The following is a 259,735-nucleotide window of genomic DNA, read 5'->3' on the forward strand; positions in this document are numbered from 1 at the left end:
GTACAGGATAAGTAATGCATGTACACAGTGACTCCACCAGCAGAATAGTGAGTGCAGCTCTGGAGTATAATACAGGATGTAACTCAGGTGACTACCCACTACAGTTCTTTTTTTAACTGCAAAGTTCGCAGCGTTTTTTTTCTCCAGGGGTCTATGGGACTTGTTAATGTTAAAATCGCGCAAAATCACGATTTCGCGGTAAATTGCGATTTTGACACAATGTGGTTTTAACATTAGAGAGCCCCATAGACACCTGGAATAAGAAAAACGCAGCAAATTTGTAAACGCTAGTGGGTAGTCGTCCTTAGTAATGTATGCACAGAGTGACTCCACCAGCAGAATAGTGAGCGCAGCTCTGGAGTATAATACAGGATCAGTACAGATAAGTAATGCAATATAAGTACTCAGTGACTCCACCAGCAGAATAGTGAGTGCAGCTCTGGAGTATAATACAGGATTTATCTCTGGATCAGTACAGGATAAGTAATGTATGTACACAGTATTATCGCCGCGGGGAACGCAATGCAAAAACGCCCGTGGACAGGCAGCCTTACTCAGGTTTAAGCCACTCTCACGCACAGCATATTTTACAGCATTTAGAGCAGTGTTTCAAACATGCTGTAAATCGCCTACATTGACTTTAATGGGGCTTCTCAGACAAGCATTGGAATGCAGCGTTTCTAACACCGAGATTTTCGAACACTGTCTGCTGTATTTTAGTGCATTTCAAGGCTTTTCAATGCACCTCATCACCTATTGTAATGATGGGGTTCGTTAAAAAATGCTGATCAAAAATGCGTTAAAATGTGGCATTTTAACAAACAGTGTGTGTGAGAGCGGTCTTAGTACTAGTATAACTATCAGTGTTTTCTGGATCTGGACATTATGTATAGTATGTAATGTATTAGGTACAGTATAATATAGATGAGTTTATGCTGGACATTCTGTATAGTATAGGGTATAATGCATTAGGTACAGTATAGTGTGTAATGTATTAGGTACAGTATAGTGTGTAATGTATTAGGTACAGTATAGTGTGTAATGCATTAGGTACAGTATAGTGTGTAATGTATTAGGTACAGTATAGTGTGTAATATAAAAGGTACAGTATAATGTGTAATGTATTAGGTACAGTATAGTGTGTAATGCATTAGGTACAGTATAGTGTGTAATGCATTAGGTACAGTATAGTGTGTAATGTATTAGGTACAGTATAGTGTGTAATATAAAAGGTACAGTATAATGTGTAATGCATTAGGTACAGTATAGTGTGTAATGCATTAGGTACAGTATAGTGTGTAATGCATTAGGTACAGTATAGTGTGTAATGCATTAGGTACAGTATAGTGTGTAATGTATTAGGTACAGTATAGTGTGTAATGTATTAGGTACAGTATAGTGTGTAATGCATTAGGTACAGTATAGTGTGTAATGTATTAGGTACAGTATAGTGTGTAATATAAAAGGTACAGTATAATGTGTAATGTATTAGGTACAGTATAGTGTGTAATGCATTAGGTACAGTATAGTGTGTAATGCATTAGGTACAGTATAGTGTGTAATGTATTAGGTACAGTATAGTGTGTAATATAAAAGGTACAGTATAATGTGTAATGTATTAGGTACAGTATAGTGTGTAATGCATTAGGTACAGTATAGTGTGTAATGCATTAGGTACAGTATAGTGTGTAATGCATTAGGTACAGTATAGTGTGTAATGCATAAGGTACAGTATAGTGTGTAATGCATTAGGTACAGTATAGTTTGTGCTGGACATTATGTATACTATAGGGTATAATGCATTAGGTACAGTATAATATAGATGAGTTTATGCTGGACATTATGTATAGTATAGTGTGTAATGTATTAGGTACAGTATAGTGTGTAATGTATAAGATACAGTATAGTGTGTAATGTATTAGGTACAGTATAGTGTGTAATGTATTAGATACAGTATAATATAGATGAGTTTATGCTGGACATTATGTATAGTATAGGGTATAATGCATTAGGTACAGTATAGTGTGTATTAGGTACAGTATAGTATGTAATGTATTAGGTATAGTATAGATGTATCGTCACTGAAAAGAACCTTACTGATTTCTTAAAATTTAACCTTTATTTTTAGATCCTTAAAAGAACTGGTGTATACAAACAATCTCGAACATATAGTGCTTAAAAACAACTCCCCATGAGATAGGGAGGAAATAGAGTGTTCATCTGAGAGTTACTGTTTTATTGATGTGTTGACAGCGATGATTAAATGCCTTTTTTCTAGTCAGAGCTTTATTCCTCTGTTTTTATTACAGTATCGCTCACGTCTCTTATTCACTCAAACGGTTATTCTAATGCTCTGTTTGCCGTTTATTTTAATCAACCCACATTAGAGGAAAATGCTTTCACATATAGGGCACGCTCCGTTATATTCTGTTTATGAAGCCGTCTATACGCCTCACTTCAAGCGTCCAAAATTCCCGCTCTCAGACAATTGCGGACGCATCAGACCTATACTGATCCTAAATGGATCGATAATATTTATATTTTGTTCATGCAATCATTCATTCCATAACTCCATCGACGCGTTTCTATGACAACGATTCCGTGTGCCATTTCATCAGGATGGGTCTTTATTTTTATCTGGCTTATTGGCACCCGGGGGACTAATAGTATTTCAGTATTTCTACCCGTATGTTAGGAAATAACATGCACCGTATTCTCAGTCTGTTATTAATTTTAGACTGCGAGACATTACTTTATTATAGGTGCAGTATGTCCGTATCGGTGTAGCTGGACGGTTCAGACTCAGTGTACTCTATACGGCATTCTATTGTGACATATTGCCAGAGTATAGTACACCTATGTCTCTATATAGCACAATATAGCACAAGGCAGCTCAACTTTTTTCTAACACAGATTATCCATTAGCCCTATATAGTAGGCAAAAATGGATAGAGTGTCTAGGTTAATGTCTCTTGACACTCAGTTCAAAAGCTGGTTAGTTTTAGTGTGACAGGTCATGCAACTTGATAATTTAAGTTGCCAGCCTGTAAACCACTAATTAAGTTGAAAAGCTTGGCCCCTTTCCCATAGTCATTAGCCTTCAGCCCTCTGACTTAGGAAAGACGGTATTGTAATTGCTATTCTAAGTCCCCGTTTTTTAGGGGTAAAGTTAGCCAGAGTCCCCGTTTTTTGGGGATTAGAAGATAGAGAGCGGCTTACGGCGACCGCTATGATGGACCTGCAGCCTGCCTGGCCGCAACAGTATAGATAGAGCTGGTCAGTGGGTCTGCAGCTCGCTCTTTTGTATCCATAGCTCCTCCCTCACTCATTGGAGATGAATCCCGTTGCTCCAATCAGCTATCCGTCTCATTACACCCCCCCCCCCCAGCGTATTACCGCGATCTAGTGGCGTCTTGACGTCAGGACGTCATGACGTCATGACGCCGCGTCACGTGACACCCTCCCGGTCACGTGACCATCATTCGTCATCGCTCTGAACGATCGCTATGGCAACCAGGAAGCCCAGGAGATAGCGCTTTGTATTCTCCAGCGTACTCCCGCGATCTAGTGGCGTCATGACGGCAATACGTCACGACGTCATGACGCCGCGTCACGTGACACCCTCCCGGTCACGTGACTATCATTCGTCATCGCTCTATTAGATCGCTATGGCAACCAGGAAGCCTGGAGATAGCGCTTTGTATTCTCCATAGTTATATAGATATTGGTCTCTTTTATATCCAAGGATCAGGTAGATATATCAAGGGGGCTCCTCTGTGAGTTGGTTACTCAGCCTATCCCGCATCCTTTTCATTATGAGCATGATGCAATTAGTCAACATCTCGGACATTTATATGAATGATGCAAATGACAAACATTCATTTAGTCCTTTCGGTGCACATGTGTCTAATCTGTAGATCCAGCTACATTCTTTCTGTAAGAGTTTTCTCTCCGTGTCACCTCGCCTGCCGTTGTTCCTGATCATCTCGATCCCCCAAAAGGTGACTAACTCAGGGTTACCATCATGTTTCTCTTTCATATGCGATGCCAAGCTGGTCTGTTCGTTACGGTTGATGTTTCCTATATGTGCGACTATTCTGCGCCGTAACTGCTGCCTTGTTTTTCCAATATAATCCTTAGGACAAGGACATGTAGCCATATAGACCACTGCACTTGTCCTACAATTAATAAAATCCCTTATGTCATACTCTTTCCCCGTTGCAGAACTCGTGAACGTCCTACAACGGCGCATGTACTTACATGCCTTGCATCCTGAGCAAGGGTAGGAACCTTTGGTGGGTTCTCTCTGGAGCCACGTACTGATGGTTGATGCTTGTGGCATGTGGCTCTGCACTAACCGATCTTTTAGGTTCCTCCCATGCCTGTATGTTATCATTGGTCTTTCGGATATGTATTCCTTGATGTCAGGGTCTTTTAGCAGGATGCTCCAATATTTAGTCAGAATCGTTCTTACATCTTTAGAGCGATCGTCGTAGGAACCTATTACTCTGATCGTTTTTCCACTTTCCGGTTTTGATTTTATCTCAAGAAGATCCTCTCTCTTACACTGTTTTGCAAAATTGTATGCTTCCGATACAACACTTTCCGGGTAACCCCTATCATAGAATCTTTTGCACATCTCATGGGATTTTTTGCCAAATTCCTCCTCGCTGGAGCAGTTGCTCCTAGCCCTTATAAGCTGGCTTTTCGGAATACCTCTTTTCAGAGGTATCGGATGGTGACTACTCCAGTGAAGAAGAGTATTAGTGGCTGTTTTTTTTCCGGAAGATTGTAGTTTCCAAGTGATTATCTTCAGTCCTTGAAATACAAAGATCGAGAAATGTGATTTTCATAGAGTCGATTTCTGTCGTCAGAAGCAAGTTCAGTTTGTTGTCATTTAGATGTTTCACGAAGTCATAGAACTCTTCAGTACTGCCCGACCACAGGATCAGTACATCGTCTATATACCTCAGCCATAGTTCGATGCATGAAGTCCATTTTTCATTTTCTTCGCAAAACACTGACGTCCCCTCCCACCAGCCCAGGTATAGGTTGGCATAACTGGGGGCACACGGGCTCCCCATAGCCGTACCCCTGAGCTGGTGGAAGAATCTTCCTTGAAAAAGGAAGTAGTTGTGTTCAAGGACAAATGTCAGTAATTGCACTAAGAATGTATTATGCGCTTTTAGGTGGGTCCCTCTTTGGGTCAAAAAATACTTTACTGCTTCCACTCCTCCAAAATGGGGGATGGAGCTGTAGAGGGACTCCACGTCAAGGCTTGCCAGCATGGTATTTGGTGCCACATGGATATTTTCTAATCTCTTTAAAACGTCTGTTGTATCTCTAACGTATGCCGGCAAGGACTCGACAAACGGCTTCAAAATACGATCAAGGTATTTACTTACACCTTGAGTAAGACTGTTTATGCCCGAGACTATTGGTCTCCCTTTTAGCGGTGTCAAACCCTTATGCACTTTTGGTAGGCTGTAGAATACAGCAGTCTGAGGATTTTTTGGACACATAAAGCTAAATTCTTTATCACTGATTAAAGATGTTTTCTTTCGCAGGGATTAGAATGTCCCATAAGTCCTTCAAGAAGAGATCTGTAGGATCTTCTCTTAGAACTTTGTATGTAGATCTGTCGTCCAGGATCCTTAAACACATTTGTTGATACTGTTCCTGATCTAAGACCACAATATTACCGCCTTTATCAGATGGCTTAATTATGGTCTTAGTCTCCTTTTCAAGGGTTATCAGGGCATTTTTTTCTTCAGTTGTAAGGTTCTGGTGTCCAAACCTTTTGTTCATAGATAATTCCTTTAGGTCTCTATTCACCATTGATTCAAATAAGTCTATGAACGCACACTCGCCTGGTGGTAGGCCTGTATTTTTTTATTTTAAATCCGTAAATGGTCCCAGGCCTGGATCTTTTTTATTTTCTTGTTCTAAGGATTCAAGAATCTCTAGGGCCTCTCTATCATTGGGGTCTAGACCCATTTCTTTGCATTTCTTTCTCCCCTCTATTGCGAAATACTTCCTCCACCTTAATCTTCGTAAAAAAAGTGAAACATCTTTTGTCCAATTAAACGGTTCATATCTGTTTGTTGGGATAAAGGATAGACCTCTCTTTAGTAATGACAACTCACTGACTGTTAAGGTTCTTGACGAAAGATTCATAATTTGCAACTCGGCTTCTTCCGGATTATGTGGATTCTCTCTTATGTTCATAGTTCCAGTGTTCTGATCACTTCTGACTATTGGAATACTCCTGTATTGCCCCGATCCCTCAGCATATAGCTGGAGATCGGTTGGCCTAAAAAACGGCTCTCGCTTGATTGGTATCTCCCTTTTCCTCGTGGTCTGGTTTTATTGCCACCCCTACCTCTGAATTTATCTGGGAATCTTCCCCTTCTAGATGTCTCGCTACTAGATAGAACTCCTTCTGAGGAGCTTAGCTCCGACTCAGTACGTGATCTTGATTCATATACTCTATTTTCTTTAAAGTCAGTCAGGTCCCGTTTAAACTGAAAATGCTTTCGTTCTTTTAAATAACATGTATATTTTTCCACTGTTATTTTCAGTGTATTCTCCTTCTTTTCATACTCTTGTTCTGTTGAGAATTTTTTGGTTTCTTTTATCAAATCCTCAAGGGCTTTACCATTTTTTTCAAGATTTTGTTTTTCTTCTTCTAGTAGCAAGTTCATAAATCTAAGGGAACTTTCTGTCGCCTCCTGTTCCCATTTTACCATAAATGCATTATTTCGCAGTTTTAGGGGAGGAGCGACATGAACTCTAAGACCACGGGGTACGATCTTATTTTCTAGATAATTAGAGAGTCCCTGGACCTCCCACCATGACCGTACGTATTCCTTATAGGTCTTTGTGAGGTTTTTAAAGGCCTGATTGATGGAAGTGTAATGTACGTAAAATATACGTTACGATGCGAGTTGTTCTACCGAGAAAGATCTGTGTGATGAATAAAGCCGTATATATGCATGTAGTGGAGCCTTTTAGTATTGCAAACCGACTATTCAAGAATGCGGTTTAAGATATGTACAACAAAATATACATGCCCTGCGGCATTCAATTTGATGGATTTCCATATATACCTAATATTGATAAACATCATATCAATATATATAATCCGAATCTAAGTCATACATCTAACACTATATATATCATGATAATCCTGTCAAGCAGTATGAGATGGATGTGTACTTTCCTAGATAGAGAGGTATGACCTGAAATGAGTCCGGTTACTTACCTGATTTCGCAATATGTATCACCACTTGGAGATATATCTTAGATCCCTATATAAACCGTCCCATAAAATGCCCCTGGCTATACGTTTATAATTGCTAACTAAGATATTGGCGTAATATATCTATGCCGATATGTGAAATATGGCGATCAGTATCAGGCACAGAGGAGCCCCCTTGATATATCTACCTGATCCTTGGATATAAAAGAGACCAATATCTATATAACTATGGAGAATACAAAGCGCTATCTCCAGGCTTCCTGGTTGCCATAGCGATCTAATAGAGCGATGACGAATGATAGTCACGTGACCGGGAGGGTGTCACGTGACGCGGCGTCATGACCTCGTGACGTATTGACGTCATGACGCCACTAGATCGCGGGAGTACGCTGGAGAATACAAAGCGCTATCTCCTGGGCTTCCTGGTTGCCATAGCGATCGTTCAGAGCGATGACGAATGATGGTCACGTGACCGGGAGGGTGTCACGTGACGCGGCATCATGACGTCAAGACGCCACTAGATCGCGGTAATACGCTGGGGGGGGGGTGTAATGAGACGGATAGCTGATTGGAGCAACGGGATTCATCTCCAATGAGTGAGGGAGGAGCTATGGATACAAAAGAGCGAGCTGCAGACCCACTGACCAGCTCTGTCTATACTGTTGCGGCCAGGCAGGCTGCAGGTCCATCATAGCGGTCGCCGTAAGCCGCTCTCTATCTTCTAATCCCCAAAAAACGGGGACTCTGGCTAACTTTACCCCTAAAAAACGGGGACTTAGAATAGCAATTACAATACCGTCTTTCCTAAGTCAGAGGGCTGAAGGCTAATGACTATGGGAAAGGGGCCAAGCTTTTCAACTTAATTAGTGGTTTACAGGCTGCCAACTTAAATTATCAAGTTGCATGACCTGTCACACTACAACTAACCAGCTTTTGAACTGAGTGTCAAGAGACATTAACCTAGACACTCTATCCATTTTTGCCTACTATATAGGGCTAATGGATAATCTGTGTTAGAAAAAAGTTGAGCTGCCTTGTGCTATATTGTGCTATATAGAGACATAGGTGTACTATACTCTGGCAATATGTCACAATAGAATGCCGTATAGAGTACACTGAGTCTGAACCGTCCAGCTACACCGATACGGACATACTGCACCTATAATAAAGCAATGTCTCGCAGTCTAAAATTAATAACAGACTGAGAATACGGTGCATGTTATTTCCTAACATACGGGTAGAAATACTGAAATACTATTAGTCCCCCGGGTGGCAATAAGCCAGATAAAAATAAAGACCCATCCTGATGAAATGGCACACTGAATCGTTGTCATAGAAACGCGTCGATGGAGTTATGGAATGAATGATTGCATGAACAAAATATAAATATTATCGATCCATTTAGGATCAGTATAGGTCTGATGCGTCCGCAATTGTCTGAGAGCGGGAATTTTGGACGCTTGAAGTGAGGCGTATAGACGGCTTCATAAACAGAATATAACGGAGAGTGCCCTGTATGTGAAAGCATTTTCCTCTAATGTGGGTTGATTAAAATAAACGGCAAACAGAGCATTAGAATAACCGTTTGAGTGAATAAGAGACCTGAGCGATACTGTAATAAAAACAGAGGAATAAAGCTCTGACTAGAAAGAAGGCATTTAATCATCGCTGTCAACACATCAATAAAACAGTAACTCTCAGATGAACACTCTATTTCCTCCCTATCTCATGGGGAGTTGTTTTTAAGCACTATATGTTCGAGATTGTTTGTATACACCAGTTCTTTTAAAGATCTAAAAATAAAGGTTAAATTTTAAGTAATCAGTAAGGTTCTTTTCAGTGACGATACGTTAATAAGTTCAAAAGAACATAATTGCCTCGGTGATTTTTTTTAGTATAGTATAGATGAGTTTATGCAGGACATTATGTATAGTATAGGGTATAATGTATTAGGTACAGTATAGTGTGTATTAGGTACAGTATAGTATGTAATGTATTAGGTACAGTATAGTGTGTAATGTATTAGGTACAGTATAGTGTGTAATGTATTAGGTACAGTATAATGTGTAATGTATTAGGTACAGTATAGTTTGTGCTGGACATTATGTATAGTATAGGGTATAATGCATTAGGTACAGTATAGTGTGTAATGTATTAGGTACAGTATAGTGTGTAATGTATTAGGTACAGTATAATGTGTAATGTATTAGGTACAGTATAGTTTGTGCTGGACATTATAGTATAGGGTATAATGCATTAGGTACAGTATAGTGTGTAATGTATAAGGTACAGTATAGTGTGTAATGTATTAGATACAGTATAGTGTGTAATGTATTAGGTACAGTATAGTTTGCAATGTATTAGGTACAGTATAGTGTGTAATGTATTAGGTACAGTATAGTGTATAATGTATTAGGTACAGTATAGTGTGTAATGTATTAGGTACAGTATAGTGTGTAATGTATTAGATACAGTATAGTGTGTAATGTATTAGGTACAGTATAGTTTGCAATGTATTAGGTACAGTATAGTTTGCAATGTATTAGGTACAGTATAGTTTGTAATGTATTAGGTACAGTATAGTGTGTAATGTATAAGGTACAGTATAGTGTGTAATGTATTAGGTACAGTATAGTGTGTAATGTATTAGGTACAGTATAGTGTATAATGTATTAGGTACAGTATAGTGTGTAATGTATTAGATACAGTATAGTGTGTAATGCATTAGGTACAGTATAGTTTGCAATGTATTAGGTACAGTATAGTGTAATGTATAAGATACAGTATAGTGTGTAATATATAAGGTACAGTATAGTTTGCAATGTATTAGGTACAGTATAGTGTGTAATGTATTAGGTACAGTATAATATAGAAGAGTTTATGCTGGACATTATGTATAGTATAGGGTATAATGCATTAGGTACATTATAGTGTGTAATGTATTAGGTACAGTATAGTGTGTAATGTATTAGGTACAGTATAGTGTGTAATGTATTAGATACAGTATAGTGTGTAATGTATTAGGTACAGTATAGTTTGCAATGTATTAGGTACAGTATAGTGTGTAATGTATTAGATACAGTATAGTGTGTAATGTATTAGGTACAGTATAGTGTATAATGTATTAGGTACAGTATAGTGTGTAATGTATTAGGTACAGTATAGTGTGTAATGCATTAGGTACAGTATAGTTTGCAATGTATTAGGTACAGTATAGTGTAATGTATAAGATACAGTATAGTGTGTAATATATAAGGTACAGTATAGTGTGTAATGTATTAGGTACTGTATAGTGTGTAATGCATTAGGTACAGTATAGTTTGCAATGTATTAGGTACAGTATAGTGTAATGTATAAGATACAGTATAGTGTGTAATATATAAGGTACAGTATAGTTTGCAATGTATTAGGTACAGTATAGTGTGTAATGTATTAGGTACAGTATAGTGTGTAATGTATTAGGTACAGTATAGTTTGTGCTGGACATTATGTATAGTATAGTTTGTAATGTATTAGGTACAGTATAGTGTGTAATGTATAAGGTACAGTATAGTGTGTAATGTATTAGGTACAGTATAGTGTGTAATGTATTAGATACAGTATAGTGTGTAATGTATTAGGTACAGTATAGAGTGTAATGTATTAGATACAGTATAGTGTGTAATGTATTAGGTACAGTATAGTTTGCAATGTATTAGGTACAGTATAGTGTGTAATGTATTAGGTACAGTATAGTGTGTAATGTATTAGGTACAGTATAGTTTGCAATGTATTAGGTACAGTATAGTGTGTAATGTATTAGGTACAGTATAGTGTATAATGTATTAGGTACAGTATAGTGTGTAATGTATTAGATACAGTATAGTGTGTAATGTATTAGGTACAGTATAGTTTGCAATGTATTAGGTACAGTATAGTGTAATGTATAAGATACAGTATAGTGTGTAATATATAAGGTACAGTATAGTTTGCAATGTATTAGGTACAGTATAGTGTGTAATGTATTAGGTACAGTATAGTGTGTAATGTATTAGGTACAGTATAGTTTGTGCTGGACATTATGTATAGTATAGTATGTAATGTATTAGGTACAGTATAGTGTGTAATGTATTAGGTACAGTATAGTTTGTGCTGGACATTATGTATAGTATAGTATGTAATGTATTAGGTACAGTATAGTGTGTAATGTATTAGGTACAGTATAGTTTGTGCTGGACATTATGTATAGTATAGTATGTAATGTATTAGGTACAGTATAGTGTGTAATGTATTAGGTACAGTATAGTTTGTGCTGGACATTATGTATAGTATAGTGTGTAATGTATTAGGTACAGTATAGTGTGTAATGTATAAGGTACAGTATAGTGTGTAATATAAAAGGTACAGTATAGTGTGTAATGCATTAGGTACAGTATAGTGTGTAATGTATTAGGTACAGTATAGTGTGTAATGTATTAGATACAGTATAGTTTGTGCTGGACATTATGTATAGTATAGTATGTAATGCATTAGGTACAGTATAGTGTGTAATGTATTAGGTACAGTATAGTGTGTAATGTATTAGATACAGTATAGTGTGTACTATATAAGGTTCAGTATAATGTGTAATGTATTAGATACAGTATAGTGTGTAATATATAAGGTACAGTATAGTATGTAATGTATTAGGTACAGTATAATGTGCAATGTATTAGGTACAGTATAGTGTGTAATGTATTAGGTACAGTATAATGTGTAATGTATAAGGTACAGTATAATATAGATGAGTTTATGCTGGACATTATGTATAGTATAGTGTGTAATGTATTAGGTACAGTATAGTGTATAATGTATTAGGTACAGTATAGTGTGTAATGTATTAGATACAGTATAGTGTGTAATGCATTAGGTACAGTATAATATAGATGAGTTTATGCTGGACATTATGTATAGTATAGGGTATAATGCATTAGGTACAGTATAGTGTATAATGTATTAGGTACAGTATACTGTGCAATGCATTAGGTACAGTATAGTGTGTAATATATAAGGTACAGTATAGTTTGTAATGTATTAGGTACAGTATAGTGTGTAATGTATTAGGTACAGTATAGTTTGTGCTGGACATTATGTATAGTATAGTATGAAATGTATTAGGTACAGTATAATGTGCAATGTATTAGGTACAGTATAGTGTGTAATGTATTAGGTACAGTATAATGTGTAATGTATTAGGTACAGTATAATATAGATGAGTTTATGCTGGACATTATGTATACTATAGGGTATAATGCATTAGGTACAGTATAGTTTGTAATGTATTAGATACAGTATAGTGTGTAATATATAAGGTACAGTATAGTTTGTAATGTATTAGGTACAGAATAGTGTGTAATATATAAGGTACAGTATAGTTTGTGCTGGACATTATGTATACTATAGGGTATAATGCATTAGGTACAGTATACTGTGCAATGCATTAGGTACAGTATAGTGTGTAATATATAAGGTACAGTATAGTTTGTAATGTATTAGGTACAGTATAGTGTGTAATGCATTAGGTACAGTATAATATAGATGAGTTTATGCTGGACATTATGTATAGTATAGGGTATAATGCATTAGGTACAGTATAGTGTGTAATGTATTAGGTACAGTATAGTGTGTAATGTATTCGATACAGTATAGTGTATAATGTATTAGGTACAGTATAGTGTGTAATGTATTAGGTACAGTATAGTGTGTAATATATAAGGTACAGTATAGTTTGTAATGTATTAGGTACAGTATAGTGTGTAATGTATTAGGTACAGTATAATAAAGATGAGTTTATGCTGGACATTATGTATAGTATAGGGTATAATGCATCAGGTACAGTATAGTGTGTAATGTATTAGATACAGTATAGTGTGTAATGCATTAGGTACAGTATAATGTGTAATGTATTAGATACAGTATAGTGTGTAATGCATTAGGTATATAGTTTGTCCTGGACATTATTTACAGTATACTGTGCAATGCATTAGGTAGAGTATAGTGTGTAATATATAAGGTACAGTATAGTGTGTAATGTATTAGGTACAGTATAGTGTGTAATATATAAGGTACAGTATAATGTGTAATGTATTAGGTACAGTATAATATAGATGAGTTTATGCTGGACATTATGTATAGTATAGTGTGTAATGTATTAGGTACAGTATAGTGTATAATGTATTAGGTACAGTATAGTGTGTAATGTATTAGATACAGTATAGTGTGTAATGCATTAGGTACAGTATAATATAGATGAGTTTATGCTGGACATTATGTATAGTATAGGGTATAATGCATTAGGTACAGTATAGTGTGTAATGCATTAGGTACAGTATAGTTTGCAATGTATTAGGTACAGTATAGTGTAATGTATAAGATACAGTATAGTGTGTAATATATAAGGTACAGTATAGTTTGTAATGTATTAGGTACAGTATAGTGTGTAATGTATTAGGTACAGTATAGTGTGTAATGTATTAGGTACAGTATAGTTTGTGCTGGACATTATGTATAGTATAGTATGTAATGTATTAGGTACAGTATAATGTGCAATGTATTAGGTACAGTATAGTGTGTAATGTATTAGGTACAGTATAATGTGTAATGTATTAGGTACAGTATAATATAGATGAATTTATGCTGGACATTATGTATACTATAGGGTATAATGCATTAGGTACAGTATAGTTTGTAATGTATTAGATACAGTATAGTGTGTAATATATAAGGTACAGTATAGTTTGTAATGTATTAGGTACAGTATAGTGTGTAATATATAAGGTACAGTATAGTTTGTGCTGGACATTATGTATACTATAGGGTATAATGCATTAGGTACAGTATAGTTTGTAATGTATTAGATACTGTATAGTGTGTAATATATAAGGTACAGTATAGTTTGTAATGTATTAGGTACAGTATAGTGTGTAATGTATTAGATACAGTATAGTGTGTAATGTATTAGGTACAGTATAGTGTGTAATATATAAGGTACAGTATAGTTTGTAATGTATTAGGTACAGTATAGTGTGTAATGTATTAGGTACAGTATAATATAGAAGAGTTTATGCTGGACATTATGTATAGTATAGGGTATAATGCATTAGGTACAGTATAGTGTGTAATGTATTAGATACAGTATAGTGTGTAATGTATTAGGTACAGTATAGTGTGTAATGTATTAGATACAGTATAGTGTGTAATGCATTAGGTACAGTATAGTGTGTAATGCATTAGGTATATAGTTTGTCCTGGACATTATTTACAGTATACTGTGCAATGCATTAGGTAGAGTATAGTGTGTAATATATAAGGTACAGTATAATGTGTAATGTATTAGGTACAGTATAATATAGATGAGTTTATGCTGGACATTATGTATAGTATAGTGTATAATGCATTAGGTACAGTATAGTGTGTAATGTATTAGGTGTAGTATAGTATGTAAAGCATTAGGTACAGTATAGATGAATGTCTGCTGGACATTATGTACAGTATAATGTGCAATGCATTAGGTACAGTATAGATGAGTTTGTGCTGGACATTATGTATAGTAGAGTGTATAATGCATTAGGGGTATTAGGTACAGTATAGTTTGTCCTGGACATTATGTGTAGTATAGTGTATAATGCATTATGTATAGTACAGATGAGTTTGTAGGACACCATCCTTAGTGTAGATGAGTCTGTGCTGGACATTATGTATAGTATAGTGTATAATGCATTATGTATAGTAGTGTATAATGCATTAGGGGTATTAGGTACAGTATAGTCTGTCCTGGACATTATGTATAGTATAGTGTATAATGCATTATGTATAGTACAGATGAGTATGTAGGACACCATCCTTAGTGTAGAGGAGTTTGCACTGATCACTAGTGCAGTGTGTGCTGGTCACTGGTCTGGTCACTGAGTGGCACTACAGCAGCAGCAGCAGCGCAGCAGGCAGGGGAGGTGCAGTGTGAGGGCCGTCACGTGATCAGGAGGCTGCGGCAGCGGCTGATAAATCTGGAGGATGGAGAGCGCAAGTTGCGAAAGTCCGGGAACCCCGGAAATCTGCACGCCGAGAGCAGCCATGGCGGGGGCAATCATAGAGAACATGAGCACCAAGAAGCTGTGCCTGGTGGGGGGCATCCTGTTTGTCTTCCAAGTCCTGGCATTCCTGGTCGGGGGGCTGATCGGTGAGTCTGATCTCCAAAACTTTTCTCCTTGTGTCTGCAGGCTCAGCACTCGCTCCCTGCACCCCAGTCCTCACCCCCGGGGTCCCCTATACTCAGCCAAATTTCTCCCAGGAAGGGAGGTCTGAGCCCTGCACACTCCAACATTTTAAGGTCTGGGCTGCACCTATCGGGATCACTTCGCTACACTGTTTCTTCCTTTTTTTTTTTTTTTTAAAGTTATTTCCTGCTGTAACTTTTTCTCCTTAGTAGAGAAACTGAAACAATGTAGCAGATGCAGCCCAAACTGTTTACATTTCTTTATAAATCTTTTGCTTTACAATAATAATTTTTTTAAAGTAAACCTTTAAAAGACAATTGTTTCAACATTTTTGAAAACCTGTAGAAAAAAAATGTTATCAACAAAGATTTTTAATTGGCTGGCCCTCTGCCCGGAGCTCTTCCGAATTAATTTACGTCAACAAGGAGAGAAACTTTAGAGATTCCGCGAAATTCATCATGATTATGGTGGGTGTATTCACATGGGCAAGTGTTACATTGGTCACATACATTAGTCTGATTGCAATGCATTCTCTACATCTCAGCACATGCAGGTTGTAACATGTATGAACATCACATGTTTTTCAATTGAAAAATTGCAACACACTCTCATAAAACTCGCTTTTTCTTGAGAGTTAATTTTTTTTCCTGGCCTATAGGGAATAATTGGCAATTTTTAAAGGTGTTGTCTGAGTATGTTTTTTTTTTTTTAATGACTGGGCATCCTCTAAAATAACAAAATAGATACCTACCTTCCTTCTTCCCCAGGGGGGCATCTCTGGTGAATGTTCTGTTACCAGCACTGGCTACAAGTAAGTTGGCCACAGCAGTCATCTGACATGCAACCAAGGATCACAGCAGAGATTCACTGCATTCAGGTGGGAAAAGGAAAGGAAGATAAGTATCCATTCTTTTGTTATTTTACAGCATATCTGGCCTTTAACCCTCTAGTGACCAAGCCTGTTTTCGCCTTAATGACCAGGCCAAATTTTGGAAATCTGATATATGTCCCTTTAACATAGAATAACTCTGTAAAGGTTTTGCATATCCCAGTGATTCTGACATTGTTTTTTCGCCACACATTGTATTTCATTTAACTGGTAAAAATAGACCAATAGAATTTGTGTATATTTATTAAAAGCGCCAGAATTGGGAAAATTTTGAAAAAAAAATAATTTTTTCCCATTTTCAACAGCAATATCTCAAATATGTGCAATCAAATTGTACAAATTTTGATGAGATATATATTTCCATCTGTTTACTTTATTCTGGAAGCACATTAGAAAAACATAATTTTTTTAACTATTTAGGAGACTTACAAATTTAACATTGATTAACATTTTGAGGAACATTTTGTTTTCCTACACCAAACACAAGATTGCAAAGGCTCATAGGTGTCAGAATCCTGGATACCCCCACAAATTACCCCATTTAAAAAAAAACAAAAAAACATCTTAATGTATTCACTGAGGGGGGTCATTTTGACACCTCAGTTATTTTTTAGGAGTTAATGCAATTTAGAGGAGAAAAAATATTTCATATTTTTGCAAATATGTAATTTTAAAGATAGGTTTTTTTTCCCCCCTATCATACACATGAAAATGAAAATTTGCACCCCCAAATGGATAACCCTGTTTTCCTTTGTTCAGAAACATAACCGTTGTGGCCCTAGCCTTCTGTCCGTATGCTCAACGGGGCCCAAACCGAAAAGAGCAGCCGGTGACTTTCAGAACAGACATTTTGCTTGAAGGCCCCATTGCTCACTTGTAGAGCCCTTGAGCGGCTAAAACGATGGAGAACCCCCACAAATCACCCTATACTGAAAACTAGACCACTTAACGAATTCATCTAGGGGTGTACTGCGTATTTTGACCCCATAGTTTTTGAATGAATCTAAGCAAAGCAGAAGGAAAGAAAAACAATTTTCATTTTTTTTAGCATTGTGTCATTTTAAAAACAGGGGTTTTTTTGTACAGCACACATAGGAATGAAGACTTTCACCCCAAAATGGATACCCCTGTTTGTCCCGTGTTCAGAAGCATACCCATTGTGGCCCTAATCTTATGTCCATATGCACAATGGTGCCCAAACCGGTAGGAGCATTAAACGTCAACTGTTTTTTAATTGTTAGCTGATCACCATTATCCATTGGATAACGGTGATCACGTGACCGGGGACCTCTCACCAGGCTTTAGTAGCCAGGAGCAAGGAGATTTTAAATCTCCCGAACCCTCTCCTGCTTTTGTGCTTGCGTTCGCCATTTTGCCGAAGGGCACATGCGCTAAAGTTGTGGTATGGTCCGCGGATAGGGATTCCTTCAGATGACATTGCCAGAGGCCTTAGGTAAGTAATTTCACGTCTCCTCATGGTTCGGATCCGTGACAGGAGGTGAAACTGTAGCTTTTTTTATTTTTACGTGATCGCCATTATCTATTGGATAACGGTGATCACGTGACTAAGGACCGCATACTGTGACCCCCCCCCCCCCATGAGATCTCTAGGCTCCTGGCTACTTTTGGTAGCCAGGAGATTTTAAATTACCTCGGTAATCTGTGGCTTTTCTGCATGCATCTGCTATTTTGGTTAAGGTCTGCGGATAAATACAGGGGCCTTGGGTACGTGATTCCATCTCCCCTCACAGATGTGATCTGAGAGGGAAGATGAAACTTACATTTCTCTTTTTTTTTTACACGTTATCCATGGGATAACAGTGATCATGTGACCGGGAACTGTAGACACCGGTTACATTTCTCTGCTTTTTAAACATTTTCCAGGCTTCTTGACCTTGTGTGTGTGACGTATTATGTCTGAAAGACCAGAACGCCGGGGGGCATCGCAGAGGATGGGGGCGACTACTCTCATCTCCCCCCACGGATCTGAACCGTGAGGGGATCTGAAACTTTAACCTTTTTTTAAACTTTCTATTTACTTTCATGCGATCGCCGTTATCAATTGGATAACGGTGATCGCGTGACCGGGGGTCGCTCCCTGTGGCCCCTCATAACAGCTCCAGGTTGTCGGCTACCTCTGGCAGCCAAAAGCATGCAGCTGTCACATCTTCAGACCATGTGGCTTTAATCCACAGAGCGAGCGTGTTTTTACGGCCCTGGGGATTAAAGCCCACTTAGGCAGGATGTAAAAACACTATGGAGTCGTCACTAAGGGGTTAAACAAGGGCCCTCCTACAGCTAATATTCAGAAGAAATGTTTTTACAACACATAAGAGTTCTTCATCTTCAGCTCATTTTAACCAAGGAACGACTCATTGATTTTTTTTTTTTTTGCTTTCAAATAATGAGTGTTTACACGTAAAGATAATCGTTTGAAATCCTCGCCATTTCTCTCATTAGCTGGGTCTTTGGTAGTGTTTATATGTATATAGTGTTGGTAGTGGGCATAGATAAGATTGTTTGCTCAGGTAGGCTTATGTATATGCGAAGAATCTCTAGGATGGAGGTTTTTAATTAGTGCAAAGAAAAATCCATTGTGTACTGCCATATTTAGCAGGGCAAACAATTACCCCTCCCCTCAAGTTGCTTGAAAGACTGAATGACTACCGTTTAAATGACAAGCGAACGAACTAACAACTATTTTTTTGCAGTCTGAAACTCAGCGACTATCGACAAGTGAATCAATTTTGAGCAATAACCGTTGCGTGTAAATGGGCCTTTAGCCGAGGAAAAGTCTCAAGTATCTCCATCCCATTTATCAGACTCCCAATCCACTCTCACCTTGCCCACTAAAGTATGAACCTTTTTCTTATGTATTCCTTCTCTGTGCTTTGGGTATTTATATTGTGCAACCCTGACAGCTGCTTTTTCCACTCTTGTACTGCAGTGATCTGCTTTATCCGTAAGCAACCTGTTCCGACCAGAGGCGTAACTTGAAGCTTCTGGGCCCCAATGCAAAACCTGTAACAGGGCCCCCAACTATAATGCTTTGTTCATAGTATTGGGCTCTCTATATGGAGAAGAGAGGCCTTATGGGCCCCCTAAGGCTCATGGGCCCGGGTGCAACCGCATCCCCTGCATCCTCTATAGTTACGCCCCTGGTTTTGACATTGTGCCATCACCAGGGAACTACCTACATCATCCACCTTCTTTTCCAATTTTTGCACCTTTATACTATACTAGTACAGTTGCCTTCTTAATCCTCGTGACGGTAACTACCAGTGTGATGTCACAGGAAAGAAAGCAAAACTTATGGCCCAGCTGTGTCCTGTTACACAACCACAAATACTGATCATAGACCGTGAGCAGATTTCTTCATTTTGGCTCTCTGCTCAGAGAAAAAATGGTTATTTCAAAGTTTACTTAAAGCTCGTAAATAGCTGAAAGAGATACAAATGGAGTCTAAATAATCATAAATTCAGGCCGCCTGCAGATGGGTGGGTCGGATCCGGCGGCGAAAATTCTCGCCGCGGGACCCGACCAGAGCGCCTGCAGGGACCAGCGCGTACTCACCCGCGCCCGCCGACTCCGGCTGTTTGATGTGCCGGCTTGCCGGGCTGCCGGCGCATGCGCAGACCAGAGCCGGCGGCGGGTGAGTGACATTTCTGTGCGAGCCCTGCACAGAAATAGAGCATGCCGCGGCCAAATCACGGCCGTCTGCATAGGATTGCGTATGTTAATGCAATCCTATGCAGGCTTCCAGCAGCGGAAATTCCGCGGGAAATCCCGCCGCGGAATTTCCGCTGGTGTGCAGGGGGCCATAATCAGCATATCACTGACGATGGTTTGGGAAATGGATTTTGAAATCTGTGTTGCACAAATGAATTGACATTCAAGCACATCCAGCTGCTGAATGCGTATTTGTCCCACTGACGGCGCTAAATCTGCATGAAAGTTTGTGGCTCGGCTTCAGAGTTCTGTCAGATTAAAGCAGTGTAAATATGCCTTTATAGTACCGTAGTTTTTCATACAAGACTGTAAATTCTACACTCTTTGTAGTGTAGATAGGAACAGGAACTTAGTTGCAGTGAGCAACTGGTCTTGGAGCTGAGAGAAAAAAAAAAGCAATACTCACCTCTCAGCTGGTGTCTGTGTCCCCGACGCAATGCTGTCCCCAGCGGTGCAGCAAGCTGCTTCAGTCTTCTCCCCGCTGTCATCTCCCCGGCTTGGTTTTGAAATCCCCAGCGTCAGTGCTGTGTGAGAAGGCGCTGCGATTGGATCGAGCACCAGCTAATCACAGCCGGCGCTCCATAAACCAATTGCAGCCATTCAGAATGACATCATTGAATGGCTGTGATTGGTTTATCGAGCGCCAGCTGTGATTGGCCGGCGCTCGATCCAATCTCAGCGCTGATGGCGGAGATTTCAAAACCAAGCCAGGGAGATGACAGCGGAGAGAAGACTGAAGCAGCTTGCTGCGCCACTGGGGAGAGCATGGCACTGGGGGCACAGACATCGGCTAAGAGGTGAGTATTGAGGGGTTTTTTTTTTGTTTGTTTTTTTACCTCACTTGAGTATAAGCCAAAGGAGGGCTTTTTCAGCACATTTTTTTGTGCTGAAAAACTCTGCTTATACTCGAGTGTATACGGTAAATCAATTCAGACAGTTTTATAGTATGTTGAACAAAAGGGGTTGGAACATCTTAAATAGTATCATTTCATTGGTTACTGAATTTTTGTGGGCAGGAACCTCTTTCTATCCAACACATTTTAGTCACTGTGTAACACGCTCTCCTGAAGGACATCCCATATACATTCCAGAAACCCCAGATATACCAATCCAACAATAAATTATAATTTCGCTCATATTATGTTTTTACTGTTACTGTTTTTAAGTGAACAGCGTTTTGCAGAAAAAACAGTTGGGACTGGAGGAAATGGATGTGATTTTTGGATTCAGCACACAAAAATACATAAAGATCACATTTTATCTTGTAGTTAGCAAAATTAATGTAGACCATAATCATTCATACCCGTGTTTTTGCACAAGAACGATCATCGCTAGTGAATGGAGGCGGAGTGGTCCGGGGATCATTCCAGATTGCCTGCCTTCTTTCACAGTAAGCAGGCAGTCGTTTATAAGTCCATGCAGAAACTGAATGAGTAACGAACAAATTCTCGTTTGTCGTTCAGTTAGGGCATGCATTTACACTGACCAATAACTGTTCAGATTCCCACTGGATGCAGGAATCTCAACAATGTATCCGCCCATGTTAAAGGGCCCTAAGTCATGGTGTAAGGCCTGTTAAAAGATCAGTCACTGACTTGTAGGGAAGCTTCTTTTCAATAGGTGGCGCTGCAGATGTATTTTGCCATCTTCAACTTGGAAATGTAGTATCTCATGCCAGCCAGTCAAAAGGAAAGCCAACCATGTCATACATGGATAGGCGGGCACTTCTGGAGCAAGTTGTACTTAAAGGGGTTCTTTCATTAGGAAAAAAAATCTATACTTACCTATTCCTCCCCAGGTAGCCTTCTTACCAGATCTTCTCCTCCAGTCCCCAAGGTCACGTCATTGCAAGCCGGCCTAATCTTTTTCTTCCGCTGATATGGTGTCCATTCCATTTCTTGCAGAGCAGTGTGCGCTATGTCACTAGTGATGTAGCATTCACTACCTAACAGATAATTCCGAATCCTTGGCAGCCTGTCTTAGCACGCAGGCGCAGAGTATTGCCGCGAGTGCGCCCATGTGGTGTCCTGCAGCGAGTGTTCATATGCCTTGAACACCCATGTTACTGGAGGAGCCAGGAGAAGATCCGATAAGCAAAACTGCCTGGGGAGGAATAGGCAAGTATAGAATTCTTTTTTCTAATGACAGAACCCCTTTAATACATACTTTATTTGGTAATGAGGAAGCTGGACGATAACCCTTAGAGTCGTTATTACAGGTTTATCTACCTTGAATATTAAACTGGCCATGATACCTGTCGGCTTGTTCAGGTGTAACTCTTCCGATCGACACATGTGCACTGTAATGGCATATGGTCTCATATTGGTCATGTGGCAAGACGCACATCAGTTTTTTGTTTTTTTTTATGGATCATGAGGGAAAAACTTACTGGATGCACAATTTTGATGCAATTTGTAGATGAGACCCGCCCATTCAAGTCAATGGTGTTAAAAAAAAAATTGGATGACACTCAGATGCCATCCATGTGTTGTCCATATTTCATAAGCAATGCAGAGAAAAGAATTGACACTGTGGTGTTTTTTGTTTGTTTTTGTTTTTTTAAGGTGCTTTTACACACAAGGATTTATTGTTTGCACGAGCGAACAATGTCAGATGATTTTTACATGAAATGAACGATAAGCTAACGAATTATCCTCGATTGTTGGCTGTGTTTACACTGAATTGTTGAAATTCGAACAACCCAGCAATTTTTTTTCCCACTACTCGTTCCATGTTATCGCACATTTGTGCATACAGCGGACCACATCTCTGATGCTTGTATCCCTGTGAGTATAATTGAGCAGAGATTGTGATTGAAGGGGTTGACTAGAATTAGAAAAATATAGCTGCTTTCTTAAAACGGCTGCCACACCGAGACCATTGACTAGCATAATCTCTGGCAGCCTGTAACCCAAGAGCAGGGGGCACCACTGCAATATCTGCACTGAATTGGTAGAACATTAGAGAGGAGTAGTGTTTTTTGTTGTATTAGTTATATTAGAAAATTTGCAAGATTTTTTTAAATTCTGACCATCCCTTCAGTCAGAAGGAGAAAAGCAGTAATGCTGTAATAGGATCAGTCAACAGCAGTTTAACTATTTATTATATTCTTCATACTTTCCAATGTTTGAATAATGAAAAGAGGAATAACTTTACTGTAGAGGTAAAGTTTTGGCAGGCCACTCTCTCTGTATACCAAAATAGTGCCCTCAGTAACCCCCCTCACAATAATAGTGCCGCCCTCCAGCCATAAAGTAGTAATAGTGACCCCCTTAGAGAACCTCTGGCTACCCAACAAGCAATTTAACTCCCTTATAGTCCCGGTCTGGTAGCAGTGTCACCGCTGCTGTAATCAGTGAGACCTCTAACCTCTCCACCGCATCTGTGTGCAGGAATGCAGGCAACAGGAAGAGTTCAGGGGTCGCACTAATTATAGCCAGGACTGAAGTATGTTAAAGGGGTTGTCCCGCGCCGAAACGGGTTTTTTTTTTTTTTCAACCCCCCCCCCCCGTTCGGCGCGAGACAACCCCGATGCAGGGAAGTAAAGAAAGTTTACCGGAGCGCTTACCTTAATCCCCGCGCTCCGGTGACTTCAATACTTACCGCTGAAGATGGCCGCCGGGATCCTCTGTCTTCGTGGACCGCAGCTCTTCTGTGCGGTCCACTGCCGATTCCAGCCTCCTGATTGGCTGGAATCGGCACGTGACGGGGCGGAGCTACACGGAGCCGCTCTCTGGCACGAGCGGCTCCATAGAAGACTGCTGAAGACCCGGACTGCGCAAGCGCGGCTAATTTGGCCATCGGAGGCCAAAAATTAGTCGGCACCATGGAGACGAGGACGCTAGCAACGGAGCAGGTAAGTAAAAAACTTTTTATAACTTCTGTATGGCTCATAATTAATGCACAATGTATATTACAAAGTGCATTATTATGGCCATACAGAAGTGTATAGACCCACTTGCTGCCTCGGGACAACCCCTTTAAATACTTTTGGAGGAAGGGGAAGGTGAGACTACGGGAAAACTTTCCAAATCTGGGACTCTCCCATGGAATCCGTGACGGTTGGGGGGGTATGTTTCTACACTGAGCAGAGTTAAAGTCAAAGCTCTTCCACCACCTGATAAATGTCTTTTATTTACTGTGAATGTGGGATTCCCGCTCTGTAAGTGCTGCTTGGTGTAATGAGGCATTCCCCATTGTACTGGATGTGCTGGGGAGAGCCGTTTGCACACAGGAGGGGGTAATAGAGCACAAAGCAGACCGTCCTTATTGGACAGATGACTCGGACACCATATCTGAGCACTTGACATCCAGGAATTAATTGGTGTAGACAGCAAACCACTGGGCCTCTGAAAAGACTTTGTTTTCGGTGCCGGGCCAGGGCCGTTCGCCTATTAAATGCATTCTGGCTGTAGTTGGAGCTAAACTATTAAGAGAACTGTCTGTACTGGACATTTTACAGGATCCAAAAAGTAGAGCGAAATCTGTAAGTTGCGTATAAAAATTTCATACTTGACCTGGAACTTGGAGAAATCGTTAGTGGACCTCAGACTTTGTTAAAGATATCTCGGTGCTAACAGTACCTCCATCGTCTTACTGGCCACAGTGGCCCCATCGTGCCATTATAGGACTGGCCTGGTATCGCTCATAATTATCGTGTCCGCTCCCCTCCTCTGCATTGTGTGTATGGCCAAAGCCACATGGCATATATAAGCCGTGCCCTACAAACTCAGAGAAACTTGCATCAGACAGCACATGTGCTGTACTCTCTACGTACATGGGCACTACACACAATGTTCAAGTCTGGTCTGTGAAAACAGAAAAAATGGGGCATGCCATGACTTTTATTTTATTTTTTTTCCCCACATGGACCTTGGGTCCGCTCAAAAGACTATGCACGTGAATAGCCTCATAGATTATAATGAGGCAATGCACTGTCTGTGGAATTTACAGACCACACACAGCCCTGTGCCTTTGGACTAAGACCAGTTTCATATGACTGTATTGTAATATTAAAGATGAAATTGTAACCCTGTCACCTGCATGTCATTGATATTTACTGTAACAGGCAGGGTCAGTCCTTTGGCCGGGGAAGACAGCAGGGAAAACCTAATGACGTGTCCCGATAATAGCAACCGTGCTGAATGAATTTATTACCGACTTGTTTACGTGACGCCAGTTCCTCTTCTAAGTGATCAAACACCCGGACTAAATAACAGAGTCAACAGTCAAAGAAATAGTTCTAAACCGGAAGCCTTTTTTTCTCTGTTCCAGCAACACTCAACAGTTTGGTTTTACACGCCCCATTCGCTCTCGGGGCTGCAGTAGTTACGCAGAGCAACGGTGCAATCACCATCGCCAAATCCTGAGAACAGGACACAAACTCTAAACTGCAGTCCCCGGAGGGGATGTATCCCATAGCGTGTGAGATGGGCCCAAGACTCTGCTCAGGCAGAAGTGCCAGAGCTTCAGCTTCCTGCTCACGTGTCCTCCTCCACTGACTACATCTTTGCATTCTCTTTCACACCTCAAACTCCACCCCCAAGGTTCCTAACCGATCAAAAACGTCACACACTCAGCAGGTTAGAGGGACAGAACCAGAGGCGTAACTTGAAGCTCCTGGGCCCCAATGCAAAACCTGGAACGGGGCCCCCAACTATAATGCTTTATTCATAGTACTGGGCTTCCTATATGGAGAAGAGAGGCCTTGTGGGCCCCCCAAGGCTCCTGGGCCCGGGTGCAACCACATCCCCTGCATCCTCTATAGTTACGCCCCTGGCCAGAACAAACTATTAAGATGGGTAACACCAACACAGTACACAGACGGACACGAATACACATACAGTGACACAGACAATCCACATGAGGTAGGCAAACGTCACAGACAGAAGTACCCTAACTCTGGGCCACTACGTTACCTTCATTGCTTCAATGTTCTTGGCCAGATACTGATGTATTTTAACCATGTGTTATTGGAAAGAGCTAACTTTTATGGATACAGCAATAACAAATGTAGTTTTTTTTGTGTTGCTTTTTTTATTATAAATGTAGGAAAAGGATGTTAGACTTTAATGGTCTGTATGTTTTACAATAAAACGTTTTTTCACTTATGCATTTTTAAAAAAAATTTACTTTTAAGTATTTCTTCAGGCATTCTATTGTCAGTCCACAGGCCCGTCTCAACAGGCAGACGTACATGACAGCCCAGGCTGCCGTGACAACTCAACAGCACCTCACAATCCCATTGCTCTCCCAGCCCTTAGAAATTAAGCTGACGAATTGGTCTATTTACTTTCTACTGTCCGGGACCAAGATGCTAATGAATATATTTCAAGTTCTCTAGCTGTCTGATGAAGAGGTCTGCAAATCTCGAAACGTGTAACTTTGTTGATTCTACATAAGGCATTATTGAATTCTGCTCACCACTGACCTTATTGTCAAGTTAACAGCTGACTATAGGTTGCATCGGAGTCCTAGCTATTTTCTTTTTCCCCATCCCTATAAACACTGATTGGACTATTGGTCTCCCAGTATACTAGGCCGGCAGCACCTCCTCTTACTCCTGATTATACCTCTCCTTTTCTAATCCAGTACACTGTCTGATCTGAGTACCTCTTTTGGGTTGCAATGCCGCTTTTTTTTCCTTTCGGTGCAATCCTAATTTCATCATGGAGGGGCTGTTTGGGTCCCCAAATGCTGATCTGATCTTATAAATGCTGAATTGAACAGTTCTCAATGCTGATCAGCTGTTGGTCAGTTGTCAAACAATGCTTACATCGGTCATATATGGAGCGGGCTCTGCTCCCGATCCGCTCCGTACAAACTCCACCCACTTAGGACCTACAGTATATAATAATATATATCCCAGGGCACTGTTAGCGCAGTGGAGCGCTACAGATATATTCTTGTGTTCCGAATTCAAAAGGGTTAAGCTTGAGCTGCTCAAGAATCATAAACTGTTTACACAGCATTTGTGTAATCAACTGATTCTCTCTTTATTCTGAAAATGAGCAAAAAAATGTATATGGTTTTCAGACAAACACATTAAAAACTAGGCAATTGTTAGAGTAAATATTAGCGTTGAGTGAACATGCTCGTCCGAGCTTGATGCTCGTCCGAGTATTAGCATACTCGATGGTGCTCGTTACTCGAGCGAGTACCACGCTGAGTTTGACCCGTCTCCGTTTTGACCTCACCGCATTACCACTTCCTGCTGTGATGTGCCAGTGTCCGCACGTAGAGAGAGAGACATACACTTGGCACGGGGCGGGTCAAATACAAAAATGCTCGGGTCTCCCATTGACTTCAATGGAATTCGTTACTCGAATAGAGCTCTCGAATATTACGAAAAGCTCGACTCAAACAACAAGCACCCGAGCATTTTGGTACTCGCTCATCTCTAGTAAATATTGCTAATTGGTATGTTTTTTGATATCCAAATTAATAGGTTAAATGCTTGAGTATTAAGGAGGCTTACAAATCACACACACATTGGATGTGAATGGAAGTCATCTTTTTTATTCAATTAATAAGTAGAAATATATATACAAAGACATTTGAAATGAGTCTGGAACATGCCTCACTTGTAATAATTATAATTTATTATATTTCTTTTGTTATCATTAGTTATTAAAATTCAACAAGAACAGTGATATCTTGGTTAAGAAAAGGACTTTACTCAGGCCGATTGAAACTATTTCTCATGACAGTTTTGTAAAATGGCATTGTCTTAGAGAACTGGTGCTGATAACACCAAAGCCACCAGTCTGGGCTTCTTGTATCAAGTCGCACAACACCCTTGTTTGTCCAGTATGTCTGTAAAGTTCTCATGAAGGAACATAACAACAATATGAAATAATAGACTGAAGCATATAAGATGGATACAAAAGACAAAATGGATACACATTTACTGCTCTAACATTATCAGCACACCTTACTAATAAATATGTATAGCTTATTTCAATTCATTTGTTATCATTGGTTATTAAAACTCAGCATAGGTAGTGACATCAATCTATAGTCAGGACTTTCTCCAAGGTCATGCCCTGCCTGCATGTTAGTTGGTTATTCTTAAATTAACTACCTTTGGGGATCTATATATAATGAAGAATTCAGACTTGGAATTGGCATTGTTTAGCAATCACTGGTCATTTAAGGGCTACTTGAAGGATATAAACTTTATATATGTATTTCAATTTAATATAATGTACATTCAATTTAAGGAATATATATATATATATATATATATATATATATATATATATATATATGCCGGTATCTGTTTTCTAGCTCTTATTTATACAATATATAATTGCTCTTTTCTGGCTTCAGCGAGGTGACCTTGTACTTCTGCAATTACGTTCTTCATTAGACATGACACCTGGATGGCAGCTGAAGGGAATACAGGAAAATACAAGAAATAAAACTTATTATGAGACGCAGGCAAAATGGCGTATTAGAGGACTTTATGGCTTCTCTCACAGGCACCAAGGGGTTAATCACTTTCAATAGAATAAAATGGGCCTATTTTTTAACCAAAAAATGAACAAAAGTAGTGCGTCCGGCATTTTTAAAACACGTCCATGATAAATGCATACATGTAAAAACACAGATTTACATTAGACCCATATTCTGGTCAGCAAACACGAACCAGATAAGACTAAAAATACGATTGTCTGAAAATGGCTAACTACTGTGAGAGGACGAAGCAAATATAGCTTTATGAAGTGCAACTCCAAGTTCCAGTATACCATTGCACCACAGTTTTTTATGGCATGCTGGAGTTGTAGTGTCAAAAGAGCTGCAGAGAGCCGTCGGCGAGTCCTCTGGAGTGCAGAGTCTGTTGATCCCTGTTGTATCCTGGACGTTTAGCCTTTCTTCCTTAGACCAGATGTTGTCTCGGCCATCACTCACCTGCAAAATAAAGAAGGATTGTTACAATGGCATGAACATTTGTTAGTCCGTTTAAATCCACGGTCGAGCACAAAAAGTCGTCCCAAGTTTTCATGGAGCCGGTATGTTTCTACATGCGTGGTCTGACCTAGTGGCATCGAGCGGAGGGTACCTGAAGCACACACCTTATACATGAACTGGACGTCTGCAGCAATTTTGCCGGTGTTAACCATTAACCACTGCAGGATGGTGCCAGCTTTGTAATAGGTGGTGGACGGCTTGGCCCAGGTAATACAGCTACGGTACTCTATACCCCACACAAATCGCATGAACACTTGTGTTCCAGCCCAGCACACACATATGAAACAGGGCTATGAACGTCAGAGCTCAGATATTCCTCTTCGAGTTCTTCGGCTCCCAGGAGACGCTGTCATCCATCAGACTGCAGATACCTTTTAGCACTTTTACTGCCTCTGCAGGAACCTGTAAAGTGATTGTTTTATGTCGGTCATGTAACACCTGAATCACAGAAATGCAGCCATGCCTTTATTGGGGATTCTATGGAGCCAGTGGGTTATCCAGGACGTTACTCAGGGTAGGTCATAATTAATCAGCAGAGATCCACTGCTTGGGATCCACGCTATAGATGAGTGAGTATTCTCGCTAAAGGCAATTGCTCGAGCGAGCATTGCCTTTAGCGAGTATCTCCCCCGCTGGTTCGGGTGCCGGCAGCGGGCACAGAGCTGCGGGGAAGAGCGGGGCGGAACGGAGGGGAGATCTCTCTCTCCCTCTCTCCCCCCCGCTCCCTCCTGCTGACAGCCGCTACTCACCGCTCCCCCGCGCTGGCACCCGAACCTTCTGTCTCGAGCGGGGAGATACTCTCTAAAGGCTATACTCGCTCGAGCAATTGCCTTTAGCAAGTATACTCGCTCATCTCTAACATGCTGATCATATGTCTGCAGGACCTGTCATTGTGGATTCAGCCAGAAGCAGACATCTCTGTGCATAGTGCAGCACTCCGGGTTAGTATTGTAAGTGCAGATTCCATTGAATTCAATGCAATATGAACTCAGCCCGCTGCAGTATTGACAGGGTGTGTGCTTCCAGCTCTTTACGCAATGACAGTGGTCCCAAAATCAGCTGATCAATGGGGATCCCGAATGGTGGGCCCCTGTCAATCAACTATTGATGACCTATCCTGAGGAAAGCAGCCAAACCTGCGACAAACGTAGGAGGAACTCCCAGCACTGAAGCACTACTCTGTCAAATACTGATGTTTTGTAGCCCACCTCTACGGCATGATGCCACTGTGCCAGGCCATAAGGGCCTCTCGCTTTGGCATGCTATTTTCACATCTATTGATTCTAATGTCTTGTTTTTCTTTCCAGCACCAAAGCCAACAACCTTTGCCGAATTTCTAGCTGTGAAGTGTGTCGATATACGAAAAGACCATCAAGACGCCCACAAGTGGTTGCTTCCATGGGGAAGGGATCGCTGTCACAGTATCCAAAACATTGAGGAAGCGACCAGCAAACTTATCGAAGCCGATGACATTGTATTCTCTGTGCACATACCGTTCCGAGGCCAAGAGATGAGTCCTTGGTTCCAGTTCATGCTCCTCTTCCTACACCTGGACATTGCCTTCAAGCTAAATAATTACATTGGTAAGAGCTACCACTGGTTCTAGTATTTTCCATGTTCCTCCTATGTGATGGTACCCTAAACGAGCCTTCAGTCAGGCTTCAGATGTATGTGGGTTCTTGGGTAATGGAGTAGAGGTGATTCCTCTTTTGCCCACCTTTTTGGTTGAGGACATAGAACGTGTATACCCAGGTCACTTGGGTTCCCAGCGTCTGTGCAGGCTTCCCTATCTCGAGTTGGGTTTGTATGACAATGCAGGGTGCTACGTTTTGTAAGATCTGTAAGTTTGGCCTGAATGGTTGTCACTTTGCTTCTACCTGAATGGCAAATAAACCGGATACATTTGACACTGAGGGGTCTGGAAAAGCAGGACAATGACCTCTAATGGGCTTATGAAAGGGGTTGTGCCAGCTTTAACAGCTATACCTTGTTCTGTGGTTTGGGGAGAAGTGTCTGATAGGTTGAGGTCCGACAGCTGGGAACCCCATCAATCACAATAAAGCGGGGGCTTGGAGTGTCCATGAATGTAGTCCAGTACAAGCACTTGGCTATCTCCAGCAGTCCCATGGAAATGAATGTGCATATACTAAACACCCAGATCCCCTGTTCTTGTGATTGATGGAGGTCTTAGTTGTTGGACTCCCACCCATCAGACATCTATCCCTCATCCTGTCGTTGGGGAATAAGTGTTAGGGCTCATTCACTTGGGTGTATGCAATTTAAGTCCTCAAAAAAGACAAACACATCGAGGCTTATTTAGTAGTCAGAATCTGACAGTTTTTTGGGACAAATTATGATAGAAAACTGTCCAACATGTTTTGCGCTACATTTGCTATTTTTTAAAAAGACTTTTAGATAGTTTTCCAACTAGTTCAAGAATGGGGTGTAGTCGAAATTGTGCCAAAATTTTGGTGCAATTTTTGGCTTACACTAAGCCATCTGATAGATGGTGTAAGCTTCCACTAGACTGTCTTAAAATTGAACAGATGTATCATTCAGCAAAGCTACTATGATAAATCCGGGGCATTTTAAGACTGTCTTGTCTAAGCTTGCACTGCCTAACTTATATAGTATTAGGATTTGTGCATGTTACATACATCTTTGCTAGGTATGTGCAATATATATATTTTTACATCTATGTGGGATCCGTGTAGTTTCAGTTTTTCACATGCACAAAATAGGCCCAAATGATCTCACAGACAAAAGAGGGTACACAATAAATCGCAGTGAACACGTGTGATGTGCATGCAAGTGCAATGCAATGTTTCCTACTGAAATCAATGGGAAACACCTGCGATGTGCGTGAAACACGAGCCTGAGGAGCCTGTTTGAACAAAAAACACCTCGTATCAGCGTGAAAACCGCACGTTGGCAGGCAAAATGTCAGACCCAGTTTTTCGGCCTGATATCATGCTTATCTGTGTGAATGTAGCCTTATACTAGATTAGTGCCAACAAGAACACCGCCGGGATTTATGAGCCGCTACCTCGGATTTGTTGCTATCTCTGCAGACAAGATCTAACTAAAACCTCGTGCAGCTTTTTTCTCACAGTTTTAAAATATTCAGCGACTTTCCAAAATGCTTCTGTGTGTCAGACTGCTTTCATACCTGCGTTGGGGCTCGTTTCGGGGTTTTCGTGTATCTGCTCCATTTTTGGAGGAGAGAAACTAAAATGGAAAGCAGACAAGCTTCAGTTTGCTTCCATTCCATCAGGTTTTCATTTTTAGTTTTTTTTTGGATGGAAAATGATTTTGTGGACTGCGCTATTTTCCTGTGCCCCCCCCCCCCCCCCCAAAAAAAAAACCCAACTCAAAACTTAACAGAACAGAAGCAATCTGAAGCCCCTAGGGTGGATTCACACAGGTGGCTGTCATGTACATAAGCTTTCACAAGGAGCGATTGTCGTTCAATTAATGGAGGCAGAGCGCGCCAGAGATCTTTTCCAGCCGCCCGCCTCCATTCACTGAGAATAGGATTGAGTGATTATATTAGTAAGGTACAGTCAGCCATATGTGGGAGCGCCATCGCTTGGGGGATGGAGGGGGGCACAGATGATGCCTTAGGGCTCATTCACATCAGCATGTGTGTTCTTCGTTCCGTTTTACTTCCCACTGATTACAAAGGGATTCTCCGAGCTTCAGTTATGCTCAGTTGGGTTCTCTTACATCTGCTTTGTGTTTTTTATGGATAAAGTAGTGCGGACTGCACCACTTTTTGTTTTTTTTCTTCTGTGATCTGTGTTTAAAAAGAAAAAAAAAACTTGTTAAACAGAAAGCCCAACACTGATGTGAACAAACCCTTACTCAAGCTTACTGGATGCTGCTTGGGCAAAGCTTGGTATGAGGGAATGCACGGCAACGTGGGCACTTAGGGAGAGGAAGTCCTGTATGAATACTGTTGGCGACTGGTGCTGCCCCCTGAATGTCAGCAAATAAAAAAAAAGAGTGAGCGCAAGGAACGCGGCTCCCTTGGGACTAACAAAACACATGATGGGGGGGAAAATGGTAGAAAAGAAACCGGAGTATACTAATAGATCATGACGGGTTTAAAAAAAAAATCTGTCAGACTCCTGGTGCGCCTCAACTATTTCCCTGACTTTGCCTTTCAGAGGATAATGCAGTGGTGACCCTCGATGTGGCCATGGCGTACCGTGACGACTTAAGTGACCCGTGGACTGAGCTGGCACGGTCTGTAGAGCAGAGAAAACTTCAGTGCACGTTCCCGGTTCCTAAGGTGACATTTCTGGGGTTCTTTACAGTTTTATTGAACTTTATTCTAAATTTCAGGAAAAGGGTTATTTATCTGTCCGCTGTCAGTAGGTTGTGAACGAGAGAGGGTGAGATGAGGGGAGCAACATGACAACAGGATCAGACTTGTTTGTAGTCTGTTGCCATGGAGACTTGTAGGGCTGCATAGTATGTGTACACACACCCGTTATTGTTCTTATGGTCCACCTTTTTGGGCAATAACGGCTTTCCGATGTCAGGATACAGTTTCTACAAGGTGGTGAACATCCTTCATACTCAACTCGCCCCACACCCGCTGCAGCAACTCTGTCAGTTGCTGCTAATTTAGCAGATAAGTGGGAGCAGACCTCGCGGCTCTTTCCAGCATATTCCAAACATGATTAATGGGATAAAAGACCAATGAGTCTGGGGGCCAAGGCAGTGTGGAGAATTCACTGTTGAATTCCTCCAATCACTCCCCAGTGACCCAAGCTCGATAACATGGAATGTTGTCTTGTTGAAAGATCACACATTGGTCAGAGAGGCTTCCTGATGATATGTGTGCAGATGGTCTTATAGCAGGTCCCTGTAGCGTTCACCATTCAAGGATTACTGTATGATGACCAACACTCCTAGGCCATGCCAGGAAAATGCTCTCCAGAACATGACACTGCCACTACCAACCTATTGAACCCTAGCGGTGCACCCATGAAATATGCACTATGGCTATTTATGCCAGATGTGGAGGCGGCAATCCGTATGATTTCGCAGAAAACTGGACTAGTCACTTCTGACAACCTTCTGCCAAAGCCCACTGACTTCTTTCCTAGGCCCATGCGCTGTGTTGTTGACGATGACGTATGGTCATCAGGGGTACCCTTGTCTGACTTCAGCTATTGAATCCCAGTCAACGTAATATGCACTGCATAGTCAATGTGCAAATTTGTTTAATTTCCCTGCTGTTGTACTGCTAGTTTAAGGGGCTACCCACAAGGAGTTTATACAGCCTCTATAATATCACTAGCCCAGGCAGCCCCTAGGCATAGGGAATAGTGCTTAGGGGTAAGCCCACCCCCTTCACAGATTCTAAACAGTCACTAGTGGCTATGCAAGATTTAAGAGACTTGGTAACTACATCATGGGGAGAGACCAGGAGGTGTGAGCTGCTGTGAGCAGTACTGTTGTCTGAAAGAGACCACAGAATATGTAGTGACCTGGACTGACACTACAGAATAGAAGTACTTTACCTACAAGTTAAGAGCAACTGTTCTAACTAACAGTTCATTTGGCAAAGGGTAGTTATGCTGGATGTCATTTAATAAGAAGAGGGAGTCAGGATAAATACTAAAGACTTAAGGTTGTTTAGGCATCATCGTATATCATGTAGCTGATGAGCTGTGACAAGCCCCTGGAGTGAGGAAAAAAGGAGGGGGTTTCCAAGCTGATTTCGTGTTGCGCAGTTAAAAAATTTTAACAGTCTTGGATGGCAGAAGTCAAGGGAGAGTTTGAAGGGTGTCTGTGAGGAGGTCAGTCGGAGTAGAGAGGGATGGAGAGCGAGAAGCAGGGGGAAGGAATGGCAGCAGCTAGACTTTCGTCTCCTCTTTCCTGCTGTAATTTGAGATGTGTTATGTAATTTGCTTGGGTTTAATATTATTTCAGACAGCCACGTACCTGACGTTCACTTGCATATGTGTGTTTGTCTTATTTCGATACCATGCGCTTTTAATTCAGGCACTGGCGTCACAATCACCTAATTCCATTAGTAATCCAGACCCCGTTGTATACTTTCAGTGGTGCACAAGATTACAAAAGAGCGTGCTGTACTCATCACCACCATGACATGGCTTGTCAGCCACTTCTTAGAAACCGCTCAGAGTGCAGGCCTCTTCCCGCACATTGCAGATAAAGTTACAGTGGAGGAAACCTTACATAATCAGTGAAATATCATATTCTCAGTGCTGAGGGAGACCATGTGATCAGAATCCGAAATATCACTGATCTGGGATGCAGTCATGTTGAATTGATTCCACAGTGGGAGAAACTTTGCATCTACCAAAAATGAAATATTTAATTTTTAACTTTTTATATTTCTGTATTCCCCTTCTATAACTTGTATTCTTCTATTCTAGACCGATGACAATCAAGGCTGTTACTACGAGTGCAACGTCCTCCCCCTCATGGAGCTGGCCCTCACAGATATAGATAAAATTAAAAATGAATCTTTTATTAATGAATTATTTAAAATTAGGGCCACATAAATCATATAACAAACACTAACGGACATGGACTGACAACATGGATCATTATGTGTGACTCAGTGACCAGATGGAGTGAGGGTCTTAGTACCCCTCGAGTGTCCAGTCGGGTTAACCCCTATTGACAAAATTAGGGGACTGGGTCACTGGTTAATAGCAAAGTGTCACAGTAAGAAATAGGTCAGAGAGATCTTAGGTTTCAGGTCAAACGTATCTGTCAATACTTCATAGTTGGAAACCCCTCGACCATTATTATCGCTAAATAAGGATTATATGGTTGATCATAGGTATATGTTACACCATACTGGATAAAGCGTCACTCATGGTACGTATATTTCAACGTTCATGTTGGAGGAATAATTCCCCTCAGTGAGTAAACACTCAGATATTCATATAAGTGTTCCAACGTTAGTAACCGGGTAGTCAAGTACACACTCCAGCATTCATTAGCAGGTAGGTGGCTACTGGAGTGTTTTTCGGTGTTTCAACACTTTTTAACGTATTAGTTCAGAGTTGTGTATTGATATCACACAGTGAGTGACTCGTCACTCATGGTACGTATATTTCAACGTTCATATTGGAGGAATAATTCCCCTCAGTGAGTAAACACTCAGATATTCATGTAAGTGTTCCAACGTTAGTAACCGAGTAGTCAAGTACACACTCCAGCATTCATTAGCAGGTAGGTGGCTACTGGGGTGTTTTTCGGTGTTTCAACACTTTTTAACGTATTAGTTCAGAGTTGTGTATTGATGTCACACAGTGAGTGACTGCTCAAGTATTTAGTGTACATATTTCGAATAGTCACTCAGTGATCACTTAAGCGTTCATCAGTTGAACGTAGCGAGATAGTCGCTTCAGAAGTGAGTGATCACTACGGTGGCTCTTCGTTCAGATGTTAGCTCTATTGCGAAGTTAATTTCCTATAGGGATAGGGTGTTGGCTCAACGCGTTTCTCCGTCCCTATTCGGGGCGGTTCTTCAGGAGCGGGGCTGAAGATAGCCCTACAATCTGTGTAATAATCCCTATGAATCCTATTATAGTAAATAAGACCCTTGTTTGTAGTCCCAGATTTTATAAAAAGGAAATAGGACAAGGTTCTCCTCCTATTGCTTCTCCCGTCTCGGTTCAGAGACTTAGCGTAAAAGGTCACTTTGCTAGGTAAAATAGCAGACGGACCAATGGTAGCCTATAGATATATGGCTAGCAGTTTTACTAATTGCACTGAGACCAATTAGCATATATAGGTCTCACGGCAAGTATGAGAAAATTAGATATCTCAGCTCCCCATTCACAGAGGGAATCTCCAGAGACAATTCCTTCAAAGGCGCAATATGCGTCCAGCCCCAAGATATATAGAGCTAGACGAATAGACCCGTATGCTCAAGTCTATAGGTCCTGGATCAATACCCTATTGCGGCCTAAGCCTGTAAATTATTGTCAAATAGGGTTAGATCAATCCTCCAAGGCGCCCAAAAAAATGAGTAGGTAGTGCTGCCCCAGATGCCGCACAGGGCTGCGCAGCCCTACAAGTAAGGGGAGGTAAGTTGCGGGAGAAAGAGAGGAGAAGAGGTATAGTGCCTGCGGCTCTGATGGTGAGCGGCTGGCAATGAAGTCCCAGAGCTCACAGCAGGGATTAAAAAGGGTCATAGCTCCTCCTATTTCCGGGGGCCTGTCATTAATTAGCCAATAGGTTCCCTTGTGGGGCGGATTTGTGCTTATCAGGATACATGGCAGTGTACTACATCTGTCAGCACACTGCCTGTGTCACCTGTAGTAGTGCATATTATAGTCCGGATCATAGCTCTTCTGACCGTGCATCCGAAGCAGCCTGACGATTCACAGATATAAGGCTACGATCGGCAGCACGGGCAGACAAACCGCACTTCCGCGTTCCACGCTGGAACGCATGCAACGGACCTACCTGGCCTGGACACACTTCAAGCCCTGGAGGAAGAAAATATGAGAGAAACAGGAACCGGTCCCTTTACAGATCTTAAGGCACCTAACACCTCAAATCCTCCGGCTTGTCCATGTCCAGAGATTGATATTTTTGAGCACCTAGTTACAGCGGACCTGAAGATTATTAAGCCCCACAAAAAATGCCCCAACCTATCGCAAGGTGAAAGTGAAGCACTACAAAGACTCAAAGCGAATGAAAGTCTAATAATTAAATCAGCGGATAAGGGGGGTAATGTCGTTGTCATGAATAGGGACGAATATAAACAGATGTGTCACGATCTGCTTGATGACCCTGCCACGTACAAGGTTCTTGTTACGGATCCGACAATACATTTCCAGAGGGAACTAAGGGAACTTCTCTACAAGGCCCGAGAGACAGAATGCATCGATAGAAACGAATTCACATATATGAATCCAACACACCCAATTGTGGCCACTTTCTACGCCCTACCTAAGGTCCACAAAGGGACGAACCCCTTGCGTGGTAGACCCATTGTGTCTGGCATTGGGAACCTTACACAGAACATGAGTACCTACGTAGACGAGATACTACGTCCCTTCGTAACATCCTTGAGATCCCATGTTAGAGATACCATGGATGTTCTCCAAATGATTGATGGGATTTCTGTTGACTCTGACACACTCCTCGCCACACTAGATGTGGAATCTTTGTACAGTTCCATCCCCCATGAGGGAGGTTTAATGGCCACACGGTTCTTTCTGGAACAGAGAGGGACACAGTTTCTGCAACATAATCAGTGCGTCCTGAATTTTTTATCATTTATTTTGACCCACAATTTTTTTCTGTTCGATACCCAGTACTTCCACCAGCTCAGGGGGACGGCGATGGGGACATCTTGTGCCCCATCGTACGCCAATCTCTACCTGGGCTGGTGGGAGGAAAAGTACATATACCCAAATGAAGAATGGTCTGAAAATATCACCCTCTGGTTGCGCTTTATTGATGATATCTTGGTCTTCTGGAGAGGTTCTGAGGTATCCTTCCATAGATTCGTTGAAACACTGAATACCAATAACCTAAATCTTAAACTCACCTCGGAAATTAATAGCGAATCAATTGCTTTCCTTGACTTATTGATTCAGAAAAACATCGATGGATCAATTACATCGACATTGCATCGTAAAGCAACGGCTACGAATAGCCTCCTTAAATGGGACAGTTACCACCCCTTTACTTTAAAAAAAGGAATCCCAAAAGGGCAGTTCCTTAGAGTGAAACGGAACTGCTCGAGGGAGCAAGATTTCCAGAGAGAGAGTGAAGCACTGAAACAACGCTTCTTGGAAAGGGATTACCCAAGCCATATAATTGAAGACGCACTGAAAAATGCAGAACTACAACCGAGACGAGATCTCTTAGTCCCTAGACAACGCAATAACCCGAGATCCTCAAGGATCATCGGGACCTTTGATACAGGAACGAGAGAGGTTCGGCATATCCTGGAACACTACTGGACCATCCTCTCCAATGACCCTGACCTAAGAGACATTATACCAACATACCCGATGATAACATTCCGGAGGGGCCATAACCTCAGGGATCATCTGGTCAAGAGCCATCTAACCCCGTGTCTAAAAGAAAACTGGTTGGGCAGCCTAAAACCATGTGGTACGTTTCCCTGCCATGACTGTGAGGCGTGTACCTTTATACTGAAGAGCAAGACGTTCACAAGTGCCAATACCAACAAAACCTATTCCAACAGGAGTTTCATTAACTGCAAAACACGGAATATCGTCTATATGGCGTCTTGCCCATGCCCCAGGAACTACGTCGGTAAGACTATTCAGGAATTCCGGCGTCGTATCCTGGGGCATGTGGGGAATATTCGACGCGGGGAAAAAACACCATTGGCAGACCACTTCCTGGAAGTACATAATGGCAATCTAGCTGATTTGAAATTCCAGGGAATTGAAAAACTACGAACGAATGCCAGACGGGGCAACATTGACAAGATGCTCCTTAGAAAAGAGGCAGCCTGGATCTTTAGGTTAAATACGGTAACCCCTGCGGGGTTAAACGCGACGCTAAATTTCAATTGCTTCCTTTGACTAGGTATCGCTGATGCGTAACTCTCAACGTCTTTTTAAATTGATAGCTCCTTCTACATCTTTCTTGTTACTCCTGACATATGTCGTATTCACAAATTCCCGCCCCATTGTGGGTTAAATAGGGGATCATCTTCATATATTTCTGGTATCTGCCAGAACATTTTGCGATAATTCGCTAATACATTATCCTTGGCTATGATAGTCTCCCCGCCTGACTTTGATGGGCATATTGGTAGCGATACATTTTGCTGTGGCACATTGTTTCCCCCTACCTATATGCATAAACTACTATTCGTACCATTACAATTTACTAATTTGGGGTACACATACTTGATATAACCAACATCCCAGAAACTATCACTTTATGGGAAATATATACACCGTGGGTTCCCTACCATGAGTAGTCTGTTACTCATAGCAACCTGATACAGACTTTACCATTACTGCCCCTCTTAAGGAGGTTAATTCTGGATAACAAGATCTCTATTATTTATTTGATCTGAACGGTGCCCCATTTGCTATCGGCTTTACAGACCGAGCATTTGGGGGCGGTGAGATACAGCAGTGCAACGATTTCCACACTGCCTACGTCATAAACACACCTCTTACGTGCATACTCCACCTACGGATTCAGTCTTCTAGTGACTACATCGCGCTGCCGCCCCTTCGGGTAAGCGCTGTGTATAGAGCGCGATGACGTCATCCCGCAACGGATGATGCGTTCCAGCGTGGAACGCGGAAGCGCCATTGCACTGTTCGTAAAGGCAGCGACAGAGCGGATAAACCGCCCCCAGGCTGCCTGAGTGACACACCTCTCTCAGTACCGGCTCCGCCCAGTGACACTGCCTCCAACTGCTGACATCGTGGTGCCGTCCCCCCCCTTCCTCGTCCAATGGGGGCGCACGGTACGTGATGACGTCACCAGGCACCGTTGCATGCGTTCCAGCGTGGAACGCGGAAGTGCGGTTTGTCTGCCCGTGCTGCCGATCGTAGCCTTATATCTGTGAATCGTCAGGCTGCTTCGGATGCACGGTCAGAAGAGCTATGATCCGGACTATAATATGCACTACTACAGGTGACACAGGCAGTGTGCTGACAGATGTAGTACACTGCCATGTATCCTGATAAGCACAAATCCGCCCCACAAGGGAACCTATTGGCTAATTAATGACAGGCCCCCGGAAATAGGAGGAGCTATGACCCTTTTTAATCCCTGCTGTGAGCTCTGGGACTTCATTGCCAGCCGCTCACCATCAGAGCCGCAGGCACTATACCTCTTCTCCTCTCTTTCTCCCGCAACTTACCTCCCCTTACTTGTAGGGCTGCGCAGCCCTGTGCGGCATCTGGGGCAGCACTACCTACTCATTTTTTTGGGCGCCTTGGAGGATTGATCTAACCCTATTTGACAATAATTTACAGGCTTAGGCCGCAATAGGGTATTGATCCAGGACCTATAGACTTGAGCATACGGGTCTATTCGTCTAGCTCTATATATCTTGGGGCTGGACGCATATTGCGCCTTTGAAGGAATTGTCTCTGGAGATTCCCTCTGTGAATGGGGAGCTGAGATATCTAATTTTCTCATACTTGCCGTGAGACCTATATATGCTAATTGGTCTCAGTGCAATTAGTAAAACTGCTAGCCATATATCTATAGGCTACCATTGGTCCGTCTGCTATTTTACCTAGCAAAGTGACCTTTTACGCTAAGTCTCTGAACCGAGACGGGAGAAGCAATAGGAGGAGAACCTTGTCCTATTTCCTTTTTATAAAATCTGGGACTACAAACAAGGGTCTTATTTACTATAATAGGATTCATAGGGATTATTACACAGATTGTAGGGCTATCTTCAGCCCCGCTCCTGAAGAACCGCCCCGAATAGGGACGGAGAAACGCGTTGAGCCAACACCCTATCCCTATAGGAAATTAACTTCGCAATAGAGCTAACATCTGAACGAAGAGCCACCGTAGTGATCACTCACTTCTGAAGCGACTATCTCGCTACGTTCAACTGATGAACGCTTAAGTGATCACTGAGTGACTATTCGAAATATGTACACTAAATACTTGAGCAGTCACTCACTGTGTGACATCAATACACAACTCTGAACTAATACGTTAAAAAGTGTTGAAACACCGAAAAACACCCCAGTAGCCACCTACCTGCTAATGAATGCTGGAGTGTGTACTTGACTACTCGGTTACTAACGTTGGAACACTTACATGAATATCTGAGTGTTTACTCACTGAGGGGAATTATTCCTCCAATATGAACGTTGAAATATACGTACCATGAGTGACGAGTCACTCACTGTGTGATATCAATACACAACTCTGAACTAATACGTTAAAAAGTGTTGAAACACCGAAAAACACTCCAGTAGCCACCTACCTGCTAATGAATGCTGGAGTGTGTACTTGACTACCCGGTTACTAACGTTGGAACACTTATATGAATATCTGAGTGTTTACTCACTGAGGGGAATTATTCCTCCAACATGAACGTTGAAATATACGTACCATGAGTGACGCTTTATCCAGTATGGTGTAACATATACCTATGATCAACCATATAATCCTTATTTAGCGATAATAATGGTCGAGGGGTTTCCAACTATGAAGTATTGACAGATACGTTTGACCTGAAACCTAAGATCTCTCTGACCTATTTCTTACTGTGACACTTTGCTATTAACCAGTGACCCAGTCCCCTAATTTTGTCAATAGGGGTTAACCCGACTGGACACTCGAGGGGTACTAAGACCCTCACTCCATCTGGTCACTGAGTCACACATAATGATCCATGTTGTCAGTCCATGTCCGTTAGTGTTTGTTATATGATTTATGTGGCCCTAATTTTAAATAATTCATTAATAAAAGATTCATTTTTAATTTTATCTATATCTGTGAAGGGCAGTCCTATGATTATATAGATTTGAAATACCACTGTGATTTCTCTCCCTCATGGAGCTGGGTAGCGTGGCGCATAAATATTACCTGGTGAACATCAGACTTCCCGTTAACGAGAGGAAGAAAATAAATCTGGACATCGGAGAGATAAACGACCTGCGTTTAGTGGTGAGAAATCCTCCAATGTTCCAAATGGATTCTGATGAGCTTTTATAGGATAATTAGAGTGAAAAACGAGCGACTTGGACGCTCTTCCTTCCCGCGTGATTCATTTTGCTGAGCAGAAAGCTCCTTTTTATAACGGAGTGATCTCCTCTACTGTACATTACTCTGTCATAAGTGCCAACAACTCCTCGCTGTTATGACAGCCTACGTATACCTGCCCATAGGGGGCGCTGTTCTGATAACTTACCATAGATGACACCGTTCTATTGTGCAGAGGCTGAAGATGTCTAGATATGAATGTAACCAAATTAGAGATGAGCGAGCGTACTCGGCCACGCCCCTTTTTCGCCTGAGTACCGCGATTTTCGAGTACTTCCGTACTCGGGCGAAAAGATTCGGGGGGCGCCGTGGGTGAGTGGGGGGGGGAGAGGGAGAGAGAAAGGGCTCCCCCCTGTTACCCCGCGCCGCCACGCCTCTCCCCGCCCCCCGGCGCCCCCCGAATCTTTTCACCCGAGTACTGAAGTACTCGAAAATCGCGGTGCTCGATCGAGTAATTACTCGAAATGAGTACGTTCGCTCATCTCTAAACCAAATCTAAGACTCTGTTCGGATTTCCATTCTTCTATTCCCTTATAGAACAGAAGAACGAAAACACAACATCCACCGGATCTGTCAAAGTGATAGAACCCCCTGACTATAATGGGTTTCAGTTGTTTACTGGGGAAATGGTGCAGCATGCTGTGCCTTTTTTTTGTTACTGACAGAACCCTTAGGTGGAACGAGCTGATAGAAACCTGAGGAGAGCTTTAGGCAACTTCCACACAGCTGAGGAATCACACGAGACGCACAAAGCTTGCATGAATATGAACCCTATTCTTTTGAATGGAGTCATACACATGAGTGATCTTTTCCTGCATCGCCGTGTGGGGAAAAATTGCACCATGCTCTATCTTTGCGCATTCCTTGGAAAAAACAATGGGAAACACTTGCTGATCCTCCCATGTTTCACGGCCCGATTATCGCGCTCCGCTGTGTGGGTAGCATTAGGGTGGCTTAACATGGGACAGCTGATAAATCGCTTAAACTAGTGGCTTTCAGCTCTAGTTGTCCGGTGTAATCATGGGACCCGACTGGGTACTGAGTGAGAAATTTAGTAGTCACTGAAACGAAGCGACTGGTAAGAGTTCTCACTCAATGTAAACAGACAGTCCATCTATGAGCGATTGCCTATTCTCCGTAAATGGAGGCGCGCGGCTGGAAGAGATCTCTGGCGTGCTCCGCCTCCATTCATTGAATGACGATCACTCCTTGTGAAGGCTTATGTACCCGAGGGACCATTTACACGGATGTAAAGTCTACTTGTATTCAGTCGGTATATTTATATTTACTGAATATGGACCACACAGGGATCACATAAGTGTATTCAGACGTACGTTTTTTTTATGCAGACCGATGTGCATGGTAAAAAAAAAAAAAAGAAGGAGGGGAAAGAACAGCTTGTCATATTTTGTTTCAAATTCACTGACCAAGATTATTCATTAAAGACTGCTGTGCGGGGAAATTAAGCACACAACTAACATGTATTAGCATCCATATAGCATCCCGGGGATCATTCGCTCCCATCACAGGTACACACCAATGGGTTATACTCCTAATTCCTATTTATTTTCACCTTCACAGCAATATCATCTTGCTTCAGCACAGCATTTCATCAAATAAACTTAAATATCCTTTTATGCAGGGTTTCATATAGTTCAATAAACAGTCCAACTGTGTTTCTCACCCGCTCTCCAGGGCAGCTTCATACAGTTGTCTTCAGTTCAGGGCTCACTCTGTTTTCCCTCAGGAAGGCTTCACCCAACCTTCCCGAGGGACACGAACAGTCTCTTCAGTGTCCATGTCTCTGTCTAGACCTCTTGCTCTCAGTCCAGGTCTCTCTCTAGACCTCTTGCTCTCAGTCTAGGTCCCTCTCTGGACCTGTCTCTGGCTCTCACAGCCCAGGTCCCTCTCTGGACCTGTCTCTGGACCTGTCTCTGGCTCTCACAGCCCAGGTCCCTCTCTGGACCTCTCTCTGGCTTTCAGCGCACTTTACCACTGACTGTAGCAGGAATGCACACCTATATCCCACTTCCTGACCACACCTGTGTGTGTTTTCCATTGTCTCAGGCACTAGGATGCCTGTCTGTTGCCCCCTACAGGCCATTCTCTGTAGTGCACCTCTACAATATAAATATATAATGTCAAAGTACTAATGACCACTTGTCCGTGACTGAGTGAGTTACATGCAACGCCCCTGATCACATGATGGTGACTTCATCAAAGGTCTTAAAACATAAAATATGCAGAGGCTGACAGCAGCCGTGTCCTTACAGGAACTGTGATGATGTCGCCATCATGTGACTAGTCACCTGGGCTCTGACCTCCGCCCCCGATTACATGTCAGTAACTTCATCATAGGTCCTTCACTTTATTAAAAACCTGCAGAGCCGGATAGCACCCGAGTGATGATGTCACCATCATGTGATAAGTCAGCTGTGTGGGAGGAGTCTGGGGTCACATGACCAGGGGGTGATCAGTGTATGCAGGACTCTGCTGTGCCTCCTGTGATCCCTGTTGTATGGGATGAAAAATGTTTGTAGCAGAGCTGTGTCTGAGACACACTCATGTAGCAGAGCTGTGTGTGTGACATGAGTGTAGCTAAGCTGTATTTGACACGTGTGCATAGCAGAGCTGTGTATGACACGCACACTTAGCAGAACTGTGTGTGACACGAATGTGTAGCAGAGCTGTGTGTGATACATGCGCGTAGCATAGCTGTGTGTGTGACACGTGCGTAACAGCTGTGTGTGATGCACACATGTAGAAGAGCTGTGTGTGATGTGCACATGTAGCAGAGCTGTGTATGTGACGCGCACATGTAGCAGAGCTGTGTTTGATGTGCACATGTAGCAGAGCTGTGTGTATCAGAGCTGCATGTGTGTGATGTGCACAAGTAGCAGATCTGTGTGTGTGACTCGCGCCTGTAACAGTTGTATATGTGACACATGCGTGTAGTAGAGCTATGTGTGGTGTGTGTGACGTGTGTGTAGCAGAGCTGTGTGTGGTGTGTGTGTACAAGTACAAGGAATAGCCTGTGGGGACTGGAGAACAGGCATACTGAGCACTAATTAGAAGGGACAGCTTTATGAGTGTGATTGGGGGGATTAAAACCTCCAGCCACTCTGCTGCTGGAGACTACTCCAGGACAGGGTCCAGTGCAGACCAAACTGCAGTGCCATGAGCCTGACAGGGAAGGACGCCCCCTAGACTGACAGCTGGTTGGGGAGGGTATCTTGGACAATTGCTGCATGTTAGATGAGGTGATAAACTACTGTCTAGTTAGCGCCAAGCGTTTATTCTGTTTACTGCACTAAGTCTATGTGCTGCCAGTGACTGCTGGGTTTCCATTTTAATCCTGGAATCAAGCAAAATAAAATTGCTTGGACTTGTATATGGACTGAGTGAGCAGCTGTGTCCTCCATGACATTGCCACTATTTATGTAATACAATTGCACTGTTTTCTGTGGGTTGTCACAAAACTGACATCGCTTGCACCTTGTTTCTTGTACTGTGTGTGTTTTTGTTTGCATGTGTGGAAAAAGGATGACATGGATGCAATATAGATGTAGTGAAATTGGTGCATTTTCTAATGCACCATACGCCCACGTGACGAAGCCCTTACAGTATGTATACGCTGCATATTTTTCCCCATGGAATTGCATGTAGGAGATCCACAGTATCTTGTACTATGTTACCAGAATGGTTACTGAAGGGATACAGGTACTTACTAAACAGACATGTTTGGAGAGGTAACTGGTCCCCCTTGAAGGCATTTTCCTACCAAAGACAATTCACATTCACAGGATTGTGGGGGGCTCCAGGTCAAAACCACCCCAATCAAACTATGATAACATATGGTCTCTTTCATGGGATTCCCTCTATTTGAAGCCATATTTTGCAACAAGCATATCTATAGAGGAGGAGGGGGATTTTTTTGAATGTATAGAAGCTGTATACTTTCTGGTTACACTCAGATTTACACGTATCTGGCCCCTTGCAATTTATTAAAGTCCTCATTTTTATCATTATTGCTCCAACAGACAAAATGCCTGCTGCCCCGTCTCTATCTGTGAAAAGAAATCCTAAACAATTTGAAGTATTAAATTTTATATGTGACTTTTGCCTTTTCCAGGCCATCTTCCAGAATGGAGGCTTCACAATAGTGTGGTTTGCCATGAAGACATTCCTGACCCCAAGCATATTGATTATCATGATCTGGTACTGGAGGAGGATCACCATGATGACCCGTTCCCCGCTTTTGCTGGAAAAGTAAGACCATTTGCATTGCTGCTGACTTCCACCATACATGTGGACATTGTTGTTCATTTCTGGAGTGCCTTTTGTGGGCTAATCCAGGTAGGGACTGAGTGCACAGGGGTGCAATTATGGGAGTAGCATATGTGATATTGAAATACTTACAATGCTGCATACAAAGTGAAGATCACTGCATTAGGAACAGCTTGTGCGTGACATCCTGTGATCAGTAACAATGTACTTTGTGATGGCCATGTTACAATCTGCCCTTGGATAACGTCCTGACAGTTGTGGGTAAACATGGTGACTTCTTGGACTGTTAGCAATTTGTTGGTGCCTGGAGGTGTGGTGCCAGTATTTCTAAAACAGTGGCACCTGTTGGATGTTCCCAAATCACAGTATTGAGTACAAAGACTGGTTAAGCCATGGACAGACATCTGACAGAAGATCACATAGTGACATACCACATGTGGTTGATCCGAGAGGCGATTGTTGGGGGAAGGGGGGAAACGTCACACATTGGACTAAGCGACCCAGCAGTATAACAGCAGGGAAGTTAGACAAATTTCCAAAATCACCATGCAGCGTACCTTGCATCGACTAGGGTTCAATAGCCAAAGACCAATAAGTGTGCCCCTGATGACCCCATGTAACTGCAAACAACGTCTCACATGAGCCCAAGAAAGACGTCAGTGGACCTTGGATAAAATGCAGCAAGTCATTTAGCGTGACGAGTCCTATAACCGGCTGGATCTGCATCTGCGTAAATGTCATGAAGTCATATCCCATTGGTGCACCATTGGGGGTTCAACAGGCCAGTAGTGACTGTGTCATAGTCTGGGGAGCGGTTTTCTAGCAAGGCGCTACAGGACGTATCAGCTCACCATCTGTACCGATATCTCCAGGAAATCTTCCCCGACCACAGCGTGAACTTTCAATAAGACAACACTCCATGTCATTGAGCTCCAATCATTAGGGAGTGGTTAGAGGATCACAGCAATGAATTATGTACACCTACTTGGCCCCTAGACTCAACGGACTGTAACCCTATTGAACATGTTTGGGATTTGCTGGAAAGGGCTGTAAGATCTGCTCCCCCTTATCTGTAAAATGCGCAAAATTTGATGAAGCTGCTGTAGCGGTTATGGGTCGAGTATGAAGGATGTTCACCGCCTTGTGGAATCTCTTCTGACCTCTGAAAGCCATGATTGCCCAAAAAGATGGACCAACGTGTTATTGAGGTGTTTCTGATGCAGTGATTGTTCAGTGGATGTAATTTCTGTGACTGGGTGACAAAAGACCATTTCCAGAAAGTCTGAGGCAACATCCTATCCTTAGTAATTCTGTTGTGTAAAATCGCTAACTTGTATTTGTTTCCAAAGGGTTATCTTTGCGCTGGGCATCTCCATGACCTTCATTAATATTCCTGTTGAATGGTTCTCCATTGGATTTAACTGGACTTGGATGTTGCTCTTCGGTGATATCCGCCAAGTCATTTTCTACGTGATGCTGTTGTCCTTCTGGATCATCTTCTGCGGGGAACATATGATGGTATGCTTCGTTATTTGACTATTCTCATTCTTGGTTGGGTGTAGGAGACACTAAGTCTTACCTCTCACTGTATCATCCTTAGGACCAGTCTGAAAGGAACCGCATATCTGTCTACTGGAAGCAAGTTGTTCCCATTGCTTTTGGCTCCTGCTTTCTCTTCACTTTCGACATGTATGAAAGGTAATGGTTCATCTTGTTCCTAACTGGTCGTCTCCACCTGGCGGCAGGTGGTGCACTAAAATTGAAAGACCTTACTAGTCTTGATGCATTGATAGGCATTCTTTTTAGGATAAGCCTGTAATCTAGGAGTAGGATGTATTCTGACCTCATTTCCTATGCTGCTTCTGCAAAGTGGAGCAGAAACATCCCTGCAATTCTTAGAACTAGTTAGTTAAACAAATTCCTCTTAAAAAAAAAAAAAAGACCTTTCAATTTTGTATTGTATTCTCCATTAGTTTTAGATAACTTTATTGGTATCTATTAATACTGGTGGCTTTAGAACCAATTCAGTATATACCCACAATTAGTGTGGCTTAAAGCCCTTTCACATGCAAAGATCTTTCAAAAGACTAAAATCTTGAAAGATTTAGCGTTTTATTTGCATAATGTGTTTGCAGAGCCAGTTATGCAAACAGCTGCCAGCACATTCCAATGTTCTTCTAGTGTAAATATGCTTTGGGGAGAACATCATGCAGTCTATTGAAAGATGAGCAAAATACATTCAAATGGAATGTATTTGTTCAGTCTTTCAGCTGCTGAATGATGGATTTCAAGTGAACCAGAATGCATCATTCAAACGAAAAGTGCACGACGTCCGTGTTTACATGTAACAATTATCACTCATTTTTGCCCATTTGGACGAATTTTGAGTGATAATCGTTGCATGTAAAAGGGCCTTTAGACAGCTTGTCTATAGATTATGAACATTATACAATAAACACTTTGTCAAAAGAAAAAAACAAAAAACGAAACAAAGACTTGTTGTTTTGCTGTAGAATCCGGCACGCAGTCAGCGCCCTTTTACATGGGACAACTTTTCGAGCGCAGATGCTTTTTACACAGGAACGAGCATCGCTACTGAACAGAGCGGGGATGGGGGTCGTTCCGGCCCGCCCGCCTCCATTCATAGAAAGCAGAATCATTCATAAATGAACAACTGCCTCTTTACACGGACTGATCTGTGAGTTTTCTGAAACAGAACAACGAATAAGAAGTGAACAAATTCTCATCCGCCGTTCATTCGGGGCATGCATTTACACTGAATGATAATCATTAGGATTCTCGCTGGATCATGGGAATGTGAACGGTTGTCAGCCTGTGTGGGAGGACCTCTACATGGCAGATATGCAAAGGATTAGAGTTGTGGTGATTAGATGATCGGTCTTGTCCCCTGAGACCCTATAAGTGTTTCCCCCCTTGTCCTATAAAAGGCTCTCGAAGGCTCCTTGTGTTTAGTGATCTCTTCTTCTGCTTGTGTGGAGCTTGTTGACCACTAGACGCCTCTACGACGCAGAGAAGACATTTCACCCCGTTACCAGAGTCTGAGAGAGGCGCATTATTGGGATGGGAAAAGCTGGATTGTCGCATTGACAATTTGCCGCCACCTGGGCCGTTCTGTTAGGAGGTGTTGGGACCAGTGGATGTGTGAGGGCACACAAGGTGACCGGGCTCAGGACCCCCAACAGACCACGAGTAGAGAAGAACATCTTATCATCCAACAAACACGAACAGCTCCAAATGTTTTGTTGTTCGCCATCCAGAGACAGGGGGCGCCATCGTTACACCCATGTGTCTGTCAGATCCATTTCCAGGTGCTTGACTGCAAGACATTTGGTCTCACAGCACCCATTATGTGTACTGCCTTTGACACCCACCGTCGCCTCCGTTTGCAGGGGTATCGTGAACAACTAAACTGGCCTGCTACAGAGTGGAACCGGGTTTTCAGTGACTAATCCAGGTTCAGTTTGGGCGCTGGTGACGCGTTCGTGTCTGGAGACCTAGGGGTGAACACCTCAATCCTGACTTGGTTGTGGAGCGGCACACTGTTCCCCTGCTGGTGTGATGGTCTGGGGGGCCATCGCATACTACAGTCAGTCACTCTTAGTAGTGGTACGAGGGACAATGACAGCGCAGCGATACGGAACCGGTATGCCTCCGTTCCCGTCCTTATCACATCTTGCATCAAAGCTAGAGGTGGTACAAGCGGGTACTAGAGCCTCCATGCCCACCCGTATCACATCTTTCATCTAAGCTAGAGGTGGTACAACAGGGTACTAGAGCCTCAAAGCCCGCCCGTATCACATCCTGTATCCAAGCTAGAGGCAGTACAACAGGCTACTAGAACCTCCAAGCCCGCCAGTATGCCATCCTGTATCCAAGCTAAAGGCGGTACAACCAAGTACTAGAGCCTCCCTTCAAGTCATCCATTTTCTACAATAAATGTTTCTTTTTGCTCTGATATTGTAATCATGCAGAGAAAGTATCATTCAATTCCAACAAATTCTAGGGGAGAGGTTTTTTTTGTTTTTACTGGTTAGGACATCTTATTTCTCATGAGTTGCTCCTTTTTTTCCTCAGGGGGGTGCAGTTGAAGAACCCATGTTATAGCATTTGGACCACAGATGTAGGCGCAGAGCTTGCCGTATCCTTTTTACATCTTGGCCTTTAAACAGATATTCCCACCTCAGACGAAGGAGGTCCCATGAAGTATTAACATATGGAAATAAATACTTTTGATTATTGCTTAGGTGTCCAATTACTTCCGGGAAGATGGTGTATTTATTGTCTTTGGTTTGAAATACCTCCTTTTAAAAAATTCAAGTTTTTAAATTGTTAAGAGAACATTGCATCCTGTAAATATCCACCAGAATGCTGTGGGCATGGCTGATGCTCCCCGGAGTGGAGAAGTGGCAGAAGTTTTCAGCTGCATTCATACAGGTGTGATAAATGTGTTTAATAATTTACTCCTGTTCATCTCGCATGCAAGAACATTGATTTCATGTCAAGTTCCTGAGCGCCGGGATCGTGAAGAGGAAAGGGAGGCGGAGACGCCTGTGGTAATGAGGATGGATGCACTGCAGTTATAAGGGCTGCTGGACCCCTCTGCCATAGAGAAATGGCTGGTTTTGCTGATACTGTGCAGGTTTTGTATTAGTGGGCCCAGAAGCGTCGGGCTGTGCATCAGGTCTGCTACCACATCTGTTCTAGATTGTCCGCCCTTATCCACAAGTTCTGTTCCCGGGTGTCCTGTAGGGTTGTGTTGAGTAAGAGGAGCACTTAGTACAAGTACAGGCAACGCAGTGCAAGTTAGAGTTAGATTATTAATGGCTGGTAAAAACAAAATGTGGATGGAGAGCACTTACGGCCGGGCAGCACCAGTATGTCACTCACTCCGTCTAGCTCCCATCCGGTCACCACTGTTGTAAACAGAGTCTGTGACCCCTGACCTCTCCTCCCAGCATCTACGTCCTGTATATAGCGCAGATGCCAGGAGGAGAGGTCAGAGGTCACAGCCTGGAGCTACAATAGCATCTGCTGGACAGAAGCTAGACAGTGAGTGATATACTCAATGGTGCTGGGTTGCTGTCTGGCTGCAGGTTCAGGGTGGGTAGAGCACAAAGAGGAGGCCTTGTTAGTAACAGTGGCCCCAGTAGTGGCCCCCAATATTATTGGGGGCTCTATTACTGCTGTGGGCACTGTTCTTATTGAGGCCCTGTTACTATGAGGGACACGATTACTAGTTGCAGCCACAAAAGTTAACAAAGGTAAAATCATACATCATGATAAGCCACATCCCTCGTACCTTGGGTTTTTGTGACAACTTGGTAATCCCAGCCATAGATGCCTGATGGGTTTGGGTGACACCTATGGGACCCTTGCCTATCAGGAGACCCCGGGTCTGGTTTGCTGATTCCCAGTTGCCACAAGCACCATTAACTTTAGTGGAGACGTTTTGCTTTTGTGTGGTCCTCTCCTTTTGTAGGGTGGTCATGTGAGCGGTTGTTCATCAGTACTTTACACCGGTTATAAGTTCTTCCATTTAGCATTTGGGCTGTCTGCATCTATTGGGAGGTGGTGTATTTGCCTTTCCACCTCTGACCTACTAATACTTTGGTATTAGTGCACAACACACAATTAGTTATTTACCAAACTTTTTCCCTTAACGGATGTTCTCAGATGGCTTACATCATAGTGGCTGGAATCTGCGCCTGTCTCTACTTCTTATTCTTGTGTTTTATGGTGTTTCAAGTTTTCAGGAACATCAGCGGGAAACAATTAAGTCTACTAGCAATTAACAAGGCCCGCCCGTTGCATTATGAGGTGAGTGACATCAGGCTGTCCAAAGCGATGACTTAGGAGGCAAATACACCGGTGAAAATTGAAAACTTGGATCAGATTATTGCCATATGAAGGGTATTCAATACAGTCATAATGTCCTCCACCAGTTCTTGTCTTCAGGTGTCTTGGATATCTTCTTTCAGGCAGCTTTCACATGGGTTGTAAATGCCGAAAAATTTATGCAGTGGTAAATTCCACAGCAATTCCAGTAGAAGCCATGTGGAGGGGAGTTTTTAAAAAATCTCCTTCACATGCTGTGAAAAATTTTCACAAGGAATCCAAGGTTTTTGAAAAACTGCAGATTCTAAATCCACAGCATGTCTATTTATGCTTCGCTTTTTACTCCCTAAAATACAAGGGTTAATATCTGCAGCAGATCTGCTACAAAATCCATGGCCAAATCCACACCATTAACCGGGACGAGCTCTGCCCATAGCGATATAGCCTGGAAGATTTCCGGGCTATGTTTCACTATGGGAGATGCAGAGCACACTGCCATAAGCTGTGGCAGTGTGCTCTGCCTGCACAGTCCCACACAGAACAGTGCAGGACTTTGAAAAACAGAAGCATGAAGATATTGCCGATCTGATGGCAATCTCCAGCTTTAATTTTCAAAGTCGTGCACTGCTTTGTTTACAGGTTGCCATAGAGACCATAGGCTTGTCAGAAGCCAGCGGATGGTCTCTATGGCAGGGTACGGGCTGGTGCTTGGCTGTCAGAGGATAGCCAGGCACCAGCTCTTACAGCAGAGATCGAAGAAAACTTCCGATCTCTGCTGTGTTAATCCTTTAAATGCTGCAGTCTATGCGACTGCAGCATGTAAAGGGCTGTCACCATCGGACCCCTATAATGTGATCAGGGGGTCCTGATGTGTCTGTAAAAGTCCCCTAAAGGGACAAAAATAAAAAAAAAAGTTTTAAAAAAAGGAAATAAAAACACTTGTCTCCCTTTACTTCATAAGAAATTAAAAACAATATTACACATGTGGTATCCCTGCGTCATAATGACACAGAGAAGGAAGTTAGTACATTATTTAACCCCTCAATGACACGGCCCCTTTTTTTCTTTTTTCCCCCTTTTCTTTTCTTCCTCCCCCCCGTTTAAAAAATCATAACTCCTTTATTTATCCATCGACGTCGCTGCATGAGGGCTTTTATTGGGGGAACGAGTTGTATTTTTCAATGGTGCTATTTAAAGTACCATATAATGTACTGAAAAACTTTTACAAAAATCAAAGTGGAGTACAATGCAACAAAAATGACATGATAACTTGATAACATGATAACTATTCTATGGGTCATTATGATTACTATGATACCAAACTTGTATAGTTTTATTTTCTGCTGCATCTTGTGCGCGTAATAACTTTTTAAATTTTCCGTCGACTTACTTAAGCAATGGCTCATTTTTTGCGGGATGTCCTGTAGTATTACCAATTCGGAATACATACGACTTTTTGATCGCTTTTTATTGAATTTTTTCTGGGAGACAGGGTGACTGAAAAAGTGCATTTGTGGCGTTCTTTATTTTTTTTCGGACTACAATCACCATGCGGGGTAAATAATGCACCACTTTGATAGATCGGATTTTTACGGACGCGTCGATACCAAATATATATTTTTCTTTTAGGATTTAGAATTTTTTATTATAGATATGGCAAAAGGAGGGTGATTTAAACTTTTATTACTTTTTTTTTTTAAACTGTGAAAAAGTCACAAAAAAAAAAAAAAAAAAGCTATTACAATTTGGTATTGGCATAATCGTACTGGCCTGTAGAATTACTTAAATACATTATTTATTCTACTCAGAGAATGCAGTGAAAAATAAAAAACATGCCAGAATTACATATTTTGTTTATCTTGCCACTAAAAAAAATGGAATAAAAAGCGATCAAAATGTTACATGTTCCTAAAAATTAGATAAATGAAGACCAGAATTCATCCCGCAGAACACAAGGCCTTCTACAGCTCTGGCAATGGGAAAATAAAATTAATACGGCTCTTGGAATGTGGCGACACAAAAGCAAACCTTTAAGGAAAAAAAATGTTTTAAATGTACAAAAATAGGAAACATGAAAAAACTGTATAAATTTGGTATCACCGGAATCGTGCTGACTCAGAGAATAATGTTATCACACTATTTATTCTGCACTATTTATTCTGCACACTGAACGCCGTAAAAATGAAATCCAAAAAACAAATGAAAGAATGTCTTTATTTTTCCCCCAATCTCCCTACAAATTTTTTTACAAAAGTTATGGAATAACATTATATATACTCATGCTATCAAAAAGTACAACTTGTCACCCAAAAAACAAGCCCTCATATGGCCGTGTCAATGGAAAAATGAAAAAGTTATGGCTCTTGGAACGCAACTGCAAAATTAGTTGAAATTAAATGATTAGACCATTTAAAAAACCTGCCCTTGTGGGTGAGAAGAAACCTGCCACTCAAGGGGTTAAGGTGCTGATTTGGTCACTGTGGTTTTGGGGGTCTTCCGGTGCTGAAAGCCTGCAGCGGACCGAGCCCCTGTGAAGGCGGCCTTTAGTTCTCCATTAATGCGTAATATGATTTCTTTTATAGGGGCAAATTTTTAGGTTGAAGTTTCTGATGATCATCACCCTGGCCTGTGCCGCATTGACCACAGTGTTCTTCATTACCACAAAGGTGAGTTTTGATGACCTGATACTTGTGTGTTCTTATGGACCTGGAAAAAAATGCTGATTTGTGAATCGTGCCCACATGCAGCAAGCAGCAATGTTGGTTTTAAAAGCTCTGCTTACATAAAAATTCTTGGTCATACCGATACACTTGACGTTTCGGTGTGGGACTGTTATAGAAAAGACATTCTAAAATGGTCAAAAACTCAAAATCCACCGATTTATCCATGAGTGTCTTCCGCAGGCCATTTCCACAGTCTCCCTTAATGCTCAGGTCCTAGAGAGATATTTTGATTTCCCCATTACCTGCCTGCGCACCTGAATAGGGGGATAGCGCATGTGCTGAGATAATGCAGTTTCCAGATCATAAAAGTGTGACCTCCTAGACAACATGGATCTCGTAGTCTGTGGGTTCTGCGTAAGTCTGAAAGGGGTTTCTACTACACTCCCTTTAACATGCAGGGGGGAGTCAAAAGTTTTCCGCACTCTGGCTGTAGAATTTATTTTAATCAACTTTCAGAAAAGACAAATACATTATTTTTCAACATAATCTCCCGGCTTTTCAATACACTTTGTCCATCTGTCAACAAGCTTTTGCATTTTTACATAAAAAAAGTTTCAGACTGAGCTACGAATGCACCGATGTCTTCACCTCTTCATCAGACATGAATCTTCATCCTCCTAGGGCTTCTTTCAGGGGACCAAACAGGTGGTAGTCCTAATCTTGCCTCATTGGACTATAGGGGGAGGCTTTTTTTTGACTCACCGTCGTATATGAATAGGGCAACGGTGAGGTGTGGCTGTAGCGTAGGATTGGAGGGGGTGCAGTCGGTGTGATCACTCTATATCTCACCTGCTAGAAGGAGTGGCATGATTTTTGATCTTGTTGATATTTCTATTGGATTCGAGTAATACTGTCTTACTCCCAGGTGTCGGAGGGTAACTGGAAATGGAACAACTACAACATTAAACTGAACAGCGCGTTCTTCACTGGTGTTTATGGAATGTGGAACCTGTACGTCTTTGCACTCATGTTCCTGTATGCGCCATCACACAAAAACTATGAAGATGACCAAATGGTAAGAGATGTAGTCTAATGTCACAAAACTCTTTTCTGTTTAGGCTGCCTGTTCACGGACGGGGTGGATTCTCGCGAGCAGATTTCCACCGCAGGAGATCATTTAAAGTCACCGCGATGAACCTATTATTATGACAGCTTCGCAGTGGATTAACCACTCATGTACATTGGGCTGTGCTTTCCATAGTTATCTTATGGAAAGCGTTCCAAGCGTGATCCGCGTGTGATTTATTGCCACGGATCACGCTATGAACTATTGCCCATGGACAGCCTATTGCCCGTGGGTAGGAGGACCTGCATGGAATCTTCTTGTTTGCTTCAGCAGAGCTGTAGTAGATGAAGAGACTTCTGTATCTGTCCCTCTATTTGATACTTTATACAAAAATAAATATGCTCTATTCTTTATATTCGTTAAGATCAATACAAATCTATAGTTCTCTGTATTATTCTGTAACTCCTAATCCTTCAAAATCCGGATCCTTCTTAAGTTGTAATGCAACCTCTACTCTTTCCCGCAGTTTTCTACAGGTCCCCTCAAATGTGTCCTTTTCTTCTTTCTTCTTCCTCCACTAAAAGATGTATAAAAAGAAAAGAACTCAAAATAGCTTCCGGTTGCAGCTAAGGGTTCCTAGTTCTATTAGCCGGGACTATGCAAATTTGTAGCCTTTTATTTTCTATATAAAATTTCAAGACTGTTAAGTTCTAGAGATGAGCGAACGTGTTCTTCCGAGCTTGATATTCGTGCGAATATTAGGGTGTTCGGGATGTTCGTTATTCGTAACGAACACCATGCGGTGTTCTGGTTATTTTCACTTCCTTCCCTGAGACGTTAGCGCGCTTTTCTGTCCAATTGAAAGACAGGGAAGGCATTACAACTTCCCCCTGCGACGTTCAAGCCCTATACCACCCCCCTGCTGTGAGTGGCTGGGAAGATCAGGTGTCACCCGAACATAAAAGTCGGCCCCTCCCGCGGTTCGCCTCAGATGCCGTGTGAGTTAGATGAGGGACAGTGCTGTTTGTACCGGAGCTGCTGTAGGGAAAGAATTGGTAGTTAGTGTAGGCTTCAAGACCCCCCAAAGGTCCTTATTAGGGCCACTGATAGCTGTGTGTTGGCTGCTGTTAGCAGTGGCAATTTTTTTTTTCTCAAAATCGCCTCTGCAGACCGTTGCACCCGGCATTAGGGACAGAAGTGCTGCATAGGCAGGGAGAGTGTTAGGAGTGAGTGTAGCCTTCAAGAACCTCAACGGTCCTTTCTAGGGCCATATTTATCTGTGTGCAGTACTGTCCAGGCTGCTGTTAGCTGTGCTGCATTTTTTTTTGCTTCTCAAAATCGCTTCTGCAGAGCATTGCACCCTCCATTGATACTGCAGGGAAAGAATTGTATAGGCAGGGCCACAACACAGTTATTATTCATTGAATATACGCAGTGCTGCCTTTTGCTTGTAAAACAAGTGAAAATAATTCTATTTGTCCTGCCTCTGTCCGTCCTAAGGGCGGTGGACACGTGTCGGCTGCGTGTGACACCTTTAAAAATCATACGCACCCAGCTACGTTTTACTCCTGGCTTCGCCATTTGCTTTCCTTAATTGGGAAAAAAAATACCTGCTCTGCCAGAGTTAATAACTCTGCTACCCTCACGTTCTGTGACACATTAGCAGGGACACAGCACAGTTATTAAACTTCTCATGTTCATAGAATATACGCAGTGCTGCCTTTTGGTGCCAAAAAACGGAAAATAATTCTATTTGTCCGGCCTCTGTCCGTCCTAAGGGCGGTGAACACGTGTCGGCTGCGTGTGACACCTTTAAAAATCATACGCACCCAGCTACGTTTTACTCCTGGCTTCGCCATTTGCTTTCCTTAATTGGGAAAAAAAATACCTGCTCTGCCACAGTTAATAACTCTGCTACCCTCACGTTCTGTGACACATTAGCAGGAAAACAGCACAGTTATTAAACTTAGATTATTCATTCACTAGAGGCAGTGGGGCCTTTCGTTTTCAAAAAAGGGAAAAAATTATATTTGGCCTGCAGTCTTGCGCCAATTTATTTCCTGTCTGTGAAATCAAATCACTGGTAATACAGCATGCTGAGGGGTAGGGGTAGGCCTAGAGGACGTGGACGCGGCCGAGGACGCGGAGGGCCAAGTCAGGGTGTGGGCACAGGCCAAGCTCCTGATCCAGGTGTGTCGCAGCCGACTGCTGCGCGATTAGGAGAGAGGCACGTTTCTGGCGTCCCCACATTCATCGCCCAATTAATGGGTCCACGCGGGAGACGGTTATTAGAAAATGAGCAGTGTGAGCAGGTCCTGTCCTGGATGGCAGAAAGTGCTTCGAGCAACCTATCGTCTACCCGCAGTTCTGCGCCGTCCACTGCTGCCAATCCGAATCCTCTGTCTGCTGCTCCTCCTTCCTCCCAGCCTCCTCACTCCACTACAATAACACCTGCTCAGGAGCGGCAACACTCCCAGGAACTGTTCTCGGGCCCCTGCTTAGATTGGGCAGCAGCGGTTCCTCTCCCACCAGAGGAGTTTATCGTCACTGATGCCCAACCATTCGAAAGTTCCCGGGGTCCGGGGGAAGAGGCTGGGGACTTCCGCCAACTGTCTCAACAACTTTCTGTGGGTGAGGAGGACGATGACGATCAGACACAGTTGTCTTGCAGTGAGGTAGTAGTAAGGGCAGTAAGTCCGAGGGAGCAGCGCACAGAGGATTCGGAGGAAGAGCAGCAGGACGATGAGGTGACTGACCCCACCTGGAGTGCAACGCTTACTCAGGAGGACAGGTCTTCAGAGGGGGAGTCAAGGGCATCAGCAGGGCAGGTTGCAAGAGGCAGTGCGGTGGCCAGGGGTAGAGGCAGGGCCAGACCGAATAATCCACCAAGTGTTTCCCAAAGGGCCCCCTCGCGCCATGCCACCCTGCAGAGGCCGAGGTGCTCTAAGGTCTGGCAGTTTTTCACAGAGACGCCTGACGACCGACGAACAGTGGTGTGCAACCTTTGTCGCGCAAAGCTCAGCCGGGGAGCCAACACCAACAGCCTCACCACCACCACCATGCGCAGACATATGATGGCCAAGCACCCCGCAAGGTGGGACGAAGGCCGTTCAGCGCCTCCGGTTTGCACCCCTGCCTCTCCCCCTGTGCCCCAACCTGCCACTGAGATGCAACCCCCCTCTCAGGACACAGGCACTACCGTCTCCTGGCCTGCACCCACACCCTCACCTCCGCTGTCTTCGGCCCCATCCAGCAGTGTAGCTCAGCGCACCGTCCAGCCGTCGCTTGCACAACTGTTGGAGCGCAAGCGCAAGTACGCCGCCACGCACCCGCACGCTCAAACGTTAACCGTCCGCATAGCAAAATTCATCAGCCTTGAGATGCTGCCGTATAGGGTTGTGGAAACGGAGTCCTTCAAAAGTATCATGGAGGCGGCGGCCCCGCGCTACTCAGTTCCCAGTCGCCACTACTTTTCCCGATGTGCCGTCCCAGCCCTGCACGACCACGTCTCCCGCAACATTGTACGCGCCCTCACCAACGCGGTTACTGCCACGGTCCACTTAACTACGGACACGTGGACAAGCACAGGCGGGCAGGGCCACTACATCTCCCTGACGGCACATTGGGTGAATTTAGTGGAGGCTGGGACAGAGTCAGAGCCCGGGACCGCTCACATCCTACCCACCCCCAGAATTGCGGGCCCCAGCTCTGTGGTGGTATCTGCGGAGGTGTATGCTTCCTCCACTAAAGCACCCTCCTCCTCCTCCTCCTCTGTCTCGCAATCAAGATGTGTTAGCAGCAGCATGTCGCCAGCAGTCGGTGTCGCGCGGTGTGGCAGCACAGCGGTGGGCAAGCGTCAGCAGGCCGTGCTGAAACTACTCAGCTTAGGCGATAAGAGGCACACGGCCCACGAACTGCTGCAGGGTCTGACACAGCAGACCGACCGCTGGCTTGCGCCGCTGAGCCTCCAACCGGGCATGGTCGTGTGTGACAACGGGCGTAACCTGGTGGCGGCTCTGCAGCTCGGCAGCCTCACGCACGTGCCATGCCTGGCCCACGTCTTTAATTTGGTGGTTCAGCGCTTTCTGAAAAGCTACCCACGCTTGTCAGACCTGCTCGTAAAGGCGCGCCGGCTCTGCGCACATTTTCGCAAGTCCCACACGGAAGCTGCCACCCTGCGCACCCTGCAACATCACTTTAAGCTGCCAGTGCACCGACTGCTGTGTGACGTGCCCACACGGTGGAACTCTACGCTCCACATGTTGGCCAGGCTCTATGAACAACGTAGAGCTATAGTCGAATACCAACTCCAACATGGGCGGCGCAGTGGGAGTCAGCCTCCTCAATTCCTTTCAGAAGAGTGGGCCTGGTTGGCAGACATCTGCCATGTCCTTGGTAATTTTGAGGAGTCTACCCAGGTGGTGAGCGGCGATGCTACAATCATTAGCGTCACCATTCCTCTGCTATGCATCTTGAGAAATTCCCTGCAAACCATAAAGGCAGCTGGTTTGCGCTCGGAAACGGGGGCGGGGGAAGACAGTATGCCGCTGGATAGTCAGGGCACCCTCCTGTCTATTTCTCAGCGCGTACTGGAGGAGGAGGAGGAGCATGAGGAGGATGAGGAGGAGGGGGAAGAGACAGCTTGGCCCGCTGCTGAAGGTACACCGGCTGATTGCCTGTCATCCTTTCAGCGTGTATGGCCTGTGGAGGAGGAGGAGGAGGAGGAGGAGGAGGAGGAGGAGGAGGAGGAGGATCCTGAAAGTGATCTTCCTAGTGAAGACAGCCATGTGTTGCGTACAGGTACCCTGGCACACATGGCTGACTTCATGTTAGGATGCCTTTCTCGTGACCCTCGCGTTGCACGCATTCTGGCCACGACGGATTACTGGGTGTACACACTGCTCGATCCACGGTATAAGGAGAACCTGCCCACTCTGATTCCCGAAGAGGAAAGGGGTTCGAGAGTGTTGCTATACCACAGGACCCTTGCGGACAAGCTGATGGTAAAATTCCCAGCCGACAGCGCTAGTGGCAGAAGGCGCAGTACCGAGGGCAAGGTAGCAGGGGATGTGCGTAGATCGAGCAGCATGTACATCCCAGGCAGTGCAACAGTCTTTAAGGGCCTGGCCAGCTTTATGGCTCCCCACCAAGACTGTGTCACCGCTCCCCAGTCACGGCTGAGTCGGCGGGAGCACTGTAAAAGGATGGTGAGGGAGTACGTAGCGGATCGCACGACCATCCTTGGTGACGCCTCTGCCCCCTACAACTACTGGGTGTCGAAGCTGGACACGTGGCCTGAACTAGCGCTGTATGCCCTGGAGGTGCTTGCTTGTCCTGCGGCTAGCGTCTTGTCGGAGAGGGTGTTTAGTGCGGCTGGGGGAATCATCACAGATAAGCGTAGCCGCTTGTCAACCGACAGTGCCGACAGGCTAACACTCATCAAGATGAACAAAGGCTGGATTTCCCCAGACTTCTGTTCTCCACCAGCGGACAGCAGCGATACGTAAGCAATACGTAGGCTGCACCCGCGGATGGAAGCTACGTTCTCTCTCACCATCCAAAACGGGGACATTTCTGCTTCATCAATCTGTGTCTAATATTCCTCCTCCTCCTCCTGCTCCTCCTCCTGAAACCTCACGTAATCACGCTGAACGGGCAATTTTTCTTAGGGCCACAAGGCTCACTCAAATAATTTTTCTGAACAATTTTTATAAGTTTCAATGCGCTTAAAAGCGTTGGAACTGCAACTTGAACCAATTTTTCGTTACACTGGGCTGCCTCCAGGCCTAGTTACCACTTAAGCCACATTAACCAAAGCGATTAATGGGTTTCACCTGCCCTCTTGGCAGGCCATGGCCAATTTTTGGGATGTACATTAGTACTGTTGATACAGCAATTTTTGTGGGCCCTCGCCTACAGTGTAATCAAATTAATTTTTAGCCCACCTGCATTCCAGCTGACGTTACCTCAGCTGTGTTGGGCAATGCAATGGGATATTTTTGTGTACCGCCGGTGGGTTCCAGGGAGCCACCCATGCTGTAGGTGCACACGGAGTTTTTAATACATCTGTATACTTCTAAAGAACCCCAGTCTGACTGGGGCATGCAGTGTGGGCCGAAGCCCACCTGCATTACGCACGACATTACTACCTCAGCTGTGTTGGGCAATGCAATGGGATATTTCTATGTACCGCCGGTGGCTTCCTGGCACCCACCCAGGCAGTGGGTCCACAGGGAGTTTAACCTACATGTGTCCACTTCTAAAGAACCCCAGTCTGACTGGGGCATGCAGTGTGGGCCGAAGCCCACCTGCATTACGCACGACATTACTACCTCAGCTGTGTTGGGCAATGCAATGGGATATTTTTGTGTACCGCCGGTGGGTTCCAGGGAGCCACCCATGCTGTAGGTGCACACGGAGTTTTTAATACATCTGTACACTTCTAAAGAACCCCAGTCTGACTGGGGCATGCAGTGTGGGCCGAAGCCCACCTGCATTACGCACGACATTACTACCCCAGCTGTGTTGGGCAATGCAATGGGATATTTCTATGTACCGCCGGTGGCTTTCTGGCACCCACCCAGGCAGTGGGTCCACAGGGAGTGTAACCTACATGTGTCCACTTGTAAAGAACCCCGGTCAGACTGGGGCATGCAGTGTGGGCTGAAGCCCACCTGTATTACGCACGACATTACTACCTCAGCTGTGTTGGGCAATGCAATGGGATATTTCTATGTACCGCCGGTGGCTTCCTGGCACCCACCCATGCTGTCGGTCCACAGGGACTTCACAATAGGGAGTTGTACCTGCCTGTGTCTATGAATTAAAAAGCCCGGTCTAACTGGGGCATGCAGACACCTTGACAGAATGAATAGTGTGTGGCACATAGGTTCCCCATTGCTATGCCTACGTGTGCAGCTCCTGATGGCGGTGGCACAGGATTCTATTTCTCATTGCTTCTGTACAGCATTGTGGGCTATCGCCCCGCCCCTTTTAAAGAGGGTCGCTGCCTAGCCGTGCCAACCCTCTGCAGTGTGTGCCTGCGGTTCCTCCTCATGGCAGACGCACTTCTAAATAGACATGAGTGTGGCGTGGCATGAGGGCAGCTGAAGGCTGCGCAGGGACACTTTGGTGTGCGCTGTGGGGGGGAGGGGGGGCGGTTGGTCAGCATGTAACCCAGGAGAAGTGGCAGCGGAGTGTCATCCAGGCAGTGATTGTGCTTTGTTGTAGCTAGTGTGGTGCTTAGCAAAGGTATGCCATGCTAATGAGGGCTTTTCAGAAGTAAAAGTTGTTGGGAGGGGGGGGGGGGCCCACTCTTGCCGGTATTGTGGCTTAATAGTGGGACCTGTGAACTTGAGATGCAGCCCAACATGTAGCCCCTCGCCTGCCCTGTCCGTTTCTGTGTCATTCCCATCACTTTCTTGAATTGCCCAGATTTTCACACATGAAAACTTTAGCGAGCATCGGCGAAATACAAAAATGCTCTGGTCGCCCATTGACTTCAATGGGGTTCGTTGTTCGAAACGAACCCTCGAGCATCGCGGGAAGTTCGTTCCGAATAACGAACACCCGAACATTTTGGTGTTCGCTCATCTCTATTAAGTTCCCAAAATTATTTTATATTCTCCTCAGATCCCTAATGTAACTCTTTAAAAACTGTACCAAGTGATGGTGTTATCCTATTGATTTTGGAAAACTTCTTTTCACAAAAGACTTCCTCAACTTCCTCAGTCCACTTATTCACACTTAAATATTCAGTTAGAAAACTGGCCATATTTAGCTATTAAATTCTAAGTAAATACTCAATTTTTTTAACCACATAAAAGCTCACAGAAGAAAGTATACTGTATCCTTTAATGAAAGTTTCAATTTTATTAGTAATCAAATTATAAAAAGAACCTACTGCACCCTATTATGTCTCAAACTATAATATTTAGATGAGCAAGTGGAGTAACCACCTCCTATGTACAAAAATAGAACTACTATATTACTGCCCCCCTATGTACAAGAATGTAACTACTATAATACTGCCCCATATGTACAAGAATAGAACTACTATAATACTACCCCCTATGTACAAGAATAGAACTATTATAATACTACCCCCTATGTACAAGAATATAACTACTATAATACTGCCCCCTATGTACAAGAATATAACCACTATAATACTGCTGCTATGTACAAGAATATAACTACTATAATACTGCCCCCTATGTACAAGAATATAACTACTATAATACTACCCCCTATGTACAAGAATATAACTATTATATACTGCCCCTATGTACAAGAATGTAACTACTATAATACTGACCCCTATGTACAAGAATATAACTACTATAATACTGCCCCCTATGTACAACAATATAACTACTATAATACTGCTCCTATATACAAGAATATAACTACTATAATACTGCCTCCTATGTACAAGAATATAACTACTATAATACTGCCCCCTATGTACAAGAATATAACTACTAAAATACTGCCCCCATGTACAAGAATATAACTACTATAATACTGCCCCCTATATACAAGAATATAACTACTATAATACTGCCCCCTATGTACAAGAATATAACTACTAAAATACTGCCCCCATGTACAAGAATATAACTACTATAATACTGCACCCTATGTACAAGAATATAACTACTATATACTGCCCCCCATGTACAAGAATGTAACTACTATAATACTGCCCCCTATGTACAAGAATGTAACTACTATAATACTGCCCCCTATGTACAAGAATATAACTACTATAATACTGCCCCCTATGTACAAGAATATAACTACTATAATACTGCACCCTATGTACAAGAATATAACTACTATAATACTGCACCCTATGTACAAGAATATAACTACTATAATACTGCCCCCTATTTACAAGAATATAACTACTATAATACTGCCCCTATGTACAAGAATATAACTACTATAATACAGCCCCCTATGTACAAGAATATAACTACTATAATACTGCCCCCTATGTACAAGAATATAACTACTATAATACTGCCCCCTATGTACAAGAATATAACTACTATAATACAGCCCCCTATGTACAAGAATATAACTACTATAATACTGCTTCCTATATACAAGAATATAACTACTATCATACTGCCCCCTATGTACAAGAATAGAACTACTATAATACTGCCTCCTATGTACAAGAATATAACTACTATAATACTGCCTATGTACAAGAATATAACTACTATAATACTGCCTCCTATGTACAAGAATATAACTACTATAATACTGCTTCCTATGTACAAGAATATAACTACTATAATACTGCCCCCTGTGTACAACAATATAACTACTATAATACTGACCCTATATACAAGAATATAACTACTATAATACTGCCCCCTATGTACAAGAATCTAACTACTATAATACTGCCCCGTGTACAACAATATAACTACTATAATACTGACCCTATATACAAGAATATAACTACTATAATACTGACCCCTATGTACAAGAATATAACTGCTATAATACTGCTCCTATGTACAAGAATATAATTACTATAATACTGACCCCTATGTACAAGAATATAACTACTATCATACTGCCCCCTATGTACAAGAATAGAACTACTATAATACTGCCTCCTATGTACAAGAATATAACTACTATAATACTGCCTCCTATGTACAAGAATATAACTACTATAATACTGCCCCCTATGTACAAGAATATAACTACTATAATACTGCTCCTATGTACAAGAATATAATTACTATAATACTGCTCCTATATACAAGAATATAACTACTATAATACTGCCTCCTATGTACAAGAATATAACTACTATAATACTGCTCCTATGTACAAGAATATAACTACTATAATACTGCCCCCTATTTACAAGGATATAACTACTATAATACTGCCTCCTATGTACAAGAATATAACTACTATAATACTGCCCCCTATGTACAAGAATATAACTACTATAATACTGCCCCCTATGTACAAGAATATAACTACTATAATACTGCCCCCTATGTACAAGAATATAACTACTATAATACTGCCCCCTATGTACAAGAATATAACTACTATAATACTGCTCCTATGTACAAGAATATAACTACTGAAATACTGCCCCCTATGTACAAGAATATAACTACTATAATACTGCCTCCTATGTACAAGAATATAACTACTATAATACTGCTCCTATGTACAAGAATATAACTACTATAATGATCTTTTTATTTAAAACTTGTAACAAAATTATTACAATATATTTACAGTAAAATCATAAGAGGGAAACATACGAATCAACATCGAAAACAAAAAAACAAAGCAGAAAAACAGAACAAAATAAACTTCAGAACAACCGCACAGAAGTTGGTACCCGGATCCTCCTCCAGTTTATACTATGTACATTGTTTTCTAGGTCTTTCTTATATACGGTTTTCAGACTTTCAATGATGTTCTTCACGACATTATTACAGGAATTGACTTCCTTATTGATGACCAGGCAGCATCTTGCACACCACAGATGGTACACGGTCATCACATTTATCACATATAGAGTACTTCTGTTATATTCACTAAGCTGAGGCAGGAAGTCTCCATACACTACTTGGCAATATGGCTGCCTTCTCAGTTGGGGTAACTGCAGGGCCAGGGACACGGCCTCCCATACCTGGATACTAAATGGACAGTCTAAAAGAAGATGCTCCATAGTCTCTACACACTGACCACACTCTTCTCTAGGACAAGATCTATTTGTTACATTGCGACATTTCAAATTGTCTCTGACATACATCTTCCCATGAAATGCCAGCCATGCCACATCCCTCATGTGTGTCAGCACTCTAGAATCCTGTAAGATTTGTGCAGTCTGTTTCACATCTAAATGTGGCGCATCCCTCAACTGTATCTGGACACTGAACTGAGATCTCAACAATTTGTCATAGATCTCCTTCCTACTAGACAATCTGACCTCATCATACAAAATCCTCCACTTAATGATCTTACTGATGATATGTACTCCGTACCAAGACACGTTGTTCTTAATACGTCCTGAGATCCTCTTAATGGCATCACCTACCGACCATACAGATACAAATTGCTGGATCTGGCTCTTGAACAGATAGCACCATGGTTTCTGCACCGAATTTTTACAGAATGAGAAATTTCTCATCAAAAACATCAAGTTTAAGAATAATTCTGGACAAGGCATGGAGAGTCCTCCTTCCCTCTGAGGGAGATAGGCAATGTTCCTCTTCACTATGCTCACCCTACTAGCATACAAGAAGTTGAAGAAGACATTGGTTAGCCTGGGCCGCAGACTATCTGGCACTGGAAACACCACTGAGATGTACATAAAGAGTGGAAGCAGGAATCTTCTTATAAGGCCGACCTTCTCCTGGTATGTCAGCCTCCAATGCTTCCAGCTCCGCTCCTTCTGCTCACACACCGCTAGCCTCTCCTCCCAATTCACCTTCCCTTCATCTTCTTTTCCAAACACAACTCCCAAAATTTTAATTTTATCCTGAACTTTCCTGAAGGGCACCGAAAAGACTTCGCTATCTCTCCCTAACCACAATGCCTCGCTCTTCTCCATGTTCACCACCGAATTTGAGACTCTGGAAAATTCTGCTATGTCCTGCTCAAGTGCTGCACAATCATCTGCAGAAGTCACCAGAAGTGTCACATCATCCGCATAAGCACTAAACTTTATAACTCCCACTTTCCCATGAAGATGACACCTCAACCCCTGTAAATCCCCATCAGCCTGTAGCTTTCTCAAGAATGGGTCCAGACTAAAGACATATAATAGTGGACTGAGAGGACAACCCTGCCTCACCCCTGACATAATCCTGAAGGGATCTCCTAGGTGACCATTAATCAGAGGTTGGCTTACCGCTCCCTTATAGAGACCCTGCAGCCATTGTACAAAGCGCACCGGAAGGCCGTACTCCAACAACACCTGATACAAGTAGCCATGATGAACTCTATCAAAGGCCTTACTCTGGTCTAAGCCAACCACATATGCCCCTTCCCCATGCTGTTTCATATATGCCATGGCTTCTCTCACCAGTAGTAGTGAGTCCTCTATTGTTCGGCCTTTCACGCCACATGTCTGATTAGCAATAATTAGTTCATCTGCCACATCACTTAGCCTATAATACAAGATCTTGGCCAAGATTTTATAATCCGTATTTAGCAGAGACAGTGGACGCCAGTTTTTAATATCTTTTAAATTTCCCTTTTTTGCCAAAAGAACCAACACAGATTTACAGTGAGAGTCCAGCATCTTCCCTGCAGAGAGGCAATCATTATAAACCTGCACCAAGTCTGGAGCTAGTAAGTCTCTGAACTCTTTATAGAACTCGCTGGTCAGGCCATCCAACCCCGGACTCTTCTTGGGCTTTAAGGAGTCGATGCTTCTTTTCACTTCCTCCTCAGTTATGGACACAATCATGCATTCTGCTTGCACTGGGTCTAATTTGGGCAGAGTCGCACTCTTCAGATAGCATTTAATGTCATCCTCCCTAATCTGCCCCCCTTGGAAAAGATTCCCATAATAATCTCCAATGATCTGTTGGAGTTTCTTCTGCTCTGACTGCTCTGTACCCTTCTCATCTAATAGCCCAGTCATAAACTTCTTATTAACCCTATTCTTACAGGCAATAAAAGGGTCCGGGGTGTAAACCCTCCAATTATCAAACTGTCCCTCAGCTTTAAGAGACTTGAAGCGATCATACTGCAGTTCTTTCATCTTCTGCTTTATCTGGCTGATGCTCGCTCCATCCACCTTCTCCCCACCGTTCATCCGACCATACAAGCGACTCAGCTGTTGTCTCAACATAGAATACCTCATGTACTCCACATTACTGCGTCTCCTGGCAGCTCTAATCATAAACTGCTTGATGTCCCCTTTCATGCACTCCCACCACTCTGCTGTATCATCACACATACATTGGGTGGTCCTCCGTTCATTATAGAAGGTAGTGAAGGCTTCAATAAACTGTGGATCCTGCAGCAGCGAACTGTTCATCTTCCAGTATCCCCGACCGCAGACCCCGGTCCCATCCTGACCCAGTGTAACACTCACTATACAATGATCAGAGAACTCTATGGGGCTGATCCTATACTTGGTGCACTTCATGCCTTTCTTAATATAGATACGATCTATTCTGCTGGCATTACCTCCCTTATGATAGGTGTAAGATCTCTTAGCATATTGGGAGCCATACGGGTCAACTAAATGAGCCTGCTGGACCAGATTATTGAGGAAGTTCTCATCATACCTCAGTTGTTTGTGACTACTGGTTCTATCTACATTACTGGAGACACTATTGAAATCCCCGCACATTATAAACACCCGAGATGTAAAACAATACGGCTTCATCAGCTGGAACAACTCCCTCCTCTCCTTTCTAGTCTGAGGAGCATAGATATTAATAACTCTATAATATACAGTGTCTAATATAAAGTCCAGCATCAGGCACCGGCCTGGACTGATCTCCAGGACCCTCTCCACCTCTATGTCCTTCTTATTGAAGAGAATTCCCACACCATCATTTCTCTCCAATCCAAAGGACCAGAATGACGCTCCATGTCTCCAGTCCCTCCTGGCTGCATACACATCAGCATTACTCTTCAGGTAGGTCTCCTGTAAGCAGAAGACATCAGATCTCTCCTCTGACAGCCGCTGGTAGATCGCCTGCCTCCTGTTCTTAGTCTTTACACTGTTCACATTTATAGAGCAGACTCTCAAACTCATCTAAGTCACTGATCTTTCTTGCTTTTCCTCCTCCGTCCGCTGCTGTCACCTGCAGAGCCCCATCTTTTGGTGGACACTGATGGTTGAGGTTCCTCTTCCTGAAGGTCGTCATCAGAGTTATGTAAGGAGATGCATTCTTTTCCTGATTTCTCTGATTCTTCTCCCAGCACTCCATACTGTCCGGAGGTTATGGCCAGCATCGGCTGATCCGGGGTTTTCTTTGCTGCGGTGACTTTTCTAGCAGGATCTGCAGTTTTATTCTTTCTTTTAACCGCCTGGAACCCCTCTTGATCCACAGAGGGGCGTCTGGGCCGTGCGGCTCGGTCGGAGGTTTCTGTAGCCTTACATGGCTGTTGTTCAGGTGATTTGGCAACAGGTCTATTGGATATTTTCTTCTTTTCATGAGGTTTCTCTTCAATAGCTGGTGCTTGTAGTACAACAGGGGATATTTCACTTCTTACAGCAAGGATTTTTCTTTTTCCATCAGATGCCTTCTCAGTGGCTGGTACTTGTACTGCAGTGGGAGGACCATCCATCTCTCCCTTTGCTGGTACTTGTAGTGCAGCAGGTGAGTTATCAGTCTCTAAAGCAGGGTCACTGGTACTTTGCACTACATTAGTATTAGGAGTGTTGGATTCTGGGACTGTATCTGCTCTTGCGGCGACATCCTCTTTACCTTCCTCCATGGGCTCTATGCCGATATCATCACCTCCTTTATTATGCTCTGCGTGTGGACACTCCCGGAATGTATGACCTGCTCCTAAGCACAGGTTACAGATGACGGGTCCTCTACAATCGCTTTTTGAATGTCCAAACTCTCCACATAATGAACACTTGACTCGAGAGCAGTTGAAAGCGAGGTGTCTGCCCCCACACCTATGACATAGACGAGGCTGACCAGGGTAATAGCATATTCCTCTCTCTGAGCCTAGATAGAAGGAGTGCGGTAGATGTCTGGTCACACCATTGGCTCGCTCTAATTGGATCTTTACAGTGTATCCACCATTCCAGATTCCCTCCTCATCATAGATTTTTTTCTGGATAGTTCATGATCATACATTGCCTACTCAGCCAGTGCTCCAGATCTGCCAGCGCCACCACCTCAGACTGGAACAATATGGTGGCCCTCACCACCTGAGGCTTGGACAGCTGGATCACCTGGAGATACTCCCAGATTGACTGTCCCCTTGTGTCATTATATATACTCCAGAATGCATCCAAGTCATATTGCAGCTTAAAGCTGATGTCGTAGATCCTGCTGGAGGGGATATGGATCAGAGCGTACACCTCAGAGGCTTTGAACTTCATAAAGTCTTTTAGGAGACTTTTCCCAATGTACAGTCTGGAGGGAATGTTCTCCTCTGGCCCCGTGTACTTAATCCTGACAGCGTTTCTCCTCTGTGGTGGAGGGGTAGCTGACTTTGTAACATTGGAGAATAGTCTGTTGAATTGTGGACGGTCAGCAGAGGGATGAGTGCCTGACCTTTCCTCATCAGCAGGCTTACTGACTCCTGATTGATCTGCAGACACACCTGCGGTGGTTTCACACTGTCCTGCAGACACACCTGCGGTGGTATGAGACTGTCCTGCAGACACACCTGTGGTGGTTTCACACTGTCCTGCAGACACACCTGCGGTGGTTTCACACTGTCCTGTAGACACACCTGCGGTGGTATGAGACTGTCCTGCAGATTGCTGTATACACTCCTCTGCAGATGGCTGAGAGCCTTCACTAATCTCCACCATATCTGCTCCAGTCCATGTAGTTGTCTCTTCACTCATTACACTGCACGGTGTTTCATTTACAATGTCAGTACCTGAAGCATACGCAAGATTACTACTTGCATTGATTTCATCAGCACAGCAAACAGAGTCCTTTGCAATTAACCCCTCATTGACTGTCACATTTTGCTCCTCAGTATTAGCAGCATTTTCAGAGTCTGATAGCTCAGCTCCCATACTCAATGACCCTGAAAGAAGTGACCCTCCAGGTGCTGCACCCACACATCTCAGAGGGGTTCCCTGCTCCACCATACTATACACAGCATTATAATCAGTACCTTTTTTCTCAATGGCTTCTTTAATCTTCATGTTTTGCACTCTGGCCTCCCTCTTCATGTTTTGCACTCTGGCCTCCTTCTTTTTCTCCATTACCCAGTTTTCTACTTTAGGTATTGCATTTGCTTCTTTGTCTAGTCGCTCCTTTAATATAGCAAGCTCACGTGTGCAATTATCCAGGCATTCACACTTCATCAGCTTTGTCTTCGGATCCATCTCTATCTTAATCTCTTCTCTTAACTTCAAAATTTGTCTTTCCAGTTTAAATAAACTTTTCTTAGTCACTTTCATACTCAATCCAAATGCTTTACATGATTCAGTAATCTCACCAGCCACCATTTCCTGGTTGCCACTTTCTTGATCTCCATGCTGCAAGCCACACTCCAGGCTCTGGGCTCTCCCAGGATCGTCAGCCCAGCTGCACTCACTTCCTCCTGGGTCAGAGGCCATGCCTCCTCCCTACTGGGAGCTCACAAGCACACGCCTATCCTCTCCTATGGACAAGAATAGAACTACTATAATACTGCCCCTATGTACAAGAATATAACTACTATAATACTGCCCCTATGTACAAGAATATAACTACTATAATACTGCCTCCTATGTACAAGAATATAACTACTATAATACTGCCCTCTATGTACAAGAATATAACTACTATAATACTGCTCTCTATGTACAAGAATATAACTACTATAATACTGCCCCCTATGTACAAGAATATAGCCACTATGATACTGCCCCCTATGTACAAGAATATAACTATTGTAATACTGCCCCCTATGTACAAGAATATAACTACTGTAATACTGCCCCCTATGTACAAGAATATTACTGTAATACTGCCGCCTATGTACAAGAATATAACTACTATAATACTGCTCCTATGTACAAGAATATAACTACTATAATACTGCCTCCTATGTACAAGAATATAACTACTATAATACTGCCCCCTGTGTACAAGAATATAACTACTATAATACTGCTCCTATGTACAAGAATGTAACTACTATAATACTGCCCCTATGTACAAGAATATAACTACTATAATACTGCCCTCTATGTACAAGAATATAACTACTATAATACTCCTCCTATGTACAGGAATAAAACTGCTATAATACTGCCCCCTACGTACAAGAATATAACTACTATAATACTGCCCCTATGTACAAGAATATAACTACTACAATACTGCTCCCTATGTACAAGAATATAACTACTATAATACTGCTCCTATGTACAAGAATATAACTACTATAATAATGCCACCTATGTGCAAAAATATAACTACTATAATACTGCCCTCTATGTACAAGAATATAACTACTATAATACTGCTCTCTATGTACAAGAATATAACTACTATAATACTGCCCCCTATGTACAAGAATATAGCCACTATAATACTGCCCCCTATGTACAAGAATATAACTACTGTAATACTGCCCCCTATGTACAAGAATATAACTACTGTAATACTGCCCCCTATGTACAAGAATAGAACTACTATAATACTGCCGCCTATGTACAAGAATAGAACTACTATAATACTGCTCCTATGTACAAGAATATAACTACTATAATACTGCCCCCTATGTACAAGAATATAACTACTATAATACTGCTCCTATGTACAAGAATATAACTACTATAATACTGCCCCCTATGTACAAGAATATAACTACTATAATACTGCCTCCTATGTACAAGAATATAACTACTATGATACTGCCCTCTATGTACAAGAATATAACTACTATAATACTGCTCTCTATGTACAAGAATATAACTACTATAATACTGCCCCCTATGTACAAGAATATAGCCACTATGATACTGCCCCCTATGTACAAGAATATAACTATTGTAATACTGCCCCCTATGTACAAGAATATAACTACTGTAATACTGCCCCCTATGTACAAGAATATAACTACTGTAATACTGCCGCCTATGTACAAGAATATAACTACTATAATACTGCTCCTATGTACAAGAATATAACTACTATAATACTGCCCCCTATGTAAAAGAATATAACTACTATAATACTGCCCCCTATGTACAAGAATATAACTACTATAATACTGCCCCCTATGTACAAGAATATAACTACTGAAATACTGCCCCCTATGTACAAGAATATAACTACTATAATACTGCCCCCTATGTACAAGAATATAACTACTGAAATACTGTCCCCTATGTACAGGAATATAACTACTATAATACTGCCCCCTATGTACAAGAATATAACTACTGAAATACTGCCCCCTATGTACAAGAATATAACTACTATAATACTACCCCCTATGTAAAAGAATAGAACTACTATAATACTGCTCCTATGTACAAGAATATAACTACTATAATACTGCCCCCTATGTACAAGAATATAACTACTATAATACTGCCCCCTATGTACGAGAATATAACTACTATAATACCGCCCCCCCTATGTACAAGAATATAACTACTATAATACTGCCCCCTATGTACAAGAATATAACTACTATAATACTGCCCCCTATGTACAAGAATAGAACTACTATAATACTGCCCCCTATGTACAAGAATAGAACTACTATAATACTGCCCCCTATGTACAAGAATAGAACTACTATAATACTGCCCCCTATGTACAAGAATATAACTACTGAAATACTGCCCCCTATGTAGAAGAATATAACTACTATAATACTGCCCCCTATGTACAAGAATAGAACTACTATAATACTGCCCCCTATGTACAAGAATAGAACTACTATAATACTGTGCCCTCTGTACAAGAATATAACTACTATAATACTGCCTCCTATATACAAGAATATAACTACTATAATACTGCCCCTTTGGTCTGCTTTTGCGTTCTGAACAGATGGAAAAATTTTAATTTCTCACTGTTTTTGCTATTTTTTATGAATTCTGATCAATTTTCCAGATATTAGTGTCTCTTTCAAGTCTGAATTTATAAGAGCAGCTAATCCTCTGTATCATTTGAGATTTATATATATGATGTCTCATCCGGTCAGTCAGACTCTGGTAACACATCTGCTCTCTTCTAGTTTCGGAATGACTGCAAATTATGTCGTCTTTGTAGAACAACCTGTGAAGATTAATCTGTACAAATTCCTCTCAGCCTGGAGCATCTGGGGAGCCAATTACATGGATTGCTTTGAGTCCAATGAAACTATGGGTGTGAGTAAGAACACCAATGACTGTTTTCATGATGTTTTTAGAATACCTGTTCAATCAGAAGGTCCATTCGTTGGACTTGGATACTCCGGTCCCATTTTTCGGTGGTGCTTAATCCACTAGGGTGGTAAATAGGATCGTACAGCACCCAGTAATTAAAGTTTACTTAAAGTTTAATCACAAAGAGTGCAAGGTTTACCCCAAAGTGGGCAATCTTGGGCATTTTGGGTTGGCGACTGGGAAGGGTGGGCAGCACTTAATTGTCCCAAATTATGTTGCAACTATGCATGATACATATGTTTGCTTATCTTTAAAGGAGTTGTACCACAATTAAGTTATCCCCTATTCACAGTAGAAGGGATGACTTGCTGATGGTGGGGGTCTCATCCTTCTCACTGTGGCATTACTGCACCTCTGGAAGTGAGGAGAAGACTGAATGGAGCGCTGGTAGTGCAAACGTGCTGATGCACCATTCACCTTCAATGGGACTGCCGAGATAGCAGAGAAGCCTCGCTGAAATGAATGGAGTGCTGACCATACATACTCGACTCAAGCTCCATTCATTATGACGTCAGAGCAAGAATAGAAGTGACCCGTTCAGTGACAGGCAGAGAGAGATACTGGACCCCCATTTTTTAGATCTGCGGGGGTCTCAGCAGTAAGACCCCCATGACCAGCAAGTTATCCCTTATCTTGTGGAAAGGAGATAACTTGTAATCTTTGGAACAACCCCTTTAAATCTGTGTGTCCTGTACCATCCTCAAAAGTCCTAATTTGGCCTGCAGTGTTCATTTGAATTTAGTGTCAGTGGAAATTGAGTGTGTAACCTGTATTATGGGGGGTTATATCCACCCCTCAGCCTTTTAAAAATGTATATTTTTGCTCACTATGCCACGTCTTGAGAAAAATGAAAAAAGTTTGGTACCGTGTTTCCCAGTAGAGCAAACTGTGATTGTTCTCAGTAAGAGAAACCAGGTAATCCTGTAGATATGATACCTTTTAATAACTAACAAAAATACATCACGTTATCGCGAGCTTTCAAACCTCTCAGGGTCCTTCATCAGGCTAGTGTAACAAATCTAAAGATGTACTTACTATAGCACATGATCACATGGGAGGGTACATTAAGTACACCATGTTTGCGCCCTCCCATGTGATCATGTGTATATATTAAATACGTCTTTAGATTTGTTCCATCATGCCTGAGGAAGGACCCTGAGAGGTTCAGAAGCTTGCTATAACATTGTGTATTTTTGTTAGCCATTAAAAGGTATCATTTCTACAAGATGACTTGGTTTCTCTTACGGAGAACAATCACACTTATGTCTTGAATATGCATGCATCTGTAGATGAGTAAATAATGGGGTTCCTACAATAACGGCAGGACGTATGACCATTATGGGTCTGATGGTGGGAGTAGGTCGGTACTGAACAGCTTCGGAGTTTCACTATAATTTCTGTATGCGCCCGATGAGGGTTGTTACCGGTGTGTCTGATCCTGCTGTATTCTATAGGTGTGGATGCATGTTGGCGAGAAGCACACAGGAGAATATCTCAACATCAGATATAGGACATCGGCCTTCAACATTTTCCATCACATTAATACATTTGAAGACAACGGATTTATCATAACGGATGTGTGCTGCTGGAAGGGGTAATAATCTCAGCAATGAAACCGAATTACGTTAAATCATATGTTCTAATAAACTCAAAACCTGCAGGAAACGAGGAGCCAGATGATTTACAGTGGTTTCTTCTTCCATCCTTTATGTTAGAAGGGTCCCCTAAAGATAAGATGATCACAGGTTGTCCCACCGCTGGGATCACCTACAATCAACTGTAAACTGTGAAGGAACCCATGAACAAGTGTTCAGTTTCACTGCAGCACCTCTACAGGAGAAAAGAGGCATTACATGAGTCACATTGACATTAATAAGCAGTCTATATAATGAACTCACACCCCGGAGTCCTCCAGAAAGAGAGAGGTGTTCTTTGTAGCTACTCTGTCTAATAGATGAGGGTCCTCAATGAGAGACAATCCATAATAGAAATTTTGACAGTGCATTTTCAAAGCCTTACAACCTCATGGCGTAAGCAGGTAGAATATAATACATTGTAAGGCTCTTGTTATGTAGCGCTTTTTCCCCATTAAACACCGGTTTTGTCCTGGTTTCTAACTTTTTTTGCAGAAAAGTGCATAGGGGCAATAACTGGGACAGAAGGATAGACTTCATTAGGTGTGACGGAGACCAGGGGCGCTATTCTATCCAGCTTTATAAAACTGACAGATGACTATGTGATACAAGGACCAAAGAGGTCTCCGTCTCACACATTGAACACTAGCGTTGTGTCCTTATTTCCACCCCCATGCAGTTTTCTGCATAAAAATCAGAATCAGTGCTGGTTCATAAAAACGTGATGTGAAAAGAGTCTAACTCAAAAAACAACATAAGTAAAGTACTTACTGAATATTAACCCCTTAATGACTGCTGAAATGCTTCTTTTTACAACTGCCATCAAGAGGATTCATACAAAGGTACCTCTTTTAAAATAATGTGGATAAACGTCTATTAAACGTCTATCCCCACTTTATGCCGTATACTGTGGTACAAAACAAATTAACTGCTTCAACTATACTTGTAGCTGTGGTCCTGATTAAAACAATTATATATATATATATATATATATATATATATATATATATATATATATATATAATTAATCAAAAAATATTATCTGCAGCTGCCCTAGGGTAAGCTTGCTGCATACTGTGCTACTACGGAGTTCAATGTATAAACAGTATACAGTAAGCTCCCCCTAGTGGTGGCTGCAGGCAGCTAGAATTTTATCCTTTAGCTCTATGCAGAGAAATTGCTACTATGTAGCAGAAAAACTGTTCTCCGACCACTAGTAAGGCATTTCTGTTGCTTTATTCCATCAGTAATAAATGCTGGAAAGAATAGCACAGCATGCTGAGCTATTTTTTCCAGTAATGGGTTCCATCAGGCGCCGCCAGGATATGTCATTCATACAGACCCAATGGCCATTTTATTTTCATTGTTCTGTTCCATAGCGGAAAAGAATGATGGAAATGTGAACAGAGACATGTAGGACTTTGGCAAGAAATTAATCAGAAGTGAATTTCGTACCTAAAAATAAAACAATGTTGAAAAGTGGAAAGTTCTTGTTTTAGTAACATTCGGAAAAGACATCCATTAACGTATCCATCGCTTCGTTATCTGCATCTGAATCCTATGTGATATTCTAATAATGTCCAGTACTGCAGTATCCACTCTTTTGTCACTGTAAACTTGTATCTTTGCAGCTTTGAATTTATCTACAATTATTTGTATTTGGCCAACTTACGTGAGAACTGGGAGGAAGTGAAGAGACTTGCAGAGAAGGCTCCTCAACCTGAAGTGCGGAGATATGTCCTGCCGCTGGATATCCGCAAGGTAAAGTGCGCTCTCCTATAGGCACTCAAGCCCATAAGATAACCTCGAAGATCAAGTGTTGGGCAGTGCATACCATTCAATTATTTTATTCAGTATTGACTGCCAGTTTGTTTTGTTTTTTAGCTCTGCTCCATAATGGCACTCCTCTATGCTTTATACTGCAGCTCTGATTGCAAAAGCTGTAATTTACTGGAAAACATTAGTCTGTGTATTCTGTTGCAGAAAGGATGGCTCAGAGTAAATTCAAGAGATGAGAGGTAGAATTACACTATAAATTCTATTTAATTCTGTGATGATTTTTCCTCCTTTACCAGAGTGACGCCGGAAAGAACTTGGTGACCCTTCCCTACACCACCGCTACGGCCACGCTGCGCAGCGATGATACAATCTGGCTGGAACCTGAGGTTCTCTTCTCTGGTCCTAGGCAAGGTTTGTGCAATGGAAAATAAATGATTGCTCCTAACTAGGACAGTAAAGGGGTTGGTTATGTGCTCTTTGTCGTCTTTGCAGCTGTACAGGTAACTCTATAAACCCTCATGCCACATGGCCATATTATGGCTCCGTACAACCTCTGAAGTGCCATAGCCATAATACGGCACTCATAAGGATGGAAGGCCTTGAGCCGACTACCTGAACCATGTGGGGATTGAATTCACAATCTTCTGGTCGTGAGCAACAGTTTAGAACTACATACTGCTGCCTTAACACTCTGCGCCACACAGGGCCCCAGAGAGCTCTCCCATCATCTATTAACCCTTTGCAATCCAATTTTGGGTTCAGGGTTTCCTAGCGGGCTTTCGATTTCTACTATTACACAATGGCACCATCTGCTGGCTACAGTCAGTACTGCCGTATGGGACATGGGACATGTCTTCCAACATCGGAGCTTTACAGCCTTCAATCACAATGTCTGAAGACGTCAGACAGTGAATTACAAAGGGTTAATACCCAGGACTTTGACAAGGGGGCGCCCACTATGTCTACAGCAGTGGTTCTCAAACATTTCTTAAGCCATGGAACCCTTTTTCAAGCAAAAGTTTCCCATGGAGCCCCAAAGCTGGACAGAGGGTTTGGTCAAGGGAGGGGTTAGGGGGCGTGGCTTATAACATGATTCCGCTTCAAAATCCACATATAGACTTATGGATTTTAGTGCAGATTTTGAAAGTGTTTTGTGATATATTCCGGTATGTGTAAAAGCTCCCTAAGGGCTTATGCAGATGGGCGTATACCGGTCGGGTTTTCAAGATATACACTGCCCCTCTCTGCAAAGGGAGGTGGCTGGCCAGGCCAGGAGCTAGTGCTCTCCACCCCTCGATACTGTTTGCAATGGGAGGGGGTACCTTAGCTCCATCCCTGCCCCTCCCATTGCAAACAGTGGCGAGGGCAGAGAGAAGGCAGGAGCTCAGTGCACTAGGTCCTGGCCTGGCCCGCCTCCTCCCCTTGTAGACAGGGGCATCGTATATCAGCTGGGAGTGAAAACCCAACCGATATATGTCCATCTGAATAAGCCCTAAAGACCTGGATTTTCCTTTGTTAACTCCGAATTTGAAGGGGACTTTCCAGAGAGCGTACTGCAGATTGCTTTACTTTGGTGCGGATGAGTTTGCACAACTCATTAAAAGCACAACAGTCAAAAAAAACCTTCTAATATCTGTCTGGATAGTGATTCGTATACTCTAGACTGTATGGTTTGATATTCACACTCCGTTCATTCTATCATACTTAAATAAAAACAGTTTGAGGGAAAATCATAAAATACAATTAAAACAACTACAATTTGATAAACAGCGGCGCCCTTGCGGGACACATATAACAAACTCTAGTAAAAACAGCTGGTCGGAATGCGCACCGTATGCGCTATCTTTTCCGGCCAGTCGATGTTACGCATCGGGAAATCATCCATCTGAACAAACACATTGGAATCCAATGCTTCAGATGGATGAGATTTTCGGCCAGCCAAAGTCCCATTAGTATTTATCCTTTATTATATCTTTTACCCCATATGACCGCAGGAGCGCTGTATTGACCTTCGTTCACTTTATTCCAAATTGCCACGATAAAACACTCATGTGAATCCAGCCTGTCTGTTTTTTGTTTTTTTTCTAATTTCCCGCTCGGTTTCATAGCGGGGTTCTGTTAGAATCGCTGCTCATATAATAATAATAATAATAATTATTATTATTTGTATAGCGCCAACATATTCCGCAGCGCTTACATAGACAGGGGGGAATACAGAAAGACAAAATACAAACATTACAGAACCACGGTTACATAGTAATCAGTTGATGGAAACAATAGGGGTGAGGGTCCTGCTCCAACGAGCTTACATACTACAAGTAATGGGGTGATACAGAAGGTAAAGGGGCTGGAGATGTGCACGGTATGGCGAGGTGGAGAGTGAGGGGTGATATACACATAAGCCGTGTAACGGCAGAAACTGCAGGAGCGGTTTATGATGGCTAGCAGGGATTGCAGTCAGTAGGTCAGGGAGCATGTTATCAGGCAGTGAGTAGAGGAGTTTGTTTAGAGAATGCGGTATGCCTCCCTGAAGAGGTGCGTTTGTAGAGCACGCCTGAAGTTCTGCGAGTCCTGGATTGCCCAGGTGTTCTTTGGTAGTGCGTTCCAGAGGGCTGGTGCTGCTCTGGAGAAGTCTTGGCGGCGGGAGTGAGAAGTTCGAATTAGAGGGGTGTGCAGTCTAGTTTCGTTTGCCGAGCGGAGAGCCCGGGCTGGGTGATGGATTGAGATGAGGGAGGCAATATAGGGGGGCGCTGCACTGTGCAGGGCTTTGTGGATTAGGGTAGTAAGTTTATTATGGTAATAGTAATATGCAATGTATTGCGTATGGACAGCGTTGTATACGCTGCAATAGAAAAGTATAGGGCTCCTGCTGCGTGTTACGCTGAGAAATAGAGCATGCTGTGATTTATTTCTCACACGTAACTAGATGCACATGTCACAGGACAACCAATCACAGCACAGCTTTCATTGCTGAGGTAAAGTGAAAGCTGCGCTGATTGGCTGCTATAGGCAAAAAAAAAATTTCAGACAGCTTTCATAAGAGCGTGGGGCCCAGAGCAACCAATCACAGCGCAGCTTTCTCTTTACCTCAGCAGTATAAGAAATGAAAGGTGTGCTGTGATTGGTTGCTAATGAGCAACAAAAACAGATTTTCTTTTAGACAGTTTTCATAAGACTGTGGTTTCGGGCTACTTTAACGTGGCCCACCCTATACTACAGCTATATACCATATATTTTCTCATCTTGACTTTATTGTTCCAACAGCTTTCGAATTCCCCCAAATTAACTACAAGGCGTACAGCGGTAAAGATTACAAGTATGCCTATGGACTGGGACTGAACCATTTCATCCCTGACAGGGTGAGTATATATAGGTAATCATCTCGGCTCCGTATCAGCAGACTGATGATGTCTAACGTCATTGTGTATACTCTTCTAGCTTGTGAAACTGAACGTCAAGAGCAAAGAAACGTGGGTATGGCAAGAGCCCAATACCTACCCGTCGGAGCCGATATTTGTCCCAACTCCAGATGCCCTGGAGGAAGATGATGGTAAGGATAGTTCAGACACGGGTGTGTTTAAAGGGGTTGTTTATATAAAAAAAGGCCAAGTGTCAATGGCAGCATTTAGTAGAAAAATCGTCCGGCAGCATGTTCAGGCTGTGTGGAAAATCCGAAGCAGCAAAATCTCATCCTCAGAGAACATTTGCAGTAAATCAGTGCGGAAATTAACCCGCGGCGCAGAATTTAAATCCACACGTCAATTTTAGCAGATTTGGTACAAAAAACATGCGGCGTTCTGCCATGGAGAAGCTGAAATTCCTACCAAAATGTGCAAAAGGGGCTGCAAATTTTGGAAAGATTTCACATGCAGAAAACATGCAACAGTAGCTGGTAGATTTTTAAGCGATTTTACTCATGTGGAAAAACTGCCCTATGTGAACATACCCTAAGGCTAGTTTCACACGGGCGACCGCGATTTTGCTGCAAGAAAATCGTGGCAAATAGCGTCTTGTTCCTGCGATTTTTGTATGCCAGTGATGTTTTTTGGAGAGTAACCTTGCATTGCATCGCTGCCACCCGCAATTAAATCATGCGATTTTTTTTTTTTTTTTTAAATCACAGAAGTCAATAGGACTTTCTAATAATAAAAATCGTATCGCAATGCATATTTCGTGTGTTGCAATGCGATAAAAAGGAGGCTCCATAGGGAAACCTGTGAGATTTTAAAAAAAATAAAAAATAAAAATCGCAGAAATCTAGAACATGCCGCAATTTTATTGTTCTCTCAAAATCATATAAGTGAAAACGTTGCTAATGGGAAGGAAACTATTGTAAATCATTGGTTTCATAATCTGCTTTTTTACTGACTCTCGCTTCATGCGAAAATCACACGATTTTCTCGCCGGTGGGAAACCACTCTAAATCTTAATTTTTCATATAATATAGGAGGCTGGACCCCTGCTCCACTTCAGCTCTTTAGCAATAGGTGCACCTAGTCATTGGAATGAGTGAAATGTAGTTTCTTCATCCTGCATGTAGTTTGGACCTGCAGCGATCAACTGATCACCAGGGTAGTATAGAAGTGGTTCAGAGGTTGCCAGATATTGTGCAGTACTTATCAGCCTTGCCTTGTGATCGCAGGTATCATACTAAGCGTGGCCATCTCCCCAGCCGTGGGGCACAAGCCCTCATTCCTGCTGATCCTGGACGCAAAGGACATGAGTGAAATCGCCAGAGCCGAGGTCGACACCATCATCCCCGTCACATTTCATGGCATGTTCAGAAATACCTAAATAACCAACCACATGGCTGCTTGTGATCCAAGATGCGATGTATCATCACAGTCCAGAAACCCGTGTACAGCTCCAGTCTAAGGGCAGGAGAGGGGACGCGGCCGTGGCGTCTGTATACGGGAGCTGCACATTTTTATCAACTTGTATATTTATATATCTATTGATTTATATTGATCCTAGGAGGAATATTCTGTTATTTAGCATAATTCCTGTTTCTTAATAAATGTATTTTGCATTGTATTGACGATTCAGCCGGTCTCTACCTATTTTCTGTACATGTTAACCCTTTGCAATCCAGTTTTGGATTCAAGGTCTCCTAGGGGGTTTTCTCTATCTGACGTTATACAATGGCGCCATCTGCTGGCTAGAGCCAGTACTGCGGTATGGGACATGCTGAAGAGGCCCCTGACAACAGAGCGGCCAGTAATCTACAGTAAGAATACCCTGCCGGATGTCTTCCAACATCGGAGCTGTACAGCCTTCAATCAGAATGTCTTTAGACATCAGACAGTGGATTGGAAAGGGTTAATATACATTAGGAGACAATGGCATCTCTCAACAGCCTACAGTCCTTTTCCTCTCTGTACATGTTCAGAAACCTAGTGCAATACAGTAAATAAGAGGAGGGGAGAGGAGGGGGATGCAGCTGCAAGATGTCTCCCTGTGTATATGTAAGAGACCTGCATGCTGTGAGAGGGAAAGAGGAGCAGCAGTGGTCAGACACCTGAATTGCTTTGCAAATACGGCACGGCCCTGACAAACGACATTGCATCAGGAGAGCACCCCGACTCAGTAAGCAGGGAGGGAATGTGCATCCTCTAAACAGGAGAAGAAAAAAGACAATCTGCAAGGTAAGCTACTTTTACAAAAGCCGATAGTTGCCCAAATAATTCCTCAAACAAGCGATTATGGGCAACTGTCGACTCATGTACACTAGGTCCCAGCAGGGCAGAGAGCGAGAAGCCGCTTAGTTTCAGCTCACTAAAAAGGAACAACTGCTGAGTGGCTCCTTGCTCCGTGTAAACAGGAGTTGCTTAGGCTTTGAATGACTTCTGTGTACTGTGAATCGAAGCGGGTGGCTGGAAGAGATCTCCGGTCACCACTTCTATTATCTAACAGACAATCGCTCCTGTGTAAAAGCACAGGAGCGAGAGTTGCTGGCACAGCTGTTGGGCGCATCAATCCCAGTCTTGATGCCCCATTAAAGGAAATCTGTCACCTGCCTGAAGCACTATAAAGTAACTTATGGTGCTGTTCTAGTAGGTGACAGGGAGCGAGTTGAGGTATTTTTCATACTCGCCCGCTTCTTGGTGCCTGCCTGTGAAGTCTGCACACCAGCCAAAAATCTGACTCTTTTCAGAGTCCCGTGTGCACACTCTCCCATAGACTTGTATAGGAGTGTGTGTGCACAAAACTCAGAAGAGAGTCCAATTTTCAGCCAGCATGTGGACGGGCTCAGGAACGCAGCCTTAGGCAATCACACCTGGCGCTTGATGAGCCAATCACAGCCATTCAATAAATGGCATCATTGAATGGCTGTGATTGGCTCATTGAGCACTGGCTGTAATTGGCTCAGGACCGCAGCGTCAGCCAATCACAGCAATCTCTTACTGGAGGCAGGGTATTCAACCCACAGTACCAGGAAGAGATTGCTCTCTCAGTGCTGAGAAAAACTGCCATAGCGCCTGGGAGCAGCGATAGGGACAAGGACGGCACCTGCAAGGTTAGCATTTTTTATTTTTTTCCCTCATGTAGTGTAGCTAGGGCTTATTTTCGGGGAAAGGCTTATATTTCAAGCCATCCCTCCACCCCGAAAATCAGGGTAGGGCTTATTATTGGGAAACACTGTATGTGGTATAAACTAGCCGCTATACCCAGCTTTGTCCAAGTTAATTGGTACGGGTGTTTACCTGTTCCCACAGAAAAGTTTATGAACGCGTAGTTACTTCAGAGGAATGAAATCTGTATACAGAGTGTTAGATTCTCTTCAGGCTGCATGTACTGATGTCCCTCTGCAGAATGTGCCATCCCTTCCATTCTCCTCACTTTTTACCTTCAAAAGATAATGCCCCTTTTTATTCAAATTTACCCCCACACTGGAGGTTGCAGCCTCTTCTTACGGCTCATTTACACGTAAGAATTATCGGTCAAAATTTGCTCAAACGAACGAATTTGAGCGATAATTGCTCAGTGTGAATGCAAAAAAACCCCCATAAAATGGCTCACTTGTCGTCTGCATTTATTTACGCTTAAAAAAAAAAAAACTTGTTCGCTTCCTGGCTTGTCGTTTCATGTAAATGCTCCCCGCTTCCCAGAGGAGGTGAAGCACTGAGCGAGAAGCGGACAAGAAGTCAGCGGCAAGTCTTTGTTTGAATGCTCTGCACAAGCGCTGATCCCCTTAGCAGTAACGTCAGTGCTCGTGTAGTTTTCCAAAACACTGACGGCCCGTGTAAAAGGGTCTTTAGCCTTAAAGGCATGCTCCCTTCCTGCAGTCCATGGCAGCTTCCTAATGTACTTTACAGCCTTTCAGTATATACGAACAGAGGTGGGGTGGGTTCTCGTCGGTCTATACACGCGCAGAGGTGGGGTGGGTTCTCGTCGGTCTATACACGCGCAGAGGTGGGGTGGGTTCTCGTCGGTCTATACACGCGCAGAGGTGGGGTGGGTTCTCGTCGGTCTATACACGCGCAGAGGTGGGGTGGGTTCTCGTCGGTCTATACACGCGCAGAGGTGGGGTGGGTTCTCGTCGGTCTATACACGCGCAGAGGTGGGGTGGGTTCTCGTCGGTCCATACACGCGCAGAGGTGGGGTGGGTTCTCGTCGGTCCATACACGCGCAGAGGTGGGGTGGGTTCTCGTCGGTCCATACACGCGCAGAGGTGGGGTGGGTTCTCGTCGGTCCATACACGCGCAGAGGTGAGGTGGGTTCTCGTCGGTCCATACACGCGCAGAGGTGAGGTGGGTTCTCGTCGGTCCATACACGCGCAGAGGTGAGGTGGGTTCTCGTCGGTCCATACACGCGCAGAGGTGAGGTGGATTCTCGTCGGTCCATACACGCGCAGAGGTGAGGTGGATTCTCGTCGGTCCATACACGCGCAGAGGTGAGGTGGATTCTCGTCGGTCCATACACGCGCAGAGGTGAGGTGGATTCTCGTCGGTCCATACACGCGCAGAGGTGAGGTGGATTCTCGTCGGTCCATACACGCGCAGAGGTGAGGTGGATTCTCGTCGGTCCATACACGCGCAGAGGTGAGGTGGATTCTCGTCGGTCCATACACGCGCAGAGGTGAGGTGGATTCTCGTCGGTCCATACACGCGCAGAGGTGAGGTGGATTCTCGTCGGTCCATACACGCGCAGAGGTGAGGTGGATTCTCGTCGGTCCATACACGCGCAGAGGTGAGGTGGATTCTCGTCGGTCCATACACGCGCAGAGGTGAGGTGGATTCTCGTCGGTCCATACACGCGCAGAGGTGAGGTGGATTCTCGTCGGTCTATACACGCGCAGAGGTGAGGTGGATTCTCGTCGGTCTATACACGCGCAGAGGTGAGGTGGATTCTCGTCGGTCTATACACGCGCAGAGGTGAGGTGGATTCTCGTCGGTCTATACACGTGCAGAGGTGAGGTGGATTCTCGTCGGTCTATACACGTGCAGAGGTGAGGTGGATTCTCGTCAGTTTACAAATCATTTCCCTATGGATTCTGAGGAAAGAACTCATGTATCATGGATTCTCACACAGTTTTTCACACTTAGATTTGAATATTGAAGTTGTGAACCCTTTGCTTTCCTCAAGAAATTGACTAAATTTCATGTTTGTACGGTACAGATGTGTGTTATTAGTTACATTACAAAGGGGGTCACTAACTTTTGTGCTTATAATTGAATAATCAAGTTGCAACCTCCTTACATTTCATATTTAGGACCTAAAGAATGGTCGTGCCAAATTTCACGTTTATATGACATTAATCAGAAGTTAGAAGTTAGAGAATTAGTGGCACTCACCAAGACTGAACTTGCAGTCAGTGAGTGAGAGCTTTTACCTATATTATACATGATGGAACTAAAGAAGAAAAAAAAAAAAAGTTCCCACACTACAGGTACCTTTACATGGTATGACTGTCAGGCACACAAGCGCCCCACAGCCATACCAGCAACTAATCGCTCTTGTGCTTTACACAGGAGCAATAGTCATTCAAGTGAATAGAGGTAGAGTGGGTGGGGGATTGTCCTGGCGCACCCGCCTCCATTCACAGTAATCAAGAGCCGCATATAGTTTAAACAGCTCCTGCTTACACTGAGTGAGAAGCTGCTCAGCAAACGTTCCATTTCAAGGCGCTGAGAAGGAAAGACTAGCAACAACTAAGTCTTCTCACTTAGTGCCCTGTCGGGAGCCATGCGTACATGGGTCGATAGGCGCCTGAATAATCACCGATTTCATCGGCCCGTGTAAAAGATACCTTAAGGCTGGGTTCACACGGGGCGGATTTGCCGCGGAAATTCCGTGCAGAATTTCACCGCGGCAAATCCACATGCGGCCGCTATTCCCAGGATTAGCCAGCCATGTGGACGAGATTTCTCAGAAATCTCGTCTACGCGGGACGGCAAATCCGCGCTGCAGCAGCGGCTTCTGCCGACTTAGCCCCAGCGGATTTGCCGTCCCGGCCGCAGCATGTACATTTTTTTTTTTCGCTGCGGCCGCGCTCTCCCCTATTGGAGCGCGGTCCGCAGGTTTTGCAGCGGCGGTTCTCCCGGCGGAAATCGCGCGGTTTTTCGCTGTGGCCAAACCGCAAGATTTCCGCCGAAAATCCGCCTTGTGAGAACCCAGCATAAGCGTAAGAGTGATAAGAGACAAGATAGACAAAAACACACAGACACCACTCATCCCTGAGCTGCACTTTAATTTATTAATGATACTAAAAAGGCACAACGGAATTTACAAAGATTAATTTCTATACTATTTACATGTTTAAACATATCCTTTTTTCCACAATGCTGGGCTTGTCACATCCTCAGCAGTGGGGAGCTTTGGACAGCGGTTCCTTCGCGCTTCCATTGGCTAATAATTTTCAAACATTTTCCAAGAACCTAAGAAAAAAAAAATATCTTTAAAAAAAAGAATTTTCCAAAGCTGACTTATCACCTATCCACAGGATAGGTGATAAAAGACTGATCGGTGGGGGGTCTGAACACTGCACAGGAGGAGGAGGAGATGTAATGTTGCTGCATTCACTTTAATGGGCTGAGAAAAGCGCTTGGCTATCTTCGGCAGTGCCATTGATGATGAACGGAGCGGCACTGTGGATGCTCAACTGCTGCTCCATTCAGTCTCTATGTCACTGTGGCTGCACTACTGACAGATCCTGATGACATTTCCTATTCCAATCTGTCAGGAGCTGACTTGTCACGGTTTGTGGAGTTTAATCACATCTACATAATGTCCACACATGTAAATAATGCGACTTATCAAGGATCTTCCAAATAAGTCTACCATGGAGCGAGGCCAGAATCATATGCACAAGCCTTGGAGATCATAGTGCAGATACTCACCGGCCGGGTGTCCTCAGGTAAGATCACTCCATCATCCCAGATTCTAGCTGATGAATAAAACGCTGAACTTTCCTCCTTCAGTCTATGAGAGGTACAAGATGATATCACCCATGAGTCCACTCCTCTCATGCACATGACTACTTCTGACATTTTTAGTACAGTGTTTCTTTACCCACTTGCCCCTCCAAGTAGGTTTTGGCCTATGTGACCAGGGCCAATTTTTCAAACCTGACGTGTTTCACTTTACGTGGTAATAACTTTGAAATACCATTACTTATAAGTGATTCTGAAGTAGATTTTTGGTGACATAAACTAAATTGTATCAGTGGTAAATGTTGCTTAGTATATTTTGCATTTATCTAGAAAAAAAAATCCCAAATTTTGAGAAAAAAAAAAAAAAAAACGCTACTTTTTTCAAAATGTGCCATTTTCTGCTCGTAATATAGATATTTACTAACCATTTTGTCTGGTACGATTAACATTTACCATATGTCCGCGTTATGTCTGCGTTATTTTACAACTTTCCTATTTATGAGATGAGCTGCTCGACTTCAGAGAGGGGGAGGGCACAACCGTGCTTTGTTTGCTGCGACTGGCTGCCACAGTCATCATATGCCAGGAGGAACCATGCCAGTTGGTCCACTGGCAAAACTCTGTGATCTGAGCGATCATTAGACTCTCAGATCTAAATAGAGAACACAGTAACCAAGTGGCACAAAAAATGGGATACTTGTTATTTTCTGTCCTAAATTCTACCATATGCATTATGGAAATGAGGGCCTCCACCCATATCAACCAAGAAGGGGAGTAGACAATTTCCATAACCTGGGATAATCTGCCGCGCGGCCAGGATACAGGAAAAAAAGTCAGTGAAAAGGATATTAAAAAATGGCCCTATATGTCACAGGAAAAAAAAACATGGCAAAAATAATTTTGAAAGCTAAAGGAAAAAAAATAGGGCAGTAAAACCACCACATGGGTAAAATCCCCAATAAGTGTCTGGTCCTTAAGGTACAAAACAGCCTGGTCCTTAAGGGGTTAAACCAACAGTAGGTAATCCAGAAAGTCCTTTCCTCTTAGTAGCTTCACACTTTCTGTTTTGATAACCATCTGAAAACGCAGGAGGTTTTATAGTCCAGCATCGCTCAGGTCTGATTGGTGCCGGGATTACAGAATTCTCACTGAAGTATTATTATACCTGCCAGATTTGTGCTTTCATTTGCAACATCCAATTTTGGAATAAGAGCTGAAGTGTGACTGGCTGCCACATGCAACGATACAGTAAGACCCAAAGCTTAAATACCTGTTTAGCTGCGCGCTGAATTCTTTCTCGTCCGTCCAACCTTCATCTTTCTGATCACTCCATGACAACCTGGTGGCATCCAGAAGACCAATTCTTGCATTTGGCCACAGGAACAAAAAATTTGGCTCATATGATCTCCCGCACTGTAAAAAAAAGTTGAAAAATCAAAAAGTTTTATCAAACTGCATACAGCAAGCAGTTCTGGGATTGTTTAAAGGGCTTTGCTGGGACAAAACTATTGATGACCAATCCTCAGGATAGGTCATTAATAGTTGATCAGTATGGGTAAACCGCTAGGAATCACCACTGATCAGCTAACTGAAGTGACAGCGGCATTTAGGTGTGCTCCACTGTCCCTGCAGTCCATACCAGGCATTGCGCCATACATCGTAAGATGGCTGTGCCTAGTATTGCAGCTCAGTTCCAATCGCTCACAGGCCATGTAACTAATGAATGGAACATCACAGGCCTGAGAAGGCGGCCCAGCACTCATTCAATCAACTGATGAGAGGGGCTCCTGAGTAGCGGACCCTGACGATCAACTATTGATGACCTACGGTGAGGATAGAACATCAATAGTAAAAGTCGAAGAAAAACTCTAACTTGTGCAGCAAATGATTGCAGGTTACTTGGTGAAGACGTTTTAAAAGAGATGTCAAGGATAAAAAATAAATAAATAATCGGTCGGCTTTTTAGCAGAAACAGCACTACTACTGACTATGGGCTTTGGCCAGTACTGCAGCTCAGACTCAGTCACTGAAAGAGTCTGAGCAGTAATACCAGATAGCTCATAGACAAGACTGGCACCGTTTCTGGGATCAAAAGGCAGTGAATTTCTTACCGAAAATTCCTTTTTCCCCCGAGTCATCCTGACGGCAGACATGGAGGTTGCACCTTGACCTTGTAGGGACAGGAAGCAAGAGACTTCAAAAGGCTCCTCCTGCCTCCCATTCACCAGTGTCTTCTAAATTACTTACATGGACATGTCGTGGTTAACCAAGGAAGATTTTATTGCTCCGAGACAAAATTAACATGGTTAGTTCTTTTGAACATAAATAATAAGAGGGTAACTTACCCGGATTAACCAAAGAAATTATGCACAAATTTACCGCATAAAACAAAAATGGCCAACATAGGAGCCTCTGGGCTACTGGTTCGTGCCCGCACAGGCGTAGGTACAACCGTGTGAATTTTCGGGAGGGAAATACGTGCCGTCAGGATGACTCGGGAAAAAGGAATTTTCGGTAAGAAATTCACTCCCTTTTCCCGGCGTCATCCTAACGGCAGACATGGAGTATACCAAATTAACTCTTAGGGAGGGACCGCTCTTCCTCTGCCCGGCCCCTGGAATTGGACAAAAAGACAATCAGCCTTCCTGAAAGATGAGGTCTGTTCTAGGTAGCATAAAATGGCCCTCCTTACATCCAGGCTATGGTAGTCTCTTTCCCTATCGTTTTGGGGATTTTGACAGAAGGATGGGAGAATACTTTCTTGCTGTCTATGGAATTTTGAGGCTACCTTTGGGAGAAAGAAGGGGTCTGTTTTTAGTATGACCCTATCGTCCTGGATTAATAGGTAGGGTGTCTTACAAGATAGGGCCTGAAGCTCGTTCACACGCCTTGCCGTTGTGATAGCTACTAAGAACACAGTTTTGAACGTGAGGAACCTAATTGGTATCTGCTCGATAGGCTCAAAGGGGGGTTTGCACAGGTTTTGGAGGACTAAGTTTAGATCCCATGGGGGGACCATACTGCGGTTAACTGGCCTCATTCTCTCTGCTGCTTTCATAAACCTGCGGATTAGTCTATGCTCCGCTAGGGGCTGATCTAGGATGGCCGAGAGTGCTGACACCTGCACTTTCAGGGTTGCCGGTCTCAGGTTTTTGTCTAGACCCTCCTGGAGGAAATCCAAAATCTCCGCCACAGAAGTGTCGAGATTGGAGACTTCCAACCCCCTCCAGGAGGAGAATCTTTTCCAGATTTTATTATAGATAGCAGAGGTCACAGGTTTTCGGGACTGGCGTAACGTCGCGATGACCCTAGAGGACAGACCTTGACTTAGTAGCGTCTGTTCCTCAATATCCAGACCGCGAGGTTCAGTCTCTCTAAGTTGGGGCACAGAACTGGGCCCTGCGTTAGAAGATCCTTCCTGGATGGAAGGCGGATTGGTTCCGTGATGGCGAGTTTTAGGAGTACTGGAAACCATACCCTTTTTTCCCAGTGTGGAGCAATTAGGATCAGTGTGATGTTGCTCTGCTGGACCTTCTGAAGAACCCTCGGGATCAGGGGTATGGGGGGAAAGGCGTATGCCAGACTGAAATCCCAACTCTGGGAAAAGGCGTCTAACCCCTCGGCCCTGTCCTTCGGATCTAGGGAAAAGAAGGCGGGGCATTTTGAGCTTTTTCTGGTCGCGAACAAGTCCACCTGTGGACTGCCCCAGGTTTCTACAATACGACGGAACTCCTCTTGATTCAGCGACCATTCTCCGGGGTCCAGGCGTCTTCGACTGAGGAAGTCGGCTGTCTGGTTCTGGGACCCCTTGAGGTGGACCGCTGTCAGGGATTGTACTGTGGCCTCGGCCCATCTGAAGATCCGACCTGTTAGTTTCAGCAGATGAACGTTTCTGGTGCCCCCCTGGTGGCGAATAAGCGAAACGGCGGTCACATTATCAGAGAAGACTTTTATGTGTCTCTTCTTTAGAATATCCTGGGATCTGTGAAGCGCTTCCCAGATGGCCCTAAGTTCTCTGAAATTCGATGTCTGGGTACACAGCGTCGGTCCCCACTCGCCCTGGAGCAGGCGCTGCCCCACTTGCGCTCCCCAGCCAGACTGGCTCGCATCGGTTACTATAGTGATGAAGGGTTCTGTCACCCATGGTGACTCAGCCTCTAGAGTGTCGGTTGACCGCCACCAGCGGAGGGACTTTAAGACAGATGATGACATGGGCATCCTCTTATCCAGGGAGATGGGTGTCCCATCCCAGTTACCCAGGATGGCTCTCTGTAGTGTTCTGGAGTGCGCCTGGGCCCAAGGGATAATGCCGATGCAGGAGGTCATGAGGCCCAGGAGCCTCATTGCGTCCCTAATTACCATTTGCTTTTTCTGGCCGCCCTCCTGTGCTGCCAATCTAAGACTTTCCTGTCTGAGTGGAGGCAAGGACAAGGTCTGAGATACTGAGTCTAGCTGCACCCCCAGGAAGGTTTTCCGTGTTTCGGGGAGAAGACTAGACTTGGGGAAGTTGACTATCCACCCCAATCTTTGAAATAGAGAGATGACTCTGCTAGTGTTGTCTCTGAGGGTCTTGGATGAGGAGGCGATTACCAGGAAGTCGTCCAGGTACGGGATGATATTTATACCTGCTACATGGAGATGCGCCACCATCTCTGCCACTATTTTAGAGAATACTCGGGGTGCTGTAGAGATGCCAAAGGGTAGGCACTGAAACTGAAAATGGCGTACCCGACTCCCTATTCTGATGGCAAACCTCAGGTATTTATGGTGTTCTGGCAGGACTGGGATGTGGTAGTACGTGTCTTTTAAGTCGACGGTACTCAAAGTCTCCTCTTTCGATCAGGGTTACCGCTGACCGAACTGTCTCCATTTTAAACCTTTTGTAGGTAATGAATTTATTCAGGCCCTTCAGATTCAGAATCATCTGAAAACTGCCGTTTGGCTTTTTTATCAGAAATAGAGGCGAGTAGAATCCCTGGCCCTGCTCTACTGTGGGAACCCAAACTACCGCCCCCATTTGCAGCAGCTTAAGGATTTCATCTTTAAAGAGATCCTGCATGGCAGGGGATTGTGTGGGGGTGATTCTGAAGAAATTGGGGGGCCGGGTGAAGAATTCTATCCTGTACCCCTGGGCTATGAGCTGCAGGACCCACGGGTTATCTGTTATCTCTCGCCATTCTCGGGAAAAGTTCAGTAACCTGCCCCCCACCTGGTATTCTTCTATAGGGGTAGGGGTTGTTTTTATCTTACCCCTGCCTCCTTTGGGGTAGGACCAGCGCCCCGTTTTTCCTTTGCCCCGGTATGGCTTGAAGGATGGCTGGCGTTTGTAGGGAAATCCCGTTCTGGCTTGATCCGGGAAACTGTGAGTTTTGTCCGTGGCTCTTTTTAGGATCTCCTCTAAATCCGCGCCAAAAATGTGCTGGCCATGAAAGGGGATGGAACACAGTCTTCCTTTAGAGGCTGTATCTGCCTTCCATGTTTTTAGCCAGACTGCGGCGCTTCTGGCCGCCAGCCTTATGGACTCGGCGGATGCGTCTGCCAGGAAGCCTGTTGCGGAGTTTAGTAAAGGCATACATTCCAGCAACGCCTCTCTGGGGGCCTTCTGCTTAATTTGGTCATCTAGTTCCCCTAACCAGAGGAACATCGACCTCGCCACGGAAGTCGCTGCGATGTTAGACTCTAGCGTGTAGTGTAGGCCGTCGTTTGCCAGGCCCGTTTTATCAATGCATCAACCCTGTTGTCCATCGGGTCTCTAAGATGTGAGGAGTCCTCAAATGGCAGGGCTGTCTTTTTTGCCATTCTGGCCACTTGTGCGTCTACTTTAGGGACCTCTTCGTAGACACTCACATCCTCCTCCGCGAAGCGGAGTCTTTGTTTGTACTCGCGGGACAGTACTCGTTTGTCTGTCCGCAGTAGCCCATTCATGCATGATTACTTTTTTCAAAGTATCATTAACTGGGAACACGATGCGATTCCTTGGCCTGAGCCCACCGAACATGTCGTCCTGTACGGACCTAGGCTCGACCACATCTTCTAGCTTCATTGTATCCCTGACGGCTCTAATCAGGTCATCCAGGTCCCCGAATGAGAAATAATACTTCTTATTCTCATCCTTGGTGTCAGAGGGACGGTCTGAGAGTTCGCCGTCTGACAGGTCGCCCAGGGATTGCTCAGAGTCTGAGCTCGACAGCAGTATGTGGCTTGCTCTTTTAGTGGCCTTTCTTTCCCGCTGGGCTGGGGGGAGGCTGGAGATCGATGCCCGGACCTCCTCCCTGACTAGGGATCTAATATCCTCCCTAAATGCGGCCTGTTCATTCGTGAGGATCTTTGAAGTACAGTCTTGGCATAGCGGTTTTTTGTACGCCTCATCTAACTTTTTGAGGCACAGGGCGCATTTCTTGTACTTTTTCCAAAGGTCTTGCTTAGACCGGGTGGATTCCCTGTCCTGCAAAAGACACATGCATGCACATAAGGAAAAAACCCCTACACAATGCTAATCCCTGGGCATAACATTCCTGCAGCAAGTCACACTTACGGTTTGCAGGGCTTCCATCTCTGATTCCTTTGTAGTCATACTTGCCAAAAGTGTAGACAGGATCAGGCAGACAGATAAATCCTTCTCTAAAGGTATGCTGTCAGTGGAAGCTTGCCGGGGACTCCATTTTTAAATCTCCCGCTGTCCGGGTCAGCTGACGGCGTCTGACGTCACCGCGTCACGCCGCGTCCTTGGCTCCGTCCCCCGACGTTGCGCGCGGCCGCGCCGGCGTCCTGGAGGAGAGAGGCTTCTGAGCCTATGGCCCGCCGCTCTCTCTGGTTGAAAGACGCTGCACGGAGCCCCGTGCACAATGCAGGAGTGGACTCAGGGACCTCTGGTCCGCCGCTCCGATGCGCTGCGGTGGTGATCCCCAGGCGGTCAGACCCGTGGCCTGCCGTGCTCCCGGACCGCGCTGACTCTCTGGAGTGGAGGTAAGCAGGGAAGCAGCCCTATGGACCGTCCGCCCCGCTGTCAGCAGATTCCTTTCTGGAGAAGGTGAGAGGGGAAACAGCCCGTGGACCGTCAATCCCGGTGTAATCCTGTAGCTCCCTGGAGGGAGCACCTCTTGCATGTCCCTGTAGGGACAGGAAGCACTGGTGAATGGGAGGCAGGAGGAGCCTTTTGAAGTCTCTTGCTTCCTGTCCCTACAAGGTCAAGGTGCAACCTTCATGTCTGCCGTCAGGATGACGCCGGGAAAAAAGGAGACTCTTTTTTTTCTAATCTTGGAAACCCTTTTAAAAGAAACACTAAACCTAGAAAGAAATGGGAAAAATCATGTTTTGGGCAGCTGCTAATAAGGGAACGCAATTTAGTTTGAGGGAAAGGCTTAGACCCCATTTAGACTGACAGATGATCGCTCAAAAGATAGTTTGAGTGAGTTTTGAGCGATCATCTTTGCATAGTCTATAGTAGCTAAGTAGCTACTTAAGAGCCATACAGGCGGAGCGGGACACCGCCGCTATCGTTTGGCGAAGAATACAGCTGTTCTGCATAAGCTGTGAACTACCAGCGGGACAGAATCGCCGGGAAAGAATCTTATCGGCGCTGCCGACTGTGATAACAGCTTGCACTGCTGGTAACAGTTCATCGCTCAAATCACGAAAACTAGAACTGGGCGATGAACGCCTCGCGCACGAAAACTGCACGATGTCCGTGCATTTGGACGCAACGGTTATCGCTCAAAAGACGGCTTTGAGCTAATTTTAAGCGAGAATCGTTGGGTCTAAATGGGCCTTTAGGATCTGGCCGTGGTAACAAGTGCTGACCGACAAGGAGCATATCAGTCGGCGCTGGTTAATAAGGTTTACACAGACAGAGGATATGCAGTAGGAGGAGGAGCGATTGTTAATACGATCATTCGGCCCTATGCAGCCATCATCGGTCGGGTATACCTCTCCCTGCTTACACGAGGGGTGCAGCTGACCATCCAATAAAATAATACATCCCTCGGCTCCCTGTCACCTCACCAAACAGCACCATAACAGTTTATGTTCCCATCCGGTGGTGAGAGAGTTCATTTAAATGTAAGAATAGAAATAATGCCCTGTAGTTTTTCATACCATGGCAAAGCTCTCTCCACCGTGGCAACCCCCAATCACAACCGTAATTTTGGGCACCGTGGCACAAGCAACAGCAGAGATCATGGAGGCCTGAGCTTTTAATCTGTTTGTAAGCTGTTCTGCCTGTAAAACAAAAGAGTTATAGATTTAATAGGAAAATGTTCTGAGGAATATAAAGAAAGGGTTTTTACCACATGTCCAACTAAGACCTCACCTTTGACACACTTGGAGGTAAGAGACTCTGAGAAGTTGTGTTCTGGAGAAACAGTAGAGGAATATTGCGTTGGTTGCAGAGCTGTACAAAATGGCTTCCTTTCAGAGAGGCATCATGGGTCAGGTCTCCATTACTAGCCACAATTCCTACCAAGTTACTGAAAGTGAAAACAAACTGTGCAGAACCCATATATTGCAAACCTGAAAACAATAAGGTATTAACAAAAGAAATATTGCATCCAGCCCTTATGGGAAAGAAAGTAACTACTATAATACTGCCCCCTATGTACAAGAATATAACTACTATAATACTGCCCCTATGTACAAGAATATAACTACTATAATACTGCCCCCTATGTACAAGAATATAGCTACTATAATACTGTTACCTATGTACAAGAATATAACTACTATAATACTGCCCCCCTATGTACAAGAATATAACTACTATAATACTGCCTCCTATGTACAAGAATATAACTCCTATAATACTGCCCCCCCCCATGTACAAGAATATAACTACTATAATACTGCCCCCTATGTACACAAATATAACTACTATAATACTGCCTCCTATGTACAAGAATATAACTACTATATTACTGCCCCCTATGTACAAGAATATATCTACTATAATACTGCTCCTATGTACAAGAATATAACTCCTATAATACTGCCCCCCCCCCATGTACAAGAATATAACTACTATAATACTGCCCCCTATGTACACAAATATAACTACTATAATACTGCCTCCTATGTACAAGAATATAACTACTATAATACTGCCCCCTATGTACAAGAATATAACTACTATAATACTGCCCCCTATGTACAAGAATATAACTACTATAATACTGCCCCCTATGTACAAGAATATAACTACTATAATACTGCCCCCTATGTACAAGAATATAACTACTATAACACTGCCTCCTATGTACAAGAATATAACTACTATAACACTGCCTCCTATGTACAAGAATATAACTACTATAACACTGCCTCCTATGTACAAGAATATAACTACTATTACACTGCCTCCTATGTACAAGAATAGAACTACTATAATACTGTCCCCTATGTACAAGGGTATAACTACTATAATACTGCCCCCTATGTACAAGAATATAACTACTATAATACTGCCTCCTATGTACAAGAATATAACTACTATAATACTGCCTCCTATGTACAAGAATATAACTACTATAATACTGCCCCTATGTACAAGAATAGAACTCCTATAATACTGCCCCCCCCCCATGTACAAGAATATAACTACTATAATACTGCCCCCTATGTACACAAATATAACTACTATAATACTGCCTCCTATGTACAAGAATATAACTACTATAATACTGCCTCCTATGTACAAGAATATAACTACTATAACACTGCCTCCTATGTACAAGAATATAACTACTATAACACTGCCTCCTATGTACAAGAATATAACTACTATTACACTGCCTCCTATGTACAAGAATAGAACTACTATAATACTGTCCCCTATGTACAAGGGTATAACTACTATAATACTGCCCCCTATGTACAAGAATATAACTACTATAATACTGCCTCCTATGTACAAGAATATAACTACTATAATACTGCCTCCTATGTACAAGAATAGAACTACTATAATACTGCCCCCTATCTACAAGAATATAACTACTATAATACTGCCCCCTATGTACAAGAATATAACTACTATAATACTGCCCCCTATGTACAAGAATAGAACTACTATAATACTGCTCCCATGTACAATAATATAACTACTATAATACTGCCCCCTATGTACAAGAATATAACTACTATAATACTGCCTCCTATGTACAAGAATATAACTACTATAATACTGCCTCCTATGTACAAGAATAGAACTACTATAATACTGCCCCCTATCTACAAGAATATAACTACTATAATACTGCCCCCTATGTACAAGAATATAACTACTATAATACTGCCCCCTATGTACAATAATATAACTACTATAATACAGCCCCCTATGTACAAGAATATAACTACTATAATAATGTCCCCCTATGTACAAGAATATAACTACTATAATAATGTCCCCCTATGGTGAAAAATAAGGTCCTAAGCAAGCACTAGAGGTTTCTTATCTCACTGTAATTGTTCTGTGATTCCGGTTCTCATGTATCAGTAGTATTTCGCTGTTCTCTCTCTAGTATGAGGAGTGAATACTTGGATGTAGGATAATATTCAGGATTAGACATACCCTTCAATGGAAGCAAATCCAGTTACTAGTGTAGTTCCATAGTCAGCTTTGAATTGTAGGAACCTGCTGCCATCTACCAGTCGGCTGAGAACCTGCAGGCAAAATATCAATGGATAACAAGTGGGTTATGCAGCCATGTAAATGGTCACTAGTAAATACAGCATATACCTCCTCCATCATGGCAATCTGCGGCGGAGGGCAAAAAGTGTTCAAATGCACAGTAACCGTTCAGTTTCCACATGAGCCAATGACTGAACGACCAATGAGAATAGCGCACTTGTTCAGTTTCGGCCGGCATATAAATCAACACTGGCTTCTCGTTGTGTTTTCTGACTGTTCAGTATTTCACATAAGAGTATGAAACACCGAGCGAGAAGCTCACAATTCCTGATGATGATCTGCCCGTCTGGACAGGCTGCATGAGCGCAAACAAGTTGGTGATGACGTCACTCGCTCAGGCAAACGAGAATAGTGAGGCTCGCATTTGGTGTAAAAGCACCATTACGCTAAAGGGGTTTCCTTTCTCTTAAACAACTAGTGACCCATCAATAGAATGGGTTATCAACAGCAGTTCAGCAAGCGTCTGCCAACCAGGACCCCAGCCAATCAGTTTTTAACCTAGCCAGCTGTCACCCTGTATAAGAAGCAAACAGCGCCATACACTGTGCAGTGGCCCGGCGTGGTAGTGCAGACACAGCTCTCTAGTCAGTTATCAGAATGCTGACAGGTAAACCCCCTAACAGACCAGATCCCATAATGCACTGTAATGTCATAAAAACATTTATTTTTTTTAATCTGCAGTACAGACAACTCACAAGTGGAGTTTGCACGTGAATGGAGTATATATGACATCATCACTCAGTACTATATGTAGATTCATCCTGTAACTTTTTAACCCTTTATTTTCTCAGTCGCTTTTTGGGGGGGACCAGGAACCATGAGCGTCCACCCTGAGCCAGCACTTAATCCCAAGGCTAGCCCCCACACTTGTGGTTGTTATGTTCCCCAATGAAGGCTACAAAAAAAGAGATTTTACAGTAAACACAAAAATCGCCTTTTTAGGGCCCATGGCCCCGGGGTTATCTATCTTGTTACTCACCAGTTTAACATCCAGAGTGTGCCTGTAATCTCGGGGCGCCAGTCCCACTAACTCTTCAGTGTTGTATAGAGGATCCTCAAACTGTGCTGCGCCCTCCGGTTCTGGGTCAAAATTTAAGGTGGAAATAATCATACGGACGCGGCTGTACGCTTCAGGCTCGGTGGGCGCAAAATGATCAACACAACCGCTGACTCTGGGCAGAGATGGGAGACGCAATACTTAAGACATGGGAACTAATGGCCATCGGTATTCCAACATCACCCTCTTCTGTTTATAGGGTTATAGAGCAGCCACACTCACAGTCGCCATTTATATTAGTGAGCCATGCATCAGAAAGATAGCAACATTCACTATGAAGGGAGTCGCACAAAGGATAAAGCGTTTTTACCTGGAATGCATCTTCGCTCCCCCCAGGTCTTCTGCAGTGACGTCTTCTCCAGTAGCAGCTTTAACTAGTGGGGGTCCGGCTAAGAATATAGTCCCAATCCGGTCTACAATAATTGCCTCTTCTGTCATTGTTGGGATGTAAGCGCCCCCTGCTGTGCAGGAGCCACACACCACAGCCACCTGCAGCACATCACACATCATAGGAGAATGGTATAAAGAAAGACCAGTTATATATAGCTTTAGATGCACGCGATTTAGTGATTATATAGAATTCGAAAGGGATTGGTGGTCCCTGATCTCCCCTAATGTTAGGGACATTATGAGGATCTGTACATGATGTGCTGCTCGTACCTGAGGGATCTTTAGAGCGGACATTATAGCTTCATTATAGAAGGTCTTCCCACCGTGCTCCTTGTCGGGGAACAGCTGAGCCTGAGGACGGAAGACAGCAAGTATTTATTTTATTAGTAACACACACCTTAAGGCGTTAACATATGCTAATCATTAGAAACTAAGCCTATCATGAGTTCTTATAACTTTAAGGACATGTATCTCTATTGCTACGTCATTGGGAGTATATATGTACCATGATGCTCTTAATAAATCAGAAGTGTACTGGTTTTGATACAAGCATTGCGTCAGTCTCAGTTACAATGACCAATTTGGAACAGGCAGTGAAGTTAGAGGGATCAGAGTGTTCCCATAACAACCCCTTTAAGACTTACTTACATAAAACTATAATATGCTTTTAAGACTACAGATCCGTATGACCTCCGCTGACCTTCTGCTATGGATTAGGAGGCAGTGCCAGACTAGTGGAAAAAATGGATTGGCGTATTATACTCTATATCAGCCTCGCTCATCTGGATGTTTTTCTATAACTACAGGGAAATGATGAGGCGAGACATGATACCTGAAGAGGAAGAAAGGCGCCTCCGCTATCCACCAAGTACACCGTGGGCAGCCGGTTCTGTATGGCAATCTCCTGAGCTCGCAGCTGCTTCTTCACCGATATGGGATAAGCGGTTCCCCCTTTTACGGTGGCGTCATTTGCTATAAACATGCACCAAATTCCACAAATCTTCCCAATACCTTAAAGACACAGTGAACATAATAAAGACACAACTTACATAACGTGCAAATTTGGATATTTCTCCGCAACAGAGATCTAATTTTTATTACAAATAACATGTCCCAGTCCCATATGTGGATCATGGGGGGGGGGTGCACTACCTGGACCACTGCAGTCAGTTGGTATCATAGGGTAACAGCGAGAGTGACATCATTCAGTGTTGAAGGGGTAATAAAACATTACATGGTGCCCATCAGAATCACTGAACCGCATACATGAAAGGCAGACCTGAGGGCATTTTATAAACCTTGCTTATTTGTCATGGAAATCCATCAACTGTCCGTGATCACAAGGGGCGCTGATGAGATTATATATGGAGCCCCAACCATCCGGTTAACTAGTTAGATACTGGTACTGCTACTGACCGCAGCATCTGAGGGGTTAAAAGGCAGAGATCAAAGTTATCTTGGATTATACAATTGCAACAGAGTGTCAGCTGATATATAAAGCTCACACCCGCTGCCAAGAACATCAGTGTTGTAAATGTACAGCACATTGCGACAGGAGGCCCAATCTGTTATAGTAGAAACAGATTCTATTAGATGCCTTGCTTAAAGGGGTTTTCCAGGAAAATACTTTTTATAACCTATCTTGAAATTAGGTCATCAATAGTTGATTGTTGGGGGCTTTCGCTCATGACACCAGCTGATTGGGCACCAGTTGTCAGCGCTGCAATACATAGGGGTCAGAGCAGAAGCTGCCATTGAGTTTAATGAGAGCTAAGCCTGCAGTTACAAGCTGCAGCCACTACACAGGGATTGGAGCAGCAGCTTCTGCTCCGACCCTTTGTATCACAATGCTATCAGCAGGCGCCCGAACAACTGGGGTCCTGAGCAGCGGACCCGAGTCAATCAATAGAGTGAGATTAAAAGGTGCTGTCACGCACATGCACCACCGCTCCATTAATTTTCATGAGACTGCCAGATATAGGCAAGCACTTGAGCTTGACTATTTCCAGCAGTCCTACTGAAATGAATAGAGTGGAAGTGCACACATGCAACCACTGTTGTAGTCATTCATGACTGGTAAGGGTACCAACAGTTGGACCCCCACCAATCAGCTAGTTTGGGGGTAACAGCTGATTAATTTTGTGGGACAACCCAATTCACAAAGAGATATCCAAAGGCCCAGGCTATATGCTAATCAATGCCTTCCAGCTGAGTGACAGAAGGAAAATGTGCAATTAAGTTTGAAAGCATCATAAATGTCTGAAAGATAAACATGTGATCCCTCTTGGCCAATCAGCACAGGAGAATGAACATACATGGCAAACTGGGGGATGTTCACTGGGCGAGGCACTTCTTACATGCACCACATTATACAGTTTCACCAAATTAAGGGGAAAAAATCCATCACATGACCATCAAATTGGAATACTCTAGAAATGCAAGAGTGATTGATGTGGATAGCTGGCGAGAACCCGTGCAGGAGCCGTAACAGCAGCCATATTGGTCCTTCTTTAACTTTCCTAGAAACAGAGTTACACAGGAAACAAAGAAGACTTTTTATAAACTAAAAAGAAGAGAACGATGGGAGAATTTCTGTGTACTGGGAGAAGTCATTGCACATTATTCATAGCCATAGACTCTCCTACCAGAAGTAACTGCACACCGGAGCAGAAATCACAAGCAGTATCTAAATCTATAGGTTAATTCTTGTTGTTGTTGCTTTTGTTCTAATGACATCAGATACTTTCCATAGCATACTGCTACTAACATCCGATACACTTCAGCTGGTATTTCCTTCCATTCATCCTGCAAATGTCTGGCGAGTTCTCTCTAATAACATGCATCAGCTCGCCTATAATGGTGCAAGTAACATCGTCATTGGACAGCCGAGCAATGGAAGAACGTCCTATGGGGTAACAAATCACGCTACTCCATCTTCACATCAGATGGACATACCTGGGTGTGGAGGAGCCTGATGAAGGCTTTTTGCCCGAGTGTGTTGTGCCAACAGCTACAGCGATCCTCGGGGCTTGGACAAACAAAGATGGGTGAACCACTTTTCTGTCTACCTGATAGACTAATGATGTATACTAATGCACAGTGTGTAAGACACTACAACTGCTTTGATTGACCAGTGCTGTCCATGTGAGCAGTGCAGGTCAGCCGGAGCGGTATGTAGGGTGTTAGACTACCAATGCGTACTAATGGACAGTGTGCATCAGGTAGTCAGAGAGGCAGTGCGGCCATCTTTGTTTCTTCAGTCTTGGAGGGTTGCTTTAAGTCTGCTAGAGGTTCCATTATAGTCTGGGGATGTTTTGCATTGCATGGTCTCGGTCCATTGGTTGTAGTGACAAGAACCACAAACATGGAGGTGACCCTGACATTGTAGACAATGTGCTGCTGACAATGTGGTAATACTCTGGGAATGGTCGGCCATACTTCCAACAAGACAACGCGCCTTGTCACAATTTCAACTCTGTTTTACGTTGATTTGAGGATATGGATGTTCCACGATTCGACTGGCCCGCAGAGTCTGACCCGAACCTACTAAACATCCGAAACATCGGGTCAGGAAATATGGACAGCATCTTCTTTGAGAGAACTCGTCAGATGTTTGCAGGATGAATGGAGGGAAATACCAGCTAACGTTAGTAGAAAATATGCCACGGAGAGTATCCAATGTCATTAGGGCCAAAGGAGCCCCACTAAGTATTAACATATGAAAATAAATACTACTTGTGATTCTTGCTCAGGTATCTACTTACTTTTGGTAAGAGAGTGTACTTGTTTCATCTATTAGGTTCTCACCAGAAAGGCACCCGGCTGCTGGGACGTCACCATACGGCAGACCAAGTCCTGCAAATGGAGACAGTTCTAAGAAGGTCTCATCATCCAGAAGCCTCTTCAGTCTTTCCCGCACCAGCAGCTTTCTGTTCCTCTGTGTGTCGTAGAATCGCATTCTCACCTCCTCCCATTTTAACCTTTTCCAGTAATTCTGTGTATCTGGAGAAACAATCACAGTTAGAGACAGGCGGGTCTTAATCGTTGTATCATGGGAAGTTCTACAACTTTCTATTAGCATTTATGTTTAGATTCTTCACCATTTTGGAGATCTCAGCTTATCTGAGATATCTGATCGTGGGCAAGCTCAAGGACAACTAAAATGTCTGCTATGAAAATGTTTGGAGGGGTTAGCACCCCAAATCCTGGAGGCGGGTAATGGACAGCAACCCAATAAGGCGTTCACAGATCTGGGAAAGCTGGGTGATTGCAGGTCTTTACCTAACATGACGGTAAATTCTATTTTTTTCCCTCCATGGTTTTGCTATAGCATCGCTGAGACGTGCACATTATTATCCACGGTGACCCTTAAGGGACCTAATTATCGTTCCAATAATCACTTGAAACTGCGATTTTCGACAACAGTCATCAAATACACGCAGCCACCGACACAGCGGGAGATCGCTCAGTAGGCACTTTGGTTTAGCTCACTGGAACTAAGCGACTCACAAGCGACTTCTCGCTCAGTATAAACAGGCAGTTGTTCAACTATGAAAGACTGCCTGTTCACTGTGAATAGAGGTGGGCGGCCGGAAGAGGTCTTTGGCGCACTCCGGCTCCTTTCATTGAACAACTATCACGCCTGTGTGAACGTATAGAAGCGACAGTCGTCCCACATAAGGGTAATGTAGTATGCAAGGCTGAAACAGACATTTAAATGTCCATCCAGTTCGGTCTGTTTAGCCCCCCTTGTTGATCCAGAGGAAGGCACGAAAACGCCAATGAGGCACACGCCAATTTACCACATTCAGGGGTACCTTTACTCGCTGGGTTCAGCGGATTTGGAAGGTTTATTCCAGGGACAGATACTTCAGTTCTGTCGCATTAAAGGGACTCTTACTACTCTGAAGGTCTCATGCGCTAAGGAGCGTTTTCACCGCATATCACCAGGTATCGAACGTGCGTTGCACGGACGCGTGATGAATAGGGTCAATGCAAAGACAATGGACTGTGGAGACTGCGTATCAATACACGAGAGGAGTAAATGGCGCATGCTCTATTTCTATTTATTGCCTTCGTATGCAGCGCGAGCCCCATACATTTGTATGGCCACCGTATTCTTTTGCAACGTTATTATGCGCAATATATCGCATACGGGCGGCGGTACATACACATCCGCACTATGAGACAGAGAGGGGAGATAAAAATGAAAAAAAATGTCACACTGCGCATGACCGCGTGCGTGAAATACGCTTGTCACGCGCAGTGCACTCGCTGCCATGCTCTCCACCAGCTCATGAGTCCAGTAAAAGACCACGTGACTCATGCGGCGTTTTACGCATACAGTTGGGTGAATCAGCCCTTACAATAGCTACAACGCGAATGAGATTGTCAAAATCTCGTTCTCATGTGGAGAAAATCTGTACAAAATCCGTGCGGGAATGGCTTTGCGGAATTTAAATTCGCAGCGTGTCAATAAGCTGCAGAGGATTCCACCTCTTCAAATGAGGGGAGTGAGCTGCACACCAAAAGAAAACAGATTTTGCACCGCGGATCCGCTGCAGAGATTCCATTGTACATTCAGTCCCATGTGGACATACGCCAAGGCCGGCTTCATCTAAGAATCTGCGCAATTGCACGCGCCTCGGCGCAATGTAGGCTTTTTTGCGTGTGTATCAATGTATATTCCTGTACTTCTTTTTCCCGCAGGGCATGTTTATTCGCGCCCGGGACATTGATGCAACCCCCATTGACTTCTACGGAGCAAATGGCGTCATGGGGGTGCAGTTTATTGCTGTCTGTAACGAACAAGAGCACAAAACATGTCATCACCCAGCTTTCCCAGAGTCCAGAACCACAGAGCAGCCAGCTGTAACCCCTTGGAGGCAGGAATTGGGGCACCCCCTGGAATGGCGCTCATCGCTGGGCACCCAGCTTTTCCATAATCGGATATCACTGAATCCAAGGAAGAAGGAGTTATGAGTGAGTTATAAGTTCCCCCATTGGGGGAGGGGAGGCTGCACCCCTGATTCACCTGTGTCTGCACCCCTCACTGCTCCTACTGTTGGCTTCATATACATGTCTATGGAGGGGCAGCACATCCCCCGGGAGGACAGGGAAGGCTGCAGCCTGACTACTGAGCAGGGAGCACTGGGGGCTGCAGAGGCCAGGCTGCCACCACTGCAGCCATGGCCAACGGCTGCACAACTGGGCAGAGTCTACAGTGAAGGTCAAGCACTCAGCCCCCGGCACACAGCTGCACATTCGCCACCACTACTTACTCGTCGGCAGATTCGACACAACAGGGAGTGATTTCATTGTTGTTGTAGTTCTCGCTGTGGCCACTAGAGGGAGCACTGAGCCGAGCACACTGGGAGACGTGAAATAGTAGTAATAAAGCGAAGCGCATGTTCTCGCAGCCAATCAGATCGCAGGTTGAATTTTTCTAAGACTGGTTGTGAGATGAAAGGAGCGTTCTGATTGGTTGCTATAGGCAACTGCTATAGCTGTGCTTCAAACTAGTTTATTGTGAGTCCCAATGGGCATGAAAGGGACGGAGCCGCTCTTATGTGACCGATGAACATCAGTACTTTAGTCCCAGAAAACCCCTTTAGGGTGTGTTCAAATGTTGCGCAAATGCTGCTATTAGGCCGCTCTCACATGAACGCGCCAAAGCGCTGTGATTTCAAACAGTGCTTTGCCGCTATTTTACTTTGGCTTTTGGCCGCAGCTCCCACAAATATAGAACAGGCTCTGCTCTAAAATGGCGCTGGAAAGCTCCGTTCAGCGCATGTCTGCAAGACGCCATTGATTTCAATGGCGCGTTATACCGCGATTAACGAGACATTTAAAACGCCGCGTTAGTCGTGGTAAAAAGCGCCTGTGTGAGAGAGGCCTTAAACTGCAGAATCTCCACAGCAAAACCACAGGTTAGCGTTACGGTACCGTTGGGCCGTGTTAACCCGGGGCCGACGTCCTGCAGCTGAAAGTCTGCATCAAAACCCGCAACATTTGGTGGGAATTTTAATGCGGTTTTTAACGCGAATTCTGGTTTCGGAATTTACCCCCTCATTGAGAAGACGTGGTTTCGGCAGCGTAAACGGCGATAAAATTAACAGGCTGCGGATTTAAATTCTGCACCGCATGTCAATTTTCGCCGGGGTTTGTGCGGGTTTCAAAATCTCATCCGCTTTGCTGATACTATAAATGCTGGAGATTTTCCGTACAAAAAAAAAACAGCCAATCCGCCATCTTGAACGCGGCCTTACGGCAGCAGATCTGCAGCGTTTTTTTTCTCTACATCTGAACAGAATTAGCTTTAATCGCTTTCACTTTAATAGTAAAGGTCCCGCTGCGGTTCTTCTGCAGCGTTTACGCAACATGTGAACGCACCCTTATGCTACTCTCACGCATCCGTTTTTTACCGTCAAACACTCTTATTGATTTCAATGGGGCCTCGCAGATATGCGCTCGAACGCGGTGCTTTCTGGCGCTGCAATTTTCGAGTGCTGTCTGCTCTATTTTACCACGATTAACTCACCTCATCACCCATCACAATGATGGGGTGCGTTAAAAACGGCAGTCAGAGGCAGTAACCTGCGCAAGAGAACGGCGGCGTTTTGCCGATATTGTGTTTGTCTCATCAGCGTATGCGTATTTGCGCCACATTTTTGCGCACGCACTGATGCTCTCAGCCTTTGAAACAAGCAATTTGTTTATTGAGTTCAAGATGTCTTCCTTTCCTGTGCAAGTGCTCAGGAACATAGTGCATGCTGGGTTGTTTTTGTTTGCGGGATTGAAATGTGCACAGAAAATACGCTCATGTGAACGAATCCATTGAAGTCAATGGGTTCTGTTTTCTGTGTATTGAGTGTGCGAATACACGTGCAAATGCGCTTGTGTGACATGGGCCTCAAAGTAACCAATGTTTGAGCCAATGTCAGCTACTATGGCAGTTGTGCCGTTACAAGCGCTGCCTATCAAACACGGAGAAACCCTGGAGGTAGGAGGTGGCACACTGGCACTATATGGTGGCATCTCTGTAAGAGGAACTCAGGGGGCATCTGTGGCGTTATATGGTGGCATCTTTATAGCAGGAACCCTGAGGGCACCTATGGCATTATATGGTAGCATCTTTGTAGCAGGAACTCAGGGGGTATCTGTGGCATTATATTGTGGCATCTTTATAGCAGGAACTCAGGGGGTATCTGTGGCATTATATTGTGGCATCTTTATGACAGGAACTCTGGGGGCACCTGTGGCATTTAATGGTGGCATCTTTGTAGCAGGAACTCTGGGGGCACCTGTGCTATTAGTGTATATGGTGGCATCTTTGTGCAGCGTCCGAGGAGCGGGCCCACAGCTAAGGAGATAGCAGGGTAAATTGCGGCCTTGTCATGGGGCTCTACCATCTACTCCATGGGGGTAGCACATGACCCGTCCAAGTTACTGCTAGGGGAGTTTCATGGGGGCAACCCAAGATGTGGATTACCTGAAGGTTCCTTTGTCACTCGTGACGCCACTGTTCCGTCCTCTGTGCTGAATCCAGATGGTAGAAAACTAAGTAGTCCACATACAGAGAAACGGTTAAAGCAAAGCCGGGAACAGTCAACAGTGCTCCTTTACTTGAACATAACGGTTCAACAGAAATATACACGCCAGCAGGAAAAATGCTACAAAAACACAAAGTGGTGTGATAGGGAGGATTCATAGGATCACATATGAGTCCACAGTCCACGTTATCTGCGGGGTTTCGTTGCCGGCCAATCTCCTTCACTCGCTCCAGCTCTCTACCGGTCAGCACTCACATTTGAAAGACAGGGGTTTTCTGGAACTAAAGTACTGATGTGCATCAGTCACATAGGAGCGGCTCCATCCCATTCATTCCCACTGGGACTCACTCTATGATGCATGGCGGCTCCTCTCTCTCTCTCACAGCATTTACGGGTAAAACTGGCATCTCCTGGGCAAAGCAGGCCCAGGGCAGGCTGGTGGATACATTTCACCCTTTTCCATTCGGGACCACACAAAGCAAATGGTGTCTGTGTGTGTGGCGCAAGTCAGAAGCAGAACACTTTCCAGACACCTTGCACAAACATATATACGAAGCACAATCACATGACATACAACATGGTACATTTTTCAGACATAACCCAGAAGTTAACCCACTCAGTGCTGCAGAGGTGCAATACGAACCATATTCATGCAACATATAAAACACTGACAACACGTAGGCACAAGACAAATGCATTTAGACTTATGGAGGGGTCCCATTAACTCTGGGCAACTACATTTGTAGCAGGAACTCAGAGGGTATGTGTGGCATTATATGGTGACATCTTTATAGCAGGAATTTCGGGGGGCATCTGTGACATTATATGGTGGCATCCTTGTAGCAGGAACTCAGGGGGCATCTGTGGCATTATATGGTGGCATCCTTGTAGCAGGAACTCTGTGGCATCTGTGGCATTATATGGTGGCATCCTTGTAGCAGGAACTCAGGGGGCATCTGTGGCAGGAAGGAATTCTCTGCAGCATCTCCACAAGGAACTACTCTAGATGCCAACATTAGGACTATTCTGACGTTCATGTAGGGCTCTATTAACATCTGTGTTAGCACCTCTGTTGCAGATTCCATCATAGTTTGTGGGGAAAGTAGTAGAATACATTCTTACCAGTAAAACTCCAGACACCAGAACTGCATCACAAGTCGATGGGGTTTGGTGGGCTAGGTCATGTCCATCATGCACTGGACTAGGAGGATGCACTGATAGCTCTCCACAGCATTTAGAATTTCACATCCCAGATGCTGAATCCAGATAGTTCTCAATATTTGGTCCGGTCTTTGGGGTCCCGGTCGTCGGCCGCGGCTGATTAGACTTTTATGGCTTATCCAGTTAGTATGCAAAACTGTGGCTCTACATGGCAGACAGTCTGACAGATCGTGTAATCAGGGTCCTGCATGCGTAGAAGACAAGTGCTACAAGTCAATGGGTAGAGTTTTCCCCTTTCAACAACAAACAAGAATATCAAGACAGAAGGTAAAGATGTCACATGTTATTCATGTATAAGATACAAGATGTATTTCTTCTTCTTATTTATTTTTTCTCCTGTTCCTCTAGGACAGCTGCACTCATGGCAGAGAAGCTGCAGATTTTTTATGCGGATTTGTAGATGGAAAATCCACACGAAAATTGACAGGGACTTATAAATCCGTAGGATGTCAATTTCTGATCTGGATTGTCACAGCAGATTTTACCCCTTTCAATGTAGAGAGATCCCCAGTATATAGATAGATTTCACTCCAATCAGACTGACTCCAGATGTTACGTTCGCTCAGCGCACTAAAGCACCACGTCTCCGAACGGGCGCCGGATTGTGTCCTTTTAAAACCGCAAACACTCACAGCATTTGCACTTACCACTTGCACCTCTCTAGGCAATGATTGAAGGACTCCTCTCTCATTCTAATCAGGGAAAGTTGGGCACCCTTGCCTAAAAGCAGGGTAATCGTCCTGATAAGGCCAGCCCCACTGTCTTAATCTAGGACCTGGTTTTCCCTAAATAGGGACCTGGAGAGATGCACTAAACCCACAGGACACGACACTGTTCACACACTGTACACAGAACAGGACTGCACATAAAGCACATGTCTGGCCATCTTCACAGACATATCACACACGTCACTGTTCACACCAACATACCAGGTTATGCATACAGCATATAACAGGAGCCCCACCCAGAGCTCACATGCATACAGATGGAATACCATAGGTAGTCCAAGTGTCTTCAAACCAGGGGAATAGAGAATCAGCCACCGTTCTGACATAGGGAGCAGTGTCAGGCATCACCCATCTGACACACACATAGGACATCAGAAGTCTGGGGGGCACACCTGCCCAGGGATAGGGAGAAACCTTTCATTCGTTTATTTCAGCTTTCTTCTGAATGTAGGATGTCATGTGGAATTGTTGTTGCGGATTTCTAACATGCAAGTAATCTAATTTTACAAATAAATGCATTCCACTAATAAAAACACAACAAAATTCGCACTAATTGACAAAATCCATATATAATTCCGTCCCATGTGAAAAGTTCCTAAGATCGGTTTCATATGGAAGGCCCACAGCGGATAACGGTCACCCTGTGTACCTGGATTTTTCTGTATAGCGGATGACTGCAGTGTCTCGCCGTTGGTCATGTGCAGTATAGTTTTTTTCTTTTAATGTTTGTATTTCCCACGAGTTGCTTAGCGATGATGCGGGTACCCGTAGCCCATACGCAATGTAATTGCATATTGGCTGCGGGTTGGACAGGCATCTGTGCAGAATCCACAGAAAAATGCAGCATGGTGCGCTTATTTCCTTCACTCGTGGAATACACAATTCGCATCCGTGAGCGCAATATTGATTTCACGTGCCTTTCAATGCATGTATTTTGCTGCGAATCCTCCGAGAAGACGCGGCAATAAGAATCCGCCCATCTGAAGCCAGCCTAAATCGTCACCTCTATTGCCTTTCCCCCTATAACAAAACCTAAGTCTTACTACTTCTGCTTATCTTAGTGGAGTATCACCCAAATATATTGTTTTAATACGCTTTTTGTCTAAAAAAAAAATCACATCCCTAAAAGAAGTGGTTGTTTTCTTGCAAAACTCGGCATGCAGTAACATCTCAGGCAGATATACAAATGATAAGAGTTGGGGTGTGATTAGATGAATGGTCTTGTCACTGGAGGCCCTAATAGTGGTTCCACCTTTGGCCTTTAAAAAGTCTTTCATTGGCTCTTTGTGTGTAATGTACTTCTTTTTCCGCTTGTTGCCTACTATACATGGCTCTTTTAATGCAATCAAAGAGATGTCAGCCAGTTTGAGCGGGGCGCATTATTGGAATGTGAGAAGCTGGACGGTCGTAACGCTGAATTGCCGCCACTGGGGCTGTTCTGAGCAGACTGTTAGTAGGTGTTGGGACTATTGGATGTGTGAGGGCACACAAGATGACCCGGCTCAGGACGCCCTCGACAGACCACCAGTAGAGAGGATCATCACCTGACAAGCACGAGCAACTCCAACTGTTTTGTTGTCCAGCATACAGAGACAGGTGGCCCCATCATTACAGGCTTCTGTGTCTGTGAGTTCCTACCACACTCATAGGGGAAAGTTGACTGAGAGTCGGTGTGAGAGGTGGTGTGAAGATGCTGCATCAGGAACTAGGAGCCTGAGGTCTGCAAAGACCAAGTCAGAGCTCTTCCCAAGTCTGACAGAGGATGCCTCTATACTCTTCAGATGAGGGGTGGTGACGGAGACCCTGTGGGTTGTGAACTCTGAGCATTGTATGCTATAGACTTGTTTGCTATGATATGGAAAACATGCTGGCAGGAGACGGGTTTAAAGAAATTCACAACTCTGGAAACTTTATGCATGTGGTGTTCATTTCTGCTAAAAGACAAAGACAGCAATCCCTTAGGCAAGTGACTCCAACTTGCCCCAGTCTCGATGCCCACGTGTATCACATTTTGTATCCAAGCTAGAGGTGATACAACAGAGTACTAGAGCCTCCATGCCCGCCCACAGTGGCGTAATTTGAAGCTCCTGGGCCCCAATGCAAAACCTGTAATGGGGCCCCCAACTATAATGCTTTATTCATAGTACTGGGCTCCCTATATGGAGAAGAAAGGTCTTATGGGCCCCCTAAAGCTCCTGAGCCCAGGTGCAACTGCATCCCCTATAGTTATGCCAGTGCCCGCCCATGTTACATCTTGTACCCAAGCTAGACGCGGTACAACAGATTACTAGAGCCTCCATGCCCAACCATATCACATCTTGTATCCAAGCTAGAGGCGGTACAACAGAGTACTAGAGCCTCCATGCCCGCAGTATCACATCTTGTATTGCAGCGTCTGAGGAGCAGGCCCTCAGCCGAGGAGACAGCAGGGTATAGATGTTAACCTTGTCACAGGCTCTACCATCTCCTCCCTAAGGGTACCTCAGGACCTAACCTCGTTACTACTGGGGAATATCACAGGGTAGTAACCGGGGGTTACCTTAAGTCCAGTTGTCACTCGTGATGCAACTGTTCCTTCTCCTGGAATGAATCTTGTAGACAAATAAAATAGTCCAACACCAGAAAAGTATATTTTGGAACAAAACCAGGAACGATCGATCTTGTCCATTTACTTAAACTTCTTAAGAAAGTCAATAATAGTTACAGAAATCACAGCATACAAGAATTATATCTCGGTGGAACTCACGGGGTATTGGAACAATCCACAGGCCAAGTTATCTCTGCAGGTTCTTTCACTCCCGGCAATCACTTTCTCCACCGGCAAAACACTCGCGTTTGCTTTCTTCTTGCTAATAAGCAGTTCTATTCTCTCAGTACTCAGCAGTAGTACGGAGTATTCCTGGGTTGAACAGGCCCAGGCTGGGCATCAGGCAATCGCTCGGCTTCCTCCATGCTTCACACAAAGACCGACCTGGCAGCCTCTCTGTTGTGTCTCAGAGTTCCCAGACTAACTGACTTCTCTTGTGTTAGGGGGGTCACAAGGGGACCCGTCAGCTGATGCTGTCTGCTTCCCAATCAGTTGAACATGCGAGTATACTCGGAGGAGATCAATGGACACCACACCGTATGTGCTAACCAAAGAAATGCCTGTTTAATGTACAATGTATTCAATCTTTATACATTTCTACGAAGCGAGTGGCTTTATGCCAGATACAATTAAAATTAATAAGCACATATATTGATTTAAAATATCTCAGCCTCTTATCAGTATGTCCTCCTCAGGTGGGTGTTAATCGGGAGGTACATTCCTATGAGCTTGTTAGTAAATTTCAACTAGAGTTGTTTAAAGATAAGAACAGGACAGAAACCTTGTTATATTCCAATTAATATTTCCAGGTGGATTATTCAGACTGAGATCTAACATATTTCTAGGTGAAAGTTGAAATTAATAGAGATATATATATATATATGTATTAAAGCAGACAAGCAAAGAGGCAAAATGGAGTCTCTGTAGTCTATTTTTAAAGCGTCAGCCCTTACACGTATAAGCTTAAACCTTTAGCAGAAGAAGACGCAAATTATAAACACATAAGTATTCTGTGAAATACACTTATCATTCTCTATTTAAAGGCATAAACCTGAATTAACCCCCCCACATCCCCCCGTTTGGACATAGGGTCCACCATCATGCTTGGTACTACAACCGATTCCCTAGAGTCATGTGGTGGTCCCAAAGTCCATCTGGGTTGAAGTTTAGCAAAAGCCTTTTTCACTACAACGTGTGGTACAAGACATGATTAACTGTAAAGCAATATATATATATATATATATATATGACGAACAAAATCATCACTACTTAAAGCATACTTTGTAATATTCCCGTGAACCACCCTCCTAAACCAGAGAACCAATTGGCAGGGTTCAAAGAACTAAATGTGTTACCCCACCAGCTATCCCTGGTTTCTGAGTTTTCAGTTGTCCATGCAAGCAGTATTTGGTGGTGTCTAACAAGGTGGTTCTGGGCATTGTCCTCTTGTACCCTCTCACAAGGGCAAAGCATGGAGTGAGGAGTCCAAAAAGTCCATCAATAAACAAAATGTCCTTAGTTTTCCTTCTCATGGGGGGGCAAAGTAGGGCGTGAAAAGTCTCATTAGTCTCAAGACAAGCAACAGTTCCTTCAACTTTACTGAAGTAGGTGTGATCAGCAGGACTCGATAGGGCCCCTCGAGTCTGGGCTCTAGAGATTTCCGGACAAGCCTCTTTACGACCACCCAGTCTCCAGGTTGCAGAGAGTGTGATCCCTCTAAGTTGTCTAGGCCTGGAATGGGAGAAAAAGACTAGATTCTGGGTTACCATTAGTTGGTCACACAGGTGCTTTACATATCCGGCTACTATGTCATAGCCCTGCTGTAGGGCCTGTGGATGATACAGCCCCAATCTTGGCATAGAGCCAAACAACACTTCTTTTAACTTAAGTGTACCATTTAGTCTTTTAACTTTGCCTAAACTCTGCAGGTGTGAAGTGTGTACCTTTGTTTGAGTCAATCACTTCCAGTGCCCCATATCTGCAGTTTACCTCATTCATGAGCTCCTGTGCGATTACCTGCTTATTTACTTTGGTAACAGGGTAGGTCTCCGACCTGAAAATACATCAACAACAAGCACGTATTCATACTTCCCAACAAGTGGGAGCTGAGTGTAGTCAATTTGCAATCCCTGAAATGGGTAGAGTGGTCTAGGCAAGTGTTATGTGGCAAATTTACTTCTGCCCTGTTGCTTACGACAAAGATCATGCAAAATTGGACAAATGATGATGCAGCAGCTACAGAAAACCCAGGAGCCACCCGTCCTCGTTCAAGCGTCGACATCATTGCTGCTTTGATAGGTGTGTCTTTCCGTGCATCAGCTGGGCCATCATGGGGGACAGGGACCTCTGTAGGCAAGTGCTGTTGACTGTTCGCCATACGCCGTCCTATTTCTGCTGCTCCCATATTTAGTCCATTTGTCTTTTTCTTTCTTGCTGGCTTGTAACTGTAAAGTCTTTAGCATATCAAAGTCCAAGGTTTTTTATCAAAGTCCAAGTTCATATCAAAGTCCAAGGTTTAGTCAAAGTCCAAAGTTATTGTTAAATTCTTCTTTTCTTCTTTTCTTCCATGGCTTGAGGGCCGCTGCCTTTGCTGTGTGGTCTGTGATGGCGTTGCCTCTTGTTTCTCTGGTGTAGGAATTGGTGTGAGCTTTCCACTTTGTCAGGTAGAAGTAAGTAGGGCCTCCGTGAGACTCTGCACCGCTGCACCATTCTTAATTGGCTGTCCTGCTGAGGTAACAAGCTGTCTGGCCTTCAATGTTGGGCCGTAATCATGAGCTATGCCAAATGCATACCGGGAGTCAGTGTAAATGTTTGCCGTCTTACCTTCTACCACTCTACACGCCTCAGTGAGGGCCTTCAGTTCCGCTTCTTGTCCTGAAACATGCGGAGGCAGAGCTTCTGCTTTTAGGACATCTTGTTGTGTGACCACTGCATCTCCAGTGTGGAGTCGTCAATCACCCCTGGTACCATCTATAACAAAAAAACTAAAACTATGCATTGTTAACAAGGGCTTTCAGTTAACATAAAGAAGAGACAGTGTCTGCAATTGCATCTTCCTGGACATGTGCCAGGGGGTACTGACGGACCAAGGGGGCTAAGAGCTTGTTCCTCTGCGTGCGTAAGAGTGAGGACAGGGAGAGGTGTCGCTTGGTCTGCTGCCATCCGACAGAAGGTCGGGTGACTTTCAGACCCGGGGTGTATACGAGCCTCACCGGACGGGTGAAGTTTGATACAACATCCCAAGGGTCCCATCACGTCAGTTCCCAATATGCTTTCAGGACCTTCCAGCACAAGGAAGCGCGTGAGGCATCGCGACCCTTTAAACATTACCTCAAGCGGTTCAGTTTCTGCCAGCTGAATTGGCACTTCTGAAACCCCTTGCACCGATTACCGCTAGACAATCAGGCTGGTATTCTATTTCAAATAGATCATAACCTTGTTGCAAGAAGGAAAAAGAAAAATTTGTAAAAATTTAAAAATAGCTGACCTGCAATACCTAGATCACCTATATCTTCCCTCCCCCGCCCTTTGAACTAGGGTACTTAATTGGAAGAGTAACCGAGTTCAAGGTAGTAGCAACAGTGAGAAGAATGACAAGAGCACATTGTAGCTGGATTTGACGGGCCAGAAATAAATACTTGGGTTGCACTTGCGTGTATATACTCCGGATGTCATGGGGGGGGGTGAGGACCACTAGGGGGGGTTGGTTCAATACCAACTCCGAAGATTTGTTAACCATTGCCTGTACTGCTGCCACCGCACAAACACATGAGGGAGCTCCTCGAGCCACTGGATACAGCTTCATGGAGTAGCATCCAGGTGGCCGTGGTTGTCCTCCGTGCCTTTGTGTCAATACTGTCGTCCCCTGGCCAGAAAATTCAGTACAGAAAAGAATAAAGGATAAAGTGTAAAAGGGTGAGAAATGAGCTTCAGGGGTGAGAGAGAGTAAAGAATGATTGAAAGACAGTCATAGAGTAGTTGTATAAGAGCGGAAACAGAGTGGACCCATGGCCGGCAGTATGAAAACAAGGCCCAGAAAGGTGCGGAGTTTGGCAGCAGGTGTAAGTACAGGTATGGCTGTTTGCGCGTTTCTTCTACAGAACATTCTCTCAGAAACAGTATAATTGTGGCTTGTTGACAGGCTTCCAAATTATCAGCACACAGCGCCTACATCACACATTTTACATTCATTACAGTCTGAACACGGGTCATTAATTCTCATTCGTTCATGCGGTCAAGTCTCATTCAAATGTTAGTAAGAGTTCACACAGGACATAACGCGTATGATGCAACTGTCCTCATCTTGCAAACAAATGCATTCAATCACTCCTACCTCCCCCTGGAATCAGTCAAACTTTAACTGTTTGTCCAAAAAAGAAAAAAGGAACACACATTTTGCAATCATGCACACGTCCAACCAATCACGGAACTGACATTTACATAAAAAGCAAAAATATATATCTTAAAATCCCTATATATATATTCTATTTTTAAAACCACATAATTCACATAATATATTCAACGTCTGTCTTTCTTCTATGACTTTGAATTTTACCTCTCTTATGAAACAGATTTTTGTAAAGCAGCCAGAACATTCAGACTTCAAACAACACCAATCATTAGCAACAACAAAGGTATATTTCTCTGCACAGACTATCAAACCCAGACGGCAGAGGAATAGTTAAACACATAAAAAAAAGGACAAAAAAGACTAAGACGTATAACAAAGATTAGATTACATGACAATAAGACAAACAATATTGGTTATTTGACACATAATTATCCACAGATTCTGCATGAACTTGCTTTATGTCCCAAAGGAACACAAACTATAAAGGATTCCCTTTCTCTGATAACTGCCGTATCTACACGTGCCTCAATTCATTTATCTAACATACTTTATCCAACCTTTGCTTATCTCTGAATCTTTTCGAAACTTGTTGGTCTAAGATTCCCAAAATTCTAACCTGCTTTTCTCAACAACTTGCTAGATTCTCTCCCCACGGCTAACTTGCTTTCTCCCGTACTATTGCCAGAACTCATAGTTAAAGGTTCCCGCCGTTTAACCTATCTGTTTATATATTTTATAGGCTTGCCTACAGATGTCCTTCCCTTCCCCCAATCTTATTATCTCAATGGGTGTCAGGAAAGTCTGAGACCCCATTCTAGCTATGGACTTACTTCTCGATTTACCACTATTGTCCCTACTGCCGAGTCCGCAACTGGCAGGATACTATGGACTTTTAAGTCCCTTCTGCCTACGTCCGCAACGGGGCAGGATATTTGAGGGCCCTCCTGCCAAGTATTGGCAGGATATTTCTTCTTCTGCAAGTCCGCAACTGTCAGAAATACTTTTGGACTTTTCAGTCCCTTCTGCCACGTCCGCAACGGGCAGGATATTTATTATCTTCTGCGAGTCTGCAACTGTCAGAAATACTTTTGGACTTTTCAGTCCCTTCTGCCACGTCCGCAACGGGCAGGATATTCGCAATCTATATTACGAATATATTACTACTATACTTACGGGGATAGAGGAAGGACCACGGCTTGCCTTGCTGGGCGGCTTTTAGTAATCTTATTACAAATTACAGCTAACATTATGAGTCCGGCAAAAAGCAATACTTTCTACAGCACACAGCAGACAGCATGGCAATATACACAAGGGTTCTTCCGTCTAGCACGGTTACTAAGAACACCGTAAATAATAAGCAGAAGTGTCCTATAAACATGCAGCAACTAACCGTCTGTCGACACGTGACTTGAAGTTCGGGGAACCCAGATCTGGAGTGGTAAGTCAAGGGCTTACCTTACACCGGTGTTTTGTAGATCTGGGGTCCCGTGGCCTCTAGTCCGGCTGGTCGGCAGGCAGGATCGTCAGGTATCGGCTGCAGGTAAGGAGTTAACTTCTGTCCCTCGTTGGAGCGCCAAGTATTGTTAGGGGGGTCACAAGGGGACCCGTCAGCTGATGCTGTCTGCTTCCCAATCAGTTGAACATGCGAGTATACTCGGAGGAGATCAATAGACACCACACCGTATGTGCTAACCAAAGAAATGCCTGTTTAATGTACAATGTATTCAATCTTTATACATTTCTACGAAGCGAGTGGCTTTATGCCAGATACAATTAAAATTAATAAGCACATATATTGATTTAAAATATCTCAGCCTCTTATCAGTATGTCCTCCTCAGGTGGGTGTTAATCGGGAGGTACATTCCTTTGAGCTTGTTAGTACATTTCAACTAGAGTTGTTTAAAGATAAGAACAGGACAGAAACCTTGTTATATTCCAATTAATATTTCCAGGTGGATTATTCAGACTGAGATCTAACATATTTCTAGGTGAAAGTAGAAATTAATACAGATATATATGTGTATTAAAGCAGACAAGCAAAAAGGCAAAATGGAGTCTCTGTAGTCTATTTTTAAAGCGTCAGCCCTTACACGTATAAGCTTAAACCTGTAGCAGAAGAAGACGCAAATTATAAACACATAAGTATTCTGTGAAATACACTTATCATTCTCTATTTAAAGGCATAAACCTGAATTAACCCCCCACACTTGCATTCTGCAAACACACAGGAAGAATGTGTAAAGTGGGTTACCACAAGTGTTGGGCCCAGTTTTCAACACTTTTATAAATGATCTCAAGGAGGGAATTGAGGGGAAACTGGTTGAATTTGCCAATGACAAGAAGCTTGGAGGGATAGGAATCACTAGAGAAGAGAGAGAGGATTCAAAAAGATCTAGAAAAGCTTGAACAGTGGGCAGCGGCTAACAGAATGGTATTTAACAAACAGAATTGCAGAGTCCTACATCTGGGCAAGAGAAAAAAAAAAAAGCACATACAGAATGGGAGGAATTGGGCTAAGAAGCAGCGCATTTTAAAAAGATTTGGGTATACTAATAGATCATAGACTGAACATGAGTCAGCAATGTGATGCAGCGGCCAAAAAGGCAAACTCAATTTATTAAGAGAAGCATAAAGTCTAGATCACGGGAGGTAATTATTCCCCTCTACTCTTCCTTAATCTGACCTCATCTGGAATACTGTGTCCAGTTCTGGGCACCCCACTTTAACCCATTAAGCACCAGGCGCTGTAAATATACAGCGCCTAGTCCTGGGCTTAAAGCAGTGAAAAAGAAGTAAACGCAGTAAAAATAATTGTGGTAGCTAAAGGAGACAAAATAAGGCAGTAAAACCCCCACATGGGTAAAATCCCTAAAAGGTGTCTGGTACTTAAGGTACAAAACAGCTTGGTCCTTAAGGCGTTGAAAAAGACATAAGAAAACTGGAGCCAGTTCAGAGAAGAGTTACCAAGATGGTGAGCGGTCTGCAAATTGTGTCCTATGAGGAACGGTTAAAGGATCAGGGAATGTTTAGCTTGCAAAATAAAAGGCTGAGAGGAGACTTAATAGCTGTCTACAAATATCTGAAGGGCTGTCACAGTGCAGAGGGATTAGCCCTATTCTCATCTGTAGAAGGAAAGACTAGAAGCAATGGTATGAAACTGAAAGGGAGGAGACACAGATTAGATATTAGAAATTTTTTTTTGACAGTGAGGCTTCTTTCACACGAGCGTATTTGCGAGACGTAAAAACGCCCAGCCAATATAGCGCCGGGCATTTTTATGTCGGGCCCAAAACATAGTTCTGGAACTATGTTTGGGTCGAAATACGTCGGCCACTGCATGGGCTCCTATGGGAGCCCATGGCAGCGGCCATAGGTGGGAGGGAGTTTAGCAGCATGGCTCTATTCTCCTCCCCTTCCCCGTGCAGGCTTACCTATCTTCCTCCCCGCTCTGTCTGTGCAATGGGAGTGGGCGGGGCAGGGGCGGAGCTAAGCGCTGATTTGCCCCGCCTCTACCCATATGAACAGGCGCATAAACGTTTGATTTCACCAGGTTTTTCGCCACCCCTAACGTAGCGTATATCGGCCGGCCGTGAAAACGGCCGGCCGATATGTGCTTGTGTGAAAGAAGCCCGAGGGGATCAGTGAGTGGAACAGATTGCCACGGAAAGTGGTGAGTTCTTCTTCAATGGATGTCTTCAGAGAATGGACAAATATCTGTCTGGGATGATTTAGTGATCCTGCACTGAGCAGGGGGTTGGACCCGATGACCCTGGAGGTCCCTTCCATCTCTACCATTCTAGGATTATATGATTTCTCCTGTGGTATAATTTAACACCATAGAGTTACATTATACGACAATCTATCAATCTATTTGCAATTGCAGCCCTGGGAGCCTTCAGAAGGCCTCCAGCTGCCATGGTAACTAAACTGCACCCCGTGATCTCATCCCCAAATTGACAGCAGCATTTAAAGCAGCATTCAAAGGGTTAACAGCAATGATTAGTAAGAGCAATGATCAAGGCTGTTGCGGGAGACCATCAGCTGTCTATATTGTATGGAACGGGATCGACCACCGGTCGATATGATATCTTTTAATGACTAACAAAGATACATGATGTTATTGGGAGCTTTCAAAACCTCTCAGGGTTCTTCTTCAGGCATAATGAAATAGACCCGAAGAGGCATGCATATATATACACACATACTTGTAAAGTGTTGCACATTAAGGCCTCATGCAGACAAGCACTATCTGTGCTCAGTATGGGCGGGCACAGAGAGCGCTTCTTTAGGGCTTCTAACCATTAGCATTTTTCTTAACGCTGCAATATCGCTCTGTTTTTTTCAATGTTAAAATCGCATCGCACAAAAATTGCAAAAGCACAAGCTTGCGATTTTTGTGCGATGCGATATCGCAGCATTAAAAAAAATGCTAGTGGGTAGAAGCCCTTAGGAACAAATGGTTTCCTATAGAAGCATTCACATGAAAGAATGTTAGACATATTAAATTCACGCACCTAAGGCCTCATTCACAATTAGGGGCCTCGTGGGGTGCAGAGTGTTAAGGCAGCAGAATGCAGTCCTAAGCTCTTGCTCACAACCTGACAACACAGGCTTTACAGACCTCAGCGCTCTGCCCAATCAGGAGAGACGCTGCGCGGTGATGTCATCGCACTGTGTGATAAGCGCTTCAGCGTGGAACGCGGAAGAAAGCGGCCCCGATGTGCCGGGCCTGATTGGTAGCCGCTAACAGCGATCGGATGGACTCCCAGCTACATGGGAATAGCCACCCATAACCCCCTATGCCTCTTTGATTCTTTAAGTTCTTTGGGTGACAGATACCGACATAGGTAATACCTGGGACCTCCCACAATGGATGACATGTTTCATTCCCTCCGATTGGCTAAATAGTCAAACCCCTCCCTCCAGGGAGGAGCCAGATACCCTTTATAACCCCTGTCAATAGCTCCAGAGCTTCATTGCCGGCCGCTCACCATCAGAGCTGCAGGCACTACTTCTTTCTCTCTCTATCTCTGCATTATTTGGTCCAATCCATCTATGGATAGACATTGAAGGGGGCTTCTCCGTGAACCCTCTCTTCGCACTCTGGTGTTTGTATTGTATGGGGCATTTTTCCCCTGGTGGCAGTCATTGTTGAAACACTAATTAACCTGGAGTGCGATCTTTATATTGATTGGACCTAGGGGATTACTGACTCTGGCATACAACTCTTTGCCCTACGAGATTCATCTTTAAATTATTTTCGGGGGGCTACTACCAAGCACCTATCAGTTTACTCGGATACTATAGGAGTAACCTGTAAGTGTGCAGTACCCTTAGGTGGCCTGGGATGTGTCCAGCTTGAATTCTAATACCCAAGCAGGCAATCCAAACTATAGAGAAGAGAAAGCGGGGTGGTGCTTCCCACTATTGGGCCCCACCGCTAAACCAGTAGGGACTTGATTAGGTTTCCAGAGCCATCTAACCCTGGTGACTGTCGTCTTAGAGTATAACTACAATAACTATAACACTATGACTCTAAAACACGAGTTGAGGGTGATCATCGCCTTCGCTCCTGAGGAACTGTCCCCCACAAGGACAGGGAAACGCGTTGAGCACGTTTTTTGAGTACTTTGTTTGAGAACCCTTTTTCTTGAATATATTTGAGTGCCTTCTACGATTTAATTGTATCCTGATCAAGCACTCTTCCTTGATCTATTGTACCGCATAGTCATCCCAAATATGACACCCATTCCTCTTCATTGAGTTTGGGTTAAGATCTTGTTAATTTCTTACCACCTACCTGCACTAGCGGTACTTCTAAACTCTGGTACTGGTGCAATCACCACACCCCAAGTGAGCATACCTAATTATAGCAGTTCTTCTTGAACCCCACAAGTGACGAGCCACTTGGTATGACCAACCTACCAGGGTCGACTTCCTATACTTCTTTAATTCTTGTGTCAGTCCTATGTGTGTGAGTGTTACACGTTAGACCACGTTTTTAATAATTTTCTAATAAAAGTAATTTAGTTTTATATCTATATCTGTGAAGGGCAACCTGAAGGTTGCAGATTCAATACCTGCCTGGTTCAGGTAGCCGGTTCAAGGTTGACTCAGCCTTCCATACTTTCAAGGTCAGTAAAATGACTACCCAGCTTGGGGTAATAAACAAATTGCCTGAAAGTGCTGTGGAATAAGTTGGTGCTATACAAATAACAAGTCCCCCCTTCCCTTTTAGCGCAGCATAGGTGCGCAAAGAAAGCGCACCTACACTGCACTAAAAATCGCGTTAATGGACAATGTTTCATGTGTAGAAGACCAATGGTCCTGCTGTGTCTCTACCTGCTATGGAATAATTCCCTAACAAAGATAGGACATGTGACTAAAGTCTTTCCATAAACTCCTATAGGAGCTGGAGAACACGCACCTCCGATCATGTGAATATGCTAACTCAGGCAGCTGGTATTAACGTGTTCACGCGATCTTTAATGCAGCATAGCCATGATCTTTGCACGCGGCTATACTGCGCTATACTACGCCCTTCTCAGCAAGCCATACTCTTTGGGTCATGCAAGATGAAAAAAGTGTCCTATCCACTTAATATACATTCCCAAACACAGAGCTGGGGGGATTCAACTATCACTCTGCTGTAATTAAAATCAGGCTTTAAAAAAATGGGTAGGAAGTACAAAAGGCAGGCGGCTGTGCAGCGTCCAAGGAGTAGGCCCCAGCGGGGTATAGATGTAGGCCTTGTCACAGTGTCTCTACTGTCTCCCACTCGGGGAGTAACTAGGGACATGTCCTAGGAGCGGAGAGCAGGCTATTAAATAGGTTAACCTATGAGTAGTTTACCTTAGTCCGTTTGTCAGGTGTGACGCCACCCAGGGGCGTACCTATAGAGGATGCAGGGGATGCGGTTGCACCCGGGCCCACAGCCTTAAGGGGCCCATAAGGCCTCTCTTCACCATATAGGGAACCCAGTACTGGGAGTAAAGCATTATAGTTGTGGGCCCCGTTACAAGTTTTGCATCGGGGCCCGGGAGCTCCAAGTTACTCCTCTGACGCCACCGTTCCTTCCTCCATGGTGAATTCTTGATAAAGGAATAAAGAGCCCACACGCAGGGTTGAAGGTTAAAGGCAAAACCAGGAACGGTTGGTAGAGCCGTTTACTTGAGCACAACGTGAATAAAATCCTATACAGTCCAGCACAATTGACATCCACTGGCAATACACTTAGTGCAGAAGAACACGTGGGGTAACAGAAGGGAAACACGGGAAGACAGAGGGACTTACGCATGCTAAGTTTTCTGTGGATCTCTGTTCCTGGACGCCTTCTCACAAACATTCACCGACTCTCTACCGGTACACACTCACGGATTAGAAAAACGCACACAGCGCTGCACAGTGGGAACTCACACTTCTTGCGGCTTCTTACTTTCTTAATCCTCCATATAGGGAAGAACAAGGGGGTCCACAACATACGCCCGCTATCCTTTCAACCTCTTCCATATTCTCTACATACATACTGATGGCCTCTACCCACTAACTTTTTTTTTTTTTTTACGCTGCGATATCGCAGCATTTTTTCAATGGTGTGAAGTCTGTATTCCTAAAAAGACTCCATGATGTCTCTCTTTTGCTTGCATGTGTAACTAATACTTAGTTACATATATATATATATATATTCGTATGCTTTTCAACTTTCACCTAGATATATGCTAGATGTCACCTTGAGAATGCAGCTGGACATATTAATTGGGCCAAAAACGTCCAACCACAAAGTTTCCTGTCTTTTTATCTTAAGGACATGTAACAACACTGTAAAAAGTCCTAGTCACTTTAGGCATGTCAAGTTACCTACAGGCTGTCTTTTTTTGTGGGAATATTACATGTCATTTGTATATTGTTGGTGCCAATGTATACCTTTGTTAATGTCTCTATGTATGGGATGTTTTCGGCACGCCAGAAAGAGTCTTGATTAAACTCTTAGCTGCACTATATACAGAAGCAGTAGTAATGTAATCTGTTATTTTACTTTGTGCTTATTTTCTTTTATTCATTTTTCTGAATATCTGTAATTTTTGGATGTTCTGTAGAATAGGGAGACAAGCAAAGTATTTGGAGTCTCTCTCGCTGCGATATCGTTGAAACAGTCACTTGTAAAGAGCCAGGACGGTAGGAATCCAGCCCGAAGAAATGAAAAAAGGAATAACTAAGTGGAGCAGAACCCTAGAATACCACGAATATGGACTCTTCTCATGATGAACTTTTTCAAATGGGGGATTTGTGAAGGGTGTAGGCCTAAAAAGACTCCATGATGTCTCTCTTTTGCTTGCACGTTATAATACTTAGTTAAACACATATATATTTGTATGGTTTTCAACTTTCGCCTAGATATATGCAAGATGTTACCTTGAGTATGCAGCTGGAAATATTAATTGGGCCAAAAACGGCCAACCACCAAGTTCCCTGCCTTGTTATCTTATCTTAAGATGTGTCTTACCAAAAACGTATCCCCAGCCAATAACTACCTTTTAGGTACTGGGTAACAGGATTCACTTATCCGCTAAGGGAGTTTTCTTTTTTACCTAAAAACGTCTCCCCAGATACCTGACTTTGGCTTACATTTTTTCGGGAGATAACGCCGGTCACGTTATACTAATTTTGGTTGTCTGTATCTGTGTCTGTTTTAGGATTCACAAAAAAATCCTTTTTATATACATTTTCATTAATAAAAGCTAAGTTTTAGAAGGGATACTCTAAACCCTTTCTGTGACAAGTATTATCGACATCCAGGTGTTTATCCTGCTACTGTGAAACTATTTGGCATAAAGCCACTCACTTTACAGAATACTATAAAATTCAGCACATAGCGCAATAAATTTAGAATGCTTTTGCACATAGCATCGTCTCTGTGTGTGTCTGCATCCTCCTGACCGGTCAGTACCCCTTTAATTCGGAGCTCAACAGCATATGAAGGAAACCGTTGAATTTGCCTAACAATGGGGCTTACTAATTTAAAAATTGCACACATAAAAATCACAAGTTGGTGCTTTTGTGATTTTTGTATGATTTGATTTTAACATTAGAAAGCCCCATTGAAAAAAACGAAACGATATCGCAGCATTTAAAAAAACGTTAGTGGTAGAAGCTCTGCAGGTGTCTGTGTGCAGACCAGCTGCTCTCAGGACAGACAGGTGGATAGGACCAGTCAAGACAGACTCAAACAACAACTAATCTCTCACTCATGCACCTTGCAACCACATACATAAAATAAGGTCACATGACATACAAAGAGATACTTTTCCAGACATAACCCAGACAGTAATCCATTCAGTGCTGCAGCTAGGCAATACACATCATATTGACTCACATGGAACACGTTGACAATACACATAAGCACAGGACAACAAAGATCACTCAGAAACATCCAGAAAGTTTAACACATAAACTTCTGTACACTACAGCTGCACCCGTAAATGTACAATTCAGAAAACAAGTATAAACAACACCTCTGAAACAACCTCAAACAAATGTATGAAGGTGTATTATACTGCGGCTGTAATGCCGAAGCAAGTAGACACAAAAGGGTGCAACAGCATTCTGGAAGTGCTAGTACAGTGATCCAAATAAGAAAGTTGGAACAATACCTTTACAGCGCCACCTACTGGAAGGCAGCATTCCTGCAAGTCAATGTCAGACCCTTTATGCAAGCCTGCAAGTCAATGTCAGACCCTTTATGCAAACCTTATAACAATGACTACAAATTGATAACCAAGCCAGAATCCATACACAGACAGCTGTTTTGGGGTTTTTACTATTAGGTGGCGCTACAGAGGTATTATTCCCTCTTCCCTATTTGCATATTTCTCAGAGGAGCTTACATGGCCTTATAAGTCTCCTCAAACACCTTCTAGGTGCTCTCCATGATACCCTGTACAGAAATCTAGAGACAGAGGCTGGAGGAGAAGGAAGAGCTACATTTTTAAAAAAGCTAAGATATTTAAAGAAGATCTGTCACTGGATTAAACCAGCGGTGCTGGCTATATGGCTCTGCAGCTGCAGCCCTGCTGACTCTATTCCCATTGATTTTCCATGCTAATCTCCGTCTGCCCACATGGGTACTGCTTAGGTCTGGCTCCCAGATCTGTCAGTCTGTCAAGTGGGTAGTTGTCACTGCTCACTGTCAATGGGTGACATCGACGGTCAATCAAGTCCAACATCACCTGTTAACAGTGAGTGTTTAGGACGGCCCACTTGACAGATTCAGCATACCAAGAGCCAGACCTAAGAAGAGCCCTTTAGAGTGAAAAGAGGGGATTATGGAAAAAAATACACGTGAGGCCGCGGTTGAAGTGCTATGCAGCTAGCACAGCTGCTTTTCCTCCCATGACATATCCTCTTTAATTGGCACTCTGCTGTGATGTTTAGGTTTTTTTTAAATTTGATACTTAAAGGAGTTATTGCAAGATAGACTCTTATCCCATAGCCATAGAATAAGTGATAAAGTCTCATTGGTGGGCGTTTAAGTGCTGAGACCTCCACCGATCCTGAGAATGGGGGTCCTGTGTCCCCCTCTGCTTCTCACTGTGAGCTTACTGCACCACCTACAGTGAAGAGGAGATTGAATGGAGCGGCAGTCACGCATGCGCAGTGCCGCTCCATTCATTCAAGTGGGGCCTTCTAAGGCTTCTGGGCCTGGTTGCGGTGGCCAATAGGAGGCAGTGCCCAGCCATCATTGAAAGACTGCTGGGGTTGAAGAGAAGAGACTGACAGCTTTCCTAGGTGAGTTAATCTTTTTTTTTTTTTTTTTTTACGGCTTGCTATGAATTTCAGGGAAAGGCTTATATTTCAAGCCCTTCCCCGAAAATCATCGCTACAAACACACTGCTTTCAATGGGACCGCAGCAGTGCCGGCACCATTGAAAGAAATGGGAAAGCATCACGGACTTTTGCCCCAGCTGTGGCAGAGGATTCCTTTATCCTCGTGGCCCCGCTGGGGTGAGGGAATCCCCTGCCACAACTGTCACAGCTGTGTTAGGGGAGAGCAATGCTCTCCCTATTGTTTTCAAAGGGGCTAGCGCTGCTGCCGCTGGCCCCATTGCAAACAATGGGCGATATCGCCCATTCCATTTTGCAATGCGAGATTACAGTGAAAACATTGCAAATGAGAATGAAACCATTGAAAATCATTGGTTTCATTATCATGTGTTTTCACTCACTCTTGCATCGCAAAGCTATCACATAATAAATACATCCACATTAGATGGGAAAATCCAGCGATTTGAGCGACTTCCAGCAAGGCCTGGTCATCGGTGCTGGAATAGCCAGGTCAGGATTTCACTGCCAACCACGTGGGGTTTACTCGTATAGCAGTGAGGCGAGTATACAGAGAATGGCGTGATCGAGAAAAATATCTAGTGAAAGGGGATCCTGTGGATGGAAGCAAATCACCACTGAAAGGGGTCAGAGAAGGATGTCAGGAATCACTCAGATGCACAGGCGCTGCACAGTCAAGAGCAACTAAATACAACACTGGGGCTCAACCAACGTATCCAAACGTACAACTTGACAATCCTTAGTATATATTGGCTATAACAGTAGATGACCAGTTCCAGCTCCATTGTGTCTTAGAGATTTAGGCCCAATGTCCACGGGTGGGTTTGATTTGCAGGATCCATGAAGGGTCACAAATCAAGCCACCCATAGGGAAATATTCTGATTTGATTTGCGGATCCTTGGATGCGATAATCAAATCGCAGCATGATCCATCTCAGTGTGGTTCCTGCACGGATGGCTTCCGTTGAAGTCAATGGAATTGTGGATGGACCGCAGATTCCGTGGGAGAGCAGGAGTTTAAAAATAAAAAGTACTGCACATGTGCCTCGGCCGTCGCTTCCACACACATCGGCAGTAAAGAAAATGCAAGACTTGGACAAGTATGCAGGGACCTCGGCCACAGGCAGGGTCGTATTCTGCTGCGGGCTCCTGCATGCGGAATTCGACCTTCCCGTGGACATTAAGCATAAGGAAGTTGAGACTCCAGCGGGCAAAAGAGCCTAAAAAATGGATCACTGATCAACAGAAAAACATATCTTGGTCAGATAAATCCAAATTTCTGTTGCACTGGGCTGATGAGAGGTCAGAATTTGACACAAGAAGCATGAATTGATGGACCCTTCAATAATTAAGGATGGTGGAGGTGGAGTAATGGTTTTGGGAAGGTTTTCTTGGTACCCTCTGCATTTTGTGATACTTCTGGATGGATGCCATGATGAATTGTTGCAGTTCTAAAGGTAAAAACAGGACCACCGTGATACTATATGGGGGTCTCTAACAGAGTGTTAATTCAGTATGATGATGGTCTGTGGTAGATATGGGGAAAAAATGCAAAGTATACAATGATGCACTGATGCAATGATATATGGGATCAGCGGATGGGTCACCCCATTACTAAGCAGGTTTGCCCTTCAGGACAATACAACAGTCATTAAAGTTCCAACAGGGGTTGTCGTCCAGCTTTGCAAAAGTCTTGAACAGCAAATTAAGGATAAATTTGATTTGGATGGATGAATAGACCAAGGAAACCCATCGGCTGCTCACAGACGTCCAGCAGAGTCCAAATGTCTTAACTATCAATACAGCAGTCCATGCGGCTTCTCCGTAGGAAGAACATAGAGGATGTAAGACATGGCAGCCCATATTCCTGTGTTAGATGTACAGGGTAGCAACATAGAATTTGCATGACTTTAACTCCAACAACTTATCATTGTGCCCAGAGGTGTAACTTGAAGCTTCTGGGCCCCAATGCAAAACCAGTAACAGGGCCCCCAACTAAAATGCTTTATTCATAGTACTAGACTCCGTATATGGAGAAAAGAGACCTTATGGGCCCCCTGAGGCTCGTGGGCCCGGGTGCAACTGCATCCCCTGCAACCTCTATAGTTACACCAGTGATTGTGCCCCCTACTTGTAAAGAAGCAATGCCAATATATTTCAATGCAAGTACTGTAATTGTTTATATTAGATGCAAAAAAACTAATTACTTTACATTATACTGTATAAGGAAAGTCTGCATTAAAATTTTTAATTAATTGAAAAAACATTTCAGACTATTAAAAAATTCTATATTGAAATCTATCAGCTGTGAAGGTTCTGGTTCAAGAACCAACCTGTAACTATTGTGATGTCACTGCAGAATGTATTGACTATTGTGATGTCACTGCTGAATGTATTGACTATTGTGATGTCACTAAGGTCTGCATTGTCTATTGTGATGTCACTGCGGAATGTATTGACTATTGTGATGTCACTAAGGCCTGCATTGTGATGTCATCGGTCTTGGGGTATATAATGTGGTGTTGGACTCAGACCTGTCACTCATCAGTTGGATGTGACCGGTAAGTACTCCATCATTATTGATCCCCATCCCCAGTCTATTTAACCTGTTATGTTAGATACCTTGAATTATTCCCTGGCCTCATTAGGTGTTACAATTACTATTAGTCAAGTATTAATATGTTATTAGTATTAATATATCAGTAGTATATAAAGAGTAACTTTTGACATGTCAGAGTGATATGTCAAAAGTTTTGATTCTGTGGCTCTCGCTGCTGACAACCCCGCTAATCACTGAAATGAAGGGGCTGCAGAGTTCGCATGAGGTCTTTGCCCCTTCGGCTGTCATTATTGTTTGTCGGCAATGCTCAAGAGATGAAGATGAGTGCATAGATGTCTATAGAAGTCTGTGTGTCCGTCGTCAACTCCAGAGAAGAGCCAATAGGCAGTATAGACACCTGGATGGGCACAGTGCTGGGGTGTGCATTGCAGCCCTTTCATTTCAGCTATCAACAGGGGTCTCAGCAGTGGGACCCCCTCTGATCAAAACCTTTCACTTGCCACTCTAAGATGTTAAATGTTTTTAAAAAGTGCAGTCACTCCATAATTATCAATATAGCAGCCTGTGCGACTTCTCCATAGGAAGAACACAGGATGTAAAGCACGGCAGTCTGCATTCTGTGATAGATTTGTAGGGTAGCAGCACTAAATCTGCATTACCTGTAACCCCGAGAACTTAGCATTATGCTCCACACTTGTAAAAGGGCATTCCAATAACTTTAATATCAATTTAATACAGGCCTGTAATTCCTTATATTAGTCCAGGTTCACCAAAACTTATCATTATGCCTAGATAACTTAAGAAACATTGCCAGCAAGTTTAATGCATGTTTGATACAGGACTGTACAGATTCATCAAAAGTTACATTATATAGTGAAATTCAGAATTTAGTTTTCAACTAATATACAAAATATTTCAGGCCACTAAATGTTATATAGAAATCTATAAGCTGTAAAGGTTCTGGTTAACCAACCTGTAACTACAGTGATGTCACTCTGGCGTGCATTGTCTATTGTGATGTCACTATGATCTGCATTGTCTATTGTGATGTCATCGGTCTTAGTATATAATGTTGTGTTGGGTTCAGACCTGTCACTCATCAGTTGGATGTGACCGGTAAGTCGGACTCTCACCAATAGTTATAGCTAGAAGCATTGTAATGTCACAGTAGTCTCATCACATGTAAAGTTTTCCTTTAGGTTTTCTTCATCTGTTGTTTTGATCTTCATTCTAGGTCTTTCTGTTGGTTTCGACATTGTATTTATTATTACTTTGTTGCTTTAACGGTTAGCGATTTGTCTTGCGTAGGAACTAGAGGTGATCAGTCCCATTTTACCGTGACTATCCCCTAGTCTTCTATAAAGGACACTAGTGCAGTACAGCACCCGGCAATCAGTCATCATGCCGTTTTGGAAGAAATCGAAAAAATATCAACTCCCTCAGATTTATAACAACAAAAATCTGAGCGGAGAAATCTACTCTCTGGATGACCCAAACATCGCTCTCCAGAAGTATACAGTCATCGATTGCGAGAAACATCTCCCGACTCGCAAACTGAAGGTTTACATTGCCACCTGGAATATGGAAGGCAGGGTGAGAAGAACTACACAATACTTATTACTGAGCCCCATAACCGTAGCGAGCTGTAGTTTGGTAAATTGGACCAGTAACCAAGTCTCTATGGATTGCAGTTGACTATCATATAATCAGGTCTTATCCCACCCCAAGCCAAAATCCTAGGCTCAAAACAGTTCCTACACCCACTGCAAACTACCAACCTACATCACTGCCCCTGATGCAAAGTCTGCAACCCCGGCCATAGTCTACCTCAGTATTGTACCGACTGCAGACAATCAATTCTCACTTTCTATGAAGTAATATTAAACTCCAAACTGAGCCGCTACAACTATTTGTATGTTATCTAGAAGATGATAATTTGGTTGGCACTTAGTTGTAACCATTATTAATTAAAATGTGTTTATATTGAGCAGAAGTTTCCAGAAAACTTAGAAGATCTGCTGCTGCCTTCCGATGACGATTATGGAAATGACATTTATGTTCTAGGAATACAAGAGGGATATCCCAACAGGTAAGTCTTCACATAAGTTATCCCCTATCCACAAGTTAGCACTCCATTCGCTTTCAATAAAACTGTGAAGATAGCCAAGCAGCACCCGGTCAGCTATTTCATCAGCCCTATTGAAATGAATGGAGCGCCGACCACGCATGCAGCCTCACAGTGACGAAACAGGGGACACACGAGACCCTCATCCCCAAGAGTGGTGGGGGTCAGAACTTGTATGGGAAAAACACATTCATTTGAATTCAAACAAGCAATTTTTTACTTGGACCGAAAGTCTGAGTTTCAAAAATTGCTGCTTGTCCTATTCTTGTCCGATTCTTGAATGAGAATAGTACATGTGACTGTCCAATATCCCGCACATTAGACAGCACACGGATGGAGTGTATACGTGTAGCCCAATGTAATCTGCATCCAACAATCTTGGGCACACCTCGCACTCAGCTGTGTGAATATGGCCCAAGTCTGCTGTTAGACTGCGGGACGACCAACTCAATATCTTTCCCAGCGCCCCACAATCTTTGCTGTAGGGTCACTTCTGCATTATCTCAATGTACCTCAAGGGTTATACTGTAGAGCGTCTGACCGATGATTTGAGGCTCTTAATCTGATGTCATCTTTATTAATATCTGTATTTGATTTTGTGTTTTCTTGCAGACATGAATGGGAGCAAAAAATCCAGCAGACCCTCGGACCCAATTACATCATGCACCATTCATCTGGGCATGGGGTCCTATATATTACCATGTTTATACGAAGGGAATTGATCGGGTTTTGTTCAGGTATTTTCCTATTTCTTTCATTTACATGATTATGTGTCAAAGTGTCCTGTTAACTTTAGTTGAGTTAGTTGGAACACCTCATATACCCCTTGTAGAGTCTTGTACCCCCCACTGACCCATCTTCTTATGTTTAATTGCTTTATACAGAAGTCGAACATGCCCACGTAACAACTAGAAAATTCCACTACATAAAGACCAAAGGAGCCTTGGGTGTAGCGTTTAACATCTTTGGAACATCATTCCTTTTCATCACAACACATCTTAGATGTAAGTATTTGGTACTAATACATTACTATGTAAAGCACTACTGTTTGATGATAAACTTATAGGAGTATTCCCATCTTCAACACCAACTGCCAGAGATAGCTGCGTTCAAGCGCTCGGCAATCTGCGGTGGTCCTATTCACTTCATTAGGACTACCGGAGATCGCCAAGTGCTTGAACTCAGCTATCTCAAGTGGTCCCATTGAAGTAACTGGTGTGGTGGTGTGACTATATGGTCTCCTCCTGTCAAAAATTTGAAACCTGCTGGTGACAAATTTTTTAGATGGGTAGGGGTTCCAAGAATCACACCCTCACAGATTTAAAAGTTATCCCCTTGTCTGTGGATAGGGGTTTACTTGCCAAAATGAGAATACTGCTTTAACTACATTGGATGATGCAAACAGATCTGTGCTATGAGTGTTTTTGGTGCAGAGAATTCCAAGAAGCCACATTTACTAATATGCATATTTTTGCTTGCAGTTGGAGCAGTCCACAAAAGACTTCAGGATTATAAGATCATAACTGAACGCCTTCAACTGCCCCGAAAAATAGAGACCAGAACCGACTTTAATGCCTGTGAGTGACTTTTATCTGCCTACCTGACTTATCGCTTTCAGTTTGATGCTTTCATGTAGACTAATTATGTGTCTTGTTTATATATTTCCACAGTTGACGTCACCACCCGTTTCGACCGTGTCTTTTGGTTTGGGGATTTAAATTTCCAACTCAAAGAAGAAAGAAGAACTGTTGAATCTCTTCTGCACAACATCAATGGAAGAGATATGTCCAGTCTAATACAGCATGACTCCCTAAATGAGGCCAAAAACAACGGCTCCATATTTAGAGGGTTTAGAGAACATGCAATTGAATTCCTCCCAACCTATAAATTTGATATTGGAACGGACAATTATGACACTTCGGAAAAGCAGAGAATTCCATCATATACGGATAGGGTGCTCTATAAAACCCCAAATGATGTAGGTGTGCAAGTCCTTAAATATGATTCTTGCCCCATTATTAAAACATCGGACCATCGACCCGTATATGGCATTTTTGAAGTTGGGCTCAGGCCTGGCACAGATGAGTAAGTATGGTTTTGTTGCATGATATTGGTGGGATCCTTTCATAACCCACCATTATGACTGGGGTGTTATAACCAAAGCTCAGACTTTAAGGCAGCTGGTTATACCACTGGATGGTTACCTCTAATATTATCATATGTCTTACATCAATATCTTTCTCACTACAGAATCCCCTTGGCTGGTGGAGACTTTGCCCGCAACATCTCTTTAGCGGGCAATAGGAGGAACTAAATATAAAGATCAAATATAGAGCTATTCAGGAGAAGACAGCAAGGTAGTGTATTCCTATATAATCCATGTTATATCGTTTAGTCTCAGATGACCCGTTGGGTGTTTGTATGTCTTTAGAATATCTCCATCACTAATTTTGATTCTCTATTAGGTCTTGTGACCAGGAAACAGGAATGTCCCATCAAACACAGTTTCCTCAATGATCTGTCTTCTCCCACAACCAAATATCAAACCACCTTTCATCAGAGCTTGAAAGATGACTAAAAGCTCTGATTCCAACCATCTGTAGATAGATGATATCTACATCTAATGGTCATCCGTCCCGCAGCACACCTTGCGAAGACAGCACTCCCTGTTATTGGAGTGTCCATTGTTGCTGATAGAAAGGTAATGTCCACTGGATGTATCTTCTCCTTATCTTGTAATACAACCCAGATGACCGATATCTAATGGGATTGTTCATTTCTCTCCTCAGAACAAGTCAGCGAATATTCATTCAAATATCAATGCCAAAAACAACCATTGGCAGAAAATACCATCATAATAGTCTTAGAGCAAGACTACAACATCAGTCATAGAAGACCTCAAAGTGGTTCCCAGGGCATCACTAGCAGCCAGAAGACCAGGCCCAGAAGAGGAGGAAACATCATCTCTTCTTATGCCTCTGGGAAACCATATATTATACCTCTTCCCGAGGATCATGTATTATTTACCATCAACATTATGGGCAGCACGGTGGTCTTGGATCCAAACTGGACTAAAGTGGTTCCCAGGGCATCACTAGCAGCCAGAAGGCCATGCCCAGAAGAGGTGGAAACATCATCTCTTTTTGTGCCTCTGGGAAACCATATATTATACCTCTTCCTGAGGATCATGCATTATTTACCATCAACATTATGGGCAGCATGGTGGTTCTGGATCCAAACTGGACCAAAGACAACATCTACATGGAGTTTGTACTTTCTCTCCGTGCTTGCGTGGGTTTCCTCCGGGTACTCCGGTTTCCTCCCACACTCCAAAAAACATACAAATGTGTGCAGATCATGCATTATCATCATATTTTGTACCATCAAATTATTTACCATCATATTTTGTAATCTGCAAACATTTTAAATAAATCTTTTAAAAATCTTAGAGAGTCACTGGTGTTCATTAAAGGGTTCATTGTGCTTCTGCAGTTTTACAGCTACTGTGATATTGCCTCCTATGAACAAGAAACGGGAGGATTCAGAGTCTCTCCAAGGCCAGGAGGGTAGCATCTCCATCGACTTGCTGTTTACTGTAACTTGTTAAACTCCAACTAACATCAGTAGTCTGGCACAGATACAACAAGATAGGGTGGTGCGAAAGGGAGGATTCTTGGGGTATTCCGGACAATCCACAGTCCAAATTCTTTGTGTGATGCCACTCCTGGCAACCCTCTCTCCTACTTTATATCGGTAAACACTCATGCTTCTTGTGCCATTTCTCTTGCCAAGCAACGGTATTTCTCTCTCTCACTTAATACTTAGTGGTAGCATTGGCCCCAGGCCAAGCAGAAGGGAATCGTTCAGCTTTCTCCATTCTCTCCACACACAGACCGATTAGTTTCCATGGGGTTTACTCACTGACTTGCAGAACTCCTTGCACTAACTTCTGCTCATTTCCAACTGCCTTAGACTGCCTTGCATAGCATCCTTGCAAACACATATATAAAAATTGTCACATTACACACAAAGTGAAACATTTTCCAGACATAACCCAGACATTAACCCATTCAATCCAGCAGAGATGCAATACACTTGGCTCAAATCCATACCATGCATAAAATACTGACAAGACAATGGCACGAGACAGACATATAACATTATGGAGGGGCCCCACTAACTCTGGGCCACTACGTTGGCTGTTCTATTCACGTGGTAGAATTTGTTTTTTGCAAACTTTATGACATCACTTTTAAAACAAGCAGCACACCTGCTGTCTTCTATGGTGCAGTTTTTTTATCTAGAAGACCCTGTGTGGGCTTTATTTTGTTTTCAGTGACACCCCTGTGCTACTATTGAACCCTCTGTACACTATCTTACCAATTCTAAAACTGCAACACAGGTTCACTAGACAGCGTGAACCTGTGTTGCAGATGGAGAATCGGCACATACTTATGTCAGTCCATTGTCCTCAATAACATCATGCGCATGCACAGAATCCCCATGTGCAGCGCAGGTGCAGTCTATCTGGAACACATGGCATCTCCAGCACCAGGCATCCCAACATCATGATGGTTGTATTGGAGCAAAGAACAGGGAAGAGAGTCTGGATGAGATAGTGAATTGGAGGCTCAAATAGCAACCTGCATTCCATGTGGAAAGTGTGGAAAAGAAAATCTTTCAGGCTTGGTCTCTCTAGGGAACAACATAAAGGTGCAGTTAGTTTCAACTAGAAGTCCCATATCTTATGATAGGATTACTTTGCATTGATCCTGTACATATGTAGCATTCCTTAACATGACTGGCACATCGCGATAACTCAATTTACAGCATTGTGGTACATCTGAGAAATTTTCTAATTTCACCCTTCAGATCTGCATTCCTCTGCCGCCTCCTTACAATGTTCTGTCATATTTTGCCTTCACCACGTCCTCAGGCAATTTTGCCCCATGTCATAGAATGGTAGAGTTCGAAGGGACCTCCAGTTTGTCCTGCTTAATCAAACTATGGTATACACCTGACAAGTGTGATAGATTCTGGCTTTGGCTCATAATTCCCAGTCACTGTTACAAAGCTTGTTAAAAGGTCTGACATTGACTTGTAGGAATGATGCCTTCCAATAGATGGCGCTGTAGAGGCATTGTTCCATCTTCTTATTTGCATATTTCCCAGAGGAGCATGGATGGCCTTGCAAATCTTCTCACCCACTTTCTAGGTGCTCTCCCTAAGGAGAAACAATACGCTTCATTACCCACGAACACTATTAGTAATATTATCCCATTCCACAATATACATTTCCGTGGGAAGGCCTGAAAACAAGGTTTGTAGAGGACAAACAATAATTAATTATTTTTTATTTCCCCTTCTGTGATACCAGCCTTTAATTCAGGCAACACAAAGTCAGACCAGTCATGTTGTATCCCGTGGGGTGAGACAGTGCAGTGGTGGAGATCGCACCATATGATGATGTTTAACCCATTAGAGACCACAATACACCTTTTCACAGACCTCACTAATGGGCTTTAAACCTGCACATACATCTTTTGAATGTAGTGGCTTTGCTGAATACTGACCGACGCGCCCCTGCTCTAACAGCCAGGAGAGGAGAAAAACATGCGAACCTTGTAGAGCAAAAAATTCTCTTCCAAATAGAACAAAAATGAAAAAAAATAAAAATGGAGTACATTCCGATTTTCGCCTTTGAAAAAGGGAAAAATTTGCAAAAAAGTGTTTTTTTGCCATTTTTGACTCATTGTATCTTAAGAGCTATGCATCCTTTTGGGTCCATAATGTGAATAATGAGAAACATTTCTATGGAGTACACATTGATAAATCCATAGCGTAGTTGGATTGCATTGATTATGAGTTATTACTGCTTAAAATATGAGTTATTTTGCGCAATAGAATTTTTCAGCTACTTTAACATGCAATGGTGGCAGAATGATGATAAGAGTGGCAGTCTGAGGAGCTTAGCTGGATTCAGCACCAAAAGTTCTCCTAGTGTGTGAAGTTTCATTGCTCTAGAGTCATTGGAACTGGCTTGGGAATGGATTGAAATCGCCCCTTTAATCACATGCCAACCGCCTAGATTAAGACCTGTAGGCTGTAATCACATGACAACCCCCTAGATTAAGACCTGTAGGCTGTAATCACATGACAACCCCCTAGATTAAGACCTGTATCTTGTGAACCAAAGCACTTTGAAGCCTAATATTCTGGCTATCTTAGTTTAGGGTCACGGTCTATCTTTGTGCAAAGTTTCATTGAAATCTGAGATGGCTGACCGGGAGCGTTGGTTGAACTGACACGGAGGGACCCTGTTGGCCTACGTGACCAGGGCCAATTTTTAAAACCTGACATGTTTCACTTTATGTGGTAATAACTTTGAAATACCATTACTTATAAGTGATTCTGAAGTAGATTTTGGTGGCATAATTTAGTTTATATCAGTGGTATTTTGTCTGGTACGATTAACATTTACCATATGTCCGCGTTATGTCCGCGTTACTTTACAACTTTCCTATTTATGAGATGAGCTGCCTGACTTCAGAGAGGGGGAGGGCACAACCGTGCTTTGTTTGCTGCGACTGGCTGCCACAGTCATCATATGCCAGGAGGAACCATGCCAGTTGGTCCACTGGCAAAACTCTGTGATCTGAGCGATCATTAGACTCTCAGATCTAAATAGAGAACACAGTAACCAAGTGGCACAAAAAATGGGATACTTGTTATTTTCTGTCCTAAATTCTACCATATGCATTATGGAAATGAGGGCTTCCACCCATATCAACCAAGAAGGGGAGTAGATGATTTCCATAACTTGCGATAATCTGCCACGCGGCAAGGATAGAGTAGAAGGTTTTTCTTAATTTTAGACACAGGGCCGGGAAACGTAGATAGCAAGGCCAACTCAGGAGCCATAACACATAGCAAAATAAACATATGTCCTTCCATAAGGGGGCGTTTCCACCAAATATAGAGCATTGTGCCTGAAGAAGGCCTCCAGCAGAGGTTGAAACCTAAGGGTGTTTTGATACACACCGGAATATTGTGCAAGACACTGCAGAATAATCCACTGTCAAAATGTGTATTTTGCAACAGAATTGCCAAAAGAACTGAGTCAATTTCAAATCGGCATCAAAATCATATGGGATTTACAGGACCAGTTACAAAAGAACGATTAGAAAATTCCTAAATATTGTGATTTCATGCTAATCTAAAATATTTGATAATCTGGAAAGGATCTGGTCTCTGTGATGTCGCTAAAATGAATTTCCCCATCTACAGTGAGATTCAGTCCCATTTGGGAACAGGCACAGTAAATACACGGCACATATACGGGGGGGGGCAGTCATGTTACCGTCGGGATTCCCTGCTATGGCAGAGCTGCAGGGTCATACTAGACCCTAGCCTGCTTTCCCAGTGACTAATATCACTGCAGGGGATGTTTTCCTCTGTAACTGGTGCCAGGATTACAGAATTCTTACTGAAGTATTAATATACCTGCCAGATTTGTGCTTTCATTTGCAACATCCAATTTTGGAATAAGAGCTGAAGTGTGACTGGCTGCCACATGCAACGATACAGTAAGACCCAAAGCTTAAATACCTGTTTAGCTGCGTGCTGAATTCTTTCTCGTCCGTCCAACCTTCATCTTTCTGATCACTCCATGACAACCTGGTGGCATCCAGAAGACCAATTCTTGCATTTGGCCACAGGAACAAAAAATTTGGCTCATATGATCTCCCGCACTGTAAAAAAAGTTGAAAAATCAAAAAGTTTTATCAAACTGCATACAGCGAGCAGTTCTGGGATTGTTTAAAGGGCTTTGCTGGGACAAAACTATTGATGACCAATCCTCAGGATAGGTCATTAATAGTTGATCAGTATGGGTAAACCACTAGGAATCACCACTGATCAGCTAACTGAAGTGACAGCGGCATTTAGGTGTGCTCCACTGTCACTGCAGTCCATACCAGGCATTGCGCCATACATCGTAAGATGGCTGTGCCTAGTATTGCAGCTCAGTTCCAATCACTCACAGGCCATGTAACTAATGAATGGAACATCACAGGCCTGAGAAGGCGGCCCAGCACTCATTCAATCAACTGATGAGAGGAGCTCCTGAGTAGCGGACCCTGACGATCAACTATTGATGACCTACGGTGAGGATAGAACATCAATAGTAAAAGTCGAAGAAAAACTCTAACTTGAGCAGCCACAGCAAATGATGGCAAGTTACTTGGTGAAGACATTTTAAAAGGGATGTCAAGGATAAAAAATAAATAATCGGTCGGCTTTTTAGCAGAAACAGCACTACTACTGACTATGGGCTTTGGCCAGTACTGCAGCTCAGACTCAGTCACTGAAAGAGTCTGAGCAGTAATACCAGATCGCTCATAGACAAGACTGGCACCGTTTCTAGGATCAAAAAAGGAGACTCTTTTTCCTAATCTTGGAAACCCTTTTAAAAGAAACACTAAACCTAGAAAGAAATGAGAAAAATCATGTTTTGGGCAGCTGCTAATAAGGGAACGCAATTTAGTTTGAGGGAAAGGCTTAGACCCCATTTACACTGACAGATGATCGCTCAAACGATAGTTTGAGTGAGAGTTTTGAGCGATCATCTTTGCATAGTCTATAGTAGCTAAGTAGCTACTTAAGAGCCATACAGGCGGAGCGGGACACCTCCACTAACGTTTGGCGAAGAATACAGCTGTTCCGCATAAGCTGTGAACTACCAGCGGGACAGAATCGCCGGGAAAGAATCTTATCGGCGCTGCCGACTGTGATAACAGCCTGCACCGCTGACAACAGTTCATCGCTCAAATCACGAAAACTAGAACTGAGCGATGAACGACTCGTACACGAAAACTGCGCGATGTCCGTGCATTTGGACACAACGGTTATCGCTCAAAAGACAGCTTTGAGGGGTGCAGCTGACCATTCAATAAAATAATACATCCCTCGGCTCCCTGTCACCTCACCAAACAGCACCATAACAGTTTATGTTCCCATCCGGTGGTGACAGAGTTCATTTAAATGTAAAGATAGAAATAATGCCCTGTAGTTTTTCATACCATGGCAAATCTCTCTCCACCAAGGGAACCCCCAATCACAACCGTAATTTTGGGAACCGTGGCACAAGCTACAGCAGCGATCATGGAGGCCTGAGCTTTTAATCTGTTTGTAAGCTGTTCTGCCTGTAAAACAAAAGGGTTATAGATTTAATAGGGAAATGTTCTGAGGAATATAAAGAGTGGGTTTTTACCACATGTCCAACTAAGACCTCACCTTTGACACACTTGGAGGTAAGAGACTCTGAGAAGTTGTGTTCTGGAGAAACAGTAGAGGAATATTGCGCTGGTTGCAGAGCTGTACAAAATGGCTTCCTTTCAGAGAGGCATCATGGGTCAGGTCTCCATTACTAGCCACAATTCCTACCAAGTTACTGAAAGTGAAAACAAACTGTGCAGAACCCATATATTGCAAACCTGAAAACAATAAGGTATTAACAAAAGAAATATTGCATCCAGCCCCTACGTACAAGAATAGAACCACTATAACACTGCCCCCTACGTACAAGAATAGAACCACTATAATACTGCCCCCTACGTACAAGAATAGAACCACTATAATACTGCCCCCTATGTACAAGAATAGAACTACTATAATACTGCCCCCTACGTACAAGAATAGAACTACTATAATACTGCCCCCTACGTACAAGAATAGAACCACTATAACACTGCCCCCTACGTACAAGAATATAACTACTATAATACTGCTCCTATATACAAGAATAGAACCACTATAATACTGCCCCCTATGTACAAGAATAGAACCACTATAATACTGCCCCCTATGTACAAGAATATAACTACTATAATACTGCCCCCTATGTACAAGAATAGAACCACTATAATACTGCCCCCTATGTACAAGAATATAACTACTATAATACTGCCCACTATGTACAAGAATAGAACCACTATAATACTGCCCCCTATGTACAAGAATATAACTACTATAATACTGCTCCTATATACAAGAATAGAACCACTATAATACTGCCCCCTATGTACAAGAATAGAACCACTATAATACTGCCCCCTATGTACAAGAATAGGACCACTATAATACTGCCCCCTATGTACAAGAATATAACTACTATAATACTGCCCCTTATGTACAAGAATATAACTACTATAATACTGCCCCCTACGTACAAGAATAGAACTACTATAATACTGCCTCCTATGTACAAGAATATAACTACTATAATACTGCTCCTATGTACAAGAATATAACTACTATAATACTGCTCCTATGTACAAGAATATAACTACTGAAATACTGCCTCCTATGTACATGAATATAACTACTATAATACTGCCTCTTATGTACAAGAATATAACTACTATAATACTGCCCCCTATGTACAAGAATATAACTACTATAATACTGCCCCCTATGTACAAGAATATAACTACTATAATACTGCCCCCTATGTACAAGAATAGAACCACTATAACACTGCCCCCTACGTACAAGAATAGAACCACTATAATACTGCCCCCTACGTACAAGAATAGAACCACTATAATACTGCCCCCTATGTACAAGAATAGAACTACTATAATACTGCCCCCTACGTACAAGAATATAACTACTATAATACTGCCTCCTATGTACAAGAATATAACTACTATAATACTGCCTCCTATGTACAAGAATATAACTACTATAATACTGCCCCCTATGGACAAGAATATAACTACTATAATACTGCCCCCTATGTACAAGAATATAACTACTATAATACTGCCCCCTATGTACAAGAATATAACCATATAATTCCATAGTCAGCTTTGAATTCTAGGAACCTGCTGCCATCTACCAGTCGGCTGAGAATCTGCAGGCAAAATATCAATGGATAACAAGTGGGTTATGCAGCCATGTAAATGGTCACTAGTAAATACAGCATACAACTTCCTCCATCATGGCAATCTGCGGCGGAGGGCAAAAAGTGTTCAAATGCACAGTAACCGTTCAGTTTCCACATGAGCCAATGACTGAACGACCAATGAGAATAGCGCACTTGTTCAGTTTCGGCCGGCATATAAATCAACACTGGCTTCTCGTTGCGTTTTCTGACTGTTCAGTATTTCACATAAGAGTATGAAACACCGAGCGAGAAGCTCACAATTCCCGATGATGATCTGCCCGTCTGGACAGGCTGCATGAACGCAAACAAGTTGGTGATGATGTCATTACACCAAAGGGGTTTCCTTTCTCTTAAACAACTAGTGACCCATCAATAGAATGGGTTATCAACAGCAGTTCAGCAAGCGTCTGCCAACCAGGACCCCAGACGATCAGTTTTTAACCTAGCCAGTTGTCACCCTGTATGGTGCAAGAAGCAAACAGCGCTATACACTGTGCAGTGGCCCGGCGTGGTAGTGCAGACATAGCTCCCTAGTCAGTTATCATAATGCTGACAGGTAAACCCCCTAACAGACCAGATCCCATAATGTACTGCAAGGTCATAAAAACATTAATTTTTTTAACCTGCAGTACAGACAACTCACAAGTGGAGTTTGCATGTGAATGGAGTATATATGACATCATTACTCAGTACTATATGTAGATTTATCCTGTAACTGTTTAACCCTTTACTTTCTCAGTCGCCTTATAGGGGGGCACAGGAACCATGAGCGTCCATCCCGAGCCAGCACTTAATCCCAAGGCTAGCCCCCACACTTGTGGTTATGTTCCCCAATGAAGGTTACAAAAAAGAGATTTTACAGTAAACACAAAAAAAATCATCTTTTTAGGGCCCATGACCCCAGGGTTATCCATCTTATTACTCACCAGTTTAACATCCAGAGTGTGCCTGTAATCTCGAGGCGCCAGTCCCACTAACTCTTCAGTGTTGTATAGAGGATCCTCAAACTGTGCTGCGCCCTCCGGTTCTGGGTCAAAATTTAAGGTGGAAATAAATCATATGGACGCGGCTGTACGCTTCAGGCTCGGTGGGCGCAAAATGATCAACACAACCGCTGACTCTGGGCAGAGATGGGAGACGCAATACTTAAGACATGGGAACTAATGGCCATCGGTATTCCAACATCACCCTCTTCTGTTTATAGGGTTATAGAGCAGCCACACTCACAGTCGCCATTTATATTAGTGAGCCATGCATCAGAAAGATAGCAACATTCACTATGAAGGGAGTCGCACAAAGTATAAAGCGTTTTTACCTGGAATGCATCCTTGCTCCCCCCAGGTCTTCTGCAGTGACATCTTCTCCAGTAGCAGCTTTAAGTAGTGGGGGTCCAGCTAAGAATATAGTCCCAATCCGGTCTACGATAATTGCCTCTTCTGTCATTGTTGGGATGTAAGCGCCCCCTGCTGTACAGGAGCCACACACCACAGCCACCTGCAGCACATCCCACATCATAGGAGAATGGTATAAAGAAAGACCAGTTATATAGAGATTTAGATGCACGCGATTTAGTGATTATATAGAATTTGAAAGGGATTGGTGGTCCCTGATCTCCCCTAATGTTAGGGACATTATGAGGATCTGTACATGATGTGCTGCTCGTACCTGAGGGATCTTTAGAGCGGACATTATAGCTTCATTATAGAAGGTCTTCCCACCGTGCTTCTTGTCGGGGAACAGCTGAGCCTGAGGACGGAAGACAGCAAGTATATATTTTATTAGTTATACACACCTTAAGGCGTTAACATATGTTAATCATTAGAAAAAAATGGATTATACCTACCTGATAATCAGGTTTCCAGTAGTCTCCACGACAGCACCAATTGAGATTGCCTCCTCCTGATAGGACAGGAACAAACTGAGAGGTTAAAAGCTCCCCCCCTTCCCCACTTTCCTCAGTGGATTCTAACGAATTGCCGGGGTAGGAGCTCAACTTAAATTTTTTTTTTTTTGTTAAATAAAATTATATATTATATATATATATATATATATATATATATATATATATATACTAGCGTACCCGTCGCGCGTTGCTGCGAAGACAGACATACATACATACTTCGTTTTTATATATCTAGATGACGGCAGCAGCGACCACTGAGGTTTTTTAGGCCGCTGCTTCCCCCTTGCAGGCTGAATAAAATAGCCGTTGGGTGGAACATCCAATTTATCCGGCTGCTGTGGCTTCTTGGGAAGATAGCCTAGTACATGTTTGCCCACTTCCAACTCCAATGGAGACTGACTGTAAATGGCTGGCGTGCTCTAGTATTTATGGTTTCAAGGTCTATCTATCTATCTATCTATCTATCTATCTATCAGGGTTATTGCATACAGTCTATCTATCTATCTATCTGGGTTATTGCATACAGTCTATCTATTTATCTATGACATCAGGAAATGAGAGAATTAGATTTTGTAGGCCGCTGCTTCCCCCTTGCGGGCTGAATAACTTGTGCGCTTCCAACTCCAATGGAGACTGACTGTAAATGGCTGGCGTGCTCTAGTATTTATGGTTCCAAGCTGTACGTGTCATTGCATACAGTCTGTCTATCTATCTATCTATCTATCAGGGTTATTGCATACAGTCTATCTATCTATCTATCTATCTATCTATGACATCAGGAAATGAGAGAATTAGATTCCGTACGTAAAATTTGAACGCTAATTCTTTGGCGCTTTGAATTGAATAATCAAGTTGGGACCCATTAGCTTTTCCCATTTATGACATAATCAATGCTCATGCCAAATTTCAAGTTTCTATGACATTGGGAAGTGAGAGAATTAAATTCCGTACATAAAATTTGGACGCTAATTCTTTTGCGCTTAGAATTGAATAATCGAGTTGGGATGAGACATAAGGCCTTGCCCATAAGCATTCCCCAACCTCCAAGAACTGAACCTACCTACCTGAATGAGATTTTGTAGGCCGCTGCTTCCCCCTTGCAGGCTGAATAAAATAGCCGTTGGATGGAACATACAATTTATCCGGCTGCTGTGGCTTCTTAGGAAGATATCCTAGTACTTGTTTACCCACTTCCAACTCCAATGGTAATTGGCTGGCGTGCTCTAGTGGTTCCAAGCTGTACGTGTCATAATAGAGCCTTAATGGCATCACAATGCAGCTTTATAGAACATGTTGGGGCATGTTCAAGGGCGTCCGATGTTGATGACATCAGTGATGACATCACAATAGCAGGTGGCTTACTTATTCGATCTACGTGGGGGGGGGTCGTAAGTTTCGACGACGCGCGCGCACGCGCGCCATTTATCGTAGGATAGTTGTACTATGCCTATAATCTTCCCAGGAGTGTACTCAACAACTTCCCAAAGTTTCATGGCGATCGGATGAATGGTGTAGTAGCGCATAAAGGACAAACAGACAGACACGCAGACAGACAGACACGCACGCACGCAGACAGACATACATTCAATTTTATATATATAGATGTTTCTTTATATTATATAGTTTCTTTTCTATCAATTTAGGGAGGGAAGGTACGGGTGCTGTCGTGGAGACCTGATTATCAGGTAGGTATAATCCATTTTTTCCCCCAGTCGTCTCCACGACAGCACCAATTGAGACGTACCAACTAAAGTTTCCCTAGGGTGGGATTGCTGCCGAGAGGACTTTGCGGCCGAAGGCCCTGTCCTCGTCCTGCTGCACTTTTACCCTATAGTGTTTAACAAACATGTGGGGTTTCTTCCAGGCTGCGGCTTTGCATATCTGCTCGACCGAAGCGGAGCTATGTTCGGCCCATGAGGATGCTACTGCCCTTGTAGAATGGGCTTTAAGAGCTAAGGGGATTTCCTTCCCGAGGGCCTTATAGGACTCTGATGGCCAGGTGGATCCACCTGGCTATGGAGCTTTTTGCGGTTTTGCTCCCTTTATTTGGGCCACTGAACTGGATGAACAGGTTGTCGTGCCGCTTCCAGTGGCTTATCGCCTCTATGTAGCCTAGGACTGCTCTCCTAACGTCCAGGCAGTTGAGTGTTTTTTTCTTCCTCGTTTTTAGGTTTACTAAAATTTGAGGGGATTATTATGTCCTGGGACCTATGAAAATGTGATCCTACTTTTGGCATAAACACCGGGTCCGTTTTAAGTACTAATTCGGTGGCCGAGATTTTCAGGAACGGGTGGCGAATGGACAAAGCCTACAGCTCGCTAGCCCGTCTTGCGGAGGTGATGGCTACTAAGAAAATGGTCTTAATAGTAAGCATTTTTATGGGTAGTGCTTCGATCGGCTCGAATGGTACCGTTGTCATGGCCCCTAGGGCCCAGTTAAGGTTCCAGTCTGGAAAAAGATTTATGGGCCCAGGCCGTAATCTAGTTGCTGCTGCTAGGAACCTGTTGACCCATCTGTTGTCTGAGAACTTTGTGTCACATCTGGCGCTAAGGGCTGTGACCTGGAACTTCAGGGTGCTTGGAGAGAGGCCCGTCTCTAGGCCCCTCTGCAAGAACTCCAAGATTAGAGGGATGTCCGGGATAGAATCCCCGCGATCCCTTCCCTGTCTCCATGAGGAGACCCTTCTCCAACTTTCTGGTAGATAAGGTGGGTAGTCTTTTTTCTGCTGGACATTAATGTTTCTACTCCTCTCTCTGAGAATCCCTTCTCTTTTGGTGAGGATACCTCAAGAGCCATGCTGTTAAGTGGAGCCTGTCTAGGCTCAGATGGCTCAGTGGGCCCTGCGATAGAAGACCTGTCCAGGTAGGGAAGATGACTGGGTCCTGGACGCTCAGTTGCTACAAGACCGAACCAGCTTCTTTTGGCCCAGAAGGGGGTCACCAGGATTAGTGTGCATACCTGGGTTCTGAAATATTGTAAGACTCTGGGGATTAACGGTATAGGGGGGAAGGCGTACACCAGCCCTTCTCCCCAGTCTTGGCCTAGGGCGTCTACTGCTGTCGGACGATCTCCTGGCCGGAGGGAGAAGAAATTGCTTACTTTGGCATTTTTCCCTGGTTGCGAACAGGTCCAATTGTGGGGTCCCCCACTGATTGATCAGGATTCTGAATGCTTTCAGGGAGAGAGACCGTTCTCCTGGGTCTATTTGCCTCCTGCTGAGAAAGGCCGCTTTTGGTTTAGCGTCCCCTTCAAGTGGGTTGCTGTGATCGCCCTGTGATTTGAGGACTGTTCTTTTGTTCTTTGAGGTCATGGGCCCTGAAAGAACTGGTTCCCCACGTGCGCTCCCCATCCCCAGGCGCTTGCATCCGTTGTGATGCGAGTGGCTGGGTTTTGTAGCCAATGAACCCCTCTCCGCGGGTTCTCTGGGGATGCCCACCAACGCAGGCATGTTTTCGCCGCGCTTGGAATGTACATTCTTGTCCCTAGAGAGGACCGCTTTTTGTCCCACGTGGATAGGACTGAGGCTTGCAGGGCTCTGGTGTGAGCCTGGGCCCATGCCACTCCTGGAATGTCTGGAATCAAGCTTCCCAGGAGAGACCTGGCTTCCCGAATTGTGCATAATGGTCTCCGTAAAAAGGTTTTGACTAGCAGTCGGATTTTTTGCATTCTCTCCTCGGTTAGGCAGGAGCATTGCGATTCTGAGTCGAGCGTTATACCCAGAAACGTTTTCTGTTTGTCGGGATCTAGGCTGGGTTTTTCTCAGTTTATGATCCGTCCCAAGGATTGGGGAAGTTCTAACACTATCCTCAGGCTCTGGACTCTGCTATTATTTGGACCGACTTCTTCCTCAGGTAGGCGGCTACCTCCGCCATAATTTTGGTGAAGATTCTGGGTGCTGAGGAGATCCCGAAGGGCAGGCGTCTGCATTGATGGTGCTCTATTCCTTTGCCCATATCCACTGCGAGCCTTAGGTATTTCCGGGACCCCTCGTGGATCGGTACGTGGAAATAAGCATCCTTTAAATCGATGGATGCCCTGTAGGCTCCTTTGGGAATCAACCTTATCGTTGAGGAGATGGACCCCATCTTGAATTTTCTGTATCTGATGCAGGTGTTCAGAGGTTTCAGGTTCACTATCATCCGCTGTTTCCCACAGGGTTTCCCTGCTAGGAAGAGCCTGGAATAATGGCCCTGGGTCTCCTCGTTTTGCGGTACGGGGGATATTGCATTTAGTTGTTGCAGGTCCCCAACGGTTTGCCTTAGTAGGTGTAACTGTTTGGAGCCTCCCGTGATAATGAATTTTCTTCTGGGGAGGGACACCAGTTCTATCCGGTATTCCTGCTGTAAGATCTTTGGGATCCATGGGCCTTCGGAAATCGTGGCCCCTTGATCCACAAAGCCCTCCAGCCTTGCCCCTACGGGGATGGCGTCAGGGTCTCTGATTTGGCTCCCCCTGGTGGGGGTAAAAGAGGATATTCCTTCCTCTGCCCCCCTTGGGGTAACTCCAGCGGCCTGTCTTGCCCCTGCCTCGGTAGGTCTCTGGCTGTTGCCTTGGGGCCCGGAAGAAGGTCTTCCCTCTCTGTGGCTTTTCTTCCGGGGTTTTTGGGGTGCATAGCTTATTTTTGACCACGATTTCAGCCATAACACTCTTCTGGCTGAGTTAGACCGGGCTGTAGCTGTCGCCGAGAGTTTGACAGTTTCGGCCGCGGCGTCCGCTAGGAAATTTGTTGCCATACGCAGGATCGGAAGGGAATTTAGGATCTGTTCCCTCGGCGTCTTATTGGTTAGGTGTAGCTGTAGCTGTTCTAGCCGTACCCCCAGAGTTCGCGCCACACAAGTGGCTGCGATCCCTGGCCTAAGTCTGTTTGCCGCTGCCTCCCATGATTTCTTTAGGAGGCCCTCAGCTTTGCGATCCATGGGATCTTTTAACTGTGCGGCGTCCTCCACTCTTTTTGGATTATTTTGGTGATATTCTTGTGGGCAGGGAAGGTATGCTTGCGCCTCTCCCCTAGTCCCCCAAATATCTCATCTTGTAGGGTACGTGGTTCTCTGGGCTCTTCCATTTTTAGTGTAGCCCTGACTGACTTAATCAATTCCATTAAGTCGTCCTGATGGAATAAGTATTTTTTGTAGTCCTCCTAATCTGAGGACTCCTCGGCCGCCTGTTCCTCTTGCTCCGACCGATGGAACTCTCTGAGTCGGAAGGCTCGTCAGGAACATACGCCTTTTTCTGGCGTTTCGCTGGCGGCGCCAGCTGTGACGTTAGGGCTGATCTACCTCTTCTTTCACCAGCTTCCTAACGTCCTCCTGATTCCTCTTTAACTAGCCTAGCTACGCATGCCTTGCATAGAGGCCTCTGGTACGTAGCTGGCAGTTTTATCCCGCAATCCGCGCATTTTCTGAGTTTTGTTCTGGGGGGTGATGTCTTTTTATATCCCCCTGACAAATAAAGCATTTTCTTGTGGGTAAATATGCAATTTTCCATACACAATACACTGGATATTTGCATTGTATTTTTGCGGGTACATATGCAATTTTCCATACACAATACACTGGATATTTGCATTGTATTTTTTGCGGGTAAATATGCAATTTTCCATACACAATACACTGGATAATTGCATTGTATTTTTTGCCGCACTGGCTACTTACGGCCGCTGAGGCTGAGGTTTCAGCTGTCTCTGGGGCTGGAGCACTCATTACTATACCAGTGCTGCAGACACCCTGCGACCTGTAGTGCTGGTTTGTTCTGGCTTCTCTCAGGTTCCTATTTTTTTTTTTTTTTAATTTTTGCGCTCCTGCGCTAAGCCCCGCCCCCTCCGCTCCTGATGCAGATGCGATGACGTCATCGCGCTGGACACGTGACGCGGCGCCCCGCCCCCCGCCGGAGGGCTTCCTGGAGCGCCGCGCTGTAACTTCTGCAGGGAGGACGAGGGGGACTGAGGCTCCCGCTTTGTACCCCCCATGGGCCGCCGCGGGAGGAACCTGGCCCGGGGGTTACCACCCCATGTGGCGTCCCGGGAGTCGTCTGGCTGGGAAGGGAGGACAGGGTGAGCCACTGCCTTCCGATCCGCCTGTAAGTAATCCTGGCTGGCTTCTCCACCAGCTCCTCTCAGAGATCCTGCCTCCTGGCAGGACAGGAAGACACTGAGGAAAGTGGGGAAGGGGGGGAGCTTTTAACCTCTCAGTTTGTTCCTGTCCTATCAGGAGGAGGCAATCTCAATTGGTGCTGTCGTGGAGACGACTGGGGGAAATAAGCCTATCATGAGTTCTTATAACTTTAAGGACATGTATCTCTATTGCTACGTCATTGGGAGTATATATGTGCCATGATGCTCTTAATAAATCAGAAGTGTACTGGTTTTGATACAAGCATTGCGTCAGTCTCAGTTACAATGACCAATTTGGAACAGGCAGTGAAGTTAGAGGGATCAGAGTGTTCCCATAACAACCCCTTTAACCCCTTGAGTGGCGGGTTTCCTACCACCCTGTCGTGCCCACCAGGGCAGGTTTTTTAAAATGGTCTAATCATTGAATTTCAACTAATTTTGCAGTTGCGTCTCAAGAGCCATAACTTTTTCATTTTTCCATTCACACAGCCATATGAGGGCTTGTTTTTTGCGGGACAAGTTGTGATTTTTTAAACAGAGGGGAGGAAAAAAAGAAATGGGGAAAAAAGAAAAAAAGGGGCCATGTCATTAAGGGGTTAAATAATGCATTAACTTCCTTCTCTGGGTCATTACGACGCATGGATACCACATGTGTGATTGTATTTTTGATTTATTTACAAAGTAAAGGGAGACAAGTGTTTTTATCATTTTTTTTATAATTTTTTAACTTTTTTATTTTTTTTTGTCCCTTTAGGGGACTTCCACAGGGACCCATCAGGACCCCTGATCACATTCCGGGGGTCCGATGGTGACAGCCCTTTACATGCTGCAGTCACAGACTGCAGCATGTAAAGGGTTAACAGCAGAGATCGGAGGTTTTTTCTGATCTCTGCTGTAAGAGCTAGTACCTAGCTGTCCTCTGACAGCCAAACACCAAGCTCTCCCTGCCACAGAAACCATCGGCTTGCTTCTGACCTGTAAACAAAGCAGGAGATTGCCGACATATCGGCAATATCTTCTGCTGGTTTTTCAAAGCCCTTGCTTTGTTCTCTGTGGGTCTGTGCAGGCAGAGCACACTGTCACAGCTTGTGGCATTGTGCTCTGCAGCTCCCATAGTGATACATAGCCCGGAAGATTTCCGGGCTATGTTGCTATGAGCAGTGGAGCTCGTCCCGGAAATTTTCCGGGCGTGCCACTCAAGGGGTTAAAACTTACTTACATAAAACTATAATATGCTTTTAAGACTACAGATCCGTATGACCTCCGCTGATGATCTGCTATGGATTAGGAGGCAGTGCCAGACTAGTGGAAAAGATGGATTGGCGTATTATACTCTATATCAGCCTCGCTCACCTGGATGTTCTTCTATAACTACAGGGAAATGATGAGGCGGGATGTGATACCTGAAGAGGAAGAAAGGCGCCTCCGCTATCCACCAAGTACACCGTGGGCAGGTGGTTCTGTATGGCAATCTCCTGAGCTCGCAGCTGCTTCTTTACCGATATGGGATAAGCGGTTCCCCCTTTTACGGTGGTGTCATTTGCTATAAACATGCACCAAATCCCACAAATCTTCCCAATACCTTAAAGACACAGAGAACATAATAAAGACACAACTTACCTAACGTGCAAATTTGGATAATTCTCTGCAACAGAGATCTAATTTTTATTACAAACTAGCGTACCCGTCGCGCGTTGCTGCGAAGACAGACATACATACATACTTCGTTTTTATATATCTAGATGACGGCAGCAGCGACCACTGAGGTTTTTTAGGCCGCTGCTTCCCCCTTGCAGGCTGAATAAAATAGCCGTTGGGTGGAACATCCAATTTATCCGGCTGCTGTGGCTTCTTGGGAAGATAGCCTAGTACATGTTTGCCCACTTCCAACTCCAATGGAGACTGACTGTAAATGGCTGGCGTGCTCTAGTATTTATGGTTTCAAGGTCTATCTATCTATCTATCTATCAGGGTTATTGCATACAGTCTATCTATCTATCTATCTATCAGGGTTATTGCATACAGTCTATCTATTTATCTATGACATCAGGAAATGAGAGAATTAGATTTTGTAGGCCGCTGCTTCCCCCTTGCGGGCTGAATAACTTGTGCGCTTCCAACTCCAATGGAGACTGACTGTAAATGGCTGGCGTGCTCTAGTATTTATGGTTCCAAGCTGTACGTGTCATTGCATACAGTCTGTCTATCTATCTATCTATCTATCTATCAGGGTTATTGCATACAGTCTATCTATCTATCTATCTATCTATGACATCAGGAAATGAGAGAATTAGATTCCGTACGTAAAATTTGAACGCTAATTCTTTGGCGCTTTGAATTGAATAATCAAGTTGGGACCCATTAGCTTTTCCCATTTATGACATAATCAATGCTCATGCCAAATTTCAAGTTTCTATGACATTGGGAAGTGAGAGAATTAAATTCCGTACATAAAATTTGGACGCTAATTCTTTTGCGCTTAGAATTGAATAATCGAGTTGGGATGAGACATAAGGCCTTGCCCATAAGCATTCCCCAACCTCCAAGAACTGAACCTACCTACCTGAATGAGATTTTGTAGGCCGCTGCTTCCCCCTTGCGGGCTGAATAAAATAGCCGTTGGGTGGAACATACAATTTATCCGGCTGCTGTGGCTTCTTAGGAAGATATCCTAGTACTTGTTTACCCACTTCCAACTCCAATGGTAATTGGCTGGCGTGCTCTAGTGGTTCCAAGCTGTACGTGTCATAATAGAGCCTTAATGACATCACAATGCAGCTTTATAGAACATGTTGGGGCATGTTCAAGGGCGTCCGATGTTGATGACATCAGTGATGACATCACAATAGCAGGTGGCTTACTTATTCGATCTACGTGGGGGGTCGTAACTTTCGACGACGCTCGCGCGCGCGCCATTTATCGTAGGATAGTTGTACTATGCCTATAATCTTCCCAGGAGTGTACTCAACAACTTCCCAAAGTTTCATGGCGATCGGATGAATGGTGTAGTAGCGCATAAAGGACAAACAGACACGCAGACAGACATACATTCAATTTTATATATATAGATAACATGTCCCAGTCCCATATGTGGATCATGGGGGGGGGGGGGGGGTGCACTACCTGGACCACTGCAGTCAGTTGGTATCATAGGGTAACAGCGAGAGTGACATCATTCAGTATTGAAGGGGTAATAAAACATTACATGGTGCCCATCAGAATCACTGAACCGCATACATGAAAGGCAGACCTGAGGGCATTTTATAAACCTTGCTTATTTGTCATGGAAATCCATCAACTGCCGGTGATCACAAGGGGCGCTGATGAGATTATATATGGAGCCCCAACCATCCGGTTAACCAGTTAGATACTGGTACTGCTACTGACAGCAGCATCTGAGGGGGTAAAAGGCACAGATCAAAGTTATCTTGGACTATACAACTGCAACAATGTGTCAGCTGATATATAAAGCTCACACCCGCTGGCAAGAACATCAGTGTTGTAAATGTACAGCACATTGCGATAGCAGGCCCAATCTGTTATAGTAGAAACAGATTCTATTAGATGCCTTGTTTAAGGGGGCTTTCCAGGAAAATACTTTTGATAACCTATCTTGAAATTAGGTCATCACTAGTTGATCGGTTAGGGGCGGTTAGGGGCTGTCGCTCAGGACACCAGCTGATTGGGCACCAGTTGTCAGCGCTGCAATACATAGGGGTCAGAGCAGAAGCTGCCATTGAGTTTAATGAGAGCTAAGCCTGCAGTTACAAGCTGCAGCCACTACACAGGGATTGGAGCAGCAGCTTCTGCTCCGACCCTTTGTATCACAATGCTATCAGCAGGCGCCCGAACAACTGGGGTCCTGAGCAGCGGACCCGAGTCAATCAATAGAGTGAGATTAAAAGGTGCTGTCACGCACATGCACCACCGCTCCATTAATTTTCATGAGACTGCCAGATATAGGCAAGCACTTGAGCTTGACTATTTCCAGCAGTCCTACTGAAATGAATAGAGTGGAAGTGCACACATGCAACCACTGTTGTATTCATTCATGACTGGTAAGGGTACCAACAGTTGGACCCCCACCAATCAGCTAGTTTGGGGGTAACAGCTGATTAATTTTGTGGGACAACCCAATTCACAAAGAGATATCCAAAGGCCCAGGCTATATGCTAATCAATGCCTTCCAGCTGAGTGACAGAAGGAAAATGTGCAATTAAGTTTGAAAGCATCATAAATGTCTGAAAGATAAACATGTGATCCCTCTTGGCCAATCAGCACAGGAGAATGAACATACATGGCAGCCTGGGGGATGTTCACTGGGCGCAGCACTTCTTACATACACCACATTATACAGTTTCACCAAATTAAGGGAAAAAAATCCATCACATGACCATCAAATTAGAATACTCTAGAAATGCAAGAGTGATTGATGTGGATAGCTGGCGAGAACCCGTGCAGGAGCCGTAACAGCAGCCATATTGGTCCTTCTTTAACTTTCCTAGAAACAGACTTACACAGGAAACAAAGAAGACTTTTTATAAACTAAACAGAAGAGAACGATGGGAGAATTTCTGTGTACTGGGAGAAGTCATTGCACATTATTCATAGCCATAGACTCTCCTACCAGAAGTAACTGCACACCGGAGCAGAAATCACAAGCAGTATCTAAATCTATAGGTTAATTCTTGTTGTTGTTGCTTTTGTTCTAATGACATCAGATACTTTCCATAGCATACTGCTACTAACATCCGATACACTTCAGCTGGTATTTCCTTCCATTCATCCTGTAAACGTCTGGCGAGTTCTCTCTAATAACATGCATCAGCTCGCCTATAATGGTGCAAGTAACATCGTCATTGGACAGCCGAGCAATGGAAGAACGTCCTATGGGGTAACAAATCACGCTACTCCATCTTCACATCAGATGGACATACCTGGGTGTGGAGGAGCCTGATGAAGGCTTTTTGCCCGAGTGTGTTGTGCCAACAGCTACAGCGATCCTCGGGGCTTGGACAAACAAAGATGGGTGAACCACTTCTCTGTCTACCTGATAGACTAATGATGTATACTAATGCACAGTGTGTAAGACACTACAACTGCTTTGATTGACCAGTGCTGTCCATGTGAGCAGTGCAGGTCAGCCGGAGCGGTATGTAGGGTGTTAGACTACCAATGCGTACTAATGGACAGTGTGCATCAGGTAGTCAGAGAGGCAGTGCGGCCATCTTTGTTTCTTCAGTCTTGGAGGGTTGCTTTAAGTCTGCTAGAGGTTCCATTATAGTCTGGGGATGTTTTGCATTGCATGGTCTCGGTCCATTGGTTGTAGTGACAAGAACCACAAACATGGAGGTGACCCTGACATTGTAGACAATGTGCTGCTGACAATGTGGTAATACTCTGGGAATGGTCGGCCATACTTCCAACAAGACAACGCGCCTTGTCACAATTTCAACTCTGTTTTACGTTGATTTGAGGATATGGATGTTCCACGATTCGACTGGCCCGCAGAGTCTGACCCGAACCTACTAAACATCTGAAACATCGGGTCAGGAAATATGGACAGCATCTTCTTTGAGAGAACTCGTCAGATGTTTGCAGGATGAATGGAGGGAAATACCAGCTAACGTTAGTAGAAAATATGCCACGGAGAGTATCCAATGTCATTAGGGCCAAAGGAGCCCCACTAAGTATTAACATATGAAAATAAATACTACTTGTGATTCTTGCTCAGGTATCTACTTACTTTTGGTAAGAGAGTGTACTTGTTTCATCTATTAGGTTCTCACCAGAAAGGCACCCGGCCGCTGGGACATCACCATACGGCAGACCAAGTCCTGCAAATGGAGACAGTTCTAAGAAGGTCTCATCATCCAGAAGCCTCTTCAGTCTTTCCCGCACCAGCAGCTTTCTGTTCCTCTGTGTGTCGTAGAATCGCATTCTCACCTCCTCCCATTTTAACCTTTTCCAGTAATTCTGTGTATCTGGAGAAACAATCACAGTTAGAGACAGGCGGGTCTTAATCGTTGTATCATGGGAAGTTCTACAACTTTCTATTAGCATTTATGTTTAGATTCTTCACCATTTTGGAGATCTCAGCTTATCTGAGATATCTGATCGTGGGCAAGCTCAAGGACAACTAAAATGTCTGCTATGAAAATGTTTGGAGGGGTTAGCACCCCAAATCCTGGAGGTGGGTAATGGACAGCAACCCAATAAGGCGTTCACAGATCTGGGAAAGCTGGGTGATTGCAGGTCTTTACCTGACATGACGGTAAATTCTATTTTTTTCCCTCCATGGTTTTGCTATAGCATCGCTGAGACGTGCACATTATTATCCACGGTGACCCTTAAGGGACCTAATTATCGTTCCAATAATCACTTGAAACTGCGATTTTCGACAACAGTCATCAAATACACGCAGCCACCGACACAGCGGGAGATCGCTCAGTAGGCACTTTGGTTTAGCTCACTGGAACTAAGCGACTCACAAGCGACTTCTCGCTCAGTATAAACAGGCAGTTGTTCAACTATGAAAGACTGCCTGTTCACTGTGAATAGAGGTGGGCGGCCGGAAGAGGTCTTTGGCGCACTCCGGCTCCTTTCATTGAACAACTATCACGCCTGTGTGAACGTATAGCAGCGACAGTCGTCCCACATAAGGGTAACGTAGTATGCAAGGCTGAAACAGACATTTAAATGTCCATCCAGTTCGGTCTGTTTAGCCCCCCTTGTTGATCCAGAGGAAGGCACGAAAACGCCAATGAGGCACACGCCAATTTACCACATTCAGGGGTACCTTTACTCGCTGGGTTCAGCGGATTTGGAAGGTTTATTCTAGGGACAGATACTTCAGTTCTGTCGCATTAAAGGGACTCTTACTACTCTGAAGGTCTCATGCGCTAAGGAGCGTTTTCACCGCATATCACCAGGTATCGAACGTGCGTTGCACGGACGCGTGATGAATAGGGTCAATGAAAGACAATGGACTGTGGAGACTGCGTATCAATACACGAGAGGAGTAAATGGCGCATGCTCTATTTCTATTTATTGCCTTCGTATGCAGCGCGAGCCCCATACATTTGTATGGCCACCGTATTCTTTTGCAACGTTATTATGCGCAATATATCGCATACGGGCGGCGGTACATACACATCCGCACTATGAGACAGAGGGGGGAGATAAAAATGAAAAAAAATGTCACACTGCGCATGACCGCGTGCGTGAAATACGCTTGTCATGCGCAGTGCACTCGCTGCCATGCTCTCCACCAGCTCATGAGTCCAGTAAAAGACCACGTGACTCATGCGGCGTTTTACGCATACAGTTGGGTGAATCAGCCCTTACAATAGCTACAACGCGAATGAGATTGTCAAAATCTCGTTCTCATGTGGAGAAAATCTGTACAAAATCCGTGCGGGAATGGCTTTGCGGAATTTAAATTCGCAGCGTGTCAATAAGCTGCAGAGGATTCCACCTCTTCAAATGAGGGGAGTGAGCTGCACACCAAAAGAAAACAGATTTTGCACCGCGGATCCGCTGCAGAGATTCCATTGTACATTCAGTCCCATGTGGACATACGCCAAGGCCGGCTTCATCTAAGAATCTGCGCAATTGCACGCGCCTCGGCGCAATGTAGGCTTTTTTGCGTGTGTATCAATGTATATTCCTGTACTTCTTTTTCCCGCAGGGCATGTTTATTCACGCCCGGGACATTGATGCAACCCCCATTTGACTTCTACGGAGCAAATGGCGTCATGGGGGTGCAGTTTATTGCTGTCTGTAACGAACAAGAGCACAAAACATGTCATCACCCAGCTTTCCCAGAGTCCAGAACCACAGAGCAGCCAGCTGTAACCCCTTGGAGGCAGGAATTGGGGCACCCCCTGGAATGGCGCTCATCGCTGGGCACCCAGCTTTTCCATAATCGGATATCACTGAATCCAAGGAAGAAGGAGTTATGAGTGAGTTATAAGTTCCCCCATTGGGGGAGGGGGGGTTGCACCCCTGATTCACCTGTGTCTGCACCCCTCACTGCTCCTACTGTTGGCTTCATATACATGTCTATGGAGGGGCAGCACATCCCCCGGGAGGACAGGGAAGGCTGCAGCCTGACTACTGAGCAGGGAGCACTGGGGGCTGCAGAGGCCAGGCTGCCACCACTGCAGCCATGGCCAACGGCTGCACAACTGGGCAGAGTCTACAGTGAAGGTCAAGCACTCAGCCCCCGGCACACAGCTGCACATTCGCCACCACTACTTACTCGTCGGCAGATTCGACACAACAGGGAGTGATTTCATTGTTGTTGTAGTTCTCGCTGTGGCCACTAGAGGGAGCACTGAGCCGAGCACACTGGGAGACGTGAAATAGTAGTAATAAAGCGAAGCGCATGTTCTCGCAGCCAATCAGATCGCAGGTTGAATTTTTCTAAGACTGGTTGTGAGATGAAAGGAGCGTTCTGATTGGTTGCTATAGGCAACTGCTATAGCTGTGCTTCAAACTAGTTTATTGTGAGTCCCAATGGGCATGAAAGGGACGGAGCCGCTCTTATGTGACCGATGAACATCAGTACTTTAGTCCCAGAAAACCCCTTTAGGGTGTGTTCAAATGTTGCGCAAATGCTGCTATTAGGCCGCTCTCACATGAACGCGCCAAAGCGCTGTGATTTCAAACAGTGCTTTGCCGCTATTTTACTTTGGCTTTTGGCCGCAGCTCCCACAAATATAGAACAGGCTCTGCTCTAAAATGGCGCTGGAAAGCTCCGTTCAGCGCATGTCTGCAAGACGCCATTGATTTCAATGGCGCGTTATACCGCGATTAACGAGACATTTAAAACGCTGCGTTAGTCGTGGTAAAAAGCGCCTGTGTGAGAGAGGCCTTAAACTGCAGAATCTCCACAGCAAAACCACAGGTTAGCGTTACGGTACCGTTGGGCCGTGTTAACCCGGGGCCGACGTCCTGCAGCTGAAAGTCTGCATCAAAACCCGCAACATTTGGTGGGAATTTTAATGCGGTTTTTAACGCGAATTCTGGTTTCGGAATTTACCCCCTCATTGAGAAGACGTGGTTTCGGCAGCGTAAACGGCGATAAAATTAACAGGCTGCGGATTTAAATTCTGCACCGCATGTCAATTTTCCGCCCGGGTTTGTGCGGGTTTCAAAATCTCATCCGCTTTGCTGATACTATAAATGCTGGAGATTTTCCGTACAAAAAAAAAAACAGCCAATCCGCCATCTTGAACGCGGCCTTACGGCAGCAGATCTGCAGCGTTTTTTTTCTCTACATCTGAACAGAATTAGCTTTAATCGCTTTCACTTTAATAGTAAAGGTCCCGCTGCGGTTCTTCTGCAGCGTTTACGCAACATGTGAACGCACCCTTATGCTACTCTCACGCATCCGTTTTTTACCGTCAAACACTCTTATTGATTTCAATGGGGCCTCGCAGATATGCGCTCGAACGCGGTGCTTTCTGGCGCTGCAATTTTCGAGTGCTGTCTGCTCTATTTTACCACGATTAACTCACCTCATCACCCATCACAATGATGGGGTGCGTTAAAAACGGCAGTCAGAGGCAGTAACCTGCGCAAGAGAACGGCGGCGTTTTGCCGATATTGTGTTTGTCTCATCAGCGTATGCGTATTTGCGCCACATTTTTGCGCACGCACTGATGCTCTCAGCCTTTGAAACAAGCAATTTGTTTATTGAGTTCAAGATGTCTTCCTTTCCTGTGCAAGTGCTCAGGAACATAGTGCATGCTGGGTTGTTTTTGTTTGCGGGATTGAAATGTGCACAGAAAATACGCTCATGTGAACGAATCCATTGAAGTCAATGGGTTCCGTTTTCTGTGTATTGAGTGTGCGAATACACGTGCAAATGCGCTTGTGTGACATGGGCCTCAAAGTAACCAATGTTTGAGCCAATGTCAGCTACTATGGCAGTTGTGCCGTTACAAGCGCTGCCTATCAAACACGGAGAAACCCTGGAGGTAGGAGGTGGCACACTGGCACTATATGGTGGCATCTCTGTAAGAGGAACTCAGGGGGCATCTGTGGCGTTATATGGTGGCATCTTTATAGCAGGAACCCTGAGGGCACCTATGGCATTATATGGTAGCATCTTTGTAGCAGGAACTCAGGGGGTATCTGTGGCATTATATTGTGGCATCTTTATAGCAGGAACTCAGGGGGTATCTGTGGCATTATATTGTGGCATCTTTATGACAGGAACTCTGGGGGCACCTGTGGCATTTAATGGTGGCATCTTTGTAGCAGGAACTCTGGGGGCACCTGTGCTATTAGTGTATATGGTGGCATCTTTGTGCAGCGTCCGAGGAGCGGGCCCACAGCTAAGGAGATAGCAGGGTAAATTGCGGCCTTGTCATGGGGCTCTACCATCTACTCCATGGGGGTAGCACATGACCCGTCCAAGTTACTGCTAGGGGAGTTTCATGGGGGCAACCCAAGATGTGGATTACCTGAAGGTTCCTTTGTCACTCGTGACGCCACTGTTCCGTCCTCTGTGCTGAATCCAGATGGTAGAAAACTAAGTAGTCCACATACAGAGAAACGGTTAAAGCAAAGCCGGGAACAGTCAACAGTGCTCCGTTACTTGAACATAACGGTTCAACAGAAATATACACGCCAGCAGGAAAAATGCTACAAAAACACAAAGTGGTGTGATAGGGAGGATTCATAGGATCACATATGAGTCCACAGTCCACGTTATCTGCGGGGTTTCGTTGCCGGCCAATCTCCTTCACTCGCTCCAGCTCTCTACCGGTCAGCACTCACATTTGAAAGACGGGTTTTCTGGAACTAAAGTACTGATGTGCATCAGTCACATAGGAGCGGCTCCATCCCATTCATTCCCACTGGGACTCACTCTATGATGCATGGCGGCTCCTCTCTCTCTCTCACAGCATTTACGGGTAAAACTGGCATCTCCTGGGCAAAGCAGGCCCAGGGCAGGCTGGTGGATACATTTCACCCTTTTCCATTCGGGACCACACAAAGCAAATGGTGTCTGTGTGTGTGGCGCAAGTCAGAAGCAGAACACTTTCCAGACACCTTGCACAAACATATATATACGAAGCACAATCACATGACATACAACATGGTACATTTTTCAGACATAACCCAGAAGTTAACCCACTCAGTGCTGCAGAGGTGCAATACGAACCATATTCATGCAACATATAAAACACTGACAACACGTAGGCACAAGACAAATGCATTTAGACTTATGGAGGGGTCCCATTAACTCTGGGCAACTACATTTGTAGCAGGAACTCAGAGGGTATGTGTGGCATTATATGGTGACATCTTTATAGCAGGAATTTCGGGGGGCATCTGTGACATTATATGGTGGCATCCTTGTAGCAGGAACTCAGGGGGCATCTGTGGCATTATATGGTGGCATCCTTGTAGCAGGAACTCTGTGGCATCTGTGGCATTATATGGTGGCATCCTTGTAGCAGGAACTCAGGGGGCATCTGTGGCAGGAAGGAATTCTCTGCAGCATCTCCACAAGGAACTACTCTAGATGCCAACATTAGGACTATTCTGACGTTCATGTAGGGCTCTATTAACATCTGTGTTAGCACCTCTGTTGCAGATTCCATCATAGTTTGTGGGGAAAGTAGTAGAATACATTCTTACCAGTAAAACTCCAGACACCAGAACTGCATCACAAGTCGATGGGGTTTGGTGGGCTAGGTCATGTCCATCATGCACTGGACTAGGAGGATGCACAGCATTTAGAATTTCACATCCCAGATGCTGAATCCAGATAGTTCTCAATATTTGGTCCGGTCTTTGGGGTCCTGGTCGTCGGCCGCGGCTGATTAGACTTTTATGGCTTATCCAGTTAGTATGCAAAACTGTGGCTCTACATGGCAGACAGTCTGACAGATCGTGTAATCAGGGTCCTGCATGCGTAGAAGACAAGTGCTACAAGTCAATGGGTAGAGTTTTCCCCTTTCAACAACAAACAAGAATATCAAGACAGAAGGTAAAGATGTCACATGTTATTCATGTATAAGATACAAGATGTATTTCTTCTTATTATTTATTTTTTCTCCTGTTCCTCTAGGACAGCTGCACTCATGGCAGAGAAGCTGCAGATTTTTTATGCGGATTTGTAGATGGAAAATCCACACGAAAATTGACAGGGACTTATAAATCCGTAGGATGTCAATTTCTGATCTGGATTGTCACAGCAGATTTTACCCCTTTCAATGTAGAGAGATCCCCAGTATATAGATAGATTTCACTCCAATCAGACTGACTCCAGATGTTACGTTCGCTCAGCGCACTAAAGCACCACGTCTCCGAACGGGCGCCGGATTGTGTCCTTTTAAAACCGCAAACACTCACAGCATTTGCACTTACCACTTGCACCTCTCTAGGCAATGATTGAAGGACTCCTCTCTCATTCTAATCAGGGAAAGTTGGGCACCCTTGCCTAAAAGCAGGGTAATCGTCCTGATAAGGCCAGCCCCACTGTCTTAATCTAGGACCTGGTTTTCCCTAAATAGGGACCTGGAGAGATGCACTAAACCCACAGGACACGACACTGTTCACACACTGTACACAGAACAGGACTGCACATAAAGCACATGTCTGGCCACCTTCACAGACATATCACACACGTCACTGTTCACACCAACATACCAGGTTATGCATACAGCATATAACAGGAGCCCCACCCAGAGCTCACATGCATACAGATGGAATACCATAGGTAGTCCAAGTGTCTTCAAACCAGGGGAATAGAGAATCAGCCACCGTTCTGACATAGGGAGCAGTGTCAGGCATCACCCATCTGACACACACATAGGACATCAGAAGTCTGGGGGGCACACCTGCCCAGGGATAGGGAGAAACCTTTCATTCGTTTATTTCAGCTTTCTTCTGAATGTAGGATGTCATGTGGAATTGTTGTTGCGGATTTCTAACATGCAAGTAATCTAATTTTACAAATAAACGCATTCCACTAATAAAAACACAACAAAATTTGCACTAATTGACAAAATCCATATATAATTCCGTCCCATGTGAAAAGTTCCTAAGATCGGTTTCATATGGAAGGCCCACAGCGGATGACGGTCACCCTGTGTACCTGGATTTTTCTGTATAGCGGATGACTGCAGTGTCTCGCCGTTGGTCATGTGCAGTATAGTTTTTTTCTTTTAATGTTTGTATTTCCCACGTGTTGCTTAGCGATGATGCGGGTACCCGTAGCCCATACGCAATGTAATTGCATATTGGCTGCGGGTTGGACAGGCATCTGTGCAGAATCCACAGAAAAATGCAGCATGGTGCGCTTATTTCCTTCACTCGTGGAATACACAATTCGCATCCGTGAGCGCAATATTGATTTCACGTGCCTTTCAATGCATGTATTTTGCTGCGAATCCTCCGAGAAGACGCGGCAATAAGAATCCGCCCATCTGAAGCCAGCCTAAATCGTCACCTCTATTGCCTTTCCCTCTATAACAAAACCTAAGTCTTACTACTTCTGCTTATCTTAGTGGAGTATCACCCAAATATATTGTTTTAATACGCTTTTTGTCTAAAAAAAAATCACATCCCTAAAAGAAGTGGTTGTTTTCTTGCAAAACTCGGCATGCAGTAACATCTCAGGCAGATATACAAATGATAAGAGTTGGGGTGTGATTAGATGAATGGTCTTGTCACTGGAGGCCCTAATAGTGGTTCCACCTTTGGCCTTTAAAAAGTCTTTCATTGGCTCTTTGTGTGTAATGTACTTCTTTTTCCGCTTGTTGCCTACTATACATGGCTCTTTTAATGCAATCAAAGAGATGTCAGCCAGTTTGAGCGGGGCGCATTATTGGAATGTGAGAAGCTGGACGGTCGTAACGCTGAATTGCCGCCACTGGGGCTGTTCTGAGCAGACTGTTAGTAGGTGTTGGGACTATTGGATGTGTGAGGGCACACAAGATGACCCGGCTCAGGACGCCCTCGACAGACCACCAGTAGAGAGGATCATCACCTGACAAGCACGAGCAACTCCAACTGTTTTGTTGTCCAGCATACAGAGATAGGTGGCCCCATCATTACAGGCTTCTGTGTCTGTGAGTTCCTACCACACTCATAGGGGAAAGTTGACTGAGAGTCGGTGTGAGAGGTGGTGTGAAGATGCTGCATCAGGAACTAGGAGCCTGAGGTCTGCAAAGACCAAGTCAGAGCTCTTCCCAAGTCTGACAGAGGATGCCTCTATACTCTTCAGATGAGGGGTGGTGACGGAGACCCTGTGGGTTGTGAACTCTGAGCATTGTATGCTATAGACTTGTTTGCTATGATATGGAAAACATGCTGGCAGGAGACGGGTTTAAAGAAATTCACAACTCTGGAAACTTTATGCATGTGGTGTTCATTTCTGCTAAAAGACAAAGACAGCAATCCCTTAGGCAAGTGACTCCAACTTGCCCCAGTCTCGATGCCCACGTGTATCACATTTTGTATCCAAGCTAGAGGTGATACAACAGAGTACTAGAGCCTCCATGCCCGCCCACAGTGGCGTAATTTGAAGCTCCTGGGCCCCAATGCAAAACCTGTAATGGGGCCCCCAACTATAATGCTTTATTCATAGTACTGGGCTCCCTATATGGAGAAGAAAGGTCTTATGGGCCCCCTAAAGCTCCTGAGCCCAGGTGCAACTGCATCCCCTATAGTTATGCCAGTGCCCGCCCATGTTACATCTTGTACCCAAGCTAGACGCGGTACAACAGATTACTAGAGCCTCCATGCCCAACCATATCACATCTTGTATCCAAGCTAGAGGCGGTACAACAGAGTACTAGAGCCTCCATGCCCGCAGTATCACATCTTGTATTGCAGCGTCTGAGGAGCAGGCCCTCAGCCGAGGAGACAGCAGGGTATAGATGTTAACCTTGTCACAGGCTCTACCATCTCCTCCCTAAGGGTACCTCAGGACCTAACCTCGTTACTACTGGGGAATATCACAGGGTAGTAACCGGGGGTTACCTTAAGTCCAGTTGTCACTCGTGATGCAACTGTTCCTTCTCCTGGAATGAATCTTGTAGACAAATAAAATAGTCCAACACCAGAAAAGTATATTTTGGAACAAAACCAGGAACGATCGATCTTGTCCATTTACTTAAACTTCTTAAGAAAGTCAATAATAGTTACAGAAATCACAGCATACAAGAATTATATCTCGGTGGAACTCACGGGGTATTGGAACAATCCACAGGCCAAGTTATCTGCAGGTTCTTTCACTCCCGGCAATCACTTTCTCCACCGGCAAAACACTCGCGTTTGCTTTCTTCTTGCTAATAAGCAGTTCTATTCTCTCAGTACTCAGCAGTAGTACGGAGTATTCCTGGGTTGAACAGGCCCAGGCTGGGCATCAGGCAATCGCTCGGCTTCCTCCATGCTTCACACAAAGACCGACCTGGCAGCCTCTCTGTAGTGTCTCAGAGTTCCCAGACTAACTGACTTCTCTTGTGTTAGGGGGGTCACAAGGGGACCCGTCAGCTGATGCTGTCTGCTTCCCAATCAGTTGAACATGCGAGTATACTCGGAGGAGATCAATGGACACCACACCGTATGTGCTAACCAAAGAAATGCCTGTTTAATGTACAATGTATTCAATCTTTATACATTTCTATGAAGCGAGTGGCTTTATGCCAGATACAATTAAAATTAATAAGCACATATATTGATTTAAAATATCTCAGCCTCTTATCAGTATGTCCTCCTCAGGTGGGTGTTAATCGGGAGGTACATTCCTATGAGCTTGTTAGTAAATTTCAACTAGAGTTGTTTAAAGATAAGAACAGGACAGAAACCTTGTTATATTCCAATTAATACTTCCAGGTGGATTATTCAGACTGAGATCTAACATATTTCTAGGTGAAAGTTGAAATTAATACAGATATATATATGTATTAAAGCAGACAAGCAAAGAGGCAAAATGGAGTCTCTGTAGTCTATTTTTAAAGCGTCAGCCCTTACACGTATAAGCTTAAATCTTTAGCAGAAGAAGACGCAAATTATAAACACATAAGTATTCTGTGAAATACACTTATCATTCTCTATTTAAAGGCATAAACCTGAATTAACCCCCCACATCCCCCCGTTTGGACATAGGGTCCACCATCATGCTAGATACTACAACCGATTCCCTAGAGTCATGTGGTGGTCCCAAAGTCCATCTGGGTTGAAGTTTAGCAAAAGCCTTTTTACTACAACGTGTGGTACAAGACATGATTAACTTTAAAGCAATATATATATATATATATATATATATATATATGACGAACAAAATCATCACTACTTAAAGCATACTTTGTAATATTCCCGTGAACCACCCTCCTAAACCAGAGAACCAATTGGCAGGGTTCAAAGAACTAAATGTGTTACCCCACCAGCTATCCCTGGTTTCTGAGTTTTCAGTTGTCCATGCAAGCAGTATTTGGTGGTGTCTAACAAGGTGGTTCTGGGCATTGTCCTCTTGTACCCTCTCACAAGGGCGAAGAATGGAGTGAGGAGTCCAAAAAGTCCATCAATAAACAAAATGTCCTTAGTTTTCCTTCTCATGGGGGGGCAAAGTAGGGCGTGAAAAGTCTCATTAGTCTCAAGACAAGCAACAGTTCCTTCAACTTTACTGAAGTAGGTGTGATCAGCAGGACTCGATAGGGCCCCTCGAGTCTGGGCTCTAGAGATTTCCGGACAAGCCTCTTTACGACCACCCAGTCTCCAGGTTGCAGAGAGTGTGATCCCTCTAAGTTGTCTAGGCCTGGAATGGGAGAAAAAGACTAGATTCTGGGTTACCATTAGTTGGTCACACAGGTGCTTTACATATCCGGCTACTATGTCATAGCCCTGCTGTAGGGCCTGTGGATGATACAGCCCCAATCTTGGCATAGAGCCAAACAACACTTCTTTTAACTTAAGTGTACCATTTAGTCTTTTAACTTTGCCTAAACTCTGCAGGTGTGAAGTGTGTACCTTTGTTTGAGTCAATCACTTCCGGTGCCCCATATCTGCAGGTTACCTCATTCATGAGCTCCTGTGCGATTACCTGCTTATTTACTTTGGTAACAGGGTAGGTCTCCGACCTGAAAATACATCAACAACAAGCACGTATTCATACTTCCCAACAAGTGGGAGCTGAGTGTAGTCAATTTGCAATCCCTGAAATGGGTAGAGTGGTCTAGGCAAGTGTTATGTGGCAAATTTACTTCTGCCCTGTTGCTTACGGCAAAGATCATGCAAAATTGGACAAATGATGATGCAGCAGCTACAGAAAACCCAGGAGCCACCCGTCCTCGTTCAAGCGTCAACATCATTGCTGCTTTGATAGGTGTGTCTTTCCGTGCATCAGCTGGGCCATCATGGGGGACAGAGACCTCTGTAGGCAAGTGCTGTTGACTGTTCGCCATACGCCGTCCCATTTCTGCTGCTCCCATATTTAGTCCATTTGTCTTTTTCTTTCTTGCTGGCTTGTAACTGTAAAGTCTTTAGCATATCAAAGCCCAAGGGTTTTTTTTTATCAAAGTCCAAGTTCATATCAAAGTCCAAGTTCATATCAAAGGCCAAGTTCATATCAAAGTCCAAGGTTTAGTCAAAGTCCAAAGTTATTGTTAGATTCTTCTTTTCTTCTTTTCTTCCATGGCTTGAGGGCCGCTGCCTTTGCTGTGTGGTCTGTGATGGCGTTGCCTCTTGTTTCTCTGGTGTAGGAATTGGTGTGAGCTTTCCACTTTGTCAGGTAGAAGTAAGTAGGGCCTCCGTGAGACTCTGCACCGCTGCACCATTCTTAATTGGCTGTCCTGCTGAGGTAACAAGCTGTCTGGCCTTCCATGTTGAGCCGTAATCATGAGCTATGCCAAATGCATACCGGGAGTCAGTGTAAATGTTTGCCGTCTTACCTTCTACCACTCTACACGCCTCAGTGAGGGCCTTCAGTTCCGCTTCTTGTCCTGAAACATGCGGAGGCAGAGCTTCTGCTTTTAGGACATCTTGTTGTGTGACCACTGCATCTCCAGTGTGGAGTCGTCAATCACCCCTGGTACCATCTATAACAAAAAAACTAAAAATATGCATTGTTAACAAGGGCTTTCAGTTAACATAAAGAAGAGACAGTGTCTGCAATTGCATCTTCCTGGACATGTGCCAGGGGGTACTGACGGACCAAGGGGGCTAAGAGCTTGTTCCTCTGCGTGCGTAAGAGTGAGGACAGGGAGAGGTGTCGCTTGGTCTGCTGCCATCCGACAGAAGGTCGGGTGACTTTCAGACCCGGGGTGTATACGAGCCTCACCGGACGGGTGAAGTTTGATACAACATCCCAAGGGTCGCATCACGTCAGTTCCCAATATGCTTTCAGGACCTTCCAGCACAAGGAAGCGCGTGAGGCATCGTGACCCTTTAAACATTACCTCAAGCGGTTCAGTTTCTGCCAGCTGAATTGGCACTTCTGAAACCCCTTGCACCGATAACCGCTAGACAATCAGGCTGGTATTCTATTTCAAATAGATCATAACCTTGTTGCAAGAAGGAAAAAGAAATTTTTTAAAAAATTTAAAAATAGCTGACCTGCAATACCTAGATCACCTATATCTTCCCCCCCCCCCCCTTTGAACTAGGGTACTTAATTGGAAGAGTAACCGAGTTCAAGGTAGTAGCAACAGTGAGAAGAATGACAAGAGCACATTGTAGCTGGATTTGACGGGCCAGAAATAAATGCTTGGGTTGCACTTGCGTGTATATGCTCCGGATGTCATGGGGGGTGAGGACCACTAGGGGGGGTTGGTTCAATACCAACTCCGAAGATTTGTTAACCATTGCCTGTACTGCTGCCACCGCACAAACACATGAGGGAGCTCCTCGAGCCACTGGATACAGCTTCATGGAGTAGTATCCAGGTGGCCGTGGGTGTCCTCCGTGCCTTTGTGTCAATACTGTCGTCCCCTGGCCAGAAAATTCAGTACAGAAAAGAATAAAGGATAAAGTGTAAAAGGGTGAGAAATGAGCTTCAGGGGTGAGAGAGAGTAAAGAATGATTGAAAGACAGTCATAGAGTAGTTGCATAAGAGCGGAAACAGAGTGGACCCATGGCCGGCAGTATGAAAACAAGGCCCAGAAAGGGGCGGAGTTTGGCAGCAGGTGTAAGTACAGGTATGGCTGTTTGCGCGTTTCTTCTATAGAACATTCTCTCAGAAACAGTATAATTGTGGCTTGTTTGCAGGCTTCCAAATTATCAGCACACAGCGCCTACATCACACATTTTACATTCATTACAGTCTGAACACGGGTCATTAATTCTCATCCGTTCATGCGGTCAAGTCTCATTCAAATGTTAGTAAGAGTTCACACAGGACGTAACGCGTATGATGCAACTGTCCTCATCTTGCAAACAAATGCATTCAATCACTCCCACCTCCCCCTGGAATCAGTCAAACTTTAACTGTTTGTCCAAAAAAGAAAAAAGGAACACACATTTTGCAATCATGCACACGTCCAACCAATCACGGAACTGACATTTACATAAAAAGCAAAAATATATCTTAAAATCCCTATATATATATTCTATTTTTAAAACCACATAATTCACATAATATATTCAACGTCTGTCTTTCTTCTATGACTTTGAATTTTACCTCTCTTATGAAACAGATTTTTGGAAAGCAGCCAGAACATTCAGACTTCAAACAACACCAATCATTAGCAACAACAAAGGTATATTTCTCTGCACAGACTATCAAACCCAGACGGCAGAGGAATAGTTAAACACATAAAAAAAGGACAAAGAAGACTAAGACGTATAACAAAGATTAGATTACATGACAATAAGACAAACAATATTGGTTATTTGACACATAATTATCCACAGATTCTGCATGAACTTGCTTTATGTCCCAAAGGAACACAAACTATAAAGGATTCCCTTTCTCTGATAACTGCCGTATCTACACGTGCCTCAATCCATTTATCTAACATACTTTATCCAGCCTTTGCTTATCTCTGAATCTTTTCGAAACTTGTTGGTCTAAGATTCCCAAAATTCTAACCTGCTTTTCTCAACAACTTGCTAGATTCTCTCCCCACGGCTAACTTGCTTTCTCCCGTACTATTGCCAGAACTCATAGTTAAAGGTTCCCGCCGTTTTACCTATCTGTTTATATATTTTATAGGCTTGCCTACAGATGTCCTTCCCTTCCCCCAATCTTATTATCTCAATGGGTGTCAGGAAAGTCTGAGACCCCATTCTAGCTATGGACTTACTTCTCGATTTACCACTATTGTCCCTACTGCCGAGTCTGCAACTGGCAGGATACTATGGACTTTTAAGTCCCTTCTGCCTACGTCCGCAACGGGGCAGGATATTTGAGGGCACTCCTGCCAAGTATTGGCAGGATATTTCTTCTTCTGCAAGTCCGCAACTGTCAGAAATACTTTGGACTTTTCAGTCCCTTCTGCCACGTCCGCAACGGGCAGGATATTTATTATCTTCTGTGAGTCTGCAACTGTCAGAAATACTTTTGGACTTTTCAGTCCCTTCTGCCACGTCCGCAACGGGCAGGATATTCGCAATCTATATTATGAATATATTACTACTATACTTACGGGGATAGAGGAAGGACCACGGCTTGCCTTGCTGGGCGGCTTTTAGTAATCTTATTACAAATTACAGCTAACATTATGAGTCCGGCAAAAAGCAATACTTTCTACAGCACACAGCAGACAGCATGGCAATATACACAAGGGTTCTTCCGTCTAGCACGGTTACTAAGAACACCGTAAATAAGAGGCAGAAGTGTCCTATAAACATGCAGCAACTAACCATCTGTCGACACGTGACTTGAAGTCCGGGGAACCCAGATCTGGAGTGGTAAGTCAAGGGCTTACCTTACACCGGTGTTTTGTAGATCTGGGGTCCCGTGGCCTCTAGTCCGGCTGGTCAGCAGGCAGGATTGTCAGGTATCAGCTGCAGGTAAGGAGTTAACTTCTGTCCCTCGTTGGAGCGCCAAGTATTGTTAGGGGGGTCACAAGGGGACCCGTCAGCTGATGCTGTCTGCTTCCCAATCAGTTGAACATGCGAGTATACTCGGAGGAGATCAATGGACACCACACCGTATGTGCTAACCAAAGAAATGCCTGTTTAATGTACAATGTATTCAATCTTTATACATTTCTATGAAGCGAGTGGCTTTATGCCAGATACAATTAAAATTAATAAGCACATATATTGATTTAAAATATCTCAGCCTCTTATCAGTATGTCCTCCTCAGGTGGGTGTTAATCGGGAGGTACATTCCTATGAGCTTGTTAGTAAATTTCAACTAGAGTTGTTTAAAGATAAGAACAGGACAGAAACCTTGTTATATTCCAATTAATACTTCCAGGTGGATTATTCAGACTGAGATCTAACATATTTCTAGGTGAAAGTTGAAATTAATACAGATATATATATGTATTAAAGCAGACAAGCAAAGAGGCAAAATGGAGTCTCTGTAGTCTATTTTTAAAGCGTCAGCCCTTACACGTATAAGCTTAAATCTTTAGCAGAAGAAGACGCAAATTATAAACACATAAGTATTCTGTGAAATACACTTATCATTCTCTATTTAAAGGCATAAACCTGAATTAACCCCCCACATCCCCCCGTTTGGACATAGGGTCCACCATCATGCTAGATACTACAACCGATTCCCTAGAGTCATGTGGTGGTCCCAAAGTCCATCTGGGTTGAAGTTTAGCAAAAGCCTTTTTACTACAACGTGTGGTACAAGACATGATTAACTTTAAAGCAATATATATATATATATATATATATATATATATATGACGAACAAAATCATCACTACTTAAAGCATACTTTGTAATATTCCCGTGAACCACCCTCCTAAACCAGAGAACCAATTGGCAGGGTTCAAAGAACTAAATGTGTTACCCCACCAGCTATCCCTGGTTTCTGAGTTTTCAGTTGTCCATGCAAGCAGTATTTGGTGGTGTCTAACAAGGTGGTTCTGGGCATTGTCCTCTTGTACCCTCTCACAAGGGCGAAGAATGGAGTGAGGAGTCCAAAAAGTCCATCAATAAACAAAATGTCCTTAGTTTTCCTTCTCATGGGGGGGCAAAGTAGGGCGTGAAAAGTCTCATTAGTCTCAAGACAAGCAACAGTTCCTTCAACTTTACTGAAGTAGGTGTGATCAGCAGGACTCGATAGGGCCCCTCGAGTCTGGGCTCTAGAGATTTCCGGACAAGCCTCTTTACGACCACCCAGTCTCCAGGTTGCAGAGAGTGTGATCCCTCTAAGTTGTCTAGGCCTGGAATGGGAGAAAAAGACTAGATTCTGGGTTACCATTAGTTGGTCACACAGGTGCTTTACATATCCGGCTACTATGTCATAGCCCTGCTGTAGGGCCTGTGGATGATACAGCCCCAATCTTGGCATAGAGCCAAACAACACTTCTTTTAACTTAAGTGTACCATTTAGTCTTTTAACTTTGCCTAAACTCTGCAGGTGTGAAGTGTGTACCTTTGTTTGAGTCAATCACTTCCGGTGCCCCATATCTGCAGGTTACCTCATTCATGAGCTCCTGTGCGATTACCTGCTTATTTACTTTGGTAACAGGGTAGGTCTCCGACCTGAAAATACATCAACAACAAGCACGTATTCATACTTCCCAACAAGTGGGAGCTGAGTGTAGTCAATTTGCAATCCCTGAAATGGGTAGAGTGGTCTAGGCAAGTGTTATGTGGCAAATTTACTTCTGCCCTGTTGCTTACGGCAAAGATCATGCAAAATTGGACAAATGATGATGCAGCAGCTACAGAAAACCCAGGAGCCACCCGTCCTCGTTCAAGCGTCAACATCATTGCTGCTTTGATAGGTGTGTCTTTCCGTGCATCAGCTGGGCCATCATGGGGGACAGAGACCTCTGTAGGCAAGTGCTGTTGACTGTTCGCCATACGCCGTCCCATTTCTGCTGCTCCCATATTTAGTCCATTTGTCTTTTTCTTTCTTGCTGGCTTGTAACTGTAAAGTCTTTAGCATATCAAAGCCCAAGGGTTTTTTTTTATCAAAGTCCAAGTTCATATCAAAGTCCAAGTTCATATCAAAGTCCAAGTTCATATCAAAGTCCAAGGTTTAGTCAAAGTCCAAAGTTATTGTTAGATTCTTCTTTTCTTCTTTTCTTCCATGGCTTGAGGGCCGCTGCCTTTGCTGTGTGGTCTGTGATGGCGTTGCCTCTTGTTTCTCTGGTGTAGGAATTGGTGTGAGCTTTCCACTTTGTCAGGTAGAAGTAAGTAGGGCCTCCGTGAGACTCTGCACCGCTGCACCATTCTTAATTGGCTGTCCTGCTGAGGTAACAAGCTGTCTGGCCTTCCATGTTGAGCCGTAATCATGAGCTATGCCAAATGCATACCGGGAGTCAGTGTAAATGTTTGCCGTCTTACCTTCTACCACTCTACACGCCTCAGTGAGGGCCTTCAGTTCCGCTTCTTGTCCTGAAACATGCGGAGGCAGAGCTTCTGCTTTTAGGACATCTTGTTGTGTGACCACTGCATCTCCAGTGTGGAGTCGTCAATCACCCCTGGTACCATCTATAACAAAAAAACTAAAAATATGCATTGTTAACAAGGGCTTTCAGTTAACATAAAGAAGAGACAGTGTCTGCAATTGCATCTTCCTGGACATGTGCCAGGGGGTACTGACGGACCAAGGGGGCTAAGAGCTTGTTCCTCTGCGTGCGTAAGAGTGAGGACAGGGAGAGGTGTCGCTTGGTCTGCTGCCATCCGACAGAAGGTCGGGTGACTTTCAGACCCGGGGTGTATACGAGCCTCACCGGACGGGTGAAGTTTGATACAACATCCCAAGGGTCGCATCACGTCAGTTCCCAATATGCTTTCAGGACCTTCCAGCACAAGGAAGCGCGTGAGGCATCGTGACCCTTTAAACATTACCTCAAGCGGTTCAGTTTCTGCCAGCTGAATTGGCACTTCTGAAACCCCTTGCACCGATAACCGCTAGACAATCAGGCTGGTATTCTATTTCAAATAGATCATAACCTTGTTGCAAGAAGGAAAAAGAAATTTTTTAAAAAATTTAAAAATAGCTGACCTGCAATACCTAGATCACCTATATCTTCCCCCCCCCCCCTTTGAACTAGGGTACTTAATTGGAAGAGTAACCGAGTTCAAGGTAGTAGCAACAGTGAGAAGAATGACAAGAGCACATTGTAGCTGGATTTGACGGGCCAGAAATAAATGCTTGGGTTGCACTTGCGTGTATATGCTCCGGATGTCATGGGGGGGTGAGGACCACTAGGGGGGGTTGGTTCAATACCAACTCCGAAGATTTGTTAACCATTGCCTGTACTGCTGCCACCGCACAAACACATGAGGGAGCTCCTCGAGCCACTGGATACAGCTTCATGGAGTAGTATCCAGGTGGCCGTGGGTGTCCTCCGTGCCTTTGTGTCAATACTGTCGTCCCCTGGCCAGAAAATTCAGTACAGAAAAGAATAAAGGATAAAGTGTAAAAGGGTGAGAAATGAGCTTCAGGGGTGAGAGAGAGTAAAGAATGATTGAAAGACAGTCATAGAGTAGTTGCATAAGAGCGGAAACAGAGTGGACCCATGGCCGGCAGTATGAAAACAAGGCCCAGAAAGGGGCGGAGTTTGGCAGCAGGTGTAAGTACAGGTATGGCTGTTTGCGCGTTTCTTCTATAGAACATTCTCTCAGAAACAGTATAATTGTGGCTTGTTTGCAGGCTTCCAAATTATCAGCACACAGCGCCTACATCACACATTTTACATTCATTACAGTCTGAACACGGGTCATTAATTCTCATCCGTTCATGCGGTCAAGTCTCATTCAAATGTTAGTAAGAGTTCACACAGGACGTAACGCGTATGATGCAACTGTCCTCATCTTGCAAACAAATGCATTCAATCACTCCCACCTCCCCCTGGAATCAGTCAAACTTTAACTGTTTGTCCAAAAAAGAAAAAAGGAACACACATTTTGCAATCATGCACACGTCCAACCAATCACGGAACTGACATTTACATAAAAAGCAAAAATATATCTTAAAATCCCTATATATATATTCTATTTTTAAAACCACATAATTCACATAATATATTCAACGTCTGTCTTTCTTCTATGACTTTGAATTTTACCTCTCTTATGAAACAGATTTTTGGAAAGCAGCCAGAACATTCAGACTTCAAACAACACCAATCATTAGCAACAACAAAGGTATATTTCTCTGCACAGACTATCAAACCCAGACGGCAGAGGAATAGTTAAACACATAAAAAAAGGACAAAGAAGACTAAGACGTATAACAAAGATTAGATTACATGACAATAAGACAAACAATATTGGTTATTTGACACATAATTATCCACAGATTCTGCATGAACTTGCTTTATGTCCCAAAGGAACACAAACTATAAAGGATTCCCTTTCTCTGATAACTGCCGTATCTACACGTGCCTCAATCCATTTATCTAACATACTTTATCCAGCCTTTGCTTATCTCTGAATCTTTTCGAAACTTGTTGGTCTAAGATTCCCAAAATTCTAACCTGCTTTTCTCAACAACTTGCTAGATTCTCTCCCCACGGCTAACTTGCTTTCTCCCGTACTATTGCCAGAACTCATAGTTAAAGGTTCCCGCCGTTTTACCTATCTGTTTATATATTTTATAGGCTTGCCTACAGATGTCCTTCCCTTCCCCCAATCTTATTATCTCAATGGGTGTCAGGAAAGTCTGAGACCCCATTCTAGCTATGGACTTACTTCTCGATTTACCACTATTGTCCCTACTGCCGAGTCTGCAACTGGCAGGATACTATGGACTTTTAAGTCCCTTCTGCCTACGTCCGCAACGGGGCAGGATATTTGAGGGCACTCCTGCCAAGTATTGGCAGGATATTTCTTCTTCTGCAAGTCCGCAACTGTCAGAAATACTTTGGACTTTTCAGTCCCTTCTGCCACGTCCGCAACGGGCAGGATATTTATTATCTTCTGCGAGTCTGCAACTGTCAGAAATACTTTTGGACTTTTCAGTCCCTTCTGCCACGTCCGCAACGGGCAGGATATTCGCAATCTATATTATGAATATATTACTACTATACTTACGGGGATAGAGGAAGGACCACGGCTTGCCTTGCTGGGCGGCTTTTAGTAATCTTATTACAAATTACAGCTAACATTATGAGTCCGGCAAAAAGCAATACTTTCTACAGCACACAGCAGACAGCATGGCAATATACACAAGGGTTCTTCCGTCTAGCACGGTTACTAAGAACACCGTAAATAAGAGGCAGAAGTGTCCTATAAACATGCAGCAACTAACCATCTGTCGACACGTGACTTGAAGTCCGGGGAACCCAGATCTGGAGTGGTAAGTCAAGGGCTTACCTTACACCGGTGTTTTGTAGATCTGGGGTCCCGTGGCCTCTAGTCCGGCTGGTCAGCAGGCAGGATTGTCAGGTATCAGCTGCAGGTAAGGAGTTAACTTCTGTCCCTCGTTGGAGCGCCAAGTATTGTTAGGGGGGTCACAAGGGGACCCGTCAGCTGATGCTGTCTGCTTCCCAATCAGTTGAACATGCGAGTATACTCGGAGGAGATCAATGGACACCACACCGTATGTGCTAACCAAAGAAATGCCTGTTTAATGTACAATGTATTCAATCTTTATACATTTCTACGAAGCGAGTGGCTTTATGCCAGATACAATTAAAATTAATAAGCACATATATTGATTTAAAATATCTCAGCCTCTTATCAGTATGTCCTCCTCAGGTGGGTGTTAATCGGGAGGTACATTCCTATGAGCTTGTTAGTAAATTTCAACTAGAGTTGTTTAAAGATAAGAACAGTACAGAAACCTTGTTATATTCCAATTAATATTTCTAGGTGGATTATTCAGACTGAGATCTAACATATTTCTAGGTGAAAGTTTAAATTAATACTGATATATATATGTATTAAAGCAGACAAGCAAAGAGGCAAAATGGAGTCTCTGTAGTCTATTTTTAAAGCGCCAGCCCTTACACGTATAAGCTTAAACCTTTAGCAGAAGAAGACGCAAATTATAAACACATAAGTATTCTGTGAAATACACTTTTCATTCTCTATTTAAAGGCATAAACCTGAATTAACACCCCACACTTGCATTCTGCAAACACACAGGAAGAATGAGTAAAGTGGGTTACCACAAGTGTTGGGCCCAGTTTTCAACACTTTTATAAATGATCTGAAGGAGGGAATTGAGGGGAAACTGGTTGAATTTGCCAATGACAAGAAGCTTGGAGGGATAGGAATCACTAGCGAAGAGAGAGAGGATTCAAAAAGATCTAGAAAAGCTTGAACAGTGGGCAGCGACTAACAGAATGGTATTTAACAAACAGAATTGCAGAGTCCTACATCTGGGCAAGAAAAATAAAAAAAGCACATACAGAATGGGAGGAATTGGGCTAAGCAGCAGCGCATGTGAAAAAGATTTGGGTATACTAATAGATCATAGACTGAACATGAGTCAGCAATGTGATGCAGCGGCCAAAAAGGCAAACTCAATTTATTAAGAGAAGCATAAAGTCTAGATCACGGGAGGTAATTATTCCCCTCTACTCTTCCTTAATCTGACCTCATCTGGAATACTGTGTCCAGTTCTGGGCACCCCACTTTAACCCATTAAGCACCAGGCACTGTAAATATACAGCGCCTGGTCCTGGGCTTAAAGCAGTGAAAAAGAAGTAAACGCAGTAAAAATAATTGTGGTAGCTAAAGGAGACAAAATAAGGCAGTAAAACCACCACATGGGTAAAATCCCTAAAAGGTGTCTGGTACTTAAGGTACAAAACAGCTTGGTCCTTAAGGCGTTGAAAAAGACATAAAAAAACTGGAGCCAGTTCAGAGAAGAGTTACCAAGATGGTGAGCGGTCTGCAAATTGTGTCCTATGAGGAACGGTTAAAGGATCAGGGAATGTTTAGCTTGCAAAATAAAAGGCTGAGAGGAGACTTAATAGCTGTCTACAAATATCTGAAGGGCTGTCACAGTGCAGAGGGATCAGCCCTATTCTCATCTGTACAAGGAAAGACTAGAAGCAATGGTATGAAACTGAAAGGGAGGAGACACAGATTAGATATTAGAAAAAAATTTTTGACAGTGAGGCTTCTTTCACACGAGCGTATTTGCGAGACGTAAAAACGCCCGGCCAATATAGCACCGGGCATTTTTATGTCGGGCCTAAAACATAGTTCTGGAACTATGTTTGGGCCGAAATACGTCGGCCACTGCATGGGCTCCTATGGGAGCCCATGGCAACGGCCATAGGTGGGAGGGAGTTTAGCAGCGTGGCTCTATTCTCCTCCCCTTCCCCGTGCAGGCTTACCTGTCTTCCTCCCCGCTCTGTCTGTGCAATAGGAGTAGGCGGGGCAGGGGCGGAGCTAAGCGCTGATCTGCCCCGCCTCTACCCATATGAACAGGCACATAAATGTTTGATTTTACCAGGTTTTTCGCCACCCCTAACATAGCGTATATCGGCCGGCCGTGATAACGGCCGGCCGATATGTGCTTGTGTGAAAGAAGCCCGAGGGGATCAATGAGTGGAACGGATTGCCACGGAAAGTGGTGAGTTCTTCTTCAATGGATGTCTTCTGAGAATGGACAAATATCTGTCTGGGATGATTTAGTGATCCTGCACTGAGCAGGGGGTTGGACCCGATGACCCTGGAGGTCCCTTCCAATTCTACCATTCTAGGATTATATGATTTCTACTGCGGTATAATTTAACACCATAGAATTACATTATACGACAAACTATCAATCTATTTGCAAGTGCAGCTCTGGGAGCCTTCAGAAGGCCTCCAGCTGCCATGGTAACTAAACTGCACCCCGTGATCTCATCCCCAAATTGACAGCAGCATTTAAAGCAGCATTCAAAGGGTTAACAGCAATTATTAGTAAGAGCAATGATCAAGGCTGTTGCGGGAGACCATCAGCTGTCTATATTGTATGGAACGGGATCGACCACCGGTCGATATGATATCTTTTAATGACTAACAAAGATACATGATGTTATTGGGAGCTTTCAAAACCTCTCAGGGTTCTTCTTCAGGCATAATGAAATAGATCCGAAGAGGCATGCATATATATACACACATACTTGTAAAGTGTTGCACATTAAGGCCTCATGCAGACAAGCACTATCTGTGCTCAGTATGGGCGGGCACAGAGAGCGTTTCTTTAGGGCTTCTAACCATTAGCGTTTTTCTTAACGCTGCGATATCGCTGTGTTTTTTTCAATGTTAAAATCGCATCGCACAAAAATTGCAAAAGCACAAGCTTGCGATTTTTGTGCGATGCGATATCGCAGCATTAAAAAAAATGCTAGTGGGTAGAAGCCCTTAGGAACAAATGGTTTCCTATAAAAGCATTCACATGAAAGAATGTTAGACATATTAAATTCACGCACCTAAGGCCTCATTCACAATTAGGGGCCTCGTGGGGTGCAGAGTGTTAAGGCAGCAGAATGCAGTCCTAAGCTCTTGCTCACAACCTGACAACACACGCTTTACAGACCTCAGCGCTCTGCCCAATCAGGAGAGACGCTGAGCGGGGATGTCATTGCGCTGCGTGATAAGCGCTTCAGCGTGGAACGCGGAAGAAAGCGGCCCCGATGTGCCGGGCCTGATCGGTAGCCGCTAACCGCGATCGGATGGACTCCCAGCTACATGGGAATAGCCACCCATAACCCCCTATGCCTCTTTGATTCTTTAAGTTCTTAGGGTGACAGATACCGACATAGGTAATACCTGGGACCCCCCACAATGGATGACATGTTTCATTCCCTCCGATTGGCTAAATAGTCAAACCCCTCCCTCCAGGGAGGAGCCAGATACCCTTTATAACCCCTGTCAATAGCTCCAGAGCTTCATTGCCGGCCGCTCACCATCAGAGCTGCAGGCACTACTTCTTTCTCTCTCTATCTCTGCATTATTTGGTCCAATCCATCTATGGATAGACATTGAAGGGGGCTTCTCCATGAACCTTCTCTTCGCACTCTGGTGTTTGTATTGTATGGGGCATTTTCCCCCTGGTGGCAGTCATAGTTGCAACACTAATTAACCTGGAGTGCGATCTTTATATTGATTGGACCTAGGGGATTACTGACCTAGAGGCATACGCCTCTTTGCCCTACGAGATTCATCTTTAAATTATTTTCGGGGGGCTACTACCAAGCACCTATCAGTTTACTCGTTTACTATAGGAGTAACCTGTAAGTGTGCAGTACCCTTAGGTGGCCTGGGATGTGTCCAGCTTGAATTCTAATACCCAAGCAGGCAATCCAAACTATAGAGAAGAGAAAGCGGGGTGGTGCTTCCCACTATTGGGCCCCACCGCTAAACCAGTAGGGACTTGATTAGGTTTCCAGAGCCATCTAACCCTGGTGACTGTCGTCTTAGAGTATAACTACAATAACTATAACACTATGACTCTAAAACACGAGTTGAGGGTGATCATCGCCTTCGCTCCTGAGGAACTGTCCCCCACAAGGACAGGGAAACGCATCGAGCACGTTTTTTGAGTACCTTGTTTGAGAACCCTTTTTCTTGAATATATTTGAGTGCCTTCTACGATTTAATTGTATCCTGATCAAGCACTCTTCCTTGATCTATTGTACCGCATAGTTATCCCAAATATGACACCCATTCCTCTTCATTGAGTTTGGGTTAAGATCTTGTTAATTTCTTACCACCTACCTGCACTAGCGGTACTTCTAAACTCTGGTACTGGTGCAATCACCACACCCCAAGTGAGCATACCTAATTATAGCAGTTCTTCTTGAACACCACAAGTGACGAGCCACTTGGTACGACCAACCTACCAGGGTCGACTTCCTATACTTCTTGTGTCAGTCCTATGTGTGTGAGTGTTACATGTTAGCCCACGTTTTTAATACTTTTCTAATAAAAGTAATTTAGTTTTATATCTATATCTGTGAAGGGCAACCTGAAGGTTGCAGATTCAATACCTGCCTGGTTCAGGTAGCCGGTTCAAGGTTGACTCAGCCTTTCATACTTTCAAGGTCAGTAAAATGACTACCCAGCTTGGGGTAATAAACAAATTGCCTGAAAGTGCTGTGGAATAAGTTGGTGCTATACAAATAACAAGTCCCCCCTTCCCTTTTAGCGCAGCATAGGTGCGCAAAGAAAGCGCACCTACACTGCACTAAAAATCGCGTTAATGGACAATGTTTCATGTGTAGAAGACCAATGGCCCTGCTCTGTCTCTCCCTGCTATGGATTAATTCCCTAACAAAGATAGGACATGTGACTAAAGTCTTTCCATAAACTTCTATAGGAGCTGGAGAACACGCACCTCCGATCATGTGAATATGCTAACTCAAGCAGCTGGTATTAACGTGTTCACGCGATCTTTAATGCAGCATAGCCATGATCTTTGCACGCGGCTATACTGCGCGCAGGCAGCGCTTCTGTGAACAAGACCTAAGCCACATCTTTGTTTTCCTAAGCAACTCTCCCTTCTCAGCAAGCCATACTCTTTGGGTCATGCAAGATGAAAAAAGTGTCCTATCCACTTAATATACATTCCCAAACACAGAGCTGGGGGGATTCAACTATCACTCTGCTGTAATTAAAATCAGGCTTTAATAAAATGGGTAGGAAGTACAAAAGGTAGGCGGCTGTGCAGCGTCCAAGGAGTAGGCTCCAGCGGGGTATACATGTAGGCCTTGTCACAGTGTCTCTACTGTCTCCCACTCGGGGAGTAACTAGGGACATGTCCTAGGAGCGGAGAGCAGGCTATTAAATAGGTTAACCTATGAGTAGTTTACCTTAGTCCGTTTGTCAGGTGTGACGCCACCCAGGGGCGTACCTATAGAGGATGCAGGGGATGCGGTTGCACCCGGGCCCAGGAGCCTTAAGGGGCCCATAAGGCCTCTCTTCTCCATATAGGGAACCCAGTACTGGGAGTAAAGCATTATAGTTGGGGGCCCCGTTACAAGTTTTGCATCGGGGCCCGGGAGCTCCAAGTTACTCCTCTGACGCCACCGTTCCTTCCTCCATGGTGAATTCTTGATAAAGAAATAAAGAGCCCACACGCAGGGTTGAAGGTTAAAGGCAAAACCAGGAACGGTTGGTAGAGCCGTTTACTTGAGCACAACGTGAATAAAATCCTATACAGTCCAGCACAATTGACATCCACTGGCAATACACTTAGTGCAGAAGAACACGTGGGGTAACAGAAGGGAAACACGGGAAGACAGAGTGACTTACGCATGCTAAGTTTTCTGTGGATCTCTGTTCCTGGATGCCTTCTCACAAACACTCACCGACTCTCTACCGGTACACACTCACGGATTAGAAGAACGCACACAGCGCTGCACAATGGGAACTCACACTTCTTGCGGCTTCTTACTTTCTTAATCCTCCATATAGGGAAGAACAAGGGGGTCCACAACATACGCCCGCTATCCTTTCAGCCTCTTCCATATTCTCTACATACATACTGATGGCCTCTACCCACTAACGTTTTTGTTTTTTTTACGCTGCGATATCGCAGCATTTTTTCAATGGTGTGAAGTCTGTATTCCTAAAAAAACTCCATGATGTCTCTCTTTTGCTTGCATGTGTAACTAATACTTAGTTACATATATATATATATATATATATATATATTCGTATGCTTTTCAACTTTCACCTAGATATATGCTAGATGTCACCTTGAGAATGCAGCTGGACATATTAATTGGGCCAAAAGCGTCCAACCACAAAGTTTCCTGTCTTTTTATCTTAAGGACATGTAACAACACTGTAAAAAGTCCTAGTCACTTTAGGCATGTCAAGTTACCTACAGGCTGTCTTTTTTTGTGGGAATATTACATGTCATTTGTATATTGTTGGTGCCAATGTACACCTTTGTTAATGTCTCTATGTATGGGATGTTTTCGGCACGCCAGAAAGAGTCTTGATTAAACTCTTAGCTGCACTATATACAGAAGCAGTAGTAATGTAATCTGTTATTTTACTTTGTGCTTATTTTCTTTTATTCATTTTTCTGAATATCTGTAATTTTTGGATGTTCTGTAGAATACAGAGACAAGCAAAGTATTTGGAGTCTCTCTCGCTGCGATATCGTTGAAACAGTCACTTGTAAAGAGCCAGGACGGTAGGAATCCAGCCCGAAGAAATGAAAAAAGGAATAACTAAGTGGAGCAGAACCCTAGAATACCACGAATATGGACTCTTCTCATGATGAACTTTTTCAAATGGGGGATTTGTGAAGGGTGTAGGCCTAAAAAGACTCCATGATGTCTCTCTTTTGCTTGCACGTTATAATACTTAGTTAAACACATATATATTTGTATGGTTTTCAACTTTCGCCTAGATATATGCAAGATGTTACCTTGAGTATGCAGCTGGAAATATTAATTGGGCCAAAAACGGCCAACCACCAAGTTCCCTGCCTTGTTATCTTATCTTAAGATGTGTCTTACCAAAAACGTATCCCCAGCCAATAACTACCTTTTAGGTACTGGGTAACAGGATTCACTTATCCGCTAAGGGAGTTTTTTTTTAACCTAAAAACGTCTCCCCAGATACCTGACTTTGGCTTACATTTTTTCGGGGGAAATAACGCCGGTCACGTTATACTAATTTTGGTTGTCTGTATCTGTGTCTGTTTTAGGATTCACAAAAAATCCTTTTTATATACATTTTCATTAATAAAAGCTAAGTTTTAGAAGGGACACTCTAAACCCTTTCTGTGACAAGTATTATCGACATCCAGGTGTTTATCCTGCTACTGTGAAACTATTTGGCATAAAGCCACTCACTTTACAGAATACTATAAAATTCAGCACATAGCGCAATAAATTTAGAATGCTTTTGCACATAGCATCGTCTCTGTGTGTGTCTGCATCCTCCTGACCGGTCAGTACCCCTTTAATTCGGAGCTCAACAGCATATGAAGGAAACCGTTGAATTTGCCTAACAATGGGGCTTACTAATTTAAAAATTGCACACATAAAAATCACAAGTTGGTGCTTTTGTGATTTTTGTATGATTTGATTTTAACATTAGAAAGCCCCATTGAAAAAAACGAAACGATATCGCAGCATTTAAAAAAACGTTAGTGGTAGAAGCTCTGCAGGTGTCTGTGTGCAGACCAGCTGCTCTCAGGACAGACAGGTGGATAGGACCAGTCAAGACAGACTCAAACAACAACTAATCTCTCACTCATGCACCTTGCAACCACATACATAAAATAAGGTCACATGACATACAAAGAGATACTTTTCCAGACATAACCCAGACAGTAATCCATTCAGTGCTGCAGCTAGGCAATACACATCATATTGACTCACATGGAACACGTTGACAATACACATAAGCACAGGACAACAAAGATCACTCAGAAACATCCAGAAAGTTTAACACATAAACTTCTGTACACTACAGCTGCATCCGTAAATGTACAATTCAGAAAACAAGTATAAACAACACCTCTGAAACAACCTCAAACAAATGTATGAAGGTGTATTATACTGCGGCTGTAATGCCGAAGCAAGTAGACACAAAAGGGTGCAACAGCATTCTGGAAGTGCTAGTACAGTGATCCAAATAAGAAAGTTGGAACAATACCTTTACAGCGCCACCTACTGGAAGGCAGCATTCCTGCAAGTCAATGTCAGACCCTTTATGCAAGCCTGCAAGTCAATGTCAGACCCTTTATGCAAACCTTATAACAATGACTACAAATTGATAACCAAGCCAGAATCCATACACAGACAGCTGTTTTGGGGTTTTTACTATTAGGTGGCGCTACAGAGGTATTATTCCCTCTTCCCTATTTGCATATTTCTCAGAGGAGCTTACATGGCCTTATAAGTCTCCTCAAACACCTTCTAGGTGCTCTCCATGATACCCTGTACAGAAATCTAGAGACAGAGGCTGGAGGAGAAGGAAGAGCTACATTTTTAAAAAAGCTAAGATATTTAAAGAAGATCTGTCACTGGATTAAACCAGCGGTGCTGGCTATATGGCTCTGCAGCTGCAGCCCTGCTGACTCTATTCCCATTGATTTTCCATGCTAATCTCCGTCTGCCCACATGGGTACTGCTTAGGTCTGGCTCCCAGATCTGTCAGTCTGTCAAGTGGGTAGTTGTCACTGCTCACTGTCAATGGGTGACATCGACGGTCAATCAAGTCCAACATCACCTGTTAACAGTGAGTGTTTAGGACGGCCCACTTGACAGATTCAGCATACCAAGAGCCAGACCTAAGAAGAGCCCTTTAGAGTGAAAAGAGGGGATTATGGAAAAAAAATACACGTGAGGCCGCGGTTGAAGAGCTATGCAGCTAGCACAGCTGCTTTTCCTCCCATGACATATCCTCTTTAATTGGCACTCTGCTGTGATGTTTAGGTTTTTTTTAAATTTGATACTTAAAGGAGTTATTGCAAGATAGACTCTTATCCCGTAGCCATAGAATAAGTGATAAAGTCTCATTGATGGGCGTTTAAGTGCTGAGACCTCCACCAATCCTGAGAATGGGGGTCCTGTGTCCCCCTCTGCTTCTCACTGTGAGCTTACTGCACCACCTACAGTGAAGAGGAAATTGAATGGAGCGGCAGTCACGCATGCGCAGTGCCGCTCCATTCATTCAAGTGGGGCCTTCTAAGGCTTCTGGGCCTGGTTGCGGTGGCCAATAGGAGGCAGTGCCCAGTCATCATTGAAAGACTGCTGGGGTTGAAGAGAAGAGACTGACAGCTTTCCTAGGTGAGTTAATCTTTTTTTTTTTTTTTTTTACGGCTTGCTATGAATTTCAGGGAAAGGCTTATATTTCAAGCCCTTCCCCGAAAATCATCGCTACAAACACACTGCTTTCAATGGGACCGCAGCAGTGCCAGCACCATTGAAAGAAATGGGAAAGCATCACGGACTTTTGCCCCAGCTGTGGCAGAGGATTCCTTCATCCTCGTGGCCCCGCTGGGGTGAGGGAATCCCCTGCCACAACTGTCACAGCTGTGTTAGGGGAGAGCAATGCTCTCCCTATTGTTTTCAAAGGGGCTAGCGCTGCTGCCGCTGGCCCCATTGCAAACAATGGGCGATATCGCCCATTCCATTTTGCAATGCGAGATTACAGTGAAAACATTGCAAATGAGAATGAAACCATTGAAAATCATTGGTTTCATTATCATGTGTTTTCACTCACTCTTGCATCGCAAAGCTATCACATAATAAATAAATCCACATTAGATGGGAAAATCCAGCGATTTGAGCGACTTCCAGCAAGGCCTGGTCATCGGTGCGGGAATAGCCAGGTCAGGATTTCACTGCCAACCACGTGGGGTTTACTCGTATAGCAGTGAGGCGAGTATACAGAGAATGGCGTGATCGAGAAAAATATCTAGTGAAAGGGGATCCTGTGGATGGAAGCAAATCACCACTGAAAGGGGTCAGAGAAGGATGTCAGGAATCACTCAGATGCACAGGCGCTGCACAGTCAAGAGCAACTAAATACAACACTGGGGCTCAACCAACGTATCCAAACGTACAACTTGACAATCCTTAGTATATATTGGCTATAACAGTAGATGACCAGTTCCAGCTCCATTGTGTCTTAGAGATTTAGGCCCAATGTCCACGGGTGGGTTTGATTTGCAGGATCCATGAAGGGTCACAAATCAAGCCACCCATAGGGAAATATTCTGATTTGATTTGCGGATCCTTGGATGCGATAATCAAATCGCAGCATGATCCATCTCAGTGTGGTTCCTGCACGGATGGCTTCCGTTGAAGTCAATGGAATTGTGGATGGACCGCAGATTCCGTGGGAGAGCAGGAGTTTAAAAATAAAAAGTACTGCACATGTGCCTCGGCCGTCGCTTCCACACACATCGGCAGTAAAGAAAATGCAAGACTTGGACAAGTATGCAGGGACCTCGGCCACAGGCAGGGTCGTATTCTGCTGCGGGCTCCTGCATGCGGAATTCGACCTTCCCGTGGACATTAAGCATAAGGAAGTTGAGACTCCAGCGGGCAAAAGAGCCTAAAAAATGGATCACTGATCAACAGAAAAACATATCTTGGTCAGATAAATTCAAATTTCTGTTGCACTGGGCTGATGAGAGGTCAGAATTTGACACAAGAAGCATGAATTGATGGACCCTTCAATAATTAAGGATGGTGGAGGTGGAGTAATGGTTTTGGGAAGGTTTTCTTGGTACCCTCTGCATTTTGTGATACTTCTGGATGGATGCCATGATGAATTGTTGCAGTTCTAAAGGTAAAAACAGGACCACCGTGATACTATATGGGGGTCTCTAACAGAGTGTTAATTCAGTATGATGATGGTCTGTGGTAGATATGGGGAAAAAATGCAAAGTATACAATGATGCACTGATGCAATGATATATGGGATCAGCGGATGGGTCACCCCATTACTAAGCAGGTTTGCCCTTCAGGACAATACAACAGTCATTAAAGTTCCAACAGAGGTTGTCGTCCAGCTTTGCAAAAGTCTTGAACAGCAAATTAAGGATAAATTTGATTTGGATGGATGAATAGACCAAGGAAACCCATCGGCTGCTCACAGACGTCCAGCAGAGTCCAAATGTCTTAACTATCAATACAGCAGTCCATGCGGCTTCTCCGTAGGAAGAACATAGAGGATGTAAGACATGGCAGCCCATATTCCTGTGTTAGATGTACAGGGTAGCAACATAGAATTTGCATGACTTTAACTCCAACAACTTATCATTGTGCCCAGAGGTGTAACTTGAAGCTTCTGGGCCCCAATGCAAAACCAGTAACAGGGCCCCCAACTAAAATGCTTTATTCATAGTACTAGACTCCGTATATGGAGAAAAGAGACCTTATGGGCCCCCTGAGGATCGTGGGCCCAGGTGCAACTGCATCCCCTGCAACCTCTATAGTTACACCAGTGATTGTGCCCCCTACTTGTAAAGAAGCAATGCCAATATATTTCAATGCAAGTACTGTAATTGTTTATATTAGATGCAAAAAAACTAATTACTTTACATTATACTGTATAAGAAAAGTCTGCATTAAAATTTTTAATTAATTGAAAAAACATTTCAGACTATTAAAAAATTCTATATTGAAATCTATCAGCTGTGAAGGTTCTGGTTCGAGAACCAACCTGTAACTATTGTGATGTCACTGCAGAATGTATTGACTATTGTGATGTCACTGCTGAATGTATTGACTATTGTGATGTCACTAAGGTCTGCATTGTCTATTGTGATGTCACTGCGGAATGTATTGACTATTGTGATGTCACTAAGGCCTGCATTGTGATGTCATCGGTCTTGGGGTATATAATGTGGTGTTGGACTCAGACCTGTCACTCATCAGTTGGATGTGACCGGTAAGTACTCCATCATTATTGATCCCCATCCCCAGTCTATTTAACCTGTTATGTTAGATACCTTGAATTATTCCCTGGCCTCATTAGGTGTTACAATTACTATTAGTCAAGTATTAATATGTTATTAGTATTAATATATCAGTAGTATATAAAGAGTAACTTTTGACATGTCAGAGTGATATGTCAAAAGTTTTGATTCTGTGGCTCTCGCTGCTGACAACCCCGCTAATCACTGAAATGAAGGGGCTGCAGAGTTCGCATGAGGTCTTTGCCCCTTCGGCAGTCATTATTGTTTGTCGGCAATGCTCAAGAGATGAAGATGAGTGCATAGATGTCTATAGAAGTCTGTGTGTCCGTCATCAACTCCAGAGAAGAGCCAATAGGCAGTATAGACACCCGGATGGGCACAGTGCTGGGGTGTGCACTGCAGCCCTTTCATTTCAGCTATCAACAGGGGTCTCAGCAGTGGGACCCCCTCTGATCAAAACCTTTCACTTGCCACTCTAAGATGTTAAATGTTTTTAAAAAGTGCAGTCACTCCCTAATTATCAATATAGCAGCCTGTGCGACTTCTCCATAGGAAGAACACAGGATGTAAAGCACGGCAGTCTGCATTCTGTGATAGATTTGTAGGGTAGCAGCACTAAATCTTCATTACCTGTAACCCCGAGAACTTAGCATTATGCTCCACACTTGTAAAAGGGCATTCCAATAACTTTAATATCAATTTAATACAGGCCTGTAATTCCTTATATTAGTCCAGGTTCACCAAAAGTTATCATTATGCCTAGATAAATTAAGAAACATTGCCAGCAAGTTTAATGCATGTTTGATACAGGACTGTACAGATTCATCAAAAGTTACATTATATAGTGAAATTCAGAATTTAGTTTTCAACTAATATACAAAATATTTCAGGCCACTAAATGTTATATAGAAATCTATAAGCTGTAAAGGTTCTGGTTAACCAACCTGTAACTACAGTGATGTCACTCTGGCATGCATTGTCTATTGTGATGTCACTATGATCTGCATTGTCTATTGTGATGTCATCGGTCTTAGTATATAATGTTGTGTTGGGTTCAGACTTGTCACTCATCAGTTGGATGTGACCGGTAAGTCGGACTCTCACCAATAGTTATAGCTAGAAGCATTGTAATGTCACAGTAGTCTCATCACATGTAAAGTTTTCCTTTAGGTTTTCTTCATCTGTTGTTTTGATCTTCATTCTAGGTCTTTCTGTTGGTTTCAACACTGTATTTATTATTACTTTGTTGCTTTAACGGTTAGCGATTTGTCTTGCGTAGGAACTAGAGGTGATCAGTCCCATTTTACCGTGACTATCCCCTAGTCTTTTATAAAGGACACTAGTGCAGTACAGCACCCGGCAATCAGTCATCATGCCGTTTTGGAAGAAATCGAAAAAATATCAACTCCCTCAGATTTATAACAACAAAAATCTGAGCGGAGAAATCTACTCTCTGGATGACCCAAACATCGCTCTCCAGAAGTATACAGTCATCGATTGCGAGAAACATCTCCCGACTCGCAAACTGAAGGTTTACATTGCCACCTGGAATATGGAAGGCAGGGTGAGAAGAACTACACAATACTTATTACTGAGCCCCATAACCGTAGCGAGCTGTAGTTTGGTAAATTGGACCAGTAACCAAGTCTCTATGGATTGCAGTTGACTATCATATAATCAGGTCTTATCCCACCCCAAGCCAAAATCCTAGGCTCAAAACAGTTCCTACACCCACTGCAAACTATCAACCTACATCACTGCCCCTGATGCAAAGTCTGCAACCCCGGCCATAGTCTACCTCAGTATTGTACCGACTGCAGACAATCAATTCTCACTTTCTATGAAGTAATATTAAACTCCAAACTGAGCCGCTACAACTATTTGTATGTTATCTAGAAGATGATAATTTGGTTGGCACTTAGTTGTAACCATTATTAATTAAAATGTGTTTATATTGAGCAGAAGTTTCCAGAAAACGTAGAAGATCTGCTGCTGCCTTCCGATGACGATTATGGAAATGACATTTATGTTCTAGGAATACAAGAGGGATATCCCAACAGGTAAGTCTTCACATAAGTTATCCCCTATCCACAGGTTAGCACTCCATTCGCTTTCAATAAAACTGTGAAGATAGCCAAGCAGCACCCGGTCAGCTATTTCATCAGCCCTATTGAAATGAATGGAGCGCCGACCACGCATGCAGCCTTACAGTGACGAAACAGGGGAGACACGAGACCCTCGTCCCCAAGAGTGGTGGGGGTCAGAACTTGTATGGGAAAAACACATTCATTTGAATTCAAACAAGCAATTTTTTACTTGGACCGAAAGTCTGAGTTTCAAAAATTGCTGCTTGTCCTATTCTTGTCCGATTCTTGAATGAGAATAGTACATGTGACTGTCCAATACCCTGCACATCAGACAGCACACGGATGGAGTGTATACGTGTAGCCCAATGTAATCTGCATCCAACAATCTTGGGCACACCTCGCACTCAGCTGTGTGAATATGGCCCAAGTCTGCTGTTTGACTGCCGGACGAGCAACTCAATATCTTTCCCAGCGCCCCACAATTTTTGCTGTAGGGTCACTTCTGCATTATCTTAATGTACCTCAAGGGTTATACTGTAGAGCGTCTGACCGATGATTTGAGGCTCTTAATCTGATGTCATCTTTATTAATATCTGTATTTAAATTTGTGTTTTCTTGCAGACATGAATGGGAGCAAAAAATCCAGCAGACCCTCGGCCCCAATTACATCATGCACCATTCATCTGGGCATGGGGTCCTATATCTTACCATGTTTATACGAAGGGAATTGATCGGGTTTTGTTCAGGTATTTTCCTCTTTCTTTCATTTACAGGATTATGTGTCAAAGTGTCCTGTTAACTTTAGTTGAGTTAGTTGGAACATCTCATATACCCCTTGTAGAGTCTTGTACCCCCCACTGACCCATCTTCTTATGTTTAATTGCTTTATACAGAAGTCGAACATGCCCACGTAACAACTAGAAAATTCCACTACATAAAGACCAAAGGAGCGTTGGGTGTAGCGTTTAACATATTTGGCACATCATTCCTTTTCATCACAACACATCTTAGATGTAAGTATTTGGTACTAATGCATTACTATGTAAAGCACTACTGTTTGATGATAAACTTATAGGAGTATTCCCATCTTCAACACCAACTGCCAGAGATAGCTGCGTTCAAGCGCTCGGCAATCTGCGGTGGTCCTATTCACTTCATTAGGACTACCGGAGATCGCCAAGTGCTTGAACTCAGCTATCTCAAGTGGTCCCATTGAAGTAACTGGTGTGGTGGTGTGACTATATGGTCTCCTCATGTCAAAAATTTGAAACCTGCTGGTGACAAATTTTTTAGATGGGTAGGGGTTCCAACAATCACACCCTCACAGATTTAAAAGTTATCCCCTTGTCTGTGGATAGGGGTTTACTTGCCAAAATGAGAATACTGCTTTAATTACATTGGATGATGCAAACAGATCTGTGCTATGAGTGTTTTTGGTGCAGAGAATTCCAAGAAGCCACATTTACTAATATGCATATTTTTGCTTGCAGTTGGAGCAGTCCACAAAAGACTTCAGGACTACAAAATCATAACTGAACGCCTTCAACTGCCCCGAAAAATACAGACCAGAACCGACTTTAATGCCTGTGAGTGACTTATCTGCCTACCTGACTTATCGCTGTCAGTCTGATGCTTTCATGTAGACTAATTATGTGTCTTGTTTATATATTTTAACAGTTGACGTCACCACCCGTTTCGACCGTGTCTTTTGGTTTGGGGATTTAAATTTCCAACTCAAAGAAGAAAGAAGAACTGTTGAATCTCTTCTGCACAACATCAATGGAAGAGATATGTCCAGTCTAATACAGCATGACTCCCTAAATGAGGCCAAAAACAACGGCTCCATATTTAGAGGGTTTAGAGAACATGCAATTGAATTCCTCCCAACCTATAAATTTGATATTGGAACGGACAATTATGACACTTCGGAAAAGCAGAGAATTCCATCATATACGGATAGGGTGCTCTATAAAACCCCAAATGATGTAGGTGTGCAAGTCCTTAAATATGATTCTTGCCCCATTATTAAAACATCGGACCATCGACCCGTATATGGCATTTTTGAAGTTGGGCTCAGGCCTGGCACAGATGAGTAAGTATGGTTTTGTTGCATGATATTGGTGGGATCCTTTCATAACCCACCATTATGACTGGGGTGTTATAACCAAAGCTCAGACTTTAAGGCAGCTGGTTATACTCCTGGGTGGTTACCTCTAATATTATCATATGTCTTACATCAATATCTTTCTCACTACAGAATCCCCTTGGCTGGTGGAGACTTTGCCCGCAACATCTCTTTAGCGGGCAATAGGAGGAACTAAATATAAAGATCAAATATAGAGCTATTCAGGAGAAGACAGCAAGGTAGTGTATTCCTATATAATCCATGTTATATCGTTTAGTCTCAGATGACCCGTTGGGTGTTTGTATGTCTTTAGAATATCTCCATCACTAATTTTGATTCTCTATTAGGTCTTGTGACCAGGAAACAGGAATGTCCCATCAAACACAGTTTCCTCAATGATCTGTCTTCTCCCACAACCAAATATCAAACCACCTTTCATCAGAGCTTGAAAGATGACTAAAAGCTCTGATTCCAACCATCTGTAGATAGATGATATCTACATCTAATGGTCATCCGTCCCGCAGCACACCTTGCGAAGACAGCACTCCCTGTTATTGGAGTGTCCATTGTTGCTGATAGAAAGGTAATGTCCACTGGATGTATCTTCTCCTTATCTTGTAATACAACCCAGATGACCGATATCTAATGGGATTGTTCATTTCTCTCCTCAGAACAAGTCAGCGAATATTCATTCAAATATCAATGCCAAAAACAACCATTGGCAGAAAATACCATCATAATAGTCTTAGAGCAAGACTACAACATCAGTCATAGAAGACCTCAAAGTGGTTCCCAGGGCATCACTAGCAGCCAGAAGACCAGGCCCAGAAGAGGAGGAAACATCATCTCTTCTTGTGCCTCTGGGAAACCATATATTATACCTCTTCCCGAGGATCATGTATTATTTACCATCAACATTATGGGCAGCACGGTGGTCTTGGATCCAAACTGGACTAAAGTGGTTCCCAGGGCATCACTAGCAGCCAGAAGGCCATGCCCAGAAGAGGTGGAAACATCATCTCTTCTTGTGCCTCTGGGAAACCATATATTATACCTCTTCCTGAGGATCATGCATTATTTACCATCAACATTATGGGCAGCATGGTGGTTCTGGATCCAAACTGGACCAAAGACAACATCTACATGGAGTTTGTACTTTCTCTCCGTGCTTGCGTGGGTTTCCTCCGGGTACTCCGGTTTCCTCCCACACTCCAAAAAACATACAAATGTGTGCAGATCATGCATTATCATCATATTTTGTACCATCAATTTTTTTACCATCATATTTTGTAATCTGCAAACATTTTAAATAAATCTTTTAAAAATCTTAGAGAGTCACTGGTGTTCATTAAAGGGATCATTGTGCTTCTGCAGTTTTACAGCTACTGTGATAAGAAACGGGAGGATTCAGAGTCTCTCCAAGGCCAGGAGGGTAGCATCTCCATCGACTTGCTGTTTACTGTAACTTGTTAAACTCCAACTAACATCAGTAGTCTGGCACAGATACAACAAGATAGGGTGGTGCGACAGGGAGGATTCTCGGGGTATTCCGGACAATCCACAGTCCAAATTCTTTGTGTGATGCCACTCCTGGCAACCCTCTCTCCTACTTTATATCGGTAAACACTCATGCTTCTTGTGCCATTTCTCTTGCCAAGCAACGGTATTTTTCTCTCTCACTTAATACTTAGTGGTAGCATTGGCCCCAGGCCAAGCAGAAGGGAATCGTTCAGCTTTCTCCATTCTCTCCACACACAGACCGATTAGTTTCCATGGGGTTTACTCACTGACTTGCAGAACTCCTTGCACTAACTTCTGCTCATTTCCAACTGCCTTAGACTGCCTTGCATAGCATCCTTGCAAACACATATATAAAAATTGTCACATTACACACAAAGTGAAACATTTTCCAGACATAACCCAGACATTAACCCATTCAATCCAGCAGAGATGCAATACACTTGGCTCAAATCCATACCATGCATAAAATACTGACAAGACAATGGCACGAGACAGACATATAACATTATGGAGGGGCCCCACTAACTCTGGGCCACTACATTGGCTGTTCTATTCACCTGGTAGAATTTGTTTTTTGCAAACTTTATGACATCACTTTTAAAACAAGCAGCACACCTGCTGTCTTCTATGGTGCAGTTTTTTTTTATCTAGAAGACCCTGTGTGGGCTTTATTTTGTTTTCAGTGACACCCCTGTGCTACTATTGAACCCTCTGTACACTATCTTACCAATTCTAAAACTGCAACACAGGTTCACTAGACAGCGTGAACCTGTGTTGCAGATGGAGAATCGGCACATACTTATGTCAGTTCATTGTCCTCAATAACATCATGCGCATGCACAGAATCCCCATGTGCAGTGCAGGTGCAGTCTATCTGGAACACATGGCATCTCCAGCACCAGGCATCCCAACATCATGATGGTTGTATTGGAGCAAAGAACAGGGAAGAGAGTCTGGATGAGGTAGCGAATTGGAGGGTCAAATAGCAACCTGCATTCCATGTGGAAAGTGTGGAAAAGAAAATCTTTCAGGCTTGGACTCTCTAGGGAACAACATAAAGGTGCAGTTAGTTTCAACTAGAAGTCCCATATCTTATGATAGGATTACTTTGCATTGATCCTGTACATATGTAGCATTCCTTAACATGACTGGCACATCGCGATAACTCAATTTACAGCACTGTGGTACATCTGAGAAATTTTCTAATTTCACCCTTCAGATCTGCATTCCTCTGCCGCCTCCTTACAATGTTCTGTCATATTTTGCCTTCACCACGTCCTCAGGCAATTTTGCCCCATGTCATAGAATGGTAGAGTTCGAAGGGACCTCCAGTTTGTCCTGCTTAATCAAACTATGGTATACACCTGACAAGTGTGATAGATTCTGGCTTTGGCTCATAATTCCCAGTCACTGTTACAAAGCTTGTTAAAAGGTCTGACATTGACTTGTAGGAATGATGCCTTCCAATAGATGGCGCTGTAGAGGCATTGTTCCATCTTCTTATTTGCATATTTCCCAGAGGAGCATGGATGGCCTTGCAAATCTTCTCACCCACTTTCTAGGTGCTCTCCCTAAGGAGAAACAATACGCTTCATTACCCACGAACACTATTAGTAATATTATCCCATTCCACAATATACATTTCCGTGGGAAGGCCTGAAAACAAGGTTTGTAGAGGACAAACAATAATTAATTATTTTTTATTTCCCCTTCTGTGATACCAGCCTTTAATTCAGGCAACACAAAGTCAGACCAGTCATGTTGTATCCCGTGGGGTGAGACAGTGCAGTGGTGGAGATCGCACCATATGATGATGTTTAACCCATTAGAGACCACAATACACCTTTTCACAGACCTCACTAATGGGCTTTAAACCTGCACATACATCTTTTGAATGTAGTGGCTTTGCTGAATACTGACCGACGCGCCCCTGCTCTAACAGCCAGGAGAGGAGAAAAACATGCGAACCTTGTAGAGCAAAAAATTCTCTTCCAAATAGAACAAAAATGAAAAAAAATAAAAATGGAGTACATTCCGATTTTCGCCTTTGAAAAAGGGAAAAATTTGCAAAAAAGTGTTTTTTTGCCATTTTTGACTCATTGTATCTTAAGAGCTATGCATCCTTTTGGGTCCATAATGTGAATAATGAGAAACATTTCTATGGAGTACACATTGATAAATCCATAGCGTAGTTGGATTGCATTGATTATGAGTTATTACTGCTTAAAATATGAGGTATTTTGCGCAATAGAATTTTTCAGCTACTTTAACATGCAATGGTGGCAGAATGATGATAAGAGTGGCAGTCTGAGGAGCTTAGCTGGATTCAGCACCAAAAGTTCTCCTAGTGTGTGAAGTTTCATTGCTCTAGAGTCATTGGAACTGGCTTGGGAATGGATTGAAATCGCCCCTTTAATCACATGCCAACCGCCTAGATTAAGACCTGTAGGCTGTAATCACATGACAACCCCCTAGATTAAGACCTGTAGGCTGTAATCACATGACAACCCCCTAGATTAAGACCTGTATCTTGTGAACCAAAGCACTTTGAAGCCTAATATTCTGGCTATCTTAGTTTAGGGTCACGGTCTATCTTTGTGCAAAGTTTCATTGAAATCTGAGATGGCTGACCGGGAGCGTTGGTTGAACTGACACGGAGGGACCCTGTTGGCCTACATGTTTCACTTTATGTGGTAATAACTTTGAAATACCATTACTTATAAGTGATTCTGAAGTAGATTTTGGTGGCATAATTTAGTTTATATCAGTGGTATTTTGTCTGGTACGATTAACATTTACCATATGTCCGCGTTATGTCCGCGTTACTTTACAACTTTCCTATTTATGAGATGAGCTGCCTGACTTCAGAGAGGGGGAGGGCACAACCGTGCTTTGTTTGCTGCGACTGGCTGCCACAGTCATCATATGCCAGGAGGAACCATGCCAGTTGGTCCACTGGCAAAACTCTGTGATCTGAGCGATCATTAGACTCTCAGATCTAAATAGAGAACACAGTAACCAAGTGGCACAAAAAGTGGGATACTTGTTATTTTCTGTCCTAAATTCTACCATATGCATTATGGAAATGAGGGCCTCCACCCATATCAACCAAGAAGGGGAGTAGACGATTTCCATAACTTGCGATAATCTGCCGCGCGGCAAGGATAGAGTAGAAGGTTTTTCTTAATTTTAGACACAGGGCCGGGAAACGTAGATAGCAAGGCCAACTCAGGAGCCATAACACATAGCAAAATAAACATACGTCCTTCCATAAGGGGGCGTTTCCACCAAATATAGAGCATTGTGCCTGAAGAAGGCCTCCAGCAGAGGTTGAAACCTAAGGGTGTTTTGATACACACCGGAATATTGTGCAAGACACTGCAGAATAATCCACTGTCAAAATGTGTATTTTGCAACAGAATTGCCAAAAGAACTGAGTCAATTTCAAATCGGCATCAAAATCATATGGGATTTACAGGACCAGTTACAAAAGAACGATTAGAAAATTCCTAAATATTGTGATTTCATGCTAATCTAAAATATTTGATAATCTGGAAAGGATCTGGTCTCTGTGATGTCGCTAAAATGAATTTCCCCATCTACAGTGAGATTCAGTCCCATTTGGGAACAGGCACAGTAAATACACGGCACATATACGGGGGGGGGGGGCAGTCATGTTACCGTCGGGATTCCCTGCTATGGCAGAGCTGCAGGGTCATACTAGACCCTAGCCTGCTTTCCCAGTGACTAATATCACTGCAGGGGATGTTTTCCTCTGTAACTGGTGCCAGGATTACAGAATTCTTACTGAAGTATTAATATACCTGCCAGATTTGTGCTTTCATTTGCAACATCCAATTTTGGAATAAGAGCTGAAGTGTGACTGGCTGCCACATGCAACGATACAGTAAGACCCAAAGCTTAAATACCTGTTTAGCTGCGTGCTGAATTCTTTCTCGTCCGTCCAACCTTCATCTTTCTGATCACTCCATGACAACCTGGTGGCATCCAGAAGACCAATTCTTGCATTTGGCCACAGGAACAAAAAATTTGGCTCATATGATCTCCCGCACTGTAAAAAAAGTTGAAAAATCAAAAAGTTTTATCAAACTGCATACAGCGAGCAGTTCTGGGATTGTTTAAAGGGCTTTGCTGGGACAAAACTATTGATGACCAATCCTCAGGATAGGTCATTAATAGTTGATCAGTATGGGTAAACCACTAGGAATCACCACTGATCAGCTAACTGAAGTGACAGCGGCATTTAGGTGTGCTCCACTGTCACTGCAGTCCATACCAGGCATTGCGCCATACATCGTAAGATGGCTGTGCCTAGTATTGCAGCTCAGTTCCAATCACTCACAGGCCATGTAACTAATGAATGGAACATCACAGGCCTGAGAAGGCGGCCCAGCACTCATTCAATCAACTGATGAGAGGAGCTCCTGAGTAGCGGACCCTGACGATCAACTATTGATGACCTATGGTGAGGATAGAACATCAATAGTAAAAGTCGAAGAAAAACTCTAACTTGAGCAGCCACAGCAAATGATGGCAAGTTACTTGGTGAAGACATTTTAAAAGGGATGTCAAGGATAAAAAATAAATAATCGGTCGGCTTTTTAGCAGAAACAGCACTACTACTGACTATGGGCTTTGGCCAGTACTGCAGCTCAGACTCAGTCACTGAAAGAGTCTGAGCAGTAATACCAGATCGCTCATAGACAAGACTGGCACCGTTTCTAGGATCAAAAAAGGAGACTCTTTTTCCTAATCTTGGAAACCCTTTTAAAAGATACACTAAACCTAGAAAGAAATGAGAAAAATCATGTTTTGGGCAGCTGCTAATAAGGGAACGCAATTTAGTTTGAGGGAAAGGCTTAGACCCCATTTACACTGACAGATGATCGCTCAAACGATAGTTTGAGTGAGAGTTTTGAGCGATCATCTTTGCATAGTCTATAGTAGCTAAGTAGCTACTTAAGAGCCATACAGGCGGAGCGGGACACCTCCACTAACGTTTGGCGAAGAATACAGCTGTTCCGCATAAGCTGTGAACTACCAGCGGGACAGAATCGCCAGGAAAGAATCTTATCGGCGCTGCCGACTGTGATAACAGCCTGCACCGCTGACAACAGTTCATCGCTCAAATCACGAAAACTAGAACTGAGCGATGAACGACTCGTACACGAAAACTGCGCGATGTCCGTGCATTTGGACACAACGGTTATCGCTCAAAAGACAGCTTTGAGGGGTGCAGCTGACCATTCAATAAAATAATACATCCCTCGGCTCCCTGTCACCTCACCAAACAGCACCATAACAGTTTATGTTCCCATCCGGTGGTGACAGAGTTCATTTAAATGTAAAGATAGAAATAATGCCCTGTAGTTTTTCATACCATGGCAAATCTCTCTCCACCAAGGGAACCCCCAATCACAACCGTAATTTTGGGAACCGTGGCACAAGCTACAGCAGCGATCATGGAGGCCTGAGCTTTTAATCTGTTTGTAAGCTGTTCTGCCTGTAAAACAAAAGGGTTATAGATTTAATAGGGAAATGTTCTGAGGAATATAAAGAGTGGGTTTTTACCACATGTCTAACTAAGACCTCACCTTTGACACACTTGGAGGTAAGAGACTCTGAGAAGTTGTGTTCTGGAGAAACAGTAGAGGAATATTGCGCTGGTTGCAGAGCTGTACAAAATGGCTTCCTTTCAGAGAGGCATCATGGGTCAGGTCTCCATTACTAGCCACAATTCCTACCAAGTTACTGAAAGTGAAAACCAACTGTGCAGAACCCATATATTGCAAACCTGAAAACAATAAGGTATTAACAAAAGAAATATTGCATCCAGCCCCTACGTACAAGAATAGAACCACTATAACACTGCCCCCTACGTACAAGAATAGAACCACTATAATACTGCCCCCTACGTACAAGAATAGAACCACTATAATACTGCCCCCTACGTACAAGAATAGAACTACTATAATACTGCCCCCTACGTACAAGAATAGAACCACTATAATACTGCCCCCTACGTACAAGAATAGAACCACTATAACACTGCCCCCTACGTACAAGAATATAACTACTATAATACTGCTCCTATATACAAGAATAGAACCACTATAATACTGCCCCCTATGTACAAGAATAGAACCACTATAATACTGCCCCCTATGTACAAGAATATAACTACTATAATACTGCCCACTATGTACAAGAATAGAACCACTATAATACTGCCCCCTATGTACAAGAATATAACTACTATAATACTGCTCCTATATACAAGAATAGAACCACTATAATACTGCCCCCTATGTACAAGAATAGAACCACTATAATACTGCCCCCTATGTACAAGAATAGGACCACTATAATACTGCCCCCTATGTACAAGAATATAACTACTATAATACTGCCCCTTATGTACAAGAATATAACTACTATAATACTGCCCCCTACGTACAAGAATAGAACTACTATAATACTGCCTCCTATGTACAAGAATATAACTACTATAATACTGCTCCTATGTACAAGAATATAACTACTGAAATACTGCCTCCTATGTACATGAATATAACTACTATAATACTGCCTCTTATGTACAAGAATATAACTACTATAATACTGCCCCCTATGTACAAGAATATAACTACTATAATACTGCCCCCTATGTACAAGAATAGAACCACTATAACACTGCCCCCTACGTACAAGAATAGAACCACTATAATACTGCCCCCTACGTACAAGAATAGAACCACTATAATACTGCCCCCTATGTACAAGAGTAGAACTACTATAATACTGCCCCCTACGTACAAGAATATAACTACTATAATACTGCCTCCTATGTACAAGAATATAACTACTATAATACTGCCTCCTATGTACAAGAATATAACTACTATAATACTGCCCCCTATGGACAAGAATATAACTACTATAATACTGCCCCCTATGTACAAGAATATAACTACTATAATACTGCCCCCTATGTACAAGAATATAACCATATAATTCCATAGTCAGCTTTGAATTGTAGGAACCTGCTGCCATCTACCAGTCGGCTGAGAATCTGCAGGCAAAATATCAATGGATAACAAGTGGGTTATGCAGCCATGTAAATAGTCACTAGTAAATACAGCATACAACTTCCTCCATCATGGCAATCTGCGGCGGAGGGCAAAAAGTGTTCAAATGCACAGTAACCGTTCAGTTTCCACATGAGCCAATGACTGAACGACCAATGAGAATAGCGCACTTGTTCAGTTTCGGCCGGCATATAAATCAACACTGGCTTCTCGTTGTGTTTTCTGACTGTTCAGTATTTCACATAAGAGTATGAAACACCGAGCGAGAAGCTCACAATTCCCGATGATGATCTGCCCGTCTGGACAGGCTGCATGAACGCAAACAAGTTGGTGATGATGTCATTACACCAAAGGGGTTTCCTTTCTCTTAAACAACTAGTGACCCATCAATAGAATGGGTTATCAACAGCAGTTCAGCAAGCGTCTGCCAACCAGGACCCCAGACGATCAGTTTTTAACCTAGCCAGTTGTCACCCTGTATGGTGCAAGAAGCAAACAGCGCTATACACTGTGCAGTGGCCCGGCGTGGTAGTGCAGACATAGCTCCCTAGTCAGTTATCATAATGCTGACAGGTAAACCCCCTAACAGACCAGATCCCATATGGCACTGCAAGGTCATAAAAACATTAATTTTTTTAACCTGCAGTACAGACAACTCACAAGTGGAGTTTGCATGTGAATGGAGTATATATGACATCATTACTCAGTACTATATGTAGATTTATCCTGTAACTGTTTAACCCTTTACTTTCTCAGTCGCCTTATAGGGGGGCACAGGAACCATGAGCGTCCATCCCGAGCCAGCACTTAATCCCAAGGCTAGCCCCCACACTTGTGGTTATGTTCCCCAATGAAGGTTACAAAAAAGAGATTTTACAGTAAACACAAAAATCGCCTTTTTAGGGCCCATGGCCCCGGGGTTATCTATCTTGTTACTCACCAGTTTAACATCCAGAGTGTGCCTGTAATCTCGGGGCGCCAGTCCCACTAACTCTTCAGTGTTGTATAGAGGATCCTCAAACTGTGCTGCGCCCTCCGGTTCTGGGTCAAAATTTAAGGTGGAAATAAATCATATGGACGCGGCTGTACGCTTCAGGCTCGGTGGGCGCAAAATGATCAACACAACCGCTGACTCTGGGCAGAGATGGGAGACGCAATACTTAAGACATGGGAACTAATGGCCATCGGTATTCCAACATCACCCTCTTCTGTTTATAGGGTTATAGAGCAGCCACACTCACAGTCGCCATTTATATTAGTGAGCCATGCATCAGAAAGATAGCAACATTCAGTATGAAGGGAGTCGCACAAAGTATAAAGCGTTTTCACCTGTAATGCATCTTCGCTCCCCCCAGGTCTTCTGCAGTGACATCTTCTCCAGTAGCAGCTTTAAGTAGTGGGGGTCCAGCTAAGAATATAGTCCCAATCCGGTCTACGATAATTGCCTCTTCTGTCATTGTTGGGATGTAAGCGCCCCCTGCTGTACAGGAGCCACACACCACAGCCACCTGCAGCACATCCCACATCATAGGAGAATGGTATAAAGAAAGACCAGTTATATAGAGATTTAGATGCACGCGATTTAGTGATTATATAGAATTTGAAAGGGATTGGTGGTCCCTGATCTCCCCTAATGTTAGGGACATTATGAGGATCTGTACATGATGTGCTGCTCGTACCTGAGGGATCTTTAGAGCGGACATTATAGCTTCATTATAGAAGGTCTTCCCACCGTGCTTCTTGTCGGGGAACAGCTGAGCCTGAGGACGGAAGACAGCAAGTATATATTTTATTAGTTATACACACCTTAAGGCGTTAACATATGTTAATCATTAGAAAAAAATGGATTATACCTACCTGATAATCAGGTTTCCAGTAGTCTCCACGACAGCACCAATTGAGATTGCCTCCTCCTGATAGGACAGGAACAAACTGAGAGGTTAAAAGCTTCCCTCTTCCCCACTTTCCTCAGTGGATTCTAACGAATTGCCGGGGTAGGAGCTCAACTTAAATTTTTTTTTTTTAATAAACTTATATATTATATATATATATATATATATATATGTTTCTTTATATTATATAGTTTCTTTTCTATCAATTTAGGGAGGGAAGGTACAGGTGCTGTCGTGGAGACTACTGGAAACCTGATTATCAGGTAGGTATAATCCATTTTTTCCCCCAGTCGTCTCCACGACAGCACCAATTGAGACGTACCAACTAAAGTTTCCCTAGGGTGGGATTGCTGCCGAGAGGACTTTGCGGCCGAAGGCCCTGTCCTCGTCCTGCTGCACTTTTACCCTATAGTGTTTAACAAACATGTGGGGTTTCTTCCAGGCTGCGGCTTTGCATATCTGCTCGACCGAAGCTGAGCTATGCTCGGCCCATGAGGATGCTACTGCCCTTGTAGAATGGGCTTTAAGAGCTAAGGGGATTTCCTTCCCGAGGGCCTTATAGGACTCTGATGGCCAGGTGGATCCACCTGGCTATGGAGCTTTTTGCGGTTTTGCTCCCTTTATTTGGGCCACTGAACTGGATGAACAGGTTGTCGTCCCGCTTCCAGTGGCTTATCGCCTCTATGTAGCCTAGGACTGCTCTCCTAACGTCCAGGCAGTTGAGTGTTTTTTTCTTCCTCGTTTTTAGGTTTACTAAAATTTGAGGGGATTATTATGTCCTGGGACCTATGAAAATGTGATCCTACTTTTGGCATAAACGCCGGGTCCGTTTTAAGTACTAATTCGGTGGCCGAGATTTTCAGGAACGGGTGGCGAATGGACAAGGCCTACAGCTCGCTAGCCCGTCTTGCGGAGGTGATGGCTACTAAGAAAATGGTCTTAATAGTAAGCATTTTTATGGGTAGTGCTTCGATCGGCTCGAATGGTACCGTTGTCATGGCCCCTAGGGCCCAGTTAAGGTTCCAGTCTGGAAAAAGATTTATGGGCCCAGGCCGTAATCTAGTTGCTGCTGCTAGGAACCTGTTGACCCATCTGTTGTCTGAGAACTTTGTGTCACATCTGGCGCTAAGGGCTGTGACCTGGAACTTCAGGGTGCTTGGAGAGAGGCCCGTCTCTAGGCCCCTCTGCAAGAACTCCAAGATTAGAGGGATGTCCGGGATAGAATCCCCGCGATCCCTTCCCTGTCTCCATGAGGAGACCCTTCTCCAACTTTCTGGTAGATAAGGTGGGTAGTCTTTTTTCTGCTGGACATTAATGTTTCTACTCCTCTCTCTGAGAATCCCTTCTCTTTTGGTGAGGATACCTCAAGAGCCATGCTGTTAAGTGGAGCCTGTCTAGGCTCAGATGGCTCAGTGGGCCCTGCGATAGAAGACCTGTCCAGGTAGGGAAGATGACTGGGTCCTGGACGCTCAGTTGCTACAAGACCGAACCAGCTTCTTTTGGCCCAGAAGGGGGTCACCAGGATTAGTGTGCATACCTGGGTTCTGAAATATTGTAAGACTCTGGGGATTAACGGTATAGGGGGGAAGGCGTACACCAGCCCTTCTCCCCAGTCTTGGCCTAGGGCGTCTACTGCTGTCGGACGATCTCCTGGCCGGAGGGAGAAGAAATTGCTTACTTTGGCATTTTTCCCTGGTTGCGAACAGGTCCAATTGTGGGGTCCCCCACTGATTGATCAGGATTCTGAATGCTTTCAGGGAGAGAGACCGTTCTCCTGAGTCTATTTGCCTCCTGCTGAGAAAGGCCGCTTTTGGTTTAGCGTCCCCTTCAAGTGGGTTGCCGTGATCGCCCTGTGATTTGAGGACTGTTCTTTTGTTCTTTGAGGTCATGGGCCCTGAAAGAACTGGTTCCCCACGTGCGCTCCCCATCCCCAGGCGCTTGCATCCGTTGTGATGCGAGTGGCTGGGTTTTGTAGCCAATGAACCCCTCTCCGCGGGTTCTCTGGGGATGCCCACCAACGCAGGCATGTTTTCGCCGCGCTTGGAATGTACATTCTTGTCCCTAGAGAGGACCGCTTTTTGTCCCACGTGGATAGGACTGAGGCTTGCACGGCTCTGGTGTGAGCCTGGGCCCATGCCACTCCTGGAATGTCTGGAATCAAGCTTCCCAGGAGAGACCTGGCTTCCCGAATTGTGCATAATGGTCTCCGTAAAAAGGTTTTGACTAGCAGTCGGATTTTTTGCATTCTCTCCTCGGTTAGGCAGGAGCATTGCGATTCTGAGTCGAGCGTTATACCCAGAAACGTTTTCTGTTTGTCGGGATCTAGGCTGGGTTTTTCTCAGTTTATGATCCGTCCCAAGGATTGGGGAAGTTCTAGCACTATATCCTCAGGCTCTGGACTCTGCTATTATTTGGACCGACTTCTTCCTCAGGTAGGCGGCTACCTCCGCCATAATTTTGGTGAAGATTCTGGGTGCTGAGGAGATCCCGAAGTGCAGGCGTCTGCATTGATGGTGCTCTATTCCTTTGCCCATATCCACTGCGAGCCTTAGGTATTTCCGGGACCCCTCGTGGCTCGGTACGTGGAAATAAGCATCCTTTAAATCGATGGATGCCCTGTAGGCTCCTTTGGGAATCAACCTTATCGTTGAGGAGATGGACTCCATCTTGAATTTTCTGTATCTGATGCAGGTGTTCAGAGGTTTCAGGTTCACTATCATCCGCTGTTTCCCACAGGGTTTCCCTGCTAGGAAGAGCCTGGAATAATGGCCCTGGGTCTCCTCGTTTTGCGGTACGGGGGATATTGCATTTAGTTGTTGCAGGTCCCCAACGGTTTGCCTTAGTAGGTGTAACTGTTTGGAGCCTCCCGTGATAATGAATTTTCTTCTGGGGAGGGACACCAGTTCTATCCGGTATTCCTGCTGTAAGATCTTTGGGATCCATGGGCCTTCGGAAATCGTGGCCCCTTGATCCACAAAGCCCTCCAGCCTTCCCTCTACGGGGATGGCGTCAGGGTCTCTGATTTGGCTCCCCCTGGTGGGGGTAAAAGAGGATATTCCTTCCTCTGCCCCCCTTGGGGTAACTCCAGCAGCCTGTCTTGCCCCTGCCTCGGTAGGTCTCTGGCTGTTGCCTTGGGGCCCGGAAGAAGGTCTTCCCTCTCTGTGGCTTTTCTTCCGGGGTTTTTGGGGTGCATAGCTTATTTTTGACCACGATTTCAGCCATAACACTCTTCTGGCTGAGTTAGACCGGGCTGTAGCTGTCGCCGAGAGTTTGACAGTTTCGGCCGCGGCGTCCGCTAGGAAATTTGTTGCCATACGCAGGATCGGAAGGGAATTTAGGATCTGTTCCCTCGGCGTCTTATTGGTTAGGTGTAGCTGTAGCTGTTCTAGCCGTACCCCCAGAGTTCGCGCCACACAAGTGGCTGCGATCCCTGGCCTAAGTCTGTTTGCCGCTGCCTCCCATGATTTCTTTAGGAGGCCCTCAGCTTTGCGATCCATGGGATCTTTTAACTGTGCGGCGTCCTCCACTCTTTTTGGATTATTTTGGTGATATTCTTGTGGGCAGGGAAGGTATGCTTGCGCCTCTCCCCTAGTCCCCCAAATATCTCATCTTGTAGGGTACGTGGTTCTCTGGGCTCTTCCATTTTTAGTGTAGCCCTGACTGACTTAATCAATTCCATTAAGTCGTCCTGATGGAATAAGTATTTTTTGTAGTCCTCCTAATCTGAGGACTCCTCGGCCGCCTGTTCCTCTTGCTCCGACCGATGGAACTCTCTGAGTCGGAAGGCTCGTCAGGAACATACGCCCTTTTCTGGCGTTTCGCTGGCGGCGCCAGCTGTGACGTTAGGGCTGATCTACCTCTTCTTTCACCAGCTTCCTAACGTCCTCCTGATTCCTCTTTAACTAGCCTAGCTACGCATGCCTTGCATAGAGGCCTCTGGTACGTAGCTGGCAGTTTTATCCCGCAATCCGCGCATTTTCTGAGTTTTGTTCTGGGGGTGATGTCTTTTTATATCCCCCTGACAAATAAAGCATTTTCTTGTGGGTAAATATGCAATTTTCCATACACAATACACTGGATATTTGCATTGTATTTTTGCGGGTACATATGCAATTTTCCATACACAATACACTGGATATTTGCATTGTATTTTTGCGGGTACATATGCAATTTTCCATACACAATACACTGGATATTGCATTGTATTTTTGCGGGTACATATGCAATTTTCCATACACAATACACTGGATATTTGCATTGTATTTTTTGCGGGTAAATATGCAATTTTCCATACACAATACACTGGATAATTGCATTGTATTTTTTGCCGCACTGGCTACTTACGGCCGCTGAGGCTGAGGTTTCAGCTGTCTCTGGGGCTGGAGCACTCATTACTATACCAGTGCTGCAGACACCCTGCGACCTGTAGTGCTGGTTTGTTCTGGCTTCTCTCAGGTTCCTATTTTTTTTTTGCGCTCCTGCGCTAAGCCCAGCCCCCTCCGCTCCTGATGCAGATGCGATGACGTCATCGCGCTGGACACGTGACGCGGCGCCCCGCCCCCCGCCGTCGGAGGGCTTCCTGGAGCGCCGCGCTGTAACTTCTGCAGGGAGGACGAGGGGGACTGAGGCTCCCGCTTTGTACCCCCCATGGGCCGCCGCGGGAGGAACCTGGCCCGGGGGTTACCACCCCATGTGGCGTCCCGGGAGTCGTCTGGCTGGGAAGGGAGGACAGGGTGAGCCACTGCCTTCCGATCCGCCTGTAAGTAATCCTGGCTGGCTTCTCCACCAGCTCCTCTCAGAGATCCTGCCTCCTGGCAGGACAGGAAGACACTGAGGAAAGTGGGGAAGGGGGGGAGCTTTTAACCTCTCAGTTTGTTCCTGTCCTATCAGGAGGAGGCAATCTCAATTGGTGCTGTCGTGGAGACGACTGGGGGAAATAAGCCTATCATGAGTTCTTATAACTTTAAGGACATGTATCTCTATTGCTACGTCATTGGGAGTATATATGTGCCATGATGCTCTTAATAAATCAGAAGTGTACTGGTTTTGATACAAGCATTGCGTCAGTCTCAGTTACAATGACCAATTTGGAACAGGCAGTGAAGTTAGAGGGATCAGAGTGTTCCCATAACAACCCCTTGAGTGGCGGGTTTCCTACCACCCTGTCGTGCCCACCAGGGCAGGTTTTTTAAAATGGTCTAATCATTGAATTTCAACTAATTTTGCAGTTGCGTCTCAAGAGCCATAACTTTTTCATTTTTCCATTCACACAGCCATATGAGGGCTTGTTTTTTGCGGGACAAGTTGTGATTTTTTAAACAGGGGGGAGGAAAAAAAGAAATGGGGAAAAAAGAAAAAAAGGGTCCATGTCATTAAGGGGTTAAATAATGCATTAACTTCCTTCTCTGGGTCATTACGACGCATGGATACCACATGTGTGATTGTATTTTTGATTTATTTACAAAGTAAAGGGAGACAAGTGTTTTTATCATTTTTTTTATAATTTTTTAACTTTTTTATTTTTTTTTTGTCCCTTTAGGGGACTTCCACAGGGACCCATCAGGACCCCTGATCACATTCCGGGGGTCCGATGGTGACAGCCCTTTACATGCTGCAGTCACAGACTGCAGCATGTAAAGGGTTAACAGCAGAGATCGGAGGTTTTTTCTGATCTCTGCTGTAAGAGCTAGTACCTAGCTGTCCTCTGACAGCCAAACACCAAGCTCTCCCTGCCACAGAAACCATCGGCTTGCTTCTGACCTGTAAACAAAGCAGGAGATTGCCGACATATCGGCAATATCTTCTGCTGGTTTTTCAAAGCCCTTGCTTTGTTCTCTGTGGGTCTGTGCAGGCAGAGCACACTGTCACAGCTTGTGGCATTGTTCTCTGCAGCTCCCATAGTGATACATAGCCCGGAAGATTTCCGGGCTATGTTGCTATGAGCAGTGGAGCTCGTCCCGGAAATTTTCCGGGCGTGCCACTCAAGGGGTTAAAACTTACTTACATAAAACTATAATATGCTTTTAAGACTACAGATCCGTATGACCTCCGCTGATGATCTGCTATGGATTAGGAGGCAGTGCCAGACTAGTGGAAAAGATGGATTGGCGTATTATACTCTATATCAGCCTCGCTCACCTGGATGTTCTTCTATAACTACAGGGAAATGATGAGGCGGGACGTGATACCTGAAGAGGAAGAAAGGCGCCTCCGCTATCCACCAAGTACACCGTGGGCAGGTGGTTCTGTATGGCAATCTCCTGAGCTCGCAGCTGCTTCTTTACCGATATGGGATAAGCGGTTCCCCCTTTTACGGTGGTGTCATTTGCTATAAACATGCACCAAATCCCACAAATCTTCCCAATACCTTAAAGACACAGAGAACATAATAAAGACACAACTTACCTAACGTGCAAATTTGGATAATTCTCTGCAACAGAGATCTAATTTTTATTACAAACTAGCGTACCCGTCACGCGTTGCTGCGAAGACAGACATACATACATACTTCGTTTTTATATATCTAGATGACGGCAGCAGCGACCACTGAGGTTTTGTAGGCCGCTGCTTCCCCCTTGCAGGCTGAATAAAATAGCCGTTGGGTGGAACATCCAATTTATCCGGCTGCTGTGGCTTCTTGGGAAGATAGCCTAGTACATGTTTGCCCACTTCCAACTCCAATGGAGACTGACTGTAAATGGCTGGCGTGCTCTAGTATTTATGGTTTCAAGGTCTATCTATCTATCTATCTATCAATCTATCAGGGTTATTGCATACAGTCTATCTATCTATCTATCTATCTATCTATCTATCTATCTATCTATCAGGGTTATTGCATACAGTCTATCTATTTATCTATGACATCAGGAAATGAGAGAATTAGATTTTGTAGGCCGCTGCTTCCCCCTTGCGGGCTGAATAACTTGTGCGCTTCCAACTCCAATGGAGACTGACTGTAAATGGCTGGCGTGCTCTAGTATTTATGGTTCCAAGCTGTACGTGTCATTGCATACAGTCTGTCTATCTATCTATCTATCTATCTATCTATCTATCTATCTATCTATCTATCTATCTATCAGGGTTATTGCATACAGTCTATCTATCTATCTATCTATGACATCAGGAAATGAGAGAATTAGATTCCGTACGTAAAATTTGAACGCTAATTCTTTGGCGCTTTGAATTGAATAATCAAGTTGGGACCCATTAACTTTTCCTATTTATGACATAATCAATGCTCATGCCAAATTTCAAGTTTCTATGACATTGGGAAGTGAGAGAATTAAATTCCGTACATAAAATTTGGACGCTAATTCTTTTGCGCTTAGAATTGAATAATCGAGTTGGGATGAGACATAAGGCCTTGCCCATAAGCATTCCCCAACCTCCAAGAACTGAACCTACCTACCTGAATGAGATTTTGTAGGCCGCTGCTTCCCCCTTGCGGGCTGAATAAAATAGCCGTTGGGTGGAACATACAATTTATCCGGCTGCTGTGGCTTCTTAGGAAGATATCCTAGTACTTGTTTACCCACTTCCAACTCCAATGGTAATTGGCTGGCGTGCTCTAGTGGTTCCAAGCTGTACGTGTCATAATAGAGCCTTAATGACATCACAATGCAGCTTTATAGAACATGTTGGGGCATGTTCAAGGGCGTCCGATGTTGATGACATCAGTGATGACATCACAATAGCAGGTGGCTTACTTATTCGATCTACGTGGGGGGGGTCGTAATTTTCGACGACGCTCGCGCGCGCGCCATTTATCGTAGGATAGTTGTACTATGCCTATAATCTTCCCAGGAGTGTACTCAACAACTTCCCAAAGTTTCATGGCGATCGGATGAATGGTGTAGTAGCGCATAAAGGACAAACAGACAGACACGCAGACAGACAGACACGCACGCACGCAGACAGACATACATTCAATTTTATATATATAGATAACATGTCCCAGTCCCATATGTGGATCATGGGGGGGGGGGGGGGTGCACTACCTGGACCACTGCAGTCAGTTGGTATCATAGGGTAACAGCGAGAGTGACATCATTCAGTATTGAAGGGGTAATAAAACATTACATGGTGCCCATCAGAATCACTGAACCGCATACATGAAAGGCAGACCTGAGGGCATTTTATAAACCTTGCTTATTTGTCATGGAAATCCATCAACTGCCGGTGATCACAAGGGGCGCTGATGAGATTATATATGGAGCCCCAACCATCCGGTTAAGCAGTTAGATACTGGTACTGCTACTGACAGCAGCATCTGAGGGGGTAAAAGGCACAGATCAAAGTTATCTTGGACTATACAATTGCAACAATGTGTCAGCTGATATATAAAGCTCACACCCGCTGGCAAGAACATCAGTGTTGTAAATGTACAGCACATTGCGATAGCAGGCCCAATCTGTTATAGTAGAAACAGATTCTATTAGATGCCTTGTTTAAGGGGGCTTTCCAGGAAAATACTTTTGATAACCTATCTTGAAATTAGGTCATCACTAGTTGATCGGTTAGGGGCTGTCGCTCAGGACACCAGCTGATTGGGCACCAGTTGTCAGCGCTGCAATACATAGGGGTCAGAGCAGAAGCTGCCATTGAGTTTAATGAGAGCTAAGCCTGCAGTTACAAGCTGCAGCCACTACACAGGGATTGGAGCAGCAGCTTCTGCTCCGACCCTTTGTATCACAATGCTATCAGCAGGCGCCCGAACAACTGGGGTCCTGAGCAGCGGACCCGAGCCAATCAATAGAGTGAGATTAAAAGGTGCTGTCACGCACATGCACCACCGCTCCATTAATTTTCATGAGACTGCCAGATATAGGCAAGCACTTGAGCTTGACTATTTCCAGCAGTCCTACTGAAATGAATAGAGTGGAAGTGCACACATGCAACCACTGTTGTAGTCATTCATGACTGGTAAGGGTACCAACAGTTGGACCCCCACCAATCAGCTAGTTTGGGGGTAACTGCTGATTAATTTTGTGGGACAACCCAATTCACAAAGAGACATCCAAAGGCCCAGGCTATATGCTAATCAATGCCTTCCAGCTGAGTGACAGAAGGAAAATGTGCAATTAAGTTTGAAAGCATCACAAATGTCTGAAAGATAAACATGTGATCCCTCTTGGCCAATCAGCACAGGAGAATGAACATACATGGCAGCCTGGGGGATGTTCACTGGGCGAGGCACTTCTTACATGCACCACATTTTACAGTTTCCCCAAATTAAGGGAAAAAAATCCATCACATGACCATCAAATTGGAATACCGTAGAAATGCAGGAGTGATTGATGTGGATAGCTGGCGAGAACCCGTGCCGGAGCCGTAACAGCAGCCATATTGGTCCTTCTTTAACTTTCCTAGAAACAGACTTACACAGGAAACAAAGAAGACTTTTTATAAACTAAACAGAAGAGAACGATGGGAGAATTTCTGTGTACTGGGAGAAGTCATTGCACATTATTCATAGCCATAGACTCTCCTACCAGAAGTAAACTGCACACCGGAGCAGAAATCACAAGCAGTATCTAAATCTATAGGTTAATTCTTGTTGTTGTTGCTTTTGTTCTAATGACATGAGATACTTTCCATAGCATACGGCTACTAACATCCGATATACTTCAGCTGGTATTTCCTTCCATTCATCCTGCAAATGTCTGGCGAGTTCTCTCTAATAACATGCATCAGCTCGCCTATAATGGTGCAAGTAACATAGTCATTGGACAGCCGAGCAATGGAAGAACGTCCTATGGGGTAACAAATCATGCTACTCCATCTTCACATCAGATGGACATACCTGGGTGTGGAGGAGCCTGATGAAGGCTTTTTGCCCGAGTGTGTTGTGCCAACAGCTACAGCGATCCTCGGGGCTTGGACAAACAAAGATGGGCGAACCACTTCTCTGTCTACCTGATAGACTAATGATGTATACTAATGCACAGTGTGTAAGACACTACAACTGCTTTGATTGACCAGTGCTGTCCATGTGAGCAGTGCAGGTCAGCCGGAGCGGTATGTAGGGTGTTAGACTACCAATGCGTACTAATGGACAGTGTGCATCAGGTAGTCAGAGAGGCAGTGCGGCCATCTTTGTTTCTTCAGTCTTGGAGGGTTGCTTTAAGTACTCTAGAGGTTCCATTATAGTCTGGGGATGTTTTGCATTGCATGGTCTCGGTCCATTGGTTGTAGTGACAAGAACCACAAACATGGAGGTGGCCCTGACATTCTAGACAATGTGCTGCTGACAATGTGGTAATACTCTGGGAATAGTCAGCCATACTTCCAACAAGACAACACGCCTTGTCACTCTTTCAACTCTGTTTTACGTTGATTTGAGGATATGGATGTTCCACGATTGGACTGGCCTGCAGAGTCTGACCTGAACCTACTGAACATCCGAAACGTCGGGTCAGGAAATATGGACAGCATCTTCTTTGAGAGAACTCGTCAGATGTTTGCAGGATGAATGGAGGGAAAAACCAGCTAAAGTGCATCTAACGTTAGTAGAAAATATGCCATGGAGAGTATCCAATGTCATTAGGGCCAAAGGAGCCCCACTAAGTATTAACATATGAAAATAAATACTACTTTTGATTCTTACTCAGGTATCTACTTACTTTTGGTAAGAGAGTGTACTTGTTTCATCTTTTAGGTTCTCACCAGAAAGGCACCCGGCCGCTGGGACGTCACCATATGGCAGACTAAGTCCTGCAAATGGAGACAGTTCTAAGAAGGTCTCATCATCCAGAAGCCTCTTCAGTCGTTCCCGCACCAGCAGCTTTCTGTTCCTCTGTGTGTGTCGTAGAATCGCATTCTCACCTCCTCCCATTTTAACCTTTTCCAGTAATTCTGTGTATCTGGAGAAACAATCACAGTAAGAGACAGTGGAGTCTTAATCGTTGTATCATGGGAAGTTCTACAACTTTCTATTAGCATTTATGTTTAGATTCTTCACCATTTTGGAGATCTCAGCTTATCTGAGATATCTGATCATGGGTAAGCTCAAGGACAATTAAATGTCTGCTATGAAAATGTTCGGAGGGGTTAGCAGCCCAAATCCTGGAGGCGAGGGATGGACAGCAGCCCAACGAGGCGTTCACAGATCTGGGAAAGCTGGGTGATTGCAGGTCTTTACCTGACATGACGGTAAATTCTATTTTTTTTCCCTCCGTGGTTTTGCTATAGCATCGCTGACACATGCACATTATTATCCACGGTGACCCTTAAGGGACCTAATTATCGTTCCAATAATCACTTGAAACTGCGATTTTCGACAACAGTCATCAAATACACGCAGCCACCGACACAGCGGGAGATCGCTCAGTAGGCGCTTTGGTTTAGCTCACTGGAACTAAGCGACTCACAAGCGACTTCTCGCTCAGTATAAACAGGCAGTTGTTCAACTATGAAAGACTGCCTGTTCACTGTGAATAGAGGTGGGCGGCCGGAAGAGGTCTTTGGCGCACTCCGGCTCCTTTCATTGAACAACTATCACGCCTGTGTGAACGTATAGAAGCGACAGTCGTCCAACATAAGGGTAACGTAGTATGCAAGGCTGAAACAGACATTAAATGTCCATCCAGTTCGGTCTGTTTAGCCCCTTTTGTTGATCCAGAGGAAGGCACGAAAACGCCAATGAGGCACACGCCAATTTACCACATTCAGGGGTACCTTTACTCGCTGGGTTCAGCGGATTTGGAAGGTTTATTCCAGGGACAGATACTTCAGTTCTGTCGCATTAAAGGGACTCTTACTACTCTGAAGGTCTCATGCGCTAAGGAGCGTTTTCACCGCATATCACCAGGTATCGAACGTGCGTTGCACGGACGCGTGATGAATAGGGTCAATGAAAGACAATGGACTGTGGAGACTGCATATCAATACACAAGTAGTAAATGGCGCATGCTTTATTTCTATTTATTGCCTTCGTACGCAGCGCGAGCCCCATACATTTGTATGGCCACCGTATTCTTTTGCAACGTTATTATGCACAATACATCGCATACGGGCGGCGGTACATACACATCCGCACTATGAGACAGAGAGGGGAGATAAAAATGAAAAAAATGTCGCACTGCGCATGACCGCGTGCGTGAAATACGCTTGTCATGCGCAGTGCACTCGCTGCCATGCTCTCCACCAGCTCATGAGTCCAGTAAAAGACCACGTGACTCATGCGGCGTTTTACGCATACAGTTGGGTGAATCAGCCCTTACAATAGCTACAACGCGAATGAGATTTTTAAAATCTCGTTCTGTGGAGAAAATCTGTACAAAATCCGTGCGGGAATGGCTTTGCGGAATTTAAATTTGCAGCGTGTCAATAAGCTGCAGAGGATTCCACCTCTTCAAATGAGGGGGGGTGAACTGCACACCAAAAAAAAACAGATTTTGCACCGTGGATCCGCTGCAGAGATTCCATTGTACATTCAGTCCCATGTGGACATACGCCAAGGCCGGCTTCATCTAAGAGTCTGCGCAATTGCACGCGCCTCGGCGCAATGTAGGCTTTTTTGCGCGTGTATCAGTGTATATTTCTGTACTTCTTTTTCCCGCAGGACATGTTTATTCGCGCCCGGGACATTGGTGCACCCCCATTGACTTCTACGGAGCAAATGGCGTTATGGGGGTGCAGTTTATTGCTGTCTGTAACGAACAAGAGCACAAAACATGTCATCACCCAGCTTTCCCAGAGTCCAGAACCACAGAGCAGCCAGCTGTAACCCCTTGGAGGCAGGAATTGGGGCACCCCCTGGAACGGCGCTCATCGCTGGGCACCCAGCTATTCCATAATCGGATATCACTGAATCAAAGGAAGAAGGAGTTATGAGTTAGTTATAAGTTCCCCCATTGGGGGAGGGGGGGGCTGCACCCCTGACTCACCTGTGTCTGCACCCCTCACTGCTCCTACTGTTGGCTTCATATACATGTCTATGGAGGGGCAGCACATCCCCCGGGAGGACAGGGAAGGCTGCAGCCTGACTACTGAGCAGGGAGCACTGGGGGCTGCAGAGGGCAGGCTGCCACCGTCCCAGCACATATGACCCAAGTCTATGGAGCCTCACTGCAGCCATGGCCAACAGCTGCACAACTGGGCGCATATTAACACTAACCGCTTAGGTTAAAGGGGTTGTCCCGCGCCGAAACGGCGCTGCTGCGACTTCTTACTTACCTTAGTAAGATGGCCGCCGGGATCCTCACCCACGGTAGACCGCAGGTCTTCTCCCATGGTGCACCGTGGGCTCTGTGCGTTCCATTGCCGATTCCAGCCTCCTGATTGGCTGGAATCGGCACACGTGATGGGGCGGAGCTACGAGGAGCCGCTCTCCGGCACGAGCAGCCCCATTCAGAAGAAGACCGGACTGCGCAAGCGCGTCTAATCGGGTGATTAGACGCTGAAATTAGACGGCACCATGGAGACGAGGACGCTAGCAACGGAGCAGGTAAGTGAATAACTTCTGTTTGGCTCATAATTAATGCACAATGTACATTACAAAGTGCATTAATATGGCCATACAGAAGTGTATACCCCCACTTGCTGCCGCGGGACAACCCCTTTAAGCAGCGCTGCTGATTAGAGCCACCTGATTGGCTCTTCGGCACCACGTGACTACACAGCGTGCACGCGCATTGCCTTCAGCAGCCGTGCACTACACAATACAGTTAAGCAGACGTGCGCTACACACTACACTTAAGCAGCACGGGGTTAGGTTTAGGGTTACGGTTTAGGGTTAGGGTTAGCTAAACCCCAACCCTAAACCTAACCCTTTACCTAACCCTAAACACTAACCCTAACCCTAAACCCTCAAACTAACCCTAACCCTAAACCTAGCCCCGTGCTGCTTAACTGTATTGTGTAGTGCATGGCTGCTGAAGGCAATGCGCATGTACGCTGTGTAGTCACGTGGTGCCGAAGAGCCAATCAGGTGGCTCTAATCAGCAGCGCTGCTTAACCTAAGCGGTTAGTGTTAATATGCCAACTGGGCAGAGTCTACAGTGAAGGTCAAACACTCAGCCCCCAGCTGCACATTCGCCACCATTACTTACTGGTCGGCAGATTCGACACAACAGGGAGTGATTTCATTGTTGTTGTAGTTCTCGCTGTGGCCACTAGAGGGAGCACTGAGCCGAGCACACTAGGAGACGTGAAATAGTAGTAATAAAGCGAAGCACCTGTTCTCAGCAGCCAATCAGATCGGAGGTTGAATTTTTCTAAGACTGGTTGTGAGATGAAAGGAGCGTTCTGATTGGTTGCTATAGGCAACTGCTATAGCTTTGCTTCGAACTAGTTTATTGTGAGTCCTAATGGGCATGAAAGGGACGGAGCTGCTCTTATGTGACCGATGAACATCAATACTTTAATCCCAGAAAACCCCTTTCAAATGTGTTCAAATGTTGCGCAAATGCTGCTATTAGGCCGCTCTCACATGAACGCGGCAAAGCGCTGTGATTTCAAACAGTGCTTTGCCGCTATTTTACTTTGGCTTTTGGCCGCAGCTCCCACAAATATAGAACAGGCTCTGCTCTAAAATGGCGCTGGAAAGCTCCGTTCAGCGCATGTCTGCAAGACGCCATTGATTTCAATGGAGCGTTATACCGCGATTAACGAGACATTTAAAACGCCGCGTTAGTCGTGGTAAAAAGCGCCTGTGTGAGAGAGGCCTTAAACTGCAGAATCTCCACAGCAAAACCACAGGTTAGCGTTACGGTACCGTTGGGCCGTGTTCACCCGGGGCCGACGTCCTGCAGCTGAAAGTCTGCATCAAAACCCGCAACATTTGGTGGGAATTTTAATGCGGTTTTTAACGCGGATTCTGGTTTCGGAATTTACCCCCTCATTGAGAAGACGTGGTTTCGGCAGCGTAAACGGCGATAAAATTAACAGGCTGCGGATTTAAATTCTGCACCGCATGTCAATTTTTCGCCGGGGTTTGTGCGGGTTTCAAAATCTCATCCGCTTTGCTGATACTATAAATGCTGGAGATTTTCCGTACAAAAAAAACCACAGCCAATCCGCCATCTTGAACGCGGCGTTACGGCAGCAGATCTGCAGCGTTTTTTTTCTCTACATGTGAACAGAATTAGCTTTAATCGCTTTCACTTTAATAGTAAAGGTCCCACTGCGGTTCTTCTGCAGCGTTTACGCAACATGTGAACGCACCCTTATGCTACTCTCACGCATCCGTTTTTTACCGTCAAACACTCATTGATTTCAAGGGGGCCTCGCAGATATGCGCTCGAACGTGGTGCTTTGTAGCGCTGCGATTTTCGAGTGCTGTCTGCTCTATTTTACCACGATTAACTCACCTCATCACCCATCACAATGATGGGGTGCGTTAAAAACGGCAGTCAGAGGCAGTAACCTGCGTCAGAGAACGGCGGCGTTTTGGCGATATTGTGTTTGTCTCATCAGCGTATGCGCATTTGCGCCACATTTTTGCGCACGCACTGATGCTCTCAGCCTTTGAAATGGGCAATTTGTTTATTGAGTTCAAGATGTCTTCCTTTCCTGTGCAAGTGCTCAGGAACATAGTGCATGCTGGGGTTTTTTTGCGCGATTGAAATGTGCACACAAAATACGTTCATGTGAACGAATCCATTGAAGTCAACGGGTTCTGTTTTCTTTGAGTGCGCAAACTCAAAAATACACGTGCAAATGCGCTTGTGTGACATGGGCCTTAAAGTAACCAATGTTTGAGCCAATGTCAGCTACTATGGCAGTTGTGCCGTTACGAGCGCTGCCTATCAGACACGGAGCAGCCCAGGAGGTAGGAGGTGGCACACTGGCACTATATGGTGGCATCTCTGTAAGAGGAACTCAGGGGGCATCTGTGGCGTTATATGGTGGCATCTTTATAGCAGGAACTCTGAGGGCACCTATGGCATTATATGGTAGCATCTTTGTAGCAGGAACTCAGGGGGTATCTGTGGCATTATATTGTGGCATCGTTATAGCAGGAACTCAGGGGCTCACCTATGGCATTATATGGTAGCATCTTTGTAGCAGGAACTCTGGGGGCACCTGTGGCATTATATGGTGGCATCTTTGTAGCAGGAACTCTGGGGGCACCTGTGCTATTAGTGTATATGGTGGCATCTTTGTAGCAGGAACTCTGGGGGTATCTGTGGGGTTTCATTCCCGGCCAATATCCTTCACTCCAGCTCTCTACCGGTCAGCACTCACATTTGAAAGACAGGGGTTTTCTGGGACTAAAGTACTGATGTGCATCGGTCACATAAGAGCAGCTCCTTCCCATTCACGCCCATTGGGACTCACTCTATGATGCATGGCGGCTTCTCTCTCTCACACACAGCACTACAGGTAAAACTGGCATCTCCTGGGCAAAGCAGGCCCAGGGCAGGCTGTGGGATACCTTTCACCCTTTTCCATTCTGGACCACACAAAGCAAATGGTGTCTGGCGCAATGTGTGTGGCGCAAGTTCGGAGCAGAACACTTTCCAGACACCTTGCACAAACATATATACGAAGCACAATCACATGACATACAACATGGTACATTTTTCAGACATAACCCAGAAGTTAACCCACTCAGTGCTGCAGAGGTGCAATACGAACCATATTCATGCAACATATAAAACACTGACAACACGTAGGCACAAGACAAATGCATTTACACTTATGGAGGGGTCCCATTAACTCTGGGCTACTACATTTGTAGCAGGAACTCAGGGGGTATCTGTGGCATTATATGGTGACATCTTTATAGCAGGAATTTCGGGGGGCATCTGTGACATTATATGGTGGCATCCTTGTAGCAGGAACTCAGGGGGCATCTGTGGCAGGAAGGAATTCTCTGCAGCATCTCCATAAGGAACTACTCTAGATGCCAACATTAGGACTATTCTGACTTTCATGTAGGGCTTTATCAACATCTATGTTAGCACCTCTGTTGCAGATTCCATCATAGTTTGTGGGGAAAGTAGTAGAATACATTCTTACCAGTAAAACTCCAGACACCAGGACTGCATCACAAGTAGATGGGGTTTGGTGGGCTAGGTCATGTCCATCATGCACTGGACCATGGAGGATGCACTGATAGCTCTCCACAGTATGCAAAACTGTGGCTCTACATAGCAGACAGTCTGACAGATCGTGTAATCAGGGTCCTGCATGCGTAGAAGATAAGTGCTGCAAGTCAATGGGTAGAGTTTTCCCCTTTCAACAACAAACAAGAATATCAAGACAGAAGGTAAAGATGTCACATGTTATTCATGTATAAGATACAAGATGCATTCCTTCTTATTATTTATTTTTTCTCCTGTTCCTCTAGGACAGCTGCACTCATGGCAGAGAAGCTGCAGATTTTTTATGCGGATTTGTAGATGGAAAATCCACACGAAAATTGACAGGGACTTATAAATCCGTAGGATGTCAATTTCTGCTCTGGATTGTGTTAGGGATAAATCCATGTTACGTTAATATGCTGTGGGGTTCCAAATAAGAGGTGGTTATGGCGGCCACCGTGAGAAAGCAATAGACACAGGCATCATGATCGTGTCTTAAGGCATTCTGCGTTTATTGTGTACATTGTCATTTCTTATACAGAAAATAGTAGGCGTATCAGTAGGCTAGTGTTACAGAGGTCGACCTGTTTTACTGGTAAATAATTGTGTCTTCTCTATAAACAATGCTTTATTTGTTTGTATGTAGACATCGTGTCTGGTACCCTGATTATCATCACAATCTACATTTTAATCACATGCCCTACCTAGACAGCAGTCAAGAACAAAGCATTCCATACAACCTTTTGATCAGTGTAACGAGATAAACAAGCTCTTGGAGACATGATGGACATTTAAGATTACACCTCTACTTAATGTAATTAAGTACTAACCTAAATGTACAAGCATTTAGCAGAGCTTTTCATAGGACACAGAATAGAGTGTACAATTTAGGCCTACAGCCTCCGGAAACGTATATCAAAGATACATACATATATAAATTAATATGTTCATAACCCTCACAATCCCCCATTTTGAAACAGTCCATCTTGAAAAGAGCCTTTGTAGTGGTACTATCAAGGGTGCTAAGCCACCCCTGCCGGTCTTTCTGTCAGGACAGTGTCCGGGATATGGGGGTCCCTGAGATATCCCGCAACCCCTGTCCCTGCCTACTTGCCCCCCTGGGCTACCCCCCAGGGCGACAACTGGGCGACGGTCCCTACCCTCACTAGGGAAGCGGGACACGGGAGACAAACAGACACTGAGACAAGCAACGGTAGAATGGTCAGACAATCCGGGTAGGCAACAAGAGGGTACGCAGTACGGAGGGGTCAGGCAAAAACGTAGTCAAGTCCAAAAGCAGGTGTCAGAAAAGCCGAGGTCACAAGAGCAGTCAGGATAAACGCGGGTGCAGCTGGAGAACCAAACTAACACTGGCAAGGCCTGAGAGGAAAACACACCTATTTAAATGCTGTCAGCGCTCCCGCCCCAGAAGCTGATTGGGGCGGGGAGCCTGACAGCAGCAGGGCTAATCAGGGCGGTGCTGGGGGCACGCCCCCAGTCTCACTGCACAGACAGTTACCAGGGAAGCCAGCCTGGTAGTCAAGCGACTAGAAGCACCAGCTGCCTCCCTAGCAACCCGGCGGCGACCAGTCTTACAGCGGCCCGGGGAGATCACAAGAACCGGGGTACCTCTGCGCCGTGCTCCTGTACCCCGGGTGGCCGGACCGGTGGTGCGGGCCCGGCGGCCCCGAGAGTTGCCGGTTCTGACAGTACCCCCCCTTCTACGGGGGGACACCGGACCCCCATGGCCAGGTGCGGGCTTAAGCGGGAAAGCCCTGTGGAATGCCTGGACTAGGCGTGGCGCATGCACGTCCCTGGCAGGGACCCACGTCCTATCCTCAGGGCCAAATCCTCTCCAGTGGACCAGGTACTGCAGCCCACCTCTAACCCGTCGGGCATCCACAAGCCTTTCTACTTCATACTCCAGTTCCCCCTGTACCAGAGAGGGAGGAGGCGGGTTCTGGGTGGGGAGAACTGGAGTCACATACTTCTTAAGCAAGTTCTTGTGAAAAACCTTGTGGACCTTCCAGGGGTCAGGAAGTGCCAACTTATATGACACCGGGTTGATAACCTGAGAAACCGTAAATGGGCCAATGAACCGAGGAGCAAGTTTCAGGGAGGGAACCTTAAGTCTCAGATTCTTAGATGATAATAAAACCTGCTCCCCGACCACAAAAGGTGCAGAGATAGTACGTCTTTTATTTGCGTATTTACGCAGTTTCTCTTGGGAACCCTGAAGGTTCTTACGAACCTGGGCCCAAACTGTGCACAGTTCTTCGGCGGATATGTCGGCGGCCGGATTGTTCGAGACCAAAGGAGTAGAAAGCGAGAACCGGGGATGGAACCCATAGTTACAAAAAAAAGGTGACAGTTGGGTCGACGAGTTACCATGGTTGTTAATCGCAAATTCGGCGAGAGGTAAGTAGTTGGCCCACTGATGCTGGTTATCAGAGACAAACAGTCGCAGATACTGGATAAGTTCTTGGTTCATCCGTTCCGTTTGTCCGTTACTCTCGGGATGGAAAGCGGAGGAAAAGGACAAATTAACGTTTAGATTTTTACAGAAGGCTCGCCAGAAGCGAGCGACGAACTGAACCCCTCTATCAGACACAATATCCTCGGGGATCCCATGTAACCGAACAATCTCCTTGATGAACATCTCAGACAAAAGTTTGGCGTTAGGCAACTTGCCAAGTGGAACAAAATGAGACATTTTGGAGAAACGGTCAACTATTACCCAAATGACCGTATTCCCCAGCGAGGATGGCAGATCAGTAATAAAATCCATGGACAAATGGGACCATGGCCTGGACGGAATGGGCAAGGGCAGAAGAGGCCCCTCAGGACGTCTCCTGAGGTTCTTCCCCCTTGCGCAAACCGGGCACGCGGACACAAATACCCGTACATCCTTGGCCATGTGCGGCCACCAATAGAGTCTGGCCGCTAACTCCAGAGTACCCCTGATACCGGGGTGTCCAGCTAGGACTGAAGCATGTGTCTCCTCTAACACTTTCAATCTCAGTGACAACGGGACAAATAATTTGCCTTCCGGAAGGGCTTCAGGAGCAGATTGTTGAGCGGCGTGAATGAGAGGTGAAAGGTCGGAGGAGACAGCAGCGAGGACCACCCCAGGGGAGAGAATGCTCTCAGGCTCCGGCTCGGAAGGTTCCGGAGAACCAAAACTCCTAGACAGGACATCAGCCTTGACATTCTTAGAACCGGGTCTATAGGTAACAACAAAATTGAACCGAGAGAAAAACAAGGCCCAGCGGGCTTGCCGAGCATTTAACCTCTTAGCGGAATCTAGATAAGTGAGGTTTTTATGGTCAGTGAGTACCGTAATCTGGTGATGGGCTCCTTCCAAAAAATGCCTCCACTCTTCGAAAGCCCACTTAATCGCCAGCAATTCCCGGTTGCCTATATCATAGTTCCGTTCGGTGGACGAAAACTTCCTAGAAAAATAGGCACACGGTCTAAGGTTGGTGAGAGTGGAGGGACCTTGGGACAGTACCGCTCCCACACCAAACTCAGAGGCATCTACCTCCACCACAAAAGGACTGGACAGATCCGGTTGTACTAGGACAGGTGCAGACGAGAACGCCGCCTTTAGGGTATTGAAGGCCCTCAGAGCCTCAGAAGACCAGGTCCTCACATCTGCCCCCTTTCTGGTGAGGTCCGTTAGAGGTTTAGCCACCACGGAGAAGTCTTTAATGAATTTGCGATAGTAGTTGGCGAAGCCGAGGAAGCGTTGAAGGGCTTTCAACGACCCTGGCTGGGCCCACTCCGTGATGGCCTTCACCTTTTCAGGATCCATCTGGAAGTCGCATGGCGTGATGATATACCCCAAAAATGATATCTTTTGTACCCCGAAAACACATTTCTCGAGTTTAGCAAACAGCTTGTTATGTCTGAGTCGAGCTAGCACAGTCTGAACGTGAGTATGGTGACTCGGCAAGTCGGAGGAAAAGATCAAAATGTCGTCTAGATATACAACCACGAACACCCCCATGATATCCTGAAACACTGAGTTCATGTACCCCTGAAAAATGGCGGGGGCGTTACACAATCCAAAAGGCATAACTAGGTATTCAAAATGCCCGAGGGGCGTATTGAAGGCGGTTTTCCACTCATCCCCCTCCCGAATGCGGATGAGGTTGTATGCTCCCCTGAGATCAAGTTTAGAAAACCATCGGGCACCAGCGACCTGGTTGAGGAGGTCAGGAATGAGTGGAAGAGCATACTGGTTTCGGACTGTGATTTTATTTAGCTCTCTATAGTCAATACAGGGCCGGAGACCCCCATCCTTCTTCTCAACGAAGAAAAACCCGGCACCCACCGGGGATTCTGAGGGCCGGATGTGCCCCTTGGCCAGGCTGTCCTGGATGTAGTCCCTCATGGATTCTCTCTCTGGAACCGTAACGTTATAAATGCGGCCCTTAGGAAGTTTGGCCCCAGGAATCAAGTCTATTTTACAGTCCCATTCCCTATGAGGGGGCAGAGCTTCAGATAATTGTTTGGAGAACACGTCAGAAAACTCGGAGAGGTATTCTGGTAGGGGGCTCCCCTCGCAGGTGGAGATTCCCACCTTCACCGCACAAAGGTGGTTGGCACAGCGGGGACCCCACTTTACCAGTTCCAACGTGTCCCAATTTACTACCGGGTTGTGCTCCCGGAGCCAGGGGAGGCCTAGGACGACGTCCACAAACAAATCTCTCATCACTAGAAAGGTGCAGGTTTCCACGTGTAAGGCTCCTATAGTAAACCTTACTTCAGGGGTCACCAGATTAACCACCCCTGCTTGCAAAGGAGTGGAGTCCACTCCTGAAACCAGAATCGGAGTTTCTAAACGTAACAAAACCCCGGACAGTTGAGCAACGAAATTAAAGTTAACGAAATTAGCCGCAGCCCCCGAATCAACAAAGGCTTGCCCAGTACGGTGGAAAGCATGAAATTCTAGGGTGCAAGGCACTAACATTTTGGACAACACAGGGAGTACCTTGGCTCCTAGACAGTCCCCCCGATAACTGCCTAGGAGCGGGAGTTCTTCCTGCCGTGGCTTCTTAGCGCAGGTAGCAATGCGGTGACCCGGCTCCCCACAGTAGAAGCAGAGGTTCTTCTTCAGGCGGTGTTCCCGTCGTTGCTCGGGGTTCACGGCTCCCAGCTCCATGGCCTCGGTGGTGGGAGGGTAAAAGGTCGGGTCAGTCGAAGAAGTAGACGTGGGGAGTGGGGTGGTCCGAGCGGCGTGTCTGGCCCTCAAACGTCGGTCGGCTCGAATAGCCAGCGACATGGCTTGCTCCAGGGTTTTAGGCTCTGGGTGGGCCACAAGTAGGTCCTTGAGACCCTCAGACAGACCGGTCAAAAATAAGTCTTTTAGGGCGGCATCGTTCCACCGGGATTCCGTACAATGTTGACGGAATTGGGAACAGTAGTCCTCCGCCATCTTACCACCCTGGCGCAGGGCCAGAAGTTTGGAGACTGCGTAGCCCGCCCGGTCGGGTTCGTCATAAATTTGACCCAGGGCGAAAAAAAAGGCGTCAAGGGATAGTCGGGCTGGAGAGCCAGCTGGTAGCGAGAAAGCCCAATTCTGGGGCTCTCCCCTCAGGCGGGTAATTACGATTCCCACTTTCTGGTATTCAGTACCAGAGGAGTGGGGGCGGAGATCAAAGTAGAGCTTGCAGCTCTCTCTAAATGCAAAAAACTGATCTCTCTCTCCGGAGAAGCAATCCGGAAGCGTGGCTCGAGGTTCTGACATCGTTCCTGGAGCGGACGAGGGCTGCATGGGGCCTGCAGCTGCCACTTGTTCCCGTGGCTGCAAGCGGGCTGTTAGGTCCTGGGCAAGGGTCGTAAGGACCTGGACCTGGTTCGCTACAGCCGCCACGGCCTCCATCGAGGGGCTCAAAGTTGCCGGGCGGATGCAAGGGTCTGACCTTAGTTCGGCCAGTGTTACTGTCAGGACAGTGTCCGGGATATGGGGGTCCCTGAGATATCCCGCAACCCCTGTCCCTGCCTACTTGCCCCCCTGGGCTACCCCCCAGGGCGACAACTGGGCGACGGTCCCTACCCTCACTAGGGAAGCGGGACACGGGAGACAAACAGACACTGAGACAAGCAACGGTAGAATGGTCAGACAATCCGGGTAGGCAACAAGAGGGTACGCAGTACGGAGGGGTCAGGCAAAAACGTAGTCAAGTCCAAAAGCAGGTGTCAGAAAAGCCGAGGTCACAAGAGCAGTCAGGATAAACGCGGGTGCAGCTGGAGAACCAAACTAACACTGGCAAGGCCTGAGAGGAAAACACACCTATTTAAATGCTGTCAGCGCTCCCGCCCCAGAAGCTGATTGGGGCGGGGAGCCTGACAGCAGCAGGGCTAATCAGGGCGGTGCTGGGGGCACGCCCCCAGTCTCACTGCACAGACAGTTACCAGGGAAGCCAGCCTGGTAGTCAAGCGACTAGAAGCACCAGCTGCCTCCCTAGCAACCCGGCGGCGACCAGTCTTACAGCGGCCCGGGGAGATCACAAGAACCGGGGTACCTCTGCGCCGTGCTCCTGTACCCCGGGTGGCCGGACCGGTGGTGCGGGCCCGGCGGCCCCGAGAGTTGCCGGTTCTGACATTTCTATCTTCTTCGCCGGATCCCCACTGTTGTTGCTCTTTTACGTATGACTGTTTTAACGATGTCGTAGAGGGAGCGATTCCAGATAATTTGCTTGTCTCCGTATCCCACAGAATGACCATAAATTGCAAACACTCAAAAGAATGAACAAAAGAAACAGTATTAGTAATGGGTGAAACATAAAATCCATCATCTTTCCTGCTGTAGGTGACCATCCAGTAAAAAAAATATCATACCAGTTATACTCTGTGTCTACCTGGATCTTAGTACCTATGCTGACCAACTTATCTCCTACCCATACATGTTTTTCTAATTCCATAAGGGAGAGGTTAGTAACATCCAAATTCTTTTGAAGGTGTTCAGTGTCTTTCATTAGTCTTACAATTCTACCCAAGGATATAGTCAGAGTTGTCATAGGGATAGCATCTGGGTGCCAGTAGTACCTTAATGTTGCTTCAGCATCTGGCAAAAAGGCGTAAGTTTCTGTAAATCAATGTATCACCGACATGTTCTGTATACATCCAGACAATGGAGTGGTGAGATTATACATACTGGTGGTTTTAGTTTGGTTGGTAACAAAGCATATGTATTGGGGGCCAACTTCTATCAGCATATGGAAAGACGCAGGTAGCACCGTCCAATCACATATGCTGACTGAAGGCTGCAGGAAACATGGCTCATATGCGGCTGTACTCCGTCCGCATGCTAGGCCATCCAGTGTTTCTTCACAGTTCTCTATACCATGGGTTTTATTTTCACTATCAATCATCATACCTGTGAACTTGGGCAACCAACATTGGAAAGCATATAGAGGCGGTCCGAACACCACAGGTAGTACTACAGACTTACACATCAGGCTTGTGTCCTTTACATCATAAAGTCATTTCCCCAGTGCTATACTCATCAGAGCATTCTACACCATCAGCCCCGGGCCGTATCCAAGATGCTACTGGAATTACATTATTGAGAATATTTCTCCACAATTTTTTATTATTTGTCATCTAATCTGACTGCTTTATCCTTCTCGTGAATCATATATACATATTGCAGGCTACATTGTGTATAGTTCATGAATTTACTCATATTTACAAACAAATCATTTTAAACCACAAAACCAGATTAAAAAGTGTTAATACATCCTTATCATATCGTAATGCAAGACATCGGGGGAGGAACAAGGAAGGCATGCATTGTGCCTGAACATTTATCAATCTAGAAACATCCTGTCCTACCCCAGCCATTTTATTCTTCATCACCTCTAAATCTATAGAGTTCAGAACCCCTACACCTGTACCAATTCCCCCTAATAGGGTATCATACCATTTTCGTTTTCCTCTGGTGCAGGGTTTCATTGCCTGAAGAGAAATATTATAATGCACAATGGTTTTCTGGCTCTTTGTGGATGATAAGGGGTGTCAAATGCCTGGGAGTTACCCAGGGCAGACATGAAGTGTTGCATTATTTCACCTGTGAAATGTGTACCTCTATCTGACTCGATTACCTCTGGTACCCCGTATCTGCAGATTACCTTATTCATGAGCTTCTTTTCGGTTACCTGCTCATTTACTTTTGTAACAGGGTACGCCTCCAACCTGAAAAACATCAACAACAACAAGCACATATTCATACTTCCCAACACGTGGGAGCTGAATGTCGTCAATTTGCAATCCCTGAAATGGGTAGAGTGGTCCTGGCTCAGCGTTTGGTCATTTTTGCTTCATTTCGTTTCTGGTTACCGGACAGTATACACCATATAACACAGTCTAACTCTCATACAGGTCCTTCCATTTATACACACACATAAAGACAAAAACATTTGCATGTCAGTTACTACTTTTTAAGTGTCAGTACTTCCTCACTTGTCTAAAAGTGTCGGTACTTCCCAACCCTGCTTATTTCCCCCCGTCTCAACTTCTTCTCTTATACCTATAGGAGGCTCCCATCAGGGATTTTATCCCCTCAAAATTTTAGGCTTCCCTGGTACAATTTATACCATGCCTTCCTGAGATCGGCAAGAGGGTTTCATATTCTGTACTTCCTCACCCTGCATATTTTACCTCGTCTCTACTACTTCTCTTATGTTTATAAGAGGATCCCATCAGGGGTTTTATCCCCTGAATACTTTAGGCTTCCCTGGTATAACTTATACCATGCCTTCCAGAGATTGGCAATAGGGTATCATATTCTGTACACTGACCATGCAAAGTAACAAATAAAGACAATAACAGTTAAACACCCGCACAGCATATTCAGCCCACCATATGGATTCTTAAAAGCTTGAAGATTTATAAGAGGCATGCACTTCTTACCCCTCGGACAGGAAAGGAGCAGCCAGGAAGCACGGATAGATTGTGGCAAGATAAAGCCTTACCTTACTGCACAGTTTTTGTCAATCCGTGCTTCCGAGTGGCTCCTTATCCCATCTGGGTCCGGGGGGGGTTCGAGGTGTAGGTGGTCCTCTTGTTCCATCAAGCCCCACGTTGGGCGCCAATTACTGTTAGGGATAAATCCATGTTACGTTAATATGCTGTGGGGTTCCAAATAAGAGGTGGTTATGGCGGCCACCGTGAGAAAGCAATAGACACAGGCATCATGAACGTGTCTTAAGGCATTCTGCGTTTATTGTGTACATTGTCATTTCTTATACAGAAAATAGTAGGCGTATCAGTAGGCTAGTGTTACAGAGGTCGACCTGTTTTACTGGTAAATAATTGTGTCTTCTCTATAAACAATGCTTTATTTGTTTGTATGTAGACATCGTGTCTGGTACCCTGATTATCATCACAATCTACATTTTAATCACATGCCCTACCTAGACAGCAGTCAAGAACAAAGCATTCCATACAACCTTTTGATCAGTGTAACGAGATAAACAAGCTCTTGGAGACATGATGGACATTTAAGATTACACCTCTACTTAATGTAATTAAGTACTAACCTAAATGTACAAGCATTTAGCAGAGCTTTTCATAGGACACAGAATAGAGTGTACAATTTAGGCCTACAGCCTCCGGAAACGTATATCAAAGATACATACATATATAAATTAATATGTTCATAACCCTCACAATTGTCACAGCAGATTTTACCCCTTTCAATGTAGAGAGATCCCCAGTATATAGATAGATTTCACTACAATCAGACTGACTCCAGATGTTACGTTCGCTCAGCGCACTAAAGCACCACGTCTCCGAACGGGCGCCGGATTGTGTCCTTTTAAAACCGCAAACACTCACAGCATTTGCACTTACCACTTGCACCTCTCTAGCCAATGATTGAAGAACTCCTCTCTCATTCTAATCAGGGAAAGTGGGGCACCCTTGCCTAAAAGCAGGGTAATCGTCCTGATAAGGCCGGCCCCACTGTCTTAATCTAGGACCTGGTTTTCCCTAAATAGGGACCTGGAGAGATGCACTAAACTCACAGGACACGACACTGTTCACACACTGTACACAGAACAGGACTGCACATAAAGCACATGTCTGGCCACCTTCACAGACATATCACACACGTCACTGTTCACACCAACATACCAGGTTATGCATACAGCATATAACAGGAGCCCCACCCAGAGCTCACATGCATACAGATGGAATACCATAGCTAGTCCAAGTGTCTTCAAACCAGGGGAATAGAGAATCAGCCACCGTTCTGACATAGGGAGCAGTGTCAAGCATCACCCATCTGACACACACATAGGACATCAGAAGTCTGGGGGGGACACCTGCCCAGGGATAGGGAGAAACCTTTCATTCGTTTATTTCAGCTTTCTTCTGAATGTAGGATGTCATGTGGAATTGTTGTTGCGGATTTCTAACATGCAAGTAATCTAATTTTACAAATAAACGCATTCCACTAATAAAAACACAACAAAATTCGCACTAATTGACAAAATCCATATATAATTCCGTCCCATGTGAAAAGTTCCTAAGATCGGTTTCATATGGAAGGCCCATAGCGGATAACGGTCACCCTGTGTACCTGGATTTTTCTGTATAGCGGATGACTGCAGTGTCTCGCCGTTGGTCATGTGCAGTATAGTTTTTTTCTTTTAATGTTTGTATTTCCCACGTGTTGCTTAGCGATGATGCGGGTACCCGTAGCCCATACGCAATGTAATTGCATATTGGCTGCGGGTTGGACAGGCATCTGCGCAGAATTCACAGAAAAATGCAGCATGGTGCGCTTTCGTTCCTTTACTCGTGGAATACACAATTCGCATCCGTGAGCGCAATATTGATTTCACGTGCCTTTCAATGCATGCGTTTTGCTGCGAATACTCTGAGAAGACGCGGCAATAAGAATCCGCCCATCTTAAGCCAGCCTAAATCTTCACCTCTGTTGCCTTTCCCTCTATATCAAAACCTCAGTCTTACTACTACTAAAACCTACTTTTTGTCCAAAAAATCACGTCCCTAGACGAAGTGGTTGTTTTCTTGCAAAACTCGGCATGCAGTAACATCTCAGGCAGATATACAAATGATGAGAGTTGGGGTGTGATTAGATGAACAGTCTTGTCACTGGAGGCCCTAGTAGTGGTTCCACCTTTGGCCTTTAAAAAGTCTTTCAGAGGCTCTTTGTGTGTAATGTACTTCTTTTTCCGCTTGTTGCCTACTATACATGGCTCTTTTAATGCAATCAAAGAGCTGTCAGCCAGTTTGAGCGGGGCGCATTATTGGAATGTGAGAAGCTGGACGGTCGTAACGCTGAATTGCCGCCACCGGGGCTGTTCTGCGCAGACTGTTAGTAGGTGTTGGGACTATTGGATGTGTGAGGGCACACAAGATGACCCGGCTCAGGACGCCCTCGAAAGACCACCAGTAGAGAGGATCATCACCTGACAAGCACGAGCAACTCCAACTGTTTTGTTGTCCAGCATACAGAGACAGGTGGCCCCATCATTACAGGCTTCTGTGTCTGTGAGTTCCTACCACACTCATAGGGGAAAGTTGACTGAGAGTCAGTGTGAGAGGTGGTGTGAAGATGCTGCATCAGGAACTAGGAGCCTGAGGTCTGGCAAAGACCAAGTCAGAGCTCTTCCCAAGTCTGACAGAGGATGCCTCTATACTCTTCAGATGAGGGGTGGTGACGGAGACCCTGTGGGTTGTGAACTCTGAGCATTGTATGCTATACACTTGTTTGCTATGATATGGAAAACATGCTGGCAGGAGACGGGTTTAAAGAAATTCACAACTCTGGAAACTTTATGCATGTGGTGTTCATTTCTGCTAAAAGACAAAGACAGCAATCCCTTAGGCAAGTGACTCCAACTTGCCCCAGTCTCGATGCCCACGTGTATCACATTTTGTATCCAAGCTAGAGGTGATACAACAGAGTACTAGAGCCTCCATGCCCGCCCACAGTGGCGTAATTTGAAGCTCCTGGGCCCCAATGCAAAACCTGTAATGGGGCCCCCAACTATAATGCTTTATTCATAGTACTGGACTCCCTATATGGAGAAGAAAGGTCTTATGGGCCCCCTAAAGCTCCTGAGCCCAGGTGCAACTGCATCCCCTATAGTTATGCCAGTGCCCGCCCATGTTACATCTTGTACCCAAGCTAGACGCGGTACAACAGATTACTAGAGCCTCCATGCCCACTCGTATCACATCTTGTATCCAAGCTAGAGGCGGTACAACAGAGTACTAGAGCCTCCATGCCCGCCCACAGTGGCGTAATTTGAAGCTCCTGGGCCCCAATGCAAAACCTGTAATGGGGCCCCCAACTATAATGCTTTATTCATAGTACTGGGCTCCCTATATGGAGAAGAAAGGTCTTATGGGCCCCCTAAAGCTCCCGAGCCCAGGTGCAACTGCATCCCCTATAGCAGTGATGGCGAACCTTTTGGAGTCCGAGTGCCCAAACTGCGACCTAAAACCCACATATTTATCGCAAAGTGCCAACATGTCAGGGGGCGGGGCTTATCACGACGTATGATTTTACCTCCGTCGTTCTAAAAAGGACAGGGCCGCTTCAAAATAGACAGCGTGCAGATTTTAACTGCTTTTTGGATGCGGAAATACTGCAGAATGTCCTCAACAGAAATTCCTGTTGCAAATTTTGCAGCATTTCCGCATCCAAAAAGCAGTCAAAATCTGCACGCTGTCTATTTTGAAGCTGCCTTGCCCATTTCCGCCAAATGTAAACATACACCAGCGGTAATAATGACCCCCATCACCGACCCCAGCGATAATAGTGACCCCCACCCCAGCGGCCCCCCAGCGCATAAAAGCGACACCCCACAGCGGCCCCCAGCACATAAAAGCGACACCCCACAGCGGCCCCCAGCACATAAAAGCGACACCCCACAGCGGCCCCCAGCGCATAGAAGCAACATCCCACAGCAGCGCCCAAAGCATAATAGTGACATCCCCCAGTGTATAAGGGACATCCCACAGTCTAATAGTGACATCTCATTGCGGCCTCCTCTGCCCCACTCACTCACCTCAGTTGTGGTGCGCTTTCCTCCTGCGTCTCAGCCTCTGCCGCAGCACCCAGGGTCGGCGCTGTCCTCTGTCCCGGCGCTCCCTGCCTCCCTGCTGTCCTCCATGCCGGGGCCGCTGGCCAGGCCCTGCACTGCCCGTGCCAGCGCTCCCAGCTTCGGGCCCGCAGCTCTCAGGCTCACTGCAGTCCTCCGCCCCCAGCCAATCAGAAGCTGGGGGCGTGAACCAGTTCTATGACAGGATCGGCGATGTTAGCACAGCAGCTAAGTAAATGCCATCAGGGGAGCCGTGGCCCCTGCTGGTATTTACAAGTGGTGGGCGGCCGATGGCGGCGCGTGCCAGTAGGGAGGGCTCTGCGTGCCACCCCTGGCACGCGTGCCATAGGTTCGCCACCACTGCCCTATAGTTATGCCAGTGCCCGCCCATGTTACATCTTGTACCCAAGCTAGACACGGTACAACAGATTACTAGAGCCTCCATGCCTAACCGTATCACATCTTGTATCCAAACTAGAGGCGGTACAACAGTGTACTAGAGCCTCCATGCCCGCAGTATCACATCTTGTATTGCAGCGTCTGAGGAGCAGGCCCTCAGCCGAGGAGACAGCGGGGTATAGATGTTAACCTTGTCACAGGCTCTACCATCTCCTCCCTAAGGGTACCTCAGGACCTAACCTCGTTACTACTGGGGAATATCACAGGGTAGTAACCGGGGGTTACCTTAAGTCCAGTTGTCACTCGTGATGCAACTGTTCCTTCTCCTGGAATTAATCTTGTAGACAAATAAAATAGTCCAACACCAGAAAAGTATATTTTGGAACAAAACCAGGAACGATCGATCTTGTCCATTTACTTAAACTTCTTAAGAAAGTCAATAATAGTTACAGAAATCACAGCATACAAGAATTATATCTCGGTGGAACTCACGGGGTATTGGAACAATCCACAGGCCAAGTTATCTGTAGGTTCTTTCACTCCCGGCAATCACTTTCTCCACCGGCAAAACACTCACGTTTGCTTTCTTCTTGCTAATAAGCAGTTCTATTCTCTCAGTACTCAGCAGTAGTACGGAGTATTCCTGGGTTGAACAGGCCCAGGCTGAGCATCAGGCAATCGCTCGGCTTCCTCCATGCTTCACACAAAGACCGACCTGGCAGCCTCTCTGTAGTGTCTCAGAGTTCCCAGACTAACTGAATTCTCTTGTGTTAGGGGGGTCACAAGGGGACCCGTCAGCTGATGCTGTCTGCTTCCCAATCAGTTGAACATGCGAGTATACTCGGAGGAGATCAATGGACACCACACCGTATGTGCTAAACAAAGAAATGCCTGTTTAATGTACAATGTATTCAATCTTTATACATTTCTACGAAGCGAGTGGCTTTATGCCAGATACAATTAAAATTAATAAGCACATATATTGATTTAAAACATCTCAGCCTCTTATCAGTATGTCCTCCTCAGGTGGGTGTTAATCGGGAGGTACATTCCTATGAGCTTGTTAGTAAATTTCAACTAGAGTTGTTTAAAGATAAGAACAGGACAGAAACCTTGTTATATTCCAATTAATATTTCCAGGTGGATTATTCAGACTGAGATCTAACATATTTCTAGGTGAAAGTTGAAATTAATACATATACATATATGTATTAAAGCAGACAAGCAAAGAGGCAAAATGGAGTCTCTATAGTCTATTTTTAAAGCGTCAGCCCTTACACGTATAAGCCTAAACCTTTAGCAGAAGAAGACGCAAATTATAAACACATAAGTATTCTGTGAAATACACTTATCATTCTCTATTTAAAGGCATAAACCTGAATTAACCCCCCACATCCCCCCGTTTGGACATAGGGTCCACCATCATGCTAGGTACTACAACCGATTCCCTAGAGTCATGTATGTGGTGGTCCCAAAGTCCATCTGGGTTGAAGTTTAGCAAAAGCCTTTTTACTACAACGTGTGGTACAAGACATGATTAACTTTGTAGCAATATATATATATATAATATATATATATATATGACGAACAAAATCATCACTACTTAAAGCATACTTTGTAATATTCCCGTGAACCACCCTCCTAAACCAGAGAACCAATTGGCAGGGTTCAAAGAACTAAATGTGTTACCCCACCAGCTATCCCTGGTTTCTGAGTTTTCAGTTGTCCATGCAAGCAGTATTTGGTGGTGTCTAACAAGGTGGTTCTGGGCATTGTCCTCTTGTACCCTCTCACAAGGGCGAAGCATGGAGTGAGGAGTCCAAAAAGTCCATCAATAAACAAAATGTCCTTAGTTTTCCTTCTCATGGGGGGGCAAAGTAGGGCGTGAAAAGTCTCATTAGTCTCAAGACAAGCAACAGTTCCTTCAACTTTACTGAAGTAGGTGTGATCAGCAGGACTCGATAGGGCCCCTCGAGTCTGGGCTCTAGAGATTTCCGGACAAGCCTCTTTATGACCACCCAGTCTCCAGGTTGCAGAGAGTGTGATCCCTCTAAGTTGTCTAGGCCTGGAATGGGAGAAAAAGACTAGATTCTGGGTTACCATTAGTTGGTCACACAGGTACTTTACATATCCGGCTACTATGTCATAGCCCTGCTGTAGGGCCTGTGGATGATACAGTCCCAATCTTGGCATAGAGCCAAACAACACTTCTTTTAACTTAAGTGTACCATTTAGTCTTTTAACTTTGCCTAAACTCTGCAGGTGTGAAGTGTGTACCTTTGTTTGAGTCAATCACTTCCGGTGCCCCATATCTGCAGGTTACCTCATTCATGAGCTCCTGTGCGATTACCTGCTTATTTACTTTGGTAACAGGGTAGGTCTCCGACCTGAAAAGACATCAACAACAACAAGCACGTATTCATACTTCCCAACAAGTGGGAGCTGAGTGTAGTCAATTTGCAATCCCTGAAATGGGTAGAGTGGTCTAGGCAAGTGTTATGTGGCAAATTTACTTCTGCCCTGTTGCTTACGGCAAAGATCATGCAAAATTGGACAAATGATGATGCAGCAGCTACAGAAAACCCAGGAGCCACCCGTCCTCGTTCAAGCGTCAACATCATTGCTGCTTTGATAGGTGTGTCTTTCCGTGCATCAGCTGGGCCATCATGGGGGACAGGGACCTCTGTAGGCAAGTGCTGTTGACTGTTCGCCATATGCCGTGCCATTTCTGCTGCTCCCATATTTAGTCCATTTGTCTTTTTCTTTCTTGCTGGCTTGTAACTGTAAAGTCTTTAGTATATCAAAGTCCAAGGTTTTTTTTTTATCAAAGTCCAAGTTCATATCAAAGTCCAAGTTCATATCAAAGTCCAAGGTTTAGTCAAAGTCCAAAGTTATTGTTAAATTCTTCTTTTCTTCCATGGCTTGAGGGCCGCTGCCTTTGCTGTGTGGTCTGTGATGGCGTTGCCTCTTGTTTCTCTGGTGTAGGAATTGGTGTGAGCTTTCCACTTTGTCAGGTAGAAGTAAGTAGGGCCTCCGTGAGACTCTGCACCGCTGCACCATTCTTAATTGGCTGTCCTGCTGAGGTAACAAGCTGTCTGGCCTTCCATGTTGAGCCGTAATCATGAGCTATGCCAAATGCATACCGGGAGTCAGTGTAAATGTTTGCCGTCTTACCTTCTACCACTCTACACGCCTTAGTGAGGGCCTTCAGTTCCGCTTCTTGTCCTGAAACATGCGGAGGCAGAGCTTCTGCTTTTAGGACATCTTGTTGTGTGACCACTGCATCTCCAGTGTGGAGTCGTCAATCACCCCTGGTACCATCTATAACAAAAAAACTAAAAATATGCATTGTTAACAAGGGCTTTCAGTTAACATAAAGAAGAGACAGTGTCTGCAATTGCATCTTCCTGGACATGTGCCAGGGGGTACTGACGGACCAAGGGGGCTAAGAGCTTGTTCCTCTGCGTGCGTAAGAGTGAGGACAGGGAGAGGTGTCGCTTGGTCTGCTGCCATCCGACAGAAGGTCGGATGACTTTCAGACCCGGGGTGTATACGAGCCTCACCGGACGGGTGAAGTTTGATACAACATCCCAAGGGTCGCATCACGTCAGTTCCCAATATGCTTTCAGGACCTTCCAGCACAAGGAAGCGCGTGGGGCATCGCGACCCTTTAAACATTACCTCAAGTGGTTCAGTTTCTGCCAGCTGAATTGGCACTTCTGAAACCCCTTGCACCGATTACCGCTAGACAATCAGGCTGGTATTCTATTTCAAATAGATCATAACCTTGTTGCAAGAAGGAAAAAGAAAAATTTTTAAAAATTTAAAAATAGCTGACCTGCAATACCTAGATCACCTATATCTTCCCCCCCCCCCTTTGAACTAGGGTACTTAATTGGAAGAGTAACCGAGTTCAAGGTAGTAGCAACAGTGAGAAGAATGACAAGAGCACATTGTAGCTGGATTTGACGGGCCAGAAATAAATGCTTGGGTTGCACTTGCGTGTATATGCTCCGGATGTCATGGGGGGGGGTGAGGACCACTAGGGGGGGCTGGTTCAATACCAACCCTGAAGATTTGTTAACCATTGCCTGTACTGCTGCCACCGCACAAACACATGAGGGAGCTCCTCGAGCCACTGGATACAGCTTCATGGAGTAGTATCCAGGTGGCCGTGGGTGTCCTCCGTGCCTTTGTGTCAATACTGTCGTCCCCTGGCCAGAAAATTCAGTACAGAAAAGAATAAAGGATAAAGTGTAAAAGGGTGAGAAATGAGCTTCAGGGGTGAGAGAGAGTAAAGAATGATTGAAAGACAGTCATAGAGTAGTTGCATAAGAGCGGAAACAGAGTGGACCCATGGCCGGCAGTATGAAAACAAGGCCCAGAAAGGTGCGGAGTTTGGCAGCAGGTGTAAGTACAGGTATGGCTGTTTGCGCGTTTCTTCTATAGAACATTCTCTCAGAAACAGTATAATTGTGGCTTGTTTGCAGGCTTCCAAATTATCAGCACACAGCGCCTACATCACACATTTTACATTCATTACAGTCTGAACACGGGTCATTAATTCTCATCCGTTCATGCGGTCAAGTCTCATTCAAATGTTAGTAAGAGTTCACACAGGACGTAACGTGTATGATGCAACTGTCCTCATCTTGCAAACAAATGCATTCAATCACTCCCACCTCCCCCTGGAATCAGTCAAACTTTAACTGTTTGTCCAAAAAAGAAAAAAGGAACACACATTTTGCAATCATGCACACGTCCAACCAATCACGGAACTGACATTTACATAAAAAGCAAAAATATATCTTAAAATCCCTATATATATATTCTATTTTTAAAACCACATAATTCACATAATATATTCAACGTCTGTCTTTCTTCTATGACTTTGAATTTTACCTCTCTTATGAAACAGATTTTTGGAAAGCAGCCAGAACATTCAGACTTCAAACAACACCAATCATTAGCAACAAGAAAGGTATATTTCTCTGCACAGACTATCAAACCCAGACGGCAGAGGAATAGTTAAACACATAAAAAAAGGACAAAGAAGACTAAGACGTATAACAAAGATTAGATTACATGACAATAAGACAAACAATATTGGTTATTTGACACATAATTATCCACAGATTCTGCATGAACTTGCTTTATGTCCCAAAGGAACACAAACTATAAAGGATTCCCTTTCTCTGATAACTGCCGTATCTACACGTGCCTCAATCCATTTATCTAACATACTTTATCCAGCCTTTGCTTATCTCTGAATCTTTTCGAAACTTGTTGGTCTAAGATTCCCAAAATTCTAACCTGCTTTTCTCAACAACTTGCTAGATTCTCTCCCCACGGCTAACTTGCTTTCTCCCGTACTATTGCCAGAACTCATAGTTAAAGGTTCCCGCCGTTTTACCTATCTGTTTATATATTTTATAGGCTTGCCTACAGATGTCCTTCCCTTCCCCCAATCTTATTATCTCAATGGGTGTCAGGAAAGTCTGAGACCCCATTCTAGCTATGGACTTACTTCTCGATTTACCACTATTGTCCCTACTGCCGAGTCTGCAACTGGCAGGATACTATGGACTTTTAAGTCCCTTCTGCCTACGTCCGCAACGGGGCAGGATATTTGAGGGCACTCCTGCCAAGTATTGGCAGGATATTTCTTCTTCTGCAAGTCCGCAACTGTCAGAAATACTTTTGACTTTTCAGTCCCTTCTGCCACGTCCGCAACGGGCAGGATATTTATTATCTTCTGCGAGTCTGCAACTGTCAGAAATACTTTTGGACTTTTCAGTCCCTTCTGCCACGTCCGCAACGGGCAGGATATTCGCAATCTATATTATGAATATATTACTACTATACTTACGGGGATAGAGGAAGGACCACGGCTTGCCTTGCTGGGCGGCTTTTAGTAATCTTATTACAAATTACAGCTAACATTATGAGTCCGGCAAAAAGCAATACTTTCTACAGCACACAGCAGACAGCATGGCAATATACACAAGGGTTCTTCCGTCTAGCACGGTTACTAAGAACACCGTAAATAACAGGCAGAAGTGTCCTATAAACATGCAGCAACTAACCGTCTGTCGACACGTGACTTGAAGTCCGGGGAACCCAGATCTGGAGTGGTAAGTCAAGGGCTTACCTTACACCGGTGTTTTGTAGATCTGGGGTCCCGTGGCCTCTAGTCCGGCTGGTCAGCAGGCAGGATTGTCAGGTATCAGCTGCAGGTAAGGAGTTAACTTCTGTCCCTCGTTGGAGCGCCAAGTATTGTTAGGGGGGTCACAAGGGGACCCGTCAGCTGATGCTGTCTGCTTCCCAATCAGTTGAACATGCGAGTATACTCGGAGGAGATCAATGGACACCACACCGTATGTGCTAACCAAAGAAATGCCTGTTTAATGTACAATGTATTCAATCTGTATACATTTCTACGAAGCGAGTGGCTTTATGCCAGATACAATTAAAATTAATAAGCACATATATTGATTTAAAATATCTCAGCCTCTTATCAGTATGTCCTCCTCAGGTGGGTGTTAATCGGGAGGTACATTCCTATGAGCTTGTTAGTAAATTTCAACTAGAGTTGTTTAAAGATAAGAACAGGACAGAAACCTTGTTATATTCCAATTAATATTTCCAGGTGGATTATTCAGACTGAGATCTAACATATTTCTAGGTGAAAGTTTAAATTAATACTGATATATATATGTATTAAAGCAGACAAGCAAAGAGGCAAAATGGAGTCTCTGTAGTCTATTTTTAAAGCGCCAGCCCTTACACGTATAAGCTTAAACCTTTAGCAGAAGAAGACGCAAATTATAAACACATAAGTATTCTGTGAAATACACTTATCATTCTCTATTTAAAGGCATAAACCTGAATTAACACCCCACACTTGCATTCTGCAAACACACAGGAAGAATGTGTAAAGTGGGTTACCACAAGTGTTGGGCCCAGTTTTCAACACTTTTATAAATGATCTGAAGGAGGGAATTGAGGGGAAACTGGTTGAATTTGCCAATGACAAGAAGCTTGGAGGGATAGGAATCACTAGCGAAGAGAGAGAGGATTCAAAAAGATCTAGAAAAGCTTGAACAGTGGGCAGCGACTAACAGAATGGTATTTAACAAACAGAATTGCAGAGTCCTACATCTGGGCAAGAAAAATAAAAAAAGCACATACAGAATGGGAGGAATTGGGCTAAGCAGCAGCGCATGTGAAAAAGATTTGGGTATACTAATAGATCATAGACTGAACATGAGTCAGCAATGTGATGCAGCGGCCAAAAAGGCAAACTCAATTTATTAAGAGAAGCATAAAGTCTAGATCACGGGAGGTAATTATTCCCCTCTACTCTTCCTTAATCTGACCTCATCTGGAATACTGTGTCCAGTTCTGGGCACCCCACTTTAACCCATTAAGCACCAGGCACTGTAAATATACAGCACCTGGTCCTGGGCTTAAAGCAGTGAAAAAGAAGTAAACGCAGTAAAAATAATTGTGGTAGCTAAAGGAGACAAAATAAGGCAGTAAAACCACCACATGGGTAAAATCCCTAAAAGGTGTCTGGTACTTAAGGTACAAAACAGCTTGGTCCTTAAGGCGTTGAAAAAGACATAAAAAAACTGGAGCCAGTTCAGAGAAGAGTTACCAAGATGGTGAGCGGTCTGCAAATTGTGTCCTATGAGGAACGGTTAAAGGATCAGGGAATGTTTAGCTTGCAAAATAAAAGGCTGAGAGGAGACTTAATAGCTGTCTACAAATATCTGAAGGGCTGTCACAGTGCAGAGGGATCAGCCCTATTCTCATCTGTACAAGGAAAGACTAGAAGCAATGGTATGAAACTGAAAGGGAGGAGACACAGATTAGATATTAGAAAAAAAATTTTGACAGTGAGGCTTCTTTCACACGAGCGTATTTGCGAGACGTAAAAACGCCCGGCCAATATAGCACCGGGCATTTTTATGTCGGGCCTAAAACATAGTTCTGGAACTATGTTTGGGCCAAAATACGTCGGCCACTGCATGGGCTCCTATGGGAGCCCATGGCAACGGCCATAGGTGGGAGGGAGTTTAGCAGCGTGGCTCTATTCTCCTCCCCTTCCCCGTGCAGGCTTACCTGTCTTCCTCCCCGCTCTGTCTGTGCAATAGGAGTAGGCGGGGCAGGGGCGGAGCTAAGCGCTGATCTGCCCCGCCTCTACCCATATGAACAGGCACATAAATGTTTGATTTTACCAGGTTTTTCGCCACCCCTAACATAGCGTATATCGGCCGGCCGTGAAAACGGCCGGCCGATATGTGCTTGTGTGAAAGAAGCCCGAGGGGATCAATGAGTGGAACGGATTGCCACGGAAAGTGGTGAGTTCTTCTTCAATGGATGTCTTCTGAGAATGGACAAATATCTGTCTGGGATGATTTAGTGATCCTGCACTGAGCAGGGGGTTGGACCCGATGACCCTGGAGGTCCCTTCCAATTCTACCATTCTAGGATTATATGATTTCTACTGCGGTATAATTTAACACCATAGAATTACATTATACGACAAACTATCAATCTATTTGCAAGTGCAGCTCTGGGAGCCTTCAGAAGGCCTCCAGCTGCCATGGTAACTAAACTGCACCCCGTGATCTCATCCCCAAATTGACAGCAGCATTTAAAGCAGCATTCAAAGGGTTAACAGCAATTATTAGTAAGAGCAATGATCAAGGCTGTTGCGGGAGACCATCAGCTGTCTATATTGTATGGAACGGGATCGACCACCGGTCGATATGATATCTTTTAATGACTAACAAAGATACATGATGTTATTGGGAGCTTTCAAAACCTCTCAGGGTTCTTCTTCAGGCATAATGAAATAGATCCGAAGAGGCATGCATATATATACACACATACTTGTAAAGTGTTGCACATTAAGGCCTCATGCAGACAAGCACTATCTGTGCTCAGTATGGGCGGGCACAGAGAGCGTTTCTTTAGGGCTTCTAACCATTAGCATTTTTCTTAACGCTGCGATATCGCTGTGTTTTTTTCAATGTTAAAATCGCATCGCACAAAAATTGCAAAAGCACAAGCTTGCGATTTTTGTGCGATGCGATATCGCAGCATTAAAAAAAATGCTAGTGGGTAGAAGCCCTTAGGAACAAATGGTTTCCTATAAAAGCATTCACATGAAAGAATGTTAGACATATTAAATTCACGCACCTAAGGCCTCATTCACAATTAGGGGCCTCGTGGGGTGCAGAGTGTTAAGGCAGCAGAATGCAGTCCTAAGCTCTTGCTCACAACCTGACAACACACGCTTTACAGACCTCAGCGCTCTGCCCAATCAGGAGAGACGCTGCGCGGGGATGTCATCGCGCTGCGTGATAAGCGCTTCAGCGTGGAACGCGGAAGAAAGCGGCCCCGATGTGCCGGGCCTGATCGGTAGCCGCTAACCGCGATCGGATGGACTCCCAGCTACATGGGAATAGCCACCCATAACCCCCTATGCCTCTTTGATTCTTTAAGTTCTTAGGGTGACAGATACCGACATAGGTAATACCTGGGACCCCCCACAATGGATGACATGTTTCATTCCCTCCGATTGGCTAAATAGTCAAACCCCTCCCTCCAGGGAGGAGCCAGATACCCTTTATAACCCCTGTCAATAGCTCCAGAGCTTCATTGCCGGCCGCTCACCATCAGAGCTGCAGGCACTACTTCTTTCTCTCTCTATCTCTGCATTATTTGGTCCAATCCATCTATGGATAGACATTGAAGGGGGCTTCTCCATGAACCTTCTCTTCGCACTCTGGTGTTTGTATTGTATGGGGCATTTTCCCCCTGGTGGCAGTCATAGTTGCAACACTAATTAACCTGGAGTGCGATCTTTATATTGATTGGACCTAGGGGATTACTGACCTAGAGGCATACGCCTCTTTGCCCTACGAGATTCATCTTTAAATTATTTTCGGGGGGCTACTACCAAGCACCTATCAGTTTACTCGTTTACTATAGGAGTAACCTGTAAGTGTGCAGTACCCTTAGGTGGCCTGGGATGTGTCCAGCTTGAATTCTAATACCCAAGCAGGCAATCCAAACTATAGAGAAGAGAAAGCGGGGTGGTGCTTCCCACTATTGGGCCCCACCGCTAAACCAGTAGGGACTTGATTAGGTTTCCAGAGCCATCTAACCCTGGTGACTGTCGTCTTAGAGTATAACTACAATAACTATAACACTATGACTCTAAAACACGAGTTGAGGGTGATCATCGCCTTCGCTCCTGAGGAACTGTCCCCCACAAGGACAGGGAAACGCATCGAGCACGTTTTTTGAGTACCTTGTTTGAGAACCCTTTTTCTTGAATATATTTGAGTGCCTTCTACGATTTAATTGTATCCTGATCAAGCACTCTTCCTTGATCTATTGTACCGCATAGTTATCCCAAATATGACACCCATTCCTCTTCATTGAGTTTGGGTTAAGATCTTGTTAATTTCTTACCACCTACCTGCACTAGCGGTACTTCTAAACTCTGGTACTGGTGCAATCACCACACCCCAAGTGAGCATACCTAATTATAGCAGTTCTTCTTGAACACCACAAGTGACGAGCCACTTGGTACGACCAACCTACCAGGGTCGACTTCCTATACTTCTTGTGTCAGTCCTATGTGTGTGAGTGTTACATGTTAGACCACGTTTTTAATAATTTTCTAATAAAAGTAATTTAGTTTTATATCTATATCTGTGAAGGGCAACCTGAAGGTTGCAGATTCAATACCTGCCTGGTTCAGGTAGCCGGTTCAAGGTTGACTCAGCCTTCCATACTTTCAAGGTCAGCAAAATGACTACCCAGCTTGGGGTAATAAACAAATTGCCTGAAAGTGCTGTGGAATAAGTTGGTGCTATACAAATAACAAGTCCCCCCTTCCCTTTTAGCGCAGCATAGGTGCGCAAAGAAAGCGCACCTACACTGCACTAAAAATCGCGTTAATGGACAATGTTTCATGTGTAGAAGACCAATGGCCCTGCTCTGTCTCTCCCTGCTATGGATTAATTCCCTAACAAAGATAGGACATGTGACTAAAGTCTTTCCATAAACTTCTATAGGAGCTGGAGAACACGCACCTCCGATCATGTGAATATGCTAACTCAAGCAGCTGGTATTAACGTGTTCACGCGATCTTTAATGCAGCATAGCCATGATCTTTGCACGCGGCTATACTGCGCGCAGGCAGCGCTTCTGTAAACAAGACCTAAGCCACATCTTTGTTTTCCTAAGCAACTCTCCCTTCTCAGCAAGCCATACTCTTTGGGTCATGCAAGATGAAAAAAGTGTCCTATCCACTTAATATACATTCCTGAACACAGAGCTGGTAGGATTCAACTATCACTCTGCTGTAATTAAAATCAGGCTTTAATAAAATGGGTAGGAAGTACAAAAGGTAGGCGGCTGTGCAGCGTCCAAGGAGTAGGCTCCAGCGGGGTATACATGTAGGCCTTGTCACAGTGTCTCTACTGTCTGCCACTCGGGGAGTAACTAGGGACATGTCCTAGGAGCGGAGAGCAGGCTATTAAATAGGTTAACCTATGAGTAGTTTACCTTAGTCCGTTTGTCAGGTGTGACGCCACCCAGGGGCGTACCTATAGAGGATGCAGGGGATGCGGTTGCACCCGGGCCCAGGAGCCTTAAGGGGCCCATAAGGCCTCTCTTCTCCATATAGGGAACCCAGTACTGGGAGTAAAGCATTATAGTTGGGGGCCCCGTTACAAGTTTTGCATCGGGGACCGGGAGCTCCAAGTTACTCCTCTGACGCCACCGTTCCTTCCTCCATGGTGAATTCTTGATAAAGAAATAAAGAGCCCACACGCAGGGTTGAAGGTTAAAGGCAAAACCAGGAACGGTTGGTAGAGCCGTTTACTTGAGCACAACGTGAATAAAATCCTATACAGTCCAGCACAATTGACATCCACTGGCAATACACTTAGTGCAGAAGAACACGTGGGGTAACAGAAGGGAAACACGGGAAGACAGAGTGACTTACGCATGCTAAGTTTTCTGTGGATCTCTGTTCCTGGATGCCTTCTCACAAACACTCACCGACTCTCTACCGGTACACACTCACGGATTAGAAGAACGCACACAGCGCTGCACAATGGGAACTCACACTTCTTGCGGCTTCTTACTTTCTTAATCCTCCATATAGGGAAGAACAAGGGGGTCCACAACATACGCCCGCTATCCTTTCAGCCTCTTCCATATTCTCTACATACATACTGATGGCCTCTACCCACTAACGTTTTTGTTTTTTTTACGCTGCGATATCGCAGCATTTTTTCAATGGTGTGAAGTCTGTATTCCTAAAAAGACTCCATGATGTCTCTCTTTTGCTTGCATGTGTAACTAATACTTAGTTACACACATATATATATATATATATATATATATATATATGCGTATGCTTTTCAACTTTCACCTAGATATATGCTAGATGTCACCTTGAGAATGCAGCTGGACATATTAATTGGGCCAAAAACGTCCAACCACAAAGTTTCCTGTCTTTTTATCTTAAGGACATGTAACAACACTGTAAAAAGTCCTAGTCACTTTAGGCATGTCAAGTTACCTACAGGCTGTCTTTTTTTGTGGGAATATTACATGTCATTTGTATATTGTTGGTGCCAATGTATACCTTTGTTAATGTCTCTATGTATGGGATGTTTTCGGCACGCCAGAAAGAGTCTTGATTAAACTCTTAGCTGCACTATATACAGAAGCAGTAGTAATGTAATCTGTTATTTTACTTTGTGCTTATTTTCTTTTATTCATTTTTCTGAATATCTGTAATTTTTGGATGTTCTGTAGAATACAGAGACAAGCAAAGTATTTGGAGTCTCTCTCGCTGCGATATCGTTGAAACAGTCACTTGTAAAGAGCCAGGACGGTAGGAATCCAGCCCGAAGAAATGAAAAAAGGAATAACTAAGTGGAGCAGAACCCTAGAATACCACAAATATGGACTCTTCTCATGATGAACTTTTTCAAATGGGGGATTTGTGAAGGGTGTAGGCCTAAAAAGACTCCATGATGTCTCTCTTTTGCTTGCACGTTATAATACTTAGTTAAACACATATATATTTGTATGGTTTTCAACTTTCGCCTAGATATATGCAAGATGTTACCTTGAGTATGCAGCTGGAAATATTAATTGGGCCAAAAACGGCCAACCACCAAGTTCCCTGCCTTGTTATCTTATCTTAAGATGTGTCTTACCAAAAACGTATCCCCAGCCAATAACTACCTTTTAGGTACTGGGTAACAGGATTCACGTATCCGCTAAGGGAGTTTTTTTTTAACCTAAAAACGTCTCCCCAGATACCTGACTTTGGCTTACATTTTTTCCGGGGAAATAACGCCGGTCACGTTATACTAATTTTGGTTGTCTGTATCTGTGTCTGTTTTAGGATTCACAAAAAATCCTTTTTATATACATTTTCATTAATAAAAGCTAAGTTTTAGAAGGGACACTCTAAACCCTTTCTGTGACAAGTATTATCGACATCCAGGTGTTTATCCTGCTACTGTGAAACTATTTGGCATAAAGCCACTCACTTTACAGAATACTATAAAATTCAGCACATAGCGCAATAAATTTAGAATGCTTTTGCACATAGCATCGTCTCTGTGTGTGTCTGCATCCTCCTGACCGGTCAGTACCCCTTTAATTCGGAGCTCAACAGCATATGAAGGAAACCGTTGAATTTGCCTAACAATGGGGCTTACTAATTTAAAAATTGCACACATAAAAATCACAAGTTGGTGCTTTTGTGATTTTTGTATGATTTGATTTTAACATTAGAAAGCCCCATTGAAAAAAACGAAACGATATCGCAGCATTTAAAAAAACGTTAGTGGTAGAAGCTCTGCAGGTGTCTGTGTGCAGACCAGCTGCTCTCAGGACAGACAGGTGGATAGGACCAGTCAAGACAGACTCAAACAACAACTAATCTCTCACTCATGCACCTTGCAACCACATACATAAAATAAGGTCACATGACATACAAAGAGATACTTTTCCAGACATAACCCAGACAGTAATCCATTCAGTGCTGCAGCTAGGCAATACACATCATATTGACTCACATGGAACACGTTGACAATACACATAAGCACAGGACAACAAAGATCACTCAGAAACATCCAGAAAGTTTAACACATAAACTTCTGTACACTACAGCTGCACCCGTAAATGTACAATTCAGAAAACAAGTATAAACAACACCTCTGAAACAACCTCAAACAAATGTATGAAGGTGTATTATACTGCGGCTGTAATGCCGAAGCAAGTAGACACAAAAGGGTGCAACAGCATTCTGGAAGTGCTAGTACAGTGATCCAAATAAGAAAGTTGGAACAATACCTTTACAGCGCCACCTACTGGAAGGCAGCATTCCTGCAAGTCAATGTCAGACCCTTTATGCAAGCCTGCAAGTCAATGTCAGACCCTTTATGCAAACCTTATAACAATGACTACAAATTGATAACCAAGCCAGAATCCATACACAGACAGCTGTTTTGGGGTTTTTACTATTAGGTGGCGCTACAGAGGTATTATTCCCTCTTCCCTATTTGCATATTTCTCAGAGGAACTTACATGGCCTTATAAGTCTCCTCAAACACCTTCTAGGTGCTCTCCATGATACCCTGTACAGAAATCTAGAGACAGAGGCTGGAGGAGAAGGAAGAGCTACATTTTTAAAAAAAGCTAAGATATTTAAAGAAGATCTGTCACTGGATTAAACCAGCGGTGCTGGCTATATGGCTCTGCAGCTGCAGCCCTGCTGACTCTATTCCCATTGATTTTCCATGCTAATCTCCGTCTGCCCACATGGGTACTGCTTAGGTCTGGCTCCCAGATCTGTCAGTCTGTCAAGTGGGTAGTTGTCACTGCTCACTGTCAATGGGTGACATCGACGGTCAATCAAGTCCAACATCACCTGTTAACAGTGAGTGTTTAGGACGGCCCACTTGACAGATTCAGCATACCAAGAGCCAGACCTAAGAAGAGCCCTTTAGAGTGAAAAGAGGGGATTATGGAAAAAAATACACGTGAGGCCGCGGTTGAAGTGCTATGCAGCTAGCACAGCTGCTTTTCCTCCCATGACATATCCTCTTTAATTGGCACTCTGCTGTGATGTTTAGTTTTTTTTTAAATTTGATACTTAAAGGAGTTATTGCAAGATAGACTCTTATCCCATAGCCATAGAATAAGTGATAAAGTCTCATTGGTGGGCGTTTAAGTGCTGAGACCTCCACCGACCCTGAGAATGGGGGTCCTGTGTCCCCCTCTGCTTCTCACTGTGAGCTTACTGCACCACCTACAGTGAAGAGGAGATTGAATGGAGCGGCAGTCACGCATGCGCAGTGCCGCTCCATTCATTCAAGTGGGGCCTTCTAAGGCTTCTGGGCCTGGTTGCGGTGGCCAATAGGAGGCAGTGCCCAGCCATCATTGAAAGACTGCTGGGGTTGAAGAGAAGAGACTGACAGCTTTCCTAGGTGAGTTAATCTTTTTTTTTTTTTTTTTACGGCTTGCTATGAATTTCAGGGAAAGGCTTATATTTCAAGCCCTTCCCCGAAAATCATCGCTACAAACACACTGCTTTCAATGGGACCGCAGCAGTGCCAGCACCATTGAAAGAAATGGGAAAGCATCACGGACTTTTGCCCCAGCTGTGGCAGAGGATTCCTTCATCCTCGTGGCCCCGCTGGGGTGAGGGAATCCCCTGCCACAACTGTCACAGCTGTGTTAGGGGAGAGCAATGCTCTCCCTATTGTTTTCAAAGGGGCTAGCGCTGCTGCCGCTGGCCCCATTGCAAACAATGGGCCATATCGCCCATTCCATTTTGCAATGCGAGATTACAGTGAAAACATTGCAAATGAGAATGAAACCATTGAAAATCATTGGTTTCATTATCATGTGTTTTCACTCACTCTTGCATCGCAAAGCTATCACATAATAAATAAATCCACATTAGATGGGAAAATCCAGCGATTTGAGCGACTTCCAGCAAGGCCTGGTCATCGGTGCGGGAATAGCCAGGTCAGGATTTCACTGCCAACCACGTGGGGTTTTCTCGTATAGCAGTGAGGTGAGTATACAGAGAATGGCGTGATCGAGAAAAATATCTAGTGAAAGGGGATCCTGTGGATGGAAGCAAATCACCACTGAAAGGGGTCAGAGAAGGATGTCAGGAATCACTCAGATGCACAGGCGCTGCACAGTCAAGAGCAACTAAATACAACACTGGGGCTCAACCAACGTATCCAAACGTACAACTTGACAATCCTTAGTATATATTGGCTATAACAGTAGATGACCAGTTCCAGCTCCATTGTGTCTTAGAGATTTAGGCCCAATGTCCACGGGTGGGTTTGATTTGCAGGATCCATGAAGGGTCACAAATCAAGCCACCCATAGGGAAATATTCTGATTTGATTTGCGGATCCTTGGATGCGATAATCAAATCGCAGCATGATCCATCTCAGTGTGGTTCTTGCACGGATGGCTTCCGTTGAAGTCAATGGAATTGTGGATGGACCGCAGATTCCGTGGGAGAGCAGGAGTTTAAAAATAAAAAGTACTGCACATGTGCCTCGGCCGTCGCTTCCACACACATCGGCAGTAAAGAAAATGCAAGACTTGGACAAGTATGCAGGGACCTCGGCCACAGGCAGGGTCGTATTCTGCTGCGGGCTCCTGCATGCGGAATTCGACCTTCCCGTGGACATTAAGCATAAGGAAGTTGAGACTCCAGCGGGCAAAAGAGCCTAAAAAATGGATCACTGATCAACAGAAAAACATATCTTGGTCAGATAAATCCAAATTTCTGTTGCACTGGGCTGATGAGAGGTCAGAATTTGACACAAGAAGCATGAATTGATGGACCCTTCAATAATTAAGGATGGTGGAGGTGGAGTAATGGTTTTGGGAAGGTTTTCTTGGTACCCTCTGCATTTTGTGATACTTCTGGATGGATGCCATGATGAATTGTTGCAGTTCTAAAGGTAAAAACAGGACCACCGTGATACTATATGGGGGTCTCTAACAGAGTGTTAATTCAGTATGATGATGGTCTGTGGTAGATATGGGGAAAAAATGCAAAGTATACAATGATGCACTGATGCAATGATATATGGGATCAGCGGATGGGTCACCCCATTACTAAGCAGGTTTGCCCTTCAGGACAATACAACAGTCATTAAAGTTCCAACAGGGGTTGTCGTCCAGCTTTGCAAAAGTCTTGAACAGCAAATTAAGGATAAATTTGATTTGGATGGATGAATAGACCAAGGAAACCCATCGGCTGCTCACAGACGTCCAGCAGAGTCCAAATGTCTTAACTATCAATACAGCAGTCCATGCGGCTTCTCCGTAGGAAGAACATAGAGGATGTAAGACATGGCAGCCCATATTCCTGTGTTAGATGTACAGGGTAGCAACATAGAATTTGCATGACTTTAACTCCAACAACTTATCATTGTGCCCAGAGGTGTAACTTGAAGCTTCTGGGCCCCAATGCAAAACCAGTAACAGGGCCCCCAACTAAAATGCTTTATTCATAGTACTAGACTCCGTATATGGAGAAAAGAGACCTTATGGGCCCCCTGAGGCTCGTGGGCCCGGGTGCAACTGCATCCCCTGCAACCTCTATAGTTACACCAGTGATTGTGCCCCCTACTTGTAAAGAAGCAATGCCAATATATTTCAATGCAAGTACTGTAATTGTTTATATTAGATGCAAAAAAACTAATTACTTTACATTATACTGTATAAGGAAAGTCTGCATTAAAATTTTTAATTAATTGAAAAAACATTTCAGACTATTAAAAAATTCTATATTGAAATCTATCAGCTGTGAAGGTTCTGGTTCAAGAACCAACCTGTAACTATTGTGATGTCACTGCAGAATGTATTGACTATTGTGATGTCACTGCTGAATGTATTGACTATTGTGATGTCACTAAGGTCTGCAGTGTCTATTGTGATGTCACTGCGGAATGTATTGACTATTGTGATGTCACTAAGGCCTGCATTGTGATGTCATCGGTCTTGGGGTATATAATGTGGTGTTGGACTCAGACCTGTCACTCATCAGTTGGATGTGACCGGTAAGTACTCCATCATTATTGATCCCCATCCCCAGTCTATTTAACCTGTTATGTTAGATACCTTGAATTATTCCCTGGCCTCATTAGGTGTTACAATTACTATTAGTCAAGTATTAATATGTTATTAGTATTAATATATCAGTAGTATATAAAGAGTAACTTTTGACATGTCAGAGTGATATGTCAAAAGTTTTGATTCTGTGGCACTCGCTGCTGACAACCCCGCTAATCACTGAAATGAAGGGGCTGCAGAGTTCGCATGAGGTCTTTGCCCCTTTGGCAGTCATTATTGTTTGTCGGCAATGCTCAAGAGATGAAGATGAGTGCATAGATGTCTATAGAAGTCTGTGTGTCCGTCATCAACTCCAGAGAAGAGCCAATAGGCAGTATAGACACCTGGATGGGCACAGTGCTGGGGTGTGCACTGCAGCCCTTTCATTTCAGCTATCAACAGGGGTCTCAGCAGTGGGACCCCCTCTGATCAAAACCTTTCACTTGCCACTCTAAGATGTTAAATGTTTTTAAAAAGTGCAGTCACTCCATAATTATCAATATAGCAGCCTGTGCGACTTCTCCATAGGAAGAACACAGGATGTAAAGCACGGCAGTCTGCATTCTGTGATAGATTTGTAGGGTAGCAGCACTAAATCTGCATTACCTGTAACCCCGAGAACTTAGCATTATGCTCCACACTTGTAAAAGGGCATTCCAATAACTTTAATATCAATTTAATACAGGCCTGTAATTCCTTATATTAGTCCAGGTTCACCAAAAGTTATCATTATGCCTAGATAACTTAAGAAACATTGCCAGCAAGTTTAATGCATGTTTGATACAGGACTGTACAGATTCATCAAAAGTTACATTATATAGTGAAATTCAGAATTTAGTTTTCAACTAATATACAAAATATTTCAGGCCACTAAATGTTATATAGAAATCTATAAGCTGTAAAGGTTCTGGTTAACCAACCTGTAACTACAGTGATGTCACTCTGGCGTGCATTGTCTATTGTGATGTCACTATGATCTGCATTGTCTATTGTGATGTCATCGGTCTTAGTATATAATGTTGTGTTGGGTTCAGACCTGTCACTCATCAGTTGGATGTGACCGGTAAGTCGGACTCTCACCAATAGTTATAGCTAGAAGCATTGTAATGTCCCAGTAGTCTCATCACATGTAAAGTTTTCCTTTAGGTTTTCTTCATCTGTTGTTTTGATCTTCATTCTAGGTCTTTCTGTTGGTTTCAACACTGTATTTATTATTACTTTGTTGCTTTAACGGTTAGCGATTTGTCTTGCGTAGGAACTAGAGGTGATCAGTCCCATTTCACCGTGACTATCCCCTAGTCTTCTATAAAGGACACTGGTGCAGTACAGCACCCGGCAATCAGTCATCATGCCGTTTTGGAAGAAATCGAAAAAATATCAACTCCCTCAGATTTATAACAACAAAAATCTGAGCGGAGAAATCTACTCTCTGGATGACCCAAACATCGCTCTCCAGAAGTATACAGTCATCGATTGCGAGAAACATCTCCCGACTCGCAAACTGAAGGTTTACATTGCCACCTGGAATATGGAAGGCAGGGTGAGAAGAACTACACAATACTTATTACTGAGCCCCATAACCGTAGCGAGCTGTAGTTTGGTAAATTGGACCAGTAACCAAGTCTCTATGGATTGCAGTTGACTATCATATAATCAGGTCTTATCCCACCCCAAGCCAAAATCCTAGGCTCAAAACAGTTCCTACACCCACTGCAAACTATCAACCTACATCACTGCCCCTGATGCAAAGTCTGCAACCCCGGCCATAGTCTACCTCAGTATTGTACCGACTGCAGACAATCAATTCTCACTTTCTATGAAGTAATATTAAACTCCAAACTGAGCCGCTACAACTATTTGTATGTTATCTAGAAGATGATAATTTGGTTGGCACTTAGTTGTAACCATTATTAATTAAAATGTGTTTATATTGAGCAGAAGTTTCCAGAAAACTTAGAAGATCTGCTGCTGCCTTCCGATGACGATTATGGAAATGACATTTATGTTCTAGGAATACAAGAGGGATATCCCAACAGGTAAGTCTTCACATAAGTTATCCCCTATCCACAGGTTAGCACTCCATTCGCTTTCAATAAAACTGTGAAGATAGCCAAGCAGCACCCGGTCAGCTATTTCATCAGCCCTATTGAAATGAATGGAGCGCCGACCACGCATGCAGCCTCACAGTGACGAAACAGGGGACACACGAGACCCTCGTCCCCAAGAGTGGTGGGGGTCAGAACTTGTATGGGAAAAACACATTCATTTGAATTCAAACAAGCAATTTTTTACTTGGACCGAAAGTCTGAGTTTCAAAAATTGCTGCTTGTCCTATTCTTGTCCGATTCTTGAATGAGAATAGTACATGTGACTGTCCAATATCCCGCACATTAGACAGCACACGGATGGAGTGTATACGTGTAGCCCAATGTAATCTGCATCCAACAATCTTGGGCACACCTCGCACTCAGCTGTGTGAATATGGCCCAAGTCTGCTGTTAGACTGCGGGACGACCAACTCAATATCTTTCCCAGCGCCCCACAATCTTTGCTGTAGGGTCACTTCTGCATTATCTCAATGTACCTCAAGGGTTATACTGTAGAGCGTCTGACCGATGATTTGAGGCTCTTAATCTGATGTCATCTTTAGTAATATCTGTATTTGATTTTGTGTTTTCTTGCAGACATGAATGGGAGCAAAAAATCCAGCAGACCCTCGGACCCAATTACATCATGCACCATTCATCTGGGCATGGGGTCCTGTATATTACCATGTTTATACGAAGGGAATTGATCGGGTTTTGTTCAGGTATTTTCCTATTTCTTTCATTTACATGATTATGTGTCAAAGTGTCCTGTTAACTTTAGCTGAGTTAGTTGGAACATCTCATATACCCCTTGTAGAGTCTTGAACCCGCCACTGACCCATCTTCTTATGTTTAATTGCTTTATACAGAAGTCGAACATGCCCATGTAACAACTAGAAAATTCCACTACATAAAGACCAAAGGAGCCTTGGGTGTAGCATTTAACATCTTTGGCACATCATTCCTTTTCATCACAACACATCTTAGATGTAAGTATTTGGTACTAATGCATTACTATGTAAAGCACTACTGTTTGATGATGAACTTATAGGAGTATTCCCATCTTCAACACCAACTGCCAGAGATAGCTGCGTTCAAGCGCTCGGCAATCTGCGGTGGTCCTATTCACTTCATTAGGACTACCGGAGATCACAAAGTGCTTAAACTCAGCTATCTCAAATGGTCCCATTGAAGTGTAACTGTTGTGGTGGTGTGACTATATGGTCTCCTCCTGTCAAAAATTTGAAACCTGCTGGTGACAAATTTTTTAGATGGGTAGGGTAGGGGTTCCAATAATCACACCCTCACAGATTTAAAAGTTATCCCCTTGTCTGTGGATAGGGGTTTACTTGCCAAAATGAGAATACTGCTTTAACTACATTGGATGATGCAAACAGATCTGTGCTATGAGTGTTTTTGGTGCAGAAAATTCCAAGAAGCCACACTGACTAATATGTAAATTTTTGCTTGCAGTTGGAGCAGTCCACAAAAGACTTCAGGACTATAAAATCATAACTGAACGCCTTCAACTGCCCCGAAAAATAGAGACCAGAACCGACTTTAATGCCTGTGAGTGACTTTTATCTGCCTACCTGACTTATCGCTTTCAGTTTGATGCTTTCATGTAGACTAATTATGTGTCTTGTTTATATATTTCCACAGTTGACGTCACCACCCGTTTCGACCGTGTCTTTTGGTTTGGGGATTTAAATTTCCAACTCAAAGAAGAAAGAAGAACTGTTGAATCTCTTCTGCACAACATCAATGGAAGAGATATGTCCAGTCTAATACAGCATGACTCCCTAAATGAGGCCAAAAACAACGGCTCCATATTTAGAGGGTTTAGAGAACATGCAATTGAATTCCTCCCAACCTATAAATTTGATATTGGAACGGACAATTATGACACTTCGGAAAAGCAGAGAATTCCATCATATACGGATAGGGTGCTCTATAAAACCCCAAATGATGTAGGTGTGCAAGTCCTTAAATATGATTCTTGCCCCATTATTAAAACATCGGACCATCGACCCGTATATGGCATTTTTGAAGTTGGGCTCAGGCCTGGCACAGATGAGTAAGTATGGTTTTGTTGCATGATA

General features: G+C 44.2%; 5 protein-coding genes across 10 annotated transcripts; 1 reads left to right on the forward strand and 4 right to left on the reverse strand.

Moving 5' to 3' along the window:
* Window positions 1-15,255: 15,255 nt before the first annotated feature.
* Window positions 15,256-84,241, forward strand: LOC136621847 (protein wntless homolog A-like). The gene is made up of 19 exons (XM_066597633.1): window positions 15,256-15,455; window positions 30,391-30,666; window positions 33,253-33,377; window positions 35,500-35,556; window positions 42,626-42,733; window positions 46,962-47,098; window positions 48,466-48,634; window positions 48,717-48,814; window positions 51,212-51,275; window positions 52,811-52,954; window positions 55,555-55,638; window positions 56,561-56,710; window positions 75,679-75,735; window positions 77,249-77,388; window positions 79,060-79,189; window positions 79,504-79,618; window positions 82,472-82,566; window positions 82,646-82,757; window positions 83,850-84,241. The coding sequence occupies exons 1-19, from the start codon at window positions 15,290-15,292 to the stop codon at window positions 83,999-84,001; spliced, it is 2,379 nt and encodes a 792-aa protein (XP_066453730.1). The 5' UTR covers window positions 15,256-15,289; the 3' UTR covers window positions 84,002-84,241.
* A 4,640-nt stretch (window positions 84,242-88,881) lies between these two features.
* LOC136621848 (methylcrotonoyl-CoA carboxylase beta chain, mitochondrial-like) lies at window positions 88,882-161,933 on the reverse strand. 3 transcript variants are annotated; one of them, XM_066597637.1, is made up of 12 exons: window positions 161,897-161,933; window positions 159,423-159,617; window positions 102,541-102,719; window positions 101,979-102,059; window positions 101,629-101,807; window positions 101,241-101,433; window positions 100,142-100,233; window positions 97,889-98,045; window positions 97,675-97,797; window positions 90,851-90,993; window positions 89,548-89,629; window positions 88,882-89,085 (listed from the first exon to the last, which is right to left on the reverse strand). In XM_066597637.1, exons 1-12 carry the CDS (start codon window positions 161,931-161,933, stop codon window positions 89,002-89,004), a joined length of 1,545 nt encoding a protein of 514 aa, XP_066453734.1. In that variant the 3' UTR covers window positions 88,882-89,001. The 3 variants fall into 3 exon arrangements, with proteins under 3 accessions (XP_066453734.1, XP_066453732.1, XP_066453731.1); XM_066597635.1 differs by lacking the exons at window positions 159,423-159,617; window positions 161,897-161,933 and adding exons at window positions 105,516-105,710; window positions 107,990-108,026; XM_066597634.1 differs by lacking the exons at window positions 159,423-159,617; window positions 161,897-161,933 and adding exons at window positions 105,516-105,710; window positions 107,743-107,857.
* LOC136621849 (uncharacterized) lies at window positions 116,055-146,972 on the reverse strand. 3 transcript variants are annotated; one of them, XM_066597639.1, is made up of 6 exons: window positions 146,936-146,972; window positions 146,547-146,647; window positions 143,967-144,123; window positions 143,753-143,875; window positions 142,281-142,423; window positions 116,055-116,527 (listed from the first exon to the last, which is right to left on the reverse strand). In XM_066597639.1, the coding sequence occupies exons 2-6, from the start codon at window positions 146,555-146,557 to the stop codon at window positions 116,131-116,133; spliced, it is 831 nt and encodes a 276-aa protein (XP_066453736.1). In that variant the 5' UTR covers window positions 146,558-146,647; window positions 146,936-146,972; the 3' UTR covers window positions 116,055-116,130. The 3 variants fall into 3 exon arrangements, with proteins under 3 accessions (XP_066453736.1, XP_066453735.1, XP_066453737.1); XM_066597638.1 differs by lacking the exon at window positions 146,936-146,972 and having other exon boundaries at window positions 146,547-146,675; XM_066597640.1 differs by lacking the exons at window positions 116,055-116,527; window positions 146,936-146,972 and adding an exon at window positions 132,326-139,896 and having other exon boundaries at window positions 146,547-146,675.
* Window positions 161,934-175,483: 13,550 nt separating the features above from the next.
* On the reverse strand, window positions 175,484-206,029 carry LOC136621850 (uncharacterized). Of its 2 annotated transcripts, none has more exons than XM_066597641.1 (5): window positions 205,868-206,029; window positions 203,434-203,590; window positions 203,220-203,342; window positions 201,748-201,890; window positions 175,484-175,949 (listed from the first exon to the last, which is right to left on the reverse strand). In XM_066597641.1, the coding sequence occupies exons 1-5, from the start codon at window positions 205,876-205,878 to the stop codon at window positions 175,553-175,555; spliced, it is 831 nt and encodes a 276-aa protein (XP_066453738.1). In that variant the 5' UTR covers window positions 205,879-206,029; the 3' UTR covers window positions 175,484-175,552. The 2 variants fall into 2 exon arrangements, with proteins under 2 accessions (XP_066453738.1, XP_066453739.1); XM_066597642.1 differs by lacking the exon at window positions 175,484-175,949 and adding an exon at window positions 196,381-199,389 and having other exon boundaries at window positions 205,868-206,011.
* Window positions 206,030-206,252: 223 nt separating this feature from the next.
* On the reverse strand, window positions 206,253-219,914 carry LOC136620315 (methylcrotonoyl-CoA carboxylase beta chain, mitochondrial-like). The gene is made up of 5 exons (XM_066595014.1): window positions 219,707-219,914; window positions 217,485-217,681; window positions 213,008-213,186; window positions 206,607-206,687; window positions 206,253-206,435 (listed from the first exon to the last, which is right to left on the reverse strand). The coding sequence occupies exons 1-5, from the start codon at window positions 219,895-219,897 to the stop codon at window positions 206,253-206,255; spliced, it is 831 nt and encodes a 276-aa protein (XP_066451111.1). The 5' UTR covers window positions 219,898-219,914.
* Window positions 219,915-259,735: the final 39,821 nt, after the last annotated feature.

Source organism: Eleutherodactylus coqui, chromosome 3, assembly GCF_035609145.1.
Source record: "Eleutherodactylus coqui strain aEleCoq1 chromosome 3, aEleCoq1.hap1, whole genome shotgun sequence".
NCBI lineage: Eukaryota > Metazoa > Chordata > Amphibia > Anura > Eleutherodactylidae > Eleutherodactylus > Eleutherodactylus coqui.

Excerpts from the sequence above, each read along its gene's own strand:
- LOC136621847 (XM_066597633.1), top strand. The coding sequence starts at position 15,290 with ATGGAGAGCGCAAGTTGCGAAAGTCCGGGAACCCCGGAAATCTGCACG. Across the intron at positions 75,736-77,248 it reads TGAGTCCAATGAAACTATGG|GTGTGGATGCATGTTGGCGA; the intron begins GTGTGAGTAAGA and ends TGTATTCTATAG. Across the intron at positions 79,190-79,503 it reads TGCCGCTGGATATCCGCAAG|AGTGACGCCGGAAAGAACTT; the intron begins GTAAAGTGCGCT and ends CTCCTTTACCAG.
- LOC136621848 (XM_066597634.1), bottom strand. The coding sequence starts at position 107,809 with ATGTGCTGCCCCTCCATAGACATGTATATGAAGCCAACAGTAGGAGCA. Across the intron at positions 98,046-100,141 it reads GGATTTGCTTCCATTGAAGG|TAACTTGGTAGGAATTGTGG; the intron begins GTATGTCTAATC and ends TTTCACTTTCAG. Across the intron at positions 89,086-89,547 it reads TACCTGAGGACACCCGGCCG|GTTCTTGGAAAATGTTTGAA; the intron begins GTGAGTATCTGC and ends TTTTTTTCTTAG.
- LOC136621849 (XM_066597639.1), bottom strand. Across the intron at positions 143,876-143,966 it reads TACCTCCAAGTGTGTCAAAG|GCAGAACAGCTTACAAACAG; the intron begins GTGAGGTCTTAG and ends TTTGTTTTACAG. Across the intron at positions 116,528-142,280 it reads TTCAGCACGCAGCTAAACAG|GCCTAGACAACTTAGAGGGA; the intron begins GTATTTAAGCTT and ends CTCCCATTCCAG.
- LOC136621850 (XM_066597641.1), bottom strand. Across the intron at positions 201,891-203,219 it reads GTGGAGAGAGATTTGCCATG|TGCGGGAGATCATATGAGCC; the intron begins GTATGAAAAACT and ends CTTTTTTTACAG. Across the intron at positions 175,950-201,747 it reads TTCAGCACGCAGCTAAACAG|GCCTAGACAACTTAGAGGGA; the intron begins GTATTTAAGCTT and ends CTCCCATTCCAG.
- LOC136620315 (XM_066595014.1), bottom strand. The coding sequence starts at position 219,897 with ATGGCTGCAGTGAGGCTCCATAGACTTGGGTCATATGTGCTGGGACGG. Across the intron at positions 217,682-219,706 it reads AGTGAGGGGTGCAGACACAG|ATACACAGAATTACTGGAAA; the intron begins GTGAGTCAGGGG and ends TTGTTTCTCCAG. Across the intron at positions 206,436-206,606 it reads CCGCTCTAAAGATCCCTCAG|GTGGCTGTGGTGTGTGGCTC; the intron begins GTACGAGCAGCA and ends GATGTGCTGCAG.